Consider the following 243,043-nt stretch of genomic DNA (forward strand, 5'->3'; position numbering starts at 1 on the left):
CGCTTACGTCTCCATTTATACCCTAATCTACTTACAGAAAAACATTACTGCTAAAATTGAAAGAATTTTACACTTACAATCGGAAACGCTGATTATCACTTTGATTATTATTATCATCTACATCAATCTCTTTCTCAACACCTGAGCGTCATTTCTTTACTCGACTGATTTCTGTTCACACTACTTAATTTTGTTCTTTTGGCTAAATTTATTTAAATGAGATGATTTAATTTTTAAAACTTTGTCTGCTGTCATCTGAACAGAGCGAATAAGCGCTCTTCTCTGTTTTGATGATGACATGACTGACCTGGAGCGCCGCAAACAGCCGATATCTGATCACCAACTGAACTGATCGTTTCGCTACAAGCAAGAATTAACCTAAAAACATTTCCACATAATTTAGGTTTTGTTACTTGTTTTATTAATTTTGGTCCAAGGCAGATTTTTTCCAGAATTCAGCCACAGCGAAATACGACGAATGTTTCCAGACAGTCACATGTTTATCTTCATTTCTTCTAACACCCTCTGCTGTAACTATTTGGCTGGAATTCAGATGTTTTTAACAGGTTTAGTTTTATCACAATTTGGGAACCCAACATTGTATCGCTCATCTCATATTGTCTGATTGCAGTTTATCAGCAAATTGGCACACACACACACACACACACACACACACACACACACACACACTTTTTTTTTGTCATTATTAGTTCTTAAAAGGAAATGTCAGGAGTCTTGATGCTTACTATCTATTTCCTGGTTTGAGAATGCAGAAATCAGTGTGAATTATTAAGGGTGGAGAATTTATGTGCAGAATTGAAATGATTTAGCTTAATTATGTTTTTAAAGTTTTACTGTCACTACCAATAAAATGAATTCACATCCACAGAACATTGCTCAGAGTGTAACCATGAGTACCAACGCAGAGCGGAAGTTTATAAATCTCCGAAAGCGTCTGGACCAGCTGGGCTACAGGCAGCCGCTAGGCATCGAGTCATTGCCTTTGGTTGAAAAGCTTTTTAGGTGAGTAAGTTCTCATGATCAGTTGTAAAGTGTTCTTTTAGCAGTTAAATTTGTGAAAACTTATTTTGTGGCGTTTTCTTTGCCAGTGATTTAGTCCACACCACTGAAAGTCTTCGGAATGCCAAGCTCTCAGCTGGGAAGACCGAAAAGGAGAGTCGGAATCTTGACGCTCTCCTGGAGCCGTATAAGACGGAAAACGCCCGGCTCGTCCGAGAGAACAACGAACTGCACTTAGGGCTTCTCAAATTGAAGGAGGATAAGGATCGAACCACTAGAGGTTAGTAAACTCCCAGCACCACATCATCATATACATCATCATCATCATCATCATCATATACTACATCCAGGGTTTTCCAGGTTTTTTATTATACTATATATTTATAAAATCCTCCTGATACTATTTTTTTATGTGAATAGAGCTAAAGGCTTTCATCAGGAAACTGGACCACGAGACCTCAGATCTAAAGTTCCTCAACAATCAGTATGTGCACAAGGTCCGCGCCCTGGAGAAGGACAGCAAAGCCAAAAGCGAACGCATTCAGCAGCTCCAAGAGAAGAACATGCAGGCTGTAGTGCAGACGCCAGGTACAATGAAACACCTTCCAACTGTCTTGTGTTTGCTTTGCTTATGTTTGTTGCCATAAACGTGAAAGATAGTATCGTTTAGTAAACCACAAGAAGTTGGGTTTATGGTACAGCGTCAGCCATCACGCATCATCCATGAGGGCGGTGGTTCTCAACCTTTTTTCAGACAGAGACCCCTAGAATATGAAAGTTTCAGAATGTGGAGGTTTTTGTAGCCTGGGGGTGAACAGTAAAATGTTCACGTGTTTTATTGCTACCGTTACCCTTAATTTGATTATCACTCTGAATTATCTTTTGCTTATTTAACCTGTCAGTTTTGGACACGTTTGCAAATAACATTTGCGATAATAACGACACAGTGAACATAGATCACTCCAGAACGAACAAGCTACTGAGCTACGTTAATGAGACAGTTGTGAATGCGCACAACTGAGCATATAGATTAATTATAAAAACAGTAAATCTATGACTTTTCTGAAATTTAATGGGCTTAAAAATACATATTTAACACTTTATCACTTATACTTATTTTAAATGTTTTTAGAAACAATCCCACAGACCCCCTGTAATTATACCACGGACCACAAGGGGTCCACAGAATACGTTTTTCAATCTAATCTCTAACACAACGTTCTCTCATCTGTACAGATATATATGGTTTAATTTACAAACACTTTGACTGAAGAATTTATTAAAACAATCTAAAAAACCTTTTTGTATAAATACTTATTGACTGCACCAACAAACAGCCTTAGGATACTGTTACACCCGTGTGTGTGTGTGCAGGTCCTTAACGGGTCTTAATTTGATAAAATTATAATGTGTATTAAGAGAATTTAACACGTTGGTATTACATTCTTTTTAATTTGAATATACAGTCATTTGAAGAAGTAAGTAAAAAGTTTAGACTTTTTCCAACGTATTAGGACATACAGATATCTGGTCTTCATTTAAACAATGATGATTAGTAAAGATAATATAATTTAACAAGTGACACTTGAGATTAACATTCTTGTCATCTTTTATATAACTGAAATAAACAGAAACGCATTATTCCTCTGTAGAAAAAGTAAGCACACCCCTACATATATCACTACCTCAGATGTTCCAAACTGAAATCAGGTGCTAATGATAAGAACGCTGTTGGAGAATATTGTGGACTTAACATGTCTTATTTAAACATGTCTTATTTAAACATGTCTTATGTAAACCTCAGATATCTGCTCTCGTTTGCTCTTACTGGAGTGTGTGGTATCATCATGCCTAGGTCAAAAAAGCTCTCTGAGGCCTTCAGAAAGAAGGTTGTAGATGTCTATGATTCTGGGATGGGGTTTAAGAGGTTTTCCAATATTGGAAATCAATCATTCCTCTGTCTGGAAGATCATCTCCAAGTGGAGAAGTTTTAAAACCACTTGTCCAGGCCAGGCAGCCCAAGACATTTAACCTGAGAGCAGACCGTGAGATGCTAAAAGAAGTCTTTAAGAACTCCAGAATTTCAACACAAGATCTCCAGGTAGCTCTTGCCACTGTTGATGTCAAAGTGCACGTCTTCACCATTATAAAAAAGACTGCACAAATTTGACCTGCATGGGAGGTGTGCCAGGAGGAAGCCTTTGCTGTCTAAAAAGAACATCAGGGCAAGACTAAAATTTGCTAAAGAATATCTAGGCAAGGATCAGGCCTGAAACAATGTGCTATGGACAGACGAGTCAAAGATAGAGGTGTTTGATAACAGTACCAGAAGCCATGTGTGGTGAAAAATGAAGACAGCAGTTGATCAGAAGAGCCTCATACCAACTCTAAAGCATGGAGGTGGAAATGTTATGGCTTGGGGCTGCTTTGCTGCCTCGGTGCCTGGCCAACTTGCAGTCACAGAATCGACTATGAATTCTCCTTCATACCAGAAACTGCCTGAGGAGAATGTGAGGCCATCTGTCAAAAACTTGAAGCTGAAGAAGGGAACCTTCTAACAGGATAATGATCCCAAACATGCAAGTAAATCCACCAAGGAATGAATCAAAAGGAAGAAATGGAGGGTTATGGAATGGCCTAGTCTATGCCCAGACCTGAATCCCACTGAAATGCACTTGGGGGGATTTGAAACAGGCTGTACATGCAAGAACTCCCTCAAACAGTTGAAAGAATTCTGCATGGAGCGAGTGGGCAAAAATTTCTCCCAGTAGATGTCAGAGACTGGTAGACAGTTATAGGAAACGCCTACATAAAGCTGTTTCTGCCAAAGGGGGCAGTACCATTTACTGAAGCCAGAGGTGTACTTACTTTTTCAGCAGAAAAAAATGACATACCACTTAACTTGTTTTAAAGTAAATGAATCCAAAGTCAAATTTCATTGTTTTTCGATCTGTTACATAACGTTAATCTGTATATTCTGTTTTATTGAAGATCAGATACTGATGTGTCCACATATGTTAAACTAAAATAAACATTTCTTGGGGTGTACTCACTTTTTCACATGACTGTGCATGGTCTTTAAATTTAATGCTACGAACATTCCTAAATGCTCCAGCAGGTCTGTAATGATTGATCAGTTATCATAGACATTTATGCCACATTTCCCAATATTTATAACATAAAACTCATTTCACACCAGACTCGGTATGTGTGCCACACATGCACCACAGCTGTACCACTTTCAATATGTATTAATCAACGTGGCCCTTTAAGCCTGTTTACATCAAAACTGATGAGACACACGCGATCACACCGCAGTGATTTTTAATGAGAGCGTATCGGAAGTGGCCTCACTGTGATGATCGAGCAGCGTGATTACAGAATCTGGTGTAAAATGTGTTTCAGTGTACTATTGCGTTACATAGACGTCTGCTGTCTACACTGGAAAGTCAAATTAAAGCTGTGATCAAATTACAGACCTGTTAGCTGATATCTCAAGACTTTATCAAAAAAAAATTACTAACTGACATTATTTAGTTCTCGTAACAGTCATCACTACAGCCGACAGTAGTGCAGTTAGCATAGAACCAAAGTCTAGAACCTTAACCTCTCAGTTTCCGCTGCTCAGTTATAATATAAGATGATGTTACGAATGTGTGGTTCATTTTGATTGAACAGGAGGGAAAAAGAGGCCAATCCCTTTCAGACGCCAGCGGATGCAGATAGACGAGCTCCTCCCTGCCTCCCGTGGCCTGACTTCTCCAGCTGTGGCACAGCCTGATGACCCGTACATTGCTGACCTTCTCCACGTGGCCGACAACAGGTACGAGAGAGCAGCTATCTACAGCTAGATAACTGGTTATAAAGGGCATTATCAGATTTGTCTTCCTTCTTTCAGAAGTGATTTGTTTGAATGAGGTCTGCTGTTTGTTTTAGGATTCAGGAGCTTCAGCAGGAAGTGACATCACTGAAATTAGATCTAGAAAGAGCCCAGGGGGGAATCAAGCACCTCAACACTCAGGTATGTGTGATATTAATGAGAACTGAGACTGAAAAATGGTAACATCTGAAATTGCAAACCACAATGAAATAAAAGGCAAGTAAGTTTACAATCGAAATGTTGTGTTTGTTTGGCTATTTCTATAGGTGGAAGAACGAGATAAAGAGATCGAGCGCCTGAATCGGGCTCTAGATGGAGGACGACCATACGATGTCATCTCTCTGGAGGCTCAGAACATCAGTAACGAAAAGCTCATTGCTCACTTAAACTTACAGGTGACTAATTGCTTGTGTACTGAACATTTTGAGATGATAAATGTTTACAGTTGTAAATTGTTTAGTGTGTATGCAGAAAGAAATTTAAGGTCTTATTCACTTGCATTACTAGTTTGTGTTCAAAGGAATGAAATTGCTTCTGACCAAGAGGTGGTTATAGAAGTGAAATGCTTCCTCTTTTGTTAAAAAAAAAAAAAAAACACACAAACCCCACAATATTTCATCAGATCTCTCATAGTACTGTATGATTATACAAGCCAAAATAGCATGCTATTATATCATGATAGAAAGCCTCAAATTAATATCCTACTATATAATATCTGAAAATTGTAAGATAGCACAATGTTTTTCACGTAGCCTAAGCTAATACCATTGTGTTATCATTAACACATCTATTATTCTGATATAGAATTAATGCTGTTTCTATTATAGGATTTCTATTAACTATAGCTGTAGAAATCTTGATCCTGCTCCTACTGCTCTCCTCAAAAACTCTGCACCTGTTATTTCGTGGCCTATTTCACTTCTCATTTCTCAACTTCTCAGCACTGGTGTTGTTCCTCTTGAATTAAAAACTGCAGCTGTCACACCAGTGTTAAAGAAACCTGGCCTTGACCCCTGTGATATGGCCGAATACAGACCAATTTCAAATCTTCCGCTTCTCTCAAAGCCACTTGAAAAAGTTGTTGCTGTTCAACTTCAGTCACATTTGTCATCTCATAACCTCATAATGCTCTCTTATTACTCCCATCCTACACAGACTTCATTGGCTACCTGTTCGTTTTCGTATTCAATACAAGATCCTCCTCATCACCTTCAAAGCACTTCATGGTCTAAAACACATCTTCCTCTGATCTCTGACTGTATGATCTGATTCATGCCAAGGATTTCTTGTTTATTTCCTTTTGTTCTTTGTCTGCTGTCATGTTTATCTATTTTCATATTGTAAAGTGACCTTGAGTCTGCAGAAAGAAACAATTTCTTATTTTTAATATTAAATCTTAACAGCATGCCTCTTAGAAAACACGGCAGATCATGAGCTCTGTATCTGGGCTCGAGCCCTTGGTAAGGTAGTAACATCAGCAATGTAACATTAAACTTTGTTCAAAACAAATAATTATTATGCTTTCTGTTTTGTTCTGGTTTTACCTTTGTTCTGCTCATGCACATATGCACACACATATACACACACACACACACACACACACACACTCCTCTCAGTGCTCAGAAATAATGGAACTGTTCACATAAGATATATGTGCAACAACAGGGCTCAGGTGTGCCATGTTAGTGATTACACCTCCCAGTGTCTCCCAGTGCAGACCCACACTAAACCACTCCCCTACCTGTTAAAATAACCTGTGAACTGCTCCACTGAGAGCACTATGTTTTGGTATCGCTTTCTTCTGCAGTGCCCTAAGGACTTGGTTTTAACCAGATAAAGCACACTGACATGTCATACTTTATCAGCATATCTTTAAGATGTATAGCAAAAACCTCTAAGAAGATACTTAATTTCACAAGCTCTCATCATTAAGAGCATTATTTCATTGTCCAGTCTTAGTTATCTAAGGAAATCAATCTCTCTCTCTCTCTCTTTCTGTCTGTAAGATTGAGTACCTGCAGGAGACAAACAGGGCTCTGGAGCAGAAAGTGGAGGAACTACAACAGAAGAAGAAGACTGTTTCCAGTGAGGTGGCTGGCCTGAGCGCCAGGAACCAGGAGCTGTGCAGTGAACTCACCCAGATAGACCAGCTCGCACAGCAGTTAGAGAGAGACAAAGAGATGGTGTTGGAGACGGCTGACATGGAGCTGCAGGAGGCCAGGGTACGAAAACCTCAAACACGTAGCTCTGTGACGTAACTAGAATTTATTTACAGGGAGTTATGAAAAAAAATGTTTGTGGTTCATTAGATGAATCTCACACATAAAATATATGATATATATAACTTTTAATTGAAGTAAATTTATACTAGGACAAAAAGCATTTTTTTTTTCTTTTTTTTTTTTTTTTAACAATTGCAATTATTTACAGTCCAAGAAATTCATATGAAAATAATTTAGCTGATGCATGTTCACAATTATAGATTTTTTTTTTTTTTATTCAGCTAAGTGTTTAGAAGCTCTTAAGTGGTCATCCGTGACTTTCTATTTCACTGGGATATAATTATAATGTGGAAAAAATGTGAAATTCCTTTAGCCATTCAGTAACATGGGGAAGATTAGAGAATAAACAAATCAAATGAGACAAACAACTATAAAAAAAAATGCTACCCACTTGAAAAAGCCCAAATCCACAATTAGGGTAATAATTAAGAAGTTTAAGAATTAAGAAGAAACAACCAGAGCTGTAATGAACCTGCCTGGAAAGAAAGGCAAGTGTGTTTTGCCCCCACACACAGTGAAGAGGTTGGTCAGAAAAGGATAAATTTAAGAAGCTGCAGCTAGGTTGTGGAACTTCCAGAAGGACAATGTTGTGAAACATACCTCCAAATCCACACAAATGGTTTATTGACCACAGAATCAAACTTTGGACATGGCTACCCCAGCCCCAGACCTAAACCACTGAAAACCTGTGAGGTGAGCTGAAGAGAAGAGTCCACAAGAGAGGATGTAGGACCCTGGAGGATCAGGAGAGATTAGGTAATGAGAAATAAACTTAAATCTCTGTGCAGCGTCTCTCTGCTGTTATGCTGGCAGAGAGATGTTGCACACAATGCTAAATCTAGGGGTGCCAATAATAGTGACTTTTTCCACAAAAAAGAACCATTTTTCCTAACATTTTTAACTGTTATAACCAAGAGTGCCAATAATTCTGGAGCTGACTGTATATGGGATGTTCAAGTGTTTACATTTATGCTTAATCTCTGCGCTTTGTAACCACAGCAGCAGGGCCGAACTGTTACAGAGCAAAGCAAAGCATACGTAAATCGATGAAATTTAGGGTTGTTAAACAGTACACGTTTTATGAAGGTGTTGCTGCTGCTTTGTTCATGATGCCATGACTCTGTTTACAGAAAGAGATTCAGCGGCTGCACAGACAAACAAAAGAACTGGAAGAAGTCATCTCTAAATTAAGACAGGTACATATTACAGGCTCCTGTAACTCTGCTGTCCTCAACATTGTCATGTGAAATGGGCTGTTTAATTAGCCATCTGTTGCCGTATGGAAGGCTAGCTTCACGGATCTATATAAGAATAGGGCTAAGATAGCTCAGGGGATAAGGCTCTGGACTACTGATCAGAAGGTCATGAGATCAACGTCCTGGCACCGCCAAGCTGCCACTGTTGAGCCCTTGAGCAAACTGCTTAAATTGCTCAATTGTATCTCTGCGTAAATCGAATTGAATTAAAGCGTCAGCTAAATGAGGTAAATGTACATATCACATACACTCTATGGCCAAGAGTATGTTTGTTATAATTACCTCCACTCTCCTGGGAAGGCTTTCCATTATGAGATTTGAGATTGTTAACACAAACTCAGAGCAACACTTTAGAGATGAAATTGTTCATTTTAGGATTTTTGAATCCTTAATTCTTCTGGTTGGCTATGTAAGGTTTCTGTGTAGATACTTACCTACTTACCTTTGCTTCAGAGCCTAGCGGAAAGCAGTCATGAGAAGGACCGTCTGAAGGATCAGCTATCGGAAGTGCAGGAGCGAAATGTGAAGATGGAGGGATTGATGAATTTCCTGGAGGAGGAAAAGACAAGACTGCAGGAAAAAGTAGAGAGAATGACGCAAGCTGGTGAGATGCAGAACTACTCCTTAATTTTAAAGATGCATAAAGAGAGCAAGATGAATTGAAGACTTGATTTGAGGAAGATATTGTTAATGACGTTAAATTTTATCTGCGAGAGTACATGAGTCAGTGGATGGCTGACAGTATGAAGATAGATAAATATACAGTGTATAATATCTGCTCTGCTCCTGCATTTCTCACGTTGTAGGTCTGTGACTTTGTTTCAGATAAAGAAATGATTTTAGAATTGGAGCGCATGCGTGCTCGGCATGGCATCTGTGGCAAAGAGCGATCTCCATCACGATTGGACGCTTTTGTAAAGAGTTTGGAAGAAGAAAGGGACCACTACAGACACGAGGCGGAGAAATATCGAAAGACAAGAGGTGGGGCAGACAGTGTCAGTCCTTCCAAGAGCAGGAGTCCCAGAGGGCGTGGGAGCTGGCCAGTAAGAGTAAGATACTCTGTACACACACAAACACAAACAAACAATTCTGCAGAATATTAATGGAACAGTTGCTTTGGGCAAATTCTACTATTGTACCATGTCTCTTCTATTCTGCTGACTGTTTGTGTGCAGGGAGAGAGTGCAGACACTGAGCTGTCTCGTGCGCTAAGAGAGAGAGATGAGCTGCAAGCCATGCTGCTGGAATTTGAGAAACACATGGAGGACATCCAGATTAAAGTCAAACTGCTCACCACTGAGAGAGACCAACTCAGTACCCAATATCAGCAGGTGACAAACACAGAATTTTAGCACATTACATGTGTGCATGGACATAGCTTGGCAAATTCTGTTAAATAATGCTATGTAAATGTTTGAAATAAATACAGAAGGGATACTGTTTATGTAATAGGTCTTTATTCTCTGGTTTGTGTGTGTGTGTGTGTGCGTGTGTGTGCGCGCTTAGGCCCAGGAGGAGCTGCAGAGTGTTCGGAGCAAGTTAGCATTTTCTCCTGAGCTGCAGCAGAGAGTGAGAGAGGAGAGAGAGCAGGCAGACACTGAACTCCATAAAGTCACAACAGAAAGAGACGCTCTCCGCGACAGACTCAAGGTTTGTGTGGGTGGTTTGGTGAGACCGTTTATGTTTGTGGTTGGCCACAGTACAAATTTATGTGAGTGTAGTTTTGTCTGTTTCTGCCATACAAACATCATAAAGGAATACTCTATGACTTTTCAAACTAATCTCCATTTACTGCATTCGTAACGTCTGATTTATCGCCATGAAAATAAGTTTCAGTGCATTTCTTAGCACTGAGAAAAGAACAGAAGCCATTTGCTCAAAACTCTAAGTGCAAGTTAAGTCTGTTAGCAATTGCTGGGGCAGTGATTGCAAGTTTATGTGCACACAGATTTCACAATTTTCAACTATTTTAATTGCATATACACTACAGATACGGTAGATAGAGACTAGGTTGAAAATTCTGGAGTAGATATATGTTACTGGTAAGTGTATCTTTCTTAGATTTAAGTTGTAAGTGGAACATTTCCCATTGTTCCAGTTGACGTGTGTGTGTGTGTGTGTATGACGTGCAGGTGGCTCAGACTTCAGCTCTGACAGACAGACAGCAGGAGGAGATAAGAATAATGGAGCTGGAGAACACTGTTCAGATGGTACAAGTCTCCATTTACTCTACTAGTGATTATATACTGATGGTGTTAGTAGGCTTGCTGAGGTGTTTCTGCCGTGTGTGATGTGCACTGAGGTGGCTCTAATATTGACTGTATGTAATTGTATGTAGTATAGAATAAGATAAGGGATTGAGATGTCATGAAGTCAGATTCCTAGATTTCTGCTAATCTACTGGGTTGGCATATACTTTGTAAGTGTGTATGGTCAACTCCAGAATTATTGGCTCTATTTAAAGGGGGGAAAAAAGTATTAAATAAACATACATAAGAACTAGTTACTGGCCCCCTGAAAATGGTTTTGAATAAATGAAAAAATATTATCCTTGGGGAAAAAAAAATCTCTTCGAAATGACATATGAGGCAGATCACAATTTTCTTCGTCATCCATCACCATAGGTTTTTTTTTTTTTTAACACAAAAAAAGCATACAGAGGCTTTTATAAAGATTGGTGGCATCTTGGATTCCACTTATTATTAGGATATTTAACACAAAACCCTCATACCTTTGCAACAAGGTTAAGACTTGACTGCAGATCTTTCATGCACAGAGTACTTGAAAATCTCCATCTTTAGATTTAACCCTGTCCAAGACATGTGGTCTGAATTAAAGAATTTAACAATATAAAAGAATTTACACAAAATTAACGATATAAAAGAATTTACAATGTTCTCCAACCAGATTAGACATTACAGGAAGATGCTCAGCGTTGTTATTCATTCCAGGGAAGGTTGCACCAATTGTAGAGGTACCAATAATTTTGAAAACAGTATTTTGAAGAAGAAATTGTCCTGCTTAAAATTATAGCCTAAAATTTCAGTTATTGTTTCTCATTGTATATAATTTCCCCTTACAAAAATGTACTCGCATCCTTTGAAGCAGTGCCTTACTGTATAACGTCAGTAGGTCAGACTCTGAGGTTGCGCATTGTGAGTGAACATGTAACCAAGTGTTAGGGAAGAAATGACTCATGTCGTTTCATCGTTTATTAATTCAAGCTGGCATTGACTTGTGAATTGTATGTAGCTGGAGAGAGAGCGGGCGGACCTGCGCACTCAGGCAGCTGTGTTAAAGGAGAGCCGTGTAGCCCTCGAAGAGGAGCTGAAGGGCCGCTCAGCAGCCTTGCTTCAGAGCGCAGAAGAGATGGCGCAGCACAGGTCTGAGAGCAGCGCTCTGAGGTACAGCAGATTTTGTGTTTATCTCTGTCTTTTTTTTTGTAATGCAGAAGCTCTTGGATTCCAGGTGCTGCTTGCATCAACAGGTCATAGAAAATAAAATGTGTTTTGTAGGCTGTTGCAGGAGCAGATGGAGAAGTCTCTCTCTGATGTTCAGCACAGATTGTCTGTAAAGGCTAGCGAACTACAGGCAGCTCACCAACAAATTGACAGATTAGAGGAGAGAATCAGTAAGTCTCTCTCACTCACCACACTAACATGCTCACCACTTCCTCTGTCATTCTCTTTGCTATAGTGACATGCTATGGTGTTAAATTCGACTGATCCTACACCGCTTGCAACACTCACATCAACTATCATATGTTTATATTTCTATTAGTTTTATAAGTGTTTATAATAAGCACGTCTAAAGTCGGTTGGTGTGTGTGTTTCTAGCTGAGCTGAGTAGGAATGGGTCTTCTCAGAAAGACGAGGTGGCAGCGCTGCAGACTGCCATAGCATCTCTGGATCGAGAGAAGGACATTCTGCAGGAGGCAGTGGACCAGAAGGCAGAGAGCATGGTCCTGCTGCAGGACCAACTACACAAGAAGGTACCTTAGTCTCATCTAATCACATAATAAGGATTATCACTGTAGCACTGAAGCTCCCCTTAAACTTACAGACAGTATTAAAAGCAAGAACATCGAAAATGTATTTATATAGTTATAATGTTAAGCCCTTGTAAGCTGGAGGTTATTATTTGTGATGTTAACTGTGTTGTATTGTTCCATTATTCTGCAGGAGAAGATGCTCACAGAAGTTCGCGTCACCATAACAGAAATGGAGAACTCTTTAGAGTGAGTATACCACAGCGTGGATGAATTCTCGAATCTGATTGGTCAGAAGCATGGAAAGAAGTTCTGACTGTACCATGAACGATAGGTTAATGATAATGCACTGTTTGTAATATGTTATTGTTTCTATAGTAACACATAACACCTAAGACTAATAATAAATGGATTTAAAAATCGTTGATGTGGTGACGTTTTTTTTGGTAGGAGACATTTAACATTTATGGAAGGAGTCACGAGTGTCGGCGCTTACTAACAGTCACAGAACCTTCCCTGTGTAAGCAGAATAACATACTCCAGACCATGCAGTTATACGAAAATAATCCACTTTGGGCCTCACTCCACCTCTGCGTGGATTATTTTCATATAATCGCATGTTTATATGATCACATAAGTCTGTTGTGTGTTGTTCCTTACATAGTAATCCATTTGATTGATAGATATTTGGTATTTGTGATATTTGTTGTTGCAGATATTTATTGTGTGTTGTGTATTTTATAGACAGGTAAAAGGGGTTCTGAGCAGCCGCGAGCGGGAGATAGCTAGTCTGCGCAGACAGCTAGATCAGTCGCAGGAGGAGCTCTCGTCAGTCAGCCGAGACAGAGAGATTGCACTGAGAGAGAACCGCCGACTGCAGGACGACCTGGCCACCATGACCAGAGAAAACCAGGTACACACACAGACATTGTAGGACAGGATGGAAACTGTTAGCGCTACAGCTCGATGAGCAGTAAGACAAACACAGTGTGTCTGTGCTGTTGTGTGAAGGCAGTGCACAGAGAAATGGAAGAGGCTCTGAGAGAGAGGGACGAGCTAAAGATGAGAGTTCACTCCTATATTTCTGAAGTGGCCAAGATCGAGAAAATGATGGCGGCTAAGGTAAACCACATTCATGTGTTGTTAATTTGCTTCACGGTGATGTATGGTTTTCTCAAAAGATCTTTGTACTGTGAATTAAGAAGAAAATGCCTGCTTTGTGATTTTAATATTGCTGTCTTGCTGTCCCTCGGGTGATCAAGGCATCTTCCAGTTGAAGCTATTTGTACAAATTAAGTTTTCAGACTTCACCTTATCACCCAACAACAGCATATCACTAGTAAGCACCTTTATTGTGAAAGTACAACAGCTTATGATATGCTGTTTATTGTACAGGAACAGGAGAACAGGGAGATGTTGGAGCGTTTCCGCTCGGCACACATGGACGTGGAGGACCGCGAGCTAAAACTGCAGCAAGCCGAGGGTCTCAACAACTCTATCAAACTGGAGCTTCTCTCCTCTGACACGGAGCGCAGACACCTACGAGAGAAAGTCTCCCTGCAGGACCGAGAGATACAGGAGGTAGAGTGAAAATTTGCATATTTCTGTATTCATGTCTTAAAAAATGAAATTAAATTGAAATGGAGATTTTGGATAGACTATAAAGAAAGATGCCTCTACAGCATTTGGTGGTGTGGTTTAGCATCAGATTGAATATGGAGGACAGTTAAACGTGCTTCGCAAAATTATCATCCTGTAAAACAGTGTCTAGTCTTGTGATAGTTGTGGAACGTTTACACTGAAACAAAAGTAACCCTTTCTCCGTAACATAGAAGGGAAGCTATTTGGTGAAATATGGTGCATAGATGGAACAAGCACTCTGGCTCTGGATAGATGTCAGATGTACAGTGTCCTGAAAACATGCTATGCTCCTACGCAGGAAAAAAGTACACAGTACATTTATTTTAACAGTCCGCTGTCTTTCAGTCTTGGAAGAAATGCCATAAAGCAAAACAATGAGGATAAATTAAAAAACAAATCAAAACAAACAAAAAAAGCCCACAACTGATCCTAGATCAGCAGTCTTACTTTAGGAAGTTTGGGAAATCTGATTTCAGACTTCTGATTTATCTTCACGTACAATACGTAGCAACATCTGAGGATACTACCAGGTCGACACTTATTGAACCTTTTTATAAAAAATTAGTACATTTTACTAATACATTATTTACAACTGAGACAAATGTTTTTTTTTTTTTTTTTTAAGATATTTTAGAAACTCTTGTTGTTTTTGTTGTTCCTCTTTCGGCTGCTCTTGTTACGGGTCGCCACAGTGGCTCATTGGTCACGTATTTGATTTGGCACAGTTTTTAAGCCGGATGCTCTTCCTGATTCCTGGCTCTTCCCCTCCCCAATTTTATCCGGGCTCGGGACCGGCACTGAGAGCGCACTGCTGCACGCGGGTTGGTTTCCTGGCCGGGACTTGAACCCAATAGTCCTCCAGGGACCATTTTATAAACTCTTGTATTATAACAAAATACACTGCTCAAAAAAATTAAAGGAACACTTTTTAATCAGAGTATAGCATCAAGTCAGTTAAACTCCTGGGATATTGATCTGGTCAGTTAAGTAGCAGGTTGTTAATCAGTTTCAGCTGCTTTGGTGTTAATGAAATTAACAATAGGTGCACTAGATGGGCAACAGTGAGACGATCCCCAAAACAGGAATGGTTTTACAGGTGGAGGCCACTGACATTTTTTTCCCTACTCATCTTTTCTGACTGTTTTTCACTAGTTTTGCATTTGGCTAGGGTCAGTGTCACTACTGGTAGCATGAGGCGATACCTGGACCCTACAGAGGTTGCGCAATTTAGTTAAACTAAATTGTGGAGCTTCTGTGTAAAATGTCTAAAGATTGGCAGGTCATTGCATTACAGATATAAATGGACAAAATTTGTGTTTATTTTACAAACAGTCCTTTTTGGTAGAGGAGTGAAATTTTGGACTTTACCAAAATCCTTTGTATGTGTTCTTAAATATGATCTTGTCCATTCCTTGCTGCACGCTCCTTGTTTGTGTGTAGCACATGAATGCACTGCAGGCGTATGAGGCTCAGGTATCGTCTCTGATGCGGGCAATGTCTCGGCTGGAGGAGGAGCTGCAGTCAGCACGGGCCGAGAAGGCATCAGTACTAGCTGATCTGGCATCTGTACGAGAGCTCTGCGTTAAACTCGACTCCAGCAAAGAGCTGACCACACGTCAGCTCGCTGCCAAGAGTATGGAGCTGGAGAGGGTGAGTGTTACTCAGTGTATACACACTCTCAGCATTTACATAATACCTTCAGTTAATAGTAAACAAGGAGGAGCTCTCTGAAGAAGTTTCTAATTGTGGTCTATGTTGTGTTAACTCAGGTGACTGGTGAGCTGGATGATGTACGTTCAGAGATGGAGCTCCTGAAGAAACAGCTGGCTAGTGAGAAGGTGACTGTGCGTAACCTGGAGACGCTGCTGTCCACCAACCGACAGAAAGAGTTTCAGAACCACCTCAGTGCAAGTGAGAGGGAGTCGGAGCTGAAAGTGCTCAGAGACCGCCTGGCTCTCGCAGACAGCAAAACGTAAGGGTCAGAAAGGGGCTTTAAATCTCATCTCTCGGTCCACTTCCCCTCCAAAACCCACCTCATGCAAAAGCTTAGAAAAATGAAAGACCTTAAAACTACAGGGTGTAAGATTTTAGTACTGTTGAAGGTTTTTCCAGTTTCGGTGAGTCTGTGCCCAGTGTAGCCTTCGTTTCCTGTCCTTGGCTGACAGGAGTGGGACCCAATGTGGTCTTCTGTAGTTGTAGTCCATTCGCCTCAAGGTTCGATGTGATGTGCATTCTGAGATGCTTTTCTGCTCACCACGGTTGTGAAGAGTGATTATTTGAGTTACTATATCCTTACTCCAACTAATGCATGTGGCACCAACAACCATGCCACAGTCAGAGATCACATTTTTTCCTCATTCTGCTGTGATGTGAACATTAACAGAAGCTCTTGAACTGTATCTGCATGATTTTATAGATTGCACTGCTGCCTCATGATTGGCTGAATAGATAATTGCGTGAATGTACCGGAGTTCCTACCTCAGCACGTTAGATGACGATGATATTCAGTCAACAGTGATGTCTCTTCTATAGATAATTTAAACTGTTACATGCAGTAATGAAGGTGTTGTGTGTAAAAGGATCTCATTGAAGGTTATAGTGTGTTTGGTTCATACAGGGCAAGTCATGCTAAGGAGGTTTCTCAGCTGCGTGGGAAAATGTCTCAGCTCCAGACAGAAATGGACGTGCTGAAGAGGCAACTGACAACTGAGCGCTTTGAGCGGTGAGACAGTCAGTTCCACCTAATGCACATGTTTAATTCATGGCTACGTCATGACTCTTCAACCATCTATCATCTATCTTACACTCTATCTTTCTCAGGGAAAGGGCAGTCCAGGAGATGCGAAGACAGGGTGTGTCTTTTTCTTCACTGCGTAGCTCCTCCCCCCTCAGTACCTCACTCAGTCCCCGCCCATCGTCCCCTGAACCTTCTGCCTTACGCACACCAGAGCGCTTAATTGAAAAATCACCAGAAAGGTGAGTGTTTGTTGCATTTACATGGGTCACTTTTACACAAATGACTTTGTTCTGTTTAAGCAAATGCACATGAATATTATTATTATAACGAAAATGAATTTTCATAAGCAGTGCATTCATAATCTGATAGAGGCTACAGTGCAAATAAACATATTGGCTTGAGGGGACTTATGTGACAAATGAATAATTGGTACTGTTCATGTTGCTGTTTTTTCATGCTTCACATGTGTGCAAGCCAAAACATGTGGCAATATCAACAGAAAAATAGTTTTAAAACAATGTTTGGCTATAACAGAGAGGTCAGGAAGAACAGACAGAGTGATAACTGAAAGAATGGGAAGAATATGCTGGGGAGTATGCTTGAGTTTGATCCAAAAGCTGTTCAGAGGGTATGAAAGAGGTGGGGAGCAGTTATAAAGGCACAGGTTGATTACAAACAAGTTAAATTACAAACAAGTAATTTATGTTGCATTGAGAATGGGGATGCAAACTTCTGCTAATCTACTCAGACCTTTTTGTTTTGTCTTCCACTGTTGGTAGCTTTCATTCGAAACGGTTAAAAAAAGTATATAGTATTGGTTTGGGGATACATCTTCTTGTTTCTGTAACATTAAGCCTGTCTGAATAAAGTTCAGACTTAGCATCTTAGAAAATGAAAACAATAATAATAGAAAATAATAAACAAGCTTGATGGTAATAAGGTTAATTCATGACAACTGTACAGAAATCAGATACGACTGAGGTCATGACTGTTTAAATCTGCTAGGAGCTAGTTAGTACGAACCAAACTCATTCATTCATCATCATCATCATCTTCATCATCTTCAGTGAGTGGCTTTTCCTGCTCAGGGTTGTGGTGGATCTGGAGCCAATCCCGGGAATGTTGGCCACAAGGCGGGAATATACATCCTGTATGGGACGCGAGTCCATTGCATTTAGACATTTTAAGTAATAGCATTTTGTAACTGGGAAGCACTAGTTACTAACTTTTTACCTTATATTAGACATTTCCTTCATTTTAGTTGAAGTAAATTACAGAGAAAAGTAAATTCAAGAACCAACTCAGCACTTGGTGATTACAAACAGGTTTGGTAAATAAAAAAATAACATCACATTAATGACAAAGCAGAAGATTGGACGTGCTACCACACAGCACTGGGGTTGTGGTTTAAATAGGAAAACAACTGACAGATAAATACTGAAGTATGTCATATTTTAGATCTTACTGAAGTATCTTTCAGCTTACACGTAATTGTGCTTCATTTCAGAAATGTGAGCTTTAAGGACTAGAGAGAAAAAAACAAACCCTGAGGATCTTCAGAAAGTGGGCAGCAGAGGGAGTTACTGCCTGGGAATGCTGTTCGTAGGTCATCCTTCTTATTGTGAATTTGGTAGGAGAGGTCATTTTATATCTGTTTCTGCTTAAAGTACTTCGTTCCATTGTGGCTTGAATTCTGATTGGTGTCTTTCTGCATTTTTTTTTTTTTTTTTTTACTGAGAACAAGAAATGCACTGACATACTTTTACAGGGACAAACCTGATCATGCCACCAAAGCCAAACAGAAAGATGTGTCGTTTGTCTATTTATGTCTTTTTTTAAAATATCTTGAAGGAAATTAATTCAGTGTTTTTTTTTATATATATATGTAACTATTTTTATGTTAACTTTTAAACATGTACTTTTATAATAGCATAGGCAGATGAATTTGTAATACGTTTATTTCCTGTGACTGTTTTGTAAATTGTTGCATTTTTATGTGAAATGTTAGTTTTAGATGGTGTGCAGAGCTTTTAATGGACTTGGCTGTGAAGGAGACCAAACAGTACTATGACATGAGATATGACCAAAGTCCTCAGGGCTGCCAGTGTTACAGAGAGCTCTCAAACTGCTCTCCAAATCCAAACCTATGACTGGTGTTGTGTATTGTACATCATTTGTGTGTTTACTTGAATCATTAACTTATTAACTTGAATAAAAATGTACCAATTTCTTACAGCACTTGTTTTTCAGCAGTCGTACATGTTTATTAAACACAAGAAGATGCAAGAACGGAAAGAAAGAAAATGACCACTGCTAATCACTAAACACTAAACCCAAAAAATGCTAAAATTACTAATGAATGGAAGCTAACAGCTAATTTACACTATAAGTTTTCCCAGCAAACATCATCACTCAATAATTATTGTTTTTTTTTTTTTTTTTTTCTCCCCCTCAACGTCTGTCATGTTATGGCTATTAATTATGGCTTTGGTAAGCAATTCTGTCATGCTGTACAGTACATGGTTTGGCTTTGTTGAATTTTATAGAGTTATTATGACTCTGGAGATTATTTTAAAAGCAAGTTTAAGTCATAGAGTTCATCATATTTCCTCTCGTTAGCATCCCTTAAGAATACAGTTTCACAACCAAAATGGAAAGAGTCTTTTTGGTTGTGAAACTGCATTCTTAAGGGATTTACGCTGAGACAGTCTCAAAGAGGGGATTCTTTTTGTCTGGATAAGGCTTAATGTGTTGGAAGAGTATTTGCATAGTGCTAGTGTCCACTATATAAAATGTGTATTTACACTGATACTTTTTCCTGCTTCAAACAGAAACAGTTAATAATGTTGGGCATGGGGAAGGCGCATGCACAATTTCAGCTGGGGAAAAACATGCCCATGTTCAACACTGATCTACCATCCATGAATCGTGTTGCTTGCCCCCAGATTTTTTTTTTGTCCCCCTGGAAAGAAAGCACCAAGGAAAACAAAGACTTAAAAACAGCTACAAAAATGACGTTTGAAAGTGTAATGTTTGAGAATGAAAAATCTTGTGCTTGTTGATGCATTATAAAGTCTGTTTGTGCCCAGCACATGTTGTATTGAATTGCCCCAACTATGTGGCAATACTATTAGTTATAGTATCCATAAAAATAGATTTCCGTTATTAGAAACTTTGCCTCTGTTCCAGTGCTAAATAGTGGTTCATCTTTACATAGCTGTCAAACACACCATTCAGAGGTCGTAATGAAATATATTCCCAATTCTGTACAAAATTTTATAAAGACGTAGAAGAAAATTCTATCAAAAATTCAAAATACTGTAACTTCACAGATTGCATAAAAGGAGATGGCTGTGATATGCATTTGTACAAAAGACCATTGTTAGGTAAAGCCTCTGCTAGTGTCGACAGTACTCAGTGGTGATGTTGGGCAGAGGATAACCAAAGAGAGAAAAGTCTAGAATATACTTTGGCAAAAGTTCCCGAAGCAGCTTCTGAGGAACAGTACACAGATAATAATGCAATGTTTCCTTTGTAACAGGTTTATACCATGCCTGACGTTCGGGAAATTGCACATGTTGCGGTGCACCGACGCGCTCCAGCACGTATGCCGCGTCACTCTCTAGCCTCTCATACGAGCCTATAAAGTTATACTGAACAGCGCACGGCTGGCACAGGTTAGATATGGGCATCCAGTGCTCATTCATTCTCTCAGGATCCTCATCCAGCAGGTAGCGCACAAACTCCGCAAACGTCACGTCGTCCCCAGCTACTTTCGCATTCTTTGCATAACCTTTCCGGTAACGCCGGATGATCTCCGCGCCATATTTGTGCTGGTAGGCCTTGATCTCACCGAACTTGTTCCGATAAGCAGAGAGCAGGCGTGCCATCGGCTCACGCACAAACATGAACTTGAAGTAGTGGCGCAAACGGTAGCGGATCTCCTCAGGCGAGAAGTCAGAGAGGAAGAGCAGGTCAGCGTGGTGGTCCATCTTCACCTGAACGTGGACATCAGCCAGCGTGCCACTCAACACCTTCAGCACTCGCTTCCAGTTGGAGCAGGCCACCTTGGGGACATAGCAGTAGAGGAAGCGATGCTTCTCGTTCACCAGGATGTGCTGCAGCAGGGTTTTCCTCTGCAATGAGCTGAGAGACCACACGCCCTGAGCTGTGTTCTGCTGGCCACACATCGCCCGGATAGTGCGGTTACGGATATCCTGCAAAATCTGAGGAAAAGAAGGTGGTTATCAAGGGATAAAAATATATCATATCAACAATGACAATATTAGTGCTACATCAAGGCTAACAACTAGCCATGTCAGGCCAAGAAGTGGCTCCATATCCCACGTCTCAGTGATGGCAATGTCAAAATTCCAGACTTTGGAATTTGACAGCTTTTAGATAATGAGCCATATAATGAGCCATACATATTATATATATTATATGTATTATATAATGAGCCATACATATTATATATTTTTACTATGAAACTCTGAAAGACTTGGAATATGTTTACCAGTGTATCTACCACTGCTAAAACTCAGCCCTAAGCAAAGTTCAGCATGCCAAGTTATTATATTTTGATATTTGGCATAATTGATGCTTAACAATGAATTAATGGATTAATACAGAACATGGATTAATTAATTAATCCATGTTCTGTATCAGCACACAGTAATAGATTGCCCAAAACATGTTTCTAACACTAAGTCCAAGGCAGTTTGCAGAAAGGACACTTGTTGAAAGTGTAGTTAATCTTTTAAGAGCTGGACAAAAATTAGAAGCATGTTTTGTTTCTTTCCTTATTTATGCCAGTCCTGTCAGGTAAAGATTCCACCTCTGACTTTATAGTGCAGTAAATTTTAGCCTTACTTTTCCACTAACTGGGTGTGCAATTCAGCTCAAGTTTATGGGTTCGGAGTTTGCCTGTTTTTCTGGTTCACCTGTTGGTTGGTCCAAATAATCCTGCAAGTTTTTTTTTTTTTTTTTAAAAGAACATTAAGGATCGCTGCTTGTTGAACAAGTGACACAAATCTGGCCGCGTGCACCCTGGAACATTGGAGTGTAACATTGTGTTCTGCATGGACAAGAAGCATAAAAATCAACCTCAGAGCCTGACCAAGACCATGTTTAACTTAGGTTGAACATCCAGATGAGTGTAGCCTATTAACATTATATAATAAAGCACTGCTATTAATGGACGTGACTAATTGATTAAGATTGATATAAATGAACTTATTCAAACCTGCTGGTAGGGGTGGGGAAATGCTGATTACCGATAATGGAGCAGCAATCCTAGTGCACTGCATCCCTCTATTACCTCCCAAATTGTATGTATTTAAGTATTGTTCCTGCACCACGGCCAGGACAGAGCACAACTTCGGCTCAGGAAATGATGCAGAAATGGCAACGAAAGCTACAGGCTGTACTGTTCACCATTTCTGCAGCGCCAAGTTCAAGAAAGATAAAACGCAGATGAAAAACCACATAAACAAACCGATTTTAAACAGACAGTATTTACACTAAGCATTCCACTGGCGTGGTCACGTACAGGCTCTTTTTCAAGATAAAATGTAGACTAAAACCCTCTAGTTCCTCTAAAACCATCTTTATATGCTTGTGTATGCTGCTGCAGGGAGAAAATGTGATTTACATATGTATTATATTCTCAGTATTAAATAGTACTAAGTTGTTTGTGTAACAACTACCTGAAATGTAGCGTTTGAGTCTAGATTTCTGTAGTCTGAAGCTTTGGCAATGTGTGTTGTGAAAAAATGCTGTACAAAATAAAATAATAATTAAAAAAAAAAAAATCTTAAAGGGGAATTGCACTGGTTTATGTCACTATAATTTGCTTTTTGAGAAGTAGCCATTCAGATTGTTATAGAAACAGAGAAACAAAAGAAGTGACCAAAACTTGTTACACTTTTTCTGGTGCTGCACTTAGACACTGTTTTTACAATAGAAGAGCCATGAAGTTTTGGGCAACAATGCATAAACTAGCGTCTTCTGTGTCCATGTTTCACTGTGATTCGTTTCTGAACAGTGTGCACAAGCCTCAATCTCACGCCAAAATGGCCTTCAGTTTGTTAAAATAATCTTTAGCGTAGAGCCAGTTAACACAGCTCACACAAGCAGTAGCTCATTCCTACTTCTGCAGTTTACACAACGTTACACTTCATGGACAAAGGTCTGCTTGATATGATACACTCAGTCTGGTGAAACATTATTAAATAAGCATAAAATTGTAAATTGCAGGGATTGGAAGCATACGAAAGCATATGCAAATTTATACATTTAACAAGTATAAATACTTCAACATTGCTGCTTTTTATAGTGGCCTATTTTTACAGGACTGTTTTTGCCAACAGTTTATTCAGTCCTAATTAGCCCTCATTCTAAAAATGAAATTCTCATCATTCATAAAGGCACATGTGTCCCGGAGAAGCGCTGATGATCCACCTTCCATAAACGGGGCTTAATCTGCTCTTCGGAGGTGAAAGGTGGCACCACTACCATTTCACTGTGTACTTTTTCCCTGTTGGTTAGAAAATAATAGTATCGCCTATAATATGTGGAATAGTAGAATATCTAAGCTGTAATACAAAATCTTCTAACCCTTCTTCAGTCTTAAAACGAGACTAGTTTCTCATCAGAAGTCTGTCATGTCATCGCCTTTGTTCACCAAATGACTTCTTTGATTTAATTTTTTAACAGAAAAAATCTATGCCACAAGTCTTTTTAAAAACGCACAAAAACATTTTGTTCTCATGCTGAAAAAATGCCACATGTGGTTTCTCTTCATTCATTCTTACATCTTCAGTAACTACTGGATCCTGGTCAGGATCGCTTCACTGCACGCCAGAATGAATCACATTTTCAGCACTTGACTGATGACGGCTTTTAATCCTGACTCGGTCTAGCTGCGGTCGAGATATAATCTGTTTTCTCAAGCTGATAAATCAGCAGGTCTAGGATTTGGCTAATTCCCCTCATTGAGTTTAGGGTTTTTTCCAAGCGCTCTTTCTGGAACAATCCCGAAACTGAATGAGATTGCAAGCACTAATTTACAGCCATTTGTTACATGTTAGTCAAGAGACATCTATAGACACAACATTTAACTCTTGTGTAATTAGCACAGTCACACTGTTCATGCTGATACTCCAATACCATTTAGTGTGTGTGTGGTGTATTTGCTGAAATCCTGATGCTCATGTTTTACACATGTAACATTTATCAGCATGTTATCATCATGTAATCCTGTGTAGCGCCTGTTTTGGCTTCTACATGGTACAATATTTACAGTATTTCCATTGTATATGTGTGTGTATGGATGGGATGGCTGTGACTCGATGAGTCAAGTGAGTCAACATCTGTCAAAATCACATCTACATCTTGAACCAGTTGTGTGTAAAACCTTAGCAAGTTTTAAAATCAAGTTTTGACTAAAAAAAAAATCACAAAACCTTTGAGTACCTCACAGCCAACCCTTTCAGATGACTGTGAAATCTGTGTGTAGGCGATAGAGAGCTACGGAGGAGTGCTAAGTGGACGTGAGGCAGCTGTAGGTTATTTGGAGTCACCACGAGCAGACGGGGAATCCGAAGTGACCCCACAGGAAGAAAACACGTCCAAGAGGTGAAGGTGAGCAAACAGTTCAAATCCTACACCATTTATTTAATTTTGAAAAGTTAGTAAATAGTGGACTCCTCTGCTTTTACGCTATTAATGATGGAATAAGACTGCTCTTCTTCTGCACTGGATCTACACCACAAAAACATGTTATTCATGTAATGATTAGGAATCAGTACCAGAAGGAAGATTTATTTGATTACGATGATTTACAAAAAGGCCACAAAATCAGATCATAGTGGTTCTTTGGTGAGATTATACTGATCAGAGAATTGGGGGGGGGGGGGGGGGGGGGGGGGGGGAAATCAGTTCATTTTAAAATCAATATTTTCTGGCATATGATTAAACCCATGGCTCAAGAGGTTTATAAAGCATAAAGCTGCTGATCACAATGAATTATTTTTAAGTTATTATGACGTTATTGCAGTTTAAACCTAACTGGTGACTTGAATGTGTTTAATCCAAATCTTCATATATAATGTATAATTTACTGCTGATTAAGCAAAAAAAGAAGTTAAGAAATCCACCGCAAACATGTGTGGAGTTATGACTAATGCACAGATGTGTGTGTTCGGAGAAGTTGCGTTGATTCTTGAAAACAAAGTGGAATGAAGTTACAGTGTTAAAGGGGATAAAGGGGTTAAAGGGGATAACGGGGTTAATGGCGCTGCCAGGCTCAGGGTAAGAAAGTGCTGGTGATGCTACAGTGAATATTAGTGAAGGACCGGAAACAGGCAGATAAAAACGCTACGTGTGTATCTAGTGTAGCCCACAGCTGGGGCTCCTCCGTTTCCGGTGGCGTTGGAGGGGTTTAACGCGCCAAATACCTGCGATTCCACGTCCACAGCTGGATCCCGCGGCGCGACCCGGTAGTCGGGTTTCCTGCCGTTCCCCAGAGGCGATGGAGTGTGCATGCCGTTGAGCATTCCCTTCTCGATGAGCAGCAGCAGGCCTCCGGACGCCACGATCACGGCGAACGTGAGCACGGAGGGCAGCAGGGCCGAGCGGCGGCGGTGCGTGGAGCGCGAGCTCACTGCGGGACTGAAGCGCAGCACCGAGGAGCCGCTCGCGCCGCGCGCCCCGCACTCCGGGTTCCGAGCCGGCGGCATGGCGGAGAAAAGCTCTCAGTCTGTCCCGAGCTCGCTGCCTCTCTCTCAGACTAGCAAGAGCGAACGTGGCAGAGTCAACGCGAGTCCATTCCGCTTTCGGTCCACACTCAGTTCTGCCTTCAGTTCTCGGTGGGGAAAAAAAGTATTTTGGAAAAGGGGGATTGTGGGAAATGTAGTTGCTGTGGTGTGGTGTGGGGGTGGAGATTAGCTGTTTTGGGGGGTCATTCAGGGCAGTTCCATTTTCTCTAAGTTAAAGGTGCAATAGTCGATTTAAAAAAAAAAATTATTACTTAGTACAAATAACCTGGAAGATATTTAGAACATGATTAAAAAATATTAGTTATAGCCATGTCCAGCACAAGTGTACCAAGTGGCTGAGAAAACACAAAGACTGTTTATGATTTTATAGACACTCTGCAGGCCACCAGGGATCCTGAGGGCGGATATTTGTGACGGTGGGCTGGGCATTGAACTGTGCATTTACTCTCTCAAACTGAACAGAAAAGTAAAAACAGTATTTAAATAATTCCACAAATACACAAATACATGTGGAGTTTTTTTTATTACTAACATTTGGCATCAGTTAAGGAGATTAACACAGATTTAATGTGGATTTAAATGTGAGTGACTTCTCAAAAAAAAAAATAAAAGGCTGATTATATATTATACATTTACTGGAGGGTCCAGTGTTTATGCCGTGATTTAATCAGAGATTTGAACAAACAAACAAACAAACAAACAAAAAAAGCTGCTGAATACATTTCACTGACAAAAATGATTTTAGTGTTTGTGTATGTACACAGGTTAGGCTCCACTGCATATCCTTTCATAATGCTAACATTGTATTCGATCCCTCAACAGTTTTACACACACACACACACACACACACACACACCTCTTCCTCTCTCACTTTTTTTCCAGTTCTAGTGGGACTGGGCGATACTGGAGAAGTACTCCAGCATGTCCTGTATGGTGAAGTCCATGGTGATGCCTGAGCCGGGATAGCAGCGGTTTATCAGCCCCTCAAAGTGCTTGTACTGCCGGATGAACTCGTCCTGCATGGAGTGCCACACCACCTAGTCAAATGAAATTTATATGGAAACACATCATCAGTGGTTTGTTTTCTGCCCCCAAAACCATTATCAGGCAAGACGCTGATTTCATCTTCATCCTATTAAAAAAGCTGCAGCATAATTATAAATTTAGGCCTGCAAGCAGCAATTTATGGGCCCAAGCACCAAAGGCAGGGACGTGGGAAGGCATTTTACGTCGGGGCAGCACATGTGGCAAGCGCTATGCTGTCACACCCCAAGGACAGTCAAAAAAAAAGTTTCTTTTAACCGAGAATATGTGTTTATAATAATTATACCAAACAGCAGCTGAATTAACTACAGCAGCATGGATTATTGAATATTTATGACTATAACATGAATGATAGGTTTATATTAATGTGCTCCTTCTAATATGTTATTGTTTCTATAGTAACGGCTCATACACAGGGATTTGTACAGTGGACGCTCCACATAATGTAAGACTAATAAACATTAAAAACCTGTTGTTATATAAGAAAAGCATACAGTCACTGGTATGACGAAGTTTTCTGTTAGGAGACGTAACTCTTATGGAAGGCGTCTCAGGTGTCAGTGTTAGAGAGTTAGTTCCTGTTATCACTTACATTACAGCAGCTCTAAACAGTAGTTCCCTCACCTGCTTCTTTTTCTCCTCTATCTTTACGTTAATAAATACACAGCTTGAGAAACTGGAAAGCACAAACGTCTCGGTCCTGAAGACTCAAATCTCGCAGACATTCAACTTTAAATATAACTCTGAACAGTTAAAAAGCGTGATGAGTCGTTCATTAATAAATTAAAATTTGAATCACTGGCACATTGCTGTGGTATAAGAGGAACGCTATCTCTGATATACAAGCTCAAAAACTACTTAAAATATTCAGCTTTAAAGTTGTTTTAGCATTTGTTTATCTATTTATTATTATTTGCAGTTAAAGGAATCCTGCAGCACCCTCAGCACCTCCGCTTCCCATATCCTTATCATAGTTCAAGAGCCAGCATTGCCATGTGGATGTTATTACGCCGCATCACTGAACACACGTGAATTTTGAGTCACTCATAAGTGAAATTACACAGCACGTCCAGGTTGAGTGTCATGACATGTTAATTAATTGCTTCAGCTTGGCAAAGCCATTCAAGATACTAACATCATCTTCTCAATATACAGTAGCATCATGAACATGCAGCGAAACATGTGGGCAGATGATGTTTCTGATGAACCGTGCAGAAAGAAAAATATAAAGAAGGTGTAAAGAAGCCTCGCGTCCTGTTGCCAGCTGGTGGCACTATGACAGTGAATCAGTATTGGCATGTGCAGGATGTACAGTGGAATTATGCGACACTTCCTGTTTGTGTGGCGTGACATGTTAATTGATTAATTAATATCTCAAAACATATTTTGAGACTTTGCAAATACCTTTGCAGTTTAGCATTATGGATATTCTGACATCATCCTGACAAAACTTGGTGTGAATCTGATGAACGCTCTAGGGAAGAGGAGTACGAAAAAGTTTGGCATATAAGCCAAGCGGTGGCGCTATGACAATAAATCACTAATGACGTGTCTGTGTGACTCTTCCTCCATCAAAAAGAAAGGAATAATAATAATAACAATAATAATAATTAATAAGTACAACAGGATTCTTTACACCCTTGGTGCTTGAGCCCTAATCAGCTAATGGAGTATAAAAGATAAATAAAATGTTTCCTGGGCCAAACTGAAATGGATTCGGATCACTCACTTGTAGAAGACTTTCTTCCTCACACAGGTGCTTGTCCACTTTCTTGTAGAGATTGTCCAGGCCTTTCTTCACCTCTTTTCCTGGGTATTCTTTAATCACCTTCCTGAGCTCCTGTTTGTTGAAAGCCAGCTGGTAGCTCACCTCCTCTTCCCTCACACCCTGAGCCACGCGCGCCTCCACCCCCTCAAAGAAGTGCTACACACACACACACACACACACACACACACACACACACACACACACAAAGTGAATACATGTATGCTGTTTTCTACATCTCGCTCTCTTACACAAACAGACAAAACAGAAATGAAAATTCAGAACAACTGAGATCACACTAACTATTCCAGCTCTTATTTGCTAATAGTCATTTTAGTGGTTTAGAAAGAAGAATTTGTGTAAATCTCTGCTCCTTACATTGAGTTTTTCCAGTGGCTGACCCAGCGAGTTAATAACATAATACTGGAGATGGTCTGTGTATTTCTGCTTGGCTTCCTTTCTCTCCGTCTCCAGACACGAGATCTTGAGGCGTGACAGAGTGGAGAATATGTGGTGGAAGTTCTCCATCATCACAACATCGCGGGGGGTTTTCTGACTCTCATTGGCCACTTTCTCCACTGCTCCCAGTCAGACACAGACACACTAATCAGCAGCTAATCATTTATTAATATTCGTCTGATGAATTACAGATATTTCCGATCAGAGCAATCTTACAGACTACCATAAACCACTTAAATGTAAGTAAGTGATTTTTTTTTGGCGAAAAGCAAGTCTATCCTACAAATCAATCAAATTTCTCCAATTATTAACAGCCAGTCAATATATCCATTGAACAGTGATGAACAATCTGACTAAGCTAAGAATCTCACCGTTTATGAAGACAGCTCTGATGAGTTTGACATACGCTTTATCCAGGTCACCTCGTCGCTCTGCGTTACGGAAAATGGTCTCAGCCAGTTCAGCAAATTCCTCAAAGACTGTGACGAAGGACAAGATCCCCACTTTGCTCTTCTTAGAGATCTTTACCTCCTCCATCTGCCTGATCTGACCAGACTAAGGGCAAAAATATATACGCAAATGTGAAAATCAGCAGCACAGTAACTTCGACTTTATGTTATTTTTAAACCCAGCTTTTTCAAGGGTGCCAGTAATTCTGTAGCTGACTGTAAGAAAGCTTCATAAGGTGTGAGAAGATAATGACCAATAGTTCTGAGAGAAAATATAACTATTTTCCTGGCATTAACAGAGAGTGGTTACTTTATTCTATATTCTCTAATTATTCCAGTATTCCAATTACTATAGCACTGGTAGCTGTCTAAGCTTCCTGTGACCCTCGACTCACAATACACTTGTCGAAGTTCCTCTTGACGGTGACCAGCACGTTGCCCAGTGTGGTGCTGAGGAAAGACGCAGGGTCCACGTTCTCAGCCGTCCACACGTGATGGCTCATCTTCACCAGCATGTAGAGTGAGTTGAAGCTGTCGATTTTATCGCCAAGCGCGATCAGACTGTTAAGTTCCGTCTCGATGCTGTGGAAGATCTTATTCATCATCTGCCGCACCATATCCTTGCTGAGAGAGAGCCGAAGAAGGAAAGTGGGATGGTGAATAATTTCACATGAAGGGGAAAAGAAAATAAAAGCCAAATATTACAGTCAAATAAAGACATGAATATGGGGCTAGATGACACAAAGACTAAAACTGGGTAAAAACAAGAATCAGAAAATTAGTTCCTGGCATTAATGGAACTTGTTGGCTAAACATGGACTGACAATCTCTTCCATGATGACGTAGTGTATGAGTGCGGAGATATGAGTGTTCACTTACTCTGATGATATGGAGTGTCTGTGCTCACTGGCTGGTCTGGACTGGAGCATTCCATCCATGTCATCCATGGTTTCTCCCTAATGAACATCCATCATAATATCGGTATAATATCAGATTTAAGTCACCAAAAAGACACACACACACACACACACACACACACACACACACAAACCTGAGCTGGCGCTGGCTGATGCTGCAGTTTAAAGAACTTGCTGATGAAATCCTGTTCAGCCAGACACAGAGGCTCCAACTCACTGAGGACCTGCTCGAAGATCTACATACACAAACACAAATAAAATTCCACCTTAAACACTTATATGTTCAGATAAATACAATAAAATACTCCAAAGTCCAAAGCAAATATGTAAAGGATCACAATGACTCCAAAACAACTGTATTTATTCTGAAAGGTATTGCTGTAAGAGGTAATGTTAGTCATTCCCGGACATATTATCTACGGAATTAATTAAGTAAGAAAGAAAACACAACGGAGCATGCTCTTATAGGAAAATCATCAGCGATGGGTTGGTGGGATGTGGCCTGACTCCAAAGGGGAGTTACTTTCACCACTACAAAGTTGATTATTTTCTAATACAGCACATCAGAAAAGTTAGGTCCTGTTATCACTTACATTATAGCAGCCGTTATAACATAACCTCTCTCTCTCTCTCTTTTTTTTTTTTTTTTCCTTGATGTTAGTAAGACAATATAAACAGCTTTTCATGTTTTCAGAGAAACCTGAAAGGGCAACGTTCTCAGTCCTTAACACACTCCTTCAGTGGAAAACTTTCGACACCAGAGGCTCCTTCCATTGTTAAATAAACATCTCCTTACATAAAGCTTCTCCTATTATACATTTTTCTTTGTTTAGGGTTAAATTATGTGGAGCGTCCACTATCCAAGTCAATGTGAATGAATCGTTACTATAGAAATGATAATATATTATAGTGAGTACGTTCATATAAACCTGTGATTTGCGCTGACGTCAACACTACTCATGGTTGTACTGACCAATCAGATTTAAGACAGACTATAACCTGTCTTATCTAACCTATACCTTAACACAGACTATAACAGAATTTCGGTCCTTGCCTTGTCAAACTTGGTCCTGTCAGCCACGTCCAGGTCAGAGGCGGACATGTTGCCCATGTCCAGCAGAGACGAGGATTGTGAGCGACGGCTGTTGGAACTGCTGACAGCCAACTTGTTGAGACTGGAGGTGGAGCCAGTGAGCTTCCCTGAACTCCCATGAAGACCTGAGAGAGTCCCAGAGAAGACAGACACTCAGAGAGAGAGAGAGAGAGAGAGAGAGAGAGAGAGAGAGAGAGAGAGAGAGAGAGAGAGAGAGACGTACACTGATACAGCACAAGTACTACAGCTAATCGCAAACGATGGCCTATACTGCCTTACTTATCTTACGTATTTACGCTATTATCTTATTTACAACTCTGGCTATACGTATATCACTATTCCAAAGACAATAACCATATTCAGAATATAGCATGCAGATTACAGTTAAAGTTTTATTTAGTCCGAAATACGTTTTCCAGCTTCCAAGTCTATTTTTTATTTAATTATTTTTTTTTTTTTTAACTACATGTGATTTTCATCCCTATTAATGTATATTGACTGGCCAGGAATGATGTAGATGCCTCCATGTGCTCACAGTTCCCTGAAACGTACAAATCAGACCTCAGTCTTAAGTGAAATGACGCCACGAAAAGCTTGTAACAAACAAAACGTTTGAGGTTAGTCTGACCATCAAAGACACGTGTAAAGCTCTGCAAACAAATGTCTAGCGAAAGACACATACGCATACATATGTGTGACAAGCATGAGTTGTTGAGAGTGATATGAAAATGTTCATATGCATGTAAACCTGTGTGTTTGGGTAAGTATATGAGGTGCACTGTGGCACTTAGAGAAAATGAAGCGTTGAAAGATGCGTGCTGCGTGGTACTTACTTTCCGTCTCCTGTTTGAGAGCGCTCTCTTTCCGAGGAAGTGTGGCTGCAGGCCAGTTAGAAAGGCAGGCATCAGAGACAGAGACACGTTAGGCTCATGACATGCAGTGGGACTCAGGGGTTAGGGGTTAGACATGAGGTCAGAGATATACACAGTGACATGCGCTCCAGTGTCTGAGTCGGCTTTACAAGCCCAGTGGCTGCTTGAAAACAAAATTCACCAGCATTTTGTTTTCCACACAACAGAGAACAATGGGATAGAGTCAAGTCATCTCCATCTGATGGTCAGCATTGTACTAATTACAAGCTAAAGCTTTATTAGAGGCCTAAGTGTCTTTTTTACTACACAGATATTAGAACAGCAAACAGGACTGCAACAACTAATAAACAAAATCAATAAAATTTGATAATAAAATTAGTTTAGTTCATTGTAGATAATTATTATCGATTAGTTGAACTGAGTCATGAAGCACACTGTCGTGCACAATATCACTTCAATTATTAGAAAACACATTTGATGGAAATGGCGGTGCATGTTACGACAGTGAAAACAGTCCTCTATAGTATGGAAACATTTTACATTACACTACGCTGTTAGCCTCATGACATCACTTGTGTTTTAATGTGAGTAATATTTTGATTTGTAATCAGTCATTTGTGAGAAACAGTGGAAGCGTGATGTGCTTGAATCATGCTTATGAACCGTTGTGTATTGAGTTGTCCTAGTTTATCCAGGTTTCATTTATGGCCAAACTTATCGATCTTTCCTCCTGCTCTATCACAGAACATTATCTCGTATTACTTTGGCCAAAAAACAACGGGCTGGTTTGAAAATGACAGAACATGGTCTCAAACAATTGATTGGCCTACGAGATGAATATTATCTCAGTTCAAAACACAACTTGTGTCATGAAGCATGTGCATTATGCAGTGTTGGGCAACGAGTAGTGACGCTATTTGAATGAAATGGCTTGTAAGTAGCTAGAAATTTGCTACATTGCTTCATCTTCTTAGCATACACAATATATATTATGTGTATATATTAAAAATATATATTGTGTATGCTAAGAAAATGAAACAACATACAGTACTGTGCAAAAGTCTTAGGCACATGCAAAGAAATGCTGTAGAGCAAAGATGCCTTCAAAAATAACGAAACTACATGGTTCTACATTTAAAAAAACACTATAAAGAGCAGTAAACAGTAATAAATGAAACAAAGTCAGTATTTGGTGTGACGATCCCTCGCTTTAAAGAAAAAAAAATAGTAGTCTCAGGTACAGTGTGTGCAGTTTTATAAGGAAATGAGCTGTAAGTGTTACTGAGCATCTTGCAGAAGCAGTCACAGTTCTTCTGGAGACTTTGACTGTCGACTTGCTTCTTATTTTTGCAGCGAAACCCAGCAGCCTTCATTCTGTTTTTTTTTTTTGGTCTGAAAAGTGTCTCTTATGTAATATGCTGCTTCCTTTACTGACATACAAACATTTTTCTGTAACATTTAATTTTGTGCTGGAAAACTAATGTTTGGAATCTAAAATGTTTTTACAAATCTATAACAAAGTTTGTACCAAAAAAAAATAGGGTGCCTAAGACTTTTGCACAGTACTGTATATTTTTAATAAATGTTGTCTGTCAAGTCGCCATTGTGCAAGCATTGGTATTTCATGTATTTTAAAAACAATCCAACTAATCAATTAATTGAAAAAGAAAAATCCAAAGATTATTTGAAAATCAAAATACTTGTTATTTGCAGCCCTAAATTCAAATAATATTCATAATTATAATTAAGCCACTTGCACCACCAAACCTTCAACTGAGTAGATGTAGATAAATATAATCATTGTATTATTACATAACAAATTAAGCTAAAATAATCTGGTATGCTTAAGAGATGTTAAGCGTTGTGATTTTAGGCATTTTAAGGCACACCAGACAGTGTAACCTCCCAAATGTTTACTCCAAGACTCATAATGAGTCGTTAGCAATTCAGATGGTCTGTCCAGTATGACACTAATGCTTTTGACGTCAACAAACTAAAGTGTGTTTTTTCATTAAGAGCAACATTAGAGCAAGCAATGACAACTCTATCTTCTGTATCACATTAGAGTCAGACAGATGCACGAATGCAAGCAAAAGGTCGGTGCAAACACAGGACGAACACTGAGCACAAAGTTGACAATGCAGAATTTGCATAATGAGGAAAATACACAAATAAACACTAAGAATAGACACAAATCTTACCAAACTTTCCCTTCCCTTCTTTGGTGGTTCCAGCCATTTTGATTTTTGCAACCTCAAAGAAGTCTTTGATTTCTCTCTCGTACAGTCTAGTCATGTAGTCCACATAGGTCTAAGATAAATAAGAAGGGGGCGAGACAGAAGATGCTTAGTTTACTCTTACTAGAAATGTTATTCCAAAAATGTGCATGGTGATAAAGTGATAACATGGATTTCTCCACAACTATGAGAATGTCTCAATCTCAGGGATGTTCTGATGCTTAGGATGATTACGATGATGATGATGGTGATGATGCAGGTGATGAAGAATGCTCACCCTGGACAGGCCGTCGTACTTCTCTCTCTGCGTGTTCTTCAGCCACTCCATCAGTTTAGCATATCTGAGCAGGTCTCTGTGTAGTGGGCTGTGCTTGGGCAGGGTCAGCTCTGCTGTGTGCTGAGACAGCGTCGAGCTCTGATCATGACCCTACACACATACAGATACACACACACAACGTTTAAAAAACAAAACAAAACAAAAAAACATAAGTGCATTGTACAAGCACTGACACGGCAAAGCACCTCTAAGAAGAGCATACACACTAAAACAGAGCGTCTGAAGACATCACTGTAAGAAATAATTCGTTAATAGCAACAAGCAAACCTACAGGGATGATCTTATGATGATCTAAAAACACAGGCAGTTAGTCTGAACTAACATTCCCTTACAGTCAGTGTTTCATCCTTGTAAGGGAATCAGAGCTACTCTCCTGACACTGGCACACATGCTTCTCTTTCTCATATCGAACAGCGTGCTTTCTGACTTTCTTACCCCACACCAACACTTCCAACCTCTGTCTCTACTGCACATCCAGCAGCTACCGGGCCATATTCAGAATTGAGTGAAGTGTGAATTAATATCAAAATGTGCCCATCAGTAGTAGGACCTCAAAACAAACTGCTGCTTGGACAGTGGCACAAGGTGTGTGTGTGGGGTGACCTTTTTTATGGTCAAAATAGAGGTGTGTATCAGGACTGGGATCCCACGTGACCCAACAAACAAGTCGTGAGTGCGGGCGTTTTATTCTTTCATGTAGGTGCGAGTGGGCTGTCAAATTTTAAGCTCACAAAGGAAGCAAGGCCACAAAGAAAGGCAATGTTTATTAACACGAGAGCTTATAGTGTGATTGTGCAGCACTGCATGATGTACAGTGGGTTTGGAAAGTATTCAGAACCCTTCAATTTCAAAGTAAAAAACACTTTACTGTATTACAGATTTTATAGAATGGTGGGCTCCATCAGTGTAAAATGGAAAAAGTGTGGAACCACCAGGACTCTCCCTAGTCTGGCCAAACTCAGTAACTGGGCTAGAAGGGCTTTGCTAAGGGACGTGACCAAGGAAAAAAATGGCCACACTAACAGTTCAGAAGCCCTTTGTAGAGTCTGGAGAGAGGACTTCTGCTGGAAGGACAACCATCTCAGAAATGCTCCATCAATCAGGTCTTTATGGTAGAGTGGCTAGACAGGAGCCACTCCTGAGTAGAAGGCATATGGCAGGCACTTAACTGACTCTGAGAGCTTGAGGAAAAGATTGGTCTGATGAAACAAAAATGGAAATTTTTGGGCTGAACTCCAAGTGCTACATCTGACGAAAACCAAGTACTATTCATAAACTGGCTAATAGCATTCCTACGGTGAAGCATGGTGGTGGCAGCATCATACAGTGGGGGTGCTTTCAGTGGCAGGGATGGGGAGACTGGCCAGAATTGAGAGAAGGTAGAAAGCAGCCAAATACAGAGAGGTTCTTAACCTCTGTTTTCTTTTCCCCTTCTGTATTTGGCTGCATTCTACCTTTTCTCAATTCTGGCCAGTCTCCCCATCTCTGCCACTGAGAAGCATGCCCATGCTGACTTACAGCCAAAAAAACAACACTGGAGTGGCTTCGGGACAAGTCTCTTTGAGTGACTTCACAGACCATCTGTGGAAAGACCTGAAGATGGCAGTTCACCAACACTATCAAATCTGACAGAGCTTGAAAGGTTCAGCCAGGAAGAATGGGAGAAAAATGCATGTGTGCAAAGCTTGTAGAGACTTTCCCAAGATTCAATACGGTAACTTGTGCCAAAGATGATTTAAAAACGTACTAAATAAAGGATCTAAATGCTTACCTAAATCAGAAATTTCAGTTTTTGACTTTTAATTATTTTTAATAATTTTTTTTAAAAATTCTAAAAACTTGTTTTTGCTTTGTCATTATGGTTTACTGTGTGTAGGCCAATGGAGAAAAATGGAAATATATTCCATTTTAAATTAAATATATAACACAATAAAAGTGTACAGAAACTACAGGGGTCTGAATGATTTCCAAACCCACTGTATTTACTGTGTTCATTCATTCATGTTCAGTAACTGCTTTATCCTGGCCAGAGTTATGGAGGGAGGTTTAAATGACTAATTTGTTTATACTTTTGGAAATTATTTGAAATTCTTGAGCATAAGCAGTTATTTTGAGAGAACATGAGTGTTTACTGGAATTCACAATGCTTCAATTCATTCACTTTCTGCTTCTATAAGTAGTAGGATCTGCTGGACATATTAAGTCTGTTAGGCACTTAAAGTTGGGGGATTCCAGACAGTCGACCTCAACATATTTACAACACATTATGTTACTAATACCTGTTTATTTATATATTTGTTTTTTACATTTTCATGTAATACTGTTAGTCTAAACTTTATTTTTTTCTCTTGCTACACCATATTCCAGCTGATCACAAAAAAATCTGATCAACTTGATCAGTTCTCCTACATTTTGTTTCACTCATTTTTTTCTGTTATATCAGTTAGTATTTTGTTTCAGGCTTAAAGGCAAGTACTTTTTTACATTTTAATAAAATCCTACCCTAAGGTCGATTCTTAAGAAAAACCTGACAATCCCAGAGGCATAAAAAGGTTATTTCAATAATCTGAATGCTCACAAAATCAACCCATGCACCTACATAGCACTACTCTGGATACGTTTATCTTTCTCTGTGTATATTTTGAACTTAAGTTACCGAAGTCACCAACTCTGAATATGGCCCACAGTTATAGCATGCAGTTTATATGTATATATATTTTAAATACTCTTCCAAACTATTTCACTACACATAACCAGGAAGCATAAGTAGCAGTTCTCACTGAACAAAACAATGCAGTGTTTTTATTTTCTCCACACCTCTAGGTGGTGTGAGAGAGAACATTAAATTCAGACAGAGCCTGCTGGTGGTACTGGTGAGTTCATGGGCTTGTAGACATCCTGAGATGAATAAGACACCACACACATGCTTCTGTGGAAGCAAGGACATTCGATGGATGTTAGTGGAGGCAGTGAAGATCACAAGTTCGGTTAGAGTGGGCGGGTCAAACAGGGGGGAGTGTGTACTCACAGGGAGTGACAGACAGGACGACCTATAGAATTGAGGAATGGTCATTTTGAAGTGACTGAAGTGGTTGAACTAAGAGTGAAGCGAGGTGGCACAGAGAGACAGAACAGTTCAGAACAGCAGCAGACTGGTCACAGAACGAAGAAGATCAATCAGAATAGGAAAACAGTCACAGACTAGGGGAAAAAAAGGAAAATGAACAGGGCTTAATTAAGCAAAAGAATTAAGAAATGTGTGCACAGTGACCGTTACCTGGTGCACAAACACATTGTTGAGGTGGTTGGTGAGGCGACGGGCAAAATTGTCTCTGAGCTCAGCAAACAGAAGCTGCTGCTGCTTCACGGCCAACAGCTTATCATGACCTGACACACGCACACGCACACACACACACACACACAGAGATCACAGAGTCATCACAGAGCTTTGAAACCATAGCCTAAGTTTAAACCCTAGCATGTTACATGTTATGTATGCTCATCCACAATTACTCTGGCCATTGCTTTCAGACATGCACATGCAAGACGGCATGTCACTGAACTTACACGGTGTCAAAACGTTCATTTACAATATATATGTATATATATATATATATATATATATATATATATATATATGTATATATGTTAATATGGAATATTTCTGTTGTAGTACTGTAGATGTTCCACACACACCTGGTCGGAGTGCAACGTTCATACACTGCAGCAGAGCCTCGGAGGCATTAATGCAGGCCTCGATACCTTTAGGAGAAGACAGGTCTCCCTCCTGTAGAGCTCTGATATGCCCTTTAGACAGATCCATATAGTTCTGTAAAGACAAAGAGTCATAAACAGAGTCTTTAGTTTTCCCTGAGACTGCCTAGATCCATCCCAGCTCCGACATTAAACATGGTCTCAAATACTGGCGCATTAGCAAATATCTATTGCGTTTATTGTGTCAAATATCTGTAATGAACACAATTTAAATTTAAACATGTTTACTGTTTCAAAACCATCATGTTATACTTATAATTTATCTTCATTTGCCTGATGCTTAATGTACTGATCTTTTGTGTTGCACTGTGATTTGACTGCTGAAACAAGGATAGTGTCTGTACACCATCATCCATCCATCCATCCATCATCCACACCACCCCCAACAGCACAGCTCCCATGGCTCCTCACCACCAGAAACTGGATCTCATCAAGAAGCTTTCCGTTGTTGGTTTTGCTGATCTGAATGAGTCGGTTGCTCTGAGAGATCTGGTCCATTTGCTCCTTGACGCTCTGCAGCATTTCCTCATAGCTCAGCAGCTTTCCCTCGATAGCATCCACCTCAGCCAGCGCCTCATCCAGCAGCTGCATCAGGATGTTCACCTGCTTCTCTGACGCCATGATTGACTGGATGTTTTCCTGGATGGGTGGAGAAACAGTTAACAACAAAGAATGAATAGGAAATGTGCCAAAAAAAAAAAAAAAAAAAGCCTCCAGGTACTCACCCCATCCAGGACCTGCAGCTCTCGGGAAAGTTTCTCAGCGAAGGCCTCGGCATTGGAGATGGCGTACTCACACACCTTCATCATGTTCTCAATGTCCTGCTCCTCCCGTGTGTTCAGTTCTTGGTAGTCGTCCAGAGCGTCCTCATCACCACCGGTAACACTCTGACTCTCACCGCTAGGGACGGACTCTGAGGAAGAGGCATGTATTAGGGTGCTAATACAAGATATCTACAAATAAACTGTTATTACACGTACAGGGCGCGCACACACACACACACACACACACACTCTGTTAGGGACTACACATAATGTGTTGGGTAGAATTTAATTATTATTGGAGTAGAAATGTAGATGTTCCAGAAAACAGGATTGTTGAAAACAATTTTTAAATATCATTAAATCAATTGTGCTGCTGCTACCTCTACACATTAAACACACACACACACACACACACACACATACACACATACAATCTTTCAGTAAAAAGCTTTCTTTGTGCACAGATCAATGTCAAACAACTCTTGCTATATGAAGGTGAATTCAAACAGACAAAAACCATCAGGGGTGGTGCTCCAACTCAATGAGGGGAAAAAAGAAAACGATAAAGATGAATGGCAATGGAGAATGGAGACAAAAGAGGAAAAGCAGGTACTGTACCAACCTTCAGGGAGCTCTGGCCAGTGAGAGATTTAAGGAGAAGAGTGCAGAAGAGAAGTTATAAAGCGTTATAATGCCACTTAGTGAAAGAGGAGAGGGAGAGAGAAAGAGAGTGTTTAATCACGTAAACTAGGTCCATTTTGGCTGCATCAACAGACCTTACAATTTCATGCACCTATTAGTCACCTACTGAACTTTTTCATAACAAAGCTTATACTGTTACTATAATACATGCATACTGGCAGTTACACAATCCCACCACCAATTTAACTATATGCACATGCTATTACTCCTCAGCACCAGTAGTGAGTGGCATAAACTCAGGCTCTACCTTCCAGCAGCTGGGGGCTGACATTAACGAATTCCACTTTCTTCCTCAGGTAGCGCTGGTTCAGCTTCCAGATGCAGGAGATGAAGGAGTTCTTCTCTGCCGTGCTGCTGGCCACCCAACGATACACCTTCTCAAAGTGTAAGTCAAACTCTGGGTTCTCCTACAGAGGCAGGGGAGACCATAAGAAAAGTGAGTTATGAGAAGAATTATTAAGAATGATAAAGATGTGAAACATGGAATGGTTAGAAAACACACTGCCACTTCCAAGACTCTTTCCTGCTATAATCATTAAACTACTACCCTAATGATTATACGCTATAGTGTAATTACTCTTAAGCATTAGTTACCCCAGGTTTACACCCTGCTATTTTCCTCTCTGGAGTGGAGGAAAAAAAAAAACAGTCAAATATGAGTGTCCTTAGTGTTATTTTGTAGTGAATGCACTGATATCACATCCTGTTTGCTCAAATCCTAATCCTTTCCCTTTTTAAATGAGTTGCTTTTTCACTAGGCAAATTTTCATTTGTGTTTGAGTTGGCCAGAGTTTCATCTGAAACAGGTATCTGTATCCTGTACATACTGGAAAGTACACATATTTATAATATTGTAGTGCGTGATTTGTACATACAGCAAAAAAAACAAACAAACAAAAAAACAGTAAACAGTCTAAAATATGTTAGTGTCATTGGGCTTCATTTATCAATCTTTTAGTAAAATTGTGTGTAATTGTTTGTGTAAGCCAAACCAAACGAAAATTTTTCCAGAAACAGTCATTTTCTTCGTACTCGTGTGCGCATATTGATCACCCGTAAAGTGTAAAGCGTGTTCCAGACACAGCTCATTTGCATTTAGTGACGCCCACAAAACTCCATAAAATTTCAAGTGCACAGACAGCTGGGTTTGAACAATCAGGGTAAAGGCTGAAAGACAAAAGTGGAAGTTATTTTGACTCACTTCTACACCAATACAATATTTAGTAATATATAACGTTAACAATAATTGTAACATAGGAGTGCTAAATCTTCTGTCAGCTGAGGCGTTTGTTTACGGCTTACGGTTTTGTGAAGACAGAGCGGCTCTTCTTCTGTTTATACAGTATCATTTCTTTTGTCATAATTAAAATATTAATTTTATTTGTCTTAATTTATGGGTTTGTGTTGGCTCGCTTTCCTTATTTTTCATATTCTGTAATTAAAGCTAATAATATAAAATGACTGGTTTTCACTAAATGTTTTTGATGGTCCCTGATCTAGTGAATTAGCATGAAAATGTGTTTTTGATAGAGACTCCAAATCATTTCTATAAGTCGCTCTGGATAAGTGCGTCTGCTCAGCGCTGTAAACGTAATAAAAATAAGCAATTTAAACTCGACAGTATGTTCCAGATATAAAAGTGCAGTAATCCATGCAAATGATATGATTTGAAGTTGATCATATCAAGGTTCACATTAGTCTTGCCTATGCATAATTTACACACACTGAAGAGCAGGAGTAGGATAGGAAAGGTTTTCCGATTTTTACGAGATTTTCATAAATACCAAATTTCTTGCGTGAAAGGTACAAAAAAAGTACATTTTCACTGAATAACCAGCAATACTTATAGCAAGTAAAGAGCAGGCATACATATAATACAAACTGGTATAATGGTGAGTTCAAAAGTCATGTCGGAAAGATCGTACTTACGAGTTGAACGCACATGAATCACACCACAAACTCGGGAAATTCTGGATTTTCTTTGAGCTCCGAGTTTCCGAGTTGGTGGCGTGTCAGTAAGAAAACATGGTGGAATCAAAGGATACAACATCTGTAGTTGACTTTAAATTTGTTGAAATTGAATAGGTGTTTAGCAGTGACGTGTCATTTTCAGGATTTTTTATTTACAATAAAACAAGCTAACTGCCTGCACAAAATATGATGGCACTGGACAATTACAATACAATATCTAACAATAAGGATTACAGTGGCTTCCTAAATTTAAAAAAAAAAACACACCTGATGAGCGTTCATCTTCATTTTTCATTTTATAGAAGTAGAGTAAATAAAAAGAACATGCTGTATTTTTTGTAGTTAATTAAGAGAAGGTACACTGCCATCTTGCTCCAAGTGACTTGAACGCACCTGATGTCGTAATTGCTACAAACTCTCCAGGAGGACTTGAACGCACAGTAAGACCACACCTGAAATTTTCCATTCTCTCACACCCCACCACCTCAAGCTTACCTTGGTGGCATCTTTGGCATCAACCTCTGACAAGTCACGGAGCTCCCAGGCCATCTGTCTCTTATAGAAATCTCCTTTATCTGACTTCTTCACTTTCACCACTTTCACCTGCACGGGACGCTCCGTTGTCACTAACAACCAAAAAGAACAACGACTTTAACCAGTCATCACAGAGCAAGGCCATTATAGTGCATCCATTGTTTAGACTCATTACGTGATCTGTGCTGCAGCCACATTTCTCACGTGAATAATTACAACAAAGCTAACGTCAGATCAGTGCAGGAGAACAGACACAGCTGCGGGGTTTTATGACCTACCTGTGGCACACAAGAAACAGTTCTTCTTCTTCTTCCCCGCCTTGCAGACATTGACGATGCTGAGCAGGCGCTCATCATTGGGAGTAAAAATATCCCTCTGGAGAGCATGCTTTATGGCAGTCATTCTGCTTCCTGGAAAATATCACACTTTTAGGTTGTAGATTCAACCCAGAAACATTAAGATGCCAAGGATAAAGTTGTTAAGACAAAAAAGACCATTTAACATTCCTTTAACCCTTTCATGTATAAATTATTTATATGCATATCCAGATTCTTTATGGGTTTTTTTATTACTGTTAAAATAAATAAATAAATAAAAATAAATAAATAAATCGCATGGCATTTTGACTTTGAAAAGAAAAAGCATAATACCTGAAAAAAAAAAATAAACGAAAAAATAAATAAAAAATTCAGGTCTAAAATAATTTATGTTAAAGACAAAATTATATAATTATAATAGAACATACTATATCATAATTCTAGTACAGACAAATTATTGAATTTACAGACAAATTTTAAAAAATATATAAAACAATATTTTTGACCTGTACAATATTTACACAGTTTAGAACTGTTGCATGATCGAATAAGGTAATTTATTTTATTTATTTTTTAATCTAAAGTTTTCGGCACAATGCTTATTTTTTTCTGCCACACTTTTTTTTTTTGTGCAGAAAGTTAGTAGAGATAGACAGGCAGAAGACAGGTATTAGAGAGAATCTAATTTGGAGGTAATTTATATCTTATATTTTCCTACACACACACACACACACACACACACACATATATATACATACATATATATATATATAAAACTGAATTAATTAAATTTGAATTAATAACTGAGTTATTAATTCAAATGATTCAGTTATTTAATGTGTTGCAAAAATATTTTGTGTAGAAAGTTAGTAAAGATATAGCAGACGCATGCTGACTGAGAACAAACAGTTTCCTAAATATTTTCCTAAAATATAAAAAGCAACTTAAATTGACTGTCCATACGCCTGTATGAAAGGGTTAAAAGATGTTTATCAGATGAATGAACAGTCATGAAATTTAAATAATGTAAAACCATGCTTATTTTCAGTATTTTAGTCCTTCATCTGTCTGTCTGTTTGTTTGTTTGTTTGTTTGTTTGTTTGTTTATCCTTGGTCAGGACAGAATGAAGCAGAGGAACTACAGAATCAGGTATATGGCTGTTTGAAGATTAGGACTGAGGTTCATTTGAATTCCTTTGTAAACACAACAGACACTCAGTGGTGACAAACTTGTCAGATGCTGTCCTTCATTTAGCAATGCAGTAAACAACTAACACACTGCTGCCTGTAATAAACATGGTGCTGGGATTAAGAGAGCAAACACCAACCTGTCACAAGTACACAGCTAACCATGCCAGTGACTGCCCTGCTACACACTGTATCACTGTTACACACACTGTTACACACACTGTATCACTGTTACACACACTGGTACACACACTGGCACACACACTGACAGGAGCCTTTACACTTAGCAATAGCAATAACACGATTAAACACAACCGCCTAGTCAGGCTGACATTTAGCAACACCGGATATGGAAAAGACCAGTTCAGCTAGCTTACCTCAAACCAGCTGAAATACTGCTGAACTGCAAGCTTTCTGCTTTAATTACTACTTCTCTATTTATATATACGCATTTATAACTGTTTCCAATGAAACTAATATCTGTTTAAGAGACACAGCTCAAACACTGTGCACCACAACAGCTCGACTTCCGGTCAGACCTCACTTTCCTGGCTTCCTGGTTCAGCGCCTCCTACCGGCTCGGATCAGTAATGCTCATCAGAGCATCAGACATCCTGCCAGTTTATTAGGAACACCTCCACACCTGCTCATCCGTGCACTTATCCCATCAGCTGATCATCTGGCATAATATAACATCATGCAGATGCAGCAAGAGCTTCAGATAATGTTCACAAGAACATTATCTGAAGAGACTCGGCACGGTTGTTGAGACAGATGATCTGGTCTGAGTGATTTAGAAATCACAGAACAGTCTTTAGTGTTTATACAGAATGGTGCGAAAAACAAAAAACATCCAGAATACTCCTGGCTGATGAGAGAGAGGTCAGAGGAGGACAGCCTGACTGGTTCGAGCTGACAGGAAGGCTAAGGTAACGCAAATAATCACACTGTACTGTCCAACAATTACAACTTTTAATTTATTTTTTTTTTAATTTTTTTTTTTTTTGCTTTTTTACCATTTATATTTACATTTAATGCTGTGGAACGTCCACAAAACAATTTAATTCTTGTTATCGCTTACGTTATAACAGCTGTGAACAATCTCTCCTTCGCCAGTCTTTCTTTTTTTTCTCTCTCTTGAAGTAAATAAGACAAAAAAAAAAAACACACACAACATGTTAGCAAGAAATCAGAAAGTGCTCTATCCTGAGGACCTTCCCATGATGGAAAACTTCCCAAGCTTTACAAAGCACCAATACTTTAGACTCTTTCTTACAGAAAGGTTCACCATACGATTTTCCTTGTTAAAAAAACATGGTTATTATTTTTATTTATTATTAGGCTTAGATTATGTGGAGCATCTGCTATACAAGTCCCTTTAAATGAGCTGTTACTATAAAAATGATAACGTATCAGAACAAGTGCATTAATATAAACCTATCATTTGAATTAGAGGTAAGTACTGTCAGATCTGTACTGTTATAGAAAATTAATCCACACCTTCAGATATGAGAATTCAACAGTGCTGTGGTATAATGAACACTGATGGTAGGAGTCTCAGGTGTCAGCACTTTGTAACACTCAGTAATTCTTCAGGACTTTATTCTTTCTGGTTTCTTACTAACTTGACAAGCTGATTTTTTGTGTGTGTTTTATTAAACTTCAAGAGAAAGAAAAGAGAGAGAAACAAAGAGTCTGGTGAGGGGACAACTGTTTACTGCTGCTACAATGTAAGTGTTAACAAGACCTAAATTGTTTTGTGGACTTTTCACAACAGTAGATGTAACTACAAACTGTTAAAAAAAACAGTATGAATAATTACAAATGTGCAATTGTTGTCAAATTGCTGTGAGAAATAAAATGCCAGGATATACTGTTAAGGGAAAATATAGCGACGGTAATGGCTCTCTGCTTCACGTCTGTTCATATCACACCACCCCATCATTGAGTTTTATTTCTTACTCAAACAATTTGTAACTGAGGACCATAAACCCTTCCCATATGCCTTGAATCCAACACCACATGCACAAAGTAATGGTATATACAGCATACAGCACAACAGTGAACTTATCTGTAGGAAAACTGAGTGCTTTATAAAGTGTTTTAATTAAACTCTTGTAATAGATGTTGTCAAAATTTCCTGATGTTTTCTAGGGTTGAAACGTCTCACATTAATTCCTCTTATGTTTTAATTATTGCATGAAAAAAAAAACAAAAGCTGTTAAATAATAGGTTAGAGATGAACCACCTGAACCACATGACACATTACCCTTTGTAAATGCACGTTACATGTAAATTAGAATAATATAATATATGACAACAATAATATTTTAATCAGTGAATAACATATCTGTTAACAACTTCAGAGGCAAATTTGTTTCTGTGGCATTTGCTGTTTCGCTGTTTTAGTGCAACTGGAGTCAGTGGTAAAAAATGACCTATTAAAAAATGACTCACATCAGTGTTTGGATGAAGGCTGAGAGCTCGGATGATCCGCAGTTGCATGTGAAGATGACAGCATGTAATGGGCTGTTAAAAAAAACAAACAGAGAGCCTGATGGTGATCTTCCATTTCAGCAAAAGCCAGAATCCCCCTCCTACCACACACAACTGTGTGAGTTAGTATGTGTCTAGTTTGTGTTTAGTCTGTGTTTGCCTTGCACTGGGCATTTCTATTGTATGTACACTGATGTTTAACTCCAAAATCCTGAAAAATCTTCTAAATATTTAAGAGTGGGCCAATACAGATGCATGAAACTTCATATCATAACATCATTTCAAATTAATGAACAAAATTCACAGAAAAATGCAAGAAAAGTTAAGACCTTTAAGCTATATATACATATATATGGGGTGCAGAAATTTCAGCTTTATCTTCAGTATTCTGGTCAGTGTCACAGTGGATATGGCGCCTTTAGAGAATCTTGAGGAAACCCGTGCACGCATGAGCAGAAACTCCAGACAGGTAATAACCCAAGCTCAGGACTGAGCCGAGGGTCCTAGAGCTGTGACCTGGCAACCCTACCTACTGCACCACTGTGCCATCCTAGTGCAGAAATCTCTGTAAAAAAAAAATAAATTGTGTATATTTTAGACATCAAGCTTGCACACAATGTTCTCTGTCTCATATTACTAGTCATGTGCAACATACTAACCAAAGCTACTGTATATAAACTACTGTAACTTTCCTGGTCTTAGTAGCAGGCTCTTAACATCGATGACTAATCAGTGCAGGGCTGGTTATTTATGCAACACACTGCTTCACAAAGGCAGACTACACCATAAGGGACTCGAGTCACTCTGCACACACACTTTTCTCCCTCCTTCCTTCTGGTAAGTGGCTCAGGTCCATCAGCACACACACATCCACGTTCAGGGACAGCTTCTTCATGAAAACAATAAGACTCTTGAACAACTGGTGATTGCATTAAGTGTCACAGCCTGGCAGCGCTGCAGACACTGAGGACTTAAAGACTTAACCCTGTCACTTTACACACTGTATATACAGTATAATATACATATAGTATCAGTGCTACTAGCTAGCATGCAGTGGTGGCTCAGAGGTTAAGGCTCTGGGTTACTGAGTAGGTCTGAAGGCTGGGGGTTCAAACCCCAACACTGCCAAGCTGCCACTGTGGGGCCCTTAACCCTCTCTGCACCATGGATGCTGTATCATGGCTGTGCCTGTGCTCTGACCCCAGGTCCTAAGAAGCTGGGAAATGTGAAGAAAAGAACTTCACTGTACTGTAGGGTATATGTGACAAATAAAAGGCTTTCTTTCTTTCACCCAAATACATTGTGTACCTGGTGTTACAGCTTAACCTGTTGTGTCTGTTACTGTAATGTTGAACACGCAAGTAAGAATTTCAGTGTATGTTAGACAGTGTATTTGTGCACATGAAAACAACAAAACCTGAAGCCTGAAACTTGGATCTGTACCTGCACTAATCTTCCTTAGCCACTAAGAGGCATCATTGTGCACTTACTTTATAAAATGAACATGCAGTGACCCTGGACCTAGCATGGATGATGACAATTAAACAAACACATTTAAGATAAATAAAGGGCTTTACTATTATCATAATTATCTTTGGTTTGGGATAAGTGGAAGATGAATGTAATTTAAAAAATAGTACATTTTATCTTTAACTGTGTATTAAAATTCATAGCATATATATATTTTATAACTATTACAGAGTGAATAATATATGACTTTAAACCTACAAAACTGTAGACTAATTAAAAGCTCAGCTCACTTTTGATTCAGATTCAGATTTGGGAGCCAAGCAAGATAAATCAGTATCTAACTGAAAGGTACAGTGACATATAGAAAGCAAATATAAAAACAAAACATAGTCATAATATGTAAAATGGCTATATTCATTCATCTTGAGTAACCACTTTATCCTGGTCTTTATCCAGCACACTTTATCCAGCACTGCGATGGAATATTTCGAGTCCAACTGTCAGCATGTTTTTATGAGTTGAAAGGAAACCAGAGAACCAGGAGGAAGCCCACATGAAGAACATGCAGAACTCAACACAGACAGAAACATATTCTTACATTTGAATTGATATTTTTTGCCTATATGTCCAATTATTGGCTAAAAATTAAACATTGCAATGTCAATAATGACATTTGCATTTGTACCTTTAGTGTTCTGATATTAAGATTTGGATGCTTTATGAAACACTTCACTTATTTAAATGAAAATACAAACAAATCAATTCAAATGTACTTCCTGAATGTATTTCTTATTATCCAAATATACTATATTTCATACTGAAATATAATTTGTCTGATATACTTCTGCATTTAGTAAGACCTTTGATATTTCTCTATTAAAGGGTCAGATTGTAATGTTTAAAAGTTCTATAATACTATAATTTCAAACACACTGTGATTTACTATAATTTCAAAAAAACTGTGTTTTACAATATTACAGTGTATTGGATCAGACATTTATTTCTAGTCTTCTGGATGAACTTAAGCTCCACTTCGGCTGGAGGTGGAACCTGTGTGGTTTGAGTGGGAGAATGGAGAGATGTGTTTGGGGAAGTGGAAGTCTCATCAGTGCTTTCATTGCAATTCACCTCACAGAACATTTCAAGCTGCTCATTGAAAATCAACAGCATGCTGGATAGACGACTGAATCCGAGTGTAGGAGTGGGGAAACAGCACGTCCTTACAGTGCTATATTCTTGCTACTACACTAATGATTCCGCAAAATACCTTTGAAAAAAGTCATAATTGCTTTCCATTTTTACATTTGAAAAACAACAGGGTGACCAAACACCTGTGTGAAACTGGAATCCTGTATGATCAGGAAATGAAAAAAGGGTAGTTTTATTTGTTTGTGCTGCTATGATTTCTGAAAAATTAATGTGTAGAACTGCTGTTGTCTGATAACATCAGTTCAAGAATATTTTCCAACTTGTTGGAGTTATAGATGTGCTGCTTACCAGTATATACATCCCAAAAAATCATTTGTAAAGTAATTAGACAGCTTTTCAGCAAACAACATATGTAGTCTTACTTGAGTTAGTTTCTTTTACAATACGTTTTCTTAGGTAAATTTGCACTACAATAGCAGTTACATTTACTAAGGTTGAAATCATGAGTACTCTTTCACCACTGGGTTTAGGTAAGCTGGCCTATTTCACTCTCATGTCATGAAAATGGTATAATCTGTGTTTTGTAAGCAGACTATTCATATGGTCACAATAGTTTGCTTTTATTATGTGCACATTACTCTTGCTGTCACTTGTGAAGTCTTTTGCTGAGATCACTTTTATAATTAGGTCCAGGAAGGGCCTGTTATTCTTTAGGATTACAAAAGCATCATACTTGTTCACTTTAGAAGGCTGTCTACCATAATTCATTAACTTGCTTAAAGGATGAATAATTTAAATGTCCAGATGTATTGAGAATTCTCTGTTATAAAATATATCCAGAAGCCAATTTGGCCATTTGTTGTTATTAGCTGTGTCTATGAAATTGGGTCTGAATAGTACACTATAGGGGTAATTTCTCCTTTCGTGTGTCATGTTTAAGCATAGTCCCAATTTCTTTACAACGGTGTTATTTCAATTTTAAAACTGACCCTCCAACAAGCCATTAGTGACAGAGATCATCAATTACTGCCATTAACACACATTAGCATGAACATTATGCTCTGGCTGCTTCACTGAAGGTGATACCCACTCAGCGGTTCATATCAATTTTTTCACTATCTGCATCAACAGCAAAAGGGACACTCAGGAGTCTTCACCTTGATGGGAAAAGTCTGATGGGAAAAGCCTGCCAGTTCCAGCTTGTGCAAATGGAACTACTGGTGGTAGTTAGGGGACCATATCCACATCCTTTTAAAAGTTTTTAAAGCTGGTGTCTGGTAAAACACTGAAACTTACAAACTTACAAATAACTAAAAGTTTGCCCCGCTGCTAACGGCATTACTAACAGCTCAGTTATTATTTACATTTAGTTGTTGTTTCCTAGATCAATAACTCAGTTATGATTACTTTTTATGTCGAATGCAGAATGTAGAAAGGTACGTCACCAGTCGTTAAATAAATAAAATGTCAACTTGTATGATGAGTATAGCTGACGTATAGCCATAAAGGTGATCTTCAGCTTTTCAATGAGATTCAAGTTAGAAGATTGGCCAGGTCATGCAAGGCCTTCTTGAATTATTTTGGTTGTATGTTTGGGGTTGTTGAAACACTTCTTCTCCCCACATTCAGTTTCTTTGCTGATGAGACTTAATTAAACTCTCCTCTAATTTGTCCCAGTACATTGCTCTATTCATGTTTCTTTTGATGATGTTTACAGAGAAGCAGTACAATATCATGATGCTCCCACCACCATGCTTCACTGTGGGTAATGGTGTTCTTGGGATCTTTCGCACAACATTTCTCTCTCCAAACACGACGAGCTGAATTATTGCCAAAGAGTTCTCTTTTTATTTCGTCTGACTTTTCCGAAAGAGTTCGGATTTGTCTAAATGCTGTTAAACATGCGTCTCTGTGCTTCTGTTTAGCAGAGGAGTTATGCGTAGGGTGTAGGAATGGAGATGAATATATAGTCTGGACTAGAAAGAAATCAGCCCCAGTGTCACTTCTTCATACCATTCTATGTATGTTTCTTACAACCACTGGTGGTCCTGTTGCACTTGGCGCCACAAAAATCCAAAATAATCCACTTTAAACACATTTAAGACCAAATAATCTAATGAGGATTTTTTTTTATCTTTGAAAAGCTCTGCTAGCCCATTTATACCAGCCGATGCTGGACATACAGTAGCTTGTAGAAACTTTTTAACATGCCACATATTCAATAATTGTAACTGCTTTATTTCTCAAACAGATGTTATCCTTTTGCCCTGATCAAAGGATTTGAAATACAGTTATTAATTGTAGCTCATACCTTTGCAGTTGGTGGACTGGTTTTGCTGTATAGTCCATATATTGCACCTCCAATGACAACATTTTTTCTTTTGTCCACACTACAACAACTGCTGTCTGTGATGGTGCCTCTCTGAGCGCTGTTTCTACAGGAAAGTATGAGTTTGATTGCAGGACAGTACAACTGTAGGCTGTGTGTTATAATGTGCCAGTAATTATTATTAGATCTTTATGGCTTGCAATTCGAATGGCTTGCATATTCAAAATATGGCTTTATGGCTTGCATATTCGAAATATAAGGGTCTTTTAGAATTCTACAACCTTAATTTTCACAGTTTTTATTACGTTCATATTGTGTAAAATTACATTTTTTGAGGAAACCCAAGTGGACATGGGGAGAACATGAATTTGGTATGACTCCCTGAACCATGCAGAATTAGTACCAGTTGATATTTTTCAATTTATTGTATTGCACTGTTGAGAGAGTGACTTGAGGTTTTCTTGAAATTGAAGCACTAGGAATTTTTTTTTATAACATTTCCGTAGACACAGGCCAGGAAGGACATACAGATTTACGACATTATGACCGGAAAAAAAGAAAATATTGCTGAAACCGTCATTTTAGCATTACAAGAGGGAATGCAAGATGATAAGCAATTACTGGGGAATAAAATTAAATCTGAGAGCAAAATTATGCAGTTTAATATGAGCACTGCATAATTAGTGTTTGTGTTTGTGCGTGTGTGTGTGTGTGTGTGTGTGTGTGTGTGTGTGTGCGCACACACTTGCGGCCATTGTTGACAATTAGAGAGACATCTGATTATTATATTTAAAACCAGTTAACAAGAGAAGACGCCCAAGTTGTAACCCAAGAAAAGACACAAAGATGACAGCAGATGCGTCTCAGAATCAGAATCATTTTACTGGTTAGATACATTTACATTTACTACAAATTTGTCTTAGCAGAGTTGTAACATAAATGGACAAAATATACAAATAATGGCAGTGGGGTAAATAATACCAATACCAGAGTGAAATAATGTAAACAGGGAAATAATACAGTACAGCAAATGCAAACCCAAATAATACAAACAGTACAGATAATACAACACAAATAATAAAAATGTAGATACAGCGGTAAAAATAAAGCTACCTATGCAAATACTGCAATTAATCCAAATTTAATGTTTTTGAATTTAATGAATTTAAAGTGTATGGAGTTGTGAATGAGGACTTTATGAAGAGTAAGATTTGGTGAATGAGTGATAGACATGGTGGGGCTCTGCACCACCTGCCCCATGGATGAGCTGCTGCTGACATACTCAATGGACCATAATTCTCACTACCCTTCTTACCTCAGAAAGACAGCAACAAATACCATCATTCACTCTTTCAGTGAGCAGCAGGTTTTTGAAAGCCCACATCCATACAGAAGAACAGCATTAATTGCCCAAGCCAACTTCGACCTGGCTGGCTAAAACAGCTCTGGCATGTTTTATACTCATTGATTTTTTTCAAGCTTGGTGTGATTCAGAAATGAAATAATGTCAGTTGCTTGCCATATTGATAAGGTTAATTACATCCTGTCAGAGGGTCTTATAGAGAGGGAGATACAAGATTCAGAGACAAGATTCTTCCCCTTTCCATCTTTAACAGTTCTTAAGATGAAGATGATGTGATGTCTACCACTGCTAAAGGTTGCTTTTGTGTTGTGGTGGAATCATTTAATCCAGATAGCAGCATTGGTCTTTCCTATTTGTGGCATGTAAATACTGCAGCTATAAAAACAGACGATCCTTTGTGCACTTGAGGCTGGAACAAAGTTTGCTGTGCACTGAAGTCAATTATAATCAATTACTAACATTATTTCCTCGTAAATTGCAGCGCATCATCAGCGTCAGTCTGTTTTTTTTGTTTTTTTTTAATAACTGAACGATATTGCTGTTCATACACATAGTGCTTCATTAATCTAGAAAAAAGCTGCATTTTAGTGATATCTGTTTGTGAAAAATAAAGAAAAACAACCACAAATAAAGGAAAGGAATCCATAATCCATAAAGACACACAGAATGTAAAACTGAAGCAGAGACATCCAGCTCTAAATTCAACATGAATATTATTGCTGCTGAGTTGAAAACATAAAAGTTACCCCACAGTTACACAGGGATGGATCAGTGGTGTGAGTGGGCATGAATGTAATGGATGGATGGAGGAATGATTAAGAGAGGAAGAAAAGATGGTATGAGCTGGTATAAACTTTGTATGAGTCAGCCTCTTTGTAATCACCTGCTTGATTCATTACTGAGTCATTCTTTTTCCCATGTGGCTCCTGGGTCATCCAAACCTTTTCACTTCCAATAGGGCAATTAGGTCAGAGGCCACAGGAGTCAATCAATTCTTGCTCTCCACCCATAATTACGGTTCTAATGAACTAAATCATCCCCACCCTTACAGTTGATTAGCTTATACAGTTCTACTCCAGAACATACTTGTCATACTTAACTGCCTTAAAGTAACTAACTTTGAGAAATATGTGGTTATGTTTCAATAATGGCTGCAAAAGCACAAAAGCTGATGCAGGATTGAAGTGTAGAAATCAAAGTGCATAAATTGGGGGGCAACTGGACAATTGCGGTAACCGAACATAGCAGGTTAGCTGGCATGGTTGCCTTAGAAACAGGAAAATATAAACTAAGAAAGTAAGAGAAATAACTAGACAGAAACTAACAAGGTGTGAGACAAGCTTAGAACTTACCTGCAGAAGTGCAGTAACTTACACATGACACAAGAAAGACAAAGATGTTAAATAATGAAGCAGAAACAGACAGAACTAATCATCTGAGAGTTACTGAGAACTGAAAGTAATGACCAGATATGACAGGTAGAAATCAAGGACAAACAGGAAACTACATCCATACAGGGAAAATGAAAAACAAAAATGCACAAAGTGTGGAGAGCCATAATGGTCAGAGGCATGGTGAATGTTGTCCTGGTTAAAAAAAAAAAACAAAAAAAAACATGATGGGCTTTCAAGCTCAATTTTCAGCTTTAAGTGTTGTTGCTTTGAAGGGCAAACGTTGTTGTGTGGTAGTTTTACACAGTAAAAATGGCTCCATTTAATTTGCAATTTAGTTCGATCATTTTCTTCAATAATTGAGCCATTTTCTGTCATCCTCACGCTCCTGTCATTTGTGTTATCAGAAAGAGATAGGGAGATGGATGAGTAGAGGAAGAGGAAAGGGTGTAAACCAATTAGTAACAGGAAGCAACACTCACAAGTCACTCCCACGCCTTTTGGCTGTCAGTCAAAGTTCAGTGAGAGGTCGTGGTTTGTGGGGGCATCTGGCACTCCAAATAGAGTTGTAAGTTGAAATGGTGGCAGGCACATCCATTAATTTATTTGCGACCTTGAATATAATTAGATTGGTGAGAATTGTAGCTGTGGAAGATTTAAATCAGAGGAGTTGCCAGTAAATGATTCTCACGAACTCACCCTGATCACATAATCACAACTTCATGAAATCCAGCGGAATTGCCATTGTTCGTTGAAAGTCCCTTCAACTTTTCATTAGAACGGGCTGAAGGACCATGCTCACCCTTTCCTTCTTCCTGTATGTAAACGTACCTGAATACATTTCCTCTCTTATGTTGCCTCATGATGTCGTTTCTTTAGATCCAGTGTTTCAGCCACGCAAGTGATCCTACACCATCCCTCATCAACTCATGCTCATGATTTATTTGTTCAATTTCTGTAACATGTGCCCACCTTCTGTAACATGTATTTAATTACTGTGGAGAAAAGACATCCTCAAAGTGAAGCACATAAAACCCAACCCTCCCATATGATCTGGTAATAACCTTCTTACAAAGGATACGCTCCGATTATTTATTCATTTTAAGGTTTAGAGGATATTTCCCAGTGGCGTGCTGCCTATCTGTGCTTCGTATCTTATTCCTCCAGTGCGTTATTAGGAACGAGTGCAGTGCACAACACACACAAACACTCACTCACACTCTCTCTCTCTCTCTCTCACACACACACACACACAAATGATATTTACACATGCTGTTTAAGATGTGTCAGTCTTGAGAGATTATGCATAATAATATAGTTAATAATATCATCCTGTCCTCATATTATAATGATCCATTTAATTCCATATGTTATTGTATGATTTTTCCATTCTGTTGAGCCTGTGAGGGCCCAAACACATGACATTTCCTTAATGGGATGTTATTGTATTTATATCACTGCACCTGTGTTATGTGTATCTGCATAAAACTTGATTTCAAGTGCAATATTTAAAATTTATTACAAATGGCCATATTAGATAAATGTTTCATCGATAACACTTCACACCCATATTGTTGTTGGTGAATCAAATACTAATGAAAGTTGTCTTCACATGTTGTACTCCTTAATTTAGATAAACGTACTGTGACTTAGATTCTTGGCTGAGCTTTGTATACAATAAATAGGTATTGGACTTGCAATTCGCAAAGAAAGATATTTTGTGATTTTTCTTCCAAATTTGGTCACCTGCCAATTCCCACCCAACCAGGGAGGATGAAGGCTAACACATGCTTCCTCTGAGATCTTTTCCAACTGCTGGTCAGGGCGGCGTAACACACTGCGCTATCTGCCCTCTTCTGCATACATGAGCTCACAGGCGCCCATGATTGGTTAGTGTTACTGTGATTGACAGGCGAGAGTGTATACCATCCCTGTTAAGCCATCCTAAGTTAACCCCTTTAATCTCCCAGGTCCAGACATTTCTCACTCTCATTATTCATCTGTAGTTGATGAATAATATGCCTTAAGATCCATAAGTGTATCAGCTGGGAGTCTGATGTATTAAATTTGTACCTCATTCCCCTGTGAAGTCCATTTGTAGACAACACACATGGCAACAATCACACTGCTGATGCCACACACTTAGTAAACCTTTAAAAGCTAAAAAAAAAGATCGTGGAAATGTTTTAAATTCATGTTTCCACAACAGCTGAGTGATGCATCTTCTGTCGGAGCAGAACCACACACACCGTGCCCATACATCACAAAGCACGGGTCATTGCAATGCGTTGAAGACCTGGGTCACCTGACCCAGCTAACAGTTGTGTGTAGTCTTCAGAAAATAGGGTCTCATTTATTGATTAAAGCTTGACTGGTTGTGATGTATCGATCTGTGTGACTGGTAAATCAAGCTCTTATGCATTACACACACTCCAGATTATTACAGCATGCATTCTGAATTGAACTGGACACAATTTTAGACATGCTAAATCTTTTCTAAAAATCAAATTTATAAAGGAATATTCCTGAAATAGATTTCATTTTATGAAAAGATACAGTAAATATATATCGCCAGTCCTGAGCACTGGTTTGTCAAACATTTGTATGGGAAAGTAGATATTTCCATTATAAATGTTTTAATATCTGTACAGCTATTGCTCTACCTGTCTAATATATTTTGTACTACTGTAACCTCTGTAATCTCTGCAGACGTGTAGCCTCTTTGTGTCTGTCACATCTCATGTTTACTTCCTTTATCTCTTTATTCTCATATCTGATGAGCCACTACACTGATTACCACAGCCAGCTGGCTCAAGATAGATGGTCTCTTATTAGTGTTTATAAAGATGTGTGTCAAAGTCCTAATGACTAGTTTACAGAAAATCCCTAGTATAATTAACAGAACAACTTTATTATCTCTAAACTCTTCCATAGTGAGGTCTAATAAGTCTGAGCTATTAAAAAGAACCAATACTCCCAATACAGCAACTTGCTGGAAACTATTTGAGAAAATGGTGGCTGAATGTGTGATACTGTGTAATGTGTGATACTGTTTCATTCACTTTTATTCACACGTTCTTTGAATAATCCAACAAGTGATCAGGAGATTTTCTTGTTATCTGAAAAACAAATACTATATGCTGAAGTCACTGTGTGTAAGAGTGTGGGGCTGTACATCACCTCTGTATCACCAACAATTTACTTTTATTTATTGGTGCATGGAAGCAGATTTACATAACAGCAGATTTGTATATAATAGTCTGAAATATAAGAGTGTATAATTCCGAACAGATCTAGGCCTACTATATTCTTAAGTAATAATATTAGGCTAGATATCTATTAATATATTTAATATCTTAGACTATTACACTGGCTATTGTAAGGCACGTTATCTTATCCTTACACTATTCCACACATCTGTGTCTTATGGTAAAGTTTCAGATGGCAAAACCAGTGCATAAATTGCAGGATCATTTGTATTTTTTTATGGTTACAATACTTAAAGTGGTATTTAGTATGTCTTGTATGTACATTTACTACTTTTGAATTATAAAGGTGCGCTCATTGAGCTTAACGCACAATTGATCTTATAAGGCATTTGCAGTGTATATGGGTTAGTTTAAAAAAATATATTCCCTGTGATTACTAAAATAAGGCGAATTAATCATCGAAAAAAAAAAACACAACAGAGACATCACAACTCCATCTCACGTAAAGAGATAATTGCAAGTTTGCGTGGCCTCGTGACGCAGATCTCTTGATGCAGGCTGCGGTAAAGGGTGTGACCTCAAGCCTTCAAATCCTTCAGTCGGAAGCGAGAGAAAGTCAGAAAGAAAACGTGCCCGAAGCACGAGGACCTGCGGGGTTGCGGAATCAGTGCGGGAGGATCCATGAAGACCATCCAGTGGCGCAAAGGAGCCTGGGAAGGCGCAAGCGGCAGCAGCGGCGCAATGAGTCCTTCACACAGCACAAGCCTCGCACTCGCCCTTCTGCTCATCTCAGCCTTACCGCCTTGCACAGGTATATATACTGTTTATCTCCTCTTCATTCCACACTGCATGCTTCTTATATTCATTTACACTCTTTCTTTATGGATAGAAGCGCGCGCGCGTAATGGAGAGTCCGTGCGTAATTGGAGAGACCGGGCTTCTGTAGTGCGCTGAAAACGAGTAATCGTGGCATTAAAACAACTCTTCAAGACCAGTGAAGTGATAAAGTCTTATAGCAGAGAGACTGAAGTGCAAGCAACAAGTGATAGGCTACGAAAAGAGAGTCATTTGTGGCTGTTACTCCACAGTCAGTCCTGACCGCTACTGCGTGGCGCATTTCAGCTCATTAAAATACACATGTATTCAAAATAAACAATGTTTGTATTAGCATAAAAGACTAGCAGTCAATTTAGAGACAGAATATGATCAGTGTAAAACATTCTTTTTGGGCGTAGAGTTAGATACACGCCCTTGGATGAGTAAAAAAAAAGAAAAATCCATTGATAAAATATTATATGAAACAGGACTGCAGTGTAGAAATAACAAAACACTGCACAGTGGAAGTATTTTAGTGTGTACAATTCTGTCTCAGAATTCAGACATATAGGCAGTATACTGATTTTTCAGTTAGAGGGTAAACTGTTTGTGCAGTCGACTTTAAACTAACATTAAAGAAGACAGGTTTTTCTTTATGAGCGCAGATTGGCGTTCTGGGTTTTCAGTTACATCTCTTGTGAACACACACTTCTGAGTGCTGAATTATCACCTATAGCACTAAATGGACTATTGCATTATTTGCCTAAGCTTTCCTGGGTTTGTGTAAACACTGTGTTCAGTGTGTAGGGGTGAGTTGTGCGCCTGTGTGCTGTTCAGTGGGAAATAATCTCCTGAAGTTACCATGCAGAACTTAACAATGGTCTGAAAAGCATTTACAAAACTCTTGCTCTTTGCTGTAGAGAGGATTTTTTTGTCACTCCAACTTCAGTGACATAAAACTATGTGTAGAATAAAGCCATACAAGAGTGAAAACAATACCTATTACTTTTTTCTATTACTTCAAGAACCAACTCACTATCCAAAGCCAAACTTTTAAAATGAATTAAGTGCAATTTGATTGAGAAAATGATTACCAGTTTTTGTTAGTTGCATGTTTTTATATCATGGTGAGGACCAAATGTCCCCCAAATCCAACACTGTCGGATATCTTTGTGGGGACAAGGATATAAAAACAAGATATAAAAACATGCAATAAAAACATGTAGGTTTTGACCTTATGGGGACATTTGGCTGGTCCCCATGCATACATCTACTTTTTTAATCCCAAAGAAAGAGCAAAAAACAAAACAAAACAAAACAAAAAAAACTGCATTCTTTATTAGAAAAACAAAACAAAAACAAAATAAAACAAAAAACCCGAAAACTAAAAGAGCCAAACAGTTTCCTTTTGGTTGTTGAGGTTAAGGTAGGGATTGGATTTAGGTCCTCACAAGAATAGTGAGACAAACATGTGTGTGTATGTGTGTGTGTGTGTGTGTGTGTGTGTGTGTGTGTTCCAAGGTGCTCCAGTGTTCCTAGATCTATCCACTACAGAGAATGACAAGCTACTAAACCAGGTAGGAACCATCCATTCACTCATATATCATACATAAGCACACATGTTGAAGATATTATTATTATATAGATTATTATATAATATATTATATAAGATTATTATAATCTTATTATTTCCCTCATTATTCCTCCCCCATTTTTTCCTTTAATATTTCCTTTAATAACTTCCTTTCTGAATTCACAATAACAATACATTTTGATCTTGTTTTAAAGATTGTAAAACATGCTGTGACTCAAATCCAGGGACGGTACTTATTTAATGACTTACCTCTGCTTACTGTGTTCATGTGAAATCGGGGGAAATGAGTGACTACAGAATTGCTAATAAATTATAAGGAACAGAGAGAGAGAGAGAGAGAGAGAGAGAGAGAGAGAGAGAGGAACGGTGGTCAAAACATTCTTATCTCACCCCATAATGTGGAAATACTGTTCAGTGCATAGTTTAATGCTTATGACTCACAGTGTATTTATAAAATGTTGGGGTTATTGGTTGATGCCTGAATTTTGAACATGGAAAACATTCAAGTGGGTTTAACAGAAAAGTGCCGTTTACCTCCTGTATCCTGTCCCACAGATAGATAACGCATGCTCATCCCTCCTTTCTGAAGAACGACCCCTCAGGGTGAGTGAGGCTTTCTTTATACAAGGCTGCGGGTCTTAATGTTGCAAATAAACATTTTGTTTAGGGCACTTTGGCTCCGGATAAAGCTTCGGAGTCCTTGGAAAGCATCCCTGTTAGCCTGAAATGATCCATTTGCATGAAAACTATGCAATTAAACTGTCTATAACCTTACGCTTCTCCTTCAGACACTGGACACACTGTGGGATCTGTGTGACTTGATGCAGGGTGTGTTGCAGAAATCTCAGGTAAAGTCTTTCATGTTTAAATTATATCACTGAATATTATCTTATGAGCTTTGCTTATATAAAATATTTTGTACATTAACCCACATACTGTAGCCAGTAGCATGCAGCTAGTCTACTGAAAACATTGCCTTAAGAAAACAGATCTGTGGACGACATAGTTGAGGTGAAGTTTGACTGTGTTTGTATATATACAGGAGCTGGCAGCTCGAGAAACAACAAAAAGGGTAAAGATCCTACACACACACATACATACACACACACACACACATTCACATTCACTGATTTCTCAAATTACAGTCTAACAGCATCATAACCTCCACCTTTTTTTCTATTTCTGTGTGGTCCTGTAACCATGTGTTTGTGTACCTGTACCTGTTATATGTCCTTTTACGCGTGCATACTTGTATTTTTATGTACGTTTGAGTGTGCCTCTTTTTTGCTCTTTTTGTACATATACATCCTTTGGTGCGTCTTTGCACTTGTCTCGACGTGAACGTGTTTGTTTTAATGTGCGTTTACGTAGTTTTTATTTCATTACACTAAGCCGAATACTGGATTGCCTGATGAGACGGTACGTTGTTTTTAAGAGCTCTTTTTTCTCTCCTTTAGTCTTTGGCCTGCTGCTTACTTGTCACTATACTGCTAAGTTGCACAGTGTTTGTTTACACTTCCAGCTGCATATTATTATTATGTGTAAGGCAGTAAGACAGTGCACACATATATATATATTCACATGCTCAGGGATAAAGAATAATGAGCATCACTTCCCCTCTGTAAATCTGACGCTTACTTTGTGTGGCTCTCTTGCATGGAGTATGTGAGTTACCTGAGTTACAGATGGATAGGAAAGTTACAGATGGATAGGAAAAAAATGAGCTAAACAAAAGATGTAGAAATAAGACGATTTCTTTCAAAAAAGGAAGCGTTTTTGTTCATTAGCAAGCTCTTACATTATTCATTACAGTTTGTCATACTTTTCATTTTTTTGACAGTTTTCCTGCAAACTTTCTCTCGTGACAGTTTTAAAATTATGCATGAAATTATTTTATACATTTATACATACTTGCATGCTGGTTTGCATGTCTGTTGTACTACACAGTTAGTTTACATGAAAACTGACATCCTCAGACTAGCACAGGTATATGTAAGTGTGTAACTCTAGAATTTTCAGAATGGTAATGTGATACAATTAGCAGGAGTTTTATATGGTACATACATCCATTTCTGTCTTAGACAGACACACTTTCATTTTAAGGTGATGATTGCAATGCCCTAACCTAGTTCCTATGTCTTGCAAAGTCTGTACTTTTGACAGTGGACTCCAAATGATTCCTTTCAGAATAGGCAAAAATAACAGTTTCCCAAAATCCAACACGCACTTAAACATCATGTAGATTCACTGACATGCTTTTGAACAAAACCGAGTTTCATAAATAATTACAGTCTGGTACTAAATCATTTGGAGTCTAACGAGCTTTATCGAGTGTCCATGACATGTTGGAATTCCGCTCATTATACATTTCCGGCATCTCTGTAAACTCTAAAATGTCCAAAAGCCCAAAAGGCAGCATTAAAAGTAGTTAGAGTTATAATGTCAAGATTTAACTCTATACATGTCTATAAAACATGTATAAGTCTGCCCATTCATGAATAATAATAATATGTAATGCGACTAGCATTCTCTTACACATTAGGATCTGCAAATTTAATTAGAATTTTCTTTTACCTTTATTAGTGTTTGATTATTCTTACTTACATCTACAACATTTATTCCGACGTTATAATTTGAAAATGTCTTTCCATAATTGTTAGAGTTGACATTTCTGGCCTATATCTCTTCATGCCATAACTCTTCATGTTCGTGTTGTTAAAGTTTACGTGCATTCTTCAATTAAAACGTTTTATTACGCATAATAAAAAATAATAATAATAAGACAAATAAAACTGGAACACTAATTTGCTTGAAGAAAATGATACCATTTCCTACTTCCTCCCAAGGCTTAATAAAAGAATCTATTACTTTTTTAAGAGAAGATTTTTTTTTTAATCAGAGCAGGGATGTACCTCTGTCTAATTATAACAAATACAATAACTACTGAACTTTTATATTATTCATAGTGGAATTACTTTTATTTCTATTACAGTTTGAATGAATATCCCTGGTTTTTTTTTTTTTTTTGAAAAATTGCTTGAATACCATCTACTTAAAAATCACTCAGCTCATAGAAACTGTTTTAATAGAAAATGCACTATTATTTCTAAGAGATTTTATTTTAGATGTAGATGTTTTAAACATTTTTTTTCAGAAATCATATCAAAGTTTGCTTCAGGGATTTAAAAGGCACTAATTTGGTATAATGACCCTTATACAAAGAAATCATTTCTGAAGAGGTGAACAGCTCTGGGTAGAATCCCCAGTCGCACAATCACTGTATTTTCAACATGACATGAACGCATTATCAGCTATCTAACATTAGATGAATCACCGCAGAAATAAAGGGTTTTTTAAGGGACCAGCTGATGCACCTATAGCTACTAGATAGAATGTACAATTATTAAATGAAAACTTCAAAATTAAAAAGTTATACTTGAGCTACATTTGTGGATAAACCCAAATGTGCTGCCATTTTCCCAAAGTTAGAATACTGCAAAGAATCTGGAAAGCAAAGTGTTCATCAGTTGATCCTTTTTTTTTTTTTTCACTTTAATGAAATGATTGAACACTATAGCAGAGGCTTTACCCCTTGCGAAGGCTTTAATTATGTCAGTTGGACTGCACTGACTGTCTTTTGGGATATGTGTGTATGTATGTGTGTTTGTTTGTTTGTGTGTGTGTGTGTGTGTGTGTGTGTGTGTGGTGTTGGCACAGAGAACATACTTTTGCATGGCATTTGTGAGAGCGTGTTTTTGCTGCACTCTGTGTAAGAGACTATGGATGTTTTTGTGTATGTGTATGTCATTTAGGGCTGTAAAAATTCTGCACTGACGCATTACATGGTGATCACAGTGTACATTATTATTATAATTTAGTGGAGCTACCCTGGTCCTACTGAGAAATACATAGAGTCGGAAAAAAAGACTTAAATGTTACATTTTTTTTCAAGTGCTCCAAAAACTGCCCTATCACCAAAACACACAAACCCCTCTGCTACGATGATCATGTGACTTCAAGGCCAGCTTTGACTTTTATTATTAAATTATTTCTTTTGGGTATTGGATTAGGAGAAGTGCTGATGCATGTGCGTGCGTGTGTGCGTCTGTGTGTGTGTGTGTGTGTGTGTGTGTATGTGTGTGCTCAATCCTCTGTCCTCTTTGCAATCCACACCCTAATTCTTCTGGCAGTTGTTCATGGTTGTCATCTCTCTTTGTGTCCCTGTGTGTGTGTGTGTGTGTGTGCGTATATGTCAGTCCACTGTGTTCCACCCTCTCCTGCAGCTCATACCGCAGCTCCACAGCAGAAGACGCAGAAGAGTAGCATCACATGTATGTATCCTGTGCATGCTTCCTCTTCATATCGCTTGTACTGTTACTAGGACTACATTAACAGACAGGGGAATGATCTCATCCTCTTAAAGAGATCTCCTATCTCTCTCTCTCTCTCTCTCTCTCTCTCTCTCTCGCTGTTCTCCACTTCCGCTGTGTTGAGCCTTCACAACCATGCAATTACATCTCTTAGATAGATGTAATTGCGTTGCCGTCATTGACACTTCAACATTACATCTTATCGCGCAAGAGTAATGATGGAGTTACACACTACTACTATAATTAACCAGTGCTGTAACATCCACTGATTTTTACTGTAACTTAGCATGTCATATCGTGTAATGGTTTGTTTGCTGTTTTTTTTTTTTTTTATTATGAGCTGCAGGTGACATCATTCTAAACGATTTAAAAGGAAATTGCATCCTCATTTAATACGTTATGATTCACATTTGCCATAATGATTCATTTAATTAGGTCACATCTCTGAGGCATTTCTCTTGCTCATTAGTTGTTACATTAATGTTGTGTACGCATGACATTTGTGTGATTGTCATAGAATCTGTTGGGATTCAGGATGATACATGCTAATGTGTTCATTTTGGTCTCAAAGTAAATATCTTAAGTCTTTTGCATACTTTACCGTAAAAGTCATCCCAAATGTTTTCCGTTTTACACCTATAAAAGATTGAGCGTGTGTGTGTGTGTGTGTGTGGGAGTGTGTGGTGGTGCACTTGCGTTTGTTTCTGCTTACTCTCATCCCTTCCCAAGCATAAATGTTGCAGTTTGCCTCAAAATTAGCGGCATTAGCTGTTCTTTTCCATTCGCCTGGTTATTATCGACTAAAATTATCTGCACTGACCAGCACTGTACAGCACAGATACTGAAGCATCAGCGGGCATGTAAAGCAGCTTGTACTCTTAAAACATTTTGAGGATGTTCACCTGTGGTCTCATATAATAGCTTCCACAATAAACATTGTGGTTATAAATGGTTTTTTGGAGCACAATTCTTGGGATTAAAAAAAAAAAAAAGTCGACGTTGTAAAGATCCTGCCTTGCTTTAGTAGATACAGTTTATATCCAAAACCTTACAAACATTTTAATGCCATGTCCAGGTTTTCTACATTCTAATATTCAGTGAAAAATGTTAATCTGTCTTTATGGGTTTATGGGTCCAGATATGGAAAGACATCAGCTATCAGTTGGCACTGCTGAAACAGATTAGGTGATGCTGAAGGAGATAGATCATGGAGAATGCTAGATGTCTCCCACAGTTCAGCCAAAAGAACTAGAATCCCAGTCTTCTGTTTTTAGAATGACGGCATCTCTGGATCATCTGAAACCAGTGAGGCGCTGATATTGTGTATTATGTTCCTGATTCATTGAGTCGTTTAGTTCATTTTCTTCTACGACTCTAACTGCATTAGAAACTTAAAACACTTCCAGCAGGAGTTTGGCTGGATGATTAGTAAGGATATATTTTATTGAAAACTGGCCATGTTTCAGGTTATGTATATCTAACACAGTGCTCTTTGTGTACAGGAGACCCCACGCACGATCCAGAGCAGAGGATACTTCTTATATCGGGTAGGTATAAATGATCACTCACTTGTTCTTCATGTATTACCACGAAAAAAAAAAAACGACTTTTTTTTGTGGAAACTTCTGTAAGTCTCTTTGCATAAGACAATCAAATGATGCAAACGTAACTTTAAGTTGTGTTACAGCAATTGGTTTATGTGCTTGAGAGTACATACTTAATCTAGAGTTATTTATGAGACTCTTTTTTCATTTTGCAGCCACGTAATGGGAGACGATCTACAGAATATGTGTAAAGATTAAAAAAACATAAAAAAACAGAGAATAAAAAAAGAAAAAGTACCCAACGCCACTTACACCCTCATAAACAAATTGAACAGTGGCCTCCTAGACAACTTCTCTTAACCTGTATGTTCTGGTCTAAAACTCTCTCTGAGCTTAGCCATTTTGTCTTTGTATCACAACATGGTGCTTTTCCTGTGGAGCAGCTGATTAGCCTTGATAGAGAACCAGAAAACCCGAGGCACCTGTCCTGCTTGTCACCCCTCCGTGGTGTATAGTGATATTGAATGTACATAGAGAATTCAAATAAAAATCTTTTTGGGTTTTTTTTTTTTTTTTTTTTTTTGGTCCACAGGTCCTAATTGTGTAACCATGTTGTGTCTTTTAAATTAAAGTCATTCTGCAATGTTCTCATTGTAGTAGTGTGATTTTGAGTGACCTGTGCTTTTGCTGAATCTCTCTCTCTCTTTCTTTCTCTGCCAAAACAATCTGAAACCATACTTTCAATTAAATCTATGGTGTTTTGTTTTTATTCATGTTTAGGTCTTCAGTGTATATTCAGGACTTCAGGATGGTGTAAAAAGATGTCACTGTACTGATTGACATGAGTCTAAAATGTGCTCTGGCACCACAGCCACTTAGCACCTTAATAATCTCTTTAGTGATCAAAATATCGGTATCTGTTTTTTTTTTTTTTAATTTTATTCGGCTTTAAACCAGAAATGAATGTGGTCTATACTGGAAGATTCTTTTCCCCCTATAACACCCTCCCCCTTTTTTTAAGGTTAACCCTACAACTATGCCCTAGAAACTCTGGAAAATACTGAAAAAAGGGCTGCTTGAAAAAGAAGTAATTTTTCATCCAAATTACAACAAACTGCCATTTGCAGAACATAACATTATTCAACTCCTCAACCAAATGCCCTGTGGAACTTCCTGGAAAGTTTTCTATCTTCTGTCTAATGTGACTGAGTAAGCAAACTAACGGTAACTATGAAGTGCTGCTTCAAGTCAAAATGGGATCTTTTATGCAACATTTCATTATAATGACTGTATGATTTATGATTTTCTTTTAATAATGTTAAAAAAAACAATCATTTAAGAAAGACACAAAGATGCACAATGAAAGTACACATTTTATAATAGGTAAACATTAATTAAATGCTTATTTTTTCCAGAGAAAGTAGCGAGTAGTCTGTATGAGCTATATGGAGCAGTGGCTCAAATTTGAAAGCAAACTTTGTACAGAAATATAGTAGAAATGTGGTTTTAGTTTGAAGGTGAAGCAGTCTTTAGGGTGGTTTAAAACCAAACAGTGCATCTCCATTTGTATGTTAATGAACTCGGTATTTATTCCATGATCAGGGTTGGCAGGTTCCGCGTATAATATCTGCATATTGTTGATTCAGAAATGTGCACCACTTTTAACTTGTTTCCCCCAAAAAACACTGAGGAAAAAAAGATGAAAATGCATCTACCCTTTTCTATGACCAAACATCTTGGGCTTAGTTACATTGTCTTTTTGTGTGGTTTTTAATTGGGAACTTTGCTAAAAACCTGGAAACTATTTGAGCGGAAAAAAAAGTGTACATCTCTAGTTGAGACCAATTTTGAACTGATTTAGAAATGTCAGAGGCAGAAGTCACACACAGTGCTGCTAATTTCTACAAGAAATTTACACACGAAATTTGGTATTTATAAAAATCCCATAAATTTAGAAAAACAATTGTATTCTACTCATGCTCCTAAGTGTGTGTAAATTTTAGAAATTTAAAGAATTTAAGAAAATGTAAAGAAGACTAACTAATGTAAAACCTCGACTTGTCCGACTTCAAATCATATAATAAATCCTCTCAAAAGATCAAAAGATGAATATGAGATGATATATATGAATTTCAGCTTTTATTTCCTGATATTTACATCTAGACGTATTAAACAACTTGGACTATTGTACATTTTTTTGGAATCCATCCATTTTTCAAGTGAATGAATCAAAAATATTGGAATAAGATCGATTGTTTAAACAATTAATAGCTCTGAATGTCTACTCTTGGTCTGAGCCTTGGGTTTCGTCTGTGAAGACTGCATTTGTTATTAAAAAGGATAAACCACAATGTAGACCAGAGAGCTGTCTATGGGGGAAAAGCAAGGATTTTGCAGCTAAGAAAAGAGGGAAAATCAATCAGAGCCAATCAATCAGGCTTTACACTAGATGTTGGAGCGTCTCTGTGGGGATTTGTGATCATTCAGCTACAAGAGCATTAGTGAGATCAGACACTGATGTTGGTGAGGAGGTCTGGGGTTCAGTCGGTGTTCCAGTTCATCCCAAAGGTGTTCAGTGGGGTTGACGTCAGGGCTCTGTGCAGGACACTCGAGTTCTTCCACTCCAACCTTCACACACCATGTCTTCATGGGGCTCGCTTTGTGCACAGGGGCATCGTCATGCTGGAACAGATTTAAGCCTCTTAGTTCCAGTGAAGGGAAATTGTAATACTACAGCACACAAAGACATCCTATACAATTGTGTACTTCCAACTTTGTGGCAACTGTTTGGGGAAGAACCACATATGAGTGTATTGTGTCAAGCTGATTGTTCGTGTTGTGCAGAGGGGTGATGTGTGAAAAGTTTTATTAAAAGTGAACTTCATGACGATTAATGCTTGTTTGTAGTGCGAACAGGATGAACACTGTATGTCCAGTGCCATCTTGTGGACGTTATTAATACTAGGGCAGGACGCTATCACTGTCTACAGAAAATACAGTGTTGAAATTCTGTTCTTCCCACATTAATTCAATAAACACTGGTTATGCGATGAAGTTCATAAGAACCTTAAGTACCATATTTACTTATATGTTCACTTTTAAGACAAGGCTGAAACAAAACAAAAAGTTCTACGTTGTGGGCACTAGATGTCTCTGGGTGTCTATAATCAACTGATTCACATCTCATTTCTTATTTTATTTGGCTTTCAGCTGGTTGCTCTCTCATGTTAAAGGTGGAAAAAGATCTGATATGATTTATATTGGTTTCATTTTTTTTTACAAAAACCCTGCAATTTTAACAGGAGTGTGTAGAATGTTTATATCCACTGGACCATAGATGTACTTGCTTTGTTAGAGGACCTTTTCCAAGATCTTTTGCCCACTAAATTTCATTTACAGAAAAGCAAAATCTTTTTGATCCTTTGCTGGGATTCACTTAGCATTTTAACAGAAATGACCACAGCTAACGTGCAGTTCCATTGCTTATATCCCATCATACAGGGATATCTGCTCTAGGTGGAGGCAGTGCATGATTTAAGATCGATAAACAGGCCACAGTTAGAAAGGATTTAGGAACATTTCAGTGTGCACATGGACACATTCACTTTTAGGAAGCCCTTGTCAAAAAATCCTAAAGGATTCCAATAAGAAACTTGTACAGGATTCTATTTATAATTTCTACCATATTTTGGACTTGTCTTATAGAACATAAATATCCTGTAGGACCACTTTTACAGGGTTTTTTTTTTAATGGGATCCATTTGGGTTCCTATTCAGGTCTATATGGGAATTCAATGAGATATTTTTTGGAATCCTAAGGGTGCATTTTTCCACTGTTTTTTTTTTTTTTAAACTAAACAAATAGTAATTTTTTGACTGTGTCTTGCAAACTCATCTCAGTGTAGACATTATTAACCATTAATAACCAATACAGATTAAGATGTTTACAGGATGGTTTCTTAAAGATTTACACACACAAACACATATATATATATATATGTGTGTATACATATATAAATAAGATAGTATGTTACAGTAATAGTATAAAATACTCTAAAATAGAGAAAATACTCTAATTTTAAAGAAAATCTTTTATGATTCTCCCAAAGCACCCTCTGTAACATCCAATAACCCTCTAATAATAAGACATTATTTCCAATAAAATACAAGTATAGTTCCAGCAAGATTCCACAAATCTAATAAGATCCAACAGGATCAACTGAACGCACGTCTTTATAAATCACAACTTATAAATCTATCATATCTATTTCTTCTCATGAACACACCAGAATGTTGGATACATTCATAAATCTCGTAGTACATATGCATGTGATTAAAAAAAAGTGATATTTAATAGCATTAAAGGCAGTTTAGGTAAGTTATTCTGACTCTCAGCACCACACTTCCGCCTGTGGTGACGCCCACACACGCACGACGCGCTGATTGGACACGTCGGGTGTCAATCAAACTCCTGCCACAACTTTTGCGCGTTACTAGTCAAGGTTGGTTGTCTGGTGAGTTTGACCTAATTGGACTTCCGCCAAAAGAATGAGAGATATACTAGATTGGGGGCGCTTGTATAACACAGAAAAATCAACACAAAGCGCGTTCGGGGTATTTAAAAAAAAAAAAAAAAAAAAAAAAGGAAGTCGTTGAAAATTACATATTAAAATATGTTAGAGTATGTGTCCTTTAAAATGAAACAGGAGACTGATTGCGCCGCTAAAGTTGTTTTTTTTCCCGTATTGTTTAAATAAAAGCTAGTTTGTCGTTTGACACGACGTTAAAATATCCTCCTCGCGCTACAATGTAGCCTGTGTGTGTGTGTGTGTGTGTGTGTGTGTGTGTGTTGCCAGATTGTGTAGGCTGCTTCTGCTGCTGCCGCTTAGTGTGCAGTGCGCATGCGCGTGGGAAGCCCAGGGTAGGCCCTGCTGTTTTTGTAACTCCAGTCAATCCAACGCAGGCGTCTGAACCAAAACAAGGAGCGCGAGATCCCCTCATGACGGCGAATAAACTGGGTAAGGACAGCTTTCTGCATGTTTATGACTTTAAAAAAAATAAGACACCTGGTATATATGTGTAGTGCAGCATTTGTTTTAACGCTGACAGAAAAAAAAATCAGGGAACAAACCCCAGCAGAGCGCTCTTATTATTTTGTTGTTCCTGAAGCTTGCTAGTGAAGAGTCCGGAGGCCTGGTGACCCACATTTCTCTCTGGCTGAGAGAGAGAGAGGGAGAGGGAGAGAGAGAGAGACGCCAAACATTTGCGGCTAGCTAGCTAACCAAGCCATTTAAAAAAAAACACACGCACTTGTGTCTTGTCTGGACGATTCATTTCGGTGCCGGTGATGTGCATGTGTATTTGGTGTATTTTATTGGTCCGCATTATAAACTTTGCTATATTTAGTTCCCGGAGCGAAAGAAGCGCGCGCCAGGTTTGGGGAGCACAGCAGCAGTTCGCCGTGCGCGTGAATCTAGGTCACTTATTAAACATTTCATTGTGCGGATTGATATCCTAGTGCACTGTTTATGATCAATAGGAAGCTTTATACCAGATCCAAATCAACCTGGTTCTCTTCTGCTAGTGCAACCTGTAGAGGGCTGCTGGATGAAGGAGGAAAGAAAAATATTTCGGTGTACATGAGAGATTTTCCCCATCAGAGAGATACAGAGAGTTAGAGTTAGCCCAGAAGCTGATGCATCTGTTGCAGGTCGGTTTTTTGCAGGAAATTCCCTCACCATCCGAGTAGCATCAGTGTCCATGTTCATTCATTACAGTAAAGCGTTTCATCATAACATATTATTCGTTTAAATGATCTGAAAGGATTAACTGAAGCATGTGGAAACACCAAAGCGACTTTGGAAAGCCTAACGCCTTCGGTAGAGCTTGCTTTATTAAAAAAAAAATGCTGTGTGTCATCTACAGTCGCCTGTTAAGTAATTGAGAGCTCGACGCATGCGCCAAAGAGCCGCTCTTTACCTGCTCAGGAGGCGTGGCCCAAAGTTTGAAGACAAAATACTAAGTAGCTAGAAGCTTCTCTGAGTTGTTGGTAACATTATTATTACAACACCAAAGAAACTGCATTTCTAAAGGGTAAAATTTGTAAATAAGATGTCTCTTTGTGTCTTTCTTTAAGCCACAGGACACTTTCAAAGCTTTCTTAAGAGACATTTTACAAGGAAAATCAAGCTTAACAACAAAACAAACACACTTACCTTGTCACACAATGTTTACTACACATAGGACCAAACTAATATAACACGAAAACAGCACAATAATTTCAATGTTTTTGTTTCCTTATAATAAACTTTTATTATTACATAGAGGCGAGCTTAATGTGACACATGATGCTTTATATTTAGTTATGGGATCATCTGGGGTCAAGTTTTTGGTCAATAAAGTGGCAGTAGGGAGTGTTTATGGCCAGATAGAGGCGGCTTGATATCGCTGTCTCTTTTCCGGTACTGAAACCTTGCGTACTGATAATAATCCAATATATTTTTTCTTTAAAAACTACTAAACTGAAGATGTTTTTGTACTGAAACACTTAAAAAAAAACAAACAAACAAAAAAAAATACAGGAAAAAATACATAGTTAGAAACATGACTCGCGCAAAGCCGCAGCTTTGTTTATTTGGTTAAACACTTTCACACAAAAATCAGATATTGGAGACAAAAATCATATACATGACAAATATAATAAAGTATAAATATAATAAAATCAATCCTAATAAAAATACCATAATGTCTCTTTATATGTAAACATTTCCATATAAAAAAAAAAAATAAATAAAATAAACATATTAATTAATATTATTTTAAAACTAATAAAATAGGCCAAAAATAATAAATCATATCCAAAGCCAATTCCAGTGTTTTACTTTTGTTACAGGATCAGATTGAATTTTAATTTCTTTTGTCTCTAATATCTGATCCACCATTAAAAAAATGTATTTATTGATTGATTGATTGCTGTTGTCAGCCCGTTAGCGATCCTGGGTATTGGATTGGCGCTCAAATTTTAGGATATCCTCTTAAAAAAGAAGCACAGTGCCTTTGCAGGCATCCTAAAGTAAAAAGTAAGTAAATGCACTAAGCCTTAGATATAATAATAATAATAATGAAATGTTTACATTTAATTTATTTGGCAGAAGCTTTTATCAAAAGTGACTTAAGAGTAAGAAACTTACATGTGATGTTAAGGACGCAGTAGTGACTCGCTGACAGTCACACGTGCCGAACCTTACCCGCTGATTATCAGTCCTTATATTTCCTTTTTGAGGTTCAAGGCTGTTTTCACACCTAGCTCATGTGCTAAAGTCTGCACCAGAGGTTTTTTTTTTTTTTTTTTTTTTTTAGTGACATTTGGTTCGGTTGGTTTTACCTTGCAGTGGATTTCAAGCGAACCAAATTATTTGCATGCACGACTGTTGATTGGTCAGGGATTTGGCAGGGTGTGCGTAAACAGACTGATCCTCATTCAGGGTTGTTTTTCTTCCACACACAATGCAGGTAAAAAAATTTTTAGAGAAATTTAGGGTCACTAATTAATGACGTATCTGCACGGACTTAGAAGTGATGTTAGATCTATTCTATTGTGCAATGAACTAAAATAATCATTAAAATGTTTTTCAGCCATTGAAATGAAACTGTATGTGCTTTAGAGAGAAATAGACTGTGTGGGGAAAAGTGGTCTTTACAAAATTAGGATGTCTAATACATTTTCACAGTACTTTATATCTTGTGTCATATCGGACTGTCGCAAATTGGGCAGGAGACGTGGATCCGGTAGCGGCATCTCCCACGGTATTTTCAGAAATGATTATTAACAACAAAACAATGTCATAGATGAATCTTTAGTGGTTAATCTTTAATGGCGCCGTCCTGTTCGTATGATTTTGAGATAGACCATCATATACTATGGTGTGAAAATGTACAGCATGAAGTGCCTTTAAAATATTGATACAGTCCACTTTCAGCCTGAGCTTGGTCTTATGGTCTGTTATGCATGTTCTCCCTGTGTCCGGATTTGCCGGTTTTTATTTATTTATTTATTTATTTTCCCCCCACCCCTCTCAAAAACATGGCAGTGACTCTAACTTGTCCCTGGGTGTGAATGTGTGGTGTGGGTGTGATGTGGGTGTGAACTATGTAGCTCAAATGCACGGAGGTCGAAAATTAAGTTGTTTTGAGCTCCTTCACTTGTGAGGTCGAATGCAGTATTAGAGCAATCACAGGTATGGGAGAGACTCAAATCAAAATGTGATTTCATTTGAAAGATGTATTGCTGTGCCAAATTGCCTCTTTTGTTTGAAGTTTACTGCCAGGTTAAGGTTAAGGTTCAGTTCAGGCAGTGGGACTAACCAAGACTTTCCCAGAAACTCGTTCTATCTAATCAAGCTTTATAAGGAAAACAGGGCCCCTATACTGCTTATGGACTTCTTTAACTTTCTCCTGATTTCAGTCAGTCTGTTTTTATTTTTTGCTGATTTTGTGAGGATGTCTTGCAGTGGTGGTTGAAGGAAAGTCATAATTTTGTACGTCAGCTGCTGGGCTACTCTGAGATTTTGCATTTATCCTTGTGACAGCTGCTGATAGTGTATTTTGCCCGTCTTGTGTAGAATACAGCAAGGTTACGGTGAAGTGTGTTGTACAGATGTGCGAAGCCTGGTGGTTGTATTACACCCTAGTAATGAGATGCAAGCACGAGCCTAGTGTGAGTGCCTGTGTGGTTCCATTTTGTTATACGCTACGTCTGCGTTAGAGAAGAGAGCTGTACCACGAAGTGAGCCCAACATGCTGAGGTTTTCTTAGAAGTAAGCTGGTTTCACTACACCAAACATTCCCTACTTAATTGATCTCATGATTTGCAGATGCCAGTTAGCTCAGCCAACACAGGCTTCAGTCCTGCATGCTCATGTTTCAGTCTGAGTCTGAGTAGCAGTAACGCCAACCTGTGCTGCGTGTTACACCACAGCTTCCACCAGTTCACCTAGAACATTTCAACCTTGCTGTTACACAGCTGGCATTATGCTGTTACTGCCAATGTCATGCTTGTGTGATATGAAAACGATATCGTGATAAATTATGTCACGATATGCTTTTCTGAGATATCATGTTATATCTTTTTATTCATTTTTAATCTAAAAAATACCTACAAACCTAAAGCAGAATTTTGTCTTTAAAATAAAAAAAAAATTCAGTGTTAAATATTATTTATTTTTTTATAAATAGAAACGGTATAAAAATACAATAAATAAATAAATAAAATAAATATAATACATTTAAATAAATAAATAAATAAATAAACAAATTCAAGTATTTAAACACATTAATTAAAATATATGCAGAAAAATAAAAAATAAATAAATGCAAATATATTATAAATATATTAAAATATAAAGAAATAAACATTTATTATTTTTATTTTTTTTAAACAGTACTCTATTGCTGCAAGTTTGTTAGAAATGTCTTCGAGAATCGTGATATGTTTTTTTTTTGGGGGCATATCACCCGTCCCTATCCTGATGCCCGAGAAATACATGTAAATTGCATTAAAATGATTATTTTGCTCAATTTATTAAACTCAGTTTGAGTTGTTCTTATTTAGATAAAAAAAAATCCAAATCAAATAATTATAAGAAAAGGAGGTGAATAGCTTACTGTGTAATTAATCAATAATTCTTAAAACTTTTTCATACATCATTGAGTGTTGTTGCTTTAAGTGAAAGTCATCTGTTGCTTTTTCTCTCGTTCTTGTGCAGTTGATTTAATCCAGAGCTCGTTTAGAAAGATGAATGGAACGGTGTTTAGCTTCTGCGTCCTTGTGCACAGTGACACCAGATAAAAACCACTTACCATTTACCGTGTACCTGCGTAAAAATACCTAGAAATACGGCCTGTATGGACTCTGCCTCATGTTTAATCTCTGTCATGTGTGACTGTAGTGTTACTCGCACAAGAACATGCAACCTGTTGTGTGTTAGATTCTATGAATGAGTTCTAAGCTTCTAGGAAGTGTGTGATGGTTAATCAGTTCAGTGATACCGTGCTGTAGTGACATGGACTATGAAGCTTCAAAACAAAGTGGAAGTCTCTCAAGAGTTTTAAACCATTATATAAACCATTATTTAAACCATTGTGTGGATGCATGGAAATTTCACTCACCACAGTTTTTTTTTTTTGGCTGAAGATGAAGATAAATGACATGAGTTTAAGGCTGAACGAGTAAAATTATTGTAACCGAAATTGTTGTTTCCATTTCTAAAAGATTTAATACAAACACTTATGGCATTTCAGTTGTAATCAGAACCAAAATATAGTGGTTTAAAGTTGTTTTTAAAAGCATTGTGGTTAAAAGCGCGTAATAGTAATTTGCTATCTTTGATTTTTCTACGGCATTCGTTCTTTTTAGACGTAAACAGATAAAGAAGGGCTGCCCCGGAAACAGCAAATCAATAGTACAGCCATAATATTGGAACATAAACTACAGTGGATATAAAAAGTCTACACACGCCTGTTAAAATGCCAGGCTTCTGTGATGTAAAAAAATGAGACCACGATAAATCATTTCAGAAATTTTCCCACCTTTAATGTGACCTATAACCTGTACAACTCAATTGAAAAACAAACTGAAATCTTTTAGGTTGGGCGAGTAAAAATGAAAAACCAAAATAATGTGGTTGCATAAGTGTGCACACCCTTAAACTAATACTTTGTTGAAGCACCTTTTGATTTTATTACAGCACTCAGTCTTTATGGGTTTGAGTCTATCAGCATGGCACATCTTGACTTGGCAATATTCGCCCACTCTTCATTGCAAAAATGCTCCAAATCTGTCAGATTGCGAGGGCATCTCCTGTGCACGGCCCTCTTCAGATCACCCCACAGATTTTCATTCGGATTCAGGTCTGGGCTCTGGGTGGACCATTCCAAAACTTCAATCTTCTCCTGGTGAAGCTGTTCTTTTGTTGATTTGGATTTATGCTTTGGGTCGTTGTCGTGCTGAAAGATGAAGTTCTTCTTCATCTTCAGCTTTCTACCAGAAGCCTAAAGGTTTTGTGCCAATATTGACTGGTATTTGGAACTGTTCATAATTTCCTTCACCTTGACTAAGGCCCCAGTTCCAGCTGAAGAAAAACAGCCCCAAAGCATGATGCTGCCACCACCATGCTTCACTGTGGGTAAGGTGGTGTTCTTCTGTTGATGTGCAGTGTTCTTTTTGCGCCAAAACATACCTTTTGGAATTATGGCCAAAAAGTTCAACCTTGGTTTCATCAGACCATAAAACATTTTCCCACATGCTTTTGGGAGACTTCAAATGTGTTTTTGCAAAATTTAGCCAGGCTTGGATGTTTTTCTTTGTAAGAAAAGGCTTCAGTCTTGCCACCCTACCCCATAGCCCAGACATATGAAGAGTACGGGAGATCGTTGTCACATGTACTACACAGCCAGTACTTGCCAGAAATTCCTGCAGCTCCTTTAATGTTGCTGTAGGCCTCTTGGCAGCCTCCCTGACCAGTTTTCTTCTCGTCTTTTCATCAATTTTGGAGGGACGTCCAGTTCTTGGTAATGTTGCTGTTGCACCACATTTTCTCCACTTGATGATGATGGTCTTCACTGTGTTCCATGGTATATCTAATGCCTTGGAAATTCTTTTGTACCCTTCTTCTGACTGATACCTTTTAATAATCAGATCCCTCTGATGCTGTGGAAGCTCTCTGTGGACGATGGCTTTTGCTGTAAGATGTGACTAAGAAAATGTCAGGAAAAGCCTACTAGAACAGCTGAACTTTATTTGGGGTTAATCAGAGGCACTTTAAATGATGGCAGGTGTGTACTGACTCCTATTTAACATGAGTTTGAATGTGATTGCTTAATTCTGAACACAGCCACATCCCCAGTTATAAGAGGGTGTGCACACTTATGCAACCACATTATTTTGTTTTTTTATTTTTACTCGCCCCCCCCCTAAAATATTTCAGTTTGTTTTTCAGATGAGTTGTACAGGTTATAGGTCACATTAAAGGTGGAAAAAGTTCTGAAATTATTTATCTTGGTCTCATTTTTTTACATCACCAGAAACCTGGCATTTTAACAGGGGTGTGTAGACTTTTTATATCCATTGTATATGGCCAAAAGTTTGCACACACCTTACCATCACACCTATATGTGCTTGTTGAACATTTCAAATTTATTCTCCCTTTGTTGTTATAATAAGCTCCACTCTTCTGGGAAGGCTTTCCACTAGATTTTGGAGCGTCTCTGTGGGGATTTGTGATCATTCAGCTACAAGAGCATTAGTGAGATCAGACACTGATGTTGGTGAGGAGGTCTGGGGTTCAGTCAGTGTTCCAGTTCATCCCAAAGGTGTTCAGTGGGGTTGAGGTCAGGACTCTGTGCAGGACACTCGAGTTCTTCCACTCCAACCTTCACACACCATGTCTTCATGGAGCTCGCTTTGTGCACAGGGGCACTGTCATGCTGGAACAGGTTTCAGCCTCTTAGTTCCAGTGAAGGGAAACTGTAAAGCTACAGCATACAGAGACATTCTATACAATTGTGTGCTTCCAACTTCATGGCAACAGTCTGGGGAAGAAGCACATATGGGGGTGTGATGATCAGGTGTCCCCAAACTTATGGCCATATAGTGTAGTAAAATTTTTTTTGATTGATGTTTTTTTGATTGACGATTGGCTCAAGTGATTCCTCTGACCAGTCCTATGGTGCATGTGGTCTTTTTTTTTTTTCAGTTCCCCGCACATCTTTAGTGCCTGCCCGCTGTTAGTTCACATTTACTGTTTGATGCACAAGTATGGAAGAAAAACTTATAGTCATAGTTTCATTTTATCCTGTCATATAAGGCTTACAGAGACCTTCCAAAAAAAAAAAATCTGTTTCTTGTCAGAAAAAAAAAAAAACAGTACCATACACACCCACAAGCGACAAACTACAGTGACACAAGTGCTTTCCAGAGTGCACGTGGGGTAAGGAGCACTTTTTTTAATTTCTTGCTAGTACAAATAATGTGAAAAATTATGTAGAAATGGTTAAAAAAATAGTTTAAGCCATTGTTTCAGGACAAGTGTATTATGTAGCTGAAAAAAGTTTGAAAATCTGCTTTCTGGTCTGGAATGTTTGTATTGAATTGGTCTCTTGTCAGTCATTTTATAGACACGCCATCAATGCCAGTTCACAGTTATTGAGAAGTTTATAGGATGAGTTGTAATTTGGCTTTCAAGCAGTTGAATGTGCTTGAAAGTGATACAACAGTCCTTGCTAATGCAAACTCTAGTTGGCATGTTGACTCTAGTTGAACCACTATAAGGTTTGGGGGCGGAGCTTTGTGTACATGGGTGGAAATGGGGGCAGGTTCAATGAGTAAAAAAAAAAATCATTCAAATCTTATTCAACTCCAACCATTTACCTGTTAGAGACTTTTTTCCCCACAAATCTTAGCTAATGCAGCTTTAAGGAGTAAGTGCTTCAGATGTAAAATGGGAAAGAAAGATCTGACCCTTTTAAGTTTTCTTGCTAATTATTGCGCTACTCTGTAGTAATGATTTGAAGAAAGTTTCCAGAGTTATAGTCTTCCTTTCGGTAAGAATTTCTGCTTCTTTTCCTTGGCCGTGTGTACCATCTGGCCTCCTTCTGCACTATGTACTGAGCAAAAAAAAATACCAGAGAGTCTTAGAGTTGGTTTACTGTAGATGGACAATACAGTGATCTTCAAAAACATCAATTCCGTTGCATTATACTCATCTGTTAGCTCTCTTTCTGATGACGCACAGCAATTTTTAAAGCTATGGTCCACTCTTTCTCAAGATGGAGGCATTTGGTTGGATAGAATGGATGAGAGGATCAAACATTTTAAGCATATTTTGACCAAATACATATGCAGTTTATTTCCAATAAAAATTTCCCATGCTGAATGTAATGATGAATCACACACATGGCAGTGTAATGTAAACATGTAGAACCACCTTTAGCAACAATAAATTGAAGTAAACTTTTTCTGTAGGAGTTTCTCAGCTTCTCACATTGTTTTGGAGAAATTTTGGTCCACGCCTCTTTACAACATTGCTTCAGTTCATTGATGTTTGAGGACATTTGTTTATGCACAGCTCTCAAGATTCTGCCACAGCATCTCAGTGGGGGTGAGGTCTGGACTTGGCCATTCCTAAACCCTGATTTTTTTTTTTCTTCTTTAGCCATTCAGATGTTGATTTGTTGGTGTGCTTGGCATCATTGTCCTTGACCCAATTTTGGCCCAGGTTAAGCTGCTGGAGAGACGACTGCACATTTGCCTCAAGAATATTCTGGTATAAATTGGAGTTGATCATTGTCTCAATGACTGCAAGTTTCCCAGATCCTGTGGCTGCCAGACAAGCCCAAATCATCAGCTCTCCACCACCACCATGCTTAACAGCTGATATGAGGTGTTTGTGACGATATGCTGTGTTTGGTTTTCACCAAACATGGTGCTGTGCATGATGACCAAACATCTCCACCTTGGTCTCATCAGTCCAAAAGATATTGTTCCAGAAATTTTGTGGTTTGTTCAGATGCAATTTTGTAAACCTAAGTCGAGAGAAGGGGCTTTTTCCTAGCCACCCTTCCATGAAAGCCATACTTGTTCAGTCTTTTTCTGATTGTGCTGTAGTGAACATAAACATTTAAAGCTCTTGGGTTTTTCTTTATATCTCTGAGCATTAAATGGTCTGACTCTAGAATGGTGAATTTCAAATTGTTTGGAGATGGCCTTATAACTCTTCCTGAGGAGCAACACTTGGTTCTCTGAGGTCATGGCTGATGTCCTTCCTTCTTGGCATGATGAAGACACATACCTGATGTAGACACACACCTGAGAGCTCCAGAACACCAAATCTCCAGAGGTTCTGCTTTTATAGAGGTAGTCACTCTTCTCGATGAACTAATCTTGTGCATTTCATTAGTAACAGCTGCTGCTAATTACTCTGTTAATGATTGTGGCAGTAGGAAGCGTTATTTTTTTACTTATTTTTTTCCTGCCTGGTTTCTAAATGTTGGTTTACTTTTTGGGAAAAAAATGACTACATATTGAAACTTGTGTTTTTTATTGTCACCTGAGGTTATTGTGTGTGTTTGTAGAAATTGGTGAGGACCACACAACTGTTAATTATACCTGGTAAATAAAAACATTGTATGGGATAGGAGGGTGTACTTTCTTTTTCCCATAACTGTATATATGTATGTCTTCATTTCTCTTCAGGTAGTAATGCAGGGCAGCTTTTCTGACATTAAACTATATCCTTTCCTAAAGCACAGTTGGCGATCATAGCTCATCTCCCTAGAGCTCCTTTGGCAGTGAGGCTATTTTTAATTTAGTTCTGTAATTATTTCATATTTTCTACCTCTATATGGCAGTGAGAGTGTAGTTAGTAACAGCTCTCTTCTGTACTGGCAAAGCAGCAGTAGGGCCAAGCTGGCGTCAGACCCATGACTTTGGCCGCACAGGGACTCAGGAGGTCTCTGTGGGTGTTTCATATGACAAGGCCTTCTGCAGATTTCAGCATCCACCCACTCCACCAAAGTGGCTGAACTCCATCTGCGTACTGCACGCTTTCAGGCTTCTGACTCAACGCTGCCATGAAACAGCAGAGGCTCGTTTACGACTCACTGCTTTTTTTTTTATTTATTTTTTTTTATTCAAGCTCATTTATCATAATTTTAACCTCAGTAATTGTGTTTTTTCTCAGAATGTATGAATGCTACAGTAGTAATATATAGGTCGAATAGGGAAGTAACGATATACAGAATTCTAATTCAGTACAATACAGTGGCATCTCAATATGCTTTTCGATACAGCGACAGTAAGCTTGTGCCTTAGGTTTCCATTTTTTATGGTATGCATATAATAAATTTTTTCCCTGTTTTCCCCCAGTTTGGCCAATTCCCACCCACCAGCCAGCTCTCCACTCTCTTATGACAGTTATCAACCGGGGAGGGTGAAGCCTAACACATCCTTCCCCAGAGACACATGAAACGAGCCAGCCACATCTTCTCGAACTGTTTCTTATGCTCCGTCACAGGGCGGCATTAAAACACTCGGAGGAAAGCGCTATCTGCCCTCTTCTGCATATTGGCTAGATTGGCAAATGTTATTGTGATTGACAGGGGAGAGAGAGCATACCATCCCTCCCACCCAGAGAGCAAGGCCAGTGTTGCTACGAATTCAAATTCGCAGTAGGGCCTTATTACAGAAAACACTTTTTTTTTCGGGTCGTAAAAATACAATAATTGAAGCTTAATAATGACAGTAATGTTATTAGTGCTAGCTAGTACTGATAGATAGATTGCTTTATTAATCGCAGAGGGAAATTCACAATGGTAGCATATTAGCATCAAAAACATGGATTTTGTGGATTTTTTTTTTTAACCAATAGCTTATTCTGATTTGAGATAAAGAGGAGGTTACTTTTTCAGAGGAGGGAGTGTGGCCTTGATTAACAGGTTTAAATGTTTATTACGCCTCATGTGTATCATGTATAGAATCAAGAGCATTCTATTGAACAGTGCGATATGCTGTATCGTTACACCCATAAGGTCTGGATATTATGCTGCTAATTCTGACACAATCCCAATTCCACGCAAGAAAACCCCTTTAAACAGAATACATTAGATTAACATCATTGTATAGGTCACTCTGTCTCCATCAGGATTCATCACCTTCTATGGTTTCATTGATGATTTTCAATTTAGTCAGTCCTGTCATTATGCAAATCATGTTATTTGACTTAGAGTAAAGTAGGTCAGAAGGGTTGTACACATACAGTTTAGCGCCTCTTCCAGGTGGACAACTTGCATTTGCTCAGTGACAGAAGCTTGTTTTAAGATGTTTTAAGAAACTGAATCAAAACTTTGGCGAGGTAAAGATGAAATCTTGTTTGGCGCTGTAATGTCAAATGTAACATGACAGTACAGTACAGTACATAAATGTTTATGAGAAATTTGACAAGCTTCCAAAATCGCTTCCGTTAATCTACAAGACAGCAAAGTCAAAGATGAACACACGTGCCCTGTTAATCGTGAAATTACTGACTTGAGAAGAGCTATTTACGTATTTGGAAAAACGGGTTTAGTGGAATACAGGTTTGGTAACATCTACATCAATTGAGAAAGTATGATTTGTCAACCTGAATATTTAGAGCTACACAACATCTGAGTATTTTGATATTTAATCGTAAGTTCACTGAAATCATTTTTTTTCTCCGATGCCTAGGTTAATTTACTTGGATAGTACTGTTGTACCGATGTTTTTACCTACACAGAAGTAAGTTCTTTGTCGCCGTGCCGTGAAGCTGATTTGGTCTGTTGTGTCTTTCCTAAATGCACAGTGTGCCAACTACGAAAGTGCTTATCTTTCTTATCAAAAGTATTTTTTTTGTTTAAGCGATGTTAACTTTTCAGCCCAAGCGTGTGTTCACTAGCTCTACTTTCATTTTCATCTGAACACTTTAGAACTTCACTCATAAACCCAGTCACAGAGAGAAAGAACACACTGTTGTTTACGTCATGATCCGCTAACAGTGCACATTAGTGTAACATAACATTTTAAACAATTGGAGCCTGCCCACGCTTCCACAAACACACCACATATATCGTTCTCAACATTATTTACGTTCAGAGCTGCGGTTCATTTTGTCCTGTGGTATACCCTGTAACTACCCCATTTTACACGGTTTATTTATAGTACACTGAATGTTTTAGAATCTGTTGTTGTGAGGTCTTAGTCGTGTTTGGATGAAATTAGTTTTACTCATTCTTTGCTGCTTGGTGTTTTTGTTTCTGTCCAGATCAGCAACAGCAGTGTTTTTCTCTCACAAACTATGAGAAAATTCCAGCCCAAGAATAATTAGCCTACTGTTTTGACAAACTCGAGGCTGATCTCATCATTTTAGTTCCATCCAGATGGATGTCTAATGGTTTTACAACATGTTGCCTCTTGCTATGTTTAAATAGTTCTAAAATCGCAAGAATCTTTGAAAGGCATTTGTTGTGGCTCGTATCATAGCATCTAAACGCGGCACAGTGTGTTTAAAAATGCCTGTTATAATGAAGGATATAGTGAGAAACTATAATAGTACAGATAATGGTCTGTATTAATGCACTAGCTAACTAGCTTGCTGTATGTTATTATGTACCATTAGCTACCATTTTTAGATTAGTCATTTAGGTTTCTGGGCAACCAAACATGCACACTGGGGCTTTTACCTGGTGACTGGTGGGCTAGCTAATGAGTCAGTGGTTAGTCCACCCATGAGAATTACTCTAAAATTAAGCAAAAGGTCCAATAATGACCACTAGTGACCACTAGTAGTATTCAGGTTTGTAGAGAGAAGCAAAGTCATGCTCTATTAGACAGTGGTTTTCGGTCCAGTCTTCTGGTTTGAGAACTACTGCTATAAGACATCCTTTGAGATGGAAAGTGAAATGTGTTAGGTTTGCTTTGTGTCTGGTTGCTTCTCTTTAGACCAATTAGAAAGTTGTGCTGTTATTGCTCTCCGGCTCCTAATTAGTTCAGGGGGAGGTGGGACTGAGTGCCGCATTGCAGATCAGGCCATGAGAATGAATCTGAAATTCATGCACAAACGTGGAAAAATTTTATAATCTGTATTCTTGCAAGAAGGTGCTTTAAACATACAAATGTGACTCACAGTTGTAGTTGAATGTGCTTGGGAATGAAGATGGGGTTTGTACTTTCCGAAAGTCTGAGTCTTTCCTTTGATTCAGTGGATGATCTCACCTGGACGCTGTAGACTTTTACCTTATAAGAACTGCTGCTATGATCATAAAGACTGCCCTGTGCTCTTCCCAGGACTCTTATTCACAATACGCTCATACTAAACATCCTTTTAACACACAGTACTGTTTCCTTTCTACACTGTAGTTTATAATTCCAGTATCTGCAGTCGCCTAGAAGAACATGGGTTCCCATTTATTTCGGGTTTCTCTCAAGGTTTCTTCTTCTTGTCGTCTCGGGAGTTTCTTTCCACACTGCTGTTGCCTCTGGCTTGCTCATTAGGGATCTAAATCTACATCTTGATTTCTGTAAAGATGCTTTGCAACAATGTCTTATTGAAAGTGCTAAATAAATAAAATAGAATTACACTCAATGCAGATTTAACATTGATTAAAATGTATGGTCACTACATGAATCATCTCATGTCACACTTTACAGTGTTTTGTGCAGCTGTGTATTTGAGATTCAGAAAGCTAGTTCAATTTGATTCTTATTCAAAACAAGGCACTTGATTCAATATGTCTGCATATTGAATGATACATATTCAGACTGCATAATAATGTAGGCTATGTGTCTAAAATATAAGAATTATAAAAAATTCTTCTTCTTGTTATTATGACTACTACTACGTGAGCTATAATAAACATCTAAACTTAATCAAGTCCACGCTCTGGAGATCGCAAGTTCGTATCGAGACGATTCCAAAACCATTCATAGTTTCACAGAGCTAAAGGGGCGAAATTGGCTGTGCTCTCTAGGTGGGAGGGGCCTACACATTCCCCTGTCGATCAGTGTCACTAACCAATCGTGGCTGTCTGTGAGGTCATGTATGTGGAAGAGGGCAGATAGAGCATTCTTTCGTGTGTGTTAGTCACTCTCCCTGGTTGGTAGCTCTTGTATTATGACTGATGAGTGGGAATCAACCAAACTGGGGAGAAATGGGGTTAGGAGAAAAAAAAAAAGCACACTTCTCATAAGAAGCTTTGTTAGGCAAGCAGCTAATGTGTTTGAGCATTAGCTAGTGAAAACAGCATTAGTTGCAGGAACCAGGAACTGGAAGATTCCCCCAAAATCTTTACGGTCTGGTGTAAGGGAGCTCTTCAGCTTCCCAGTAATTTGTGATGCTGGCAGCAAGTAAGTGGTGGTCTGAAATGATACACAGTATGCCTAACCTGCCCATTATGAGTAGAATACACAGACGCTAATACCACCAACATGTCCAGCATCACCCTTCTGTGCCGATCTCTCAAACTAGACAAAAACACAAAGCAGCACACTCTTCCTTATATATTCAGACAGCCTTTTCCAGCTAATTCAATCCGGCTACAGAAATCAATGCAGTGATCGGGTCGGATATGACACCTTTTATTGCTGGTGAAGTACGGATTCAGTCTCTACAGAGAGCCACATGACATCGACAGCATGGCAAGCTGACATCAGTGAATCAGCTAATGTTTAATTAGCGATGTTTCATTTTATTACATTCTGCTGTATAGAATTTATTTCCGTATATGACACTAAGAATCTTTTAAAGCTATTTGCCTAAAACTGAGGTCAGAGTAACAGTTCTGTCATCTTTTTCCAGATCTTGTGTGGTGGGATTACCACCGCTGGAAAGAATACCTACACTGTGTCATCCCTTGGTCCAAATTAAAACAGCTGTCCTTTATCCTTTGCATTTTGGACCAAGTGCATTTCCTTTCCTTTACTTCACTCACTTGCACTTTCTGCATCTAAAATTTGCATATAAAATAAAATGTATGTGGCTGAAGGATGCAGAGTTGATTGGAGACTGCAGTGTGGTCTTCCCTGGAGAGTACACACACACACACACACACACACACACACACACACAAAATTCCTCCCTCCCTTCCCTCAATTTCCTGTGCAGAATTCACACATGCACAGATTCTACTCGACCCTTCCGAGGGACAAACAGGAGAGATGACCTGCTAGTGGAAGGAACAGCAGAGTCAGAATGACTGTGCAGAAACAGATAAATTTTTTTTTTTTTAACCTTTATTAAAACTGTGTTGCCCTTTCACTGACACATCTCATTGTCTCAAAGATGGACAGCTTTGTTGACAGACTTATCCGTGTCAGTCTACACTACAGAACTACAAAAGTATTCCAGCTTCATAAAAATCTATTGACTACTAACAGCATAATCCCTTATGACTTCTGTCAAACGCTAGAAATATCATCTCATTTGGCTATAAACCAAAAAGTCTTGCATTCGAATTAAACATTGAAAAGATGCTCTTTTTGAGTGCGGATGCTTAATTGCTTTAGAAATCTCATTCTCCATCTTGTATTCATTTGGGTCTCCTTTGATATGCAAGCTCTTTCAGATTGGAAGTTAGGAAAAGTTTGATATGGAGACAAAGTTTTTAGAATTTTGGAGAGCTTTAGCTACAGCAACATGGACCACAATACTACTCATTTAGTTCTTTGCGGCTTTTATTTTATAGTTGCTCAGACTGTAGATATGAATCACTGATGCTGAATGAAATGGGGGTTTGTCCTGTGTCCATTTGTTAAACAAGTCAAAACAAATTGCAATTGATTATTTGAAATGTGGATCAGGATGAGGTCACTGTTATAGTGTGTGAATACGCTACACGCCCAGGTCCACAAACAGACCTAGAACTTGGTGAGAATAAAAGCACTATGTGCAAGGTCATGCAGCAAGACCCAGAGCCCATTACCATGGCAACAGGGTTTAGTCTTTAAGTCTGCATAGAGATTGAATATGCTGTATAGGTGTGTCCGAAACAGAAGGCATCTGCCGCGATGCATCATGTAACTACACTATAGGGCCAAAAGTGTGTGGACACTTGGCCTTCACAAACACTAGTGGGCCTTCCTCAAACTATTGCCACAAATTTGGAGGCATGTGACTGTACAGAATGTGTTTGTATGCTGTAGAATTACATTTTCCCTTCACTGGAACTAAGAGGCCCAAACCTGTTCCAGCATGACAATGCCCCTGTGCACAAAGTGAAGTCCATGAAGACATGGTGTACCAAGTTAGGTGTGGAAGAACTCGAATGTCCTGCACAGAGCCCTGACCTCAACCCCACTGAACACCTTTACGATGAACTGGACCACAGATTGTGCCCCAGATTTCCTCACCGACATCAGTGTCTGACCTTAATAATTTTCCCCAATTTACCCTTATTTTCTCTCTGAGTTAGAGAGAAATGCCCACCCACCAGTTAGGCGTTCCCCGTGAAGCCAGACAGTTGAATGAACTGCTGCTCACGTTGCATCATGGGACGGCGTAACACACAGATGAAAGCGCTATCCGCCCCCTTTTGCATACATGAGCTCACAGACAATAGCACACAATTGGCTACTGTTGCTGTGATTGATAAGGGATGCTGCTTTTCTGTTGTGCAACTCAGGAGCCCAACACAAACTCTTTCTGTCTGTTCTGATAACTGCTTTCAAGCCGACATTGAGCCGAAATCTGACCTCGCTACGTAATAGCTTCTCATAAACAATAAGCCTAGCAGCAGTCGTGGTCAGACCAACAACAATCTTGTGATTGGTAACAGTATGATTTGTTTCTTTTGTGTTGTTTATTTATACACAGTGCCATTTATAAGTCGATTGATGCCAAAAGGAAGCATTACACACAAACATTTATTTTGGACCTGACTCAATTCCTTCCTAACTCTGAATATAGCCTTAGGCAGCATATTTTTGAATGTTTTGGACACACACTTCATCTTCAAGGTGCACACTGGATAAGCAAAGCGAAAGTAAATATTCTGTTTGTTTGACGTGGCATACAAGGAATGAAAGAACTGCATCCTTGTTTGCTTTATTGAACACAAATGCACACTCAGCATGTTGCTATGCAAATTGCGAAGTCAAATTTACATTTAAAGCATTTAGTAGATGCCGTTTGTAGTCTTCATCCAGAAACCAATCCTTCCAGTATCCCTGTTAGAGAGAAGGGTGTTTGTTTAATGTGTAGATTATGTGTTTGGTGAAGAGGCGGGTCAGTGAGGTCACTCTGGCCAGGGGGCATTTACTCCACCAGCCTGGTGCCAGTACAGAGTCTTGCTGCACACCTTCCTTGTGTCTTGAGTGATGGAGTATCAAGTCGTGCTTGAGCTTTGAAGGGAACATGGATCAGTGAAATTGAGGCGCTCAATTTTTTTTTTTTCTTCAGCAAAACAATGGTGAGTTTAGGTTTTGGGAAGATTACTTGATCCACTTCCTGACAAATTAATGCAATCATTTCTTCTACTGTGATGCAGTTGATGTCTGTGTTCAACACTTGTTGGCATTTCTATTCAATAAAATGTTTTTTTTTTTTCTAGTGATTAATTATCGATCAAGCCTATGAAGCTTTAATTCCTTTTATACCACGTTGCTGTTGAAGTCGTGATTCAGGAGCTGTGGATGAATTTTCTATAACAGTATTACTTTGACTGTAGTTCTGGCTCTAACATAAATAATAGGTTTGTATTAATGTGCAGTTTCTATAGTAAAAGCTCGTTCACAAGCTCATTCACAGAGACTTGTATAGCAGACGCATCACATAATCTATGACTAATAATAAACAGATTTATAAAATGTGTTCTTTGACAAAGAAACATTGATATGGTGAAACTTTCTTTCAGGAGCTGTTTATTTAAGGAGTCTCAGTTTCAGTGCTTTACAACAGTCAGAAAGTTTTCTAACGTGAAAGAAAACTGCGCTTTCTTGGTTTCAGAGAGGCTTGTGTAATATGAGTGATAACAGCAATTAACTTGTTTCACAGGAACATTAAACATAACTATAAACTGTTTAAATGCCTAGGGCATTCTTTATTTAATAAATTAAAAATTGTAGTTGTTGTAGTGAAAGACGAATAACACAGTTAGTGCTTCCATTTTCTCCAGGGATTAATTCCCTATAGCGACATGGTCTGTTCTATTATTACAGGAAAGAAGTATTGTGTTTGTTTCTATATTACGTAGTCCAATCCTGCCTGCATTTCATATTATGTAATAAGTACAGTGGAAATGTATTAAATCTCTATAGACACAATGCAAATTAATGTTTGAAATTGTAGGATTACAGTGCTTGTGTGTCAACACCTCTTTTTTTTTTTTTTTTTTTGTGGCGGCTCGGGTTTTATATTAAACACAGTTTTTTGGTCTGCCACTGAGATTTCTTCCTCGCTGTGTGCTAAAGTAGAGTTACTGATTTCTGCTTGAGTAGACATATTACTTTTGATAAACTACTTTGGTATAGAAAAAGTAGAATAAATTCCTGCTGTGCTGTTTTTTTTTTTTTTTTTTTTTTTTTTTTTTTTTTTTTTTTTTTTTTTTTTGCTGACTCTTTGATCTGTGAAGTAAAAATGACATTTAGAAATACTGAAAAAAAAGTGTAAAATTCAGTAAGTAGAACAAAAACACATTTCCACCGAACAGGTATTCCATCACCTCCTGTCACACTAAAGCTTGCGTTAGCAATATCGGTGACACACCACCTCGTTTTTCTTTTCTCCAATCTTAAAACTGAACCTTTCTGGATATAAAATAACATTGGAAGATGTCAATTAATTTAAACTTTGTCATTCTATTTTTTTTTAAATGCATTTTTGCATGTGTCTGAATGCATTTGAAAATGTAACGGTCTGCGGTGCACTTTGAGATTCAGATACAATAAATAAACCACTGATAATAATAATTCCATTTGGAAATGATTTCATTTAATATCACTTTCAGGATGCTTCTTTTTTTTTTTTTTTTTTTTGTATTGCTATGTCATTTGAAATTGTTAGTACCTCAGCAGATAATAGTAAGCACTGGTGATTCATCGAAATGAAAATTCCTAGCTGAAACTGTAACCTGAAATTCAGGAAGAACTAGGCTGAAAGACTGTTATTTTTTTTTTTTTCCTTTTTTTTTTTTTTTATTTTGAATGAATGCGAGCTGCAATGATATACATTTACATTTCTGGTAGACGTGTATTAGAAAAATAGCATGTAACACTCAGTATGCTCCATTAGCCTAAATCCCCCACAGAAACATCCATGAGTGGTTGGCCATCAATCCACGCATAATGAATTCCGTTATGTTTCTTACTTATTCTTTGTGCCTTGCCAACGTTTTTTTTTTTTTTTTTTTTTTTTCAAAAAATGTGACTGGTGTGGTAGGAGGTACTTTACTTTTGCTTCTGTTGTTTTTGCTTTTTTTTTTTCTCGTTTTGGCTGAAAATTTGTGGTGGCAGAAATGTTGCCTCTGCGGAAAACATTCACCGAGACATTCAGTGCCTCTCCGGTTTTGGTTTTTTTTTTTTTTTTTTTGCTGGTTCTAGCCAGTCGCATCCCAGGTGATGATGCTTGCATAGACACAATTTTGCAACAGCTAACAATTTTAGCATGTTTCTACCAACATTTTTTCCAGTGTCTCATTTCTGCATGAACCCTTTTCTCTTTTAATTAATCTGTACTGAAAGCTCAAACAGCTCTCTGTTCTCCAGTTGAGGACTGATGGTCTTTGCATGGTGGCACTCCAGCGTTTCCTTTTATTAGGTGCTGTTTTGGAAAAAGGGATATAGATAAGCAAATATAGAGGTCAGGCGGATGAATAAACAATTAGTTCTATGAAATCCTCTTTCTTTGCCGTTTCCTCTCCTGCTCGCTGCCCCGTTATAGCAGATCTTGGCTGACCCACTTGGCAGAAGTGCCAGCGTTTGGCTCCAAGGCTGCAGTAGCTCCAGGGTGAGGCCTGCTGCCAGTTGTGCGGTGAGGCCCAGCACCAGTGGAAAGCAGAGGTTTTCAGATGTTTTCCGAGTTACTGGTCCCTGGAAGTCCTCGTCAGACAAAGGAAGCTTTTGTGAGCTCCAGGCATGTGGCTCACAGCGAGGGTGCAGATTCTGAGGTGTTGTGGAAAAGAAGTATCTCCAAGCCTTCAGGAGAAAATGGAGTAACCTGTATAGAGATTAATACTTGCTCGTGTACTCATGGTGCATTTGAGAAATATTTTTCATGCTCGGAGTGACAAATGTCAGTGTTCAGTGGTAGAATATTACCAAATAGCATTGTTCCAGTTATTTATAACTGTAACTTTTATATATATATATATATATATATATATATATATATATATATATATATATATATATATATATATATATATATATATATATATATTGTGTGTGTGTGTGTGTGTGTATAAATGTAAACCTCTTTCAATAAGTTGCCATTTTGCTCTGTTTATCAGTAACATTACAGCAAGTGAGTGCGCTCAGCCTTTCACAGCTCACCACCATGACAGTCTATTGTACCCTGTTGTTTTATTTAGATATAGTTCATCAGTAATTTATTTGCATATGTTGCATATGTTATTAACGTGTGTTTTGGCTTCACATGATGAGAGACGGGGATTTGTGTGCATGTCCTCTCAGTGTGCGTCATTTTATCAAGCCGAATACGAATGAGTTTATTCGTAAATCATTTGCAGGAGCTTTTACACAATGCGGTATTCTTTAAGATCCAGTTAGTTAGTTAGTTAGAAACGTTTCTATTCTGTGAGAGCTCCTGAGTTTGTGTGAATTGACGTGTAAGGAGACTGCCTAATGTTAACTTTGATCGATTGGCTTCAAAATGTATAAGTGGCGATTGAGTTACTGCCATTTTGTGCAATTTTAAATAACTTGTTTCAATTGTACACACAGGTTTATAAAATTGTTGTGAAGCTTAGTTGTTTTAGATTAATGACTTGACAGAAAGCAATCCAAAACCAGTCTGTAAATTAAGACAGTAAACATGTTAAACTGTTAAAGCCCTTCCTTTACTTCTGATTAATGTGGTGGGGAGAAAAAAGCAATCCTTTTACATGCTGTTAGAACTCATTATCCGTGAATGAACTTTACCACCTGACAGTATTTGTAACAAAGGCGTGATGCCACAAATTTGTCATTACCATTGCCTAAGGAGCCATACCACGCTGAAGTGCTTCTCTGACTAATCCCCTCTTTACCCGGGCTTGATTTTGGGTGCCTAGTGTAGGCAGAGTCGTAGTTGTTTGTTCCATATTCTTCAGATCTTTAATGATGGCTTTAATGGTTCTCCATGGGATGGGATATTTCATTTTTATAACCAAAAGCATGATTGATACCTTTCCAGAACTTTGTCCTGGACTTGTTTTCAGAGCTCTTTGGTCTTAATGATGGTTTTTGTTTAGGTATGTTTTCTAGCAAACTCTGGGGCCTTCCAGGAATAGGTGTACTGAGATCACGCGATGCTTTAATTGCACACAGGTTCAGCTATGTGATTTCTGATGGTTGCCCCAGAACTAATTTAGCGGTTTCACGCTAGTGGGGGTGAATACTTATGCTGTTTTACTTGCAAATAATTTTACTACCTAGGTTTTTTGCACTCACTCACTTAACTTAAGGTTATTTTGTGTAGATTCATGACATAATCCAATTTAGGTCCAATGGATTTCCAGGTTGTAACACTAAAAAAAAAAAAAAAAAAAAAACGAACTAACTGGAATCGCTTTTCTTCCAGAATGTATGGAAAACTGGATTCCTTTTTCCTTTATTATTAGGATATATTGCTGCTTCATATAAAACAAGAGCAAAGGTTCATTTTTTTTTTTTTAACACTATTGTTGTGTAGGAAAGAATATGACCACCCCACCACCTTGACCAGGATTTTGGATTTGTGTTAAAAAAAAAAAAAAAAAAAAGCGCTTTAGAGGGAGCTCCGGTTCTATTGAGGTGGAAGACGGTCTGTATACCTGAATGCTTGGGAATGAGAGAGAGAAAGGAGAGATGGGGAAGTAGGGAATTTCTGCTTTGGAGGAATTCAGTGTCTATTTTTACCCCGGCTAGTGTGAGCGGTTGCTATGGCATTGCCGATAGGCACCGTTGTCATGGCGCCGTGCATGCCGAGTGGCACACTGAGGATCCGTGTCAGAGTGACTCAAGTACTCAGAGCTTCACTGACCTACATCTGAGAATAGCCCCCCCTCCACCACCACCTACACACACACGTGCGCACACACACACCCAGACAGCTTGTAAGGGCTTGCACTGACTGAGAATAATGAAAATGCCCAGGGTGTGTGTGCTCTTGGCACGAATTTCTTCAGAAACACAAAGTTTTATTTATTTCAGCTGAATGAGAATAAGGTGGAAACAAACAGATATGCTGTGATTACATTGTTACTGTAATGTTTGAGTCATTGTGTACATATGCATGTATGAAATATCGCTGGGCCTTAGACAAATGTGTGCTGCCTGATCCTGAGTACACTAAATTACTATTTGTGTGATAAGTGGTAAATATTTGACGTAAGGATGTCATTAAGATAGACAGTAAGGTTTTTAAAAAGTATTTGTGTGTCAGAGGATTCCTATATACATCTGTAGACGTTTGCAGGGATATGTGAAAGAGCAGCGTAGGTGTGTGTGTGTGTGTGTGTGAAAGGGAAAGAGAGACAAGGGGCACATTTACGTGTAAATGTAGCTGGAGAGGAATTTGTTTGATTTAGTCATGAGATTGTGATCTGGTGTAAACCAAAAAAACAAAAAAAACATTTGCCTAATTCTGTTCTTGCTTTAAGGTTTTAATAACTGCTTTTTTTTTTTTTTTTTTTTTTTTTTTTAAATATATCACTGAATCTTCACTCCCTCACACCATCCTTTCAGTGAAGGAACAGAATGGAACAGGCTAGGAGAAGCTTTGGGCGTGTTTAGGTTTCTTTTGTTTTGCTGTGCCTCATGAAGGAATGTCGCTGCCTTAGAGAGAAGTGGCTCAGGCTGTCTCACTGTTGAGTGGAGATTAGATCTCAGAGCGAGTGAGCGAGCGAGCGGCAGAGGAAGGAAAGTAGGTCATTGGGTCAGCGGGTCAGTGAAGCATTCGGTGACATCACGGTTACAAAACCACAGCATGCTCACACTGCTCTCGCCACAGCAACTACTGCCTCATGGCCCCTTTCTCTTTCTCACTCTCTCTGTCGCAGTCTGCTTCTTACTTATTCTCTCACCTCTTTTCTGGCTTTTCTCAATGGGTTTGCTTTCTCATGGACATTCCTGTTACTTTCCTGTCTACCATAAGTGCTTCTTTCCTCACTTTTGAGACCGTGGATTGTGTAGGTTTTGAAGGTGACGATGCATGCTGGCATTAGCTAAATAGATTCAAAATGCAAACAATTGTGTCAGTATAAGTGTATAAGTGTATGTCTGTTTAGTAATCACCTACATAAAGAAGGACACCAAGCAGTCCCATACCATGAACTGTCTGAGATCTGCTTGAGTTCGGAGCAATTAAGTGCCCTGGTCACAAGCAACAACTGTCCTAAGGCACCATGCTATCTATTGGATCATTTCTCCATTAGTAACCTAATATTAACATATATTTAAGTAGCATTACTTTAAACACTGTTCTGCACAGAAACACTTTTGTGATTCTTTCTGGTGCAATGTTTAGTCAGCATAATCAATTACATTTGTTTATAAAAAATATTGATATGGATTTTTATATTTGAAGCATTGATTATTAACTAAAAACAGAAACATTTTATAATGTAAGACTGCATAAGCCTCTATTCCTGGGTAGAATGTAATAGCACCATGAAGCTGTTGGGGCGCCACATAGCGCTGTGTGCAAAACTTTATCACAAATATAAACAAATAAGTCATTTTAAAAATATAGGCTTCTTGCTTACATAAAACAAGTCAGATTATGGGGGGAAAAATGTTGCTGCCAAGTTTGTGGGAACGTAAACATGAATTTGTGAACCGTAAAAGCGTGACCAGTAGAAAAGAGGGGGAAGTCAGTAGAGTAACAAGATGTCAAGTTGTTTCTCGGTTTGTTTTACGTTGCTGATTTCTTTAACCCAGATTGAGTCAAATATGTGCTATCAATATTTATCAAACATTTGTTGCAGCAGTAGTGACAATTGGGATTGTCTTTAAGTAAGCCACTGCCCAGAATAACATCACATAGATGGATCATAAATCTAAAGATAGATTAATGTGGGTGTATTTAGGAATGTATTTGTGTATGGGTCAGCTGATAGTCTCAATGAGACAGATGGTGGTTATTTTTTTCCCCCAATGAGAATAATATTCTAGAAGCTGCTAGAAACAATATTCCTAGAAGGCCCCAGTTGAGTAATAGTGTTTATGAATGGCTGCAGGTTCTGTTTCAAACATTCGTTCGCTCTTTCACTATGGGAAGCACTTCAGGCATAGCCTTTCATAGAAGCACAAATGACACCTTGTGTGTCTAAAAACTAACTGCACAACACTGCAGTACTTCTATATAGCACTATTTGATGATTCTTGATGCTGAACATGGGATTAAAATTGCTTCCTAAATCTTGTTGCCTGTGATAAGTGCTTTTCGTTGAAAGTCAGTACATTGGGATTGCCTCTAGATGATGGGTGTCGAGCTAGACTATGCTTTTACTGGATTTCATGTTATGCCTTAATGTAGGTTTATACAGACTAATCTGATGAGAGCTAAACGGTAATTGCTACTCTAATGCTAGGCTGGTGATAACTTGGCCGCATTATCAAAAGATAACCTATAACCTATAGCTTCCTTCCTTCAGCTCACACATTGGTATAATAATCAGACTTACATTTTAAAATCACTTAGAACATAAATAGCATCAAACTAAACTGGTAATGTTCCAGATTTTGTGGAAGGAAACATCAGATATAGAAAACTGCTGCAAACTCCCACTATCATGGAAGATGATAAAGATAATTCATGGAAAAATAATTCTAGATTCCTATTTAAACCAGTAGCAAATAGGATAGCAATAGCAATCAGACCTCTGTTACAGTAATAAACTTCTCTCTTATCTTTGACTATGTACCTAATTCTTTTAACCTAGTGGTTATCAAAGCACTGACTCCAAAACCTGACCGTGACCCATGTGAATTGCATAGGACTTGCATTGGACTTGCATACATAAAAATCTTTCACTTTGGATTTAGACCTCCAGATCATAATACTGAAACAGCACTGGTTAAAGTCATTTACACATTCCTCAACTTTAAGCTGGTGTATGTCATCTTGTATTTTTAGGTGAAACATCCAGCTACACATCATCAGCATAGCAGTGGAAGATAATACCATGTTTTATGAAATAATTGAACAGAACCTTGTGGAACACCAAACTTTTACTTTTGTATGCTTTGAGAGGTCACAATTAATATTTGCAAAATTGACAACAGTCAGTCAGATAAGACCTGAACCAGGAGAGAGCCTTTCCCTTATCTCCAATAACATTTTCAAGTCTAAGGTAATATTGTGATTTATAGTATGGTAACACAAGTAAATCAGAGGCCAGTAGTTGCTGGCTCACAGTAAAACTTTGCATTGATTAAAAAAAATATTACTGCTAACCCATAAAGCACTCACCCCACAGTACCCGAGTGTGAACTTTTGGTCTGTTATGATCTGCTGTGAATAGTTGATCAATAGGTGCAGGTTCTTTATTAGTACCTAGAATAATGAAGACTATTGCAGGTGAGCTTTTTCCTACAAAATCCCCCAGCTATGGAACAGCGTTCCAAATGTTCAGAACTCAGACACAGTCTCAATCTTTAAGTCTAAGTTGAAATTGTATTTATTTAGTCAGGCATTTTGTTAAATGCCTTGGGTAAATGCACAAATTTGGTCAAAATGGTCATCGACAATTTTGGTAAACTGAGATATTTTGTTTCCCCCCACCTCTCTCATGCAGTCATTCAGGTTTGTTGATGGAGTGGTGGGACACTGATGTCCCAGGGTGTGCTCAGTTTTAGCTACATGGGAGAGCCAGAAGATAACATGAGTAGGACATAGCTATTGTATGAGATTGCATGCTGCTGTCATAGCTAGATCTTGCAGGATCCATGCTTATAACTCACGATACACGCTTTTTTCTTTACACTCTTATAATAACTAAGAATCTTGTTTTCTCTGTCCACTAAGCTGCACATATTTTCCTGATGCTTGATGGTGGTGCCAATGCCAGAGCCTGACACCTTTCTGCTCAGAGCTGTCATTACTAAAGCCTGAAGTTCTGGATAATCTCGTCTGGATACCCTAAAGACTTGCACTTCCCAAAAACAGTTTATGCTTAAGGCTACATCCGCATTAATCTGGATAGATCTGAAACCTGCATTTTCGTCTACACTGGTGTTTTCAAACACTGTTCGTTTTCAGACATTGCTTCCAAAAATTGCTTGTCCACGCTGAAACGTCTGAAAACGCTTACATCCCTATACTGAGCATACGTAAAAACATAAGAAGCTTTGGCCTGCGTCATTTCCATCAGGTGTTTATTTACTTGCCATCTCTTTGAATTGATGTGGCAATGTCGAGGAAAAGCACCAAGTTTTTTTAAATGGACAGACGCGGAGGTGGAGTTGTTGCTCTGAGAAACCTGAGACTAAAAAGTTGTTTGTTTTGAGTTGATTGGGTCAATTTAAAATTATTAAAAAATTCAAATCAATTTAAATTATATTTATATATTTAAAAACTGACAATAACCTAACCAACATACATGTTTCATGTTCTTTTGAGGAAAAGAAAGCATTATCTGCATCGCCCTAAAATTTTGACTTTTTGTAGCTTTTTGAGATATTAAAATTCAGTTATCACAAGCCCTTGCGATATACGTTTTGTGATATCAAAATATTGCAAATGTAAACAATTTTGATATATTGTGCAGCCCTTACCTGTGTTCTTGATTAATAATAATAGGTATTGGCCCAGAAAAAACATATCGGTCGAACCCTAGTTTGCTTGCCTTCTTTAGGTGATCCTGGTTGTGGTGTCACTTTCTCTTCACCTCAGGCATCCAGACCAGCTAGATAGGAGCTTAAATTTGGGATCCCCATTCTTCTTTGGACAATGGCCTTCTGGACATTTGTAAAAATGTATTGAGAAAGGACGTGTATAATGTTATAAGAGAGTTCTTTCTTGCTTGCAAGAAGCTGCCACGTTTCCTGTTGTCATGCATGCTGATGCATGTATTTGTTCCCAACCATCAGCTTTATATTGCCAACTCTCCCCAGACTAAGAGTCACCAGTCTATCTTTTCTTGTAATTGCCAAACAATAGTAAAGGAAACTTTGGTTAACGGATATAGTTCTGCCTCTTTCAGTGGGAGGCTTGGGTGCTCTTGCTGCACAGAGGTCTACTCTCCCAGGCTCAGTGAGCAAATATTTCATCCCCACCTCGACTAGTTAGCTCTCTGGGTGTGACCCATGAGAGGTTCAATTTGAATGGCATTTGCCTTCCTGTAAATATAATTACATAATGGCCAGTATTTTAAAGTGCACTATAATTGAACAACAACAAGAGAGCAAGTGCCCTTTTTCTTAGGTGTTTTTTTTAAAAATTTTTTTTAAACAAGGTTTGCTGGATAGGTGCCAGCAAATAGGTTTGCGGAGTATCTGGCTGCCATTTCTGCACGTCACATGGGTTGATAGGACATCTCTAGTTGTGTAGCCTCTTCTGTGTCACTTCATGAAGGGTACAGCTTTTAATGTCAGAAATGAGCATTATCATAGTGAAAATAGCTTCTTATGAAATTAATTAAATGCTTAAACATCAAACATCTCTATGTAATGACTTTTCTTTTTCATGTGTGTATTTTTTCAGGCCTGATGGAGGGTTTGCGAAGGGACTAGGATTAGATTAAGAAGGCTTCACCTCAGAGAATAATACATAACTACATAGCATAATTAACAGAATAAAAACTAAACACTCAGTAGGCTTTCTACTGTACTATATCTACGTACTGTATGCCTTTATGGCCGACTGATTTATTGATCGTAAATCACAGGTTTACGATTTGTTAGTAGAGGGTTTTTACTGAACTTTTGCACCATGCAAAGGTCAACAAAGCAAAGCTGAAGTTTATACCAATGAGTATTTCCTCCATGCAGTATTTGGATAATAAGACAAGGGCTTCACGAAAGGGGCTCCACACCCAAATCTAAGACATTGTCGCTAAAATGTGCCGCAAACTATTCAAGTGGACAAGTACTGTGAGGAGGCAGAAAGTACTTTAAAAGTGTTGCCACCTATCAGTGGCAACAAGAAATTCAGTTCTGTTTCAATCATGTTTAATTGCCAGTCCCATTCTTCTGCTTGAAATACTCACCATTCACTTTATTAGGAACACCTGTACATTCTTGTTATCTAATCAGCCAATCATGTGGCAGCAGTGCAATGCAAAAAATCACCCAGATACAGGTCAAGGGCTTCAGTTAATGTACATACCAAACATCAGAATAAAGAAAAAGTGTGATCTCTGTGACTTTAACTGTGGCATGGTTGTTGGTGCCAGAGGGGCTGGTTTGAGTTTTTCAGAAACTGCTGATCTCCTGGGAATTTCACACACAGCAGTCTCTAGAATTTACACAGAATGGTGCGAAAAACAAAAACACTGGGTGAGCGACAGTTCTGTGGGTAGAAACACCTTGCTGATAAGAGAGGTCAGAGGAAAATGGCCAGATTGGTTCAAGCTGCCAGGAAGGATATAGTAACTCATATGATCACTCTTTACAACCGTGGTGAGCAGAAAAGCATCTCAGCATGCACAAAACATTGAACCTTGCAGTGGTTTATTATGAGTATTTTACGCGTTGTGTGGTCAAAAAAATGCAGACTGATAACGGGAAATAGTTGGCCACTTATTTGTTTTATATGTCATTAAGTAACATGCAGGTCAAAGTCATTTTAACATGCCATTAATCATGTTATTATTATTTTTTTCTGTATTCTGTGAGACTGTCCTTTTTGTTGTTAATGGGTGGTCTTGTGCTTCACTATAACCACAAAATGCACAAATATTAAGTGACTGTAGCTGTACAGTGAACTTCCATGATCTTTAGCCAACTATAGGCATCTGTGAGCTCATGTATGAGGAAGAGAGTGTAGATAGTGATTTCCTGCTAGTGTGTTCAGTTGCAATGTGGCTTAGCATGAGCAGCAGTTTGAAAAGACGTGGTGATTTATTAATTATTGTGTTGCTTGTCACTGTCATTCCGTATTTTTTATTTTTAATTTTGTGCCAGGATCTTTGGTGTGAGAAGAGCAACTGTGAGCTGTGATCTTGCAGGCAGGTTACTAGGTTAGTGGTTAAGTGCTAGAAGTGTGTCGGTTTGTAGGAGGGTTCTCTCTAACAACTAGACACAAATGATGTAGGTATGCAATGTACGATTGTTTGGATGGTGTAACTGCATGCATGTTGTTGGCTGTTCTTATTTAAAATGATGTTTTTTTTAAAATTTATTTCAAGGTGACAACACTAATCTGAGGACCTAGGCAAAAAGGAATCATTTCTGAAGTCATGACCTAAGTAAGTGTGTTTGTTACTCTCCTCCCTCACATTTTGTTACATTTTTGAAGCAGAATGGTGACTTGTTGGTTATTTATTGTCTATGTATGGCTCTTAGGACGAGTTTGCTGCTGACATGCGGTACATGTGCGCTCACCCTCCTTGGAAAACATTCAGATGCTACAGGGACCCACAGCACACTTGTGATCATTTTAAACCACAGCCTCTCTCCGATTTCTCAAAGCTCTCCTTACTACACGTGAAAAACTGACGCAAATCCACACTGACTCACAGCCCAAGTGGATTGTGGTGGACTTCATCCTGAGACGAGCTCCTCATTCTCACTTTGCGCGCAGGACTGGAGGTTGGTTTGGCTTCAAAATGAAACCGAGGCCACGTTCAGACCTGGTATCAACACCTGTCTCAGGTGATCTGGCGATCTGATTACAGGTGGACAGCTGAGACGGATAGCCATTAACACCTATTTTCATGCATCTTGAACGCTTCTCCAGTGATCATTTGTGATTGTTCTTCTTGAATAACATAGCTGACCAGGAGGTTCTTTAAAGTTATCAGTGAGGTGGGTAGTAACAATTTACATTTTGTACTGTTATTATTACATTTAGCTTTTATCTGACACACCACACGTTTTACTTGTATGTATTCTCACCACATTCCGTCCGTCTTGTGGCCACATTTATAAAAACCCCTTTTTTGTCATAGCAGATGACTTCCAAAGTTGAAAATAATTAAACTTTCCAGAAGAAATGCTGACAGACATCAAGCTTTTTTTTTTTTTTTTTTTTAATCAGCAAGGCACTCTGGGTAGCAGTTTTTCTGAAAGTTTTTTTTTTGAAATCCATATTTAGGCTTAAGCTCCCTGTTCCTTTTGTTCTGCAGCTAAATCCCAAATGCATTAATGCTGATTTATGCTTCTGCGTTAACGCTTACAGAGGGGACACTCACGTTATGTGCAAGTATGAATACTTCACCCTGTGTGCGCATTACGCCCAGACATGCATGCAGAGGCACGCATGCAAAAGTATAAATCAACCCTTATTTTGAATATATATTATGATTATATATTTGAAAACATCATTATGTTATACTTTTTCTTACATGTATATATAGTCATTATGAAGCCTTTTGGGATTTAGCCCAAATTGTTGTTGCGTGAAAATGGGTTGAAGATCGCAGATTACTGTGGATAGATAAATAAAAATTAATCTGAGACATCAAAGTTGAAGATAAAATGACAGCTGTGTTTTCTCAAGACAGTGTCACATTTCTCATCTTTTGTGGTTCACACAAACTGTAATTACTAACGTCCATTCTGTCAATCTGAATGTCTCTTTGTAACAGATACAGTATTATTTGTGCAGTTTTCTTTATTAGATATTTTCCTGAAGTTGTTACTTGGATGATTGATTAACAGTAATCATTTAGTAATCTGGTTGTCTAGAATGCATCATGACATACACTCACAAAGCACTTTATTAGGAACACTATACTAATACTGGGTAGGGCCTCCCTTTACTCTCAAAACAGCCTCAATTCTTCATGGCATGGATTCCACAAGATGTTGGAAACATTGCTTTGAGATTCTGGTCCATGTTGACATGATTGCATCACACAATTCCTGCAGATTTTTCAGGTGTACTTTCATGCTGTGAATATCCTGTTCTACCACATCCCAAAGGTGTTCTATTGGATTCTGGGAAGACCACTGAAGAACACTGACCTCATTGTCATGTTCATGAAACCAGGTTGAGACGACTTTTGCTTTGTGACATGGTGCATGATAATGCTGGAAGCAGCCATTAGAAGATGGGTAAACTGTGGCCATGAAGGGCTACCTCCACCAGCCTGGACTGTTGACACAAGGCAGGTTGGGTCCATGGATTCATGCTGTTGGTGCCAAATTCTGACCCTATCATCTGTGTGCCTCAGCAGAAATCGAGATTCATCAGACCAGGCTATGTTTTTCCAGTCTTCTACTGTCCAGTTTTGGTGAGCCTGTGCACACTGCAGCCTCAGCTTTCTGCTCTTGGCTGACAGAAGTGGAACCCAACGTGGTCTTCTGCTGTTGTAGCCCATCCACCTCAAGGTTCGATGTGTTGTACATTCTGAGATGCTTTTCTGCTCACAACAACGGCACAGAGTGATTATCTGACTTACTGTAGCTTTTCTGTCAGCTTAAACCACTCTGTCCATTCTCCACTGACCTCTCTCATCAACAAGGCGTTTGTGTCTGCAGAACTGCTGCTCACTGGATGTTTTTTCTTTATTGCACCATTCTGAGTAAACTCTAGAGACTGTTGTGTGCGAAAATCCCAGGAGATCAGCAGTTATAGAAATACTCTAACCAGCCTGTCTTGCACCAGCAATCATGGCACAGTCAAAATCACTGAGATCACATAGTTTCCCCATTCGGGTGGTTGATGTGAACATTACCTAAAGCTGCTGGCCCGTATCTGCATGATTTTATGCATTGCTCTGCTGCCACATGATTGAATGATTATATATTATATAAATGATAATGAAGATGTTCCTAATAAAGTGCTTGGTGAGTGTATTACCATTCACATTACAACATTTGATCTTGCCTCTGCAAATGGTTTGAGTTTTAGGACCACAAAGAGTCTCCAAAACACATTTGACCTTATTCTTCACACCAGCACACCAACACTCTGCACACACTGTGTAATCAGTTCACCCGAGATAGATGTTAATATGAGGTCTGAACGGGCCATAAAGTCATTTTTCTGATATCATGCATCGCTATCAGATTAACTGTCACGCAATTTCTCTTCTGGCTTTTGTGTGTTTTTCTCTGGTCCAGGTTCATGTACAAATGTCTACCTCACGCTTAAAGCTCCTCTGTGTCCCACTGCAGCCCTGATCACATTTCAAAATGACCTCCAGCATAGACCGGTGAGTCTTTCACTTCTCAACAGTCCGTTTCCATACAGAAAAATAAGTTGAGCAGGAAAAGAGAGGGTTATGAAAAACAGTGCATTCAAGTTAAATATAGTCCTCTGGTCATTGTTCTTCGCTACACCGTGCATCACCACCTTGCTTTGTTCCCAGAAAACTTGGCACGTGAGCAGAAATGGCACAGTAACCTCCTTCGCGCCTCCGACTCCTAACAGCTGTCCTTCTCTTTAATGTGAGCCTTCGCTCAGTTACCATGGAAACTGTTGTAGGGAGGCTCTGCAGGCTGGGACTCTCTCTGCCTGGTCAAGCCTGGTCTCTGTGTGTGTGTGTGTGTGTGTGTGTGTGTGTGTGTGTGTGTGTGTGTGTGTGTGTGTGTGTGTGTGTGGAAATTCCAGAGCTGATCCTTTTCCTGCAGGGTTTTATTGTAGAAGACACAAGCTTAAAGGGGTGCTTTCATTTTGTGTAAGTGGGGTTTCTCTTAACTTTTCTTGTTCTCATGTCCAAAAGGGGAGAGCAGGAGAAGGTAGTTGTCTTGGCCTCAGATTTCCAACTCCAAGGCCACGAGATACCCTCACATGTTTGCTAAAGGGCTTGGCCGTGTTTAGTGATATAGTCACGCATTGCGGTGGATTATGAGATTAAGAGTTCACTCGTTATTCTCCATATGCTTTTGGAGACCTCATAAAAATAGCAGACTTTGAAAAATAGTGCACTATACACTCACCATCCACTTTATTAGGAACACCTGTACACCTGCACATTCATGCAGTTATCTAATCAGCCAATCACGTGGCAGCAGCACAATGCAAAAAATTGTGGATGTTTTTTGGATGTTTTTTGTTTTTCACACCATTCTGTGTAAACTCTAGAGACTGTTGTGTGTGAAATTCCCAGGAGATCATCAGTTTCTGAAATACTCAAACCAGCCCCTCTGGCACCAACAACCATGCCACAGTTAAAGTCACTGAGATCACACTTTTTCCTCATTAAGATGTTTGATGTGAACATTAACTGAAGCTCTTGACCTGCATCTGCATGATTTTTTGCATTGTGCTGCTGCCACATGATTGGCTGATTAGATAACTGCATAAATGAGCAGGTGTACAGGTGTTCCTTATAAAATGGACAGTGAGCGTATACAACAGAATTCCAAGAGTGCCAATATTTAGTACATAGTTCACTCTGTTTCACTGTGTGTATCACTCTGCTTGTCTATGTTCACTACATAAAATTCCAATTCTAGGAATATTTCGTTACAGTGAAACCGTTACTGCACTTATTACGGGCTGTCAGTCTGTCTGTGTGTTGGCATGGCAACACACAACGCTCTATCCAGCTGTGGCTTCTATGGGAACTATTTTAGTTGAGAGCAAAAATAAACAAAAATATTCGGCTGTATTGTGTCTGAAATGTCAGCTACCTCTATGAATTTCTTGTTTATAGAACTGTTGTATAAATGCAGTATCACACTCACAATCATGCTGTTGATCTTCAGTATAACAGCACTCTTTCTCGTGCGATATTCCTTGCATATAGCGAGTAGGCCATAGTTTCTGGCGCAGCACTACATTCCCAGGAAGAAAGCTCTCTTCCTCCTGCTTATTTTTTCTGATAGCACAATGTAAATATAAACAGATGTAAAGTTGGTCTGTTTGCTTGACCAGGATCTTATCATTTCCGTTCCTCTCTGTTACCTTTAGACACCCAAATGCAAATCATATTAACAGCGAATATTCCCTTCATTAACATTATTCCTCATATACGCTATCCTGATACACAAGATACATGCAGGTTGTTTTCAGCAGCTACTAGTTGACTAGTGTGTTCTGTGTTTTTATAACGGGTTGTGCATAGTTTAGTTTTTTTGTTTGAGCATGGGGTGACCTTCAGAAGTGAGGAACAGGACTGGTCAGATGTTCCTTAGCAGCAGATCAGCAGGAACAGAAAGCGTGCGGTGTATTTGGCAGTAATGTTACACGTGGCGCCATTGATTGTCGGTGTATACATACAGTACTGTGCAAAGAAATGCTGTAGAGCGAAGATGCCTTCAAAAGTAATGAAATCAAATGTTTCCTCATAAAAAAAACTATAAAGAGCAGGTAAACAGTAATAAATGAAACAAAGTCAATATTTGGTTTGACGATCCTTCACTTTAAAAAAAAAAAAAATAGTAGTCTCTGGTACAAGGTGTGCAGTTTTATAAGTAAATGAGCTGTAAGTGTTATTTTTGCAGCAAAACCCAGCAGCCTTCATTATGTTTTTTTTTTTTTTTTTTGACTGAAAAGTTTCTCTTATGTAATCTGCAAAACTAATGTTTGGAATCTAAAATGTTTTTGTACTGAATCAATAATGTAGGAGTCATAAAATGCAAATCTATAGCAAAGTTTGTACTAAAATACAGTAGGGTGCCTAAGACTTTTGCACAGTACTTATACTGCTTTTATAGCTAAAGCCTAAGATAATCATTATTATTATTATTTTTTAAACATGACCAGTTAGCCCTTTTTTCAAAAGAAATTGGCCATTAGCACACATGATTTGTTGTGATTTCATGAGTACAGTGTGTTGTTATTGCTTGATGTCAGTAATGACATTTGGTAACCAGGGTGCTTATATAATCACCATTACGGTCCATTATGATGCTCATTTCTCATCCAGCCACTGGAGTTTGTAGCTGAGACTCAGTGACTCCTCAGTGTTGTCGCAGTGTATTATCATGCTTTGGACAGCAGCGTCCTGTTGTATTGGGAGGGCGAGGGCGTGCTGCTATTGTCTCTCTAGTCCTCTCTCACTTTCACATCGTACAAACATCATCAGGGTTAATGATTAGCCATCCTTAGCCTTCAGTGCAGGAGTAGTGAGTAACAGAGATGTTGGAATAATCGCTATAGTCTGTAATGCATTTATCATCGACAGTCCGTTGAGTTGTTTACCAGCAAGTTAGTACACAGAAAACAACACACACTTCCTCAAGTGTGATCAAGATTTTGACATGGACCTATTTTAAAAAAAAAAAAAAAAAAAAAAAAAAAAAAAAAAAGGAAATATCATATCATGACACTGTAAGAAAAGCACTACACATTATGTGTTAATAAATGTTTATATATAACTTTGTATTTGATCACATAATTAATGGGCCTCGTTTATCAAACTGAATATGAAGGAATTAATTTGTAAATCATTCATAAAAGCATTTACACAAGAAATTGGTATTCATTAAAAATCCTGTAATTAGGAATAAAAACCCAAACAAAAGTCCGTATCCTACTCATGCTCCTGAGCGTGTGTAAATTTATGCATAAGTAGACTAACTAATGTAAGCCACGACTTGATTACTGCACTATATCTGGAATATACTGTTGAGTTTAAATAGATTATTTTTATTACGTTTATAGCATTTAGCAGACGCCTTTATCCAGAGCGACTTTTAGAAATGCTTTGGAGTCTCTATCACAAAAACAGATCTTCATGCTAGTTCACTAGGTCAGGGACTAAGAGCACCACTGAGAACATTTTATTAAACCCAGTGGATTTATTTTATTGGAATTAATTAAAGAATATGAAAAAAAATAATAAAGAAAGCAAGCCAACACAAACCCAGTCAAGTGAATTGGCAACAGCAGCAAAGCAGTATGGGTGTGATTGTCCCGCTGACTCCAGTCTCTGTAAGGCTGATCTTTTGTAAATGTTTTTACAGTCATTTAAAATGGCATGCAACATTCATCATTCATACATCTAACGCTCATTGATTTTTTTTTTTTTTTTTAAAACTTCAGCACATGATCACTGCTATCTTCAATAGGGGGTGAAAACTTTTGTATTCTGTGTCTTCTACTTTGAGTGTTCTGTGGCTTGGATGACATTCATGCAAACTCGGATCAGTTTCATTTGTATAGCGCTTTTAACAATGGATTATTGTCACAAAGCAGCTGTACGGTAATCCAGATGTCGGTCGAGTTTCCTAATGAGCAAGCCAGAGGATTGTAGTGAGGAAAATCTCCCTGAGACGACCCGAAGAAGAAACCTGATGCAAAAGGGAACCCATCCTCTTCTGGATGACTGCAGATAGAGGGATTATAATGTATTACATAAATCATGTACCGGTGTAGAAGAGTAAAGGTAAACAGTAATGAGAGTGTTGAAAGGATGTTCTGTATGAACATATTGTGGTCTTTAGATGAGCACAGGGCACTCTTTAGTTAGTCCCCCCCTTCCTCCTCTTAAATTTTAATTAAAGATGCACTAAATTAAAGTTTCATTTAAGTGAGGATTTAAACCAGCTTTATAAACATTGGAGCACATTTACGTCCTGGAGCAGGAACATCTTTAAAACAAAGTCTCATCTTTGTTTTCGCCTCGATCATCTTGATACACTGGAAAGTTTAGTTTTATTGTTGAGTGGAGACACGACCCAAACGTCATTTAAACTTTTTCTGTACAAAATTGTTCCTGTATGAATGTTTACGTCAAGCAATAGTGGAGGTCTTGTGTCAGTAAAGCTCTTTACTGTGAATGCACACACAATGCACTTCTAAATACTTCTAATACCATCTCATTAGAGATCTGCTGTAAACCCTGTTAATGTTGGCACTCGTTCACATACCCATTTGAAAGCAAGCACAAGGCGTCTAATTTGCAGTAATGATTTGCATCTACTAATGCAAAACAACACACTGAGGTTTTTTGAATAAAGTGAGTTTTTTTTTCTTCTGCTTATCAGCTTTCTCATGCTGATAATACTGTAAGTCATCAATCATTTCAGACTGATGAATGTTTTTCTTCATGAACAAAGACTAGTAATGGCAGTACACACAAACACACTTCAAATTCACATTTTACTCTCTGTGTAGGGTGTAATTTTGGGAGAAACTGGCTTCAGCATTCTAAAATTTTGTTTCTAGTCTCCTAGGATGCATCAGTGATTAACATTCTCCACTCTTGTGACTTCGTATATTTTCTTTTTAGTTTCACTGTAGTTACAGAGAAATTCATAATAGTTACCGAATAGTTCATAGATGTTGCGTAATATTATGCTTTTTTAAGAACTCCTGAGTATTTAGCTGTGACTTGAAGGGGTTATAAGGAAAAAATGCTTATGAAAGTCAGTAGTGGAGAACCTCACTCCATTAAGATCTGTATGGCAACGTTAAAATCGCCATTTTCCTGCCCACTCATTTAAGAGGGGGTGAGTGCTTTGACGCAAAAACACTTGGACAATCTCTACCTTGTTTCTATAAAAGTGCACACTCAGTGAAGCCTGCATCCACATACACACTGACTCATGCTCAGCTTAATACTCATCTTTTCCAGAGCTATTTAGGAATAAAGTGGTGCAGCACAGAGATTAGCCTGTAACGTTCAGAGAAACTGGCCCTGCTGGAGGAAAGCCTGTGTTCTCATTCTGAAGTCACACCTGCCTAAAATGACTAGGATAAAATGGTGGCTTCAACATTAGAAATACACTGCACTGATCCTGGAGAATGTTGGCATGGTAGGTGCGGCACACATTTTATATTAAGAAACAAAAATCCATTGCGCATGTCTAGTCACAAACCATTATGATCACTGTGCTCTCATTGTGAGCTTAAACTGAGCTCATGTGTCCTGAGTCCAGCAGAGGCTCATGTCTATAGATCTTGGTGGGACAGTAGAACGTTAATAAAGACATAGTCTCGAGCAAAATAAGGTCAAAAGGCTATCACACATTTGATTTATACTATAGGCTTCTATCTAGTGAATTCTTAGAGTAACCCCATAATAGGCAGTTAAGAGTTGACAACATATTGCCTAGCAGCTCGTTTTCAAAGGGTCAATGTACCATTGTTTAACTTTGTTCGATACAGCAGATGTGTTTCCTGTTGCCAGCGAGGCACACACAGAAGATATCATTAACCAGGGTTGCCAGGTTTTAGCTCAACTACATCTCAAAATCCATGGAAAAGACCTGAAACTTGCCTGAAAAATCTGGCCATTGGAAAAAGAAGACACATTTAGGCATACTGTATGTAGTTACACTTTGTTTGAAGAAATTTATTAGATTTTTTTTTTTTATTATTTTATTTTTTTGAGATTGTTTGGTATAAAACAAGATCTTGACGGCCGTAAAGTGTTTTTAGACTAACCCAATCTGGCAACCTCATTAGCTGTCCTGTGCACTGCACCTCCCCTGAGCATGGGGCAGCATATTTCTTGCCCCAGTGGGTGTTTATTAGCTCTTGTTGCAGTTCCCATTATTGACCAATAGATGCAATAATAACTCAATCGAGCTATAAATGGTGCGCGCTTGTATGCTTTCCTGCGACTGCACGATGAGCAAATTAATGCAAAAGAGGTCATTAGAATTTCAATGGAATTTAAAATGTATGGCGTTGTAGAAGAGAAATTTAGGATTAAAACTTGTTAAGTGCCTGATGTATATGGTGGGACTCTTCCCCACTTGCCCCTATGGACGAGCCACCGCTGTCGGAGATGTGCTCTTTTTTTTTTTTTTTTTTTTTCCCCTGCTGTTTTACCAGCTGAGTCAGAGAACATACCAACTGCTGCTAAATATAGGCAGAAATTCACAGCACTCCTCTGTGGCTTGACTTCAGCTACAGTTTTGCTGCGTTTGACTCCCACTGCTGATCTAAAACCATTACTATAGTTGCTGAAATTATTTTTAGCTGATGTTACTGTATGCCTAGAACAGGCTTGAAATTCAGGAGGCATTTTTTTGCTCTCTTTCAAAGCTAACATGGTATTGTTAGAATGAAGGTTTCAATAATAAATGCATGTTCTCAAGTTGAGGAGGAAACTGTGTGGTGGAACAGAAGCAAGACAATTTAAAACAGACCTATTTTTGTTTTAGAGGTTATTACTTCATGTCTCTGGTCATACATATTGTGGATGATTCTTCACTGTCAATCATTACAAGAGAAAATCGTTGCACTTTGATGAAAGATTAGGAGAAGGCAGTGACTACTGATTTTTACTCCATCACCATGCATGTGCAAGTAGGAAGAATTATTAACCAACCTTAATACCAACCTGCCAGCCAACTCCTCTCCCACCCCTCATTCCTCATCAATGATGTGTGGTTTTTTTTTCTGTTTGTTTTCAGGGATGACAGCAGTATCTTTGATGGACTGATGGAAGAAGATGAGAAGGACAAAGCAAAACGGTGAGAAACAAATGCAGGAATGTTGAAGGGTGCAGTGACCTTTAGGAGATACTTTCAAGGATGTATAGATTGCATTTTTTTTTGTTTTCAGCATGATTAGTATGGCTTTTAGACAAGGAAGAGAAACTTGTGGAACACATTTCTGTACCAGCTTTGGTTTAGTTCACTGTATTTGCTAAATTAGAGGTAGTTTTCTGTGCTACTTCTGCATTGCCGCAATGAATCACTGATTGTGTGCGAGTGGTGGAGTCCGATTTCATGAGTGTGCTTGCCATGCGCCCACTCATACAGAGTTTCCAGGAACAAGTCGGAAAAGAAGAGGCGAGACCAGTTCAATGTGCTCATCAAGGAGCTGGGCACCATGCTGCCTGGCAACACCCGCAAGATGGACAAATCCACCATTCTGCAGAAAAGCATTGACTTCCTGCGCAAGCACAAAGGTCCCCTTCACTCACTCTTTTACCCAGTCACTCACTTTTAAAAGCTCCACCTGCTTAGTATGCATGCACAGTAGCCTATTGTCATCCATCAAAACCACATTACTCATATTTTAGTGCTTGAGTCAAGTCAGATTTTTGTGTTAATTCAATGTCAGTAGAGTCGCCATTCAGTTCTCTCTAAATTAGGATCCAGGACCCCCAGACCTGTCCCGTTTAAATTTTTTTATTTTTATTTTTTTTTTATATTTTAATGACGTGATGACTGTGGAGGTCACTATCCCTTACTATTTAATAAAGTGGTTATGGATATTGTTGGCAATCTTAATTAAACAGATTTAAAATTAGCAATTCACACTGTTATGTAGAAAGTAGTTTATTTTTTATGTAAAACTTAACAAATCGAGCTGCAGCTTTAATAAAACTAGGAGAAATGCTGTTAATATGATACAAAATATTTGAAATCTCTGTTTTACATGTCGGAACTGGTTTGCCGTCTGTAGATAAAGTATGTTAAACTAAGTTCAGGAATAAGAAGTTGCAATGGTACCAATGAATAAATATAATGATTTCATGACTTGTGCTATAATTATAAAGGGTTTTTTTTATTTATTTATTTTTTTTATTTTTTTAAATGCATTGAACAATGTTCCTGATTACAAAACGTTTGAGAACCTCTGTGATGTTATCTGCACTCCAGGCAGCCCTTAGCATATGCATTTGACCAAGTCTGAGTTATTTATGGGAATGATAACTGTGCAAAACAATATTAATGAGTAACCTATACATGCTATAAAATAAGTAATAGTGTCTTCTCTTTTTAGAAATTGCAGCACAGTCGGAGTCCAGTGAGATTCGTCAGGACTGGAAGCCTCCGTTCCTCAGCAACGAGGAGTTTACACAGCTGATGTTAGAGGTGAGAGGACACACTTACACTGTTCAAATCTTCCTACCTGAACAGGTTCTTATTATAAGAAATGTACTGCATAAGTTCTTCTTCTTATTATTATTATTACTTTGTACTTTGCTGTTTGTTCTCAGGCCCTAGATGGCTTCTTTCTAGCCATTATGACAGACGGCAACATAATCTACGTGTCTGAAAGTGTCACCTCTTTACTAGAGCATTTACCAGTAAGTATCTTCTGTGTGACCTAGAATTTATGTTGGACATGACATCACGTCAACAGAGCACTGACCCCAACACGTATATCATTGTCAGTGAACAATGGAGGTGAGGACAGTTGAAGTTGGACCAGCTGTTCTTATAACAGAGTGTACTTAAAAACATAACATGCAGCAGTAGGACGGTGAACAAACTGCAGATTTATGTGGCAGTCTGGGAAATCCCATCAGTTGTGTCAAAGAGCCGAAAAAGAACAAAAAAAAAAAAAAAAAAATGTTGAAAGGACAAAAAACATTCTGCCAATAATATAATTTGACACTTTGAACTTTATTTAAACCATAAATATGTTTTACAAAAACAACATGGTAATGTTTTTATTTGCCTATAATTTGGCCTAGGCAGTCTTCCTGCTAAGATCGTTTCAGGTATGGAACCTGTGGTAAAAACAATCAGTCTGCCTAAAGATGTCTAAGGTCTCAGTTATACTTTTAACTACGTGTACACAAGTATGGCTGCTGCATACATCCTGCTGTCTTTTGGAGCGTCGCTTGTGCACTTCCTCAGAAATTTATGCGACGTGTCCATGTGGTAAATAGAGGAGTCAATATAGCACCATGTGACACTGCGTCCGCAACTGAATAAACAAACTAACAATGTGTCTTGAATCACATACTTGTGTACAGTTCTACACTGTTATTGCGTACCAGCACTAACCGGGTTTCCTATAACAATTAGTGTTTGAATTTTTAAAACCTCCCATGTAGCCTTTAAACACAACAAACTGAATGTAGGATGAGGAATTTTGATTTGAGATGCAGCTCATGACAACAATCACGATGACGGCAGAAAGTTTTAAAGAGAAACAGAGCTCGTGAATGTGTTTAATGTCTCTGCATGAAATCGCTAAACATTACACTTTGCCTTGGAATCCAGATGGACAGGGATGTTTTGTTTCTGATGTGCCATCTAATGGATGCTGCTTTTAATCTTCCAGATGTGCAATAAGATACGCAAGCGAGTGTGTGAACGATGCTGCTCGCTTAGCTGCCGCTTGTACACACGCACATAAGGTTATGTCAAGTATATGTCAAGTATAAACTGGCCTTAAATCCTTGCTGGCTAAGTTTGATTTCCTCACACAGTGAATGTCATGCTTTGATCAAGTTTGATCCAATGGACATACAGTTGAGGTCATAAGTTTACATACACCTTGCAGAATCTGCAAAATATTAATAAATTACAAAAAAATAAGAGGGATCACAAAAATGGCATTTCGTTTTTTATTTAGTACTGCCCTGAATAAGCTATTTCACTAAGCAGATATTTACAGATAGTCCACAAGACACAATAATAACTGAATTTACACAAATGAACCAGTTCGAAAGTTTACATACACATGATTCTTAATACTGTGTGTTACCTGGATGTTTTGTGATAGTTGTTCGAGTCCCTTGTTTGTCCTGAGCAGTTAAACTGACCACGTTTCTTAAGAAAAATCCTCCAGGTCCTGCACATTATTTTGATTTCCAGCATCTTTGCATATTTGACCCCTTTCCAACAGTGGCTCTATGATTTTGAGAGCCATCTTTTCACACTGAGGACAGCTGAGGGACTCGTACACAACTATTAGCAAACATTCACTGATTCTCAAGAAGGCTACATGATACATTAAGAGCCGGGGGGTGTAAAATTTGAACAGGATGATCGGTGTAAATTGTTATTTTGTCTTCTGGGAAAAGTAAATATCTTATGTAGTTTCGGATGGGCAGTACTAAATGGCAGAAAGATTTTTAAACAAAATAATAACAATTTACACTAATCCTGTTGAAAAGTTTACACAGTAATTATTAACATTTTGCAGTGTAAACTTGTCACTCAACTGTACGCCTAATTAATTCAGTTTGTAATCAGATGCCGGCTGTCAAAATGCTCCTGTTTACACTCATTACAGCTGGTTGAGATACATGCAAAAGTGAAACATATTTCAGTTCTGGAAAACACTGTAGTTTTCAGACGTATAGGCCTATATAACAAAAATATCACCATGTGAAGGGTTTTCCCAGGCTACCACACATTTGTGTTTAAATGCTAGCGATCCCCTTATTGCACTACACCTTGCTCTTCATCTACAGGCTGCTCAGTCATAACATCACAAAGTATAGAAAGTGTGTTATTTGAATGGATCTCTGTAGAGATTATGTTTCATTAAAAAAAAAAACAAAAAAAAAACAGGACAGTTGGGGTCTTGTAACAGAGTTGAGTCATGTGCCATTGTATGGACTGAAACATCAGTTAAAAATAAAAAAAAAATGTAAGCCTGTATGTTATGTGAGACGGGCAAGAAGGATGACTAAAATTACTTTAAAAACACTTTTGTGTGAATTAGCGTTACGTGAAAGAGAAATAGAGACAAAGTAACATCTGCTTGTGTGTTTCAGTCTGACCTGGTGGACCAGAACCTGTTGAATTTTCTTCCACTGGGAGAGCACTCTGAAGTGTACAAAGCCCTCTCAACACACATACTCGAAGGAGAGAGCCTCACACCAGACCACTTAAAGAGTAAGACACTGGCATATATGCGCACAGTTTTCTCTCAGCACTCAACGTTACTACTCATTTATACACAGATCTTTTATTATAAAGAGAACAAATGATTACTTGATTAACACTTAGGAAGCTATCAGAAATGGTCTAAGAGCTATTTGTGAACTTGACACGTGGAAAATGTTAAGGACAAAAAAAAAGTTCGTTGTGAGTCTGAAATATAACAATGAATGAAAAGTTATGAAGCAAGAACACGCTGTTGAACAGACTAGTAAACAGTCTGACAGACCACAGAACACCTAAATGAAATGACTGAACAATACCTGCAGTCATTAAGAAAATCTGGTGTTCTACAGGAAGTAGATGCTTCAAAAACCACCATTAAGCAAAGGATAGACTATCCTAACGGCAAAGAGTGCAACAGCAGTTTGCCGAAAGTATATAAAAGTCTGTAAATTTCAGGAGTCTTGTGGAGAGATGAGACAAAAATGAACCTGTAACCATCAAAACAAAGCTTTATCATCTTATCTATGCAAGTGGTGGAATGTAGGCTCTGCTTATTGGTAATGCACATAATGACTGGATATCTGTATACAAATCTCTCCATGTATACAAATCTCTCCATGTATATAAATCTCTTAATTGCGCAGATCCATCCAGATGCCTCAGTGTTTTTGCTGACAGCAGCACAATGACATGAAACATACTAATGAATAATCTACGGAGTTTTCCAAGGATTTATTTATTTATTTATTTATTTGGACTGAGCAATTCAATCACCAAACCCCACAAACCACAAGTCATTTTTAAAAGATAAGAATGGCTACCTGACAGAGCATTATAAGGAAACTCTCTCCTTGGGTGTCAAATTTTTATCATCAAACCTTTGTACATGTTTTTATCCCATTTTCCATTTTTGTTTGACCATTTTTATATTTTTTCTGCTCTTTTACTTGGTATATACAGTCTTGGTTTATCTGTAAATAATATACTTTGATGTCTCCACTTTAAGAAAGCAAATATATTTTACCAAAACAATATGGAAATGAGTTTATTTAGGCTACTTTCTATACCTGCCTGAATTTCCGCCTGCTAAGATCATGTCCGGTAATGAGCCAGTTTAACAAAAACCAGTCAGTGTGCTTAAAACCTGCTAGCTGTGTGTGATTTTCTCATGACTTGATCAGGTATAGATCAGGCGGATAGATACACGCCATAACAAAATGGACATAAACTTAATCAATTCAGATTACAATCAGACACCATCAAAATGTCTGATCATGCTCCTACACTGTCACGTCATCATCAATACATCATATTAGTAAGAAAAGCACTTACACACACTGTGGTTTAAAATGTTTAAATTTGCCTTATAAAAGACATCAATAACAAGAAATTTAGCCAACAGAGCTGACAGAATTAATCAGCAATCATTTCCTCTTCAATCTTTGAGTGAATAGTGATCAGTCAAGTGATGAAGACATGACGATGAGGCTCGTGTCAGGTGACTTACATCAGGTGATAAGACAGAGGCTTAGATACGTTAATACTTTAATACTTATAATTCTTTAAAATGTGACAGTGATGTTGTTTTTCCATAAGATTAGGGTGTAAATGTAGAGGTACGCAGACGCCTTTCTGTGGAATTGGAAAGAAATTTTTTAATTTTCTCCTTTTTGACTTTTGCCGGTAAACAGATTTTAACATGGAAGAGCTTAGCTTGTGGTTGAGACACGTGCAAAAGAGAACGGATATTTAAATTCAGGCAAAATGGAAGATTTCAGAAGTGTATATATAAAGATAGCTAGTTAATAGCTAGTTAAAATTTCTCCATGTGAAGTGTTTTCCCAGGCCACATAGACTTGGTAGACACTTAATCATGTAAATTTGATCACTTCTTGGTCATTTTATCATATGTGTTACTTTATAAGTATATTTCCTGACTATGGCTTTGATGAACAGGGTATAGGACAGCTAGAGTTATTAAGTGTATACCTGCAAGGTGCAGCTCTATGGTTGGTTATGAGGAGATACAGTAAGAGTTCAGTAGATCTAATAATCTTTGAGCTCAGTGTATATTTGCTGTAATATATATTTGAATTGACTGAATTGCAAATTGACGATAACTTTAATCTGTCTTGTTTTTTTTCTCCTGTTCTCTATAGCAAAAAACCAGTTAGAGTTCTGCTGCCACATGCTCCGGGGCACCATCGACCCCAAAGAGCCTCCCGTCTACGAGTATGTAAAGTTTATCGGAAACTTCAAGTCTCTCAACACTGGTAAGTGTGAGAGCTGCGTAGTGATGAGTCACTGTTCTCACGCAGCTTTGTTTAGCCTTTTTTATGCCTACTGCTCAACAGAGTGGCTCGGTCATGGGAAAGGCAGTGAAACGTTTGCTTGAAATAGGATCAAGAAGTCTGCTCAGGCATATGTGATTCCATACTCAGTTTGCAGTGGTGTATAATATGAATACAACACCTCTGTAGCAGAGAATTTATCAGAAACACATCACTGGGTGTAAGATGTATAACTTGCCTTTGGCTCTTGCATCAAGCACAGCAGACTGTCATCACTGATGGGTTCACAAGTGTAGTGGATAGTTCTCTGATATTTATTTCATCATCACTGTAGTTAATTTTGTGTTTAGTGCTGCCACCTAGTGACTCGGTATACACAAGTGCACCCTGAATTCATATCCATTTCATATTCTTTTTTTTTTTTCAGTTTTGTATCCTTCGTATGTTCACCACTTCTTTTTATTATTTTGTGCTCCTGCAGTGCCTAACTCGACACGGAACGGCTTTGAAGGTGTGATCCAGCGCTCGCTCAGGCCCTCGTTTGAAGACCGCGTGTGTTTCATTGCCACTGTGAGGTTAGCCAAGCCTCAGTTTATCAAGGTAGGGTTGATAAATTTCCCTTGACATTCACCTATTTTACTACATTTTACATTTTACTACATCTCAACTTTAAAAAAGTTGCTAGGAAAAGAATGTTAAAGAATATAGAATGTCACGTGTGTGTGTGTTTATAGATACAGGTTTGCACAAGGGAAATATTTTTTTTTTGCACACTAGTCATTTAAACATATATCCTAGCACAGGGAAATCATTAAGAAATAAGCAGTATTGTTATGTCTTCATAACCTCTTCTCTACAGGAGATGTGCACTGTGGAGGAACCCAATGAGGAGTTCACTTCCAGACACAGCTTAGAGTGGAAATTCCTTTTCCTGGACCACAGGTGTGTGTCTGTCTCTCTGTCTCTCTGTCAGTCTCTCTCTGTCTGTGTGTGTCTCTCTCTCTGTCTGTCGCTCTCTGTCTGTGTGTTTCTCTGTGTCTCTTTCTCTCTTTCTCTCTCTGTCTGTGTGTGTCTCTATGTGTTCGTCTCTGTGTGTTGCTCTTGCTCTCTCTGTGTCTCTCTCTCTGTGTCTGAAATGCATAAATTATTTGCCATTCCAATCTTACATCTCAGTTTGTCCCATAAAGTTGTGTACACGTTCTGAATTGCGAAATTATTGTTCAGAATAACAGCCTGCATTACAGTTCCACTATCAAAAAGCCATGAAAAGTCACACTAAAAGCACATTGTAATCTCTGTGGAAAATGTTTATGAAAATTACACATTTTGCCAAGCCCTTTGCCTGTGGAGATTATTGCACAGTTTTTGGGAAGTAAACTAGGAGCAAATCTGAAAGTTGCAGATTATGACCACAATTTTTACATTTTCTTATTTTCTTATCTGTGTAAAGGTGAGCTCCATGTCGGTGAGGTATGTAAATATGAATGTGTTGTGTTGTACTCTTTAGGGCGCCCCCTATCATAGGTTACCTGCCTTTCGAAGTTTTGGGCACATCGGGGTATGATTACTATCACGTAGATGACTTGGAGACCCTTGCCAAGTGCCATGAACACCGTGAGTTAGACCAGTCTTACCTCTGTGTGTGTGTGTGTGTGTGTGTATGTGTGTGTGTGAGAGAGAGAGTCTGTGTGGGTTTATAGTGTTCAAACCCATACATATCTAAAGGAAGTGTGTCTTTTTTTTTTTTTTTTGGTGCTATCAAGCTTTGTAGTACTATATAGGAGAAGTTTAAATCCTTTGTTCTCCTTACTATTCAGCTTTTATGGATAGTGTAATGTTCCCCTGTGTGATAATGTGCATATGTGCGTGTGTGCAGTGATGCAGTATGGGAAAGGGAAGTCGTGCTATTATCGGTTCTTGACCAAAGGCCAGCAGTGGATTTGGCTGCAGACTCACTACTACATCACCTACCACCAGTGGAACTCGCGGCCTGAGTTCATTGTCTGCACACACACTGTTGTCAGGTGAGGCTTTTTCCACACATACACAGATATCCAGTGTTCAGGGTCGGGATGTGACTGGTGTGTGTTTGGTCTTGCTATAGCTATGCTGAGGTTAGGGCTGAGCAGCGCAGAGAGCTGGGCATCGAGGAGTCACCTCCTGAGATCTCTGCAGACAAGGTGTGTTTGTAGAATGTAAAAATAATCACCTAATCTTTTCTTTTTCTTCCTCTCGTACATCTGTGTAATTGTACTTTTCTCTCCCTTTGTCGCTCAGTCTCAAGACTCGGGCTCTGAGTCTCAGTTGAACACCTCCAGCCTGAAGGAGGCACTGGAGCGCTTTGATCAGAGTCGCACGCCCTCAGCCTCCTCCCGGAGCTCACGGAAGTCCTCCTCACACACCGCCGTTTCCGACCCCACCTGTACGTATCAGCATAACTGCTGCATGACTCTCACCATGGACACTGGTTTTAACCTCCTGGTGGAGCCAAACTGGATTTGTGTTAAAATATCCTGGTTAGGCTTGTGCAATATAATGATATTATCCCCAATAATATGCTATTATCTTGCTTTTATCTTTTTTTTTCCTTTTCCTTGTAATGTTTATAACTGATTATATTATATTCCCAGTCCTGCCAATTACACCTTGCATAGGAGCTCCACAAAAAAAACACACTGGACAACACTTGTATGTGTTATCACTTAAAAATATGCCAAAATGAGAGTTGAGCAATTTGCCATGTTTTACAAGTGTTTTGAACCTTTCCACATGAAAAGACACTTCCTGCATCCCCTTCTTCCCATCTCGTGCTCTTGCAGAATATTTTGAGTTCATTAATGTGAAATATAATATATTAATAGTATGTACAACTTGGGTAACAATAGACAGGTACTGAATATATTTAACACGCGTTAAGTACACTATATGGCCATAAGTTTGTGGACACCTGACCATCACACCCATATATGATTTTTCTCCAAACTGTTCCCACAAACCTGGAAGCACACGATTGTATAGAATGTCTCTGTGTGCTATAGCTTTACAGTTTCCCTTCACTGCAACTAAGAGGCCCAAACCTGTTCCAGCATGACGATGCCCCTGTGCACAAAGCGAGCTCCATGAAGACATTGTGTGTGAAGGTTGGAGTGGAAGAACTCGAGTGTCCTGCACAGAGTCCTGACCTCAACCCCACTGAACACCTTTGGGATGAACTGGAACACTGACTGAACCCCAGACCTCCTCAGACATCAGTTCCTGATCTCACTAATGCTCTTGTAGCTGAATGATCACAAATCCCCACAGCCACGCTCCAAAATCTAGTGGAAAGACTTCCCAGAAGAGTGGAGCTTATTATAACAGCAAACAGGGACTGAATCTGGAATGAAATGTTCATCAAGTACATATAGGTGTGATGGTCAGGTGTCCACATACTTTTGGCCGTATAGTGTACATATGGCAAATTGTTGGCATGAAATTGCTAATGTACTGTATATGAACATTGCTATTCGTGTAGCAGCTGTGTGCACACAGAGTACATGCAGTTATGTGGAAAGTAAATACGGCCCAACACAATTCAACACCAGCTCACAGGGTTTATTGCTATAAGGTGTAAAGTTTTTATTACTATATAGACTTTTATTAATATAAAGTGTGTGTGTGTGTGTGCGCAGCCACCCAGACAAAGCTACAGACAGAGCACAGTACGCCGCCCCGCCAATCTGTCTCTACTATTGAAAAGACTTCTCAGCGCCGATCATCCATCAGCAGCCAGGTGCGTGTGCATGTTTGTGTGTGCGTGCGTGTGCGTGCGTGTGTGTGTGTGTGTGTGTGTGTGTGTGTGTGTGTGTGTGTGTGTGTGTGTGAGAGAGAATGATCAAACTCAAAAGAATTGGTAGAATTGTAATTTTAGAAATCTCTGTAGAAAGGGAACATTTTGCATTATATGTGTGTTATAACTAAGTAAAAAATGATGCCTGGGTTATTTGTGCTTTAAATTATTGAATTCAAATTATTGAATATATTGAATGATTGTTTATCTGTGTTTAAAACGTTTCTGTGTCTCTCCAGTCGATGAGCTCTCAGAATACGAGCCAGACGATGGCAGCTTGTCTGGTGTCTCAGCCTCAGCAGCCACAGCAGCTGCAGCCTACTGTGCAGGTAACACACACACACACACACACACACACACACACACACACACACACACACACACACACACTCTCTCTCTCTCTAATAGTCTTTATGTTCTACTCTTTTAATTTGAATACATTTTTGTCTGGATACTTCCACTTTTAACTGAGTAAGATTTTTACACAACTATACCTTCACTTAAGTATAATTTCTTAGTACTTCTTTTCCCACCCCTGATATTTGGTGTATATACTGTACTGCCTTTTCATCTGAGCTGCATAGCTGCACTTTTCCTGTGACCGAGTAGCAGTGTATTGTGTTGCATTGCTTTTCTGCATCTCTGATGAACTCCAGTCAATTCTAATTCCCTCACAAGTAAGATGATACCATGTCAAACGCTTGTTGTTCAATATTTGTGGATTTTCAGCATCAGCCATTTTAGGATTGTTTGCTTTAGTTTCAATGACCGGAATCCTTGGACTACTGCTTTGCACAAGTTTTCATAGACTGGTTTTAGTGCTCAAATCCTTTGTGAATTGCTGTTAGAAAAAAACTGTCATTTTCTCTTACATCATTCAGTTAGGAGTTGGCTTTAAATGTGCACGTTTTTGTTTTTTTTTTAGGATTAGGTCTCTAACAGTTAGGTGGGTTTGACATTTGAATGATTCCCGCCCCCATATTTATGAAGCTCAGAATCTTAGGTGGCCCGTAGAGTGGATCCAGACACAAACAAGTGTTCTGGACTGAAAGAACACAGGCTTTCTCACAGACATAATACACCTTTGTTAATGCCATGGCTTAAGCCATTATGTTTTATTTAATCAGGTTCTACATATCTTCCAGGTTGCTTGTACAAGTAAGGAATAAAAAAATAGACTATTGCACATTTAAGGGTTTCTGTGAATCTGTTCTCAGAGGAGTGTCTTTTTCTAGGCCTTCAGTTAGAACATGCCAGGATGTGCTTATCGAGTCTTAATTACACCTTTAATCAATTAACATGAAATATCTTTCTTTTTTTTTTTGTGTATTAAAGCATTAGCTCATTGGGCTGTATGACATTTAGAATTTTGTGTATCCTGAACATTTCCTCATACTCTCTAGATAACTGTTAAGCCAAGTCATTCTTCAAGATTATTCCAGCCTTATGACTAATAGTCAAATTAATCATTCATATTGTGTGCCTTACTGTACTGCAGCTTAGTCATTTCCTTAATAATTCCCTTCCTTGTTCCTCATTAGTACGCTGTTGTGTCTAATGTGACTTATGATGTCATCGTCTTTTTTTTTTTTTTTTTTTTTTTGGCAGCCAGTGCTACAGTTCTCCACACAGCTGGATGCCATGCAGCACCTGAAGGAACAGCTGGAGCAGCGCACGCGTATGATCGAGGCTAACATCCAGAGGCAGCAGGAGGAGCTGCGTCAGATTCAGGAGGAGCTGCAAAGGGTGCAGGGCCAGGGCTTACAGGTGAGCAGGGCCTCTGCTAACCCGTTTGAGTTGAAGTGAATTGATATAAAAATGCCCTTTTTACCCATTCGCAGCTTATCAGGCCTTCATTGGGGGCAGTCGTGGCCTAATGGTTAGAGACTCGGACTTGCAACCCGAAGGTGAACCTGAAGGTTGTGGGTTCGAGTCTCGGGTCCGGCAGGGATTGTAGGTGGGGGGAGTGAATGACCAGCGCCCTCTCCCACCCTCAATACCACGACTGAGGTGAGACCCTTAAGCAAGGCACCGAACCCCCAAACTGCTCCCCGGGCGCCGCAGCAAAAAAAGGCTGCCCACTGCTCCGGGTGTGTGTGCACGGTGTGTGTGTGTGTGTTCACTACTGTGTGTGTGCGCACTTGGATGGGTTAAATGCAGAGCACAAATTCCTAGTATGGGTCACCATACTTGGCCACACGTCACTTCACTTCATAGATATTTTATTTTCTACTTTTAGAGTTGATTTTTTAATAATGGCTTAATAAGTACACAAAATTAAAAAGTACTATATAAATTATAACTACTATATTATTATTATTATTATTATTATTATTATTTCCTAGAATGTTTTGGTAGACTTACAGGAAGCCTAGAAGGTTTTGCAATTCATTATGTGAAGGTCCTAGTCATAACTGAAGCATGTTGAAAGAACCACATCCTCAGGTAACAGCTTTTTTCCTTTTTGTCTCGTAGCTGAAACTAAGTTTAACTTTGCAGTTGGAAACTTATACAACCTGTTCCTCTTTGTGCCTTTTCAACATTGTATTGGAGTCATATTCTACATGTGGGTGTGTGTGCGTGTCTTGGATGGATACAAGTTTGCACAAGGGATAGATCTTTCCCCTTTTTTGGGTGATGTGATTAATCCTGTAGCTGTTCGTCACGCTACTCATTTAAACATGTATTGTGGTTAATGTTTTTACATCTTTGTGGGGACCAAATATCCCCAAAAGCATAGGAATATATAACAGTTTTGACCTTGTGGGGACATTTGGCAGGTCCCCTTGAGGATAATTACTTTAATTAATTAATTTTTTTTTTTTTTTTTTAAACAAAATCTGCAGTTTTTATTTACAAGAGCTAAAGGACAGACCATTTGGTTACTGAAGTTAAGTTTATTACTGGGTTTGGGTGTAGCATAGTAAACCTAAACCTAATTAGTGGCATTGATAATTGTCAGTGGGAAGATATTAATGTGTGTGTGTGTGTGTGTGTGTGTGTGTGTGTGTGTGTGTGTGTGTGTGTGTGTAGATGTTCCTGCAGCAAGGTGGCGGTAGTCTGAACCTTGGCTCGGTGCAGTTAGCGCAGGGTTCCTCGGTGCAGCCAGGCACGGCTCTGACCATGCAGGGGCTGGTGGTGCCTGCAGGAATCTTACAAGGCAACCTGGCATCAACACATACGGGCACACAGCACTCTGTCACTCAGCAGACCCAGCCAGCTCAGCCTCAGCAGCAGAGCATTCTCCGAGAGCAGAGTGGCACACACACACAGGTGAGACAACACACGCACGTACACACAAATCAACAGCATTTAAATTTCAGTTAGTTGTAGAAGTTAGCGGCATGGCATGTCCAAGGCATGTACACATAGTATAGGGAATTAGCGTTTATCGCTAATGCTCATTAGTAAATTAGCACCAGCTAACAAAAATCTGTTAAACAATTCTTATATGGTTACAGCAGTTACAACTGCCAAAGACTAAAACGATCAGCTGGCATCTATATACTTAAATGGTTTATATTGTGTACCAGAGGCTGATATATACTAAGCACTTTTGCAGTAAAATATGCGTCTCTATACAAATCAACATCCCATTTAAAAAAAAAAAAAAAAAAAAAAAAAAGTATTGATTTTTTTTTTAAGGTTATACACAAAAACATATCTGTATTTGAAATGTAGCCAATTATGAATACATTTAATCCAAGAACGCTTGCCAGGTTTCCATATCCCATGGAGATCATGAGTTTGAATCCCAGCGATGCCATATTGTTGACTCCATGGCTGGGAATCAAGTGAGCAAAATTAGCCATGCTTTCTTGTGGGAGGGATGGCACACACTCTCTCTCTCTCTCTCTCTCCCCCCTGTCAATCTATATCCAGTATCAGTGATACTGGCCAAAAATGGGTGCGTGTGTGCTCGTACATGCGGAAGGGAATGGATATCGCTTTTCTCTGATTTGTTAAGCCACACTGTGACGCAATAAAAAGACCTATTTGGCTGGTTTCATGTGTCTCGGAGGCAGCATGTGACAGCCTTCACTCTCCCATGTCAGAGGATAGGGGAGACCTAACCGGTGGGTGGGAATCGACCAAGGTATGGAGAGAATCTGTGAAAAATCCAAAAAAAAAAAAAAAGGGAAGAAAGAAAGAAAGCTTGTCAGAAATCTGGTTGCGACGTGTGGTATGTTTTCACTATCATGCAGTCACGTGCGGCTGTCACGTATGAAGCTCACTGGACAAAGAAAGGTCACATTAATTAACAAAACTTATGGCGCTGCACTGTGACATTACAAGAAATGCTTGTGGGAAGAGGAAAGATACTAAATAAAACCACCACATGATCTGTACAGTGATATTGATCAGCTCAATGTGCTCAAGCATATTGGGTGGATGCCAGACAGTAGGAGCTGAGATGGCACAAATGAGTTATTTAATCATTTAAATAACTCATCCAATCTACAGTTATCCAATCTCCCCATATTAATAATGATAATATCTTTGACAGTTCCACTGAAAATGATTGAAATAACATGGTTGTAATGGGAGAAATGACATTTTTTATTTTGTAGCACCTTTTCTTCTCCTTCGGTGGGACTTATAGCATAGACTTTCACTGGCTGTGATATCGATGTTCCTGAGCTCAGAATGTAAAAAGCTGGCTAGTGGCTTTGACAGAAACTGGAAAAATGCATGATTCTGATTGGCCAATCTTGTCTCTCACCATAGTAGCTGGTCGCCAATAAAATGCGATTAAAAAAACTAAGGGACTTGTTCCTATGACGTTTGGGACGGTTAAATATGGAATCGTAATGACGACTTATTTGGCATTGACTAACATTTTTTGCTCAATAATTGCACTGGTCTACAAGGAGAAAGCCTCGGAAATGAAAGTAGCTACATTTTGCCAGAATTGGGTCACTAATAAAGGAAAATTAAGTCCTGAGTGTTAATTGGCTCCAGTTTCCAAGATACAGCTTTAGGTCAAAATTGCATCAAAATAATTCAAAATTATATGGGGGTGTGCGATTATCCTCCATAACTTTTCTGCAAAATGTGATATAGCAATGAGAATGGTGCCACACCCATCATTATAAATTTATCTTATTGTGGGTGGGTTTGTCCCATTGCTGTGTAGCTTCCCAGACTATTAAGATATGACCTCAAAATTATACAGTTTTAAAGCTTATGAAATATAATGTGAATATCAGATAATTACACAATACTAGCTCTAACATCAGATTAAATGACAAGGTTCCATCTTTATTCGGTATCTAAACGGCGCTTTTTGGTTTCGAGGCATCTTGGTTTCTGAGGGAAGATATCACGCGACTGTTCCTTGGAAATGTTATCTTTAGTCTCAAAGTGAATTTTCATTGTTCTGCTGTAGATAATTATAGATAATTATAAATCTTTATCATAATTTATCTTGAAACCTTTAGCCAACCAGCACCTTTATCACCTGTTCATCTAATCTAAATATGTAAGAATTAGCACATGTTATCTCGGAGGTCGATAATTTCCCAACATTTGTAGACTAGTGTTATGTTTTTAAAATATATATGTAGAGTTGTACAGTATGTGTTTTCTGTTAACTACCTGATGCTGCACGATATATTTACAGCAACCACTGCTGGTCAGGGTCACAGTGCTTCACATTACGCTACTAGTTTGTTTATATTTTGGGGAATATAGCCAACTAAATTCGGTAATAAAAAAAAATCCAGAAACGAGCACTTAAATCTGTTCCTGTGTATTCCTGCTCCAGCCCTCATATGTCAAATATGGGAGAAAAAACACTACATATATAAGTTTTTAAACCTGATTACATTATTGTTCACTATAATTTACTGAAGTATCAGATATAAAGTATGAGATATAAAAGGGCAAAACAAAGAAGGAGATACTAACCGAGTCAGTCTAAGCTGATTACAGGTAACTTTATTAACTGTATTATTATGGATCAAATAAACACCGGTGTACACGTGTATCTTGATGTATCTGTGTGTGCTGAGTCTGTTTCTGAATCTTTGCTCCAGTCCCAGAGATCGTCGCACACACTGCAGTCTCCTCAGGGAGCCCTGCCTGCGTCTCTCTACAACACCATGATGATTTCACAGCCTGGTCAGGCCAACGTGGTGCAGATCTCCACCAGTTTAACCCAGAGCAGTCCGAGTGGAACCGCAGTCGCCACCTTCTCTCAGGACCGCCAGATACGGTACCATGTTATTCTGCTGCAGAATTTGTTGCAGAATGTGTCTAATATGTGCAAAAAGACCAGTTTACAAGCTTTGTGTAATATCTTAAGATACACTTTATCATACAGCGCATCCATCCACGATTCTCATAAGCACAATATCTCAAGAACAAGTGGTTGAATGTTTATAGGATTTATATGGAATTATCATTGTAACCAGCAGATGAACTGATTACATTTCGAAATTGATCCAAACAGGGTCAAGGTCACAGCGAGGTCAAGCATCCTTCGTGTTTGAAGTATATTTTAAGGGTATTTCTGGCATACAATTTAGTAACAGGAAGGACTAGACTTGGTGACATCCTGTTGATGCTGTTGGCAACTTGTTTTCCCAGATTAGAAATGAAAGAATTTACGTGTTTCACTCCAAAAGCCTAATAGTGGGCCAATAAATGAATCAATTGCATATTAACCCTTGGTGGTTCCCAGATTTTGTCCAGGATTTATTTTAATTAAATTCTGAGTTGAATTTTTTCTGAGTAGAGTTCTGAATTTTCATCAGCGTATTGGTCTGTTTTCACTTTTGTGAGCAGTTTCCTACATTACCCACGACTACCTGCCTTTAGTGGTGCCAGTGCGAATTAACCCTCGCTTCATCTCTACCTAAAGAGAGCAATGCAGCAGCGCTTTAATCCTTTACTCTGTCCTGGTCTCTCACCTCATCATCTATACACACTGCTCAAAGACATCAGGTTCCAAAGGCTTCAACTTTCATGCTAAAGCCACTGTCGGCAGCATCGTGCTTGTTGTCTTGTATATCGCTAATGAGTCTCTGCTGCAACTCGGCACAACTGTGTCCTATAGCTGCATTGCATTCTGGACCTTTGAGTCCAGCGTTTTTTGTCTCCATTACTTCTACATTGGATTTCTCATTAGTATGACCTTGAACATCGCTGGAAAGTGGCAAGTGAGAAAAGAAACTCTTGCTTTTTAGGAGCTAGCTATAGAATCTGATCATTATCCCTTAGGTTTGAGATTTTTGACTGTTTTTTTTTTTTTTTTTTTTTTCCTGCTATTAATCACCATTGTAACTGCGCTAGCAATGTTTCCCTGTGATGTCAGTATGGCTCAGAAATAACAAAAATACAGCTCCAGCATAACACATATCAAATAATTTAGCAAAAGTATATTTAGTGTTTGAAGATGGATGTCATTTACACCGCAATGCTGCAGTCTCCTTTCAGCATTCAGTCAGTCTCAGCCATACTATTTTGGGTGTAAAATGTACACACAGCTGTCTCAGTTCCCCCCCACCCCTCTCTTCCCTCCAGATTCCCAGCAGCCCCTCAGCTCCTTACTAAGTTAGTGACGGGGCCTATGGCATGTGGCGCCGTCATGGTGCCCACCACCATGTTCATGGGTCAGGTGGTGACACCGTTTGCCCCTCAGCAGAGTCAAAATCAGACCATCAGCATTGGACAGCAAGCACCCACACCCTCGCAGGAGCAGCAGGGCCAGACGCAGGCCGGCACACAACCACAGAGCCAAAACCAGACTCCACTTAGCCAGACTCAGTTCCTCCAGGTGAGTATTGAGGAAAAAAAAAGCAAAAAAAAGCAGAGTGGCTGATGAATGGAAAAAATATCTTTCCGTTTATACACACTACTGCTATACATTCAGAAAGTGACCTGTACAAGATAGACGTATTGTGATTGTGGAATATCTTAGGGAATTACCAGCTGATGGTGACACACAAGTAAGAATGAGTGAGTAATAAGCATTTAAAAAATAAAACCATTTAAATGCAGTCAGAAAAGTTTGCATCCCATAGAGGTTTGGGTGGGAATTGAGTGAAATGGACCTTTCAACACAGTCAGCTCTAAAATTAATGGAAACCTTGAAAAGCACTGAATATATGAATATATAATTTTCTTAAGGAAAAAACACCTTATTAAAAAATATTTCAACCCAACCATGTGTCAATTACTGGCACTCCTAGAACTTCTGATGAACAAAATGTAACTGAAGCATGTTCCCATTTATACTTTCACCAGAGTGTTTAGAAACTCTTAAGCAATCATCCATGACTTCCTGTTTCCGTGTGTTAAAAATATGAGGAGACACAGCACCCAAAGTCCTCAATATGTCATCCATGAATATGGAGAATATTAGAAAATGAACAAATGAAGTAAGAAAAATGGTGTGTTGACCTTCATAAATCAGGCAATGGCTTATAAAAATAACTACACAACTGCAAAGGTCCATGTCCACGCTGAGACTAGGTGTGTGCATCGGGACTGGTATCCCAAATGTTTTGCGAGCATGAGGTTTTTCATCCAGAGCTCGAAAGTGAAGCTTGCGGCCTAACTAGATCTCAAAAACCACACAAAGACTTGAAACGTTTGGGCATTGGACAAGCGAGATGCATTTTTCTTCTTCTTTCTCATTCTTTGCGAGGGAAAGAAGTTAACAGTGGTGCGCACACATTTCTGATTTATTAATAGAGCCGGAGTTCCACGTAGCCCATGCAGACCACGTGCAGTATACAGAGCAGCATATCTCTGCTGTGGTCTCCAAAAATAATCAATTAATTAATTTATTTATTTATTAATTTAAAAAAATATTAACTTGTATGGTTATTGTGCATGTTTCTCACCTTTCTTAAATGATCATTCTAGATCTTTATTAGAAGAAAATCTTCCCTGAAATCATACAGGCATTATAATGAAATGCTGCCTGAAGCTGCGTCCCAGCTTTATAGCTTTATAGATTCTGATCGTGTGTCCCAGACACTTTTCTGATCTTTCTGGAATGTAGCAAACCCAAGAACTAAAGTAAATCTGATAAAATATTGCTAGGTGACTATTGTCGTCAACTATAAGTAACAGTTCCCTGATTTGGGAAAGGCAGTATCGAGCTGGTTTACTCAATAATATTAGATAAATACAGTTCTTCAGGACATCTGGTCCAGGAGGTGAATAAAGTTCTGTACATTGCTATTTGTTGGTATAATTGTGAATAATTTTAAAAAAAATCACTTCTTTTGCAGTGTTTTCCAGCATTTCTGGTGCGTAGTGGTAGGATTCACAAAAAGAGGAAAAAATACATTTAAACAATTATTTATTTAAATTAAATTATATTTAAAAAAAAAAAAAAAAAAAAAACCAAAAACTATAAATGTGAAGTGTGGGCAGACACATTATTAGAGAGAGGGTGATTTTGAATATCATTTAATATATTAATATATTTTTAATATATTAATATATTAAGTGATTTTGAATATCATTTAATATATTAATATATTTTCTGCATTATCCCAAAAAAAATTTTCCCACGTTGTGATAATGAAGGAATGTCTTCTGTGAAACCTAAAACAAAAAATTTTGTTGGTGTAAATGAAATTTCTGCATTAATACTGCGTTCCTGGTGCCTTGTGAGTGGTAGTTTGCAAATTATAATAACAACCTCTTTTCCCACCTCGTGATGTTCGACTTTAACTACTTTAACTCCAGTTTTACAGTTCCAGGCCTGAGTGGCTATTGGTGCTGTTCTACTATAGTGAACTTTAAATATTAATGCAATATTTTGGACTGAAATTGCAGCACAGCAGACAATAGCGATTACTGTTAGCAAGAAGCTAGGTGGCTAATGTTAGTGATAACTCTAATGTTGATGATTACCTTCTCAAAAACAGTGATTAGTATGGAAAATTATAGATATAATCAAGCATTCTGTCTGTATATTGACTGATCTTAAGTCAGTACTGCTATAAACTAATTTAAAAGTAGAGAAGGGGGGACTTTACACTGTTCACAGGGAAGGAACTGGTAGTTGAGAAGACTACTTCAAGTTGACGAGTTGAAATTTCAAGTTGAGTGGCGTTTTCTGTGACTTTTTACCGGTTGAACACGGGGAATTACAAGGTGCAGCTTCCGCCTCAAAACTCAGCATAAGCATATGCAAACTTTTTCACTGGACTTGAAATAAAATCCATTAATTGTGGTGTTTAATATGAGTATTTTCTGTCTACAACTCGTCCCATTTAGGCACCTCGTCTTCTTCATGGGAATCAGTCAGCGCAGCTGATCCTCCAGGCAGCGTTTCCTCTCCAGCAGCAGAACGCCTTCGCCGCAACCACACAACAGCAGCAGCAGGTGCAGCAGCAGCAGCTCCAACAGCAACATCAGCACCAACAGCAGCTTCAGCATCAGCAGCAGCAGCAGCAGCTGGCTTCTCATAGGCCAGACAGCATGTTGGACCGCTCCAATGCCCCGCCTCAGTAACCCGGCACCAGCCAATTGCGTGGCGAGGACCGAATCTGACCTCTGTTGTGCAGGGCGACGAAGGACGAGTATTTGCAGTATTCAAACTGTACCTGTTATTTGGCGCAAAGCAAAAGGTGCTGTTGTGTCTCTGCGCCCTACATGTCATCCCTCACCAAGTTCTGGATGCTTGCACTGAATTCTGGGAAGTATAGCCCACACTGGCTGAGTGGTTAGTAAGCTAGCAAGGGAGCCCTTGGTTTATTTTTTACCAACCGAATCAAGATAAGAGGCAAGGCAAGTTGTGAGGTGGGCCGTCTTTCATTCACACATTCACATATTAATTTATGTAGAACGCTCCAGTTTGTGGACTGGAGGTGATTCAAGACTTCAGAGAAGTCCTGTAGGACAAATGGCACCACATCCATTTGTTCTTCTCCATTCATATCCTCCCTTCCCTGCTCTCTTCTTTTCATCTTTGTGTTTTCCATGTAAAAAAAAAAAAAAAAAAAAAAAAAAGTAATTATGGGTCAGAAAATATTTTTAAGATGTTCATGTGGATTCAGCTTTTATTGTATAGTACACCTGTAAATTAATATGTAAATATACAGACAAAACAAAGAGAAACTAATATTTTATATTGATGCATGACACGAAAAAAGAGTGTAGTCTGTTATTTGTAGCTTTGAATATACTTTTTTCTAGTATTCAAAGGAAAAAAGAAAACACTTAATGGCTGATGCCTTCACGGACTTCCTCTTTGCCGTGGGGTGTGTGTGTGTGTGTGTGTTTGTGTGTGTTTGTGTGTGTGTGTGTCTGTCTGCAAAGCGGGCAGTGCTGGTTCTGATTCGTGTGTCACAGTTTGTTTAAAATGACACCTTCATATTTTCATAACACTACTACATGTAACCAATTTATTAATCTGTAAACTGTACAGATATTTTACATTTGTATATATCAGAGAGAGCAGGCTGTGGATTCAGATGGAGATATAGATTCATAATATATTATGATAAATGTGGAGTATTTAACGCGTTAATGCAGCGTTAATCAGGAGCTTTCAGGAAAGTTGACCATGACATACTCAGGTGTCAGATGTCAGTTTAGATGCTTATACATGATGAGTAAGTTGCATAAGCATATATTATGGTTTCATGGCCACATACTGTATAATATATATATAAACCCACACAGTGCCAAGCCATAATTTAAGCTATATTAATTTTACAGTAATATGTAAGCTATGATAAATATATAAATATATCACTGTAATTTTAACCAACATGAAATTTAGCCTTACCAAACCAAACCTCATTGTCGCTAGTAAATCTTAGCACATGATCCTGTATTTGCACGGGTTTAATAGGTTTTTTTTTTCTTCTTCTTCTTTTTTTCCTGAGATTTTCTTAGATTTTGGCTGAGCTTGAGCATGCTTTAAGCAAAATGGAGTCAGCTACCATGATACAGCTACGTGTAGAGAAATCAGGAATGTATGGTGTAGGGTCTTCAGACCTCGTTGATGATGACTGTGATGATAATCTTGTATCTGGTGCGGTCTTTCGTACTAGACAAATTTTCCTGACTCTCAAATGTCCCAAAAAGAGAACATTAGCACTTATATTTGTATGGCACTTTACATTTAGCTCTGTGGAACTTTAAACCTAGGCAAGGTCTTAATTAGTTGAAGTGTCCCTAATGAAATGGGGAAAAAAAAAAAATTACTTGCTTTTCAAGTAGTGTCTCCCCGTCCTGACAGCTCTGTTCTCAGTTACAATAGTAGCAGTGATGTATAGCAGACATCTCTGGACAAACCAGTCTGTGGTTTGTTATGGACTTATCACTTACTATGGCTAATAAGATATGACACGTCATGTAACAGTTTTGTAAAATACTAGAAAAAAGTTACGTAATGTTACAAAATTGGCACAGTGCTTAGTGTTCCACCTCACAGCTCCAGGGTCCCCGGTTCATCCTGAGCTTGGGTTACTGTCATGTGGAGGGTATTGTGTTCTCCCTATATCCAGGTTTTCTGGTTTCCTCCCACCTCTAGAAAACCTGCCAGTATGGTGGACTGGATACTCTATAAATTATCCCTTGGTGTGAATGTGTGTGTGCGCACTTCCCATTCCCATTATTCCTGGGATAGGCTCCGGATCCACAGTGAGCCAGACAAGGATAAAGTGTTTACTGAAAATGAATGAATAAATGTAGGAGTGGTAGAAAACCAGCCCTGCGTGAATTTAGTTTGCTTCTGGAGTGGAGGCTTTGCTAGTTCTCTTCTCCTGCTTGCACGTTAAACTATCATGAATGTTAGGAAGGTTATGACCTTGCTTAGGTGTCATTTAAAATTTGGACAATCACACATTTTAGGAACCCAAAATTTTGTTCAACTTTAGATTTCTTTGAATAAACGATAGCACTTAGATACACTATCTGGCCAAAAGTATGTGGACACCTGACCGTCACACCCAAATGTGATTCTTCCCCAAACTGTTCCCACAAATTTGGAAGCACACAATTGTATAGAATGTCTCTGTGTGCTGTATCATTACAATTTCCCTTCACTGGAGCTAAGAGGCTTAAACCTGTTCCAGCATGACGATGCCCTGACCTCAACCCCACTGAACACCTTTGGGATGAACTGGAACACCAACCAAAGTCTAGTGGAAAGCCTTCGGTTGGTGTTTGCACCTGACATCAAGACAAATTCCTAGTAATGTAGAGTGTCCTTTACTGTACCTGGCAATAAATTGTTTCTGATTCTGATTTCTGATTCAGAAGAGTGGAAACTATTATAACAGCAAAGGGAGAATAAATCTGGAATGAGATGTTCAACAAACACATATGGGTGTGATGGTCAGGTGTCCACATACTTTTGGCCATATAGTGTATATAGTCACCAATTTCTGTCTTGTCTTGAAGTGAAATGATGTCCTGTGTGACAAATCTGTTTTATATAAATAATAACGTTTACCTTTTGATGCGTGCATGACTTTATCTTACAAAAAGAGAAAAGGTTGATTTTTTTTTTTTTTTTTTTTCTGGGTAGTTCAAGTAGAAACGGGTTGCAATAATTCATATGTACTTCATATGAGACCTCAGCATGGCAGCACACAACTGGTCCCATGTTCCACTTTCTCAGGATCTTTCTGCCTCCAGCTGTTCAGAGTGCTGGTCCAATCACATGTTCACATTGCAGTATCTATCCAGTAGCACAGTTCTTCTAGCGCTTGTCGTCTGAATATCACGGTCTCTCCAAGGACGTCTATTAATCGGTTAGTTACTGTGAGTGAACCCAAATTAATTGGACAGATTGTCCAAGTCCACCAACAAAAACCGTTCGAAGACTATACTTTACAAACAAGGTTCCATAATTTTCTAGTGATACAAGGACGAAAAAACCTCACAATATAAGCTGGATTTCATCATTTCTTATGAACAGATATAAGCTGAATAGAATGTATTTTTGAAAATGAGAACCATTCTTAGTTGCCATGTCAGACTTTTAACATTTGGTGTATACTACATTATACTGAACTTTTTGGCAGTTTTTAGCAAATGTTCAAGATTTAGTACTGTATTTCCACCATTTCTTTTTTTTTTTTTGAATATAGTTCTCAGAGAGATGACCTAATGGCTGAGGAACACTTGAGTGGCAGTACTTTCACAGAATGAATGTAAGACAGCGTCACTTTGCAACCCATATACATAAGCTTAATCTTAACTCATCATGAACAAATATTTTAGAGCAGCATATAACCTGTTGAAATATATATTTTTCTATGACTAGACCAGACTATTGGAAAGATTTTGAAGAGAAAGACTATATGACTATATATATAATCTGTTAGGAAAGGGAACAGTAAATATTAGCTGAGTTTATAGGATAATGTTCGACTTAAAGGATTTAAACAAACTTTGACACACTAGAGAACCAGATTGAATTGTTTTCTCACGATGCAGTTGGGCTCAGGCCAGAGCTGTTCCTCCCCTCAGTCTGTTGTGAATGAGCAAGATGGAGTGATGTGTGAGCATCATAATATAACATAATTCAAAATACTGCTGAAGGAAAGATTTTCAAGTATGACCTTTAACATATGGACATTTATACTCAACGTGTCAGTGATTAACATATAGTTGCTGTCCTTTTTTTTTTTTTTTTTTTTTAATCTACATTTTTTGCTTTTAGTATATTTTTTTTAATCTCTAGTGTTGATTTAGTCAGACATTTAAAGCAAAAAACAAAAAAACAAAATGCACAATTAGTCAACAGTAAACACCATGTAACAGTTCATGACAATGAAGTGAAATTTGTGAACACTAAGGACAGCTTGGTAAAAGGCGTCTCATGGGGACTGTCTCCTGTGTCTTCATTTACGAATACATCTCGGAGAATCAGTGCCGTTTGCAGTAGATCATATGTCCTTATATTCAAAATTACTAGTAAATGCAAAGACATTTGACCATAAGCCCAAATCCTGTTAATTTATTACTTTCTTTATTCCAGAATAAGCTTCACCAGTCAGGGAGGATGAAAGCTGCCTCTCGCTGTATTATTAGTATTATTATTATTATTATTATACAGCAACACTAATTTCACAACTTGGCGTTTGATCACTCCTTTTGTAGACATTTTTTAACGTCATTTTAAAAGAGTAAAACAGTGAGGACTGGTTTCCTTGGAATCTGCATGCTAGTTGTCAAGGACAGCGATGATAAGTTAATGTCTGGCATGTACAGGAGGCAGTGTGTGTGTGTGTGTGTGTGTGTGTGTTTTAGGCTATAGTCATAGGTGAATACTAAACATGGCTGCCTCCAGCTAGTTTCAGACAGTCAAGCCCACATCAGTTACCGGCGCTCTCTCTCTTTCTCTCTCTCTCTCTCTCATGCTCTTCTTTTTTCTTTAAAGTGAACACTTGAAATATCATGATCTCCATGCACCTTTCACGAGTCAGCCACCGAACATGTTCAACCAGGTGTCCCGGAATGTTTCTCTGGCATTCAGTATAATTTTAAATTTGTCAGATGGTGTGAAGTCATTTTTTTAATGTATCCAAAGAGCTGCAATTAAAAATAAGAACACGTTAAAAAAATCTTAAAGATTTTTGTTTCTTTAAACCTTAAGGTTTTGCTAGTCCTTGAAGTACTTGAAACCCTAATGAAAAGGAGCTGGTTAATGAATTAATGTTCTGTAGTTTCAGCAAGCACACTAAAGGTTGTAGATGTCCCTCACTGTCTTCTTGTTTGTGTGACACTTTTTGTTTTGCAGAACATTTCTGGTTGGCTCATGAAATCAACCTGGTCAGTACATGGGTTATGGGGTGGGAGGGGCTTAATGAAATCCTTTCACAGTGCATTTAGGTTGAACATTTTTTGCAGCTGATTATGGTCCACAACATGACTTGAACAGAACGATGCTGTAGAGGATGAAGGGAGGGAGGATGAAGGCTGTGTGCTTTGTAAAAGGTGCTGTAATATCAGTGTATGTGCTGCATTGGGTTCATTTGATGGGCCATGCTAACAACCATAACAGGCTTTTGAAGCGAATGGTGCAGTTTGCTCTCCTTACTCAATTTTCAAAAAAATAAACATATATTTTAAAACCGTATATCTCACACCAACATGTGTTCTCTAAATGTGTTCTATGCTATTTTTGGTAAATAAAACACTTTATCTGATGTGTGACTAAGCCTAAAATTTGTGTAATTCAAGAGATCAGTGCTAATTTTGTTCATTGTGTTTGGATCTGTTCAGATTTCCCTCCACAGGCTTTTTATTTTTCTTCAAATCTGATTTGTCCACATTAAAATCCAGAGACATTCAGTTCTGTAGGCAAAATTCAAGAAATCTGTGTGTACACTTAATGCTCGACATCACCCTGAGTCATACTTACATGAAGTGAAAATGAGGTCATTTTAAAACACTGCTTCATTTAAAGCCCTTCAGCAAATTGTTTCATTTGCATTGCTTCCTGTATCAAGACAACTACAGGCATAAAAAGCCATACTGTCAGATTTTAATTTATTATTTACAGGAATTATTTTACAGTCAACTCCTCTGCACAATGTATATTGAATTACTTGCCATTCACAGATGAATAAGTCCAGTCAAATATTGACAAAGAAATAAGTCACCTTAAACTGTACAAAACCCAGCAATGTCTTCCCTGACAGTTCTACAGTACTTGGACAACAGGAAAAAAAAAAATCAATGCTCTGATGATGAATAAAAAAAAAAAAAGTTATATTTCCTAGACCAGCTATTCATTTTCCTGGAAGTGGAGTACTGAATAAATGATCAAATATAAAAGGGATTTTTGCTAAAAATTGCTGCTGGCTTCTTAATAGAGCTTAGCTGAGGGAGGTTTTTTTTTTTTTTTTTTTAATGGATGCAGCTGGAGTACAGGACTAGTTTACATTTCTTACTAAATGATTAAAACAAATTCTTCAGACATTAAGGAAAATGATTTATGCTTCATTTGTGTTCCGAATGGAGTTGCTTTACCAAGATGCATCTCCTCACTGAAGTTTGCCTCTTTAGATCTGCACTGGAGCTGCAAGGATGAAGCAGTTAACAAGTAAGGGAGGTTTATGACCAGCAGTTTGGGTGGGATATAGCCATGAGATACAGAACGGCTGATATCTTTTGTACACTTTTCAGGCCACAACATTCAGGATCTTGAAAGTTGCGATCTGACTGGCGTTCCCTGTTTTTGTTCCAGTAGGAATACAAACTCTTGCATACCACAACACCGAGGTTTTCAGACCAAGATAGAGTAACGGAATACAGTCTAAGCATTAATAAATAGTTTTTCTTGACGCAACTGGTCATCAAAAGTAGGTGGGGTTCTTATCTGCGTTCACTGCTGAAACGTACCATGCTCGCTAACAAAGCTTAGAGTTCTGGCTTGCGAGACCTGCATTTTACTGAAAACTCCCAGGAGTGAAAGGACACGGTGATATACAGAACTGGGCACTTGCTCCTTGCATGTGCTGATAACTGAGTTGCACTGTAAGGCTGTAACCTGAATGCACACGTCGCATTCAAACAGCCTGAGGAGCTCATGCACACTGACTGTAGGTTTATGGTCATGATAGGAAGAGAAAACTATGTGAAAGAAGAAACAGTGAATTTGATAGGACAGAAGTATAGGAAATTAAACTGTTATTACAGGACACACATCACATAATTAGGAGGAAGAAAACAAACTAACCAAAATAAAAACCAATGCAGCGTCTGTGACTGGGTCTAAACAGTAACACTTTGCTTTCACACACACTCAAACACGCGCCACCATTCAATGGCGGATTTTGCGTACAGTCTGTCTTTGTGAATACAGCACTTCGGAGCTGGTATTTACAGACTGAGCCCAGAAAGTATGTCCTCTTATCAGAATCCAGTATCCGGCTTGATGAAGAGGGCCGAGAAAGCAAAGGCGAGAAACACGATTCCACCGATGATTGTAACTGTGGAGATAAACGCAGAAATTAAGTCTTAACTGTCAATGAACACTGCATTGATTAATCTGCTCTCTAAGGCAAATCTTACCTGTCCTGACTGATATTTTCTGAGCCACCATCCTTCCACCAACCACAGCCAGGCCTGTGCAGAGGCAATGTCCCAGAGTTCCACCCACCGCCACTCCGAATGGATCCTGCAGCAAACAATTCGGTATTGAGAAATACACCCAGGTAGATATATAAGCGTTTTCTGTCTACTTTTTGAGCTTTCATTTCTCCAAATCCTATCATGTGCACTGCTTCTACAGGCAAGAGATAAAGACCTATATTTACATGAATGTGTGCTTGCTGCAGGGTTCTGGCTGCTAAGCAACAGTGCCAAAACGACAACAAAGTAATCCTGCATTTTAGTAATAATAAAACTAGTCCCTTCTCTCTGATCTCTGTGCTGGCATCGCTGACTCTGCAGCACTTCAAACTACAAATCATAAAGTGCCACTGAGCAAATCTGGACTCCAACTAATTACTATTGCACCCTCAGTCAGTCATTGCTAATGAATCATTAATTAATGGTTAAAATACTGTTAATTTACTGCTAATGATCAGACCAGCACACTTGCAGCAGTCCAGAATTAGTCCACTGAATTATGATCATTATCCAGTATTAGACTTCAATCCAGTATTAGACTTCAATTCTTTACACTGCTTTTTCTATATTTAGACCGGATCAGCACAGTTGCATCATGGGGCTTATGTCTGCATAAGATGATCATTTGATCCAGTATGCGTTAGGCGTACTAAAGTACTTAAGTTAGCACTTACAAAACCAAAAAAAAAAACCAAAAAAGTATTGTCTGAGTGCATGTCTATTACCTCCCCAGTAGAGTTTTTGGACTGATGGTATTCCTAGTTTGTGACCTAGTGAGCCAGTATCAGAATGTATTTTTGATAGACTTCAAAGCACTTTTGTAAGTCGCTCTGGATAAGGGTTTCTGCCAAATGCCATAAATGTAAATGCGTACAGATAACAGTACAGTTAATGTTTTCTTTTTAGACTGTAGTGTATAATATCAGTGCTGGAACAGGTAACATCTGTGCAGTTGCTACATTAAAATTTACTGTATCTACAACGGATGACAAATTAAAGGAAAATAATCAACCACCACAAGCTACCAGAACAGCTCCGATGCATCTTGGTCCAAGTCTCTGGAACTGTTCTGAACGGATGAATCAATCAGTCCAATCAGAATATATTGATTTGTTAACTGATTAAGCTAATTTGAGCATACATTGATAGATTTTATTTTACATTAATCAACTTAAACCTTTCTCCATATAGCTGGACAGAAAGCAAGGGTCGTGCGTTTTTTCAAGCGGGAAAAATCTAGATATGATGAGAGCTGTGAGATTGGGTGAAGGGGGTGGGGCTTCCGGGGTGTCAGTAAACACAGAAAAACCTGTCATTCCACATTCACATTCAGTTGGCTTATCTGACATTTTTATTGCATAGTTTTGAGTGATAACCCTTAACAGCATACGCCAATGTTAAAATGTGGAGTTCATATGAAAAATACGTAAAGGTTTGTGGGTCTGAAAATGTCTCCGCAGCACAATTTTTCCTTTCATTTGTCATCTGTGTGTATAAGCTCACTGATTAATTAAGTCCTAAAGGAACTAATGATTATCTAAGAAAATTTTTAAAAAAGGATATAGATAACATCTCTTACAATGGATATAAAAAGTTATATAAAAAAAAAAAGAAACCAAGATAAATCATGTCAGAACTTTTTCCACCCTCAATGTGAAATTACAACGTTTAAAAATTAAGTGAAAAACACTCAGAAACATTTTATGGAAAAATAGGAAAAATAAAAAAGTTGCAATAATCTGGTTGCATAATACTTTGTTGAAGCACCTTTCGATTTTCTTACACCACTCAGTCTTTTTGGGTAAGAGTCTATCAGCATGGTACATCTTGACTTGGCAATATTTTCTCACTCTTTCCATTTTAACAGGGGTGTGTGGACTTTCTATATCCATATCCATTGTTCATACTGTTATAATTTTCCATTTTTTGCCTCTTAACCTTATGTACGCCGTAAAGCTTAGTGGGAATGTGTGTGTGTGTTTGTGTGTGTTTGTGTGTGTTTGTGTGTGTGTGTGTGATTGCTGACCTCCCGTGCAGCCAGAACGATGGTGGCGAGCTGAGAGCGGTCACCCCACTCAGCGAGGAAAGTGAGTGTTAGTGCCTGGATGAAGATGGGTGAGATAAAATTGTGCCACTTTCTCTGAGGCAACATGGCCGCCGCTGTCCCCGCCTCTACATCAGGAGCCCCGTTGGCCAGTTTATAACGCTGAAGCTGGAAGTAAACACACCAGCCAGTCAGTCAACCAAAGCTCAGGTGAGGTGATGAAAAACATCACTCTCATTTAAGAAGGTCAATTCAACGTGATCAGCGGCTTCAGTTCAAACATTAGAACGTGATTTTGTTCGAACCAACAGCCAGGTAACGCACCTCCTCATCTTTCTTCTTAATCTCAGCCTGCACCTCTTCAAGCTCCTCCTGGCCTTCATCAGCGCTCATCCTCAGCCCCTCTCTCAGCATCCTCACGCCGAAGATGGCGAACAGCGCTGTGGAGATGTAGTAGGTGTAGATCCGTGGGATAATAGTGGTGGCGTAACCAAAGAGGACTAATGGCAGGACACAGATCAAAATCGCATGTTAGATGTACCTCTGTTGTACTGTTATTTCAGTCTGCAGCCCCTACAATATACTGTACTTACTCTACCAGGTAATTACATGCACTGTACACTCTGGTGCCTGTGGACCCAATGTAACAGATTTCTGCTGCCCCAAAGTATAGCTTTATGAATCATCTAACAGAAAAAAAAATGTAATTATATAAGCAATGATTAAATTTTCAATCCCTCCAAAAACAAAAAGTGACAAGACTGAGAAATAAGTTTTGTACACTTCCTAGTATTCCTTCAAAGAATGAGAGTTTAAGGGCTAATAGTGGTCCTGCCTGAATTTGCAATAAATGAGAGTTTAAGGAATAAAACATGATATGGTGTGCTGTTTAGAGGAAAATAATCTACATTGGAGTGGTGTGACGAGGCCTGACGTGAAGCTAATGTTGACTTTTTTTTTTTTTTTTTGTGAAACACGTTAGTTCCTGTTGACTCATGTTATAGCAGCTATAAACAGTCACTCCCTTACCAGTCTCTCTTTTCTTCTCTCTCATTAGAAGTTAGAGATATTAAAAAAATCTCATCATGTCTCTGTAAAACCACAGAGACATGATGGCCTTACATTTTCATGTCAGAAAATGAAAAGGGACAGAGCGCATCGATACGATTTGCCTTGCAGCCAGCACTACTCTCAGAGCCGTGCCGTTATAGAAGATGAATCAACACATTATAGAGCATACAGCATTATAAAACTATTTTATACCAAAGCGTTATTGAATCCTCAAATCTGATTGGTCAGATTTGAGGATTCAATAACGCTTTGGTATAAAATAGTTTTATAATGCTTTAATAAAACTGGCAGGAGAATTATCGTGTGAGACGGACACTGTAGGACTTCTGCACCAGGCAAGAAAACAAGTATCCAGTGCTGCTTTCAGTTAAAACATCTGTAGCTCATTTTAGCTCAACCATTACAGCCCATCAACTAGGACGCATGTAACATTAGGCCTAAGAGGGAATTGTTTTCGGTATCTGAATAAATTAATCTACAAGGTGTCCAAAAAGTCAGGAACCAAGAAGCACTACCTCTACCCTTTCATACAATGTTAATGCCATTTTCATCTGTAAGGAAAAAATAAATATAAAACCAATTGTAAATAAATAATAAGATAACAAAAATAATCATGTATATGTAGTTCAACAACCATTAGTTCTTGACTTTTCGGACACCCTGGATTTACACACACCTCTTTCCTTCTCTCAGATTCTCCAACCAAGGCTTACTTTTAAGTCCCGAGTGGCAGATTACTCAGCATTGTGGCACAAAAACCCAACAAACCTCTATTACAGCCTACAAATCCCCCCCACACACACAGTCGTATCACCCTCTCTCTGCTGCTGTCTAGTCTACTCATCCCATCCGATCTCCCTTTATATTATGTGTATTGGGTGTGGTATTCCTGTGGTTTTACAGTGTGTGTACAGTGTTCTTTGATTAGTATTTGAATGCATATCATGTTACACTAATACCCTTGTGCTCTGTGCATGTCATTTGCTTATCTTGATGGCTGAATTTGTAAAGTGACCATAAGCTCGGGAACGATACTATATAAATAAAACAATGCTGATATTAATAAATTGTCATTTCATGTTTCACCCATTGCACCCATCATTGCATTATGAGCTAAACGGTAAGTAAATGTGCTGTTTGAGGAGTTTTTTTTTCTGGGGCTAAAAACAAAATGCCCATGTTCTGCAGTACACATAATCTAGTTTAGGATTGATTGAAGAAGACGACGAAAAAAAAACCCACATTTGATATGTCCTTGTGAGTGACATGGATCAGATTCACGAAAAAGTGAAACGTCACTGCCTTTTTATCACAACCTCGGCCAACTTCTACATTTTCTTACTCATAAATAGCTTAACCAATTTCATTTCCAACAAATCAGGAATGTTTGTGCTGGAATATGTTTACAGGACAATAGCAACAAGTTCTATCTAGACAGTGTACTTTAGTTTTTAATTGAACTCAGTCAGATTTTGGTGAAAAGAGTCTGAAGAGATAGCAGTGTTTGCACTACTCATGCCTACTGCTCAACCTCAAAGTCTCTATTCACATAAGAACAAAGAAATCCTTGAGGTTAGGCTACCTGACAGGCAGGTCATGAGACCTAGCGCCAACATGGCCCCTGCCAAGACTGTGAGACGGTTATAGCGCATGGCCATGATGGCTGCGATGAAGAAAGTCTTATCTCCCAGCTCGGAGACGATGATGACCGAAATTGCTGCCACAAACGCATGGATAAATCCCAGGTTGCCTTTACTAGGCTCGTCTGGACTGACGGCTGGAGCTGCAGTTTGGCCGGTTGGAGCTTTCTGTAAAAACAGACAAAATTGTTATCACTATTTCATTGTAAATCAGTGCATATGACAAAGAAGAACAGTAAAGATGGCTTGCAGCAATATTAGCAGACCTTTGTTATGGGAAGAGAGAGTAAATTACAGACATACACGCAAACGTATGCATAGTACACGCAGCACAGATAGACGGTAAAGTGTGTGTATCATGTATGTCCTTTTAGACATGCCATGTCCACGTGTTTTACTGCTGTGTGCCAACTATTTCCCCAAAAAGTGGGGTCCAGGAAACACAACCAGTGGGATGTTAGAATAATGGAGCTCCTGATCTACAATTACAACCAAAGTTGTTGTTAATAATAATAATAATAATAATAATAATAATAATAATAGTAACAGTAGTAGTATTTCATTTCAAGTATTTCAAGTCTGACTAGTCACTTGAAAATGGGTTTCATTCAAATCTCAATGATTTACACAAGTAAAACATTTGAATCTTGCACTTTTTAATCGAAACAAGGAAGTAGTGTTAGCACAAGCTGTTTTGAATGAACAGTGTGGTGTTTTTGGGTTCTGTGGGTGTTGGATTCAGGTAGAAACCTGAAACCTTTTATGGCTCCAGTAAATAACTATAATCTGCCTAATTGTGCATCATGTGCTAAGAGTTGGATAAAGTTTATAAAGTTAATATGTAATGCCATTAAAGGTGGTCCATTGATGCGTTTCTTTTAACACTGAAAGGAATAATTGACTACCAACAGATAAAATAAGAGAAGCATACAGAAGGCAAAGAAGCTCGGCCTGTAGGCAGACAGCTAGCTAGCTAATTTATTTCAAATAAAGCAAATTAGCCTCGTCGCTACCACCAAGTTTACTGTCTAAAGTGAAACCTGAACTAGCCAGGAAACCAAAGTGAGTAAATTTTCCGCCGTGTATTTGGTGTTAAACTGTGAATGTTACCTCAGCAGGCTGCTGCACTTCAGGTAGTTTGTTCTCCTCTGGAAAGCCTGAGACTCTTTCTGCACTCAGCACACTTACAACCACGAGCACAAGCAACAGCTTCGCCTCAGCAGGCCGAGAAACGGCCCGGGGAGGCATTTTAAAAACTTATTTTATCTTATTATAGCTTATTTTTCTGACTTATGTATATACTTCTGATAATTATCTAGCCGGCTAAATCGCTAGCTGTGCTCATGTTCACGAAGCCGCTAAAACAAACTTGCTAGCTGTCGGGCGAATCTGATTGGTCTGTTTCGGAGATGACCCACACATGCTAGGACACGTCATGAAAATCTCATTCAGTGACGAGATTGCAAAAAAATGTGCCAATAAGGAACGGCGTTCAGCAAGTCAGGAAACACCACAGAAATTAAACTGCAGGCACGTTATAATAAACTAACAAGATAGCCTGCAGTTTCCTCAGTAGCAAACAGAGCTGCTTCGTTGTAAAGGTGTGTTTAATGCTGTTGTCGGATCGTGTTACTGAACTCGAAACCAGTCACTTTTAATGGTCATTTGTTGACTATTATAATGTTTACGTGTTTGTAGGGAAATAAAGCTCTACACAGCACTAGTTTTACGCCAACCCTGTTGTCTGGGACAGACTTTCCACCCTGACCACCTAACTTTAAGCTCAGCTGTTCCCACTAGCTGCATGTGTGGTTAAATGGACTCGTCTGACAGCTCGATGACGCATTTGCGGTTTGGTTTAGCACGATGGAGTTTACAATCAAATAAACAGGTTAATGAGAAACTAACTCAAAATAGGTACTGCATTGTTTTTTTTGTTGTTTTTTTTTGGCGACTGAGCAGAAATGCACACCAGAATAACGCTCACTACACTGTGCTGTTTACCGTGCTTTTATTTAAGTTCAAGTGGCTTTATTGTCATTTCAACCATATACAGCTGGTATAGTACACGGTGAAAAGAAACAACCTTCCTCCAAGACCATGGTGCTACATAAAACAACACAGAACTCACTAAAGACTACACAGAGATAACTAAAGACTACACAGAACTAACTAAAGACTACACAGAACTAAAGACTACACAAAGCTAGCTAAAGACTACATAGAGCTAACTAAAGACTAGACAGAACTAAGGACTACGCAGAACTAACTAAAGACTAGACAGAACTAAAGACTACACAAAGCTAGCTAAAGACTAGACAGAACTAAAGACTACACAGAGCTACATGAGACTACACAGCACTAACTAAAGACTAGACAGCACTAACTAAAGACTGCACAGAACTAACTAAAGACTAGACAGCACTAACTAAAGACTACACCGAACTAACTAAAGACTACAAAGACATACATACATAAAGTGCACGTGTGCAATAGTGCAACAATTACTAAACAGTACAATGGGCACAGTAAAGGACAGTGCAGCGCTGACCAGTAATAATAAATGTTGTAAATGTAAATATGACATACTAATTAGCAGCTAAATGCAGGTGGTCAATACAGTATTTTGTTTACAGTGTTTCAGCAGCAATTTAAGAAAGAAATGTGGAAAAAATTGCAGAGATAGTGGAATGGATAGGGTGTTCAGTTGAGTGTGTGTGTGTGTTGTCAGGCCAGTCTTTGAATACTGGGGAGTCTGATGGCTTGGGGGAAGAAACTGTTGCACAGTCTGGCCGTGAGGGCCGAATGTATGAGGGGTGCGTGGGAACATCCACAATGCTGGTGGCTTTGCAGATGTAGCGTATGGTGTAAGTGTCTGTGATGGAGGGAAGAGAGACTCCGATGAACTTCTCAGCTGTCCTCATGATCTGAAATGGTGCGATTTCCAAACTGCACCTCCTCTGCGTATGCTGACTCGTCATTCTTGCTGATGAGACCCAGTACGATAGTGTCATTGGCGAACTTGATGTGATTTGAGCCGCACGTTGCTGCACAGTCGTGAGTCAGCAGAGTGAACAGCAGTGGACTGAGCACACAGCCCTGCAGGGCCCCAGTGCTCAGTGTGGTGGTGTTGGAGATGCTGCTCCAGATCCCGACTGACTGAGGTCTCCCAATCAGGAAGTCTAGGATCCAGTTGCAGAGGGAGGTGTTCAGGCCCAGCAGGCTTAACTTTCCAATCAGGTGCTGAGGGATGATTGTGTTGAATGCTGAACTGAAGTCCATGAACAGCATTTGAACGCAAGTGTCCTTTTTGTACAGATGGGTGAAGGCCAGATGGAGGGTGGTGGCTGTTGAGTGACGATACGCAAACTGCAGGGAGTCCAATGAGGGGGTAGCAGGGTCTTGATGTGCCTCATGACGAGCCTCTTGAAGCACTTCATGAGGATGGGTGTGAGTGCGACGGGACGGTAGTCGTTGAGGCAGGACACTGAAGACTTCTTCGGCACGAGGACGATTGTGGAGGCCTTGAAGCACGTTGGAATGATGGCGCTGCTCAGGGAGATGTTGAAGATGTCAGTGAGACATTCTGCACCTCAGATGGAGCGTAGAAGTTGTTCAGTGCTTCTGGAAGGGCGGCATCACTGTCACATGCAGGTGATGGCCTGGATGCCCTGCCACATGTGCTGCGTGTCGCCGCTGTCCTTGAAGTGGCTGTGGATTTTCTGCACATGTGCAAAACGCGCATGGAAAAAAGGCCCATTCCTGCTCACTAGCCAGTCTGTACTGCCACTTATGATTAAAAGTTAGTTAATAATCCCTGTGATGTTTTCTTCTTCTATTTAATATATTTTGAGTTTTGTTAATGGAATGTATTACTCTAATCTACTTTTTTGCTTAAAAAGAATTAATAATAATAAATAGGAGTGATGGGCAGAGCGCAGCTTTTGAGACAGTAACACATTTGAAGTGAATATGATTTAGAGCACAGGTTCCCAAACCCGGTCATGGAGAGCCCCCTGTCCTGTACATGTTAGTGTTTTCCCTGCTCCCAACACACCTGAATCAATTAATCAGCTAATTAACAGCCCTTCCTGAGCTGAAGTGGGTGTGTTAAAGCAGGAAATACACTAAAATGTGTGTAACTCCAGGACCAGGGTTGGGAATCTGTGATTTAGAGCATTGAAGTATTTGACACTCAGCTCTATACAGACCTCTGCTGGACAATAAACAATCTTACACCACTCCTGTGATCACTAGATGTAATGATAACTCTATAGAAGCAAGCATGCAGACTCTAGAAAGGTGAGCAACTCAACAGAAACGATATAGCTGTTAATGTATGGAGGTATGAATGAGGACTTTCTGAAGATTAACATTTGATTGACAGCTGATATACACTCACTGTACACTTTATTAGGAACACCTGTACACCTACACATTCATGCAATTATTTAATCAGCCAATCATGTGGCAGCAGTGCAATGCATAAATTCATGCAGATACGAGCCAGCAGCTTCGGGTAATATTCACATCAACCATCAGAATGAGGAAAAATGTGATCTCAGTGATTTTGACTGTAGTGTGATTGTCAGTGCCAGACGGGCTGGTTAGAGTATTTCTATAACTGCTGATCTCCTGGGATTTTCAAGCACAACAGTCTCTAGAGTCTACTCAGAATGGTGCAATAAAGAAAAAACATCCAGTGAGCAGCAGTTCTGCGGACAGAAATGCCTCGTTAATGAGAGAGTTCAACAAAGAATGGTCAGACTGAATCGAGTTGACAGAAAGGCTACACCAACCCAGATAACCACTCTGTACAATTGTGGTGAGCAGAAAAGCATCTCAGAATGCACAACACATCAAACCTTGAGGCAGATGGGTTACAATATCAGAAGACCACACTGGGTTCCACTTCTGTCAGCCAAGAACAGAAAGCTGAAGCTGCAGTGTGCACAGGCTCACCAAAACTGGACAGTTGAAGACTGGAAAAACATAGCCTGATCTGATGAATCCTGATTTCTGTTGAATTGAGGCTGTTTTGAGAATATTTTCAAATATTCATCACACTGAGCCATTAACAACTAAATGTTCCTTATTCATTCCAAGTTGTGTATTATCAAAACGTTTCAAAATTCAATATCTAATTTTCTCATTAGCCTAATTATAGCAGGTGGAGTAGTGTAAATAATAATAAGTAACATAGCAAATTACATTGCTAGTCACAATTACACACAGAGGAACTTCATAATAAAGTAAAGTTAATAGAGTTTAGTGTGAACATGTAATTTGTACATTTGTATTTTCTCATCTATGGTCACTTCTTTCCTCACATTTAATTTCTTTGCCTCACTGTCATAACACTTAGACAAATTAGAGCAGCTGTATTCAAAGTTTTCTACTTGGTTTTGTTACAATGCTTAACTGTAGTGGACTTGGAAGTGCCCTTGGTAGTGCACTTGGTAGTGGTTTAGGGCAGCTCCTCGTTAGTATAGTGGACAGTATCTCCGCCTGTCACGCGGAAGACCGGGGTTCGATTCCCCGACGGGGAGAAACACTACTTTTCTCACCTTACTCTACCTCTACTACAACTCATCATCACAACACATTTACACATCAATACTCCAAATATACACTATATGGCCAAAAGTATGTGAACGCTAAGGAATAATTATATAATCAGGATAATCATCAAGATAATCCCATGTGTAACCATAAGTATGCAATAACCTATTCCACCCTCAATACCACGACTGAGGTGAGACCCTTGAGCAAGGCACCAAACCCCCAACTGCTCCCCGGGCGCCGCAGCAAAAAAAGGCTGCCCACTGCTCCGGGTGTGTGTTCACGGTGTGTGTGTGTGTGTGATCACTACTGTGTGTGTGCACTTGGATGGGTTAAATGCAGAGCACAAATTCCTAGTATGGGTCACCATACTTGGCCACACTTCACTTCACTTCACTTCACTTCACTTCATGTATAAGGTCATCTAAAGTTCAGTAACTAACTGTGTAAAGTACAGGTGGGTATCAATGTCTGGAGGCTCTCAGTGTCTGAAAAACATGGAGTGAACGGATGTACCGAGGCTGTGGAGATTAGGTCTTCCGCCACAATTAAAACTGAGAAATAATGGAGGCGGACAGCCTCCTTCGAACCACTTTCACCCTTAAATGGATCATGTTAAATTGTATAAAATGCCTAATTTTCTTTAATGAGCCAGTGTTGAGCCTTGTGTTGGAGGTTTAAAACATCTTGGGCCACCATCATCTGAAACAAAGGGATTTCCTAAAAATACTGGATAATTTGTGTGAAACCTGACCCAAAGTTTATCCTAAAGAGTTGTATTAAAGCCTAATATTCCCAAACAAACCATTCAATATTCTCATGTTCTTCTATATTTTTCAAATATTCGTCACACTGAGCCATTAACAACTCAATGTTCCTCATGTTCCTGGCAATAAAGCTCATTCTGATTATTCATTCCGTTCAAAACGTTTCATTCAGACCTGCATATGATCAAATGTTTCCAATTTCATCAATTCATCAATTTAATCATTAATGTACATGTATGATTACACTCACATCTGCTAGGAGTGTAACATTTTAATAACCTTAAAATTGTGGATTTAGTGTGAACATGTAATTTGTATTTTCTTGTCTATGGTTACGTCTTTCCTCATATCTAACCAGCTGAATGATTTAATTTCTTTGTCTCAGTGTCATAACACCTACATAAATTAGAGCAGATGTATTCAGATGTATTTCTCCATGGTATTGTTACAATACTTAACTGTAGTGGACTTGGAAGTGCACTTGGTAATAGTTTAGGGCAACTCCTCGTTAGTATAGTGGACAGTATCTCCGCCTGTCACGCGGAAGACCGGGGTTCGATTCCCCGACGGGGAGGCTTCCTGTTTATGCATCAATAAATAGGCTGATATCCCCAATATACACTATATGTATATGTATATGCTGTGTTTCACAACCAAGTTATTTTTTCTTTTCAACAATCCACCTCTGCCTCTCAGCCTCATAGAACGGGGACTGCTGAAACTCTGTCCATGTCATCTGTGCATTCATTCCCTGCGCCTGATACAGGGAGAGCACTTTAGCAGGACAGTAAATGTATTTGCCTGCCACTCCAGGGAAACCAGTGTGGATATGAGGACTATTTGGACCTTGTTTTAGCGGCTGGTGGCAGAACCTGCACAGACGACCAGAAGGATGCTCCACTAATGATTTCCTCTTGCCTCTCTCTTCAATCACCCTCTTCCTCTCTGCCCCCCTCTGCTTAGAGGCCTCCAGCTCCCGCTGAAAGAAGGGAGTGTCTGCAAAATCTTCAAATGGCATCCGGGGGTTGGTCAGGCCCTCAGCAGAGTATGTGTCAAAGACTTTCTTGGAGCAGTAGAAGTATTTCACTTCACCAGCCTGATAAAAGAAATGCACAGAGGAGCCATCACCCAGGTAACGAGACTTTGGCTGACCACAAGCTAAACAGGATCTAATTTGGGCTTTTTTTTGTGTCTGCTGTTGTTGCTGCAGTGCTGCCTGGTGCTTCTCTAGGATGTCTTTAACCATCTTCTCAACTGCTGCCTGGGTCAGAGGAACGTCTTCAGGAACACTCTTTGCAGGTGGATTGAACGGAGCAGGTGGCAGTACTGTCACTGGGACACTGATGGTTTCGCTGCCTGAGTGAAGACGCTTCCATAACTGTTGTGTCTCTAGGAGCTTTTCTGGGCTGGTGTTGAGAGAGGCATTTGTGTTTTTTTTTTTAGCAAGGTATTTTATGTACCTGTTTATGTGCTGTTTCGTGGTTGAGTGCAGAAGGCTGTTGGGGTCAGTGCAGGCACTCTGTACCATAGCAGCATAATCAGCATCCACCCTTTTAAGGAGATCCATGGTGCTTGGCCAGGAGACCATCGATGGCATTTCTCATTGGGTCCGTCCATCTGTTGTGGTCCAAGACAAAGACTCGACCACCTGTCTTAATGGGTCCAGTGCGAGCTGCACGGGGAGAAGCAGCTATAGGCAGTGGTGGTGTCCTGAGCAGTTCTACAGGAGATTCACAAAATTACTAAAGTGTTTATGCATATATGAGACAGACAGGTTACACACATTAGTATTAATAATGTAATTACCTGCATCTGACAGAAATTCCTCAGACCTTTGTTCCTTTACTGTCACAGGACTTGGAGTGGAAAATCGGTGAAACAAGACAATCTGTGGGGTGGTTTCTGGCTCTGCAGCAAGAGGAGTCTCAGCAGAAGAGGAATCATCTAACCATTCCTGAAATTGAGCAAAATTAGTTATCAGTTATTAAGTCATACAAATCTTTTTCTATATTATCAAATAAAAACTAAATGTAAAGGAGTACCTTAGATGGAATTGATGACTCAAAGCCAGATGAAGACTCCTCTTCAATCTCCACATCTCCTAGGGCGGACTTCTTGCACTTATGTTTGTCAAAGTCAAGAGGCACTGGTCGACAGCCTGGCTCCACATACTGTAGGCCAACCCTCTCTTCTGTGTCCCTGCTGGAGATATGCAAGACTGGATATTTGGGCTGCCCTGTCACTCACACAGGCCCTGTTTAACTCCATCAGTAACACAGGGTCAAACACTGCAGGTAGGACGACCCCCGGCTGCTTCAGGTCCATCAGCCTCTGATAATTCCAGCGTGCCACCCCAGTCATTCCCTGTGCCTGGAACAGTTCAGGAGAGACACGATTGCCTGTTACCCACTGAGCTTGGTGGAAATGAAACCCCTCCTGCTGTGAGGTGCCTCTGACAGGGATCCAAATGGGCACAGCAGCTCCTTCACCCTTTACATGATTGAGCTGTAACGTCCCCCCATGTCTGTAGAGGATTCCTTCCTCCACCTCAGGGTCACTCAGGCAGCCCCTAAGGATGTGTACACGCAGACCTTTAGCATTGAGAGTTTAAAAAGGAGGATGTTGTTGGGATCCTTTGCTAGATGGAAATGTTGAAGCACCTCTTCCACCCTCTGGACCAGCTCTCTGGGATGTGGAACTTTTGTCCTGCAGTGCTCTCTGATATGCTGCTTGGGGGGATTAGCAGGCTCAATACCACAGAATCTGTATGCATTTTTCAGTTTCTCCAGGTCACTCTGATCCACTACAGAGAAGGCAGCAGAGAGGAAATGGCAGAAAGAGCTATACTGAGGATGGTGTTCTGACACACACTCCCTGGTGAACCGCCGCATGCAGTGAAACAAGTCCAGTTTTACAATGATGTCCTCATTGTACTTCAGACAAGAGGCACATAAATTCCTGAGGTTCCCTGCGGTAACCTCTGCCACGATAGCTTCAGTGGTCCTCCAGGCATCCCACTGCAGGTGCTCATAAGGTGCTGGGTCCATGACTCTAAAAGCAGCACAGCAGTCCCTGAGTACATGAAAGGGAAATAAAAAATTTCAGTTAAATATATTCATTACCTTCGCTTACACTACTTGATGTGATGTGTGATGTGATGATTCATACCTGTCCACCCACTGGTACTTGGCCTTGGGGATAGCAGCAGCACTACAGCGACTGGCCAGCCCACAGTACATTGACTCTAATGACTGCTCACTCTCAGACTGCAGCATCACCCAGGACAGGATCATCCAGTTCTCATTCATCACAGCATTGGATGCAACTTTGCGTGTGTGATCAGACCTGAACACCTGTCCAAAAGTGCCTTGTAGGACCTGAGTGAGAGCTGCCTCCTGCCTCTGATATTCTTGAAGAAGGCACTCCACCAGATAGTGTGCAGTCACAGACACCCCACGCCACCCATCAGTGTCCTCATAACCTCCAAACAGTGCTGGTGTGTAATCCTTCCTCAGTGCCCCAGTGATGGTCATCTGTCCATCAGCATCCCTGATGTTCTGCATGCTGAGCAGGTAGGCTAGGTGGGCTCTTTCGTACTTCAGGTGAAGCACCTCAGACAGCTGGTTGGCCATATCATTAGGTGATTTACCAGAGCACCGCAGTTCATCCATCACTGTTTTACAGATGGCCTTCTTATGGGAGCATGTCTAGCCACTGGGGTTTATCAGTGAACCAGTATTTTTTGCATGCTTTACAGCACAGTCGAGAGGAAAGGATGTAATATTGCCCGCTGGTACCAAGAATCACTCTGGGCCTTCCCACACCAGAGGAAACAACCTGAGGGTTTGGACAGCTGTAGAGACAAGGCAGAATGTAGTTGTTTCTTAGCCTTTGCATTATACTGTGCTCCGGTTTCCAGATAAAGAAGGGATGGAGCTGAAAGTATTTTGGTGATGGCAGGCCTGTGTTGGTTTCTACAAGCTCAGGCTGAGGAGGATAACGCCACAAGGAAACCAAGTTCATAGGCTGTCTCACCGGTCGTGATCCTGGCCAGAGCCCCAGGGCTTCCATCTCTGTTTCCATCCAGATTTTTTGATGGCAGGAGCAGTTCCAGCGGCTAATATCTTGCATGTCACTGGACACAGGGACTCCTGTCTGTGTGGAGGGCACTGGTGCAGGTACTGACTGAGCAGCTGGTAGAGGTGCTGCGGGTACTGACTGCACAGCTGGTGGTGGTACTCGGGGCAGTGATGCAGGGGATTTGCACTGAGAGGAAGTGCTAGGCACAGGAGGTGGTGGTGTGTGAGGATGGCAGACCGCATGTGGTCTTGATGGTGGCTGTGGCAGAACTGCATGGACCAACAAGTTAAAAATTAACAAAACATTCATGTAAATGACATGTATGAGACATCTTTACCTGTCTTTTCTGTCAGTGAGAACTTATAGAATATTTATTTAAACATTCCATTAAAGCAAATTCTTATAATGTTCACTTATATGATTGAGATGTACTGACTATTTAAACACTTAAAATTATCACCAATTGATCCTAATTTGAAAGTGTACTCTTAAAAAAAAAACAGGTAAAGCACAATTTTGAGGAGATACTACACACATATTAAATAGCATGCATACAATTCATGAAGTGCACTCACCCTCATCACCGGTATGTTCAACCTTTAATATTAGTTAGTAGAACAAAAGAAGGCAATTTTTAGAACAGGCAAGAACACTGCCAAAACAATAAACAAATGTATTAAAAACAGTTATGAAGGAAAAAACTGTGGGTAATAGGATAAGCCTCCAAAACTGATGTGGAAAATAACCTCCTGCTGCAGAGAAGACTGGACACGCAGTGGCTGTGGGTGACCCTGAAATATACAATATCATTTGATTAGTATCACTCTAGTATGTGCAATTTAATGTGCCATAAACAGGTTGAACTAGATAATTCTGGACATAACAGGCATGACGTTCACGCAGCCTCTTGGTTCACTTACTCCGCTGTGTAGGACATTTGGGTGGAGACAGACTCAGCATCATCTTCTCCAGTTCCTCATCCTCCTCCATTACTGTGAAATGAAACAAATGCATCAGTAGACTGTAGGGATCAGTAGAAACAGATATAAATGTTGTTTACTCACCTGGATGATCAGAGGAAAGGCATGAAGTGGAAGGTGCAGAGGGAGTTGATGGTGAGGGTGAAGGTGTAGCAGAAGGGGCTGTGGTCACCTGTCTTTGCTGCTTTAAAAGATATTGCTGTAAGCGGTACATTTTACTTCCTGGAACACCGCTCTTCCCCATTATAAAGGCAGCATACCCATCAGCTCTGGTATTCCAGATCTTCCTCCAGGTGTCTTGTGCTCGTGCCCCAAATCCAACAACATTGTCATCCTCTGACAAAACTGGTACTGGGTCTGGCCTCTCTGAAAGGTATCGCCGGAGATCCTCAATTTCCTTAAAGCTTCTTGAGTATTCAAGAAAGGAAAGGAGGCTATCCTTGCAAGGACCCTCTGGGTTGAACTGTCCAGCCCGTTCTTCCTCCTCAACCTTACTGGACAAGTACAAAGAGTAGCCAATATCATTCTCCAATAGCCACCGGAAGGACTTCCCTTTGTACTTCCCAAACTGAAGAATGTATTCTCCTAACACTTCTTGCTTGTCTGAAACATCCCCTCCCCTCTGTAATACAACGGAACGGGCATTGTTCCTGACCACATCTTCTCTTTGAGGTGTCGACTTGTCTTGCAAAGAAGGATTGTCTTTAATCCTTCTCGCCTCTTCAGATGGGTCCCGACGTAAATGACCCGATGGGCCTCTCCTGAAGGACACTTTGATTCTCCCAGGGAAAAAAATAGCTTGCTTCATAGCCTGAGTAGTACCCATAGATATGAACAACTGACATAAATAAATACATAAAGCATTTACATAGCTATGCATAATGTTCTGTAAAGTTAAAAATAGGGTAATCGATTCTTTAAGAACGACTAGATAAATTTCATGTTAAAGATGACCTAACATTCAATTCTACAACTATTGAAAAGATACACATCTGGTCAAATCTAATCTAATCTAATCGAATTGTGTGATGTGCTGACTTTTTGCCAAAAGACCTTATTTTACTTTGTGTTTGACTACTGAACAAACAATAGACATGATAAATTTGTCACTCAGTTTGGATTACAAACTCATCATAATGTTTCTGCATTGATCCTACAGTTATCTTTACAAACCATTCAAATGATATTCATAATATATTGATGTTTTGTACCATTTTTCTTTTCGATAAATAAGTGTAGTTTACTTTACGTGTAGCGTTTGCCGCCTAATCGCGCTTTTTCAGTTGAAATGACGGAGGTTACCCGGGGTCACCCGACGTCTGGCAAAAATAAATAAATAAATTAATGAATTAATTAATTAACAAGAAAGATCAAAAGCAATAAAATAATAACTGATTCATAACTGACCTGGATGGTAGACAGCTGAGGCAATTCAAAATGTATGTTTTAAAAACAAAACAAATCTCGGAACAGCGCTATGGAATCTTCCTTTCTCCTTTATTTTTTTGGGGTTTTATCGCGGGGTGCCAAACCGGCTTTTGGTGCATCTCCGCTACAGCGCCATGGAATCAACGTGTGGCCAAAAATATATTACATCCGTAATGATAAGAACTACCATTGAAAATGAATGGGAAAAGTTAAGGGAAGTTAAGATTAACTATATTCGGCTCCCGCGCGGAGACCGGGGTTCGATTCCCCGACGGGGAGAAACACCGCTTTTCTCACCTTACTCTACCTCTACTACAACTCATCATCACAACACATTTACACATTAATACACAGGCTGATATCCCCAATATACACTAGATGGCCAAAAGTTTGTGGACGCCAGACCATCACACCCCCATATGTGCTTCTTCCCCAAACTGTTACCTCAAAGTTGGAAGCGCACAATTGTACAGGATGTCAGAATTTATGTAGGATGTATTTGAATGCTGTAGTATTATAAGAATAATTCACTTCGCTGGGACTAAGGGGGCAAAAACAGGGGTGTGTAGACTTTTTATATCCACTGTACATGTGTGATTACACTCACGTCTGCTAGGAGTGTAACATTTTAATAACCTGAAAATGGTGGATTTGCAGGTAAATAATCAAATTCAATATCTAATTTTCTCATTAGCCTAATTATAGCAGGTGGAGTAGTGTAAGTAATAATAAGTAACATAGCAAATTACATTGCTAGTCACAATTACACACAGAGGAACCTCATAATAAAGTAAAGTTAATAGGGTTTAGTGTGAACATGTAATTTGTACATTTGTATTTTCTCATCTATGGTTACTTCTTTCCTCACATTTAATTTCTTTGCCTCACTGTCATGACACTTAGACAAATTAGAGCAGATGTATTCAAAGTTTTCTACTTGGTATTGTTACAATACTTAACTGTAGTGGACTTGGAAGTGCACTTGGTAGTGCTTTAAGGCAACTCCTCGTTAGTATAGTGGACAGTATCTCCGCCTGTCACGCGGAAGACCGGGGTTCGATTCCCCGACGGGGAGGCTTTCTGTTTATACATCAATAAATAGGCTGATATCCCCAATATACACTAGATGGCCAAAAGTTTGTGGACGCCAGATCATCACACCCATATGTGCTTCTTCCCCAAACTGCTGCCACAAAGTAGGAAGCCCACAACTGTACAGGATGTCAGAATTTATGTAGGATGAATTTGAATGCTGTAGTATAACACGTCACAATCCACCACGCTCCTTAAGATCTCAAAACTCCAGACTTCTGGTAGTTCCCAGAATATCAAAGTCTACAAAAGGGGGTAGAGCGTTTTAGTATTTAGCTCCTAAACTTTTGGAATAGCCTTCCTGACAGTGTTCGGGGCTCAGACACAGTCTCCCAGTTGAAACGTAGATTAAAGACATATATCTTTGCCAGGCATACACTTAACACATACCATAACCTTGTACTTCTGTACATCTGATTAATTGCACATTATGATCTAGTGCTTGCTAATATTATGAACAGCAGCTACGCTAATTCCTTTCCACTTGTTTCCCTTCTTCTACCCATCCCGAGGCTCATAGAGATTGTGCCAGCTCCAGTAGGCAGAGGCCAACCCTACGAGGATCCTGAGGGATCCAGAGATGGACCAGCTCCAGCCGGTTTCTGCCTCGTGAGGATTTGCGTATTCAAAGCATCGCTGCCAACCCTATGTGGACTTTGAGGAAGACAACAACCTCCAAATTAATATACACATAAAATTCTACATGACTATACATAAATGCAGAAAGGACATTGTTCATATCACACTCTCCAGTGTTACCCAAATGAGGATGGGTTCCCTTTTGAGTCTGGTTCCTCTCAAGGTTTCTTCCTCATATCATCTAAGGGTGTTTTTCCTTGCCACAGTCACCTCAGGGATAATTGCTCACTAGGGATAATTTTGTCTAACATCTAGGACTGTTTGCATGTTTATGTTTCTGTTTGCATGCTTTTTGTTTCTTATGTTCAGTAAAGCTGCTTTGAGACAATGTTCATTGTTAAAAGTGCTATACAAATAAAATTGAATTGAATTAAAAAAATTGAATTATTATAAAAATAATTCACTTTGCTGGGACTAAGGGGGCAAAAACTTGTTCCAGCATGACAATGCCCCTGTGCACAAAGCGAGCTCCATGAGGACATGGTGCGTGAAGGTTGGAGTGGAAGAACTTGAGTGTCCTGCACAGAGCCCTGACCTCAACCCCACTGAACACCTTTGGGATGAACTGGAACACTGACTGAACCCCAGACCTCCTCACCAACATCAGTGCCTGACCTTACTCTTGGTGCTCTTGTAGCTCCAAAATCTAGTGGAAAGTCTTCCCAGAAGAGTGGAGGTTATTATAACTTTTGGTCATATAGTGTATATCATACTGTCTTATGATCATGATAATATGAGTCTAGTTCTACATGTGCGATATAGTATGTGCTGTCAGGTGACAAACCGATGGGAACAGTAGAATTTGGAAACCCATCAGAGAAGTAAAGAACAAGAACTTTAAAACATACAGAGACAGTAAGTGCATTTACACGCACACTAATAATTTCATCGTTATCCGATTTCAGCCATTATCTGATTATTCAAGAGAGTCTAGCTCAGTTTTAGACATACCTTTTTTCAACTATGTCTTTAAATGAACCATTCAAATACAGCTCAAAATCCACACAAAAATACAGCACAGAATCCAAACTGACATCTTAAAATTTAAATTAGTAAAGTGGTTATTTGATTTAATGAAATTTTTATACTTTTTTGGGATTTTAGACTAGTAATTGAATTACTCAACACAGATACAGCTTGTTGTTGATTTTGTACAACAAGAAATACAACATAATGGATTAAAATATGGATTGTGTATGTTATGAAAATGAAAGGATGTAGCATTTATCAACACAGCACAGCTACCCAGTCAGTATATATGTTTAAAGCCTTACAGTCTGCACTTTGTTCTTGGCTGAATCCTAAATGTCATTCGTTGGAGCAGTGCTTCTCAGTCCTGGTCCTGGAGTACCACTGTGCTAAATATTTTGGTGTTTCCTGTCCTCTTCATCCAGTTTGGTTTGTCTATTAACTAATTGGTTGTATCAAGAGAGTTGGGAGCTTTATCCACTATCATTGATGTTGCTGAAAGAGATCCAACTATTGAGTGAGTCATGCCTCTGATTTCCCTTTATCAATATACTGAAGTGCTTGTAATCATGTTGATCACATTATTGCCAAACCCAGTGCAATCAAATGAGCTGGTAATAAACCACTATTCAAGATTTCTAACTCCTACTCAACAGGAACAGAAGTGCTGCAGCAGAAAATGGGGAAAGGTTAACGGTTTGTTTTCAGGACTTCCTGGATTTCTCAGCATGTACTCAGCATGCACAATATTTTTGCTTTGTGAATTCATCAATGTTTATCTGTTGAAATACACATAATCTGTAATCTGAGAGATGATGCACCTCTCTGTCTTGACTGTGGCATAGGTCGGCCTTTTGTTATCTGATAAAAAGGTATTTGAAATCGCCTCATGCTCTAGTTGTCCTGTTTGAAAGATCCAAATGTGGCTTGCTGTACTCTTCACAGTACATCCTGTACACCAGGCATAATGAGGACTCGTTTGCTGCACTTTTAGCTCAGCCATGGACCAATTTCTCAAAACATTAGCTCATTCAGCCCAATTCTGAGTCTTCTCTAACTGTGACACACAGCTCTCATTATGCTTCATTGGTAGAATATATGTCCTATGTCATGTTTTGTTAGGGCAGACTATGTGTTTGTGGCCAACACGTCTTGAATGTCTCTCCGATTCCAGGTTACATGGCTCTTAAAGAATGCATCAATGCATCAATGCGTCACATTCTCACTGATCCTCTGGTGTCACTTTGGGTGTTTGGTGTCACATGTTCCTCATTTCTTCTCTTTGACCTGGAGCAGGTAGTCTGTATCATTCCCTGTCCTTGAGGATCAGTGTCAGTTCTCTTTGCACTTCACCTTCACCCTCTTACCCCAGCCACCCTGCCCATGTGCTGCAGGATAACATAGTGAGAGAGAGATAGCCCTGACATACCCAAAGTAACTGACCCGTGTCAACTGATATAAAGCTCTTTTTCCGCCACTTGTGTCTTCAGTATCATCTTGCACTTATCACTGCACCAGGCCAGACATCTGAGGCTGGAAACGTGCGGAAGTGTGAATTGCTGAGATAGTTTATTTAGTAGAGTGTGTGGAACAGGAAATTGGATTAAGATTTGACACTGAACACAAAAACAAATACTACAGGAAGCAACCCTAATCTGTTATTATCTGCTTTTTTACTATAGACCCTTGATGCTCAATTTAAGCCAGTACATAGAGTAATTCCTGCAGTGGCCTGTACACAGGGAGAGGTGGGGTATGTACACTCACTGAGCACTTTATTAGGAACACTATACTAATACTGGGTAGGCCCTCCCTTTGCTCTCAAAACAGCCTCAATTCAACAGAAATCAGGATTCATCAGATCAGGCTATGTTTTTCCAGTCTTCAACTGTCCAGTTTTGGTGAGCCTGTGCACACTGCAGCTTCAGCTTTCTGTTCTCAGAAGTGGAACCCAGTGTGGTCTTCTGATATTGTAGCCCATCTGCCTCAAGGTTTGATGTGTTGTGCATTCTGAGATGCTTTTCTGCTCACCACAATTGTACAGAGTGGTTATCTGGGTTAGTGTAGCCTTTCTGTCAACTCGATTCAGTCTGACCATTCTTTGTTGATCTCTCTCATTAATGAGGCATTTCTGTCCGTAGAACTGCTGCTCACTGGATGTTTTTTCTTTATTGCACCATTCTGAGTAAACTCTAGAGACTGATGTATGCGAAAATCCCAGGAGATCAGCAGTTATAGAAATACTCAAACCATGACAATCACAGTCATAGTTAGGCTGGAAAGTTTGCAGGAAGATATGTCTAAAACTGCTTGAAGACAGCTGCTAGACTCTCTTGAATAATTACATAATGTCTGAAATCTGATAATGATGTAATTAATAAACTGCATGTAAATGCACTTATTGTCTGCATATGTTCTGAACCTCCTCTTCTTTACTTCCATGATCAGTTTTCTATATTCTACTGTTCCCATCACTTCATCATCTGACAGCACATACACTATATGACCAAAAGTTTGTGGACATCTGCCCATCACACCCATATGGGCTTTTTGAACATCCCATTCCAGATTTAGTCCCTTCTGCTGTTATAATAAGCACCAATCTTCTGGGAAGACTTTCCACTAGATGTTGGAGCGTCTCTGTGGTGATTTGTGATCATTCAGCCACAAGAGCATTAGTGAGATCAGACACTGATGTTGGTGAGGAGGTCTGGGGTTCAGTCAGTGTTCCAGTTCATTCCAAAGGTGTTCAGTGGGGTTGAGGTCAGGACTCTGTGTAGGACACTCGAGTTCTTCCACTCCAACCTTCACACACCATGTCTTCATGGAACTCGCTTTGTGCACAGGGGCATTGACATGCTGGAACAGGTTTGGACCTCTTAGTCCCAGCAAAGTGAATTATTCTTGTAAGGCTACAGCATTCTAAGACATTCTATACAATTGTGTGCTTCCAACTTTGTGGCAGCAGTTTGGGGAAGAAGCACATATGGGTGTGATGATCTGGCGTCCACAAACTTTTAGCCATATAGTGTATATTGGGGATATCTGCCTATTTATTGATGTATAAACAGAAAGCCTCCCCGTCGGGGAATCGAACCCCGGTCTTCCGCGTGACAGGCGGAGATACTGTCCACTATACTAACGAGGAGTTGCCTTAAAGCACTACCAAGTGCACTTCCAAGTCCACTACAGTTAAGTATTGTAACAATACCAAGTAGAAAACTTTGAATACATCTGCTCTAATTTGTCTAAGTGTCATGACAGTGAGGCAAAGAAATTAAATGTGAGGAAAGAAGTAACCATAGACGAGAAAATACAAATGTACAAATTACATGTTCACACTAAACCCTATTAACTTTACTTTATTATGAGATTCCTCTGTGTGTAATTGTGACTAGCAATGTAATTTGCTATGTTACTTATTATTACTTACACTACTCCACCTGCTATAATTAGGCTAATGAGAAAATTAGATATTGAATTTGATTATTTACCTGCAAATCCACCATTTTCAGGTTATTAAAATGTTACACTCCTAGCAGACGTGAGTGTAATCACACATGTACAGTGGATATAAAAAGTCTACACACCCCTGTTTTTGCCCCCTTAGTCCCAGCGAAGTGAATTATTCTTATAATACTACAGCATTCAAATACATCCTACATAAATTCTGACATCCTGTACAATTGTGTGCTTCCAACTTTGAGGTAACAGTTTGGGGAAGAAGCACATATGGGGGTGTGATGGTCTGGCGTCCACAAACTTTTGGCCATCTAGTGTATATTGGGGATATCAGCCTGTGTATTAATGTGTAAATGTGTTGTGATGATGAGTTGTAGTAGAGGTAGAGTAAGGTGAGAAAAGCGGTGTTTCTCCCCGTCGGGGAATCGAACCCCGGTCTTCCGCGTGACAGGCGGAGATACTGTCCACTATACTAACGAGGAGATGCTCTAAAACACTGCCAAGTGCGCTTATGAAATGACACAGCGATACAGTACAGAAAGTATTATTAAAGTATTGAATCACCCGATCTGGGACTCGAACCCGGGTCTAGCTGAGCTTCACTTCTCTTAACTTTTCCCGTTGATTCTCAATAGCATTCAGAATGAACTCAGTTTTTCTGCTAAATAAATTTTGCTGCCAGACGTCGAGCGTTTGTTTGGTCAACTGAAAGAAATAACCGGAAGTGACGTACTCTGAGTTAACACAATGTTCGGATGAGTTTCATCTGCACAGCTGCAGCCTTTTAGTCCCAGTGACTTTCCACATCAGTGAGATGAGACTGAGATGGAGAATAAAATGCTTGGGGAATCAAAACACTGGTCTGGAGACACTGATGACTACACTACCGATAAAAAGGTGCAATAAACTCGGCACTGACTGCACATTAACCAGAGAAAACATTTACAAATAGGTTTCATCCGTGCCAATGTTATTGTTATTATTATTATCACTGTTGTTGTTGTTGTTATTCCCGTCGGGGAATTGAACCCCGGTCTTCCGCGCATGCAGGTGTAGAGCGCTGGGTAGCTAATATTTAGAATTAAAATATTTAAAATCAAAACACCATGCAACATTTTGATGTTTTGATCATGTTTTAGTACAGTTTTATTGTTACATATTGTACTATTTTGATACACTTTCAATGTGTAAAATGAACTGTTAAAGGAGAAAGTGAAATTCACACAGTTTGTCAAAATTAAAATAACTAAAGAATATTTACAGTGTGTTATAGTAAGTTATTGAAAATGTCTTGTAAATAAGGACTAAGAGTTTTAAAACATTTAAAAATACAAGCAAGATAAAACACATATTTATAAATACACAAGACAAATAACTTGAAAAATTATGAAGATGTCTATACACAATTCCACAATGGTAAAGAAAAAGAGAAAGAGAGCACGGAACAAGCAGAATGAGATTCATTCACAGTAGTATTACACAGTAAGTGTTTGTGGATTTGTAACTATTTATCATAATAAACTACCTCTACTAATAATCTACCAGTCGAACCTTGTGCTTGGCTTGGAATCAGACATGCCTTGCATAGACCTTAAATGCTGTGTTTCACAACAAAGTGATTTTCTTTTTTCAATCCACCTCTGCCTCTCAGCCTCATAGAACGGGGACTGCTGAAACTCTGTCCATGTCATCTGTGCATTCATTCCCTGCGCCTGATACAGGGAGAGCACTTTAGCAGGACAGTAAATGTATTTGCCTGCCACTCCAGGGAAACCAGTGTGGATATGAGGACTATTTGGACCTTGTTTTAGCGGCTGGTGGCAGAACCTGCACAGACGACCAGAAGGATGCTCCACTAATGATTTCCTCTTGCCTCTCTCTTCAATCACCCTCTTCCTCTCTGCCCCCCTCTGCTTAGAGGCCTCCAGCTCCTGCTGAAAGAAAGGAGTGTCTGCAAAATCTTCAAATGGCATCCTGGGGTTGGTCATGCCTGAAAGGCTTTCCTGGAGCAGTAGAAGTATAACTATTATGTCTCTAGGAGCTTTTCTGGGCTGGTGTTGAGAGAGGCATTTGTGGGTTTTTTTTAGCAAGGTGTTTTATGTACCTGCTTATGTGTTATTTTGTGGTTGAGTGCAGAAGGCTGTTAGGGTCAGTGCAGGTACTCTCTACCATAGCAGCATAATCAGCATCCACCCTTTTGAGGAGATCCTTGCTCCTGTGGTGGTTGGCTAGTAGACCATCAATGGCATTTCTCATTGGATCCATCCATCTGTTGTTTTCCAAGACAAAGACTCGACCACCTGTCTTAATGGGTCCAATGCGAGCTGCACGGGGAGAAACAGCTATAGGCAGTGATGGTGTGCTCAGCAGTTCTAAAGGACATTCACAAAATTACTAAAGTATGTGCATCTAACAGAAATTCCTCAGACCTTTGCTCCTTTACTGTCACAGGACTTGGAGTAGAAAACCGGTGAAATAAGACAGTCTGTGGAGTGGCCTCTGGTTCCTCTTCTCCTCTTGCTGCAGAAATATTCTTGAAATTGAGCAAAATGAGTATATGCGAGTGAGGAAAAACTATCAGTTTTGAAGTAATACAAATCTTTTTCTATTATCAAATAAAAACAAAGTGTAAAGGAGTACCTTAGATGGAATTGAGGACTCAAAGCAAGACGAAGACTCTTCTTCAATCTCCACATCTCCTAGGCCGGACTTCCTGCACTTAGGTTTGTCAAATTCAAGAGGCACTGGTCGACAGCCTGGCTCCACATACTGTAGGCCAAACTTCTCCCCTGTGTCCCTGCTGGAGATGTGCAAGGCTGGATATTTGGGCTGCCCTGTCACTCTCACACAGGCCCTGTTTAACTCCATCAGTAACACAGGGTCAGACACTGCAGGTAGGACGACCCCCGGCTGCTTCAGGTCCATCAGCCTCTGATAATTCCATCGTGCCACCCCAGTCATTCCCTGTGCCTGGAACAGTTCAGGAGAGACACGATTCCCTGTTACCCACTTGGTGTAAATGAAACCCCTCCTGCTGTGAAGTGCCTCTTAGAGGGACCCAAATGGGCACAGCAGCTCCTTCACCCTTTACATGATTGAGCTGTAAGGTTCCCCCAGTGGATTCCTTCCTCCACCTCAGGGTCACTCAGGCAGCCCCTAAGGATGTGTACACGCTGAATCCACCACACCTTTGACATTGAGGCTTTAAAAAGGAAGATGTTGTTCGGATCCTTGATGGAAATGTTGAAGCACTTCTTCCACTCTCTGGACCAGAGACGTGGCACTTTTGTCCTGCAGTGCTCTCTGATGATTTGTATGCTTTTTTCAGTTTCTCCAGGTCACTCTGATCCACTAGGAAGAGAAGGCAGCAGAGAGGAAATGGCAGAAGGAGCTATACAGAGGATGGTGCTCTGACACACACTCCCTGGTGAACCGCCGCATGCAGTGAAACAAGTCCAGTTTTACAATGATGTCCTCATTGTACTTCAGGCAAGAGGCACATAAATTCTTGAGTTTCCCCTGCAGTAACCTCTAAGATCAATGACCCAACATTTAATTATACAACTATTGAAAAAATACACATCTAATCTAATGATCCCCTTCCCTCTGTAATACAACGGAACGGGCATTGTTCCTGACCACATCTTCTCTTTGAGGTGTTGACTTGTTTTGCACAGAAGTATTGTCTTTAATCCTTCTCGCCTCATCAGGTGGGTCCCGACATAAATGACCCGATGGGCCTCTGCTGAAGGACACTTTGATTCTCCCAGGGAAATAAATAGTTTGCTTCATGCTGATAGCCTGAGTAGTACCCATAGTTATGCACAACTGACATAAATAAATACATAAAGCATTTACATAGCTATGCATAATGTTCTGTAAAGTAAAAATAGAGTAACTGATTCCTTAAGAATGAATTGACAGATTTCATGTTAGAGTAAAAGATCAATGACCCAACATTTAATTATACAACTATTGAAAAGATACACATCTAATCTAATCTAATTGTTTGAGCTTCTCACTTGTTGCCAAATTTATTGTGGCTATTGTTTGTTCAGCAGACTCAGTAAATTTGTCACTCGGCTTACAAACTCATCGTAATGTTTCTGAACGGGAAAACAGCGGCATGGAGTCAGCGTGTGGCCAAAAATATATTGCATCCGTAGTGATAAGAGCTGCCATAGAGACTGAACGGGAAAAGTTAAGGGACGTGAAGCTCAACGAGACCCGGGTTCGAGTCCCCGACGGGGAGATTCAATGCTTTAATAACACTTTCTGTACTGCACTGCTATACTGCTTTAACGCTTTATTGTCATTTCATAAGCGCACTTGGTAGTGCTTGTAGAGCAACTCCTCGTTAGTATAGTGGACAGTATCTCCGCCTGTCACGCGGAAGACCGGGGTTCGATTCCCCGACGGGGAGAAACACTGCTTTTCTCACCTTACTCTACCTCTACTACAACTCCTCATCACAACACATTTACACATCAATACTCCAAATATATAACACCTCTTCATTCTCAAGGCATGTAGTTTCTGAAACTGAGGTCAATGCCCCATATCAGAGTCTAGTTTCACATACTTCAGGGACAATATATGTATACACTATAATACACTATATGGTCAAAAGCTTATGGACACCTGACCATCACAACCCCATATGTGCTTCTTCCCCAAACTTTCGCCACAAAGTTGGAAGCGCACAATTTATATAGGATATCTTTGAATGCTTTATGAGAATAATTCACTTCACTGGGACTAAGGGGACAAAAACTTGTCCCAGTATGACAATGCCCCTGTGCACAAAAAGAGCTCCATGAAGACATCTTTACTACAACTCATCATTACAGAGACATCCTGTACAATTGTGCGCTTCCAACTTTGAGGCAACAGTTTGGGGAAGAAGCACATATGGGGGTGTGATGGTCTGGCGTCCACAAACTTTTGGCCATCTAGTGTATATTGGGGATATCAGCCTGTGTATTGATGTGTAAATGTGTTGTGATGATGAGTTGTAGTAGAGGTAGAGTAAGGTAAGAAAAGCAGTGTTTCTCCCCGTCGGGGAATCGAACCCCGGTCTTCCGCGTGACAGGCGGAGATACTGTCCACTATACTAACGAGGAGTTGCTCTAAACTACTGCCAAGTGCGCTTATGAAATGACAATAAAGCAATAAAGCAGTATAGCGGCGCAGTACAGAAAATATTATTGAAGTATTTTCCCGTTCAGTCTCTATGGCAGCTCTTATCACTACGGATGCAATATATTTTTGGCCACACGTTGACTCCATGCCGCTGTTCCGAGGTTTGTTTTGTTTTTAAAACATACATTTTAAATTGCCTCAGCTGCTTATCATCCAGCTCAATTATCAATCAGTTATTATTTTATCGCCTTTCACCTCTCTCTTTTTTGGTCTCAAGTAACCTCCATCATTTTACCTGAAAAAGCGCAGTAAGGTGCCAAACGCAGCAGGTAAAGTGAACTGTACACTTATTTAATGGTACAAAACATCAATATATTATGAATATCATTTGAATGGTTTGTAAAGATAAATGTGGGATTAATCCAGAACCATTACGATGAGTTTGTAAGCCGAGTGACAAATTTACTGAGTCTGCTGAACAAACAATAGCCACAATAAATTTGGCAACAAGTGAGAAGCTCAAACAATTAGATTAGATTAGATGTGTATCTTTTCAATAGCTGTATAATTAAATGTTGGGTCATTGATCTTTTACTCTAACATGAAATCTGTCAATTCATTCTTAAGGAATCAGTTACTCTATTTTTACTTTACAGAACATTATGCATAGCTATGTAAATGCTTTGTGTATTTATTTATGTCAGTTGTGCATATCTATGGGTACTACTCAGGCTATCAGCATGAAGCAAACTATTTATTTCCCTGGGAGAATCAAAGTGTCCTTCAGCAGAGGCCCATCGGGTCATTTATGTCGGGACCCATCTGATGAGGCGAGAAGTCAAAGTCAAAGTCAACTTTAATGTCAATTCTGCTATATGTACAGGACACACAGAGGATTGAAATTTCGTTTCCCCCAGACCCATGGTGTGAGAAACCAACATAACAAGACAAGTAATAAAAAAAGTAAAATACAATACAATACAATAAAATACAGTATGTACACTATAGACATTCACAGCACATGTGAGTGTGAAGATATTTACATTTTAGTGCAAACAAGAGAGAGCAGCATTTGTGGAAGTGGACCTGGTTACATTGTAGTGCAACAGAGAGAGCAGCAGTAGTAAAAGTGGTTTGTGCATTTGTGTGATTTGGGGTGTGTGTGTGTGTGTGTGTGTGTGTGTGTGTGCAGTTACAGTTTGGTGACTCTTAAGGCAGAGGGCAGAGAGGGGAGAGAGTTCAGCTTCCTGACAGCCTGGAGGCTGAAGCTGTTCTTCAGTCTTGTGGTTCGGGCCTGGAGGCTGCGAAATCTCCTCCCCGATGGCAGAACACTAAAGAGGCCTTGTAAGGGGTGGGTGGGGTCCCCCGCTATGCCAAGTGCTTTCCGGGTTAACTGGGTGTTGTAAATGTCTGTGAGGGAAGGTAATGTGGCACTGATGATTTTTCCTGCTGCGTTCATTATGCGTTGCAGTGTCTTCTGGTTTTGAGCAGTGCTGTTCCCAAACCACACAGTGATGCAGCTGGTCAGGATACTTTCAATGGTGCCACGGTAGAATGAGTACATGATGGGTGTCGGGACTCTGGCTCTTCTCACTTTGCGGAGGAAATAGAGGCGTTGTTGTGCTTTCTTGGCCAGAGATGCAGTGTTGGTGGTCCAGGAGAGGTCCTCTGTTATGTGCACACCCAGAAACTTGGTGCTGCTCACCCTCTCCACAGCAGCACTGTTGATGATCACAGGGTGAGTGCACTTCATGAAATATATGCTTTCTGTTTAATATGTTTGTATTGTCTACTCAAACTTGTGCTTTACCTATTTTTTAAAGAGTAAACTTTGAAATTAGGATCAACTGGTGATAATTTTAAGTGTTTAAATAGTCTGTACATCTCAATCATATTAGTGAACATTATTAGAACTTGCATTAATTGAATTTTTAAATAAATATTCTATAAGTTCTAAGTGACAGAAAAGACAGGTAAAGATGTCTCATACATGTCATTTACATGAATGTTTTATTAATTTTTTAACTTGTTGTTCCATGCTGTTCTGCCACAGCCACCATCAACAGCACATGTAGTCTGACATCATCACATACCACCACCTCCTGTGCCTAGCACTTCCTCTCAGTGTAAAGCCTCTGCATCATTGCCCTGAGTACCACCACCAGCTGCTCAGTCAGTACCTGAACATGCACCAGTGCCCTCCAAACAGACAGGAGCCCCTGTGTCCAGTGACATGCAAGATATTAGCCTCTGGAGCTGCTCCCATCATCAGAAAATCTGGATGAAACAAGAGATGGAAGCCATGGGGCTCTGGCCAGGATGACTTGTGAGACACCTTATGAACTTGGTTTCCTTGTGGTGTTATCCTCCTCAGTCTGAGCTTATAGAAACCAACACAGGCCTGCCATTACCAAAATTCTTCCGGCTCCATCCCTTCTTTATCTGGAAACCAAAGCACAGTATAATGGAAAGGCTAAGAAACAACTACATCCTGCCTTGTCTCTACAGCTGTCCAAATCCTCAGGTTGTTTCCTCTGGTGTGGGAAGGCCCAGAGTGATTCTTGGTACCAGCGGGCAATATTACATTCTTTCCTCTCGACTGTGCTGTAAAGCATGCAAAAAATACTGGTTCTCTGATAAACCCCAGTGGCTAGACATGCTGCCAAAGCGGTTCTGTAACATCTTGCCAGCCTTCCTCACCCATAAGAAGGCAATCTGTAAAACAGTGATGGATGAACTGTGGCGCTCTGGTAAATCACCAAATGATGGCCAACCAGCTGTCTGAGGTGCTTCACCTGAAGTACGAAAGAGCCCACCTAGCCTACCTGCTCATCATGCAGAACATCAGGGATGCTGAGGCAGGGCTGTATGGACAGAGGACCATCACTGGGGCACTGAGGAAGGATTACACACCAGCACTGTTTGGAGGTTATGAGGACACTGATGGGTTGCGTGGGGTGTCTGTGACTGCACACTATCTGGTGGAGTGTCTTTTTCAAGAATATCAGCGGCAGGAGGCAGCTCTCACTCAGGTCCTACAAGGCACTTTTGGACAGGTGTTCAATAGTGAGGCTCTCACCTGGCACAATGTCATCCTACACTGTGATGAATGAGAATTGGGAGTCCTTAAAGTCAAATATTCTGTGGGCTGGCCAATCGCTATAGTGCTGCTGCTATCCCCAAGGCCAAGTACCAGTGGGTGGACAGGTATGAATCATCACATCACATCAAGTAGTGTATGTGAAAGTAATGAATATATTTAACTGAAATTTTTTATTTCCCTTTTGTATACTTAAGGACTGCTGTGCTGCTTTCAGAGTCATGGACCCAGCACCTTATGAGCACCTGCAGTGGGATGCCTGGAGGACCACTGAAGCCATCGTGGCAGAGGTTACTGCAGGGGAACCTCAAGAATTTATGTGCCTCTTGCCTGAAGTACAATGAGGACATCATTGTAAAACTGGACTTGTTTCACTGCATGCGGCGGTTCACCAGGGAGTGTGTGTCAGAACACCATCCTCTGTATAGCTCCTTCTGCCATTTCCTCTTTGCTGCCTTCTCTGTAGCGGATCAGAGTGACCTGGAGAAACTGAAAAATGCATACAGATTCTGTGGTATTGAGCCTGCTAATCCCACCAAGCAGCACATCAGAGAGCACTGCAGGACAAAAGTGCCACATCCCAGAGAGCTGGTCCAGACAATGGAAGAGGTGCTTCAACATTTCCATCTAGCAAAGGATCCCAACAACATTTTCGCTCTCAATGTTAAAGGTGTGGTGGATTCAGCGTGTACACATCCTTAGAGGCTGCCTGAGTGACTCTGTGGAGGAAGGAATCCTCTACAGACATGAGGGAATCTTACTTTTCTGGAACTGAGCTCTGCAACTTTAGGAGTTCCTCTTGATTAAGCTCAGCTGGTTTCAATCTTCAGTTATGTGTGGATAAAAGGGATGAACTTTTGTTTGTTAGGTGAGCACTGAAGAAAGCTATGGGCTGAAATGTTTGCTCACTGGTCTGTTTTATTTACTGATCCTTGCATTTTTTTATGCTATGGAAGTTTAAAGCAATAAATATACATTTTGATAAGACCTCAGTGGTCTGGTCTCATTCAGTGTGCAGACAGCCTCTGCCTTGGATTTTGGAACCTTACAATTCAATCATGTAAAGGGTGAAGGAGCTGCTGTGCCCATTTGGATCCCTCTCAGAGGCACTTCACAGCAGGAGGGGTTTCATTTCCACCAAGTGGGTAACAGGGAATCGTGTCTCTCCTGAGATGTTCCAGGCACAGGGAATGACTGGGGTGGCACGCTGGAATTATCAGAGGCTGATGGACCTGAAGCAGCCGGGGGTCGTCCTACCTGCAGTGTTTGACCCTGTGTTAATGATGGAGTTAAACAGGGCCTGTGTGAGTGACAGGGCAGCCCAAATATCCAGCCTTGCATACCTCCAGCAGGGACACAGGAGAGAGGGTTGGCCTACAGTATGTGGAGCCAGGCTGTCGACCAGTGCCTCTTGACTTGTTTTTATTTGATAATAGAGAAGAAGGTTTGTATTACTTCATAACTGATAGTTTTTCTCATGTGCATAGACTCATTTTGCTTAATTTCTGATTCCTCTTCTGCTGAGACTCCTCTTGCTGCAGAACCAGCGACTACTCCACAGACTGTCTTATTTCACTGGTTTTCTACTCCAAGTCCTGTGACAGTAAAGGAACAAAGGTCTGAGGAATTTCTGTTAGATGCAGGTAATTACATTATTCATACCGGCACTAATGTGTGCAACCTGTCTGTCTCATATATGCATACAAAGGCACAAATACTTTAGTAATTTTGTGAATGTCCTTTAGAACTGCTGAGCACACCATCACTGCCTATAGCTGCTTCTCCCCGTGCAGCTCGCATTGGACCCATTAAGACAGGTGGTCGAGTCTTTGTCTTGGAAAACAACAGATGGATGGATCCAATGAGAAATGCCATTGATGGTCTACTGGCCAACCACCACAGGAGCAAGGATCTCCTCAAAAGGGTGGATGCTGATTATGCTGCTATGGTACACAGTGCACTGACCCCAACAGCCTTCTGCACTCAACCACAAAATAACACATAAGCAGGTACATAAAATACCTTACCTAAAAAAAAAAACCCCACAAATGCCTCTCTCAACACCAGCCCAGAAAAGCTCCTAGAGACATAACAGTTATGGAAGCGTCTTCACTCAGGCAGCGAAACCGTCAGTGTCCCAGTGACAATACTGCCACCTGCTCCGTTCAATCCACCTGCAAAGAGTGTTCCTGAAGACGTTCCTCTGACCCAGGCAGCAGTTGAGAAGATGCTTAAACACATCCTAGAGAAGCACCAGACAGCACTGCAACAACAACAGCAGACACAAAAAAAAAATTCCCAAATTAGATCCTGTTTAGCTTGTGGTCAACCAAAGTCTTGTGGGTGATGGCTCGTCCTCATGGCATTTCTTTTATCAGGCTGGTGATGTTATACTTCTGCCATTTGAAGATTTTGCAGACACTCCTTTCTTTCAGGTTGAGGCATCTAAGCAGAGGGGGGCAGAGAGGAAGTGTATTTATAAATGTGTTTTATCTTGCTTGTATTTGTAAATGTTTTAAAACTTAGTCCTTATTTGCAATACGTTTTCAATAACTTACTATAACACACTCTGTATATATTCTTTATATAGTTATTTTAATTTTGACAAACTGTGAATTTCACTTTCTCCTTTAACAGTTAATTTTACACATTGAAAGTGTATCAAAATAGTACAATATGTAACATACAATAAAACTATACTAAAACATGATCAAAACATTAATGCATGGTGTTTTCATTTTAAATATGAAATATTGAAATATTTGAAACATTAACTATTAATGACAGATCATTATTAATGATCATTTTTACATTTTGCACACCTTACACAAAGGAACCTCTTAGGAAATGACTCTTATTTTTGTACTTCATATTGTTTTAATATGTATATCATATTTTTAGGGACTCTACATTAAAAACAAATAAAAATCACTTTTTTGCCAAGGTGTGGTTTGTGCCGCTATTTTTCATGATACTCGTCCAACCCGCCTCCCGGATTTTCCTCTCTTTCTATTGGCTAGCCAGCGATCCACATCTACATGCGACTTGCCTGGACCTTGACAGGCGGAGACGAGGAGGTGTCCTAAACCACTACATTGAAAATTTGAAACTTTGAAATGACAAAGCAATACAGTGGCGCATCTAAAGAAAGCATTATTTAAAGCTTGATTATTGAGACTTACATGGAAAATAAAATGGTTGGGGAATCAAAACACTGGTTTGGAGACTGGAGATATTGACGACTACACTACCAATGAAAAGGTGCTACAAATGCTGCACTGTCTGCTCATACAGCAGAGAAAATTTTTACCAAATAGGTTTCAACAATGTTAGTATTATTATTATATATTAAATGGTTTCTCAATATTTTTACACACACACGTGTATATATATGTATATATGTATATGTATATATATATATATATATATATATATACACACACACACACACACTGATCAGCCATAACATTAAAACCACTTACAGGTGAAATGAATAACATTATCTTGTTACATTGGCACCAAGCAGGAAAAATGGGCAAGCAGAAGGCAAGGTCCAAATTGTGATGAGATGACTGGGTCAGAGCATCTCCAAAATGGCAGGTCTTGTGGAGTGTTCCTGATATGCAGTGGTTAGTACCTACCAAAAGTGGTCCAAGGAAGGACAACCGGTGAACCGGCGACAGGGTCATGGGCGCCCAAGACTCACTGATGCGTGTGGGGAACGAAAGCTAGCCTGTCTGGTCGGATCTCACAGAAGAGCTACTGTAGCACAAATTGCTGGAAAAGTTAATGCTGGCTAAGATAGAAAGGTGTCAGAACACACAGTGCATCGCAGCTTGCTGCATACAGGGCTGCGTAGCTGCAAACCGGTCAGAGCGCCCATGCTGACCCCTGTCCACCCCTTAAAGCACCTACAGTGGGACCACGGAGCAACGGAAGAAGGTGGCCTGGTCTGATGAATCACGTTTTCTTTTACTTCATGTGGAAGGCCGGGTGCATGTGCATCGTTTACCTGGGGAAGAGATGGCACCAGGATGCACTATGGGAAGAAAGCAAGCCGGCGGAGGCAGTGTGATGCTCTGGGCAATGTTTTGTTGGAAATCCTTGGGTCCTGGCATTCATGTGGAGTCATGCTGGAACAGGTTTGGGGCTCTTAGTTCCAGTGAAGGAAAATTGTAATGCTACAGCATACACAGACACACTCTACAATTGTGTGCTTCCAATTTTGTGGCAACAGTTTGGGGAAGAAGCACATATGGGGGTGTGATGGTCAAGTGTCCACAAACTTTTGGCCATATAGTGTATTATAGTGTATACACATATTGTCCCTCAAAATGTGAAGCTAGACTCTGATATGGGGCATTGACCTCAGTTTCAGGAACTACATGCCGTGTGAATGAAGAGGTGTTATGCAGAAAAGCCCAGAACACCAGGAGAGAATTTGCTTCACTGACTGCTATCGAAATGCGTTAAAGAGCCGATATTTGGCCATATAGTGTATATTGGGGATATCAGCCTATTTATTGATGGATAAATTTGTTTCAAGTTTTTTGTGTGGATTTTGAAAAGTAGCTGGGCTGGAAATCTTGCATAAAATTTGGCTACCCTGATTAATTCATTTTGGCTCTACTGTGTTTGTCTCACACACAGAAAACAGATCTACTCTATCAAACATAGGTGAACAAATGTATGTCTAAAACAATTCAAAATGAGCTGCTAGACTGTGTGCTGGATGACTGTATGTTGTCAACATGTTGTCAACTATCCATCTATTATGGGGCTACTCTAGAAATTCACTAGTCATGTGTGATAGCCTCTCAGCAAATTTTGTTTGAGGCTATGTCATTATTAATATCGTTTGCCCCACCAATATCTATAGTCACAAGCCACTGCTTCTACAAAACCTCAATTCTAAGGGTGTGATCTATATACCTCCTCACAAAATGTGATTTTGTGATGTAGTTAGGCCGGAAAGTTTGCAGGAAGATATGTCTAAAACTGCTTGAAGACAGCTGCTAGACTCTCTTGATTAATTAGATAATGTCTGAAATCTGATAATGATGTAATTAATAAACTGCATGTAAATGCACTTATTGTCTGCATATGTTCTGAACCTCCTCTTCTTTACTTTCATGATCAGTTTTCTATATTCTACTGTTCCCATCACTTCATCATCTGACAGCGCATACACAATATGACCAAAAGTTTGTGGACATCTGCCCGTCACACCCATATGGGCTTTTTGAACATCCCATTCCAGATTTAGTCCCTTCTGCTGTTATAATAAGCACCACTCTTCTGGGAAGGCTTTCCACTAGGTTTTGGAGCGTCTCTGTGGTGATTTGTGATCATTCAGCCACAAGAGCATTAGTGAGATCAGACACTGATGTTGAATGAGGAGGTCTGGGGTTCAGTCGGTGTTCCAGTTCATCCCAAAGGTGTTCAGTGGGGTTGAGGTCAGGGCTCTGTGCAGGACACTCGAGTTCTTCCACTCCAACCTTCACACACCATGTCTTCATGGAACTCGCTTTGTGCACAGGGACATTGTCATGCTGGAACAGGTTTTTGCCCCCTTAGTCCCAGCAAAGTGAATTATTCTTGTAATGCTACAGCATTCGAAGACATTCTATACAATTGTGTGCTTCCAACTTTGTGGCAGCAGTTTGGGGAAGAAGCACATATGGGTGTGATGATCTGGCGTCCACAAACTTTTGGCCATATAGTGTATATTGGGGATATCAGCCTATTTACTGATGTATAAATAGTGTTTCTCCCCGTCGGGGAATCGAACCCCGGTCTTCCGCGTGACAGGCGGAGATACTGTCCACTATACTAACGAGGAGCTGCCCTAAACCACTACCAAGTGCACTTCCATGTCCACTACAGTTAAGTATTGTAACAATACCAAGTAGAAAACTTTGAATACATCTGCTCTAATTTATGTAGGTGTTATGACACTGAGACAAAGAAATTAAATCATTCAGCTGGTTAGATATGAGGAAAGAAGTAACCATAGATGAGAAAACACAAATGTACAAATTACATGTTCACACTAAACCCTATTAACTTTGCTTTATTATGAGGTTCCTCTGTGTGCAATTGTGACTAGCAATGTAATTTGCTATGTTACTTATTATTACTTATACTTCTCCACTTGCTATTATTAGGCTAATGATAAAATTGATATTGAATTTGATTATTTACCTGCAAATCCACCATTTTCAGCTTATTAAAATGTTACACTCCTAGCAGACGTGAGTGTAATCACACATGTACATTAATGATTAAATTGATGAATTGATGAAACTGGAAACATTTGATCATATGCAGATCTGAATGAAACGTTTTGATCATACGCAACTTGGAATGAATAAGGAACATTTAGTTGTTAATGGACGAATATTTGAAAATATGGAAAAACATGAGAATATTGAATGGTTTGTTTGGGAATATTAGGCTTATATACAACTCTTTAGGATAAACTTTGGGTCAGGTTTCACACAAATTATCCAAAAATTTTTTAGGAAATCCCTTTGTTTCAGATGATGGTGGCCCAAGATGTTTTAAACCTCCAACACAAGGCTCAACACTGGCTCATTAAAGAAAATTAGCCATTTTATACAATATAACATGATCCATTTAAGGGTAAAAGTGGTTCGAAGGAGAAGTAAGAAATTTCCCAGTTGGCCAATTGAATGCCATTTACACTCCACACAGATTAAACCAGACTAATAAATTCCCTCTGTGTGTTAGTGAGCTGTTAGATTGTCTGTGCAGTTTAACCTTTGTTTTCTGAAGTAAAGTTTGAATAGTGGATTAAGCAAACACTGGCCCATTCACTACTCTGGGTGTGTACTTTAATTTAAAAGTTTACAGAAACATTCTGTCTGCCAATTTACAGAGAAATGCATCCAATCTAATTGGGAGGAAGTTCAAAATGCAGCAAGACAATGACCCAAAACACACAGCTAACACAACAAAGGACTTCATCAGGAGGGAAAAGTGGAATGTTTTAGACTGGCTAAGTCAATCCCCAGACCTTAACCCAACTGAGCAGCATTTCACCTCCTGAAGAGGAGACTGAAGGAAGAAACCCCCCAAAATAAACAACAAGTGAAAGAAGCTGCCGTACAAGCCTGGAAAAACATCACAAAAGAAGAATGCAACATGATGTTTGGTGATGTCAGTGGGTCACCATCTTGATGCAGTTATTGTAAGCAAGAGATACACAACTAAATATTAAGTGTTATTTACTTTAATTAAATCAAGATTAAATTAAGATCATCTGTTCCTATACTTTTGCTCACCTAAAGTATTGGGTGGCCTGCCACCAAAAGTGCCATGTTCTAAGCTGTTTAACACATCAAGATGTAAACATCAGGAAATGAAAGCTGAAATTCTATCTCATATTCATCTTTTGATGTCAAACCCAAATGTCTTCAGTGTGTAACAAGTGTGTGGCTGTTCCAGTACTTTCAGAGGGAGCTGTATGGATGTGATGGTCAGGTGTTGTTGTGGAATTCTTTCAGCTAAAAATAAAACACTTCTCAGTGTCTTGGGGTCTTGATGCGAAAAAATAGACTTTATTGTCCATATAAAAGCAACAAAGCCAAGTTAGTCTGCAGAGTAACTGATGAATATGATCTCAACACAACCTTTTATACATTTTCAAATGTATCACTCTCTAGGAAGAGTTTTCTCTTTACACAAACAACTAGTATCTGTTGGCTGTCTGTCCCATTAGTTTCAAGATTCAAGATTCAAAGAACTTTATTAATCCCAGGGGGAAATTGCTTTGCCATGTTACAATTGCTCTCAAAAAGAAAGAAAGAATAAAATAAAATAAATATATACCTATTTTATAAATATATATACCTAAATTTGTATTGCACATGAAAGTCCCTTATTGCACATGAATTGAACATGTATTGCATATGCATTACACATGAAAGTCCCAGCACTTATAGAGAGGAATTGTACAGCTTGATTGCCACAGGGATAAAGGATCTTCTGAAGCGCTCAGTGGAACATTATTTCTCAGTTTTAATTGTGGCGGAAGACCTAATCTCCACGGCCTCTGTACATCCGTTCACTCCATGTTTTTCAGACACTGAGAGCCTCCAGACATTGATACCCACCTGTACTTTACACAGTTACTTACTGAACTTTAGATGACCTTATACATGAATAGGTTATTGCATAGTTATGGTTACACATGGGATTATCTTGATGATTAAATATTCCATAGTGTCCACATACTTTTGGCCATACAGTGTATATTTGGAGTAAGGATGTGTAAATGTGTTGTGATGAGAGAAAAAGCAGTGTTTCTCCCCGTCGGGGAATCGAACCCCGGTCTTCCGCGTGACAGGCGGAGATACTGTCCACTATACTAACGAGGAGTTGCCCTAAAACACTACCAAGTGCACTTCCAAGTCCACTACAGTTAAGTATTGTAACAATACCTAATTTGTGTAGGTGTTATGACAGTGAGACAGTTTTAGTCCCAGTCACTTTCCACATCAGTGAGATGAGACACAGGCGCTCATAGGGATACATTAATCTAATCAAACAGTAAAAACTCACCACTAAAACCGCAACCATCCAGCAAAATAAACCCTATACCTCCCGGTTCTACATAAATAAAAGCTTCACCACGCGGTAAAGCCTCCAAAAATTTTTCATCCATTCATTTTCCCGCTTATCCTACGAGATTCAATAACGAGCTCCAGGTGGGAAGAGCGGCGCCTCATCGGGAATATGTTTGCACTCGACGGTAAGTTCAACATTATAACGGTTTGCACTTATAAAAAATAAAACAAGACAAAAAGCATACAGTGCAGCAATATCTAGTGATACATCATGCTATAGAAACAAAACAAATACTTCAAATAATATAATCTATATGAACTTACAGTTACAGCAAAGCATCATGGGGAAGACAGTCAGTGGCAATATTTACTTCCGGGTTTCGGCGGTCAGTGCTGCTGGTTTCTGCATCATTACAGCAGGAGGAAGGTTGTGGATCTTACACTGTAGCCGATAAAGGTGCAGAAAATGTATATATTAACTTACTGTACGAAATGCAAATGGTCTAAGAGCATTTTTAAACAGGGCATTTCAAATATTTGACGGATATTTGACTTATTTTGCTTTACGTGTCCTTTTAAACTAAATTTTGAAGTGAAAAGCAGCTGCAAAGAAAACATTAGCAAAGTCTGGCAGGATTTCAACCCCTAAAGCATGCAACTCGAAATAAAATAAAAATAATAAACAAACGACTAATTAAGCTAATTAATAAAACTATACAATTTACCGAGTAACAGAGTCGTGTCACTATGTATACATATATATATATATATATATATATATATATATATATATATATATATATATATACATATATACACACACACACTAAATTTATATACTATATAAAACATATAGGTTTGATTATAATCATGTATTACTTGTTGGATGGTTTTGGAGCACATGAGACTCAATGAAGACCAGCCTTTTTCTCTTTTCTTCAAGTTTCCACGCAGATGTAAAATAATAACAATAATAATGATAATAATAATAATAATAATGATGATGATGATAATAATAATAAAGATCAGTTTAACTGTATATAAGCTCTGACTAACCAACTCAGGTAACTATCAGATTTCCTGAAATATGACAAGCAGTTTGAGATTAAAATATCTCCAACTCGACAAGGCATTAATCAGCTTATGACTAGAAAAAGATTTAATAATACACCAGAATTTCCACTTTGTCCGAAATCCACTGTATAATCTTATTAATTATAAAATCAGATCACACTTCTCTTAACTGCAATTCAATTTTCACTAGACAAAAGTTTTGAAGAGTTAAAGACAGTATATAAACCTCAGTTTCACTGATAGAAACCCAAATATCAGACATTTCATTCTTTTGTAAACTTATTCACACCTCATTGAGATCAGAAAATCTGTTCATACAATCAACACAAACCACAACTGGAGAATAGCCTGCAACCGTAACAAACACCAAAACTTCTCCTTCCCGGCATATTTGTAATAATTTGCTCTTTTTAGACTATCTGCTCAGCCCCACCACGCAGTGGAGCCTCCAAAAATTATTCATTCATTCATCTTCCCGCTTTATCCTGGGAAATTCAATGCCGAACATTTCAATGGGAGGAGCAGAACCTCACAGGCAATGTATTTCCACTCGACGGTAAGTGGACCTTTATGGCGATTTACACTTACAAACAATAAAACATGACAATAAGCACATATTTCATCTGTATACGCTGAGAAATCATGTTTAAACAAACATTAAAACACGTAAAAGTACACGAATTATTTGAGATCACAGCGCGCAAAGCATCATGGGAAGCCCGTTCAGTGGCAACACTTACTTCCGGGTTACAGTTGGCAGTGCTGTGGCTTTCTGCGGTTCTCTGGTTTAAAAAAACAAAACAGATCTGTCGAAATAAAAATTAATTAAAGTAAAAAAAAAATCAAAAGATATTGTGTATTCATCTATCTTTATTTTATCTGTCTTTATTTTTGTCTTTGTATTTCTCACGTGACTCATTTCTACATGTATATTCTTTTCTACATGTATATATACCCCCCCCCAAAATAAATAAATAAATAAATAAATAAATAAATAAAAAATAATAAGATTCTTCGACGGATTCGGATAAGATATAATAGCTTTAATATTGTAGTTTATTATTTATCACAAAAAGACACAAAATAATTTATATAGTATCCACAAAAGACTTAAAGGCAAAATTGGAGTAAAAGATGGAAATTTTGGGGTTGAAATGAGGTGTTTCTTCTGTGGTGGCTATTGATACTTCACAGTGAAGTTATTTTCATTTAGGGCAATTATTTATAGAACCTTACTGAGGTAAACAATTACAGAGTTACTGTGCGTGTCTGTTCCTAATGCATTTGCAGTGACACCATTTTTAATTTTAGAGCTACAACTAGCTATGACTAGCTCCTACTTTTGGAATCTTCTGATAGGCAAATAAATAAAATGCAAAAGTATGTGGACACCTGACCATCACACACATATGAACTGAACATCCCATTCCAGATTTAGTCCCCACTTTGCTGTTAAAATAACCTCTACTCTTCTGCGAAGTCTTTCCACTAGATTTTGGAGCGTGGCTATGGGGATTTGTGATCATTCAGCTACAAGAGCATTAGTGAGATCAGACACTGATGTTGGTGAGGAGGTCTGGGGTTCAGTCGGTGTTCCAGTTCATCCCAAAGGTGTTCAGTGGGGTTGAGGTCAGGGCTCTGTGCAGGACACTCGAGTTCTTCCACTCCAACCTTCACACACCATGTCTTCATGGAGCTCGCTTTGTGCACAGGGGCATTGTCATGCTGGAACAGGTTTGGGCCTCTTAGTCCCAGCAAAGTGAATTATTCTTGTAATGCTACAGCATTCGAAGACATCCTACACAAATTGTGTGCTTCCAACTTTGTGGCAACAGTTTGGGGAAGAAGCACATATGGGTGTGATGATCTGGCATCCACAAACTTTTGGCCATATAGTGTATATTGGGGATATCAGCCTATTTACTGATGTATAAATAGTGTTTCTCCCCGTCGGGGAATCGAACCCCGGTCTTCCGCGTGACAGGCGGAGATACTGTCCACTATACTAACGAGGAGTTGCCCTAAACCACTACCAAGTGCACTTCCAAGTCCACTACAGTTAAGTATTGTAACAATACCATGAAGAAAACTTTGAATACATCTGCTCTAATTTAAGTAGGGGTTATGATGTATTATACCACATGTGCTTTTTGAACATCCCATTCCAGATTTAGTCCCCTTTGCTCTTATAATAACCTCCACTCTTCTGAGAAGGCTTGATTTGTCAGAGATGTAGACATGTTGAGGGTTGAGGTCAGGACTCTGTGCAGGACGCTCGAGTTCTTCCACTCCAACCTTCACACACCATGTCTTCATGGAGCTCGCTTTGTGCACAGGGGCATTGTCATGCTGGAACAGGTTTGGGCCTCTTAGTTCCAGTGAAGGGAAATTGTAATTCTACAGCATACAGACATGTTGTATACAATTGTGTGCTTCCAACTTCGTGGCAAGTTTGGGGAAGAACCACATATGGGGGTGTGATGGTCAGGTGTGAACATAGTTTTGGCCATATAGTGCACATACAACAATTAAAAAAATAAATGACCGAATATCATTACTAGATCCTTTGAACAAGAATGTGAGAAAGTTTTTTTTTCCTCTAAATAATGTGGATGGCATCTGTATTGTGCTGTGCTGTGTATAGTGAAGATGGGGAAAGTCAAATGCTGTCTAAAACCTATTCATCATGTTTCATTGCTAAGAAGGAAGGGGAAGTTGCGACTGGACGCTTTAGCTTATCAGCTTTCTTGTTTGGCGAATAAATAAATGCACATAGCTGAGTATTCACCTGTTTAGGACATGAGTTAAAATACAGAGAGAGCATACTTGAGCAGTCGTCTGTTATATAGTTTGTGCCATGCTGGAGTTATGTGATGGAGTTACCAGTATGGCATCCAAAACCGGAAACAATCCCTGCTGAAAAAAAAAAACAAAAAAACAATAGAAACCATCACAGAAATTCTAATGGTTTCCACTACAAGTACCATTACAATCCATCAGCTAACCCCTAAAACTATTACCATTAAGATTGTTGGTTCTTAATGGTATCCACTAGACATAACATGCCACCAATAGAAGGCAACAAATTACCAGTAGAGACCCACAGGGACCATTACAGTTTCCATTAATAGCAGTACAAGCAACTCCCATTAAAAACATTAAAACCATTACAAATTCTGTGATGGTTTCTGTTGTTTTTTTCAGCAGGGATAACGCTGACAGTGCACACACACACTAGGTTAAAAACTGTGTACTCATATTGTTTTGGCTCTGTGTGACTATATACATTATAACAGCTTCAAAATAGTGCTTGTAGTCGTGGCTACTGAGTGCAAGCGGGTGAGGCGGCAGGACAAGCCCAGGACAGTGCGCCGAGGTCGGCCACTGCAGCCCGGATTCCGCGCTCCGGTTTTCCAAAAAAATATTCGAATAAATGAACAAAGTCAGTGAAAATGATCGAGTTAAATATAACGAGCTTCTTAGCAACGGATGGATTATCAGTTTTAGCGGAAATAGAGCTCAAAAGTCGTCTAAAATGCCCAAATCTACGAGCTGTTTGTTTCTCAGGCGACGCACACCAGGGCTGAGAGCTACTCAACAGCTCCTTTTAACGGTCACAGCTTTTAACGGTTATAACGACGTACACGACATACAGCTTATGGATTTTAAATGTCTTTTAGACCCTGATACGGTTTGTTTACGACTCACATCATGCTGGTTTAAAGTATGTCATATTTCATACAAGTTGTGTGCCTCAGATGCTGGAGTTAGTAACGGCTATCCAGCCTTTTCTGTAAACAGATACACTTTAATTTCTGAAAGTAAGTTGGGTCCAAGTCTGAGGGAACATGAACAACATCTGAACAACATGGTCCTGTTTTAACTTGGGAAGGCTGCCATTTAAATCAAGTTTCCACTCAGATAAAAGGGACACACAGAGAGTATGGCTTCTAGCTAGTGTTTTGTGGTTTAAATGACGCTTACCGTTCAGTGGATATGTTCCAGGGACATCAACGTCACTTCCGGTGCTCATGAATATTAGTGTGAAACTGTGTGCATCTTTTAAACCCCAGCTGAGTGAGACAGTTGTAGTATTGTCAGGTTTAGGCCACTATGTACACTCAGTATCTAAGTCAAATATTCTATAGACTACATTTCTAAGAGCTGTTTGGGCAGATCCCTTATCCAGCCTGTTTTCTCTGATTACCAACATCAGTTAACAGCATTAGAGTTAGAGCAGTAATTGTGTTTTTAAAGTTTGTGTTGTTACGGGAAGCAGGAGCTTGTGCTTCACTGTCTGAGCTGAGAGTCTTAAAGGTAGGAAGCCTCTCACTCACTCACCTTTAGTAACCACGTTATCCTGCTCAGGGTAGCTGTGGATCTGGAGCCTATCCTGGGAACACTGGGCACAATGCAGGAGAATTCACCCCACATGGAACGGCAGTCCATCGCAGGGCACCGTGCACACACACATTCACACCTAGGGGCAATTTAGCATAGCCAATCCATCTACCTTAATGTTTTGGACAGTGGGAGGAAATCAGAGAACCTGGAGTAAACCCATGCGAGACTCTGGACAGACAGTAAACCGAGCTCAGGATCAAACCGAGCACCCTGGAGCTGTGAGATTTCTAAGCTATAAAGCACCACCAGACCACACTGAGAACCTACTGAGCTAAATTTAGCTAAAGGATTAATGCTTGACAGCAGATGACAAGAATCTGATGGGAATTTTTTTGTAGGTAATGACACATCAGTAAATTATAAATTCAAATTGATCAATGTGAAGGCCAAAGGAACCTGTAAATAAAGTTAAAGCTATTTGTTTCCAAAGCTATAGTGCAGCCCAAATATCAAAGCAAGTTGGTTGGGTTTAGAGATTTTTTTTTTAGTGTATTTTAAGCTTTTATTAAGTTTCATATGAGGACCGTTTTACCAGGAGTATTTTTTTTTTTCATTCAGCTAAAAGCAACTTATCATGATGTTATGAAACTCTCATGATCAAAAGCTGGAAAATGTTTAGCTTCAAATGTCTTTGCAAGTGTTAAAAGTGACCTTGATGCCAACAGATAAACAGGCCTGATATTTAAACTAATAGTTGACAGAAGCCATAATTTAATAACCTGCAGTATATAGCGCAGTATATAGAATCCTGGATTCAGCAAAGGTAGGCAATTTGGTAATGTATACCTCCGTCAACCATCCTAATCATCTCTTTTTTTCTAATTCATGCCATGTTTTCTTTTCCAACAGCACAAATCTCTCTTCTGCCTCAGCACTTCTCCTTTCTGCATGCTGTCTGCATAAAAACATGAATGGCCTGTACTTACATTTAGACGCATTTTTAAAGATTTTTTTCCCTTCATAAAACCCTTCAGAAAAGCCAAATTTCCTAGACATCATCACTGCCTTCTTTTTGCCGTTATAGACTTTATTTAGACATTTTGCAATTCAGAAATCATTCAGAGTGCATTATTAGTTCCCTTGTGCCATTAAATTACAAACCATGAAAAGGGTCTGGGGTTCAGTCCTGAGCTTTGATTACTGTTTGTGCAGGGTTTCACATGCTTTTCCCATGTCTGTGTGGTGGTTTTTCATCCAGCAGTAGATAGATTAGCTCCTCTGAATTGCCCCTTTGTGTGAATGAGTGTGATAGACCATTGTCCCATGCAGTGTGTATACCTGCCTTCCACTCCTGGGATAGGTTCTGGATGCACCGTAACCTTGACCAGGATAAAGTGGTTACTGTACATGAGTGAATGAAAGGCAAAAACTGTTTGAATTACCTGGATAACTGTTAATCAGGTGTTTGTGTTTTCTTTGTAGATTTGCATGCATTGTGAGAATAAATCATTTCTTAACACGTTTTAGAGCTTGAAGCTTGTGTTAATCAAAACAAGAGCAGTGAACAAATTAGATGTTTTTTCTCATCTCCTGAAAAGCTTTGTTTTGTGTGTGTGTGTGTGTGTGTCTGAGAGAGAGAGAGAGAGAGAGAGAGAGAGTGGTGTCAACTTGAGCCTCTTTACTCTATTCCCATTATCATCTCATTAGGAATGAATCATTGTTGGCAGATTGGATTTTATGTGTTTTAACAGTGTAACCAGTTTATCCAAGTAGGGACTAAAACCTAAGGGGTCTCAAAATATAATCTTATGAAGGTGTTTGAACAATACCTGATGTGCATGTTGATATCGCATGTTTCTTTAAAAAAAAGAAAGAAACTAACTAGTGATGTCTGTCAAAAAGGGATGCACAAAGAAAAACTGTGAAAAGGGAATTATTATGGGTTTTTTTGATGTTGTTGTTGTTGCCCCTAATACTATATATTATTGTAACACTGTGACTACTATATATTGCAAACTGCTGTGCAGCTTATGGCCAGAATATTATTTCAGACAGAATGAGGACTGTGTGAGTTATTACCACTTCTAACAAGACAGTACCTTGCAGCCCTGTAGTTCTGCAACAGTTAACGCTAGAACCCATAAGGTCTCTTTAGTTTGTCATCTCTGGGGGAATAGAGTTTTTCTCTACCAGTGTGGATTCTAAGTAGAACCGCTTTAGGAAGTGAAATACCATCAACTGTCCAAGAACAAAAGAGTGTAGGCTACACTGACCTTAGTACAAAAATGATAGTCTGAGCAACAGACAAACCACTCAAGGAGAATCTAAAACCTTTTGTTCACTTTTCTGGCCACAAGCTTCAGAATCTTGAAGGCTGCAATCTACTTAGCTCTTTGTTTTTCCATCTGCATGTATGTGATATGTCAGTTTTCAAAAGAAAGCTCATTGAATATCTTGATGAGTTTTTCAGAGTAAGACATATTCACTGGACTGAAAGTAGCCCACGGTTGTTTTTCGGTTGGCTGTTTGCAGTGTGAAAGTAGGCCATGTTTTTGGTAAATCTAGAGTTCTGGCCTGAAAGATTACACAAAAAAGACACAAAGTCATAAAATCTCATAAAACCTCAACCAGAGCACAGCAGTGAGGGAGCAGGTTGTAAACTGTAAGCTCCATTCCTGAGCCAGTCTGATGTGTATGATTGATGGAGGATGTGCTCCATTAAAGCATGAGGGAAGAATCTGCTGTCATGTTCAGAGATTATTTGTGAGCTACTTATGCAGAATTGTGGACCACTGATCACACTAATGCAGCAGAGTTCTCATGAAAACACTTCTGAGTAGGCACTAGTTTTCTATTTCTAATGTTAGACATAAATCCAGGTTGCTCTCAAACTGCTTTGACACAACAATGGAATGTAAAAGACTAGCATTACAATCGTTTATTACCTTATTCTCTGGCAGAGTAGGAATATATTACTATTCATCTCTCTGATCATTTATATTGTGTAATTTATAAACTTTGCCTATGAGTAAAATTAGGTAGATTGCGTTGATCTTTCCACTCAGAAACCACCCTCCTTCTCTCTTTCTGTGGATGGACACCCTGTTCCAGGCAGTGCAACAAGTCCTCTGACAGGTGACCCCTGTATTAAATAATAATGAAGATTCTCTCCTCACCCTCACCTGACACCCTTCCATCTGCAAGCTGAGCCCCTGGCACCTACCCAAGGATGAAAGTTACACTAATGAGCTCAATCGTACGGTGTATACTGACATTGATCAGAGAATACCACCCACCTGCTGCCAGGGCCGCCACGAGTGCACTGACCGGCTAATATGTGGACTGTCTAAAACCACTGACCCTAAGCACTGTTTAATTGCAGCTTTTAACTCTTCAGAGGGCTAATGCATTAATTTATGCTTTTCTTGCTTTAGAGGTTTATGTGCAATATCTACGTGTTATATTTTACTTTTTAAGTGGACCTTAAAGACAAATTGGAAATGTTTTTCACTGGTTGTTAGAATATAAGTTATAAAGGAAAATGGTGAACCAGGTGAACATCTCAGCATGGATTCAGAATTACACTGAGAGTTTTTATTGTTTATTACTTGACAAAAAATCACAAATCTTGCATAGCTACTTTGGGGTCCAAAAGTCTGAGACCACTAGTGGAAATGCTTCTATTTTGCATTTTTTTCTACAAATTATATTACTGACAAAAACTTGAGTGAAAATTAGAATCTTAGATTGCAGAGTTTCTTAGTATTTGGTACATCCCCTTTTTACTTTAACAACAGTGTGCACTCGAGCTGGCATGGACTCCACAAGTTTGTGCAAAACCTTATGATCCATTTTAGTTCAAATCCATCGGAGTGTCGTCTGATCACATGCTTCAGTAGAAGAGATTAGACATGAGGAAACTCTCACCCTTTGTACAAAGCACTTAACATGGTCAATATCACTAATTTGCTTATATTTAAATAGGGACCTAGAAAAAGTGCAGAATCTTGAATATTAAATATTCAAGAAATTGAATATTTACTTTCTTTATTCTCAATATTTCAAAATTCTAAAACCTTCTGTTTATTTCCAATTTTAGATGAAAACAAAATCCCAGACTTTCAGTGTGGTCTCAGACTTTTATTCCCCACTGTACATATTGAAGACCACAACATCCTGTAATAAAGAGCTACACAAAAGCAGTAAGCAAGTTTGAATATGCAGAGCATGGTCTTTGTTATCTTGTCTTTCCAAAGTAATTGTTATACTCAACTTTCAGCCAAACCAAGGGATGGCTATTACAGGACCTTGCTCTGTTCCTGAATCCATCATTTTTCCATGACAGAGGAGTTAAGAGTCACCTTCCACTTAGAGTCTCTCTGTGGCTTTCCCATGCAACTTTCCTGTGACCTGGCGACTAGTCATAGGCTAAATTATGACTACGTATGAATATTATAATGACTGCACTATTTTGTCTGTTATATAACTGCACCAACCAGTGATACAGTGCAAAACGCTTTTGTGTGGCGGTTTGTAAAAGTGTTGGGAGGGGACGCATACATTAGAGTCATACATTAGATTGCTAAACAGATAACAGCCTTCATTTCTCTCTCTCTCTCTCTCTCTCTCTCTCTCTCTCTCTCTTTCTCTCTCTGTGCCTTTCTCCCATTTTCTGTCTCCCTTTCTCGCTCCTGTTCTCTCTTGCAGCGTCAGTGACTGAGGTGACCGCACACACAGCGTCAGTGACTGAGGTGACTGCACACACACTGTAGCGCGATGACAGACAGACGCACGTGCTGCTGAATGAAATTACAGAGAGCAGCCGATGCAGCGCAGACAGACGGCAAACCCGCCGATGGGTTCCTGCTCCTCCACAGACGGACTCTGGCTTTATTTTTTTTTACCCAACACGAAGGGAGGTTAAAAGTGAATGAAACCCGAATTCTCCAAAGTCTCTGCACGGGACCTTGTCTTTCTCAGGCGCTCGCGTCACGTGGACTTTTGTCTGGACGGAGGAAGCGCGCGCCACAAACCCCTGAATGCGTCACAGTCGGGAACGACCCGGTTCTACAGTCTGGAGGACTGTCGGTGTCCCAAGAGCGCAGACAGACGGACAGATCGGTCTTTAAACACTCACAGGCAAGCGAACAGAAGGGACACGATACTGACACTGGCAGTGCATGGATAGTCTCTCCCGTTCGCCCTGTCTTTCCTGTCTTCCCACACACACACACACACACAGCTGCAGAGAGATAAGAGACAAGTCGCAACTTCAGAGCTATTTACCTGTGGCTGTCTACACGAGCTGCTCTGAGGATATCTGACCCTGAAACAGAAGACACAAAGATAATTTGCCATCGGCGAGGACGCAGAAGACAATTCGTGGAAACCTCTCATGACACTGCAGCGAGGGCAGACGCCAGCTGACTTTCAAGGGAATACGATTTAGCAAAACGGACTGCATTAACTCGGGATCACGGTCACTTCAGGATTTAACGGTGGGCATGTGCGTGCGTGCTCGCGCGCGACACCAAACAGTTAAGCAGCTGATGCTGCACGCAAGGTGCTCGTGTGAACACTGACTGGTAGCGAAATACACAAAGTAACCCGCGTCTTCTTGTCTTCTTGTGAAATCCCCAAAGTGCTCTCGTTCGCGCCGACGTCCCGTTTCCCACGGCCTCACGGGCTCCATGAAGGATGCGCGTGCGCTCGGGCACACGCGCTTGATGAGGCGGCCGGCGCTATCATGCGTGTGTTGGCCGAGGCCAGCGTTCAGTGCCTGCGGCTCGCCTTCCTGCTGATGGTGGCGGCGGGCGCGGCGCCCTCACCGGCTCTGAGCGCCGGCTGCCCGGAGCGCTGCGTGTGCGACGAGCAGCTGGTGGTGCAGTGCGCCGGGCAGAGGCTGAGCGTCTTCCCCGTAGACCTGCCGCTTGCTACGCGCCAGCTCATCCTGAGCGACAACCGCATCGGCGAGCTGCCGCCGCTGCAACTCAACTACCTGTCCGACCTGGTGTACCTGGACTGCAGCAACAACTCTCTGACCGAGATCTCAGAGTCGACATTCGGCAACCTGCGCAAGCTCGCCTACTTGGACCTGTCGTTCAACGCGCTGGCGCGCATCGAGGACCGCACGTTCGGCGCGCTCGCCAGCCTTGTCATGTTGCGCCTCACAGACAACCCGGGCCTGTCCGAGATCCACCCGGACGCCTTCGCTGAAAACAGCGCGCTGCAGGTGCTCGACGTGAGCCGCAACAACTTGACGACGCTCAACGTGAGCACGCTGGTGGCGCTTCCCGCGTTGCGCGCTCTCGGCCTCAGCGGAAACCCGTGGCGCTGCGACTGCGACACTGAGGACCTCTGCCTGTGGGTGCACATCGAGGGCTTCAAGTTTCAAGGTGAGCGACGCGTGCAGTCTGGTAGGGCCGAACACTTCTGCCTCACTTCACTCCTCTCTACTAAGTACTAATAGTAAAAGTACCACAAGTACTTTTCTAATACTAAATCTAAATTTCCTTTACAGTGGACGTGCGCTCAAACACGCCTTCTGTGTTTGGCACAGAGTGTACTTACTGTGTAGTAATTATTAAGCACTAATAGCAAAAAAAATACCAGTAACACTTTACTCTGTAAATGTACTTCTTCCTTCATAATACATTCATAATACATTACTAGAGCGATGTATATTTAGTAAATATTACACTTAGGATACGTCTCAAACTGCCCATTACACTAAATGATGTATGACAGGACAAATATATAATAATCACTAATAAATTAAGAAATAAATCAAGCATTAGTAAAAAAAAAAAAATGTTTAATGGAATCAGCTTGTTAAGTGTCAGCCTGTTCAGTACTTACAATATAAGTACGGACAATATTCAGGATACTCAAAAGTATATCATGACATAATTAATTCTATAACATCAATAGGCCTTTATAATTTTACACCCAAATGCATATGACCTTTGTGGGGCGTTATACTTGGGCTATGTCTCAGACTGCATATTACGACTTTGAAATGATACACCATGTCTACCTTTTTTTTTTTCCAACAGTGTTTGTATGTATGTAAGTACAGTTGAACACAGATAAGTTTACACTGTAGGTGTTCATGTAACACTGTGGGTTTTGCTGTGTGTCTGGTTTATATAAGTCAGCCATGATAATCTCAACCAGTTAAGTCATTTTCCTGTGTGTGTGTGTGTGTGTGTGTAAAAATGCAAGGAAAGAGAGATCAGCTAATGAATTCTCATTAGGGGTGAGAGAGGCTCTGGCTCTTTATCAGACTTACAACACCCAGATCACTTTATCACATTATTCAGATCGCTAATTTGATCTCAAGTGTCTCTCTCAGAGGAGCTGGGGTCAAGAGGGTTGAGGATACCCACTTCTCATCTTCCATGGTTTTGCAGAAACCTCATATCAACAACAACACCGGACATTTTCAAAAGAGCAAAAACAAAAACAAAGGCCCAAACCTGCTCAAGCATAACAGTGCCCCTGTGCACAAAGCCATGTCTCTATGAAGACATGGTTTGCCAAAATTGGAGTGGAAGAACTCGAGTGTCCTGCACAGAGCCCTGACCTCAACCCCACTGAACACCTTTGGGATGAACTGGAACACCGACTGAACCCCAGACCTCCTCACCAACATCAGCGCCTGATCTCACTAATGCTCTTGTAGCTGAATGATCACAAATCCCCACAGCCACGCTCCGAAATCTAGTGGAAAGTCTTCCCAAAGAGTGGAGCTTATTATAACAGCAAAGGGGGAATAAATCTAAAAACATGTATTTTCTGTTTCCAATAGAGTTGGGTTGCTCACATGCAGCTTGGTGTGTATGTGTGTGTGTGTGTGTGTGTGAGAGAGAGAGAGAGAGAAAGAGGGAGCATTTGTCATGCCAACTTTTACTCCTAATGCCAACGTTTACTTAACATTTACAGATCTGCTGTAGAACAAGGTGATAGCCCTGCACAGATGTACTCTGAATTAAGCTCGCAAAGGCCTTGGTAATTAGATGACAATTAATACGTATTAAATTAAGTAGAATAATAAGCTATGCAAAGCTGTGATCCTCCAGATCTGGATTGTGTGATGTGTAGTTTTTAGACATGAATTCAGCACCATCTCAGACTACTCTGTCAATGCTGGAAAGCAAACCGTAGAACAGTCCATCTTTGTCTGTTCCACAGCTCATCTCTCTCTCTCTCTCTCTCTCTCATGATTAGCTGCTCTGACGTTTTGGTGTTGCTGTGTCTGCGGGGAGTTGTGGTCTAATTATATCATTTTTAAGTGGATATGAAGAGTGTAATTTCTCTCCTATTATGTAATCCAATCAGACCTCATCTGCTACATCCCACTACAGCAATAATAACTCCTCTCTCTTTCTTTCTGGCCCCCAAATGTGTGTGTGTGTGTACTGTCATGCATACCTGCAGTAAAACTGTTTGTTACTTCTGATGTTGTATAGGTAATTGCATCCCGAAACAAAACGAAAGAAGAACCTCAAATTTCTGGACAGACATGTTGTTAACTTTCTACATAATGGTACACTTGCTCAGCATCTCTGATCTAGCATGTCAGCCTACTGTGTCAGTGTTATGAGTTGAAATGAATTTGTTCCTAATGCACTAGAGGAAAAAAGTGTCCCAGTTGTCCACTACATGATGACATTTTTTTTTATAGATTAGGCTAAGGTTACCCTAAAGCTAATGTTTTTTCTAATTGTTAGCTTCATTCTCTTTATAGCTCGAGTGCAAAACTAAAGAAACCAACGTCAGGCACAAACATGTCTTGGCTGAGTGGAAAGTCTTTGTAGGAATTTGATTTTCCCCTGAGCAATTTCTTTAGCTGTCGGTGTGTGTTGTGCGTATTGGACTTTAGTAAGTACTAGATAATTCATGCCATATTCACTTTAACATTTGTGGGTCATTTCGTTCCCTACACCTGTTCTCTCTCCTTCTTATTATTTGCAGTTGTCTAGTCTAATAAATGCTTTTGCATTATACTGTATATGGTAAATATTGATTTTTTTTTCTGCATCTGTCTGCCTGCCTGTCTGCCCATCTCTACAGTTCAGCACAAAAGTTTGCATATATGAAGAATATGAAGAAGACAAATATAATTTTACAGTAACGTGATATTTGGTATATTAGGTATTAGAGTTGTTTGTTCGTGATCTTGAATAAACTAAATGGTCAAATAGTGTATGCCAAGATATTAATAGTCAAAAAATGATATCAGTTTAATAGTTTGCATTTCTGAATGTGATATAAATATTCTTTATCAGTTCTAGTTGCTTGGCAAAGCTTATTCTGTATGACCTATCAGTTATGTCATGAGAGTCATGGAAGAACTTTGACTTCGTGCTTGGGGGTGATTTTGCCTTTTTGCAGGATATGCCTACATTTCTTTTTTAGCGTCTTGGAATTAGGATGTTATGCCTCAGATTTACATAAAAATTGACTATCCCGAATGTGTTCAAGTGATGTGTGTATGCGTGATCATAAACACAGAGGCTTCTTTTTATAGCTTGTCTTATGCATGAATGCAGACACGTAAGAAAATCTTTTTTTTTTTTATAAATTTCAAAACATTTCCTGCTAAGCACAGGTAAATACACCGTTTTTAATATTCTGAGAGAGGTAGTGGTGTCCTTTAAGGATGTCACCTATGACCAGTCCTTAATATGAAACTAAGCTTTATAATCTACACAGTTAAACCAGTAATCCACCCAAAGACAAATGTCTCAAGGTGTTTTTGTTTGCTGTGCTGCTTGTCGAGGTGCAGGTATGCATTTTAATACAAGCATGATGTATCTCATGACCTCTGGTGCGGTGAAAGCTACATAGCTGAGCCTTGCTGGTGCATACAGAGCGGCTGGGGGAGTCATGTGGACGCTCCAGATGCTCTGGTTAATGGAGTTTGATTTAAAGGACAACCTCTGCCTCATGATAAGGGCATTAAGAACAACCTTCCAGTGTCTATGACTTATCCATCTTTTCCAAGGCTACAGGATCCATGAAATGATAACATAATATCGGGATTTGTCAGAGATGTTTTTGTAGACATTTTTGTAGATTTGTCTCATATTTATGACTTTCATTTAAGGACCCCTATCCTTAAAACCTTGGATACTGAGAGGATGAAAGCAAATATGAGGAATTAGATTATAGAGAAAAATCAATTGATCTTTGGGCATTCATTTTATGCCCATTGTTTTATAAATGTTGCACTGGAGATATTATTTTGAATTGTGGCTGTGGTAGTGGAGTGGAGAGTTTCCATCTTGTCTTTCCCCTCATGTTCTTTCGGATGAGTCATTACCTGTAAGGGTGATGTGTGATTGCAAATTTAGGACAATGAATCAGAAAGCTGTTGTGATAGGTTGCTCCTGAATGCTTTATTGTCTCATTGATTCTAAGTTATTGGCTGGAAATGTTAGTCCTGCACCAAACTGGCTTTAGTCCTTTGGATTCAAATCAAACTGACTGACACCGGAGAATGGAGTTGCACCAATCAGGTTCCACTCCATTTGATTTCTAAGCTGAGAGGGATACTTTTCATCCATCAGGTCCATTTATTGCCCTATACGCATCCTCGGTCGGACTGACAGACATTCAAATGTAAAAAGCACGTCATCTGTCAGCTTGACTCAACAGCTTATCAGTTGACGCAGATAGAGTCAGCAGGTCACTGAACTCATTACAGCATTAGAATTACTGCAAGACATCAGCAAATGTTCATTATAACAAATATATTTGGAATAACAGCAGTGATTTAAAATTATTTTAACAAAAGGCTTGATTAAAAATTGATTATCATGTTCCTGCTACAACAATAATTATAATTTTCTGAACATCATGGAACAATTTGTACAAACTCTAACAAACAAGGGTGATGATTTCATTCAGTTTCAGTTTTGTAAAAGAAAAGTTTTGTAATCCTAAAGTTCAGATGACTCCTTGCAGGTTTTACAATTTCCCTTCACGGGAACTAAGAGGCTCAAACCTGTTCCAGCATGACAATGCCCCTGTGCACAAAGCGAGCTCCATGAAGACATGGTGTGTGAAGGTTGGAGTGGAAGAACTCGAGTATCCTGCACAGAGCCCTGACCTCAACCCTCAACATGTCTACATCTCTGACAAATCAAGCCTTCTCAGAAGAGTGGAGGTTATTATAAGAGCAAAGGGGACTAAATCTGGAATGGGATGTTCAAAAAGCACATGTGGGTGTGATGGTCAGGTTTCCTATGATTGATGGCTGTCTTACCTACATTGTTTCTGTCTATTATGTCCAAAATGTCCTTTATGTGAGGAATATGGATCAGTTAGCTAGTATTGAAAGACAGTGATCTGGACATATCTTGACCTATGAATTGTCTGTGTGTGGAGGACATCATGTGACCTACAGGTCATCCGTGTTTATTTGGATCTATAGGTCAGCTGTGGGGAAACAGTCACTGACACAGTGTCTTCCCAAGAGATGCAACAAATGATGTGTGTTTGTGTGACTCTGCTTAGGTGTGTGAGAATATGTGTGTGTAACGGTTTCGTGTGTGTGCATGTGTGTGTGCGCGTGTGTGTGTGCGGCAGAAGTGGGAATAGAATAGAAGATAGACTCTAAAGTGTTGAGTGTTGTGCCCTCCAGCAAAGCACTGTTTAAAAAAATGAAGCAAAAGAGAGGAAGAGTGAAGGACAGAAATAGATGAAAACAGCGTTACAGCCAAACTATGACATTGCTCTTGTTTTGTATCTGTACTGTATGTCTCCACTTCTTGCCCTATGCACATTTGCTCACTATGGGTAGGCAGTGGTATGGCATGGAGCTTCTAGGCATAGAGCCAAACAGCGGGTGGACACAGGGCTGTGGTTGAATATTCATGAAGAGAGGGAGAGCCTTAGAGCATGTTTAGTTCCCAGCCAACCCAGGAACCCATAATTGGTAGTTGGACCAAGAAAGCATGATTGTGTAAGAATGAAAAGTCCAAACAGATATCTTAGACACAGGCTGTTTTCCAGTAAGAAGGCTCTATCTGAGATGTACACTCACATCTGAGCTTTGTTATTTGTTAAACCCAATAGAGTTTGATTCAGCATTACAGAGTCATTCATCACTGCAGTCTGGGGCGTCTCAGATGCTGTGGTGTGTTTGGTAATGACCCGAGTGTAATCGGCAACAGCTCGTAGCCTGCAGACCCAGACGAAGGTCACCAGACAGAGACTAACCGTAATCAGTGTAGTAGTAACTTCGCTTGTCACCAGCCGAGAACATTAAGCTGTAGCATGTTTTTGCCTCCAATACAATAAAAACTCCTTTAACTCTGTGACTTTTTTGATTGCTTTTTGATCTTTCTTTAATTAGTTGCATGTTGACCTTTCGTTTTGTTTGTTAACCTTGGGATCGAACGTTCTCTTTGGAGCAGTGTTGGTGGCAATTCATTATTTAATAGGCACTGGACACAAGAGGGGAGAAGCGGAATGCGCAAGGTCACTTTATCACAGGCCATTTGAATAGAACAATGTGCTGCTATTCTAATGTTGGTGTGTACAACACATTAGGACACAGCCAGTGACAGAGCATGCAATAACACACACCGGGACAGTCACATTGCTAAAAAGCAGTATACAAATACTTTAATCAAGTATGCTTTACAGAATATACATTTACTGACCACTTCATAAGGAACACCTGTACACCTGCACATTCATGCAGTTATCCAATCAGCCAATCATGTGGCAGTAGCGCAATGCATAAAATCATGCAGATACAGGTCAAGAGCTTCAGTTTATGTTCACATAAAACATCAGAATGGGGAAAAAGTGTGATCTCAGTGACCACATAACATTTTCTTCAACTGTCTAGTTTTGCTTGTGCCCACTGTAGCCTCTGTTCTTGGCTGACAGGAGTGGAACCTGATTTGGTCTTCTGCTGTTGTATCCCGTCCACCTTAAGCTCTGATGAGCATTCTGAGATGCTTTTCTACTCACCACAGTTGTAAAGAGTAGTTATTTGAGTTACTGTAGACTTCCTGTCACCTCAAACCAGTCTAGCCATTCTCCGCTGACTTCTCACACCAACCAGGCATTTGTGCTTGCAGAACTGCCACTCACTGGAAGTTTTTTTTCCCGCTGCTGTCACATGATTGGCTGATTAGATGCAGTGCCATGAAAAAGTATTTACCCCCTCATGATTTCCTCTACTGTTGCACATTTGTCACACTGAATGGTTTCCAATCTTCATACAAAATGTAATATAAAGCAACGACATGATGAAACACAAGACACAGTTTTAAACAATCACTTAATTTATTATGAAGATTTGCTTTAATTCAACCATATTGGAGAGCTTTTGAGCATGAACTGCTTGTGTAAGTTCCTGCCACAGCATCTCAACTGGATTAAAGTCAGGCTGCTCCAGAACTTTAATTTTGTTCCTTCTGAGCCATTCAGAGGTGGACTTGCTCTTGCTCTTTTGCTTTGGATCATTGATTTGCTGCATAACCCAACTGAACTTGAGCTCCAGATCATAGACTGATGACTGGATATTCCCCTTCAGGTTTTCTGGAAGAGAGAAGAATTCATGGTTCTGTCAATTATGGCAAGTGTCCTAGGCCCTGAATCGGCAAAGCATCCGCAAACCATCACAATACCACCACCATGTTTGAATGTTGATATTATGTTCCTATTGTGGAATGCAGTGTTAGTTTTATACCAGATGAAACAGGACACATTTCTTCCAAAAAATTCCACTTTTGACTCATCAGTCCACAGAACATTATCCCCAGAGGCTTAGGGGTCATCAAGGTGTTTCTGGCGAGTGCAAGACAAGCCTTTATGTTCCTCTTGGTTAGCAGTGGTTTTCCGCTTGCAAATCTCCCATGGATACCATTTTTCCCAGTCTCTTTCTAATGATGGAATCATGAACACTGAGATTATCGGAGGCATGCAAGGTCTGCAGTTCCTTAGATGTTTGTCTGGGTTCTTTTGTGACTTTTTTTGTGTCGTCAATACGCTCTTTTGGTAGGGAAGATTCACCACTGTTCCAAGTTTTCTCTATGTGGAGACTCTCACTGGAGTCCTGGAGCCTTAGAAGCCTTTCTAGACTGATATATTTCAGTAACTTTCTTTCTCATCTCTTACAGATTCTCCTTTGATTGTAGCATAGTGTGCTGCATGTTGAGATATTTTAGCCTACCTCATATTGCAGGAAATGTTCTATATAAGTGGTGTTTAGATCCAGCAGGGCTGGCAGTAATCAAGCCTGGGTGTGTCTAGTCTAAGACCTGATTATCAATTAAATTTGGTTAATTGGTTGATTGAGGGGGCAGTTACTTTTTCACCCAGGGCAAGTTGGTGTTGGATAACTTTTTTTCCTTCAGTAAATGAAATGATCACGTAACTGTATTTTGGGTTTACTCAGGTTGTCGCAGGTTAATTTTCAGTTGAATCAATGCAGCTTCACTGTAGCTCTGAAAATTGATTATTTGGGATTTAGAAAATAATTGGGTCTGTGTTCATTCTCTGGTAGAAAAATGTGAAAGAGTTGAAGCATAGTTCATACCTTTTAGCTTCTACAGTAGCATTAGTCATCCATCTTAAACATTCTAACCAAAACATTAGCTAGACAGAAAGCTAAATCTCCACATGAATAATGGATTTTTCTTACAGTTCTTATCTCCATTTCAGGATTTTTGGCAGTATAATCATTTTGTTTTTAATAAAATATGCCATATATTTTAGAGGCTATGGAAGTGGGATGACAGTTAGGGTGGTAAGCACCATGGAGGAGGTGGCAGCTGCCACATGCCACCCCTCCAGTAGATCTGCCAGAAAGTACAGAGGGTACAGTAAAACACTGAAATGGATTGCAGAGGGTGAGACACTGCATAGAAGGGTTCACCATAGTGAGCTGAGCTCAGCGTAAAAGCCCTGTGCAGTAATTCTCTCCACTGCGCTGCTGTCTGTCTCCCATTTCATCCTCATTGTTATGCAGAGATGTGTCAGAAGTCTCCCAACTCTTACCTTCTTATCTTCTTAAAATGAACATATGAAATTACATAATTAGAGTCTTCAGAGGGAGGCTGGTAGCCCCACTGTTTCATCTCAGCCCTGAGGGTTAATAACTAAAATTAGGGACAAAGAAAGAAAATGAGATACATTGCTTCACAGAGAGAGACAGAGAGAAAGAGAGAGAGAGAGTGTGTGTGTGTGTGTGTGTGTATGTGAGTGATTTGGGTGTATAGGGATAAGATGGATGGATACACGGGGCTGTTTATGACAAATAATGCATCATAAAATTGGCAGGATGTTGTAATGGGAGTTTTATTTCACTTGTCCTCACTTTATTGTGTGCATGTACACGCAGGACAAGACCTTAAACAAAGTCACAAAGTGACCATATGAGCAGCCCATCATCATATTGCCATCATTCTTCCTTTCTTTTTCCCACCTTGTACACATGTCAGACCTCAAGTGCAGCTCGAGGCTATCTATATAACAGCTTGTGATTATGGGTGGAGCTACAGGAAGCTTGTCCTCCAAAACTGGTGATAGACTCCTTTCATCTCCTTTCATCTCTTAATTGCTGCAGTGTGTGCATTTCATATTTAGGCTATTTTTAGCATCTTAGATTTTTCACATGAAAAATTATGAATGGCTTAGTAATAGCCTGTGAGAAAAAGAGTCAGCACCCCCATCTTTTCATAAGGATATGATGGGCAAAAATGGGACATTAATCTGTATTCACTATTTATTTATTTTCTGTTCTTCTGTTAGAGACAGGTGCACAGCTTCGTTCATTCATTTATTTATTCATTCATCTTTAGTAACTGCTTTATCCTGGTCAGTGTTGCGATGGAGCCGAAGCTGACATCGTGAACGGTGGGTGCAAAACAGGAACATTGCAACAGTCCATCGCAGAGCACCATACACACACATTCACACTCTCATTCACATCTAAGGGCAATTTTGCATTGCCAGTGTCATGTTTTGGGAGGAAACAGGAGAACCCAGAGAACATGTGAAACTCCACACAGACACAGTAACTTGAGCTCAGGTTTGAAGTGGAAACGCTGGAGCTGTGAAGCAGGCACACTATCCACTGCGCCACCTCGCTGCCCTATGCACTTAATTCAGTTTTAAATTTCTGTCAGTTATTATGTAATTATACTAAAAAAAATCGTACATTAAAAGAGATACACTGATGTTTGACATTTAGAAGGAGTTGTAGTAAAGCATTTATGCATTACACGTGCATATTCTTCTTATTTAGGCTTCTCTGAGCATCTGTTCATGGAACGGGTGAAAACACAAGCGGACATAGATAACACGGGAAATTTGTATCCTTAGAATCCTTAGATTAAAACCAGGGAAATTAAAAACAAGACTAGGGAAGACCTATACTTAAGAAGACCTGTGTGGTAAATGTTTTGGGTTGCTTGCTGCAAAGCTGCACTAGTGTTCATTAACAGGGGTGATGGAGCAGTCACTCTACTGCCAACTCAGCAGTATTGATACAAGCCCCTAGGCTGCTTCACTCTGTGTGTGTGTGTGTGTGTGTGTGTGTGTGTGTGTACTATTCTGAAAACACAACAGCTTCCTAAATCATCTGACACTTATTCACTTGGGGGTTTACAGAATTTTAAGCTGAATGGGGAAAGACTCGTTTACAGGGTTGATTACCCTATTTACACCAAGAGTAATTTAACATTTCTGCTTGCACAGTTGTTTTCTAACAGCTGCAAAGCACAAAGGAGTAGTTTAATTTGTAAAGAGAATTTATTGTTCCAAGTAATCGAAAAAAGGAAGGAGACTGCAGTGCTTTTTGTGTTCTGTTATATTCCCAGTCATAATGTTTTAGCTTGAAACGGAAGCAAGGTTCAATGTTGCCCAACAGCATTATTAGACACGGCTTTTACTGAGTCATGTGGAAATCCACTAAACTGCCCAGGTGGGATTATATAAGTCTGTCAGTGCTTCAAAATCCCATATTGTGACAAGCTTCTTTGTGAAATGAAACTGCTGAGATATACTAGTAACAGAAAATTTAAATATGGTTACTGAGGAACTACAGCAGCACGTGGTTTGCAGGCTAATTAGGATTGATGTCAGATGTTAGATTATTCTAGTAGCAGGTGTTGTGGTGTAGGAAAGAAAACAGAAAGAAAGAAAAAAGAGAGAAATCTGTCAGATCTGATGTAGTGCTGGGCTTTTCTTAGACAGTGAGCCATCTGTGGACTGTGTTCTGTGGATGAAGGAAGATGGATGAAGTAGACTACACTTGCTTTGTTTGTTGCTTGTTGTGACTGTCTGTCTCTGTGTGAGTGTGGTTCTGAGAGGGGGATATGCACTGCTCTGTTTAGAACATGAAGAATATCAAGCTTATACATAATGAGCCATTTACAACTCGTCATGATTCTAATTAGGTTACAGAGTACGATTCATGCCAGCAGTGAGTAATGTAGCCCCAAACCCATTCCAGCTGGATTAGCTCTAATTTTACTGACAACATGCATGGTGCGTGTTAGAAATGTTAATAATCGTGGTTTTTAGGGCGGGATTTACCCTGTGTTGATTGTGGGTGCATAAATATCTATATCTATATATATCTATATATATCTATATATATATCTATATATATCGATAGATAGATAGATAGATAATATTATATTTGTATTATAATATGTGAAATTAATGTACTTGATGGAAAAATGTTAAACTTTTTTTTTTAAAAAAAGTCCGGAGGCGAGGTTTACGGAAAATTTCAGGGGGTGTAGCCAAGCAGCCAATCCCAACATCCCGCCCAATATGGCCCTGGTGGTGGTGTTACATTGTACTTTAAAAGTTGATGCTATTAATATGGCAGTAAACATTGACCTACTTAAAGTACAGATTGAATTTACAGCAGATGAAACTGTGAGGCAGACTGATTTTTTTGTTTATCAGTACATTAAAGAAAATGCTGGAAGGTACTGAAGCATTATGAAAAAAAAACTTGTATGTAGACTATATGTGGACTAGATAACAATGGAGAGCAAGTGGAAAGGCAGTGTGGGGAAAGCACGAGAAAAGAAAAGCTTTACCGGCAGATGCAGCAATGTGTTCAAAAATAAATGAACTTTCCAATTCCAAAACAGCCTCTGGTGATTATGATAATGGGGAGAGCAGTATTAAGAAAGCAGGTACTCAAGATACACAAGTTAGCTAAATAAGGCTAAGGAATGATAAGCATTCATTTATAACAGGCTTTGTTTAGATATGGTGTGTGTTTGTCTAGAATCCCCCAGTTTTCTTTGTCTCTCAGAAAAAAAATCTACTTAAGGGACAGTTTGGGTGGTTAGAAATGACCAGCATGTGTATGCTGTATATCGGTGCCTCAAACACTCAGCATTCACCAGTGCGACCTCATGAAGTCTAATCGAGCCCTGTATTAAAATCATTTAGCAGCAGAAAAATTGCTTAACAATTAGTCAGGTAAATGCTTTATGAAGGAAACAATTAAAACAAAAACAAAAACAAACAAACACACAAAAAAAGAGCTGAGTATCTTGATTCACCATCATCTTGATTTCTGTTGTTTATGTGAAAGCAGGTGACACTTAACACTGGTGAATTATAAAGTGAGCCCTTGCAGAACGGAGTAGAAACTGTGTGGTCGAACCTTTCTGTGTCAAATTACTAGTTGAAGCACAAAGCACAAAAAATGTAGGGAACAACAAGCATGATGCAAGTTAGAAATGTTAACTGTCATGGTTATATCATAAATGCTATCAGACCTTTTTATTAACTTGAAATATTACAACTTTATTCTCAAAATATTATGACTTTCTTCTTGAAATCTTGTATTATTATTTTTAAGACTATGGCCCTAAATTGCCATCGTAATCAGTGTACTACTTGTGTACTTTCTTTAAGACTGGTGACTTATGACATTTTATAGTTTACTGTGAACTATACTTTGAAAATATTAGTATGCTATCCATATATCTGTTAATGACAGTATACTTGAGAGTACACTGTAGCCTCATTTCAGCAAAATCAGTCTAAAATCCAGCTTGTTCTCTCCATCACACAATGTCTATGAGAACTGGTAGAAGAAGAACATGCTTGCTGTGGCCCTCATGAGGTGGTTTTTAAGACAGTGATTTTTGTTCAGCAGAATTTTGTTCAGCAGAAATGGCACTGATACAATATTCAGTATCGAGACGATATGAAAATAATGAAAAATTAAAGAAACAATTAACAACAATTGCAACATAAAGTAGGTCGCGCAATAAAAAACAGTCACTAAGTGACAAAAACAACTGCGAGTAGCTAGCTATTTAGCATATGTGGGAGTTGCTGTCATATCAACTGTGTGGAAATATTTCACACCAAAGAAGGAGAAAAGAAAAACAGCAGACTACAATTGTAGTACAGTATGTAACACAAGTCATGGCTATTAATTTTTTTTTCTGTAGCATAGTGGCGTGTATGAGCAATTTAAGTATTGTAATTTTAAATTGCGATCTTAAACCTACAAGATATAAGATGTTGGAATTTTGCCCTCTCAGGTAAAAACAAATGTTACTGCAAGCTACTTGAGGAACATTTCATAATATAAGCTGTGCTGTGTTCTTCATCCAGTGCGTGCGTTAAATTCACGCACACATTCAGAATTAAACATTGTGTCCCAACCCACAAAAATACCTAAATAGAAATGACAAAAATAGTGCAATAACAGACTGTTTATTATGGCTGTATGCAGAGTACCAGATGAAACAGCAAAAAACGCACAAGATCGACAAGGTCTTTTAGCTACCGTCAGCTGGTTATCTCTTACTGTGTCTGTCTGATCCAGCAGCAGTGCCTGAGCATTGCCAACCTGCTGCGGTGTAAATATGCAAATTCTGCGGTATCAGAAACAGAAGACAACCTACAGAACAAACTGTTCATGTAACAGAAGCTAGCTAGCTGAAACAGTTCAGTTCAATTCACTTTTATTCATGTAACGCTTTTAATAGTAGATATTACCACAAAGCAGCTTTAAAGAAATCCTGATGTACAGATATATTTAGTTCCCTAACGAACAAGCCGGAGGTGACAGTGGCAAGGAAAAACCACTTGAGATGACTTGAGGAAGAAAGGAGAGGAACACCCGGACACCTCATCACAGACCCAACACCCCGACACAGTGCTGAGTGTGGTTTATTATTATATGATTGTCAGGACGACTCAGCACTGCAGGAACATCTTACAGTACAGTTTTTTTTTTTTTTTTCATTTTAAATATCCTACACACTGTAGCTTTAAATAAAGGGTTTCAATTCGACACTGACACACTGTAAAGCTTGTTATTGAAAAAAATATGCTGTTTACCTGAAAATATGAGCCAAAATAAGAATTTTATGTGGGTGTGAGGGAATATTTATGAGCAGGGGTTTTCACACATGGTGATTGTTCTCTCACATGGTTTTTGCTAATCTGCTGGCTTGGGCAGTGCACAGGTAAGCTGACTGGTCATTTTAAGGTGCCATACCTCACAGGAGTGTTGGCATTAGTGTTGAAGTTAATGCCAGGGTAGCTGGAAACAACCACACACTGTGAATTCTTAATTTCAGATGCTAAAGAATCCAAGCAGGACGTCACCCTAAAATCTGTACACCTTCTGAAGAAGAAGAAGATGCCTTTATTTGTCACATATACTATACATTTACAGCACAGTGAAATTATTTTTTCACATATCTCAGCTTGTTAGGAAGTTGGGGTCAGAGCAAAGGGTCAGCCATGATACAGGGTCCCTAGAGCAAAAGGGGTTAAAGGCCTTGCTCAAGGGCCCAACAGCAGCAGCTTGGCAGTGCTGGGGCTTGAACCCCCAACCTTCTGATCAGTAACCCAGAGTTTATCTAGCCATATATCTATCATGATATGGACAGAGTGTGTACCAAAATGTTTGGTGTATACCAAAATAGTTTCCATCTCTATCCGGGGTCCACACATCCTGAATCGTAATAAGTGGAACATTACGTCTTGACTACCTTGTCCATTTTTGGTTTTGTACCTGAAACATGCTTCTGTCTGTCCAAATGAAGCTGACATGGTGCTGACTCTTAAACAACGTTTTGTACATTGCTAATTTCCAGTATCAGTTTAAAAATATTTGTCTTTCATCAGCACTTGTTACATAGATTTCTTACAAGTTACCTCTCCAATTGGAAAGGTATTGACAGATAATATTGCAGCTGTGGTAGTCAGACTGCTTGGTGGGAGCTTGAGCATAAATTTAATTTTGAGTATTGTCTAAGTTACTTTATTGCTGCATGTGATGTAGGCTGCTTTGTAATAATGTGATATGCAACATCACATTATAGTGGCCATGCTTCTTTTGGTTATATTGTGTCCTCAGGAAGTAGATGGTGTGTGGGTTGTTGAGTGGTATGTGTGTGTGTGTGTGTGTGTGTGTGTGTGTGTGTGTGTGTGTGAGACAGAGAGAGAGAGAGAGAGATAGTGAAGCAGATGAAACACTTGAAGCTTGTTGAATCCTGCATTTGTGTGTGTAGTGCACTGAAAAGCACTTTACACTGTACTTTAGTTTTGAGATCAGGTTTGATGATGTTAATGTAGTAAAATATGGGAGAAAAGCCTTGTAAGAGTTGTTTTTTTGTTTTCGTTTTTAAAGACACTGTGTTCACCCTCTGTGTGCATGGGTTTCCTCAATGGTAGTTTGGCGGTTAAGGCTCTGGGCAGCTGATTGGCAGGTTAATACTTTGAGCAAGGACCTTAACCTTCAACTCCTCAGTTCAATTTTAACTCCTTTCGGGTAAAATTGTCTGCCAAATGATTAAATATATTTCTTATGTCATTGCTTACAATTACCATTATGTTAAACTTTAATGGTAGATAGGTTTCATGAAAAATTGTTCTCTTAAAAGTATAAAATAGACATATACTGTTTATTTAAATTGTGGGAAGTTCATATCTGTGTTCAAAATGGCATACTATGCATACTACTCAACTACTAACATATGAGTAGGAAAGTATAGTACACATTATGGGACATATTCAGATTTAAATCCAAGATGTATGTCAATATTTATGTTACGAAAGTTACAAGTATTCAGAGATGGGTTACACGCCTGCTTAAGTAAATTTTTTTGGGTGTGCCAAAAATTCAGATTATTCAAATTACCTGGGTGTAGTTTATGTCTCCAAGATTACCAGATTTTTCTTGACTAGAAGTGTCCGAGATGGTGTTTTTAAATAGCAAATAGACCATCGCCTTAAACAACAGCAGCTGCCTTTAATCTGAGAAAAATCAGGGATAAAAAATGTTTTATATTTTCAATATATTGCTGCAAAATTTGATAAGATGGCTTATACCCTTTTATTGAAAATAAAAGCAATAAAAGCAATTGATCTAGCACATCTTATTATTTTTGAATTTTTTATATCAAGCACTGACATTTAATTGGTCATGAAATCATTTGACAGGGACAGTAGATATGCTAGCTAAGTGCCAGACCAGGGATGGGCACTTAACCAGTCAGCATGTCTATTTATTTTAAAACAGACATGTTTTAAATTTGACAACATGTAACATTGCATTTGGACTTTAGTTATTATTTAGATAATATCAATCCCCAGTAAATTATTATCTATTTCCTAGCAATATGGACAAATGCACAAATAGTGAAATTCTAAAACCTGAGTGTGTGGACATACTGGTTTATAACTGGTTTAGGAATGTTACATTAGGATTGGTATGCAAGAACATAAACTCCCAATTCCTTACTGAATTATCCTTCCCCCTTTTTTTCTAACCTCTCTCTCTCTCTCTCTCTGTGTGTGTGTGTGTGTGTGTGTGTGTGTGTGTTAAAAAAAAGATGGGAGGTGGTAAGAGACAGGGTGAGAGAGAGCCTAACTGATCATGCTGCTGAGGGTCACCTTCAGTGATCTCCCAATCTCTTTGTGTCTGCTTCCTGCTGTGTTTCTGAGCTCAGTGATGTCAAACCTCCCACTACTGAGAACCATCTTCACTGCCAGTGCTTTTACCCCACATGTCCCTCATATACGATTCAGCCCTAAACCTTGCCCTAAACCTCGCCTCATTCAGCCCTAAACCTCGCCTCATGCATGTAGGCATGCAGTCAAATAATCTGAAACCTCACCAGTGTAAAATGTGCATCCAAATCAGTGCACTGATGCTGGCACAGAACAAGTGGAGCAGTCTGAAAGAGGGGATATGAATTTCTCCCCTTTCGTAGTTTGGTAAGGGAGTTCACACAAGCCTTGGGCTTGAACCTTTGGTATACTATATTAATAAGGTCATAACGGCAGAAACGGACGCGGGTGCAGGAGTACAGAGCTTTAGTAGAATTAGCAAACAAGACAAAGACATAATCCAGGAGCAATGTCAAAGTCCAGGCAAGGGTCAGGAGATCAAGAAACAGATTTTTCTTGACTATAACTGGCAAGAGCAAGAAGAGAAAACCAGAAACTAGATCAAAAACCCAGAAAGCCAGTCAATAAACTGTTACTACTATATCCTTCCACACGAACCAATCTGGCCATTTTCCTCTGACCTCTCTTATCAACAAGGTGTTTCCTCCCACGATCAAAGTCACAGAGATCACACTTTTTCTTCATTCTGATGTTTAATGTGAATATTAACTGAAGCTCTTGACCTGAATCTGCATGATTTTATGCACTGTGCTGCTGCCACATAACTGGCTGATTAGATAGCTGTATGAATGTGCCTGTGTACAGGTGTCCCTATTAAAGTGGATGGTGAGTGTAGACTAAAGGTCTAATAGACTAAAAGTGTGTAAAATCAATCAGCAAATAGATATATACAGTCCTCTCCAAAAGTATTGGAATGGCAAGGCCAATTCTTTTGTTTTTACTATACACTGAAGACATTTGGTTTTGAGATGAAAAGATGAATATGAGAAGATCAAAATTTCAGTTTTCATTTCCTGATATTTATCTATGTGTGTTAAACAACTTAGAACATGGCAACTTTTGTTTGAACCCACCCATTATTCAAGTGATGAAAAATATTGGAACATGTGACAGGTGTTTCTTGTTGCCCAGGTGTGTCCTGTTAGATTGATTGTTTAAACAACTAATAGCCCCGAACGTATACTCTTGTTTTGAGCCCTGGATATTGTCTGTGAAGACTGCATTTCTTGTTAAAAAGGATAAACCAACATGAAGACCAGAGAGCTGTCTATGGGAGTAAAGCAAGCCATTTTGAAGCTGACAAAAGAGGGATGGAATTTGGAATGTCTTGAAAACGAAAAAAAAAAACACTGGTATACTAACAACCAGACATCAAACAGGTCAACCAAGGAAAACAACAGTAGTTGATGACAGAAACGTTTTGAAAGCTATGAAGAAAATCCCAAAAACAACAGTCAGTGACATCACCAACCTCCTGAAGGTATCACAATCCACCGGTCGAAGGAGTCTTCGAGAGCAGAAATATAGAGGCCATACCACAAGATGCAAACCACTCATCAGCAGTAAGAATCAGAAGGCCAGATTGGAATTCGCAAAGACATACAGAGATGATCCAGATAAACTCTAAAACCAAGATTAACCTCTACCAAAGTGACGGAAATGCCAAAATCTGGAGAAAGAAAAGATCTGCTCATGATCCAAAACATACAAGCTCGTCAGTCAAGCATGGTGGAGGTAGTGTCATGGCTTGGGCTTGCATGGCTGCTTCTGGAACAGGCTCATTAATCTTTATTGATGATGTAACTCATGATGCTAGCAGCAGAATGAATTCAGAAGTCTACAGAAACAGTCTGTCTGCCAAATTACAGAGAAATGCATCCAATCTAATTGGGAGGATCATCATCATGCAGCAAGACAATGACCCAAAACACACTGCCAACACAACAGAGGACTTCATTGGGGGAAAAAGTGGAAGGTTTTAGACTGGCCACATTAATCACCAGACCTTAACCCAAGTTAGCAGCATTTCACCTCCTGAAGAGGAGACTGAAGGGAGAAACCCCTTAAAACAAACAACAACTGAAAGAAGCTGGCGTACAAGCCTGGAAAAACATCACAAAAGAAGAAAGCATTATTGTAAGCAAGGGATATACAACCAAATATTAAGTGTTATTTACTTTAATTTCCTTTAAGACTATCTGTTCCAATACTTTTGCTAACCTAAAATGGTTTTTAGAACATGTTTAACACATCTAGATGTAAATATCAGAAAATGAAATTCTGATCTATCGTCTCATCTTCATCTTTTGATCTCAAACCCAATGTTTTCCAAATACTGTTCCAATACTCTCAGAGGAGACTGTAAACAATGACCCTGGCATTTAGTCTTAACTAAGTGCACTATCATGCACTTCATATTGAATCCCACATTAAACTGGAGCCAAAGCTTAACCTTCTTTGGATAAAATTACATGTTCATACATTTTACTTTGCTATATAAAAATATGACAGTGTAATAATTATATTCAAGGTATATATCCACGTTATTGTGTAATGCAATCTGAACATTCACCAGGGCTTGACTAGCCCTCAGTGCTGTAGGTTTGTCTAATCTATTTTTAGATTACATTAAAATGCAATATCAGAACTGTGTTTAGAAACTGTGTTCGATTTGCTGCAGTGGCAGGGTGCAGAAAGCCTCAGACATGATTCCCATATAACAGTCTTACCTCAGCCCCAAGGCTGGCCAGACAGTGTGACCCATAGATTATTCATCAGCCATATCTCTCTGTCTCACTGGCAATGTCCCTCTTTCTTTCTCTCATTTCTTTATGCTTTATTGCAAAGTGAGTGTCATTTGATTAGCACAATTTATTGTAGTAATACATCAAGGAGATGGCCCTGTCATCACCAGAGCAGATCATCCATTAATGTCTATGAGAAAAATAGAGAAAAAAGAAAAGTGCCTATTAATATGTGTGTGTGTGTGTGTGTGTGTGTGTGTGTGTGCTGGATCTTTCTGTCAAAGTGCAATGTAGAGCTGACAGGCTACTGCTGGGCTGCGCTCTGGCTCTGAGATAGGGATGATGGTTACTGACCTGTATCCTCCTCTGGGGCAGGGGTACAGGGCTTTAGTGCGTGTGTGTGTGTGTGTGTGTGTGTGCGTGTATGCGTGTGGGTGGGTCTAGGGAAGAAAAAGGAGAAAAATTGAGCAGAAATGCATTAAGAGGCAAATAGACTCTATAATCTGTTTAGTAGCAATATAAGTAATGTCTGGCAGCATGAGAAAAGCATCTCAGAGTTTGTTCACACTTACAAAAACAAAGTTGTGCACGTTGTTTCTCTTGTCTCTTATCTCTTAAGTGGATACCAGAGATATTATTCTAAAAAGCAGATATTAAGAAATTAGTAACACCAAGACAGAAGTCCCTGCCCTCAGACGCACTTGCCCATCATTCTTCCCGGGAAGGTAAAAAAAAAAATTGACCTTGTAAAACAATGTTAATAATCAGCTGACTTGCCTATCGGTTTTAAAATTGAAAATCATTGAAAATCATTTGGGCAAAGTTTTTGTGCATTTGTGCAAAGTTCCACAATTTCATTTTCAAAAAATAATTTAAATTTATTTAATATATTGTCACATGGACACAAGTTCTTCTTCTTCTTTTTTTTTTTTTTTTACACTTGCACCTTTTAATTTATTCAATTGCATATTTTAGTACACGTATCCTTTTACATGCTCAAAATATTGATCCTTTGTTTATGACCTTTCTTCTAGATGAAGGTCAAACGGTGTGCCAGAGTCCGGTGGAGATGCGCGGCCGTCGCCTGTCAGAGGTGGGCATGCAGCTGCGCTCTGAATGCCACCAGGGCCTAGGCTACTGGGACTACCTGTTCTTCATCGCCATTGGCTTCGTCATCTTCTCAGCAGGCACCGTTTCAGCCTGGGTGATGGGTGTGCTCATGGTGCTCTACGAGCGCTACAGCAAGAGGAAGAGCGAGGAGCTGGGCGACGAGGATGATGAGAACATGCCCATCCGCAACCCTGGGAGTAGCCATGGCAACGGGGACCTGAGCAAGCCCAGCATGCAGGTGTGATTGGGGGGTTGGACAAGGACGACAGTGATCACCGCTACCCCGATGACACATAACAAGAGGATTAATAAGAGAGACGGCAGAAGGGATACTGACCACATATTAACGAGATGGAGTATGGCATTTTTAATGATAAAAGTGACTTGAGTGCACTGAATTTGTCAGATTTGTTGTTCTGGAAAGAGGAAGGAAGAAAGGGAAAAAGCGACAGAATGTGCATTTTTTCCCCAGAGGATCAAATTGGGTTCATCACCTATTCCAAATAGTTTAAAGAGTCTTTGGGTCTGTGGGCTTAGAACTAGTAATAATAGACTTGAACCTGGACACTGTGTGCATGTGTGAATATAAACATGATCACAGAGCTGTAAGGGGCTTGAACAGGTCCCAGCCTGGCTGAATAGGAAAAACTCAGGCAGAGTGAGACAGAGAATGAGACCTAGTCCCCACGAACACTGTTTTTGATTGGGTTTTTTTTTTTTGGCCACACCAGCATTTTCAGTCCATTTCCAAAAAGCTTATCATTCCAAAATGAAATATGAAAAAAGATGATGAAAATGACATGATGCGCATGTACAGTGGGTTTCTGGCCAGTGACCTTTACATCATTTCCAACATTTTCATTTGTTTTGACATGAATGCCCCAGCCTCACTTGTATACGATACAAAGCAGTCAAACATGAAATTAAATTACCTAATACAAAAAACAGCATCTCAGTAAGTTCCACCATCTTGGAATTGTGGACATCATGTGGCAGTCACACATCAGTGCATTCCCGGTGGTCAAAAATGCTGTTTTCAGTGTGGCTGGAAAGGCAAAATAGATAAGGAAAGATGCATTTTCAAATTTAGCAGTGTTAGTGTGGACTAGGCCTGAGAAAGAGGGTCACAGCATATACAGGTCACTGATCTCTGACATCTGGACTGAGTTAATGACACATTAATAATGTTCTTATACATTCACATTCTCCTACACACTTCTTGCTTAGAGAGTGATTTAATGAGATGGGATGGAGTGAATCACAGGGCAGGCTGACTGTCCCTCTGTCAGGTCAATGAGTTGAGCGAGGGAATGAGGGCTGGTATGAATGACTCATCCACAAAGGAACAGGGAAAAAAGGAGTAGTACACTAGATAATCTGTAAATCTAACCTGCTGGGGGGGTTAACACTAAGCAAGTACGTTTGTATGCACTATACCCCTAAGCCTTACACATAGTGAAACCAGTGCAGCATGAACATACCTGCATAGGTCACCCTGATGGCAATAGTCTGTGTGTGTGAGTGCCCATGTATGTCTCTGTGGCTATAGCTGTGTATGTGTGTGTGTGTGTGTGTGTGTATGCAATAATAGATGAGGAAATTGCGAAAGCACGTCAGCATGCTGTGGCTTTGGCAAGACTCAGCCTTAAGCTATGTACACACTGATTAATTTACAGTCGAGTGCAGAAGTTTGTATTCACTTAGGACAAAATAAACAAGAAAAACTAAATTTATTCTTCGTGAATGTTCCCGGTGGCACGGCAGTGCAGTGGGTAGCGTTGCTGTCTAACAGGTCCCAGTTCGATCCTGAGCTCAGGTTACAGTCTGCGTGGAGTTTCTCATTCTAGGAGGCTTTAATGCTGCATTCGACTAAAGGTTGTAATGAAATTTCCGGCCTCCGACTAGGAAAAACCAAAGAAAAACATGCCCCCCCACAATTCGGGAACTCTGGACAGTCTCCTCAATCCTGAGTTCAGCAAATGACATCAATTTATTTCTCACTCAGTGGTGTTTGGTGCGCAAAAATGGGAGGAAAACTTGCACTTTTCTGGGTTTACCTACAATATTAAAATACTTATTAAACACAAGTAATATAGTTATTATGCATAGAAATTATACATCATACTGTATAAGACATGAACTTGTGGTCACTACAAGTGCACTGGGAGCAATGTGAGAGGCTTGATGCTTGCTTGGGTGAACGCAAAGATGCGTTTATATGTAAAATACACGCTAGTGGTTGAGGCAAAACATGTAGTTTGAACACAGAACTCAACCTTCTATGATACTCACGGGCAGTGCTAAAGCCTCCAACCATGTATGTCCACTTCTTTCTCTCCTTTTATTCTCTCTTCTTCCTGCTTGGAAAGAAAGTGTGGGAGCTGGGTTGTCATTGTGAGGCCCTGTTTGTTTGCGAGCTGCTAAATCTGTCTGCACTGGTTTTAAGAGCTTAGCTCCATGTACCATTTTGGGCCTGAGCTTCTCTTTAACATTTATCTGATTAGGCATACTTCTATGATCCCTTCTTTCCATAACATACCTTATTTTATCCCCACCGCCCCCCCCCCCCCCCCCCCCCTTTCCCCCCTTTCCCCCCTTTCCCCCACCTCCCACCTGTTACTTCATATCCAGCCCCACTTCTTTTCAAATCTTAGCTTGGGGGGTCAAACAATGAGTGTGCACGTGATTGAATGCTTTGTTAAGCACAGACATCCCGTATCTCTTTTTGTCACCGATACAGACTTGTTATCATATCATCCAGTTCTCTCTCCTTTCTTCTCATCTACTTCTCCTTTACAGCTAACTGGGGAGAGTTTCAGTTTTCAGGACACAAAGAAGTGTAGTGATATCAACCGTGTTGGGGTTCTGAGCACGCTCAGAACTGTTAACGCCTCTCAGGAGAGACGGTGTAATAAAACTGAGGGTTGAAGGAGAGGAGGGGTTATGTGTATTTGAGCAGTATGTGTACAGAGCTGTTTGTGTGCAAAGGAACTGTTAGGACACTGAGGTATGTAGTGAAATATGGTATTAAAAAAGCACATATCCAGTACATGATGTGAATTATAGGATGGGCGTGTGTGTGTATGTGTATGTGTGTGTGTGTGTGTGTGTGTGAGTGAGTGTGTGTGTGAGTGTGTGTGGCTACTGGCTACTTTGACCTCTAAAAGTCATCATCCATGTCCATCTTATTGCCCTTTCAAAAGCACACAGAGGGAGGGGGTTAGAACAATTCTACTTTTCTGTGGATATGAATGTGTAGTTGTCTAGCTGATAGAGTAGAGGGCATTGTATGTTATCAACAATCAGGTTCAAAATAACAACAGCAGACCAGCAACACCACTGAAGCCGAACTTCTGTGATAATTTCTTTTTGCACTTCAACCAAATGTTTGCCAACCACACAGGTGTGTGTGAGATAAGAGTGCGAGTGCAGTTAGAAGAGGTAAACCATGACTGATAATGCAAAAAGGGTGGCCTGTGTCAGAGAAATCACACACACACACACACACACACACATACACACACACTGCAGCAAGATAACTAACACGGGCTTTGAGTTTACTCCCCAGGGAGCTCCAGCCAATACATAATGTTTGGTGTCCCACATCCTGACACACCTGAGCCACATAACTGACATTCTGCAGACTTCATTATCTGGCGTAAGTGTGTTTGGTGCTGAAACTGAATTAAAATGTGTTCTAGATGGGGGGCGCCCAAGGACACGATCGAGAACCTCTGAGTTAGTACACTGACAGTATCTCTGTTAGTGCTACTGAACCAATTAGGGGGTGTTCATCACTCCCCATTATACCATGCATGCAGCAGTGCTGCATTAAACACCAGAACTGAGGATTTCTCCTGTTCTCTTCTCTTCCCTTCTCCTCTCTTCTTCTTTTCTCCTCTCTTCTCTTCCTTGCAGCTGCACTGCAAACTCCCCAGTCTACGGTACTGAATTAACACTGGCAGTATTAAATTTACATCTACAGCTGGCTACAAATAAACAAAGTTAGAGTGTACAGGGATTTTTGCTGTCTCCCTTCTCTCTCCCGCCCCACTTCTCTCACACTCATTCTCTTATGCTGTTCTCTGTAACCCTCCCTTTCTTGCTATTTCCTCTCTTTGCTTCTTTCTTTCTGCATTGCTGGAGTTTGTGAGGAAGGAAAAACCACTGGCATGATGCATTGCGTTGCAAAACACTGCATTTTTATTGTGCGTAGTTACAGGCTAAGTGCAAAACTATTTCGAATTATTTAGGTAACAAATCTTTCACATGCTGGATGTGAGAATTGATTCAAGACACTGTTACTGTTTTGTAATGCACAGAAAACCAACAGCTACAGAGACAGTATGGGTTAGGTTCAAGTCTCAGCGGGATGTTTGGAAAAGTTAGTTTCCTCACATGGCACAAACATAAGTGCATGCAAATGCACACACTCTTGTGTGAGAGAGTCTCTTTGCTCTGCTGGTCTGCAGTTGATGGGGCTGGGAGGAGAGGAGAAGGGTGCTGCAGAGAGAAAGCACAAAGCCCAGAAATAAATCTGACAGATGTACACATTTAGACGAACACACACACACACACACACACACACACACACACACAAAGCTACATAATGGCACTTTCTTGTCATACTTTTTTATCGATTATTGATTTCTCGCATCTCTCCCGCTCGCGCTCTGTTACTCTCTCGCATGCGTTCAGAATGCTGCAGTAGGATAGAGTCTTGAGTCTGAATCTAAAAAAATCGAAAGACTTTGTCATGCCAAAGCTACAGAATCAGCTTGCTGCTCACTGAGAATAACTCACAGCAGAGTCTCTGGTGCAGCCGTATTTCAGCCTTTTAACCAACACAATATACATTAAAAAAGAATAAGCAATATACAATTATAATGGATTTTAAAAAATAAAGGACAAAACAAATTGATTTCTAATTGTCCACTCTGGAACTGAAAAAGTGAGAAAGTGGAACTGACCGGGACATGCCAGAGAGAGTGTGTATGCAAGATGTACTGTATATGAGAGCATGTGTGTGAGCTGTGTTTCTACTTACTGATGACCAAAATAGAGCAGGAGGCTAAAGTGCACAGATCTATAACATGATCCATGACTGCATTGCACCTTACAGTAGTCTATATTCTACACACACACACACACACACACACACACACACACACTCCCCCTCCTTATTCCCTATAAACTGCAAAGTACATTATGGGCGTTCTTCATGTACTATTGTATTATGTTATTATAATAGACTAACATACTGCAGTGCATTGTGGGGTTTCAGCAGGACAAAAATATAATATACCTAATAGTAAGCCTCCTTAACTAGTGCACTATATAGTAAAGTGGGTATTTTTTCAGACATGTAGGTAGAATTGTTATCTCCACAGAAAACCAGACAGAGAGAGAGAGAGAGAGAGAGAGAGAGAGCATAGAATAATAAAAATCCAGGGGTAGTCAGTTTCCTCTTTATTGAGGGATGAAATCAGTCCTTCAGCATCAACAGCGCTTTCTGCTCTAGTGTGCGTTTGCATGGTTCTGGCTGTGTGCCGCTGCTCCGTAGGAATTTTGTGTGTTTCTCTGAGACAGCTGTATTCTTGTTACGTAAGAGGTGACACACAGCATCACACAGGGGCCCTGACCCTGACCCAATCCTGTAGCAATGCTGCTCTTACACACACACACACACACACACACACACACACACACATATATATATATATATATATATATAAAAATGCAATACTGCTTGATATTTGCTATGGCTTTACAATATGCCCCTTTTTTTTTTTTTTTTGCAACACAGGGATATGTGATGATGTGTATCACCTCTGATTGGTCAGGAGATTTGTATGAGAGCATTTGGGTCAGATGTGGGTTTATGTAGATTCACTGGACCAACACATGTATAGGAGCAGTCATAAGTTTGGACACACCTGACTGAATGTATGTTTTTAAGTCTATTCACAGACAGCATCAGCTAATTTGATCTACTACAGATGCTACTGTGGAATTCTTTTTTTTTTACACTCTCCACTCATCCTTTAAAGGTTAGCTGTATAGCTTATAATGCTTGTAGATTGTAAACAAATTCATGGTTAAGTAGTGTAATCAAATCACCATACGTGATACAAACATCAGGGTTCATTGGAAAATAAACCTGCTAGAAACAAACCTGTCCCATGTTAGTTAATGTTAATAGTCATATGGATCCAAGAGTTTTATCACAGGGAAACTAATACTGTCCAAATAGGGCTTTTCATAATTTTAAAGCCATTTTAATCTAATGGTGTCTTCTGTTTCTGAGGCAAATATTAATTATAAGTTGCCTATGTATGAATTTACTTCTAAAATGAAAACCACAAATGCAAGATATTCAAATCTAGCAATTCTTTTACAATATTTGGACTATTTGATCTGCCCCCAAAATGTAGGTTTTAATTTTTTATTTTATTTTTTATTTTTTTGCAAGTGCTTTGCATATATAGGAACTATTGGAAAAGCATCCTTGGCAGCTATCTCAGGAAGATGTGTTGGCAAAATACCAAGAGTGTCTCTTTGAAGTACCTAAAATATGAACTATATTTGGCTTCATTAACACATTTTTGGCACTGCATAATTCCAAACATGTTATTTCATAGTTATGACTATTACTGAGGTGTGAAATAGTGTTAGTAATGAAAACGGCTCTGAGTAGGTGTGTAAACTTAGGTCTAGCACTGTATCTCTCCAAATATCCTTAAGATGGTTGGCCATGCTTAGGCATGAGTGCAGTCACTCATCAGCGTCTGATAAGATCTCGCACATTTTAGTCATCTTAAATGCGCCCGTGATAGATCTTTTGCTGAACTGGCGCAAATGTAGACCCATGTGCACTGTACTCTGTCCACAACCAGCCTGTCTCACTCAAAATCCTTTCTTTCTGTATGAGTGAATGGAAAGAGGATGCTTGTGACCCAAATGCCAGGTTTCTGACAAGCAGGACGCTCGTCAACTGATCAATCGTCAATGCTTCTTTTATACAGGGAGCTATGTCTATCTAAAGAAAACATCGTAACTTATATTAAGTACCACATATATTTTACTATCATAGAAGTACTGTATAATATTTATGGATTATTTTGGGGTGGGAGGTGCGGAGTTCATTTTGAATTTAATTTGAATTACTCTGATATGGAAGCTCACCCATGGCAGCACTAAAAGACTGAGGTGAGGAAAAGCTGAATGTGTCATCCGAGGGAACGGGCAAATGAATGAGTGCACCAGTGTTTGTGTGCAATTGTGTCATCTCAGCAACTTTGAGTGTGTTTGTGACTGCGTGTGGTTCTCACTTGTCCACACATTCGGCACAGCAAAGTGCCAACTTTGTTCTCGTTCCCAATAATAAAAGTCATCAGAGTAAAGTGTCCTGTGTCTTATGTTTCTATTGCTGTGTATAAGACCAGCGTTTCTCACCAGCACTCTCCTGTGGCGTGGACGATGAGAGAAGACGCCTGTGACCCAAATGCCAGGTTTCTGACAAGCAAGACAAGTGAAATGCTTCTCAACGGATAAATCTGCAATGTTTAATTTATAAAGAAAACATAGGTACTTGCTGTATGTAATACATACAGTATTTTTCTACAATAGAAGTATAATATTATTTTACTTGGATATTTGTTTGTGAGGTTTACTCTAATTAGCTTCTCTTCTCTTCCTCTTTTTCAGTCCTTCCCAAAAATCAGTTTAGTTTTTGTTTTTCTATTTTCTTACCACAAAGACTCTTTGTGTTTTTGAGAAGTGAGATACCAACAAGGTTAAAATGTATACCTGGATTGATTACTATCTTGGACTAACTGTTAACAAATCCAAAATGTTTTTTAAACATTTAGTGAAGAAAACATTATTTTTATGTATTTCCTAAAAATTAAGGTAGACAGTAGCCTAAAGTCGCTGACAAAAAACACAATTCCTTTTATTAGCATTCAACACAAATTTAGAATAGGACTAGCATAAAAGCACATTATATACATCATGATTTTGGTATCTTATTCCATAATAGTGACATTTTAAAAAAACAACAAGATAACTGGGAAGAAAATAAAATGAACTCATTATCAGAGTAAATAATGTCCAGAAAATGTGTGAATCAATGGCATTTTAGGGCTTCTGTAAGACCAAGACCAAAATGTGAGTTTCCTTTTTTCTATTTTCCATTCCCATGACCCTAAACTTGGTATCTCCCATTTTCCACTCCTTCAACCCTTCTTCCATGTAGCACAGGCTGATGCCACCATTCTCTCATCCCAAATGAGAGTCACTCTGCTTGATTTGGCCTCTCAGCCTTCTCCCCAGTGTACCTTGCTCTTTTTATAGTGGGCTGTATTCATTAATAGGGAAGGGCCTCTCTGGAGAGCATGAAGCTCATTATAGAGCTGCAGCTCATCTGGGTGGTGCTGGCTTCATTTGGGATCCTTGCTCTGCAGGTCAGACTCTGCTGACACCTTTTCCTGATTTGGATGTCTTCGGCAAGAATTCTCCACCTCAATCTCATCTCTTTCCCAACTTAACCACCCCCCAGGACAGAGGGAGAGACAGTGATGCTTTGTGCGTCACTGGAGTGTAATGAGGTTTGATAATGAGTCTCTCTCACACACTGTCCCTAAACGATACCTTTCTCATTATAAGCAACATATCCAAGTGAACGTCATTGCAGAATTTCTTGTTTTTACATGGATTTGTAACATGACTCAGGCTATGTTTTAAAAAATCATGACCACAGAGACCATTGGAGAGAATAAACCCAACACCTGAAAGAAGCTAGGAGTGAAATTAAATATGAGATAGGGAAGTAAATAAATTTTATTTATTAGGTATACCTATTTTTTTTCTTCCAGCTACAGCAGAACTGGATAATGTCTGCTAAACCTTCCAGATTGACTTCACAATTGAATAGTTATTATTGATTTTGTGTGGAAATGTAGATAAATACTTCAGGTACATACTGAGATTCCTGTTCATGCACTGGTGCTTCTAATACAGAGCTAAACTTTGTGCTGTTTGAGCTGTGAGTGTGGGCCTCAGATGCAGTGCAGCTGGGAATAACTAGCTAGAGAATTGGCACAGACTCATTATTGTTGACCCGACATCTTTAACAAACAGAGAAGGGATTTAGCCTTTTTGAAACTGTCTACAGTACACTGTGTATGTGCGTGAATGTGTGTGTGAGTGATTCTGTGTATAAAATAATCCTGGCGAGATGTCATTATACGTCATTATCAGTTATTACTTTTATTATAAATAAATTTCGCAAAAACACAGAAATGCCTATAAAGCTTTTTGAGAATGTTGTAGAGCTCCACGGTAACTTAAATTAGTTATTGGGATTTACAGGGAACAGATGGAGGGAGGGGCAGTCTTTGCCTTCAATGAGAGATTTAAACTGATGGCCTAAAATTAGAACTTAATGGGCTTTACTCATGCCTGTCAATCATGCCTGCTCCAAAAGACAAGCACACACACACACACACACACACACACACACACACACACACGCACACACAAGCAGCCACTTGATTAATTATTTATCTAACATGTTTTCATTAACTGAGGCTCGGAGCTAAATATGTAAAATATGAAAGAGAGACAAACATTAGACATGCCCTAAGACATATTCTGATACATGTAGGTGTGATTCTTATGCATATTTCTTTGTAGGTTGCTTGTCTTTGTCCACAAACAAGACCAAATACATTGCTTATGTACTGGTAATTAGGTTTTTATTAACTCAAAATAAATATTGAAGTACAAGGTAAACCTAATGATCAGAATTGATACAAATCAGAATCACAGGACACGATGTACTAACCTGTCTTTATAAAGGCACAGTAAGTAGAGTAGTACCCTCAATGATATGTCATTTCTACCATTTGTACTGTCACTTCTGCTTTTATTTCCCTGACAAAATGCATCTAGTGTACCTTTAAAACTCATTTAAAGTACACAACTGGGACCACTGTGGTACCTTTGAGGACACATTTGCATCATACTGTGTATATAAAAGTCTACACACTCCTGTTAAAATTGCAGGTTTTTGTGACATAAAAAAAAAGAAACCAAGATAAATCATGTCAGATCTTTTTCTACCTTTAATGTGAAATAGCAACCAGTAGAATTCAAGTGAAAAACAAATAGAAATATTTTAGGGGAAAAAAGAAAAAGATATAACTTACAATATCCTGGTTGCGTAAGTGTGAACACCTGTTAACTAATACTTTGTTAAAGCATCTTTTACTTGTAATACAGCACTCTGTCTTTTTGAATACAGTCTGCCAACTTAGCAAATCTTGATTTGGCAAATTTATTCCACTCTTCATCACAAAAATGCTCCAGATCTAACAAATTGCAAGGGGATCTCCTGTGCACAGTTCTCTTCAAGCCATTCAACAGGTTTTTGATAGGATTTAGATCTGGGCTCTGACTGTAAAGTCACTGTGGTACCACATTTTCTCCACTTGTTGATGATGGCCTTCATGGTGTTCCATGGTACATCTAATGTTTTCGACTCTGCTGATCGATACCTTTCCACAATGAGATCCTGATCCACAATGAGAACAGCCGATCTTTATTTGCAGTTAATCAGAATCACTCCATTGATGACAGGTGTGTGATAACATTTGAACATGAATTTGAATGTGATTGGTTAAGAGAGTTAACAGAGGTGTGTAGACATTTTATATCCAAAAAACATACCTGTTAAACTGCAATTCCATCATTTTTATTTTTCTGACAGCTACCCATATGTGTTTTGCCAAGTTGATGGAGGAAGATCATTTTCAGTTTGGAAGGGAATTCAAATAGTGGACCCAAATAGTAACACTGATAGTCTTATGATCCAGAACTAAGTCTTTAGATGTCTATCATTAGTTTTAACCTGTTTTTTCCCCCACTAAATTCTTCATGCCCTTGTGCATTTATTGATATTGTATTTCTAACAGCAAAAAAGTTATCAGTGCAGCTTCTTTCTTTATTTCTTTTACAGTCTGTGTCTACTGAACTGAAATAGCTATTTATTGCTAGAGTGATATAGAAGAAATGGGAAAACACACTAAAGTGAAATTAATTCATACAATATATCTACAAATGTGAGGTGCGTGGAGCAGTGCAGGGGAATACATGAATTCTGATGTCTTACAAATATGGTTTTCATCAAAGTGGCCTAACAGACTTCCTACTTTTACAAGAACAGGCCATTTGACCTTGCAAATGTTAAACTAAGACTATTGTTTTCATAACATGTAGCGGGACAAAATTGTGAAAATGGTGACCCAACAAAAACATACTCATGTGGAATAACTTGGAAACAGAGTGATTTGGTAAGCCAGAATAGAATGCAGTGAACCTTGCAATTTTTTTTTTTTGATTCAGTGAGTATATTTTTCTCCAAAAAGCTTTGTTGTCACTGTTCAAGGGTTTATCTCTTTCTCAAACTGCCAAAAATAAGTGCATGGAGATCCTTGCACAGAAAAGGTGCAGATAGCCAATGAGATTATAAATGGTGTTGTGCCTTTGCCAGCAATGCATTACAGAGAGTGTACAAGATCGCACACTTCTGATGATGCTCCCATGCAGAAGAAATAAAATCTGTGCAGAATACTGACATAAAAATATGTATAAAAAGTTAACTGTCAGTTGGAGTACTGACAGGTACACTTGACTCTCATAAGAGCATTGCATTTATTTTTGCAAATACACATCAAAACAGAGACAGTCCCACCGCCACCCAGAGTCAGTCCCAACCACAAATAACGAAAGCTAGCAACATTAGCTGTGAACTTAGCAAGCCATGCATATTGTTAAAACACTGCTGACAATCACTCATTAAACCTCAGTAGCATAGTGGTGGTGCCGAGTGTTGTTTTCCCATGCTAGTCAGCTAATGCTAACCAGTTGGGGGCAGAGCAGATGCAAAATCTGCAGCTCATGGCATATTTCTGCTCAAAGAGCAAATGAGTCTGTCAAATAAAAATAGGTTTATTTCTATTAAACCTAAATGGGAAAAAACTAGAGGGAACATTGAGTGTAAGTAAACATTAGAAAAAAAATTATTATTATTTTTTCCATCTCTTCTGCACGTTGCTTTAAAAGCTGATTCAGCAGACTGAATGTGAGAGGAATCTCAAGAAACATGCAGACCCATCTGACCCAATTTCTCTTGCTTTCTCTCACTTGCTGGTACATTGTATTCTCTCAGGGTCCATGTTTGATGTTGAGGCTACTTGTGTGTGAGTGTGCAGGTTTAATGCCTTTTTTCCAAAGACCTGGCTTCTCCATTAGGGAGAAATATGTGTAGCAAGAAATACCAAGTTTAAAATCATAAAATAGTGTACACACATTAGCGAAGGCTCACTTTAGGCCCTCTGATTTCAAACATGCAGCCCCTCAGGTTCTGTTTTCACCTATAAGCATGAGAGTTGTGTAAGTGTTCACATGTACATGAAAGCAACTGAGGCATACTGGGAGAGGGAGTGAGAGATAGAGAGTGTGAAAGAGGGAGAGAGCAGGGGGAAAGATTGAAAAAAGAGGAATAGAGTGAGTTAGATAAAGTGAGAGAGAAAAAGAGATTTAAGAAGAGGTTAAGAATTTTTTGCTGTAGGCATGTGCTAAAAACAGTTTCTGCTCTTCAAATCGATAAAAAAAAAAAAAGAGACGTACACCGAAAAGCTTCACAGAAATTCAAATGCAAGTGCATCCTTCCTCTTGGAGATGCAGATGAACTACTCTCTTGCCATTCTGAGATTAAAGCAATGTTTTAAATTGACCAGTGTTCATATGCATGAGGGAGCGAGAAGCAATTCAAGAGCCTGATCATCATGAAATACGTTCTCTATTTTTCGTACCATCATAGCACCAAATAGCACATTAAGAAAATGTGACTGGATCATAACACAGTACTATCTTACAGTAACACTGCAAATGTTGGAACAATACCAATAAAACAACTAAACAACACAAAGGAAGAATTTAGCAAAATCCCTTTCATGATATAAAAATAATAGTTCTTGTTCACATTTCAGAACAAAGTTCTTGTTTCTACTTTACTGCACCATCAGACACAAAGTTGATTTTCATTCTTTTCCCTGTTCAGGCCTATCTCTGTGCTCCATGATTCTCAGGTTAATTCTTAATCCAAGCTTGGCATGACAGCTGAACACTGCTGCTCAGAGATAAATGTCTTTGGGTCTCTTTCCCCATAACGTCAGCTGGGACTGGAAACTTGCCATTTACAAAGCTGACCTGAATTGGTCAGATATTATTATAAATTAGCCTGAGGCATTTCTCTGTGTTTTCCTCAGTGAGTTGGTAGGGACTGTGACAAACTTTATATACAAAGGAAATCCTGTCTTATTAGGCATTTTAATATACTTCACTACATAATGATCATTATGACACTTTTGCTAATTAAATTAAAACCAGTAACTATTTACTTATGCCCATAGGATGACACCATCTGTCACCATAGAAGATCACATTGCATATATGAGCATGTGCATCAGTTAAACTATACACAGAGTTGATGAGACCGAGTCTACCATAGCGTTAAAATTATTATTGCTTTGGACATAACAGTAAGTTAGGAAACACATATTTAGGTGATTTATAGGTGTACATGCCTCAGATGGAGCTTGTAAACACATTACTCTTGTCTCACTTCATTAATTATCATCAATGCTCAGCATGATGCTAATGTATGCAAATAAAAAAACAGCTTTCTGAATATCTGCTATAACAGCAGGTCCAGTGTAAATCCAATGATTACTGTATTTATCACTTGAGAGGTAGCTTTGTCTGATATCCACAATCAGCTGTTGCATATGTTTGCCTTGTTAAACTCTCACAGCATCGCTGCCAAACAAAAGGGTGCAATTATGTGAAAAGCCTTTTAAAGTTAACATAAGACATCCACTATCTAGGAACTTCTCCTGCTTGAAGCACCTTGGTCTATTAAAAAAAAAGTATAGAAGCTTGCTTTAATCAACCAAGCACTCAATCACTAGAAAAGTTTTCTGGTAGCTATGGAGATCTGCCAGTGGGACTGGTCACATTTCTTTACCCAGTGCCCTAGTTGCCCTTGGTAACCCACTAGGTGGTAGGGGACATAGGGGACTACAAGAGCAAACATTCATTGATAGTCAAGTAAGCAACTTGTGCAACTGACCAGGAATGAACAAATTTTCATCTGTTCTTCAGGTTTTATGAGTCAGTGGACATTTGAAAACTTCAGAGATTTAAAGTTGTTTCCATCTTTCTACACAGATGGCTATAGAAGCAAGCAAATATTAATTTTTTATGGGCAAATATATGTCTGGATTCTTAAGTAAACCAGCATTTCAGAATCATATTCCTCTTTAAGGTAAGTTCCAAACATGGTAATATTTCAGAAATGCTAATATGGATTTTTAAATTTTAATTACCATCATTTAATGAAAGCTCAATAATCTATGGTCTCCTTAAACACTGTGGTTTAAATGCAATTAAATGTATTTAAACATTGAAATAGGTGTCCAAGATACTTAACACTGTAAATATGAACTATGTTATAATGCAGAAAGATTTAGAATTAGGTACAGAATATTAGTATTCATAGTAATAAGGTTAATGGTTTTAATGTATTAATCACATGCAATGTTCTAGTATCTTATGGTTTTATAGCCATGCATTCTACAACAAAACAGTATTTCCAAGTTAGAAAAAAAATATATTATGTCTATAACTGTAACATACTGTATATATATATATATATATATATATATATATATATATATATATATATATATATATATATATATATATATATGGTAGATTTTCCACATAATCTAAGGCTAATAATAGACATGTTAATAAACCTTTTGTTATTTAACAAAGAAAAATGTATAATCATTGATACAGTAAAGTTTTCTGTAAGTAGATATTTATTTAATATTTATGGAAGGAGTCCCGGGTGTCAGGGCTTTGTAACGGTCACTAAGTTTTCTGCCACAGGAGCGTCTCCAGGACAGAGGATTTGTGCTTTCCAGTTTCTTGTTAATATAACAAGCTGCATTTTTGTCTTATAAACCTCAAGCGGGAGAAAAAAGAAGCTGGTGAGGAAACAACTGTTTATAGCTTCTATAACGTAAGTTTAGTGAAGAAGAGTCTCTCTGATACAAATGCATAAGACACATTATGGCCATATTATTATTATGCCTTAAAGACTTGTAATTTGATATCAGATAATTGTCACCAATTAAGGCTGGGAAATTAAATTGACTTTCTCTCCTGTTGATCCTCAATTGTGTTTCAAATTAATTGCTTGTCAGGCATAATTTAAGATGCTACTGTTTTTGTTATGTTAATTAGTGATTTTGCATTGTTGACGAAACATGGACTGCATTATAACCATCAAGACTTTTAATGCAAATTTGACTTTTATTGTAGGCCAAATGTAGAGAGCTAGACAAACAAATCATGATGGTTTTTAATGTAATCTTTTCTCTTTTTCATAACAAGAGAAAGTCCATTCTGTTGTATGGATAAATTGATTGGATTGACTGAATGGATTGATGAATAGATGGATGGATGTTGCTGATATAATAACCATTTCAACAGTGACAAAGACAGCACTTTCTACATTCAGTAGGTGTGCATGTTGTATGAATTAGCATTCCAGGCAGTTTTTCATAATGCGGAATAAATCTGAGAATGAGGAAGAACCCATAATGGGGTCCATATTGGTGTCTGAAGCACTTATTACACCCAAATATTAGGTAGCCGAACCATTAGGTCTCTGGAGAAGAACCCCGAACAACATCGTCAGCCACGCAGGTCAATATTAACCTGAAGCACTTAGTCTACATAGAAATGCACCACAAATGAAAACAAAATGAACTGATATACATAGAAAGGGGCGAGAGTTGAGTTTGTACAGTAGCTCTGATCATAGACAAGAAGGTTAGAGAGGTTTGAAACACTACAAGCTGAGACATGTTATTCGTTCTTGTCATGTTTCTATCAACAAATGTTAACAAAGCTGTGAGCACACATACTTTACGCCCTGTCCAAACTTGGACCACAATCACTGCAAACGTGCAAGCACAATTTGAATTCAAACTTTCTGGAAAACAACATTCAACATTCAAGACCACACTCAATTGGCCAGGTCCAGTCCTCACATATGCAAACATTAAATTTGAATGTAAAGTTTAATCGTTCACTTAGAAATGTTGTATGTCAATGTTGTTTCTAAAGTTAAAGCAGTGTTTAACAGTCCTGTGTCTGGAGATCTACATTTCTAACCAGGTTAGTTATAACCCTACCAGCTGGCATGGCTAATAAAGTAGATTGGAGAAGGTGTGTTGGAAAATGGTTTGTAATAGTCTAATAATTTATGTCTCTATGACAGTCTCTTGACTGCCTCCCCATCGTAAAATGGACATAAACGAAATATACAACAGATTTAACAATGCACAAAGTGGACTAATATTTCAGCACTGAATACAGCAGAATAACTTGCATGCTATAAGGCTTATAGGCACAGAGACTTCTTTCTGTAGGATACAGAAGACTAATTCAACTCCCAACTCCCATTAGTGAGCCCATTACTGTTAACATTTGCATAATAAATGCAATGGTAAAACTAGCATTGCCTAGGCATGGGTGTGAAGTGTGCTAAATCACTTGATATAGGTAAGAGATTGAGCAGCAGCATTTTGAATTTAGGGTTTTACCAAATATGCCTATGGAAATGTAAAGGCATTAATCTAACAGGGAGTTTATAAAAGAATAAACTAGCATCTTTCAACCTAAACATAGCTTAAAGTTGGACAATAAAAAGAGATTTGCTAATTGACCTCATATTTGGTTCAAAAGAGAGTGTTATCAAAAAATTATTCCAAGATTATGAACATTTGTAAAGGGTTTGGCAATGACTCCACTTATGTATGTCAACTAAAAATTCAGGAGTTTAGGAGAGCATGAGTTTGTGACCTGTAAAAGAATGTTTATTAGCTTATAGCTACTAATGCTAATTGTATCTTGTATTTGTCAGTCTTGTAGTGCATTATGGGTAATACTCATGACACTCTGGCCACTGTATTAACATGTAAAAGTAACAACACTCAATAACTTATTCTCAAAGAGATTCGGTGTGTTGTAAAACTTTGGGAATTTTCTTAAAATGATTGACATTTTAGAACAATATAGAGTTAACACATAGCGAGACCACAGTTGTGCAGTTGTCTGTTATACAATTTATGCTGTCCAATGACTGTATGTTGCTGTCATTATGGCGTCTAAAATGAGAAACAATAACCTATGCAAGTATACATAAATTAGACAGCTGGCAGTGTATAAACTACATAAAAATTATAAACACATTTTTTTTTGGCTCTATGTGACTATATACTGTTGGTGCTTGCGATCCGGAGCTATTGGGCTATCAGGCTCTTCATAAGTGCAGATGATTCCCGTTTTGGTAATGGTGTAGGTTCTCCATGAAAGTATGCATTCACGTGATCAGTGAACTCTCTATATATTTTAACTCTATGGTAGTAACACAAAACTGTTATGAATTCTAGGGACAGAATGTTCAACTATCTAAAGACTGATCACGTCCATTTAAGCAACATGAAACACTTAATGATCCCATTACAACCTGAGCAAACTCAGTTTATTTTTAAAGGATTACAAACTAATAAGGCTGATGCAAGAGGGAGATTAATTGGAGAGCTGCCAGTTTGCTTTATTTGCTCACATTCTTCACTGTCAAAACCCTGACAGGCAGCAAGTAGCTTCCTTGCTGAAATGGGACTAATGAAGGTATTCGGTTGAAGTACTGTAGTTCCCAGCACAGTCAGTGGTTTACACACCATTGCCCATAAAAGAATATCACTCTATGTATCATTTTCATATTATTTTGTAAAGTTTTAATGTACAATAGACCTTGTGTCCTTTAATACCGCCACTGATAAGAGTTTGTTAAACAAAATAACTAACAAGAAGTGTGAGACTAATATTTTAAGTAGTCTAACCTACTTTTTTTTTTTTTTTTTTACATTAGAATATAAAAGATTTACTAAAACTAGGTCCAGTAACACTAAGAGGATAGAAAGCTTTCAACCTGAAAGGAATAGACTCCCTGTTTTGCAGTAAATTGTATTAATTGCAGTTTTACTCAATATTGAGTATTTTATCAAGTTTTAGTTCCAGGTGTGGAAAGTTCACTCTAGAGGTCATTCTGCTTTAGGTCCACTCTATAGTCATATTCTTCTAGCTGTGATAAGTGTGTGTGTGTGTGTGTGTGTGTGTGTTGGTAAAGCATGCGTCGTACAGACTGGTTAGTGTGGCCAAGCGAGGCCCAGAGGAGAGAGGAGAGGAGGGCTGAAGCCAGGCTGGCTCATGGGATACAAAGGCTCGACGAGGCCAAACGCTACCATCTTAACACACTGACCCGAGAGCAACACGCACTACACCGCCATCTCATCGCCCTTAAGACAGGTGTGTACGTGAATGTTTAGAGTGTTTTCTAATCTGTGTTTTAAGGGCAGCAATTCTCTAAATCTCACGTGTGAATTTTTCTAACTTGGACTCAGGTAACCGGTGGAGAGGCTTGAACACTGTGGGATCACGACCCTCCAATCACGATCTCAGCCACCCTGCTGTGTCCTATAGCAAGACCCGCTTACCCATAATCCCACCTGCAGACAGGGAGACAAACAGGCACAGGTGAGGACAGCAGTGATGGTCTGGTAAATAATTTCATATTTTTGCTTTGTGAGGCTTTAAATGTGTGCACACATGGCAATTAATTGCTGCTTTGAAAGTTTTAAGATTAGTAATGGCATATTAATGGCATATATTTAATTGAACATATCAAATATACACTATATAGTTTGTAGACACCTGATCATCACGCCCATATGTGCTTGCTGAACATATGTCCAGATTTAGTCCCCACTTTGCTGTTATAATAAGCTCCACTCTTCTGAGAAGGCTTTCCACTAGATTTTGGAGCGTGGCTGTGGGGATTTGTGATCATTCAGCTACAAGAGCATTAGTGAGATCAGACACTGATGTTGAATGAGGAGGTCTGGGGTTCAGTCGGTGTTCCAGTTCATCCCAAAGGTGTTCAGTGGGGTTGAGGTCAGGACTCTGTGCAGGACACTCGAGATCTTCCGCTCCAACTTTAACACACCATGTCTTCATAGAGCATAGACTGAATTTTATCAATTGACCTTATAATACCTAAAAATATGACATGTTACATTTTCTGTAAACCAAGATAGAAAGATAGAATAAAATCTTCATAAAGACTTTACATTTGTATATTGTCCTAAAAAAAAAAAAAAAAAAAAAACGATCAGAATATCACATTTTTAGGATTACACTCAGACACAAGAGAGCAACATTGTCAAGTGTCAACAGATTTATTGCATATCAAATAGGTGAAATGTGACAAAATGTGTTATTTGTCCTCAAATCCTAATTACATTTATGTGTTCCCTCTCACATGCTCTCCAGGAAGCAGCTCTTTTAAAAGCAAATTGATGACAGTATTGAAGCTTGGTCTTAATGACATGCACAAGAGTCCGTAAAGACTGATTTATATGATAGGACATGTAAATGTAAAAGTTCTCATAGACACTTTTAATTAAAAAACTTCCCAAAAAGCTGCTTGAAAGTTCGTTTTTTGTAACCTGTGCTTGACATGTTTGTAAGGTCAGTCATAATTTGAGCCCCTACTGAAGTCAGTGCACGTAATTTCGGGAAGATCTGAGGTTACCATGGTTTTGAATTGTTCATTTCCAGAGAGTTAGGGAGGAATGTTAACTCCTGTGCTCACTCTTGACGCAGCACAACTTCAAAGGGAATGAAGCAGTAGCAGTTCAGACTAGGGCTTCAAAAATGAAACTAGATGTATCCTGTGGATGGCATGATGTCAGATGCCCACTTTGTATTCATCAAACTCCGGGTGGTTACATAACAAACTAATGATCTAAAAAATGATCAAAGCCAAATCAGAATACATGTAACATTAAGTAACATGGTATAGGTAAAAGTATAGAGTAAATTTAAGTTTCATAGATCAGGCGTAGCAGGAAAGGTGTATTTGTGTCATTGTACTGTATGGTCAGTGGTGAACACCATGCATATAGGAAAAAAACCCAAAGTAGATGCTGCATTATATGGGCATGATTCAGTATTAGGCTAATACTAAGTCTATGGAGAGATGCGGATCTACCCCGATAAAATCAGCTGTAACTGACTTTCACTTTTTATGTTTAAAATATTTTACAAACATACTTACAATATTTGAGCAATATATTAAACAATATGTTTAAAATATTTTACAAACATATTTTCATATTTCAGATATAATTTAATATAATCCATCCATCCATTTTCCATACTGCTTATCCTACACATGATCGCTGGGGCCTGGAGCCTATCACAGGGAACTTTGGGGCACAAAGCAGGGGACACCCTGGACTGGTTGCCAACCCATCGCAGGGCACAATCTCACACACACACACACACACCGCGGACAATTTGGAAATGCCAATCAGCCTACAACGCATGTCTTTGGACTGGGGAGGAAACTGGAGTACCCGAAGGAAACCCCCGAAGCACGGGGAGGACACACAAACTCAGGGCGGAGGCGGGATTCGGACCCCCAGCCCCGAGGGTGTGAGGCAAACGTGCTAACCACTAAGCCACCATGCCCCCTACTATACTATACTATACTATACTATACTATACTATACTATACTATACTATAATATAATATAATATAATATAATATAATATAATATAGTTAGATAGTGGATGTAGTGAAAGTTATGTGCAGTACACAAATTCTCCAGTTTAAGTTTCCATTATTTTTATTCAAGAATTCAAGAGTACATCAAATCATAAAGCATATGTATGATTAGGTAAACTATCTTTACATATTTAAACACACATTTACATATAAAAGTGGTGCAGCAGGGAGCATTGCGGCCTTCAGGGTCCCCAGTTCAATCCCATCCGGTGTGAATTCTCTCACCAGTGTTACGAGGATCAGCTCTGGATCCACTGCAACCCTGACCAGGATAAAGCAGTTACTGAAGATTAATGAAGAAATGAATTTATATGTAACATATTCATCACAACATATTACAGATTTATCCAGTAACATAATCACAAATCCAGCTACAAATGTTATTAAGAACATTAGGTAACAAATGAGGTCATGCTATATATAAGCTAAAAAGTCTAAACTGTTTAGAGATAATCTCATTTAAACAAGACCTAAACAGTACATTATGCAAAGAGAACACATTGTCAGATCTTTCGCCTGTGAAATGTTCCTTGTATTATTGTTTTGAGATGCTTACAGTTCTTATATCTAAATGCTGTACTGTGTGATGCATGTCTGTCTTAGCTCAGTAAGTTCTCTAGGTTTTAGAGTTAAATAGATATGATGTACATGCATTCCAGTGACAGTTCACAGCTACAATGTGGTTACTGTGGAGTACTAAGAGCACCCGCAGATAGAAGCACAAATTGACGTACTGTTATATAAAAATACAGTTGGTTTGAAGTGGTTTGAAAGGTTGCTGGCTGTGTGTGTGTGGAGTAAGAAGACCCTAATAGCTATAATGCCACTTTCAGGCAATTGCAGGCAGTACAGGCAGGTGATGGTGTGCTGTGTTAAAAGAGTGGGAGGATGCAAGCACCTTTGTGTGTAAGGTCGGTGTGATTCGCTTTGTGCTATGTGGCTGTGTGTTGTGGTTAAATTATATCTCCTGCTCTAGTTATTAAGATGCGAGCTGTGTGAGCGTCTGAGTGTGTGGGAGTATAAATGTACAGATGTGTTCATTGCGATTGCTGGGATTTCCTTGGATATTTGCACTATTGAATTTGATAATGAGACAATGCACACAAACACACACACACACACACACACACACTTACACACAGAAGGAAACAATCAATTAGAGGAAAAACACTACCAAGGTGAATACATACAAAGACATAGAGAGACAAAAAGAAAAGAAACAGAAAGAAATTTCATAATATATTCACCTTTGTCCACCAGACCATTCTGAGCATTCTTGTAATTGTAATACAATCTAACTTATCTCCATTTTATTCTCTCTCTCTTCGTGGACTTGAGGCCATCCTGGCAGTTTCTCTTCTCTATGCCAATTAGGCAGAGGGCTTATGGGAACATCCTAGCTCTTCTTCCCAAGTTATGTTTTTGCATCTAACACCATTTCAGCTTTCTCCCTCCCTTCCCTGCCCTCCTTTTCTATCAAAATGCTTCCATCAGCTTCTCTGTCATCTCTACTCCTCTTCAGCTCTTATCATTCATCATTCTCTCATCCCTTCCTCCCTCTTCGTTCTTTTCCTTGGTTTGTCCCCTCCTTCATATTCTCTCAGGCCTTCTCATCTGCAATTCACTCCTCCTCTATTACACACTTATTCCAAATAGATATGTGCCTTCTTTAAGCGTTAATGAATGGATATTCATTTAACTGGTAGAGGGGGAAAGGTGCTCTGGATAAAAGCATCTGCTAAATGCCATAAATGTAAATCTTTAATGTAGCATAATCAAGCATCATAAAAGCCACCCGCTGCAGATGTTTTTTTTTTAGTCCTGATACACACTTCTACGATAGTGCTGCTTTGTGCATAAAATATTTCAGGATGTGCCTTTTCTTTTTCGTATTTTCTCATGTGGATGTAGGGCACAATGTGTATACGAATAGTGATTCAGTATTTGAATACTGAAAAGGTTAACCAGATATTCAAATAATCATGCACACCTCTAATTCCAAACAGACTTTCTTTCATGACCGCGCAGTCGTAAGCCAACTCCTGCTGAATTACAGCCAGCTTTGGTATCTGTGTTGCAGGCTTTCAGTAGGCCACAAAAAGGAGCCAGACTGACTACCTGATTAATCCTAATGTTTATTCCATGCTGGCTTTTGCCTGACTGTGCCCAGCTCCTAACAGTGTCAGTTAAATGGGAATTTTTAAAAAGCAGGAGCAAAAAGATATTTCCATTCGTCTTCTACTTGTGCATATTGTTTCAGTAAATTGTGCATGATTTATTTTTGTGATTAGAAATCAAGATGCAAACAGGGTCAGAGTGAGCCAGTTTAGTGGCAGCATAATGAGTATGTTGTTAACTCACTCGTTTGGTACTTGACTTTCTGTAGCTAATGATGATGACAATGAGGACTAGAGGGCTGTTCCAACAATGATACTGATCTGCTAACTGTGTCAGGCTCATTGATCTGATGACTGCAGGCCTGTGGATGCTGCAGAGGGAGCAGAAGTGCAGCCTGGGTTTGTTGTGATCGAGTAGCACAGAATCAGGCCACTTCAGTGAAATATTCTAATTTGTCAGTTGTATTATAGGCTCAGCACTGGTGCACACCTTCCTAGCACGATCTTGTACCAATTCCTTTCAGTGTATGGTATAAATCATGCTGCAGATTTTGCATCAGTATCACAGCAGTGTCTTCCAGATGTTGAGATGAGTTTTTCAAATAATCTTTTTCTTTTAGTAAATTAAATACTTCAGTTTCACTATAACCTGAAACTAAATTCATGATGCTTGGAAAAATACATATTTTCATGTGTTTCTGTTCACTCCTCTCTGCAAATCTTTATTTTTTGAAAGTTTGACTTTTGTTGTAACCACAATTTCACATCCCTTTTCCGCTATTTGAAAACACCATTTGCCCTTTACATTGTGCAAATATTTCATGGCCAATGGATCAATAGAAATGAAATAAAATAAGTCTAGTGGCTATGAAATCTGCTGCCAGGTTGCAGAACTCCAAGGATGCTACTCGAACATCAAAATTTCTGGAATGTGGTATCTTTGCCAAATCGCCTCCAGAGCTAGAGAATATTTCTACTCAAGGTTCATGAGTAACAGTTCTTGATGCGGTAGATTGCAGGATGGAGAGACTCTTGTGGTTGGGTTTGAGTTAGTGAAGGATGGCTGAGGCAGACTTCTGAAAGAACTCTGCAAGTCTTTTGGAAGCACCTGTTATCTAATATTTCTTCATTGCAGATTCAATTCATACACCATGCTAAATTTGATTGGCACTCAATTATAAGTAGGCCGAAAGATGAATGGTTTAAAAATCTTTAGCTACATGACACACTAAACCTAACCATCAGTGCTCTCAAAATGGAAAGTTGGCAAGGAAGAGTGTTGTTGAGCCTGAAAGGCATGAGGATAACAGTGAAACAGGATCAGCAGCTCCAGATGCTTGAAAAGCACCAAGGGCAAATACACACACACTCACCGAGATTATAAGTGTCAATCATGCATTTCATCAGTTTATATCAGAAGTTCTCCTTTTTTAGTTTTGCATTCAGTGTGATGCAATTCAAGAACTCACTTCCTAGAGGCCATTATTTAATATTTCTGTGGGCTTTACTCCAGAAAGCCCTACTGCACAGTTGAGTAGTGAATGTTTCAGCAATGACAAAGAACAAACTGTAATCCTGCCTTTATTCCTGTTTCTCTCTGTAGGTCTGGGAAGCCGCAGTCCATCTGCTCCCTGCAGGCTCGAGTTCAGGACTTTCTCAGCAGTGGTGAAAACAGGGCTGATAATGCTACAGTGCCTGTATGTCTGCCAGACCTCAAACCACAGCCCCCATGCATGCTTCCTCCAGCCACGCCAGAGAGAGAGAACAAAGCGGGAGATAGGGAGGGACAGAATAAGAAACACAGGGATAGAAGGAGGGAGGGACAGAGGTCAGCACTGGAAACACAAGGATTTCGTTCAAAAGACAGTCAAAGAGAAAATGATCAGATAGGAGCAAGATATACAGAAAAGGGTGAGGAGATGAATGTAACAATACCCTACTCTACTCCTCTTTCTCCCCTCTCTGACACCCATGCTCCTGACGGCCAATTAAGGATGGTTCACACACTGCCTGATTTTGTGCAAGCACTGACAGAGGCACGCAAAGCCCGATACATACGACACAGAGGACAGCCTTTGTGCGAGAGAGAGCTGAGCGTCAGAGAGATATTCTCAAGCAACTCCAGAGACACACATACCACTCACTAACACACTAGTGTCACTAGTCTGCTTCACACTCATATATACTTAAGTTGAGACCTGTGAGCACACACACACTTTTAATCTACACAAGTTGCATTTTTTAATTTAAAAAAAAAAGAAAGAAATTTTCCTTATGGAGACCAGTCAAATGTCCCCAAGGTCAAAACAGTCATGTATACCTAAACATGTAATATGCTCTAGTAACTGCATTATTTAAATTTTAGCATAACATTCATATACTGGACTACATTATTGGGTTAGGTCAATTACAAACATTTTGTAAACTCTGTAACCTATAAATACAACTGGTATTTCAACATGACCTACATTTTCAGTTCTGCTTACTGCAGTTTACTGTCAATATTTTGGTGGGTTTTTGGGAGCACATATTAATGCTCTGACATGAGCTATGTATAAGTTTACCTCATGAAAAAAACATCCATCTCTGGGTTAAATCCTTTCGTAATATGTGAGCACTGGGATTGTACTTGTTTACTTCTGGTAAAGACAGAAGAATTCTTTACATGGTGAAGAATAAGCCCCTCATAACAGTTTGCCAGATCAAGAACACCATCCAGGAGGTAGGTGTATCTGTGTCAAAGTCAACAATTAGGAGAAGCCTTCACCAGATTACATACAGAGAGTTTACCATATGATGTAAACCAATGGTAAGCCTCGAAAACAGGAAGAATAATTTAGAGTTTGACAAAAACATCTAAAAATCATCAATCATCCTATGGAGAGATTGAGACAAAGATCAGCTTGTACCAGAATGATGGGAAGAGAAGAGTATGGAGAACGGAATGAACTGCTTGTGATTCGAATTATACCACCTGATCCTGATGGGTGTGTATGGCTTGGACCCTTGTATATATTGATGATGTGACTGCTGAAGAAAGCAGTAGGATGAATTCTGAAGTGTATAGGGCTATATTATCTGCTCAGATTCAGCCAAATGCTTCAGAACTCATTGGATGGTATTTCAGACAGCAGATGGAAAACTACCTGAAACATACTTCAATAGAAACTTGAGACTTTTTTTAAGGCAAAGAAGTGGAATGTTCTGCAAATCAGTCACCTGACCATTACACCACCCCCATCAGCCTGGACTGTTGACACAAGGCGGGTTGGGTCCATGGATTCATGCTGTTGGTGCCAAATTCTGACCCTATCATCTGTGTGCCTCAGCAGAAATCGAGATTCATCAGACCAGGCTACGTTTTTCCAGTCTTCAACTGTCCAGGTTTGGTGAGCCTGTGCCCACTGCAGCTTCAGCTTTCTGCTCTTGGCTGACAGATGTGAAACCCGACGTGGTCTTCTGATATTGTAGCCCATCCACCTAAAGGTTCGATGTGTTGTGCATTCTGAGATGCTTTTCTGCTCACCACAATTGTACAGATAGATTTTTTGACTTACTGTAGCCTTTCTGTCAGCTCGAACCAGTCTGGCCATTCTCCACTGACCTCTCTCATCAACAAGGCGTTTCCATCCACAGAACTGCTGCTCACTGGATGTTTTTTCTTTATTGCACCATTCTGAGTAAACTCTAGAGACTGTTGTGTGCGAAAATCCCAGGAGATCAGCAGTCATAAAAATACTTAAACCAGACAATCCCACCGACAATCCTACCATGGTCAAAATCACTGAGATCACATTTTTCCCCCATTCTGATGGTTGATGTGAACATTACCTGAAGCTGCTGGCTCGTATCTGCATGATTTTATGCATTGCTCTGCTGCCACATGATGGGCTGATTAGATAATTGCCTGAATGAGTAGGTGTACAGGTGTTCCTAATAAAGTGCTCGCTGAGTGTATAACTCCCTCCTGGATATACAGTGTGTGTATATATATATATATATATATATATATATATATATATATATATATATATATATATATTTTACATTTCCAAACATTACTTTTCCAAAAAAAATAATGTTACAGAAAAATGTTTGTATGTCAGTCAAGAAAGCAGCAGATTATGTAAGCGACCACTTTTCAGACAAAAAAACATAATGAAGGCTGCTGGGTTTTGCTGCAAAAATAAGAAGCAAAAATAAGACAGGCAAAGTCTCCAGGAGTCTCTGTGGCTGCTTCTGCAAGATGCTCAGTAAAACTTACCAGCTAATTTCCTTATAAATCTGCACAAACTGTACTTGAGACTGTTATTTAAGGAAAAAAAGCAAAGGGTCATCACACCAAATATTGAGTTTGTTTCATTTATTACTGCTTACTGCACGTTGTAGTATTTGTCTTTTAAGTAGAAAGATTTAATTTCATTATTTTGAAGTCATCTTTACAGCATTTCTAAGACTTTGCACAACACTATAACACACACACACACACACACACACACACACACACACATATATATATATATATATATATATATATATATATATATATATATGGCTCGAGGTGGAGGGGTAGCCTCAGTATTTAGAAATTGTTTTAAATGTTAAAATGTTGTTATCGGCAGATAAATATTCTACTTTTGAGGTTCAGTTGTTTAAAGTGGAGCTGTGTAGTCCTGTTCTTTGTGCTCTCATATAAGGATATTATTGCTCAATTTGCAGAATTTTTATCTTCTTTTGTACCTCATTCTGATTGTGTTTTAATTCTTGGTGATTTTAATATTCATGTTTGTTGCCTGAGTAAGCCCTTGGTTAAAGAATTTTTACATCTCATTGATTCGTTTAATTTTACTCAGCCTGTTTTAAGTTCCACTCGTAATTAAGGTCACACACTGAATCTGATTTTGTCATTAGGCTTTCCAGTTTCTAATGTGGTTATTGATGACATTTGTCTTTTGGACCTCAAGCCTATTATCTTTAATATTACTGTTTCCGGTATTATCTCTAACCATAAGACATCAAGTCGCCATGTTTGTTCTATCAATCCTAACACAGCTAGTAATTTTTCAACTGCTTATGGCTCTTTTCCTTCTCTCTGCACCATAGAGTCTCCATCTCCAGGCCTGGGCATAGACGAGTTGGTCTCTTTTAATTCTAAAAATTCTAAAACACAGAGTACAGTCCTGGTTAATTGAACATACTCAGGGACTCAGACAGAAATGGAGGAATGCAGAAAGAAAGCCAGCCTTCAAGTATCATATGAAATGTTGAGAGATTGAATGATTCGGTATCAACAATCTGTCAAGGCATCTAAACTTAAGTTTTCCTCTGATTTGATTTGAAGAAATTCCAATAACCCTAAAGTTTTATGTAGTACAGTTAATGCAGTATTAAAACCTACAGCTACCAAATTTCCTGATGCCACTTTGGGAGTTTGTGATAGTTTTTCATTTCTAAGATTGATGCTATTACATCAGGCATCTCTGCTCCTGATTTAGTTCCTTCTATTTCGTTACCATGTTTGGGTCACTTATCAACGTTTGAATCTGTATCTCTTCCTCAGCTGGTAGATGTGATTCGGCACATGAAGCCTGCTGGCTGCTCATTAGATGTTGTTTCCCCTCGCATTTTGAGGGAGGTTTTAGATATTTTGGGACCTAGCCTCCTGTCAATAATAAATAGCAGTCTTATTAATGGTGTAGTTCTTGTCTTGTTTCAAAATCTTGTTTTAAACATGCTGTAGTCCAACCCCTGCTTAAAAAGTCAAGTCTTGATTCTTCAGATTTAAAAATTTACCACCCAATCTCTAAACTGTCATTTTTATCGAAATTCTTGGAAAAGGTTCTTTTCAATCAACTTACAGGATTCTTGCAGAGAAACAGTATTTTGGAAAAATCTCAATCAGGTTTTAGAGTCAAACATTGTACAGAGTCTGCTCTTATCAAAGTGTCGAATGATGTTGCTGGCGAGTGATTCAGGGAAAGTGCCATTCTAGTTCTCCTGGATCTCAACGCAGCCTTTGACACTATTGATCACGATATTCTTTTAGATTGAGTGGATCTTCAAGACACTGTCCTTGAGTGGTTCTCATCTTATCTTAACATTCACTGTTGAGCTTGGGAATCATTCTTCTGCCTCTGCTTCCATCACCTGTGGAGTACCTCAAGGCTCAATTTTGGGGCCTCTTTTGTTTTCACTATATATGTTACCTTTACAGTTTATTTTTCAAAATCACAAACTTCATTATCGTTGTTATGCAGATGATATTCAGTGCTATATTCCTTTAAAATCCACCGATAGTTCTGCAATAGAATCTTTGCTGGCCTGTCTTAAAGATATTAAAAGATGGATGGTGGCTAATTTCCTTCAGGTCAATGATTCTAAGACAGAAGTTTTAATAATTTAACTAAAAATTTGGGGCCTTTGGCCTCTAATCTTCATATGGAGACACGAAACCTTGGAGTTATCTTTGATTCTCACTTAAAAATAAAGGCTGTGGTTAAAGGAGACTTTTTCCAACTCAGGTTAATAGCGAAATTAAAACCTTTTTGTCTGTTAAGAGATTGTATATATTTAGAAATATTTTGAGATTGTAATTCATGCTTTTATTTCCTCTAGACTTGATTACTGTAATGCACTGTATTTAGGTGTATCTCAAGCACCACTGTCTCGTCTTCAAACATTGCAAAATGCAGCTGCGAGAGGCTTGACTGGAACTAAGAAATATGACAGTGTTTGACTGGTTCTTTGCACTGGTTACCTGTTTCTTATAGGATTCAGTCTTATTATTTGTATATAAGGGTCTTCATGGGCTTGCACCTCTTTATATCTCTGGTTTTCTCCACCAGTATCAGACTCCAAGGTCTTTAAGATCATCACAAAGTCTACGGTTGAGAGTTCCAAGGACTCGTCTTAAAACTATGGGTGATTGCTTATTTTGCCTTTACAGATTAGGTCATGTCTGATCCTAGAAGTCTAAACTAAAGACCCACCTGTTTTCCCTTGCTTATGAGTCACTGTAATGTAATGTGCAGTGTCATTCTCTTATGTTATTTTATTAATCTTAATTTTCTTACTATAATTACATGTTAGTTAGTTTTGTACAGGACTTTGGTCAACACCTGTTTTTAAATGTGTTATATGAATAAATTGTATCCATATTCAGACACTTAATACAATATTTTTGTTAAACCCCTTGAATTAAATCTGAAAGTCTACACTTCACTCACATCTTGATTTCAAATCCACTGTGGTGGTGTACAGAGGCAAAATTACAAAAACTGTGTCACTGTCCAAATACTTATGTTTTTTTTTTCATAATTTACACACACACACACACACACACACATATATATATATATATATATATATATAAAATTATGAAAAAAACATAAACCAATTATTATATTTGTCCTTAGTCAGACACAAGTCCTTTAATGTACAGCTTTTCTCCTGCTGTAACAAAGCTGTGTAGAGTATAATGATTTTTGATGAACTGAACTGTGCAGTATTGAATGTTCCACTACTGCACCAGCGCCCTCTGCTGGCAGTGCACACCACTGAGCCCACACTGTACACCACTCAGCCCACACTGTACACCACTCAGCCCACACTGTACACCACTGAGCCCATACAGTACACCACTCAGCCCACACTGTACACCACTCAGCCCACGCCGTACACCACTCAGCCCACGCCGTACACCACTCAGCCCACACTGTACACCACTCAGCCCACACTGTACACCACTCAGCCCATACAGTACACCACTCAGCCCACACTGTACACCACTCAGCCCACACTGTACACCACTCAGCCCACACTGTCCACCACTGAGCCCATACAGTACACCACTCAGCCCACACTGTACACCACTGAGCCCATACAGTACACCACTCAGCCCACACTGTACACCACTCAGCCCACACTGTACACCACTGAGCCCACACTGTACACCACTCAGCCCACACTGTACACCACTGAGCCCACACTGTACACCACTCAGCCCACACTGTCCACCACTGAGCCCATACAGTACACCACTCAGCCCACACTGTACACCACTCAGCCCACACTGTACACCACTGAGCCC

At 39.2% G+C, this 243,043-nt stretch overlaps 10 protein-coding genes and 10 non-coding genes across 31 annotated transcripts in view; 9 read left to right on the top strand and 11 right to left on the bottom strand.

Annotated features, from left to right (window-relative positions):
• The window catches only part of cep135 (centrosomal protein 135), a 20,295-nt gene extending 1,256 nt beyond the window's left edge, over window positions 1-19,039 (top strand). Inside the window, exons 2-26 of one of the 2 annotated variants that reach the window (XM_026944620.3) lie at window positions 890-1,023; window positions 1,110-1,300; window positions 1,441-1,608; window positions 4,699-4,843; window positions 4,957-5,041; window positions 5,167-5,295; window positions 6,907-7,122; window positions 8,313-8,378; window positions 8,892-9,042; window positions 9,264-9,481; window positions 9,614-9,769; window positions 9,945-10,088; window positions 10,571-10,648; window positions 11,691-11,842; window positions 11,954-12,069; window positions 12,275-12,429; window positions 12,620-12,675; window positions 13,171-13,339; window positions 13,438-13,548; window positions 13,822-14,007; window positions 15,508-15,717; window positions 15,837-16,039; window positions 16,685-16,789; window positions 16,888-17,043; window positions 18,312-19,039. In XM_026944620.3, coding sequence (XP_026800421.3) covers window positions 911-1,023; window positions 1,110-1,300; window positions 1,441-1,608; window positions 4,699-4,843; window positions 4,957-5,041; window positions 5,167-5,295; window positions 6,907-7,122; window positions 8,313-8,378; window positions 8,892-9,042; window positions 9,264-9,481; window positions 9,614-9,769; window positions 9,945-10,088; window positions 10,571-10,648; window positions 11,691-11,842; window positions 11,954-12,069; window positions 12,275-12,429; window positions 12,620-12,675; window positions 13,171-13,339; window positions 13,438-13,548; window positions 13,822-14,007; window positions 15,508-15,717; window positions 15,837-16,039; window positions 16,685-16,789; window positions 16,888-17,043; window positions 18,312-18,333 — 3,501 coding nt within the window. In that variant the 5' untranslated portion in view covers window positions 890-910 and the 3' untranslated portion in view covers window positions 18,334-19,039. Of the gene's footprint in view, window positions 1-889; window positions 1,024-1,109; window positions 1,301-1,440; window positions 1,609-4,698; window positions 4,844-4,956; window positions 5,042-5,166; window positions 5,296-6,906; window positions 7,123-8,312; window positions 8,379-8,891; window positions 9,043-9,263; window positions 9,488-9,613; window positions 9,770-9,944; window positions 10,089-10,570; window positions 10,649-11,690; window positions 11,843-11,953; window positions 12,070-12,274; window positions 12,430-12,619; window positions 12,676-13,170; window positions 13,340-13,437; window positions 13,549-13,821; window positions 14,008-15,507; window positions 15,718-15,836; window positions 16,040-16,684; window positions 16,790-16,887; window positions 17,044-18,311 lie in introns of both variants that reach the window. The other variant, XM_026944619.3, reaches the window with a different exon arrangement.
• chst14 (carbohydrate (N-acetylgalactosamine 4-0) sulfotransferase 14) lies at window positions 17,712-25,721 on the bottom strand. The gene is made up of 2 exons (XM_026944621.3): window positions 25,264-25,721; window positions 17,712-21,030 (listed from the first exon to the last, which is right to left on the bottom strand). The coding sequence occupies exons 1-2, from the start codon at window positions 25,543-25,545 to the stop codon at window positions 20,203-20,205; spliced, it is 1,110 nt and encodes a 369-aa protein (XP_026800422.1). The 5' UTR covers window positions 25,546-25,721; the 3' UTR covers window positions 17,712-20,202.
• A 367-nt stretch (window positions 25,722-26,088) lies between these two features.
• exoc1 (exocyst complex component 1) lies at window positions 26,089-44,563 on the bottom strand. Of its 6 annotated transcripts, XM_053242241.1 has the most exons (21): window positions 44,385-44,563; window positions 42,781-42,912; window positions 42,464-42,594; window positions 40,245-40,404; window positions 39,257-39,444; window positions 38,943-39,170; window positions 38,454-38,586; window positions 38,035-38,144; window positions 37,786-37,854; window positions 34,698-34,847; window positions 34,385-34,493; window positions 32,145-32,189; window positions 31,811-31,852; window positions 31,273-31,436; window positions 30,353-30,454; window positions 30,181-30,257; window positions 29,697-29,925; window positions 29,224-29,407; window positions 28,772-28,971; window positions 28,358-28,552; window positions 26,089-26,621 (listed from the first exon to the last, which is right to left on the bottom strand). In XM_053242241.1, exons 2-21 carry the CDS (start codon window positions 42,902-42,904, stop codon window positions 26,469-26,471), a joined length of 2,793 nt encoding a protein of 930 aa, XP_053098216.1. In that variant the 5' UTR covers window positions 42,905-42,912; window positions 44,385-44,563; the 3' UTR covers window positions 26,089-26,468. The 6 variants fall into 6 exon arrangements, with proteins under 6 accessions (XP_053098216.1, XP_053098217.1, XP_034169399.1 ...); XM_053242242.1 differs by lacking the exon at window positions 37,786-37,854; XM_034313508.2 differs by lacking the exon at window positions 31,811-31,852.
• A 13,332-nt stretch (window positions 44,564-57,895) lies between these two features.
• On the top strand, window positions 57,896-66,315 carry nmu (neuromedin U). 2 transcript variants are annotated; one of them, XM_053242245.1, is made up of 9 exons: window positions 57,896-58,225; window positions 59,752-59,807; window positions 60,380-60,427; window positions 60,613-60,672; window positions 60,867-60,896; window positions 61,196-61,243; window positions 64,081-64,155; window positions 65,697-65,741; window positions 65,954-66,315. In XM_053242245.1, the coding sequence occupies exons 1-9, from the start codon at window positions 58,096-58,098 to the stop codon at window positions 65,987-65,989; spliced, it is 528 nt and encodes a 175-aa protein (XP_053098220.1). In that variant the 5' UTR covers window positions 57,896-58,095; the 3' UTR covers window positions 65,990-66,315. The 2 variants fall into 2 exon arrangements, with proteins under 2 accessions (XP_053098220.1, XP_034169731.2); XM_034313840.2 differs by lacking the exon at window positions 61,196-61,243 and having other exon boundaries at window positions 57,905-58,225.
• A 3,658-nt stretch (window positions 66,316-69,973) lies between these two features.
• clocka (clock circadian regulator a) lies at window positions 69,974-137,891 on the top strand. Of its 2 annotated transcripts, XM_034313930.2 has the most exons (24): window positions 69,974-70,756; window positions 100,791-100,850; window positions 100,948-101,193; window positions 101,280-101,409; window positions 103,672-103,763; window positions 110,866-110,925; window positions 111,217-111,365; window positions 112,187-112,278; window positions 112,404-112,493; window positions 114,924-115,044; window positions 117,195-117,308; window positions 117,808-117,926; window positions 118,186-118,268; window positions 118,834-118,940; window positions 119,203-119,350; window positions 119,431-119,506; window positions 119,604-119,748; window positions 120,998-121,098; window positions 121,395-121,484; window positions 122,764-122,922; window positions 124,189-124,428; window positions 127,194-127,372; window positions 128,683-128,935; window positions 131,398-137,891. In XM_034313930.2, exons 5-24 carry the CDS (start codon window positions 103,744-103,746, stop codon window positions 131,632-131,634), a joined length of 2,583 nt encoding a protein of 860 aa, XP_034169821.1. In that variant the 5' UTR covers window positions 69,974-70,756; window positions 100,791-100,850; window positions 100,948-101,193; window positions 101,280-101,409; window positions 103,672-103,743; the 3' UTR covers window positions 131,635-137,891. The 2 variants fall into 2 exon arrangements, with proteins under 2 accessions (XP_034169821.1, XP_034169822.1); XM_034313931.2 differs by lacking the exon at window positions 101,280-101,409.
• tmem165 (transmembrane protein 165) lies at window positions 137,618-145,382 on the bottom strand. The gene is made up of 6 exons (XM_026944659.3): window positions 145,087-145,382; window positions 143,919-144,144; window positions 141,590-141,765; window positions 141,248-141,433; window positions 139,162-139,267; window positions 137,618-139,079 (listed from the first exon to the last, which is right to left on the bottom strand). Exons 1-6 carry the CDS (start codon window positions 145,222-145,224, stop codon window positions 139,003-139,005), a joined length of 909 nt encoding a protein of 302 aa, XP_026800460.3. The 5' UTR covers window positions 145,225-145,382; the 3' UTR covers window positions 137,618-139,002.
• Window positions 145,383-149,453: 4,071 nt separating this feature from the next.
• On the top strand, window positions 149,454-149,525 carry trnad-guc (transfer RNA aspartic acid (anticodon GUC)). Its single transcript has one exon. It is a non-coding gene; the product is annotated as a tRNA-Asp (tRNA).
• A 1,282-nt stretch (window positions 149,526-150,807) lies between these two features.
• On the top strand, window positions 150,808-150,879 carry trnad-guc (transfer RNA aspartic acid (anticodon GUC)). Its single transcript has one exon. It is a non-coding gene; the product is annotated as a tRNA-Asp (tRNA).
• LOC117599779 (uncharacterized) lies at window positions 150,829-152,354 on the bottom strand. Its single transcript, XM_053242244.1, has 2 exons — window positions 152,112-152,354; window positions 150,829-152,025 (listed from the first exon to the last, which is right to left on the bottom strand). Exon 2 carries the CDS (start codon window positions 151,900-151,902, stop codon window positions 150,964-150,966), a length of 939 nt encoding a protein of 312 aa, XP_053098219.1. The 5' UTR covers window positions 151,903-152,025; window positions 152,112-152,354; the 3' UTR covers window positions 150,829-150,963.
• A 1,644-nt stretch (window positions 152,355-153,998) lies between these two features.
• LOC117597042 (uncharacterized) lies at window positions 153,999-156,928 on the bottom strand. Its single transcript, XM_053242032.1, has 4 exons — window positions 156,773-156,928; window positions 155,450-156,684; window positions 155,306-155,377; window positions 153,999-154,654 (listed from the first exon to the last, which is right to left on the bottom strand). Exons 2-4 carry the CDS (start codon window positions 156,243-156,245, stop codon window positions 153,999-154,001), a joined length of 1,524 nt encoding a protein of 507 aa, XP_053098007.1. The 5' UTR covers window positions 156,246-156,684; window positions 156,773-156,928.
• Window positions 156,929-157,796: 868 nt separating this feature from the next.
• Window positions 157,797-157,868, top strand: trnad-guc (transfer RNA aspartic acid (anticodon GUC)). Its single transcript has one exon. It is a non-coding gene; the product is annotated as a tRNA-Asp (tRNA).
• Window positions 157,869-162,569: 4,701 nt separating this feature from the next.
• On the bottom strand, window positions 162,570-162,641 carry trnad-guc (transfer RNA aspartic acid (anticodon GUC)). Its single transcript has one exon. It is a non-coding gene; the product is annotated as a tRNA-Asp (tRNA).
• A 724-nt stretch (window positions 162,642-163,365) lies between these two features.
• Window positions 163,366-163,437, bottom strand: trnad-guc (transfer RNA aspartic acid (anticodon GUC)). Its single transcript has one exon. It is a non-coding gene; the product is annotated as a tRNA-Asp (tRNA).
• Window positions 163,438-167,306: 3,869 nt separating this feature from the next.
• trnad-guc (transfer RNA aspartic acid (anticodon GUC)) lies at window positions 167,307-167,378 on the top strand. Its single transcript has one exon. It is a non-coding gene; the product is annotated as a tRNA-Asp (tRNA).
• A 628-nt stretch (window positions 167,379-168,006) lies between these two features.
• On the bottom strand, window positions 168,007-168,078 carry trnad-guc (transfer RNA aspartic acid (anticodon GUC)). The gene has a single exon. It is a non-coding gene; the product is annotated as a tRNA-Asp (tRNA).
• An 8,889-nt stretch (window positions 168,079-176,967) lies between these two features.
• On the bottom strand, window positions 176,968-177,039 carry trnad-guc (transfer RNA aspartic acid (anticodon GUC)). Its single transcript has one exon. It is a non-coding gene; the product is annotated as a tRNA-Asp (tRNA).
• Window positions 177,040-179,527: 2,488 nt separating this feature from the next.
• trnad-guc (transfer RNA aspartic acid (anticodon GUC)) lies at window positions 179,528-179,599 on the bottom strand. The gene has a single exon. It is a non-coding gene; the product is annotated as a tRNA-Asp (tRNA).
• A 3,206-nt stretch (window positions 179,600-182,805) lies between these two features.
• trnad-guc (transfer RNA aspartic acid (anticodon GUC)) lies at window positions 182,806-182,877 on the bottom strand. The gene has a single exon. It is a non-coding gene; the product is annotated as a tRNA-Asp (tRNA).
• Window positions 182,878-189,923: 7,046 nt separating this feature from the next.
• LOC113545323 (leucine-rich repeat-containing protein 52) lies at window positions 189,924-214,523 on the top strand. The gene is made up of 2 exons (XM_026944622.3): window positions 189,924-191,601; window positions 211,926-214,523. Exons 1-2 carry the CDS (start codon window positions 190,953-190,955, stop codon window positions 212,243-212,245), a joined length of 969 nt encoding a protein of 322 aa, XP_026800423.1. The 5' UTR covers window positions 189,924-190,952; the 3' UTR covers window positions 212,246-214,523.
• Window positions 214,524-226,176: 11,653 nt separating this feature from the next.
• On the top strand, window positions 226,177-238,927 carry LOC113545214 (coiled-coil domain-containing protein 190). Of its 4 annotated transcripts, none has more exons than XM_053241948.1 (5): window positions 226,177-226,393; window positions 227,023-227,155; window positions 230,336-230,514; window positions 230,610-230,742; window positions 236,558-238,927. In XM_053241948.1, the coding sequence occupies exons 3-5, from the start codon at window positions 230,337-230,339 to the stop codon at window positions 237,099-237,101; spliced, it is 855 nt and encodes a 284-aa protein (XP_053097923.1). In that variant the 5' UTR covers window positions 226,177-226,393; window positions 227,023-227,155; window position 230,336; the 3' UTR covers window positions 237,102-238,927. The 4 variants fall into 4 exon arrangements, with proteins under 4 accessions (XP_053097923.1, XP_053097924.1, XP_026800227.1 ...); XM_053241949.1 differs by having other exon boundaries at window positions 227,023-227,123; XM_026944426.3 differs by having other exon boundaries at window positions 227,105-227,155.
• Window positions 238,928-243,043: the final 4,116 nt, after the last annotated feature.

This window comes from Pangasianodon hypophthalmus, chromosome 19 (assembly GCF_027358585.1).
Source record: "Pangasianodon hypophthalmus isolate fPanHyp1 chromosome 19, fPanHyp1.pri, whole genome shotgun sequence".
Classification (NCBI taxonomy): domain Eukaryota; kingdom Metazoa; phylum Chordata; class Actinopteri; order Siluriformes; family Pangasiidae; genus Pangasianodon; species Pangasianodon hypophthalmus.

What these genes read in the sequence shown, in the direction of transcription:
- chst14 (XM_026944621.3), bottom strand. Translation starts at nt 25,545, where the DNA reads ATGCCGCCGGCTCGGAACCCGGAGTGCGGGGCGCGCGGCGCGAGCGGC. An exon ending in CTGTGGACGTGGAATCGCAG is followed by an intron (nt 21,031 to 25,263) that starts GTATTTGGCGCG and finishes TCTTTTCCTCAG; the next exon opens with ATTTTGCAGGATATCCGTAA.
- exoc1 (XM_053242241.1), bottom strand. Translation starts at nt 42,904, where the DNA reads ATGACTGCCATAAAGCATGCTCTCCAGAGGGATATTTTTACTCCCAAT. An exon ending in AGACACTCCATATCATCAGA is followed by an intron (nt 29,926 to 30,180) that starts GTAAGTGAACAC and finishes GCTCTCTCTCAG; the next exon opens with CAAGGATATGGTGCGGCAGA. An exon ending in GGAACTTCGACAAGTGTATT is followed by an intron (nt 29,408 to 29,696) that starts GTGAGTCGAGGG and finishes TTTTGCCCTTAG; the next exon opens with TCTGGTCAGATCAGGCAGAT.
- nmu (XM_053242245.1), top strand. Translation starts at nt 58,096, where the DNA reads ATGAAGACCATCCAGTGGCGCAAAGGAGCCTGGGAAGGCGCAAGCGGC. An exon ending in CTCGAGAAACAACAAAAAGG is followed by an intron (nt 60,897 to 61,195) that starts GTAAAGATCCTA and finishes GCGTTTACGTAG; the next exon opens with TTTTTATTTCATTACACTAA. An exon ending in GAGGATACTTCTTATATCGG is followed by an intron (nt 65,742 to 65,953) that starts GTAGGTATAAAT and finishes TTCATTTTGCAG; the next exon opens with CCACGTAATGGGAGACGATC.
- clocka (XM_034313930.2), top strand. Translation starts at nt 103,744, where the DNA reads ATGACCTCCAGCATAGACCG. An exon ending in CTTTACTAGAGCATTTACCA is followed by an intron (nt 112,494 to 114,923) that starts GTAAGTATCTTC and finishes TGTGTGTTTCAG; the next exon opens with TCTGACCTGGTGGACCAGAA. An exon ending in TCTCAGGACCGCCAGATACG is followed by an intron (nt 127,373 to 128,682) that starts GTACCATGTTAT and finishes TCTTCCCTCCAG; the next exon opens with ATTCCCAGCAGCCCCTCAGC.
- tmem165 (XM_026944659.3), bottom strand. Translation starts at nt 145,224, where the DNA reads ATGCCTCCCCGGGCCGTTTCTCGGCCTGCTGAGGCGAAGCTGTTGCTT. An exon ending in AAGTGCAGCAGCCTGCTGAG is followed by an intron (nt 144,145 to 145,086) that starts GTAACATTCACA and finishes CTGTTTTTACAG; the next exon opens with AAAGCTCCAACCGGCCAAAC. An exon ending in GAAAATATCAGTCAGGACAG is followed by an intron (nt 139,080 to 139,161) that starts GTAAGATTTGCC and finishes TTATCTCCACAG; the next exon opens with TTACAATCATCGGTGGAATC.
- LOC117599779 (XM_053242244.1), bottom strand. Translation starts at nt 151,902, where the DNA reads ATGCCATCGATGGTCTCCTGGCCAAGCACCATGGATCTCCTTAAAAGG.
- LOC117597042 (XM_053242032.1), bottom strand. Translation starts at nt 156,245, where the DNA reads ATGCATAGCTATGTAAATGCTTTATGTATTTATTTATGTCAGTTGTTC. An exon ending in CCTTTCCTCTGATCATCCAG is followed by an intron (nt 155,378 to 155,449) that starts GTGAGTAAACAA and finishes TTCATTTCACAG; the next exon opens with TAATGGAGGAGGATGAGGAA. An exon ending in CAAATGTCCTACACAGCGGA is followed by an intron (nt 154,655 to 155,305) that starts GTAAGTGAACCA and finishes TGGTCCATGCAG; the next exon opens with TTCTGCCACAGCCACCATCA.
- LOC113545323 (XM_026944622.3), top strand. Translation starts at nt 190,953, where the DNA reads ATGCGTGTGTTGGCCGAGGCCAGCGTTCAGTGCCTGCGGCTCGCCTTC. An exon ending in CGAGGGCTTCAAGTTTCAAG is followed by an intron (nt 191,602 to 211,925) that starts GTGAGCGACGCG and finishes CCTTTCTTCTAG; the next exon opens with ATGAAGGTCAAACGGTGTGC.
- LOC113545214 (XM_053241948.1), top strand. Translation starts at nt 230,337, where the DNA reads ATGCGTCGTACAGACTGGTTAGTGTGGCCAAGCGAGGCCCAGAGGAGA. An exon ending in TCTCATCGCCCTTAAGACAG is followed by an intron (nt 230,515 to 230,609) that starts GTGTGTACGTGA and finishes ACTTGGACTCAG; the next exon opens with GTAACCGGTGGAGAGGCTTG. An exon ending in AGGGAGACAAACAGGCACAG is followed by an intron (nt 230,743 to 236,557) that starts GTGAGGACAGCA and finishes TTCTCTCTGTAG; the next exon opens with GTCTGGGAAGCCGCAGTCCA.